This window comes from Dendrobates tinctorius, unplaced genomic scaffold (assembly GCF_039654945.1).
Source record: "Dendrobates tinctorius isolate UK_male_01 unplaced genomic scaffold, ASM3965494v1 ptg000086l, whole genome shotgun sequence".
NCBI classification, from domain to species: Eukaryota; Metazoa; Chordata; class Amphibia; order Anura; family Dendrobatidae; genus Dendrobates; species Dendrobates tinctorius.
The window spans coordinates 20,219,017-20,507,374 of NW_027361754.1; the positions used below are offsets into that span (position 1 = coordinate 20,219,017).

General features: G+C 44.4%; 1 protein-coding gene and 1 long non-coding RNA gene across 2 annotated transcripts; both read left to right on the plus strand.

Moving 5' to 3' along the window:
• The first annotated feature begins 36,901 nt into the window (after nucleotides 1–36,901).
• Nucleotides 36,902–162,635, plus strand: SIK2 (salt inducible kinase 2). The gene is made up of 15 exons (XM_073585135.1): nucleotides 36,902–37,449; nucleotides 79,841–79,957; nucleotides 81,770–81,833; nucleotides 111,490–111,651; nucleotides 131,810–131,934; nucleotides 132,031–132,154; nucleotides 138,819–139,039; nucleotides 139,989–140,141; nucleotides 145,879–146,043; nucleotides 150,927–151,170; nucleotides 153,563–153,847; nucleotides 154,565–154,716; nucleotides 155,001–155,114; nucleotides 155,781–155,866; nucleotides 156,420–162,635. The coding sequence occupies exons 1-15, from the start codon at nucleotides 37,315–37,317 to the stop codon at nucleotides 156,976–156,978; spliced, it is 2,706 nt and encodes a 901-aa protein (XP_073441236.1). The 5' UTR covers nucleotides 36,902–37,314; the 3' UTR covers nucleotides 156,979–162,635.
• Nucleotides 162,636–198,394: 35,759 nt separating this feature from the next.
• On the plus strand, nucleotides 198,395–206,981 carry LOC141098052 (uncharacterized). The gene is made up of 3 exons (XR_012234127.1): nucleotides 198,395–198,839; nucleotides 206,456–206,524; nucleotides 206,638–206,981. It is a non-coding gene; the product is annotated as an uncharacterized lncRNA (long non-coding RNA).
• The last annotated feature ends 81,377 nt before the right edge of the window (nucleotides 206,982–288,358 follow it).

Sequence of the window (288,358 nt, forward strand, 5' to 3'; positions counted from 1 at the left end):
GGCTCTATACAAGCAAACACAAACGGGTAGAACACTACTACTTCCGGCAATAGCCGGTCACTATAGGGCCGCGGTATGGCCGACTACGGGTCCTTAAATATATAGTCAACTTAGCCATCCAGACGTCCCTCGCCGTTCGGGATAGTGGTCTTTCGGCGTAGTAGTCACTGGGCCCAGTTGCTGAGGCGTTGACGAAGTCTTTGCGCGCTCCGGCGCGCTGATGACACTGGAGCCCCACAGGCCCCGGCGGAGTCCTTTGACGGATGGGCCGCAGTCCCCAGACTGGGGCAAGCGGCAACGATGTAGGGTGGTGAATCACAGGCCACCTGCGCAGCTAACGGCTGCGACGGGGAGTCCGCAGCCAGCAGAGGCTCGGCCCCTGCTGCGGACCGGAGCGGGACAGTGGTGGCCGCCGACAGCACTGTACATGCCGCGCCAACTGGTGAGAGTAGGGCGGCTGCGGGTGGTGGGGGACAGGCCACAGCAACAGGCTGGAGCGAGATGGCAGCGGCCGCGGGCGACCGCGTGTAGGCCACAGCCACGGGTTGAGGTGAGGCGGCAGCGGCCGCAGGTCGAACTGGGGCCACAGTGGCCGCGGGCTGGAGTGGGGCAACAAGTCTCGGATGATCGCCTTGGCACCGTCCCTCTGGAGTCCTCAGTGAGCGCCTTCCCTGGCACTGGTAAGTCGCTCTAGCTTTCAGTCGCTCCCACGGTCTCCTGCTGTCTCTGTCCCGGTCTGCTGACTCATCGTCCCGGGAATTCCCTGCCTCCGTTAGACTGGTCCCTCCCCCCCAGCCCATCTGTCTGTCACAACGGTCCATCCCTGAACTCTGTCCCCCGGGGACAGTTTCCCCCGGAACCCAGACGACGGCTCCCTTGGTTCCGGCCTGGACACTCGACAGGGGCCGTTCCTCCCACACTGCCCCCACTCATACGGGGTATCATGCTGCCCTCATCATATGGGGTATCACGCTGCCCCCCCTCATACGGGGTATATCATGCTGCCCCCTCATGCGGGTATCATGCTGCCCCTCATACAGGGTATATCATGTTGCCCCCTCATACGGGTATCATGCTGCCCCCCTCATACAGGGTATCATGCTGCCCCCCTCTCATACAAGGTGTCATGCAACCAGGACTCACTATATAAAAAAAACACTATACTCACCTCTCCTACTCGCTCCAATGCTGATTCCAGCGGCGGCTATGCTCCGATGTCAGGAGCTGTGCTGAAGTCAGCCCGGCACATAGCGGGGATGCGATGAAGTGACGTCATCGCAAACCCGCTGTGTGTCAGAGGAAGAGGGGAATGATGGGAGAGGGAGCATCTTGTAACGCTCTCTCTTCCATTATTCCACTGGGGGGGCCGCACTGATGCTGGGTCCCCATCTTTCGGCCCCATAGCGACCGTGTGGGCTGGGGGCCCCTGGAGGGAACGGGGCCCCTGGTCTGCGGACTCATAGCGGGCAGGGTTAGCCACAGCCTGCGGCAAACACTGCCCGCTTAATATTCACTCCACGCCCATGGGGGCGTGGGGAAGAGTGAATATTCATTTCAGTTTGGCAGCGGGAACAGGTTTTGGCTTCCTGTCACCCGCTACTGCTCTGCTGGCACTGGGGGCCCCCATAGCAGCTGGTTGCCTCTGGAGCAGCAGGGGCAGCTAGCCCTATATGCCAGAGGGTGTCAGTGCCTGGGCCCACTGGAGAATCCTCCGGTTCTCCGGTGGCCCAGTCCGACCCTGGAGAGCAGTCCTTTCCAGCAATGCACCATGGGAAAACATCTCCTAGTAGGAAAGAAAACATCTTTTATTGGCTAATTTCCCTATGTTGGAAGATCGGCGGCAGTGGCGGGTATTGAGATGCGAGACTCGTGCGAGTTTCTCACAAGTATGACCCCAGCCTTACAGCGCAGCTACCTGTAGCAAAGCAGGATTTTTTCCTTCTAGGAGTGAGTTAGTATATATTCTCTACATTCAGGGAACACTTTACAGATGTTTCCCTTTTTGCGTTTTCTTAGCAGGACTACTATTTGGAATAAGTAGGCCCAAGACAATCCAATGATTACAGCCACTGAGACATACTCAGTGTAGCATAGCAACAGAGATGATTAACCCCTCCAAAAAAACTGAAGTTTATAGTATAAGTTAGTAAATGAATGCTGGCTCAAGACCCCTAAAAGAACAAAAAAGAAAAGTTGTGAAAAAAAATTGTAAAAATAAAAATTGAATTGAAGTTTGTGTAAGCTTACTTTTACAAATCACATAAATAAATATATTTTATATATATATATATATATATATATATATATATACTGTATATATATTAGAGTCATTACAAACAGAATGATTTATTTCAAGTGTTTATTTCTGTTAAAGTTGATGATTATGGCTTAGAGCCAATGAAAACCCAAAAGTCATTATCTCAGTAAATTAGAATACTTTATAACATCAGCTTGAAAAAATGATTTTAAAATCCGAAATGTTGGCTTATTGAAATGTATGTTCAGTAAATGCACTCAATACTTGATCGTGGGCTCCTTTTGCACCAATTACTGCATCAATGCGGCATGGCATGGAGGCGACCAGCATGTGTCACTGCTGAGGTGTTATGAAAGCCCAGGTTGCTTTGATATCAGCCTTCAGCTCATCTGCATTGTTGGGTCTGAAGTTTTATCTTCCTCTTGACAATACCCCATAGATTCTCTATGGGGTTAAGGTCAGGCGACTTTGCTGGCCAATCAAGCACAGTGATACTGTTTGTTTGTAAACCAGGTATTGGTACTTTTGGCAGTGTGGACAGGTGCCAAGTCCTGCTGGAGAATAAAATTTCCATCTCTAAAAAGCTTGTCGGCAGAGGGAAGCATGAAGTGCTCTAAAATTTCCTGTAGACGGCTGCGCTGACTTTGGTCTTGATTAACCCCTTCCTGACATGAGACGTACTATCCCGTCCACGGTACCCGGGCCCGTATGACCGGGGACGGGATAGTACGTCTACCGCGATCAGCGGCGCCCACGTGGTGAGCGCCGCTGATCGCGGCCGGGTGTCAGCTGATTATCACAGCTGACACCCGGCACAATGTGTCAGGGGCGGTCACGGACCGCCCCCGACACATTAACCCCTTGCACACCGCGATCAAACGCGATCGCGGTGTACCGGGAGTTAATGGGAAGCATCGGCAGGGAGGGGGCTCCCTCCGTGCTTCCCTGAGCCCCCCACGGCAGCGCAATGTGCAGCGCTGCTGCGGGGGGCTCCTATCCTCCAGGCCCCCGAATCCAAGATGGCGACGGGGGCCTTCGGGGGCCTGGGGAAGCTGGCTTCCTCAGTGCCTGCAAAGCGCAGGCATGAGGAAGCCTTGTGCACTGCCTGTGACAGATTGCTGATCTGTCACAGTGATCTGTGATGTGACAGATCAGCGATCTGTCACAGGACAGTGATGTCCCACCTGGGACTATGTAATAAAGTAAAAAAAAATTAAAAAAAAAGTGTAAAAATAAATTTAAAAAAATCGCCAAATAAATTAGTAAAAAAAAAAAAAATATTCCCCAATAAATTCATTTTTTTAAAATAATAAAAAAAAAAAACAATAAATGTACACATATTAGGTATCGCCGCGTCCGTAACGACCTGCCCTATAAAACTGTCCCATTAGTTAACCCCTTTAGCGAACCCCTTAAAAAATAAAAATAAAAAACGAAGCAAAAAATAATGATTTATTATCATACCGCCAAACAAAAAGTGCAATAACGCGAGATCAAAAAGACGCATATAAATATCCATGGTACCGCTGAAAACATCATCTTGTCCCGCAAAAAACGAGCTGCCACACAGCATCATCAGCGAAAAAATAAAAAAGTTATAACTCGCAGAATAAAGCGATGCAAAAATAATTATTTTTTATATAAAATAGTTTTCATTGCATAAAACCGACAAAAACATAAAAAAACGACCTAAATGAGGTATCGCTGTAACCGTACTGACCCGAAGAATAAAAGCGCTTTATCAATTTTACCGCACGCGGAACGGTGTAAACGCACCCCCCCAAAAGAAATTCATGAAACGCTGGTTTTTGTTCATTCTGCGTCCCAAAACTCGGAATAAAAAGCGATCAAAAAATTTCACGTGCCCGAAAATGGTACCAATAAAAACGTCAACTCGTCCCGCAAAAAATAAGACCTCACATGACTCGGTGGGTCAAAATACGGAAAAATTATAGCTCTCAATATGTGGTGATGCAAAAACTATTTTTACAATAAAAAGCGTCTTTTAGCGTGCGACAGCCGCCAAACATAAAAACCGCCATAAATAGTAAATCAAACCCCCCGTTATCACCCCCTTAGTTAGGGAAAAATAATAAAATAAAAAAATGTATTTATTTCCATTTTTCCATTAGGGTTAGGGCTAGGGTTAGGGCTAGGGGTGTGTTGGGGTAGGGTTAGGTTAGGGTTAGGGCTAGGGTTAGGGTTAGGGCTAGGGTTAGGGTTAGGGCTAGGGCTAGGGTTAGGGTTAGGGTTAGGGCTAGGGCTAGGGTTAGGGCTAGGGTTAGGGCTAGGGTTAGGGGCGTGTTGGGGTTCGGGTTGGAGTTAGAATTGGGGGTTTCCACTGTTTGGGCACATCAGGGGCTCTCCAAATGCAACATGGCGTCTGATCTCAATTCCAGCCAATTCTGAGTTGAAAAAGTCAAATGGTGCTCCTTCCCTTCCAAGCTCTGCTATGCGCCCAAACAGTGTTTTACCCCCTCATGTAGGGTATCAGCCTACTCAGGACAAATTGCAAAACAATTTTTGGGGTCCAATTTCTCCTGTTACCCTTAGGAAAATAAAAAATTTTGGGGCAAAAATATCATTTTTGTGGAAAAAAAATGATTTTTTTATTTTCACGTCCGAGTGTTATAAACTTCTGTGAAGCACTTGGGGGTTCAAAGTGCTCACCACACATCTAGATAAGTTCCGTGGGGGGTCTAGTGTCCAAAATGGGGTCACTTGTGGGGAGTTTCAATAGTTTAGGTACATCAGGGGCTCTCCAAACGCACATGACACCCGCAGACCATTCCATCAAAGTCTGCGTTCCAAAACGTCACTGCTTCCCTTCCGAGCCCCGACGTGTGTCCATACAGTAGTTTTCTCCCACATATGGGGTGTCAGCGTACTCAGGACAAATTGGACAACAACTTTTGGGGTCCAATTTCTCCTGGTACCCTTGGGAAAATAAAAAAAATGGTGACTAAAAGATCATGTTTGTGGAAAAAATACGAATTTTTTATTTTCACGCCCGGGCGTTGTAAACTTCTGTGAAGCACTGGGGGGGTCAAAGTGCTCACCACACATCTAGATAAGTTCCTTGGGGGGTCTAGTTTTCAAAATGGTGTCATTTGTGGGGGGTTTCCACTGTTTAGGTACATTAGGGGCTCTCCAAAGGCAACATGACACCCGCAGACCATTCCATCAAAGTCTGCATTCCAAAACGTCACTACTTCCCTTCCGAGCCCTGACGTGTGCCCATACAGTAGTTTTCTCCCACATATGGGGTAGCAGCGTACTCAGGACAAATTGGAAAACAACTTTTGGGGTCCAATTTCTCCTGGTACCCTTGGGAAAATAAAAAAAATGGTGACTAAAAGATCATGTTTGTGGAAAAAATACGAATTTTTTATTTTCACGCCCGGGCGTTGTAAACTTCTGTGAAGCACTGGGGGGGTCAAAGTGCTCACCACACATCTAGATAAGTTCCTTGGGGGGTCTAGTTTACAAAATGGTGTCATTTGTGGGGGGTTTCCACTGTTTAGGTACATTAGGGGCTCTCCAAAGGCAATATCACACCCGCAGACCATTCCATCAAAGTCTGCATTCCAAAACGTCACTACTTCCCTTCCGAGCCCCGACGTGTGCCCATACAGTAGTTTTCTCCCACATATGGGGTATCAGCATACTCAGGACAAATTGGACAACAACTTTTGGGGTCCAATTTCTCCTGGTACCCTTGGGAAAATAAAAAAATGGTGACTAAAAGATCATGTTTGTGGAAAAAATACGAATTTTTTATTTTCACGCCCGGGCGTTGTAAACTTCTGTGAAGCACTGGGGGGGTCAAAGTGCTCACCACACATCTAGATAAGTTCCTTAGGGGGTCTAGTTTCCAAAATGGTGTCATTTGTGGGGGGTTCCACTGTTTTGGTACATCAGGAGTTTTCCAAACGCGACATGGTGTCCGATCTCAATTCCAGCCAAAAACGTCAAATGGCGCTGCTTCCCTTCCGAGCTCTGCCATGCCCCCAAATAGTGGTTTACCCCCACATGTGGGGTATCAGCGTACTCAGGACAAATTGCACAATAACTTTTAGGGTCCTGTTACCCTTGGAAAAATAAGAATTGAGGGTGAAAAGATCATTTTTGTGGAAAAATTATGATTTTTTAATTGTATGGCTTTATGTTATAAACTTCTGTGAAGCCCATGGGGGTTCAAAGTTCTCACCACACATCTAGATAAGTTCCTTAGGGTGTCTAGTTTCCAAAATAGTGTCATTTGTGGGGGGTTTCCACTGTTTTGGTACATCAGGGGTTTTCCAAACGCGACATGGTGTCCGATCTCAATTCCAGCCAAAAATGTCAAATGGCGCTGCTTCCCTTCCGAGCTCTGCCATGCGCCCAAATAGTGGTTTACCCCCACATGTGGGGTATCAGCGTACTCAGGACAAATTGCACAATAACTTTTAGGGTCCTGTTACCCTTGGAAAAATAAGAATTGAGGGTGAAAAGATCATTTTTGTTGAAAAAATATGATTTTTTAATTGTATGGCTTTATGTTATAAACTTCTGTGAAGCCCATGGGGGTTCAAAGTTCTCACCACACATCTAGATAAGTTCCTTAGGGGGTCTAGTTTCCAAAATGGTGTCATTTGTGGGGGGTTTCCACTGTTTTGGTACATCAGGGGTTTTCCAAACGCGACATGGTGTCCGATCTCAATTCCAGCCAAAAACGTCAAATGGCGCTGCTTCCCTTCCGAGCTCTGCCATGCGCCCAAATAGTGGTTTACCCCCACATGTGGGGTATCAGCGTACTCAGGACAAATTGCACAATAACTTTTAGGGTCCTGTTACCCTTGGGAAAATAAAAATTGGGGTGAAAAGATCATTTTTGTGGAAAAAATATGATTTTTTAATTGTACCGCTGTACGTTATAAACTTCTGTAAAGCCCTTGTGGGTTCAAAGTTCTCACCACATATCTAGATAAGTTCCTTGGGGGGTCTAGTTTCCAAAATGGGGTCACTTGTAGGGGGTTTCCACTGTTTAGGTACATCAGGGACTCTCCAAACGTGACATGGCGTCCAATCTGAATTCCAGCCAATTTTGCATTGAAAAAGTCAAACGGCGCTCCTTCCATTCTGAGCTCTGCCATGCGCCGAAACAGTCGTTCCCCCCCACATATCAGGTATCTGCGTACTCAGGACAAATTGCACAATAACTTTTGCAGTTCAATTTCTCCTGTTACCCTTGGTAAAATAAAAAAAATTGAACCTGAAGTATTTTTTTTATGAAAAAAAGTTAGATGTTCATTTTTTTTTAAATATTCAAAAAAATTCCTGTGACGCACCTAAAGGGTTAATAAACTTCTTGAATGTGGTTTTGAGCACCTTAAGGGGTGCAGTTTTTAGAATGGTGTCACTTTTGTGTATTTTCTATCATATAGACCCCTCAAAGTGGCTTCAAATGTGATGTGGTCCTAAAAATAAAATGGTGTTGTAAAAATGAGAAATCGCTGGTCAACTTTTAACCCTTATAACTTCCTAACAAAAAAAAATTTTGGTTCCAAAATTGTGCTGATGTAAAGTAAACATGTGGGAAATGTTAGTTATCAAGTTTTTTGTGTGCCTTATCTCTGTGATTTAAGGGCATAAAAATTAAAAGTTGGAAAATTGCGAAATTTTCAAAATTTTCGCCAAATTTCCGTTTTTCTCACAAATAAACGCAAGTTATTTGAATGAAATTTTACCACTAACATGAAGTACAATATGTCACGAGAAAACAATGTCAGAATCACCGGGATCCATGGAAGCGTTCGAGAGTTATGACCTCATAAAGGTACAGTGGTCAGAATTGTAAAAATTGGCCCGGTCATGAACGTGCAAACCACCCTTGGGGGTGAAGGGGTTAAACACAGTGGACCTACACCAGTAGATGACATGGCTCCCCAAACCATCACTGATGGTGGAACCTTCACACTAGACCTTAAGCAGCTTGGATTGTGTGCCTCTCCACTCTTCCTCCAGGTTCTGGGACCTTGATTTCCAAATGAAATGCAAAATATACTTTCATCTGAAAACAACACCTTGGACCACTGAAGATCAGTCCAGTTCTTTTTCTCCTTGGCCCAGGTAAGACGCTTCTGGCGTTGTCTATTGGTCATGAGTGGCTTGACACAAGGAATGCGACACTTGTAGCCCATGTCCTGGATACATCTGTGTGTGGTGGCTCTTGAAGCTGTAACGTCGGAGGCCTTGCCCACCGCCGTCCCACCAGCACCGGGCCCCGCCGCTGCATCTTTTTACCCATCCGCATCCTGCCGTGCTGCTTCCTGCTCACGCCCGCTCCCTCCTCCTCCTTCCTCCCGGTTAGCTGCGGTCCCGCACATGCGCCTTAGGCCGCAGGCGCGCGCCCATCTGATTTCTTAACCCTGTGGTGGGCGGCTGCTGGATCTCGGCCAGCCAATCACCTGCCAGCAGGGGATATATCAGGCGTCTCCCATAAGGGGAGGACGCCTGGTTATCGTGTGCCTTTCCCTGCGCTAATCTGGCCGCCTATAGCTAGTCTATAGTCTTTTCCTCAGTCTCGTGTTCCCCCTGTCCCAGCCTTCATTGTCTCTGCCACTGTGTTCTATTACCTGCCTCCCTGCCTGTCTTCCGTCCTGCCTGGTCCTTGTTCCGCAGCCTATGTCCCCTCTGGTCTCCGTCTCAGTTCCGTCCTCCAGTGTCTGCCCTGCTCCCTGTCCAGTCCTCCTGCCTGCTGTCTGTCTGTCATCCTAGTTGTTCCTGGTGCTAAACCGCTCCGTGCCTCTCTAGGTGCTTACCGCACGGAGTCCTGTACCTTGGTTCCTGTCTGGTATCCCAGTCCTGCCTGTAGCCACTCCGGTCCTTCGAGCTGCCCCTCTTCGTTCCAGCTGTCTGGTGTCTGACCCCCGCGGGCCTGCCCCTAACAGTCCCTGTATAGGGGTCGGTTCCACCTGGCGCGCTCACCCCGGGGCCCTCAGTTCCGCGACCAAGAGGGTCCACTCTCGGACGCTGCCAATCCCTGAATCGACACAGAAGCAATGACTCCAGCAGCAGTCCTGCAAAAAACAAGCCTCGTACAGTTATGTGGACAGAAATGTTTAAGGTATACAGTATGTCTTGGAAGAAGGGGAGGTAAAAACAAAAGCGAAAAAGTAAATTGGCTGCAAAGGGAAAGGGTTAGATAAGATGTGGAAAGAGACTTACACACATTTTTAAGCACCCAACAGCAGTACCACCTCCAGTGCCTTGATGGTAGTCCTAATGTTTAGCTTCAGCCAAAGAGTTAGGGTGTGCGCACACGTAAGCGTTTTTTTTTGCGTTTTTTAAGCGTTTTTACCAAAAAAATCTTAAAAAACACTTAAAAGAGGCATCCCATTCATTTTAATGAATTCTGCACTTTTTGTGCATATTGATGCATTTTTTTCCGAGAAAAAAACACATCGCGGAAAAAAACGCAGCATGCTCATTAATTTCACTGAAAAATTTGCATTTCTAGCTATTTTCTATGAGACTGGGGATGCTCCAGAAAAAAACGCATAAAAAACATGCGTTTTTTGCACAAAAAACGCACAGAAAATGCGCTGAAAAAAACACGCATTTTCTGCGAAGGAGTCCGGTTTTCAGTCAGGAATTTTCTGCATACGTGTGCACATACCCTAAGGCTATGTGCCCACGTAGCGATTCTCATGCAGAATAAACCTGAGCAGAATCGCACACCCTGCTCCCGGGAAAATGCATGCGGTTTTTGACGGGCTTTTTTAAGCGTTTGTCAAGCGTTTTTGCATGCGTTTTCCTAAGCGTTTTTGCCCATACAATTGATGGTATGCGGAATCGCGGGTGATTCCGCAAAATTAATGAACATGCTGTGTTTTTTACCGCTAAGCGATTCCGCAGCGGTAAAAAACGCACCATTGGCACAACATGTGCATTTTCTATTAAAAGTGCATGGAATGCTTTTTTTAAGCGTTTCCACTGCAGAATCGCGCGTTTAAAAACGCCGTGGAAACGCTTAAAAAACGCTACGTGGGCACACAGCATAAAGGTAACACAGACTCTCAACACCAATGCAAATTGGATTTTGTAATAATTTAATCTATTATTCATAGATCATGGAAGAGGAAGCTCCATAGTCGAGTTTTTACAGAACATCTTTATTCGAAAGGGATGTGGAATGAGTGTGGCCGCAAAAAGAGGCCATTGCTATGGCTAAAATTTTCCACCGGCACTTCTTGCACAACATACTGTTCCTTTCCTGAATGACTAACATGAAAAGTTGTCACAATGTGACCAGTGGTGGAAAAACCATATTCATAACCTGTCCAACTGCACAAGGGACCACAAAATTAACTGGGCCACTGCAACCCTACTTTGTATTATATGGCTTAACTGGACTACTTCATTTCATAGCTTATTACTGGAGAGTAAGGAGGCCACGTACTATTCTTGCACGGTGTTCAGATTAGTGGCATAACTTGAAGCACGTGGGCCCCAATGCAAGATCTCCATTTGGGTCCTAAGCTATTAATAATCTGCATTGGTCTTCCCATATAGTTCAAAGGGACCGCAATGGGCGCAACAGCAACCCTTGCAAACACAATAGTTACACCTCTCACTTTGATATCTCTGGCTGCCCCTAATTGTCTCCAGGCTCCTCTCCTCTTCTCGTCCGACTACATGCACAACCGACCCCATTCCCTCACATCTCCTCCAGTCTCTCTCTCCAGTCGTCACAACTCACCTTACTACAATCTTTAATCTCTCCCTCTCCTCTGGCATTTTCCCCTCCTCCTTCAAACACTCTATCATTACTCCATTACTAAAGAAACCCGCTCTCGACCCATCCTGCACAAACAACTACAGACCAGTCTCCAATCTCCCCTTCATCTCTAAACTCTTGGAGCGCCTGATATACTCCTGCCTTACCCGTTACCTCTCCACTCACTCCCTCCTAGACCCTTCACAGTCCGGTTTCCGCCCCCTACATTCGACAGAAACTGCACTCATCAAAGTGACCAATGATCTTCTGACAGCAAAACGTAATGGTGACCACTCTCTGCTCATTCTTCTCGACCTTTCTGCAGCTTTCGACACTGTTGACCATCCTCTCCTACTCTCTAGGCTCCAGTCACTAGGCATTAAGGACACTGCTCTTTCCTGGTTCTCCTCCTATCTTTCCGACCGCTCCTTCAGTGTTCTGTTTTCTGGCTCCACTTCATCTCCTCTTCCTCTCACTGTTGGGGTACCTCAGGGCTCAGTCCTTGGCCCCCTTCTCTTCTCTCTCTACATGGCCCCAATTGGACAGACCATCAGCAGATTTGGCTTTCAGTACCATCTTTATGCTGATGACACACAACTGTACACATCATCCCCTGACCTTACCTGCGCTGTACTACAGAACGCCACTGACTGTCTGTCTGCAGTCTCCAACATCATGTCTGCTCTCTATCTGAAACTCAACCTCTCCAAAACTGAACTTCTTCTGCTCCCACCATCTACCAACCTCCCTAAATCTGACATTTCCCTCTCTGTGGGTGGCACCATAATAACACCCCGACAGCAGGCGCGCTGTCTGGGTGTTATATTTGACTCCGATCTCTCCTTTACCTCCCATATACAATCTCTTGCCCGCTCGTGCCGCTTACACCTAAAGAACATCTCTAGAATCCGCCCTTTTCTCACCATGGAAACAACAAAAACTCTCACTGTCGCCCTGATCCACTCCCGCCTGGACTACTGTAATGCTCTATTAGTTGGCCTCCCTCTCACTCGACTCTCCCCTCTCCAGTCTATCCTTAATGCAGCAGCCAGGGTTGTCCATCTGGCTAATCGTTACTCAGACGCGTCCGCTCTTCGCCAGTCGTTACACTGGCTGCCAATTCATTACAGGGTACAATTCAAAGTACTTGTTCTCACCCACAAAGCGCTCCACAGTGCGGCACCCCCTTACATCTCCTCCCTCATGTCTGTCTATCGGCCTAACCGACCGCTGCGCTCTGCAAATGACTTTCGACTAACCTCTGCCCTAATCCGTACCTCCCACTCCCGACTCCAAGACTTCTCCCGTGCTGCGCCAATTCTCTGGAATGCTCTACCCCAAGATATTAGGACCATCCACAATTTGCATAGTTTTAGGCGCTCGCTCAAAACACATTTGTTCAGAGCGGCCTATCACATTCAGTAATCAAAGTCATGTTATGTTTGTGTGTGTGTGTAGCCCATTCACTATCTCCATCTAACCCCCACCCCCTGAAGATGGCTGGACCATCATTGTAAATTCATCATTGTTAATACAAACCTATGCTTTGTATCTCCCCCACCTCATTGTAGATTGTAAGCTCCACAAGCAGGGTCGTCTTATTTCGCTTTAATTATTGTATTGTTAACGTTGTTACTTATGACTGTTGTGTTTAAAACTGTTCAACTGTAAAGCGCTGCGGAATATGTTGGCGCTATATAAATAAAGATTATTATTATTATTATTAATTGTGACGTTGCTTGTACTATTATTCCTGTACTCTTAATTTAATTGTATGTTGTGATGTCACTACCAATATTATTCCTATTGTACAGTTATCACTGTGCATTATCCCAGTTCACTTTCTGTAGTATCCCTATGGTGGGATATTATTGTATGCTTTATAAAGGGTCTCTAAGAATGATTTATGTGCAGTGACAGCATCATGCTCCATGTTAAGGGATTTAGGCCTAAAGGTAGCAGTTGCACATGGTAACTTGGTTTTGTGGTGTCTCAGTAGTTCCTCCGCCACTTAAGAAAATCAGTGCTATAAATTGCATTATTAGTGATTTTTAGTGGTTTCAAAGACTCCAATGTTTGGTATATTGGAGAAATTAGTGCCGGCTCTACTGGAATATACGCAAATCTCTGTGAAAGCGCTCATTGTACATCAATGGGAAATAATTCAGCAATATATTAATAATGGCTGATAGATAATCTGATTCAGAGAACATTGGATTAGGGAAGTATCTGAATGAGCTTCCTGATCATAAAATTATAAGAACTAACAGCAAAACATTTGTCAGATAGGAGCTCTAGGTTAACTCTTTAATGTCCAAAATATTTTGGTGCAAGGTGAGGATGTCAGACTTCTAAGACCCCCAACTATCAAGAAAAGAGAGGTGCCCATCTCATCCAGGCAGATATGGCAATAATTGCCAGCTCTCCTAGAACATTTTGGAAACTTTGGGGAAAATTAGAAACTTCACAGACTCCAGAAGGGAAGGCATATCTCCCAGAGGGTGCAAAAGTCTCCCAAAATCATCCAGAAAGCAGCAATTTCTTGTGTGTGTTTGATTAGTCGGATCCACAGCGTTTGCAGCACTTATTTTTGGCCTTTGCTATTAGGTACGACAGCGATATATTTCTCTGATCTGCATGAAACGTCAGTGCAGGAACCATTTACACATGTCCTAGGCAAAAGTCATCTACGTGGAAACTGTTAAAAAGTAAACAGAGATAAATATTTGGTTTATCGCGTGTGTGAAAAAGCAAATATATAGAAATATTTGGTGATCTGGACACAGAGAGGTTTGTTTCAGGACACAGATATACTTAACTCAAAATCACTGCTATGGCAATTGGAGAAAAAAAAGAAAGAAAACCAAACTGTAAATTCATATATGGAACCTGAAAGCAATAAATCTATGGCACCCTGAGAACCAGTCTGGAGCTGATACCCAAAAAATCATACCCATCTAAAAATATGCTGTAACATCTATTCATTGTCCTAAATAGCATGTTTTATGTAGGTTGTAGCATTTTCATTCCCAAGCCAGCCCCCTTTTCTATCTCTAAATTAGCCGCTTATATAGATTATTGCAATCCTAAGCTAGCCACCTTTGCTGATCTACTGACAGTGAAGGATGGCTTAGTGAAGAACCGTTTGGGATGGCTGACTTTTCATTCCAAAAGCTAAATCAGCCCCCTTTCTCTGTCTCTACATCAACGACAAGAGCTAGTACAGTTGAATGGAGAAAACCTTCCATCGCTCATTGGCCCTCGGCCCAACAATGAGATTGCGTGCAGCCGATGGGTGGCCATGTCAGTCTGGACCCCGCTATTTTATTGCTCCCTGGGTTGCAATGAAAGGGACTAGTCATTACGATGACGGTATTACGGTATAATTGCCACTAGTAAATATAGTGGTGTGATATCATGCATCCTTGCTGATACACTATATACTAGAGTTGAGCGAAACGGGTCGGTCAAATTCAAAAGTCGCCGACTTTCGCTAAAGCGTGAGGTTGGCCATGCGGTCGCTGACCCGAGCGCCAAAGTCGGAATGCTTGCACGTGACTTTTTTCAGCCACTGAGCAAGGACGTACACTGTGGGTAACGAGATGACATGTGCAGGGTCCAGGTGGAGAGAGTTTTCACGCACTTTAAAAAGCGGTCCGGCATGTAGGTGTATTTACTGTCCTCCACTCCCTGCCGACTTTGCTTCCCCATTGACTTGCATTCGTGTATCAGTCGGACCTTCAACTTTTCACGATAGTCGGCCAATTTCGTTCGACTCGACTTTTGAGAAAGTCGGGTTTCATGAAACCCAACTCAACCCTAAAAAAGGCAAAGTCGCTTATACGTATACATTCTATGGTTCGTACTATTTCATATGAGCCGCGCATGGCATATACTGTAGAGCAGGCACTGTTACATACACACAGGGCTGCAACCAGGAATTTCAGGGCCCATACTAGCAAAATTTTCAGATAACCTTGAGACTCCTCCAAGTTTCCACTCTAGCTCCTCCTCCATGCCTCAAACCATGTGAACTGGCCCTAATAATTATCCTACATGTTGTGCATAGGGCACGGGAAAAGTATTAGGTTACAACAATATCATGCAACTGTACCTTATTGCAGACAGGCAGCAGTTAGTAGTGTTGAACTTTGTAGTACTTCACTCTGCACAAGCAGGGAGGGGTGCACAAGAAGAGTAGCAGGTGGGCGAACGGGAGGTCAGATGGGGGAACGAGAGGTCAAACGGGCGAGTGGTGGGTGGTACCTCATCACTTTCTGACACTCAACTCCTGTATATAATGTGCTGCAAGGACCCGGGGAATGCCAGCAGCTTACGAACAGAGGGCGGGCCAGGCCGACAGCATTTGACGTCACCAATGTCAGAAGCGGCCAGTTCCCTCTGCTGCGGCTATACAATGTAAATAGCTGCGGCTGTGGGTGACTGGGGCCCCGTGGCTTAATAATGCAAATTACAGTAATTAGCCAGATCTCCAGTGAACCACGCAGTCTGCTAGGTCGTTTATACAGTGGCTCGGCTATGCTGACTGCACGCAGGCTGTGCAGCGTCTTATCCAGACCGGGCCCCCCTCTTTACTTCTGCTCGCCGGGCCCCTTTCAGTAATGGCAGTAATGCCCCTGTGGCGACCCTGCATACACAGCATGGCATGGATAAAGTATAAACACAGCAACCACTGCAGCCACCGTCGTTGACCTCTTTCTTCACTACAGAGTTTAGAAACACTCCATAACAAAGTTTGCGCAAGTATCTGAACTCTGACCTTATCGATGGATCAGGCGCCAGATTACGAGTTGAGGAATTTACCATGACCGTCCTTGCTACACTTCCTGTTCCATTCTTGATGTCAGACTGTTGGCAGCATTACACAATGCGCTGTGGCATCTGATCTTCATATCAGTCAGAATCAAAAGATAACAAGACAGGTATCTGGCATCTACTGAAATGAACAGGGACGATTCACCCAAGCTCAAAATGATACTGCATGACTAGACAAGGTGCAGTCCACGGTGGATGTAACCTGCCATACATTATCATAAAGCGACAGTCCCTCTGAGTCAAAGCACGGTGGGCTGGAGAAAGGAGAACCTGACCTGCAGTACTGTATATGTTTGTGTTTTGATTAATGTGTACCTGTCCTTTCATATATGGTCTGTAGAAAAGCCTTGTCTTACTGCCCTCATCACCCATGAGAAAAACTGCTTTCAGTGCACATACAAGTCTAAAATGTCATGATTTTCTTGCTCTGTAACTTGCCATCCTCTCCTAATGATCAGCATTCTACCAGCACTATAGGTATATATATTAATATACCTATATAATTATATATAGGTATATACAATTAATAATTAATAAAATATATCAATGTTCTCTCATGTCCCATTATGCATTGTTCTTATCACTGTTAAATGGTTGTCCTTCCCTGAACTGAAAGCTGGTCTTTTAGTTATGCCTGTATGCATTTTGGCAGACAGAACAGAAGTAGAGAGACAAAGACACGCCCCCACATCCTGTAAAGAGACAAAGACACGCCCCCACTTCCTGTAGAGAGACAAAGACACTCCCCCACTTCCTGTAGAGACACAAAGATACGCCCCCAGTTCCTGTAGAGAGACAAAGACACGCCTCCACTTCCTGTATAGAGACAAAAACCAGCTCCGACTTACTGTAGAGAGACAAAGACCCACACTCACTTTTTGTAAAGAGACAAATATAGAGAGAGAAAAAAACACCCAAACTTCTTGTAGAGACAAAGACCTGCCCCCGCTTCCTGTAGAGAGACAAAGAACTGCTCTCACTTCCTGTAGAGAGAAAGACCCGCCATCACTTCGTATAGAGAATCCAAGATCCTCGCAGGACAGATGTGTCTCACGAACTGGAAGTGTTGATGCAGGAAGGAACAGCTGAGCTGGAGATGGCAGCCGGCTCCAGAATGTGACATGACAGACCTGAGTGTGCAGGAAGGCCCCATGGATGTGGAATGGCAAACTTGAGTATGCATACGACTGATCAGCAGGGGTGCCAAGAGTCAGACGGCCACCTATCCAATATTGATGACCAACCCTAAGAATAGCCCATCGTTTTGTAACAGCTGCAGGATCCCTTTAATGTCCTATCAAGTAATGTTTAGTAGAAGTGGAATCCCACAAGATATATTCTATTAGATTAGAAGATAAGTAAAATTCACATCCGAGATGGAGAAATCACCAGCTTACACATTTAATTTACAATTTGAAGACAAGTATCTAAAACTTTATTGCACATCCAGCCTCTCAACAAAAAAAAGGGAATGGCTCTGAACGGGCAGAACCGCGCCGGCTTAGCAGACAAGCAACCCTGGAAATGATTTCAGTATGTTGGCATCTCCAATATCCAGCTTGTCTCGCAGTTATCATTGTGAAATAATAACGCGCCGGCCGCTCCTCGCCATCAGCTTGTTAACCTTCTTTCCTCCGCTGATTACGCCTCTTTGAATTCTGTAATTGGTGATGACTAGTTTGTCCTCAGAGTTTGATTTTTCCATAATGGCGTTTGTGGTGGAAGCAGATGTTTGGTATGTTCTTCTTCTCTATGATATTGAGGACAATTGTCTTCATTTTTAGCTTTGTTCGTGTTTGTGTTGTTGTTACTATGACGAGCATGTGCCATTACTATATCATTTCCTGCATTTGGCTGATTTCACACCATGTTCTCATGTGCTGGTGTTTTGCCACTTCTGCTTCACTTCATGCACAGCCCAAAGTAAAGCTCTTGTTATTTCCTGTGATATTTATCATATAATATGTATTGTTTCCTGCCATGCTTGTGGCATCGCTATCTAACTGCATATATCTATGCACTATAGGTTTCTAATTCTTACTCCTCATAGCTGCAGTCTATATAATTACTCATTACTTTGTCATTTTTACACATCTTTGGTGATACATTGTAACCGGTGAAAGCTCAGAATAAGCTGTAGTGTATAGATGTGAGGAATAACATTATTTCTTATCATTATATGACTTGTATCTGCAGGCTCTCTCTATAGTTTTCAGTTTTCTCTGAGCTACTGGGTGTTGACAACCTACTATGATGTCTCCCATACACAGCACACACATGCATGAGGGATTCCTGCTCTCCAGTCTCTACACATGTTCAGAAGCAGCAGCAGCATGGAGGATATAATATACAGTTGTGGCCAAAAGTATTGACACCCCTGCAATTCTGACAGATAATACTCAGTTTCTTCCTGAAAATGATTGCAAACACAAATTCTTTGGTATTATTATCTTCATTTAATTTGTCTTAAATGAAAAAACACAAAAGAGAATGAAGCAAAAAGCAAAACATTGATCATTTCACACAAAACTCCAAAAATGGGCCAGACAAAAGTATTGGCATCCTCAGCCTAATACTTGGTAGCACAACCTTTAGCCAAAATAACTGCGACCAACCGCTTCCGGTAACCATCAATGAGTTTCTTACAATGCTCTGCTGGAATTTTAGACCATTCTTCTTTGGCAAACTGCTCCAGGTCCCTGATATTTGAAGGGTGCCTTCTCCAAACTGCCATTTTTAGATCTCTCCACAGGTGTTCTATGGGATTCAGGTCAGGACTCATTGCTGGCCACCTTAGAAGTCTCCAGTGCTTTCTCTCAAACCATTTTCTAGTGCTTTTTGAAGTGTGTTTTGGGTCATTGTCCTGCTGGAAGACCCATGACCTCTGAGGGAGACCCAGCTTTCTCACACTGGGCCCTACATTATGCTGCAAAATTTGTTGGTAGGCTTCTGACTTCATATGCCATGCACACGGTCAAGCAGTCCAGTGCCAGAGGCAGCAAAGCAACCCCAAAACATCAGGGAACCTCCGCCATGTTTGACTGTAGGGACCGTGTTCTTTTCTTTGAATGCCTCTTTTTTTTCTCCTGTAAACTCTATGTTGATGCCTTTGCCCAAAAAGCTCTACTTTTGTCTCATCTGACCAGAGAACATTCTTCCAAAACGTTTTAGGCTTTTTCAGGTAAGTTTTGGCAAACTCAAGCCTGGGTTTTTATGTCTCAGGGTAAGAAGTGGGGTCTTCCTGGGTCTCCTACCATACAGTCCCTTTTCATTCAGCCACCGATGGATAGTACGGGTTGACACTGTTGTACCCTCGGACTGCAGGGCAGCTTGAACTTGTTTGGATGTTAGTCGAGGTTCTTTATCCATCATCCGCACAATCTTGCGTTGAAATCTCTTGTCAATTTTTCTTTTCCGTCCACATCTAGGGAGGTTAGCCACAGTGCCATGGGCTTTAAACTTCTTGATGACACTGCGCACAGTAGACACAGGAACATTCTGGTCTTTGGAGATGGACTTGTAGTCTTGAGATTGCTCATGCTTCCTCACAATTTGGTTTCTCAAGTCCTCAGACAGTTCTTTGGTCTTCTTTCTTTTCTCCATGTTCAATGTGGTACACACAAGGACACAGGACAGAGGTTGAGTCAACTTTAATCCATGTCAACTGGCTGCAAGTGTGATTTAGTTATTGCCAACACCTGTTAGGTGCAACAGGTAAGTTACAGGTGCTGTTAATTACACAAATTAGAGAAGCATCACATGATTTTTCGAACAGTGCCAATACTTTTGTCCACCCTCTTTTTTATGTTTTATGTTTTTCATTTAAGACAAATTAAATGAAGATAATAATACCAAAGAATTTGTGTTTGCAATAATTTTCAGGAAGAAACTGAGTATTATCTGACATAATTGCAGGGGTGTCAATACTTTTGGCCACAACTGTAGCTGTGCTGAACAGTTTAGTAGTTAATCCAACTGTTGGTGAGATAAAACATATGCTAGAACACAACATAATAAAACAGTACTGAGCCATTTAGCTGTGATCCCAGTTATGGGGAGGAGAAAAAAAACACTGAGCAGTGTAGCTGTGAATTCAGCTCTATGGTAAGATAAACACTTGCCAGAAAGCAGCAGTACAGCCTGTGGATGGAGGCTAGCTGCAACGATGTCTCCCTTACACACTGAAATGAGGGATTCCTTTCTCCATGTTCAGAAGCAGCAGAAACATGGAAACATAATACAGCAATACTGAACAGTGTAGCTGTGAATCTAACTCTGGGTGAGTTAGAAACCCTTACTAGAAAGTAGTAGCATGGTAAACAATGAAACAGTACAGTGCAGAGTAACTGTGAATCCACCACCGGTGAAAGATAAAACCCTTACTTGAAATTAGTAACATGGAGAAAATTACATAGCAGTACTGAGCAGTATAGCTGTGGAGTCAGCTCTGCTTTAAGGTAAACACAAGAAAGCAGCATCACAGCCTATGTATGTGGCATCTGCTTCTTCTCTTACTGTGCTCTATTTTTCTCTTTAGACTTCAATAGATAGTTGAAATCTAACCCCTCACTGAGCTGACAGTCTGGCTTGGCCAAGCTGTTTTAGCTGTGTTTCAAAGTGATTGATGGGTTCAGAAGGCAAAAGTTAACATCTATGTAGTGGATAGATGAGATAGCTGCTATGATGGAACAATCCCTTTAATAAAACTTCTCTTAGCGACACACCAACAGCATTGAAAGGCGTAAAAATATTCCATCCGGAATCAGTAAGGCTGGAATTACTCATGCAGATTCCCTGGCAGTTTTTATCCAGTTTTTTTTTTCACTTTCTAAATATTTTGCAGAAGATTTTTTTTAACCATCTGTCAAATTAAGGGCAACATCTGCAAGGAGTTTGTATGTTCTCCCCGTGTTCACGTGGGTTTTCTCTGGGTTCTCCGGTTTCCTCCCACATTCCAAAGACATACTGATAGGGAATTTAGATTGTGAGCCCCATCGGGGACAGTGATAATAATGTGTGCAAACCGTAAAGCGCTGCAGAATATGTTAGCGATATATAAAAAGAAAGATTATTATTATTATTATTAAATTGAACTCGTCATTGCCTTTGGCTTTGGGAATTTCACTCTGCCTTGTAGCTCTAAATCTGATGCTGAATTCTCCTCTAACGGAATTTCATCACCGTATGAAATGTTGAGATGGTCATCAATTTCATCTATGTCAAAAGAAAAAAATATATATGTGAAAAAATCATTGCAAATGTAAATCGTAGGACCTTGCAACCCCCCAAACATACACACCCAATCATCTGTTAGCAAGTCCTGTAGACAGTGTACGAAGCTGGAACAGCGCAGAACGTGCCCATTGTGCAGAGAACAGCACAGCTCGGGACACCGTATGCAGCTCAGGTGCAGGTTGTCTCTCACTGATCTGATTCCAGGATAGGTTAATATCCAAGTCCTGGAGACAACCGCTTTAATAGGGATACAGTTTTCTAATAAAAAAAAAACAATGGGGTGAAGGCAGGATGATAAACTTTCTGATACCCCTCCACCATCAATGGAAAAATTAATTTAGACTTATGACTATTCCCATCTTTACAACCCTAATGTTTTCCTAAAGAAAGTGGTTTGTGATAGTTATGATAAAAAATTTAGTCTAAAATAATTCTATTAATAATTGGCTGCAACATAATGGACCCTCGCTTATCAAAATGTACTTGTCACGATGGACAACACCTCAATATTGGGGGCTTTTAAAAACATGCATGTGTATGAAGGATAGATAGATAGATGACAGAAAAAAAGTGAAAAAGCAGCACAAAAAACAATCATCGGCTGCAAAAGCCTTCCAGGTACCAGGTATGTACCAAACCTCCCAAATATCTCTTCAAAGATGAAAGCAGCACACCATAGTGGAGTCAATTCATGTGCAGTTTAATTGCGAATCTGGCGACATTTCGGTCCCATGGATGTGGACCTTTTTCTGAGCAGTACAAAAGTGCAAAGAGCATGCTATTTAAAGCAGTCAAATTATTCAGGTATTTTAAGACAATTATTTGTTATACAACAAATAACACATTATTTCATATATTACAAAACATGATAATAAAGTGCATAGATAGTGTAATGTGGATGTGGAAAAGTGCAAATTCACCTAACAATATATTCATCTTAGCAGAAAAATTATATCCACATAATAATTAGCCCTCAATCTACTAAAACTCTTCTTGTACATGCCCTCATCATCTCCCACCTTGACTACTGCAACACTCTCCTCTGTTGCCTCCCTGCTAACTCTCTTGCACAACTCCAGTCTGTCCTCAACTCTGCTGCCCGACTAATCCACCTCTCTCCTCGCTACTCCCCTGTCTCTCCCCTCTGCAAATCCCTCCACTGGCTCACAATTCCCCAACGAATCCAGTTCAAACTACTAACACTGACCTACAAAGCCATCCACAACCCTTCCCCTCCCTATATCTCTGAACTAATCTCCCAATATCTTCCTTCACGTACTCTTCGATCCTCCCAAGACCTCCTACTCTCCTCCACACTTATTCGATCCTCACACAACCGCCTCCAAGATTTCTCCCGAATATCCCCTATCCTCTGGAATTCCATGCCTCAACACGTCCGATTATCCACCACCCTCGGATCCTTCAAACGGAACCTGAAAACCCATCTTTTCAGAAAAGCTTACAGCCTGTAATGACCATTCTGCCGCCTCACCACTGCCTGAGCTGCCGCCTCATCACCATCAGAGCTGCTGCACCACCGACCTTCTGTCTCTTCCCCACTATCCCATAGGATGTAAGTCCGCAAGGACAGGGTCCCCTCCCCTCTGTACCAGTCTGTCATTGTAAATTTGTTTACTGTTAACGATATCTATAACTTTGTAACCCCCCTTCTCATGTACAGCACCATGGGATTAATGGCGCTATATAAATAAATAATAATAATTAATGAACAACGGCAACTGTGTTAATATGATGATAAATATGACTCACCCCATTCATATTGCAAAGTTAGAATGCTGAGATTCGGCGCTAATTACCGCAATGAGCAATAACGGAAGTATAATAAGATAATACTCCGAGAGCTACCGCTCATGCGCAGTTGCATATTGAAGTTATCAGTGCCATCTTGGAAAAGGGAAGACTCCCGTGTGCATGTGTTCCAATGATGATAATTTCCTGCTAGTTTAATGACATGATGACGCCCTGAGCTTACTATGCATCTACTCAGCTCAGATTAGAGTCACATAGCGCCATCTTGAATGTGGGAAAAACTTGCCAGTCACCCACAAAACTTAATAAATTAAAATGAAATAAGTAGAAGGTGAATATCGTGCCTTATGATACAGCTTGCAGATTGTGAGAAATTCATGGCCATAGAGCCAGTCCAATGGAAATTATAATGTGGATACAGTTTTTCTGCAAAGATGAATATATTGTTAGACGAATTTGCACATTACACTATCTATGCACTTTATTATCATGTTTTATAATATATGAAATAATGTGTTATTGGTTGTATATCAAATATTTGTTGTAAAATACCTGGATAATTTGACTGCTTTAAATAGCATGCTCTTTTGTACTACTGGAAAAAGGTCCACATTCATGGGACTGAAACGTCGCCAGATGGGCAATTAAACTGCACGTGAATTGACTCCACTATGGTGTGCTGCTTTCATCTATCAAGAGATAGATAGATAGATAGATAGATAGTGTAGGGATTCGCCCTGGTAGGTAATGGCAGGGCTGCAGTAATGAGGCAACACACAGGCTTAAAGTCTAATTTCAGTGGTTTAATGTCACGTTGCAAACAGCAGGTTAACAGAAAGTAAGGAAAAACATAAATATACTCCAGCTTGGAGAACCACTGGTCCCAGACTCACCCCTTGCACGGGACGGGCTTAACTAAGCGGCTGCCAGGTCCGTGGCATCCGCCAGGTGCCATTCCCAGAGTTGTTGAGAGTCTTGCTGCTATAGTCCTGTAACTTCCAGACACACTCACCGTGTGCCAAACACCAACCTCCATTACATAGCCCATAACCCCTCCCACAAGTGAGGTAAAACATCACTTGGGCTGATCACGTGACCATGACATCATCGCAGGTCCTGTCTTTAGGGAAAAACTCGGCCAAACATTAATCTGCTGGGAGAAATGTATCCAGTAAAACACCCTTTACTGTACCACAATAGATAGATAGATAATAGATACAGTAGATAGATAGATAATAGATAGATAATGGATGACAGATAATAGATTGATAGATAGATAATAGATAGATAGATGAAAGATAGATACCCTCACCTACTGTATCCTCACCAATCCCTTGTAGATTGTGAGCCCGCGCAGGAAGGGTCCTCTCTCCTCCTGTATCAGTTGTGACTTGTATTGTTTAAGATTATTGTACTTATTTTTTATTATGTATACCCCTTTTCACATGTAAAGCGCCATGGAATAAATGGCGCTATAATAATAATAATAATAATAAATAATAATAGATAGATAATTGATAAATATAATAAATAGATAATACTGTAGATAGACAATAGCTAGATAATAAATAGATAATAATCTTTATTTTTATATAGCACTAACATATTCCACAGCACTTCACAGTTTGCACACATTATCATCACTATCCCCGATGGGGCTCACAATCTAAATTCCCTATCAGTATGTCTTTGGAATGTGGGAGGAAACCGGAGTACCCAGAGGAAACCCACGCAAACACGGGGAGAACATACAAACTCCTTGCAGATGTTGTCCTTGGTGGGATTCGAACCCAGGACTCCAGTGCTGCATTGCTAACCACTGAGCCACCGTGCTTCCCTAATGATAGATAATAAATTGATACAGTGGGTACAGAAAGTATTCAGACCCCTTTAAAATTGTCACTCTTTGTTTCATTGCAGCCATTTGGTAAATACAATAAAGTTAATGTTTTTTCTCATTAATGTACACCCTGCACCCCATCTTGACTGAAAAAAACCCCAGAAACTTAGAAATGTTTGCACATTTATTAAAAAAAGAAAAACTAAAATATCACATGGTCATAAGTATTCAGACCCTTTGCTCAGACACTCATATTTAAGTCACATGCTGTCCATTTCCTTGTGATCCTCCTTGAGATGGTTGTACTCCTTCATTGGAGTCCAGCTGTGTATAATTAAACTGATAGGACTTAATTTGTAAAGGCGCACACCTGTCTATATAAGACCTCACAACTCAGTGCATGTCAGACCAAATGAGAATCATGAGGTCAAAGGAACTGGTCAAGAGCTCAGAGACAGAATTATGGCAAGGCACAGATCTGGCCAAGGTTACAAAAGAATTTCTGCAGTGCTCAAGGTTCCTAAAAGCACAGTGGCCTCCATAATCCTTTCATGGAAGAAGTTTGAGACCACCAAAAGTGTTCCTAGATCTGGCCGTCCAGCCAAACTGAGCAATAATGGGAGAAGATCCTTGGTGAAAGAGGTATAGAAGAACCCCAAGATCATAGTGGCTGAGCTCCACAGATGCAGTAGGGAGATGGGAGAAAGCTCCACAAAGTCAACTATCACTGCAGCCCTCCACCAGTCGGGCCTTTATGGCAGAGTGGCCCAACGGAAGCCTCTCCTCAATGCCAGACATATGAAAGTCCACATAGAGATTGCTAAAAAGCACATGAAGGACTCTCAGACTATGAGAAATAAGATTCACTGATCTGATGAGACGAAAATAGAACTTTTTGGTGATAATTCTAAGTGGTATGTGTGGAGAAAACCAGGCACTGCTCATCATCTGCCCAATACAATCACAACAGTGAAACATGGTGGTGGCAGCATTATCTTATGGGGGTGTTTTTCAGCTGCAGGGACAGGACAACTGGTTGTAATTGAAGGAAACATGAATGTGGCCAAGTACATACAGAGATATCCTGTATGAAAACCTTGGCAGAAGGTTCACCTTCCAACAAGACAATGACCCTAAGCACACAGCTAAAATAACAAAGGAGTGGCTTCAGAACAACTCTGTGACCATTTTTGACTGTCCCAGCCAGAGCCCTGATCTAAACCCAGTTGAGCATCTCTGGAGAGACCTGAAAATGTTTGTTCACCAACGTTCACCATCCAACCTGACGGAACTGGAGAGGATCTGCAAGGAAGAATGGCAGAGGATCCCCAAATCTCTTTGAGACGGGGAGCGCACATGCATCTTTAGAACCGTGCCCGGGGACCTGCAGGCCGCACGCTGGGACCAGGAAGCGGCAGCAGAAGACAGCGCGGGACATGAGACGGAGGCGTCCGGGGGACAGCGCTGGAAAGCGAACCGGGAGGTAAACCTAGTCGCCGGTGCTACAGTACCCCTCCTTTTACGCCCCTTCTTCTTCAAGCCTGCAAAAAAATCTCTCCAGAATGAGAAGGGCCTGAATATTCTCCTTGGGTTCCCACAACCTCTCCTCAGGACCGAAGCCCTTCCAATCTACCAAGAAAAAGGTCTTTCCTCTTACCCTCTTCGTGGCAAAAATATTCTCTATCTCAAAGACATCCTCCTCACTGATGGGATCAGGAGTAGCACCGGGGTCTTTAAAGAAAGAGCTCAAGATTACTGGTTTCAGGAGGGAGACGTGAAAAGAATTAGGTACACGCAAAGAGGCGGGTAATTTCAATTTGAAAGAAACGGCATTGATTTGCTTCAAGACCTCGAAGGGACAAATGAAGCGAGGTCCCAACTTGTATGATGGCATTTTCAGATGGATGAGCCACACCTTATCCCTGGGCTGATAGGTCGGGGCATGCAGACGTCATTTGTCGGCATGTTTCTTCAAATGCTGCAACGCTTTCTCGAGAGCAGTCTTGGTGTCTTTCCACACTTTCGAGAAGTCCTCAATAGGAGTGTCTGCAGACGGAATGCCTGAAGACCCCAAGATAGGTAGAGGAATTCCGGGTTAGAGACCAAACACAATCTGGAAGGGAGACTTAGCAGAGTATTCACTTACGTGGTTGTTATAGGACAGCTCTGCCCACAGTAGTACCTTGACCCAGTCATCATGATGCACGTTTACAAAGTGATGCAGGAACCCGGACACAATCTTATTGATCCTCTCCACCTGACCATTGGACTGGGGATGATAAGCAAAAGAGAAAAAAGAGGAATAAAATGAGGCATTTTGGAAAAAACGATCCACCATGACCCAGATAACGGAGACGCCAGAAGACACCGGGAGATTCATAATGAAATCCATAGCAATGTGTTTCCAGGGAACTGAAGGAATGGGAAATGCAGAAGATGTCCGGATGGTAGGTGATTAGCAGATTTGTTTCGGGCACAGAAGGAATAAGCTGAGACTTACTCCAAAATGTCCATACCCATGGTAGGATACCAGTAGTGATGGGAAATGAGTTGCAACGTCTTCCTCTGCCCGGCATGACCAGCCAACTTGGAAGAGTGACCCCATTGAAGAACTCTCCTCCGGTCCGAACTGGATACCAAAGTCTTACCGGGAGGAACCTGAGATATATTGACTGAGGCCACAGTCACTATTCTGGATGGCTTGATGATGTGCTGGGGTTCTTCCTCTAAGTTGGAACGCAGAAATGCCCTAGAAAGTGCGTCAGCCTTTATGTTCTTGCTGGCCGGGCGAAAGTGAAGAATGAAGTCAAATCATGCGAAAAACAGGGACCACCTGGCCTGGCGAGGATTCAACCTCTGTGCAGACTGGAGGTAGGCTAGGTTTTTATGGCCTGTGAAAATAACGACCTGATGGACTGCTCCTTCGAGTAGATGCTGCCACTCCTGCAAAGCTAACTTGATTGCGAGCAGTTCTCGATTCCCGATGGAATAATTCCTTTTGGACGCGGAAACCATCCGTCTGGTGGAGGACTTCTGGGAGAGAACCGCCCCAGCACCTGTGGAAGAAGCATCCACTTCCAGGAAGAATTGTTTATCTGCGTCAGGTCGATGTAGCACAGGTGCAGAAGACAAAGTTTTCTTTAGCGAAGCAAAAGCCTCGACCGCCTCAGGAGACCAATCCTTGGGACTGGCATCTTTTTGGATCAGGGCCGAGGTGGTAGCCACCCGAGATGAGAAGTGTGTAATAAATTGGCGGTAGTAGTTAGTGAATCCCAAGAACCATTGTATCGCCTTAACCCCGGTCGGGCGAGGCCACTTGAGGATAGAGGCTAACTTCTCCAGATCCATCTTCAGACCATTGGACGAGGCAATATAGCCAAGGAAGGGCAGAGAGGATTGCTTGAAGACACACTTCTCAAACTTAGCATAGTCTGTTTTCCCTGAGTCTCTGCAGGTCCTGACGGACACACCTACGACGCAAAGCCAAGTCTGGAGAGTAGACCAGGATGTCGTCCAGGTAGACAATTATGCAAGAATAGAGGGGATCCCTAAAAATGTAATTGACAAATTCCTGGAACACCGCAGGAGCGTTACTGAGCCGAACAGCATGACCCGTTACCGTAATGACTATCTCATGTGTTGAAGGCCGTCTTCCACTCATCTCCCCGACGCATGCGGATCAGGTTATAGGCTACTCAGAGATCCAGCTTGTTAAAGACCTTTGCTCCCCTGAGACGGTCAAACAGCTTCGAAATGAGTGGCAACGGATATCTGTTCTCGACAGTGATCTGGTTTAGGCCCCTATAATCAATACATGGATGTCATGATCCGTCCTTCTTCTTGACAAAGAAGAAGCCTGCACCTGCCGGAGAAGAAGACTTCTGGATGAATCCCCTAGCCAGGTTCTCCTTGATATATTCCAACATGGCTTGGGTCTCTGCCTGACAAAGCGGATAGGTAAGACCTCGAGGAGGAGAAGATCTAGGGAGCAAATCAATAGGGCAGTCAAACGACCTGTGAGGAGGCAGCATCTCCGCTTCTTTCTTATTGAAGACGTCGGAAAATGACCAGTAGGAAGATGGTAATCCTGACAAGGTAGAGAGTGCTACAGGCAGGAAGGCGAACTGGGCAGGTGAGAGCAAGACATCTGTGAAACCAGGAATCTCCCCAGCGTAGAACCTGACCAGTTTAAGACAGGCTCATGTTCTTGAAGCCAAGGTAGACCTAAAAGCAGGGGGTGAGACAAACCGGGCAACACATGAAAGGAGATTTTCTCAGTGTGTCAGACCTACCCGAAGTTCCAGTGGCACAGTCTTGAAACAAACGGGCTCGGTGTTATGATTGAGTCACCGTAGGAGGCAAAAACAGAAATGCTAGCTAAGTCCAGAAAACCAGAGACGTTGGCAGCTATCGGATTGCAGACCCCTGAACCTATCAACACAACTAGCAGTAGCCGTGGGGGGTTCCTACGATGCCCTAGACCCCTCAATCACAGCCGGAGAATTAAATAGGCCTAAAGAAAGAAAGGGGAAATCTAAACTGCCCCAGAGCAGACCCCAAAGCAATAGGCAGCCCCCAACATATAATGACGGTGAAGCAAGATGAAAATGCTAACACAGACAGAAAGATAGACTGAGCAAAGAGGGGCCCAAGCTAACTAGCTAGAAAAGGACATGAAGGCTGCTGTCTGCAATACGTGAAAAACCCTAAGAAAATAAGAGCCAACAGACTGACAGCGAAAAAGGCCCTGAAGACGCTAGGCTTCAAAAAAGCTATGTCAGTACTCAGGAATATACTGAAGACAGAGCTACAGGCAAAAGGAGATTCAGCTCACCCCAGCAGGGAATGGCAGAATACTGAAAAGCAAGGAAAACAAAAAAGCTAACAGGCAAAACAGAAAACTTAGCTTTAGAGGAGCAGGAATCAGACTGGTGTCCTAGAATTCCACAGAGAAATCACCCGCAGGGCAGAAGGGCGTCGGCAGCCTTATATCCAGTCCGTGACTCCACTCAGCCAGTCATCCTCATTAGACTCAGGTGCCTGATAACCAGGCTCATTACCTTCCTTTACCAGAATAGGGAGTTCACCAGACCCCAGTGACGAAGGGGAAAATGAACTCACAACAGCTCGGTCAAAGTTCTGCCATCTACAGATATCACCAGCACAGGGTTCTGGAGGCACAGGACAGGAATCCAGTACCAGTGCACCACGGCTTGCTGGATGAATTTCCCAGCGGACCCGGAATCCAGGTAACCTGACACAGAAAAGCTGACAGTGCCAAAGACAAGGACACGGACTTTATCAAAGAAGGAGAGGAACGATTTGCACCCAAGGAAGCCTCTTCTACAGACCACAGGCTCTGGAGTTTCCCCGTCTTGCAGGACAGGAAGAAATCAGATGCTCGGAACTGCCACAGTAGAAACACCTCCCCTCCGAGCAGCGCGCCTCCTGGCGCTGCTTCGCCAAGTCCACCTGGTCAACTTGCATAGGCTCTGGGGAGGAAGCAGAGTTATGAGAAACAGTCAGCTTTTGGAAACTGGGTGTCACCAAAACGGTCTCCTCTCGCTTAGCCTCCCTGCAGTGCTCTTGAAATTGGAGATCATTCCGTGTCGCCAGCGATATCAGGTCATCCAGAGAGGTAGGAAGGTCCCGTCCGGCCAGCTTGTCCTTTATTCTACCAGACAGACCCTCCCAGAAGGCGGCCAATAACGCCTCGTCATTCCAGGACAACTCGGAAGAGAGAGTGCGGAACGAACTGCATACTGAGCCACCGTGAGATCCTCCTGGCATAGGTGAAGAAGGGAGGAAGCAGTAGAAGTAGTACGACTGGGCTTGTCAAAGGTCCTGCGGAACCCTATGAGGAAAGACTGGAGGTCATTGACCAGTGGATCCCCTCTCTCCCATAACGGATTCAGGCAAGCGAGAGCATCCCCAGCGAGGTGAGACATAATGAAGACTACCTTGGACCAATCGAATACAAACAGATGACCCAGGAGTTCAAAGTGCAGCGTGCACTGAGTTATGAACCCCCGACACTGGGCGGGATCGCTTCAAACAGGGTGGGAACCACTATATGAGGTCCTTTACCTGGCGTATAACTGGGAACCTGAAAACCAGCCGCTGAGGGGGTCACAGCCTGGGTAGAAATGGAAGAAGTCATAGATATCACTGAGTCCACGCGTGTAGACAAGTTGCGCAGATAGGTTTCCTGCTGGTCCCTCAGGCGGGAGATGTCTTGACATAGCTCTGCGGCCAGAGGTCCTTGGGAGCCAGCGGGTTCCATGGCCTGAGCAATCTGTAAAGAATAGAAAAGGCGGCACAGATGGTGAAGTTGTAGGGGAAGTGGACTGACGTACGGACCTGTCCGCAGTGGGAAGGTAAAGGAATAGTGTTCTTTAGGTGGACTGTTATAGTGATAGATGGGAGACAGCTGGAGATAGTGGAGATGGGTGTAATACTGAAGCTTGGCCACAATATGGGAGTAGAGAGCTGTGAGAAAAGGACTTAAGATCAGCTTATGGCTTAGGAAAACGCAGTCATGGGGTGCTGGGTTACAGGAACTCTAGAGGGGAATTCCCAGTGAGAGAGGGGATAAAAGGGGGAGAGAGTTCTAGAAGGGGTCAGTCCAGAGAGAGGAGCGCAGGAGACAGGAAGCCTGCAGAGGAGGAAAGACAGAGAAGCTCCTGAGGGGACTGACAGCTGGGACAGTCAGGGGTGGCCCTGACAGGAGAAGCCACAGACGGAGAGACAAGAGAAGCCGCAGACGGAGAGAGCCTGGGGGTACCACAAGACAGACGGACTCGGTCAGGCGAAGCGCTGCAGTGGTAGGCCTAGGGCAGCTGTAGCGAAAGACCCACGAGGGTCATCATACAGGAGTAAGGAGGAAGCGAAGGTACCCGGGCCTGTGTGCGGGGGTTGTAAAGCTGCTGCTGTGTGCTGCTGCGGTCGTCAAGAGGATGGCCAATAAAGAGGACCTGTTGGAAGCTCTTCAGTCTCCGTCTCAGTCTGTTCGCGGCGGTAAGAGGACCACCCCCCCATCCGGTACACCTACCTACATTTGGCGTAGTCGGCAGGATACTCACCGCGAATACACCATGTTCAGCGGTAAGCCTGCCCTGAAGATTCAAAGGACCCAAGCCGAGTTGAAGATTTCCCCTGTAGATTACAAAATCGGACTGTGTTCAGGACTGCTGGCTGTCATCGGGCAGATCCGGAGCGGAAAAGAACTTTGCAGGATGGCGGTGGCGTATAAGAGCCTGAAAGAACCGGATGAGCACACGGCCACGTTGGACTGCCAGGAGCGGCCGCTGGGGGAGCTGTTGCCGACCGTCTCTGCGGAATCATCGGGCCTGGAGGCTGGCCCTGCCAGATGGCGGGGTGAAGAACATCGGCTGCTGGAGGAGCTGCGGCACCGGGGAAGGTGAGCATTACCCCGACTCAGCCGGCGGTGCCACAGACAGTTCCCGCTCCCCCGCCCCGTGCACGAGACAGGCCCCAGGGCCTCGACACCGGCCCTCGGCCTACTCGCTCGGACTCCCGCTCTTCAGCGACCCCGGCTCCTGATGACTTTGCGGCTCCTGCCAGGCCAACCACCGCTCCCACCCCTGGCCCCGAGCCACCCCGCCTGGCGGCGCCTCGGTCCACGTCGCCGGTGTGGAATGCACACGCAGCCTCTCCTGCTGCGCTCCATCTGTCAGCGGCGGCCTATCCATCGAGGCCTGCCGCCACTTCGGCCTCGCTCCAGATCGCCGTGGCAGTCGAGCCGTCAGCCTCCGCGGCCTGCTCACCGACATCCGCGGCCGCCGCTGCTCCATCCTCGACTGTGGCCTACTCTGTGGCTGCCGCTACATCAGCCTTGGCTGCGGCCGACTTGCTGGTGACCACGGCCGCCTTTGCCCCGTTCCTGACCCCGGTGGCGGCCTACTCACAGGCACCTGTGGCTGCCCCTGCCGCACTCCAGCTCGCGGCTGCGGCCGGGTCACCTGGCTCTGCGGCCTATGCAGGGCCGACTGCCATCCGCATTATCAGGCCTCAGCTTCCCCACTCCGCCTCACACCGGCCGACATCCCCGGCGCCGCACCTGCGGCTGGACCTACAGGAGCTGGGGGCCAGATGGAGCGGAACCACCACATCGCCGGAGATGAGCGCGCCCCTGCCGCTTAAAGATGCTGCGGCGGAGCTCTCTTCAGCCCATGCCAGGGCCTGGCTCCCACGTAAAGATATGGTGCAGGATGCGTGCTGCGGAACTATCCTTGGCGCCTTCTTCCCCTTCTGATGCATCTCTCAGGAGGGAGATGTACTCCTAGGTCCTGGGCAATAAGAACACTTGGGGCTCCAAAGGGGACGTGATTAATCGAGCCCCAGATACCCGTAGCAAGACCCCTCAAAAAGGACCAGGTTGGAATGCCCAAGGTAAGCAAGGTGCTACCTAAAGTTAGACCCCGAACAATTGGAAGCTGACCCCATGGGACAGGCAGGCTGGCAGGAACTGCAGGCGGCGTGGAACTAAGCAGATGGTGGGAGTGATCAACAGGCGGGCGCTGGCAGGGACTGGTGCAGGAGGTACTGGTGTCGTCCGAAGGGATGTGGTGAGACTTGGCAGACACTCTGAGGAGACAAACCAGAGTTAGCAAGATGCTTGCGGAGTACTGGCACGCTGATACAGGAACCTGAGAATAGCAACAGGAAACACTTGTTGCTCAGGCACCTCCCTAAGGGCAGAGTCCCGGAAGGATGTCGCTATAAAAGGTTTGCATGGCTGCCCCGCCATGCGCTGATAGACTCTGAGGCTATAGTGTTTAGTGTATGTGTGATGACGGATGTATGAGACTGGTGATTGACTCATTAAGATTCCCCCTCCTTGGATATTGCGCATGAGTTAGGGTTTAGGAATCAGAGTCAGCACTGTTGCTCTGACACTGCTTAGCGACGCAGTCTAACTACTCATCACTCTCTAGCGCCCTGGGCGTCGGCCAGTACAGGCCTCTTGAACCACTGCTACCGCAGCGTCCGGCAGAGTAGCGCCGTTTGTGCGCTTTCCAGCTCAGTTGTCAGGCTGGTTATTGGCGTCTGCCAGGGCAGACACTGCACCCGCTCAGAGTGGTGGTTCTCATTTATTCGCCGGCTGGTGCGAACTCCGAGAGGTAACGGAGTTTTTCCCTGCAAGCACAGGGTCAGTGGTTACCCACCGGTGTCCGGCTTCCTCCTACACACCTCTCTCCTCATTGCTTTGCTGCAGTTTGTCACCTCTGCACGGTGGGCCCCGGGCTGCGAACGCAACTTATTTCATCTTTATTATTTGGTGTGTTCCGCCAGCCCGTCACAAGTACGATATAAAATAGTTTTGTTATCGCAGCCTGGATGTCTGGAGGGCTGTATTTTAGCATTTCTGGGAGGATCCCATATGGACCGCTGGCTTTTTTACCTTTTATCCGTGTGATCCTTTCTGTTATTTCTGTCAGTGTCATTGGTGTATCCATTGGATTTTGGAAATCGTTGAACTTTTCTTCCATATCTTTCAGTTTTTCCACAAGCTCTTTTTGTGCCGGGTTTAGGTCTTCACTTGAAATGTTTTTGTAAATGTCCTTGAAGTACTGGATCCAGATGTTGCCGCTCTGGATGTGGAGGCTGTTGCTTTTCTGGTTGGATCCAAGGTCCACAGTTCCCAAAATTTGTTGTCCTCAAGGGCATCTTGGAGTTGGAGATATGGTTTTGCCTTTTCTTTCTGAGGATGGCTTTGTAATTTTGTTGTATTGTATGGTAGGCTTCTCTTAGAGTGGGGTTGTTTGGGTCGCTGTGCTTTTTTTTTTTAATCTGAGGTCATTCTTAGGGTCTTCCATGCTTTGTCAAAAAAGTTGTTGCGATTTTGTTTACTCAGCCTCTTGTTGATGCTTCTTTTCAGGTCGGACATTTCTGCCACAGCATAGAGAATGTCTTTAAGGTCTCTTACCGCTAAATTTACTCCTTCTAGGTTAGGTTCAAACATTATTATGGAAGCGTTGGAGCTTCTCCTTGATCTCTGGTCTGTTGATGGCATCTTTATAATGTGGGGCCAACATCTTGGACCATTTGAAGGGTGGAGGTAAGCTAAAGAGGCCAGTCTTTTGTGGGGTTTGTGAGGGTGATTTGTTTGTGGAGTTGATGTATAGGAGCAATTGGCTGTGCTCTGACAGATGTGTTTGTGGGGTGACCATAAGGGCGCCAATATCTGTAGGGTCCATTTCTGTGTTGGCATAGTCTATCACATTGCTGCCGTGCCCACATGGGAGTTTAGGGTATGTCTTCCCAATGAGTCTCCCTTGGTGCGGCCTTTGAGGATACAAAGTCCAAGGCTTCGGCACAGGTTCAACAGTATTCTGCCGCTTTTACTAACTGTGCAGTGGTAGCTATCCCTGTTGGTGTGCACTGGATTGTCACAGTCGGTTTCTGCTCCAAATATATAGATGTTTCCATCAGTGGTCAGGTAGTCTCTTTCCCTTTCTGTCTCTCCAGTCTCTCTCTCACTGCCCCTCTCTCTTCCCCTCTCCTCCCTGTGTCTCTCTCCCTGTCCCTCTCTCTACCCATCTCTCCTCCCTCGGTCTCTCCCTCCTGCTCCTCTATCCGCCCTCTGTCTCTCTTCCCCTCTCCTCCCTGTCTCTCTCGGTCTCCTCCCTCTGTCTCTCTCTACCCCCCTCTCCCTCCCTCCTTCCTCTGGCTCTCTCTCTTCTGCCCCTCTATCCTCCCTCTGTCTCTTCCCCTCACCGCCCTCTCTCTCCCCCTCTTGGTCTCCTCCCTCTGTCTCTCTCTACCCACCTCTCCTCCCTCTGTCTCTCTCTATCCCTATCTCCTTCCCCTCTCTCTCTCCTGCCCCTCTATCCTCCGTGTCTCTCTCTATCCCTCTATCCTTCCTCTGTCTCTCTCTCCCCCATCTCTCTCTATCCCTCTCTCCTTCGTCTGTCTGTCTCTCTTCCCTGCCCCTCTATCCTCCATCTGTCTCTCACCTGCCCCTCTATCTGCCCTGTGTCTCTCTCCTCCCTGTCTCACTCTTCCCCTCTCTCCTCCCTATGTCTTTCTCTTCCCTTCTCTCTCCTGCCCCTCTATCCTCCCTCTGTCTCTCTCTTCCCCTCTCTCTCCTGCCACTCTATCTACCATCTCTCTCTTCCCCTCTCCTCCCTCTCTCTCCTGCCCCTCTATCTCTCTCTCCTCCCTCTGTCTGTCTCTCCCCTCTCTCTCCTGTCCCTCTATCCTCCCTGTCTCTCTCTCTCCTGCTCCTCTACCCTCCCTCTGTGTCTCTCTCCCTCTCCCCTTCCTGTCTCTCTCTTCCCTTCTCTCTCCTGCCCCTTATCCTCTCTGTCTCTCCCTCTATCCTCCCTGTCTTTCTCTCCTGCACCTCTATCCTCCCTCTGTGTCTGTCTCTCCCCTCTCTCTTCTGCCCCTCTATCCTCCCTGTCTCTCTCTATCCCTCTATCCTCCGTGTCTCTCTCTCTTCCCCTCTAACATCCCTGTCTCTCTATCCCTCTCTCCTTCCTGTCTCTCTTCCCCTCTATCCTCCCTCTGTCTCTCTTCCCCTCTCTCCGCCCTGTCTCTCTCCTCCCTCTGTCTCTCTATCCCTCTCTCTGTCTCTCCCCTGCCCCTCTATCCTCCGTCTTTCTCTCTTCCCCTCTCTCTCTCCTGCCCCTCTATCCACCCTTTGTCTCTCTCTTCCCCTCTCCTCCGTCTCTCTCTATCCCTCTCTCCTCCCTCTGTCTCTCTTCCCCTCTCTCCTCCCTCTGTCTCTCCCCTCCCTGTCTCTCTCTCCGCCGTGTCTCTCTTCCCCTCTCCTCCGTCTCTCTCTATCCCTCTGTCTCTCTTCCCCTGCCCCTCTCTCCTCCCTCTGTGTCTGTCTCTCCTCTCTCTCTCCTGCCCCTCTATCCTCCCTGTCTCCTGCCCCTCTATCCGCCCTGTGTCTCGCTCTTCCCCTCTCCTCCGTCTCTCTCTCCTGCCCCTCTCTCCTCCCTCTGTCTGTCTCTCCCCTTTCCCTCCTGCCCCTCTATCCTCCCTCTGTCTCTCTCCTCCCTCTGTCTCTCTCTCTCTCCCGCTCTGTCTCTCTCCCGCTCTGCTCTGTGACTGACAGCTCGTGCAGAAGGCGCTTGACGTCAGCGCTGGCTCCGGTTGCTAGGGGCAACCCATTTGGCAAGCGAGCTGTGAAGAAGGTTAAAAAAAAAAAGTCCTAGCGATCCGCCGAGGCCCCGCCCACAGTCCCTCCTGCAACCGTGACGTCAATGGACGTGAACCCTGAGAACATGCAGCGCTGTGCAGGCAGCGGCTGGTAGAGCTGCACTCTGGGCTTCCTGCACAGCTGCCTCCGCTCCCGAGTGTGACACGAGCCCGCACCGCCGCGGCCCCTCACACTGCCGGCTGCAACTTCACCAAGTGACTTCCCCGCGGACGGACACGCTGCCCCGTTCACACTATGCCGGACAATGAGCGGTGTGCACAGAGCGGCGCTTCCTCCTGGACAATGCGTGGTAGCGCCTGAGCGGAGCTGGTAGCTGCAGCCTCATCTCCCCCCGGAGTGCCGGCTGTGGGGGGCGCGTGTGGCTTCTCCGCCCGGTTGATGTCTCTGGCCCCTCTGTCCTCCCTGGCCCGGGTCCCAGCATGGTCATGGCGGATTGTCAGAGGCTTGTCCAGAGGGGTCCTGTCCGGGTCGGATTCTACGACATAGAACGCACTTTAGGGAAAGGGAATTTCGCCGTGGTGAAACTGGCGAGACACCGCATCACCAAGACCGAGGCAAGTACCGCCCCCGAGGGGCTCCGCAGGGGCTCCGCCAACCGCTGCCTTCACCTTTTCTTATTTTCTTCCTAAAAGGACAAACATATGGAGCACGACTTATGTGCGTAGTGTAGAAATAGGTGAATTTTACTGCGTTCTCACCTCGGCGGCATTATTTATAGTTGTTCTATAGCACTGACGTATACCGCGGCGCTGTACGGAGAGCGGACGTATCCGTTACGTGTATATATGCACACGTTACTGGTATTCCCATCTCAGCCGGTCATGCAGTGGTCAAGGTTATTGTATCGGCTCTCCTGGGCTTGCTACGGTATTATTTATTGTCGTTGTAAAGCACCTACGTATTCTGCGGCGTTGTACAGGGACAGCGCATATCCGCTACGTCTGTGCGTGCATGCTACTGAATGGGCATTCCCATGGCGGTCCAGATAACAGAAACTGGTGTCCTTGCTGCACTACGGTATTATTTATAATCGTTATATAGCATCGACGTACACCGCCGTGCTGCACCGACATCAGACATATCCAATATGTATATATGCGCATGCTACTGAAGGGTATTCTCGTCTCGGCCTTACAGTTTTCAAGTTTACAGAAACGCCAAATCTTGTTCTCGCTACAGTATTATTTATGGTTCTTAGAAAGCGCCGACGTATACCGCAGCACAGTACCGATAGCAGATGTATCTGTTACTTATATAAGCACGTGGTACTGAATGGGTATTCCCATCTCAGCCACTCATGTGTTGGCCAAGGTTACAGAAGCAGCTGTCCTAGCTGTGCTGCGGTATTATTTATAGTCATTATATAGCACCGACATCTTCTGTGACACGGTACTAAGGTTTATCCTTTACATATATGCACAAGCTATTAAAAGGGTATTCCCATTTCATCCATTCATGTGGTGGTTAGAGTTCCGGAAATGTCACCTTTTGCTCCCCCTACGGTATTATTTATAGGTTTATGTAGTACCAATATACTCTACGGCACTGTACTGTGAGCCCACCTGTCAATTACTTATATGCACATGGTATTAAAGGGGTATTCCCACCTCATCCATTCGCATGGTGGCCAAGGTTACAGAAACGGTTGTCCTGGCCTCACTACGGTATTATTTATGGTCGTTACATAGTACTAACGTATTCCCTAGGGACGTATGGAGAGCGGACATATTGGTTTCATATGAAAGTGGGATGTTAATGGGGTATTCCAATCTGAGCCATTCATGCGGTGGTCGGGATGGTGGAAACAGCCTTCCTGGCCATTCTACGGTATTATTTATAATTGTTCTATAGCGCCAATATGTTCTTCGGCACATTACGGAGAGAGGACGTATGAATTACATTTATCAGCACATGTTGGAGACAATGGGCAGGTTTTATTAAAGGGGTATACCAATGTTGGATATCGTGTAAAAAGCACAGCGGGCCGTAGCACGCTATTACCCCGTACACCTCCGGTCACCGCGGTGGGGCTACATTCCTGAACTGTGTCTTGCTTCATTAAAATACGCCTTTTATTTATTTAATGGTGCTCAAGTTAATAAATTTGACCCATGCACCAGAAAATGACTGTAAATCAAAGTCCGGTTCACCGGTCGGTCATTTTGCACCAAACTCTGCCGACTTCTTCTCAAGCAAAAAAGTTGCAATTTTTTTTTTTTTTTTTTTGCGCAAAAATGGGTCACAAAATCTGCTACTTTTTTTTTTTTTTTTTTAAATGTAGGACCGGAGATTAAGATACGTACATATGCGGTTTCTTTTGTGGTCGGCTAGCACACCATGGTAACATCCACTACCCGTCTTTCCGGCTTGGCCGCACAGTCACTGACGCGCTAACGCATTTAATTCTGCTTTATTTACCAATTTTTAGGTCACTGTGTGTCTGTGACCTGCGGATGCCGAGCACTTCATTCATAACTGTGTCTTCACAGGGAAAAAAAGTGCCAAAAAATGTGCGCACCCCCCCTTCCCCCTCTTATCCCAGCCTAAGGATATAGATGCCGCCATATGCTGCCTATTGTATTACATCTATCCCTATACATCATCAGCACATGGTGTCCGTATATGTGATGGTGACAGTTCCTCATTGACGCCTTCTTTTTCGTTTTCTTTTTGGACTCGTCATTTTAACCCCCTAGTGCCCAAGAGATAGAACTTGTGTGTGTGTGTGTGTGTGTGTGTGTGTGTGTATATATATAAATAAAAATATATATATATATATATTATGTGTGTGATATATATAATATTTTTTTCCCCTGAGCCCAGAAGAAACTTAAAAAATACTATTTACGTGTTTATTAAAACGTAAATGGGACAGTCAGTTTTTGCTAATATTGTTTTTTGCAATGTTTTCCTCTAGTTTGATATTTATACAATATCTATGAAGCTTCTGCGGAAAAATGTTGCAAATTTAGTAGTGTTGCAAACGTTGCCGCGTGGCAAAACTTCCGAGGAAAGTGGGCAGGATATGATTAGTGGGCGGGTCCCCCATTTGTTTAATAAATTTACTATAATTTTAGCTAAAACTGCAAAAACTGTTTTTCAAATCTGATTTTCTATTTATGGACAAATCGTTACTTTTTTAAGACATTATTGGTGTATATTATATCCCCCTATATAGTTAGTGCTTTGTGCGGATGATGCACCCCAATAAAAGAAACGTGCCTGATGGTACACGGAGCAGAAATCACTTGTAGCTGAGGGTTCAGCCCCGCGCGTTCCATAGGAGGATGGGAGTTGTAGTGCAGCTGTTGTGCGGAGTCCGCTCTGTACAGTCATTTCCTGTTGGGGGCAAGAAGTGTTGCCTTCTTCACATTGCACAAGTTTACACGACCCTGATTTCAGGTCACGCTGGATTTCTTTTTTTGGTTGTGCGAATATACGTTGCAGATTTTTGGACTGACTCTATCTCGGCTGCTGTGCTCCAGCTGGTGCATGTGTTGTGTGTCCATGTCTGTGGGAATGTGTACATAATATACATGTATCCTGCGTGCTTTTGTTACTTTGCACCCTGTGTCTTCATACATGTGCTGCACAGATGCAGCAGAGCTGAATTGGTCGTCGAGTTCTTTTATTCTGCATTGTGACTGTAGCTGGCTGCGCTCATGTACAGCCACATATTGGCAGCTCCGCGACATCTCTAGATAACGCTCTATGTACGAGGTGGTGGTTTTAATTATAATGTATCTGTATTGCAGTACTTTAATTTTTTTTTTTTTTGGATCATTATATCTTGCAAAAATCTCACCGTATACCAAATATAGGGGGATGAAGTGGTTTGCAATCACCCCACTGTGATTATAATGTCAATTTTGATGAGTTTGTGTCAGCTGAAAGAATAAATTAGTAGGTCATGAGACTTTTATATACAAATATGGAACATAAAGTTTTAAAGGCTAGTTTCATTGTGACTTTTAATTTCCTCAATTTGACCCTTTGTTGTCATCTTCTGGGACGATCCCTCCTCTATGGGTGCGGAGACCTCTTGCTTTCTCTTGGTAACGTTACTAAGGTTTCGCTCCTCTGTTCTCGTTGTCCATCCCAAGTGTTAGATTTCTGCTTGTGTAATAATGATGCTGTGCAGCTAGCAGAAAGCCGATGGGTATTGTTCACAATGATGGCAGGCTTGGTAATGGTTAATTTCTGTCTACTCTGAGCTGTAGCAGAGCCGGGTTTGTCTGTTGGTATGTGTTGGTATCTGAGATTATAATATTGCAGGGTTCATGCTGTCCTTTACATAGGACTGCAGTGCCAAAGAATTAGGGTATGCGCACACGTTGCGAATTTTGCTGCGTTTTACCTGCGGCTTTAGTGCAGATTTCCTGCGTTACTTTTTACACCTGCAGATTCCTATAATGGAAGAGGTGTAAAAACGCTGCGGAATCCGCACAAAGAATTGACATGCTGCGGAAATTAAACCGCTGAAAAATCCGCAGCATGTGCACAGCGGATTTGGTTTTCCATAGGATAACCTGGTACTGTACACCGCATGGAAAACTGCTGCGGATCCGCAGGGCCAAAAACGAAATGTGCACATACCCTTAAAGTCGGCTCTGCTGCATGAATTGGGCTCTGTACACACATTGCCGTTTTGTCACAAGTTTTTGTTTTCCTGCACATTTCTCACTGAGCCTGAAGGATTTTTTTACTATCAGCAATGGGAATGAGATTCCTGAATCCCATGCACACATTCCTTATTTTTTTCCTTGCAGATTTAAATCTGCAGCTAGTCAATTCTTTGAGCTATTTTTATTGCAGATTTCACCCCATGCTAATAGGAAAAATGCATTGAAAAAAGTATTATTTTTCCTGCCAACATATCAGTATTTAAAAACACACATGTGACATGCACAATGTGAACAAGTCTGTTGGACCATGTTCACTCCACCCTGACTGAAACACAAACAAAAAGCACAGAATGACAAATGTGCAAAAATACCTTGCAATAAGACATAACAGTAGTCAGCAAGTGCTGATAAAAGGTAATAACAAACACAGGGTATTTAGTCGATACGTTTTTTTGCAAAAAAATGTATACCAAGCTGCCTCACCAACGTCAAGGTAACCCGTATTGAAGCAGTCCCTATCTAATGTATTTAATACCTGAACATATGAACTGTGTCTAAATGAGCAGGATTAAGACAGGCGCTTTCTGGTATGGGCACGTGATGCAAGACAGCTCCTTATGTGCATGTCACACAAGAGAGGGGTGGGGTCTCTCAAATCATGCATAAGCATGAAAAAAACTGGATTAAAAACACACATGTGACATGCACAATGTGAACAAGTCTGTTGGACCATGTTCACTCCACCAACATATCAGTATTTGCAGCAGGTTTTTCTTCCGCATGTTCTGAGCTCGTCCATCTCCAGGAGACCGATCTGCAGCCTATTTATTTTCCGTTGTAGGTTTTTGTGCATAAAGTCTTGTGTAGTGTACTGCATCCAGTTTTGTAAAATGTCGTTCATGCTCTGCCAAAATGTAGCCACACTGCGGATTTCAGCCCTCGCAATGCTTTTCCACAGAGAAATCTGCGCCTGTTTTGCAGCAGATTAGTCCCCAGTCTTTGTATCTTTTCATCTATGTGGATACATTACTTATTAGGTTTTCCAATGCGGTTCTAGGATAGTTTCTGGTGTAATGCGGCCCGTTTCTGCTCCTTTATTGCAGATGCAGGCTTCATTCACATGTCCACATTAAAAAAAAAAAAAAAAAAGTGTAAGAGAACGGACCGATTATTCTGATCAGTGTAGTTCAAGTGTCATCTGATTTTTCTCTTACATGATGAAATGTAAAAAACCCACTTTCTCGATCTTCTCCATTCTGACGGTCCTTGAAAATTGAACTCCTGTCTGATGTCATCCGAGTGTGGCCAGGTATTTTTTTCCCACCCACAGTCTTGCACTCGTACATAAAAATCGGACGTCTGAATGAGGCCTAAGACTTGCGGTCGGGTCATGACTTCTCTGTGGAGACGTTTTGCTGCATTTTTCGTGGTTTTTTTTTTTTTTTTTAGTTGGCATCTTTATGAATTTTTGCCGACAAGCTCTTTTTCACCAGATGTTATATTAAACTTTATAGCAAATTTTATTGGAATAATGGACATCCCCTTGCATTTTCTCATAGACTATTTCAAAATTGCCAGGAATTAACAACATATTTTAGGAATTTCACAACCTAAAACAAAAGTTAAAAAAAAATATATATCTTGTAAGAAACGTTATGGGTAAAATTAGAACCAACCCTTTTCTATTTCTAATGCATTGCGGTGGGGACGCGTCCATCTTCTCGTCTCAGATTTGTTTCTACCTATTGGCTGATATCTATAATATACGAAGAGCTGTAATGGTTGGATCCCGATGGTGTCCTATAATCTACTGTCCGGAAGCCTTTGATCCCCATTTATAATTTTTAGATAGGAGTAACTTTCTTTTGCATTTCTCCAGATATTTTATTTTTTTTTTACCCGTCCTTGATGTGGTTGGTTTGGGCGGGGGTCGGCTCTATTGCAGTTCTACCTGTTCTACGTCATTAATGTCAGGTGTGTCGGTGTGTACACTATGTGCCTGTAACTTAATCTGTACGTTCGGCGTGTAGTGTAGCGGGGCTGGGCACCGAGCACATGTCTATCTGCGCCCTGTGGAGAACAACCAGGACTACTAGTACTTTTATCTACAGAAGGAATTCTCGACCACACACGACATAATCTTTGTTCTCTAAAGTCACTGAAGTGGTTAAGTGCAATCTCGGTGTTCGGCAATGCAGGGTCTCTGGTACCTGACATCTTCATACCACTCATAACTGTCCTTCGCTCTGACGTAAGCAATGCCCAAGAGAACGAAGGATTGCATTACACCCAGCTGCTGCTACAATGCCGCCTCTTTTCATCTTTGTCTCTGTGTCTTCTGGCAGATGATGAGCGGGGTCCATTCACTGGCATCAGTACCAATCATAAAGGAGAGGGTTCCAAAGACTCCTGTGCAAATAGTCGCCATTGTGCGCTTGCATGACCACAACACCAAACACATCTATGGGACCAGTAGTGACCATCGCTCTATTCACTTCTATGGGACCTGTAGTGACCATCGCTCTATTCACTTCTATGGGACCTGTAGTGACCATCGCTCTATTCACTTCTATGGGACCTGTAGTGACCATCGCTCTATTCACTTCTATGGGACCTGTAGTGACCATCGCTCTATTCACTTCTATGGGACCTGTAATGACCACCTCTCTATTCACTTCTATTGGGCCAGTAGTGACCACCGCTCTATTCTCTTCTATGGGACCAGTAGTGACCACCTCTCTATTCACTTCTATTGGGCCAGTAGTGACCACCGCTCTATTCTCTTCTATGGGACCAGTAGTGACCACCACTGTTTTCACTTCTATGGGGCCAGTAGTGACCACTGCTGTATTCACTTCTATGGGGCCAGTAGAGATCACTGCAGGAAATGTAAAAATATTTGGAGCAAAAAAGATATGTACTCTTTAAAGGCAATGTGTCATCAGAAAATGCCTTATAATCCATACAACTAATAACACCTCTATATACAGTAGATAACACAGGATCCACCATTCACAATAGGTGATGTCACAGCTCACCTCCTCCTCCTGTACAATGACTCATAACACCTCTATATACAGTAGATAACACTGGATCCACCATTCACTGTCACACCTCACCTCCTCCGTTCCCAGGGTCCACAGCAGCTTCCCATGTTTGTTTGTTTTTTTTTTTTGTTTGTTTTTTTTACTGAGGTTTATGTAGCTTTTTTTCTTTTTTTGATTTCTGATTAAAGGGTTTTCTCCCCAGTGATCTGTGGGATACCATTTCCATGATGTCATCTTACCCGACAGCTGCTCATAATGTAGGCTTTTTTCCCTTATACTTGATATTAAAAATAAAGCACTAAAAACAAACCTGTTTTGTACAGGAGGCTGTGAGTATGGCAACCGCAATATCCAGAAATTCCCGGCTTTGGAGCGGGGTAGAGCCGTATATAATTATGAACACTTCATAAGACCAAAATTGATGTAATAACTCTGGCACGTTTATAATTAGCTATTTTGATTTGTGATTAAATTACCTTTAATTAACCACAGGTTTTTTTTTTTCCAATCTGCCGAAAAATCATCCCGGAAGATGAGATGGAAATGTAACATTGGCATTCCATGTGCGACATTTGTAAGATTAGTCAGGAATGTGCCCCTAGCCCCCCCCCCCCCCCGACGAACAAAACACAAATTGGGGTAAAAGTTGCCATATTTGACTTAAAAAAAAAAAAAAAAAGTACACCAGGAGATGTAGAGGGGGACCGTAGGAGGGCAACAACCCAGCAACAGGACCGCAACCTCAGCCTTTGTGCAAGGAGGAACAGCAGGAGCACTGCCAGAGCCCTGCAAAATGACCTCCAGCATGCCACAAATGTGCATGTCTGCACAAACTGTTAGAAACCGACTCCATGAGGATGGTCTGAGTGCTTGACGTCCACAGATGGGAGTTGTGCTCACAGCCCAACACCTTGCAGGACGCTTGGCATTTGCCACAGAACACCAGGATTGCCAAATTCGCCACTGGTGCCCTGTGCTCTTCACAGATGAAAGCAAGTTTACACTGAGCACATGTGACAGAGTCTGGAGACGCCGTGGAGAGCGATCTGCTGCCTGCAACATCCTTCAGCATGACCGGTTTGGCAGTGGGTCAGTAATGGTTTGGGGTGGCATTTCTTTAGAGGGCCGCACAGCCCTCCATGTGCTCACCAAAGGTAGCCTGACTGCCATTGGGTACGGAGATGAGATCTTCAGACCCCTTGTGAGACCACATACTGGTGCGGTTGGCCCTGGGTTCCTCCTAATGCAGGACAATGCCAGACCTCGTGGCTGGAGTGGGTCAGCAGTTCCTGCAAGATGAAGGCATTGACGCTATGGACTGGTCCACCCGTTCCCCAGACCTGAATCTGATTGAGCACATCTGGGACATCATGTCTCGCTCCATCCACCAACGTCACGTTGCACCACAAACTGTCCAGGAGTTGGCGGATGCTTAAAGGGGGCTTCACACATAGCAATATCGCTAAAGTGTCACCGATTTTGTGACGCAGCAGCGATATTGCTGTATGTGACACTTACCTCCGACCGGCTCCCCCCGCTGGCTATCGCTGATCGCGCGAGATCGTCCTAGGCTGTTTCTTGTCGGCCACTTCCGACGCGGGCGGGAGGACGTCTTCATCGCCACGTCTGACAGGTAAGTAACGACCGCCGACCGCTGCTACGTCGCTGGTGAGATCTACCTGTTTGGCAGCTCACTAGCGACCATTTAGCGATGCACCAGCGTTCCTGACCGGGTCGTATCGTGGTCGGGATCGCTGGTGCATCGCTAAATGTGACGGGACCCTTAGTCCAGGTCTGGGAGGAGATCCCTCATGACAACATCCGCCGACACATCAGGCGCATACCCAGGTGTCGTACGGAGGTCAAACAGGCACGTGGAGGCCACACATACTGAGCATCATTTCTTTGTCTTGAGGCATTTCCACTGAAGTTGGATCAGCCTGTAATTTGATTTTCCACTTTGATTTTGATTATCCTTCCAAATCCAGACCTCCATGGGATATTAATATTGATTTACATTGATCATTTTTTTGTTTTCTAGTTCTCAACGCATGCCACAATGTAATGAATAAAGATTTGCAGCTGCGATATTTCATTCAGTAATATCTACAATGTGGTATCTTAGTGTTCCCTTTATTTTTTTTGATCAGTGTATAAGATATATTTCCAGGAGGAATGGTGTATTAAGAAATGAAAACAAGTCCAGAAACGTGTTTACTCTGTGGTCACCACCTAGTTGCATACTGTATCCTTGATATTTGGAGATGTTCTGTGGTGAGGTTCCAGTAAATGTTTGGTGGTCTCTGGATCACATGGATCTCTGTGCTGATTTCCAGTCTTCTCCTGCTGTTGCACATGAAGGACCAGCAGCCCCCGCACTTTACAGAAGCTGCTTATCTCCTTTTATCTCGATTTTGGAGGAATACCACGTTCCCAGTAACTGAGTTGGGCGGGAGGAGCCGGAGCGTTTCTTATTTTCTGGTACATTTTGGTTCGCCTTCCCTGCACCTAAGTGGGAAAAGATATTTCCACTAGGATTTTATTAACTCATAATGTTTTTACCAGAAGTAACTTTTTTTGGGGCTCGTTGTTGTGCAGACATCTTGCTGAGATGTAGGAGGTGGATAACTCGCCCAGGTTGTTTCCTTGAAGTTATGCCTAGCGCAGGGGGCCGTGGTGGAGAAAGACTGAGATATGACATGGGGCTTTCATGGTGCAGCGGTCCCTTAATCTCTGCCCTAGGTAATACACTTTGGATTGTAATACCCATTGTATATGGACTTCTCCCCATTTCTGGGCAATTTTAGTCCCTGCAAACCCTTTAAATGCCCTCCTATACTTTGATCCCATTAATCACCCCAAAATACCACTGGCTGTATTCCATCTCTGTAACTTTGTTTCCACTGCAGTTATTGCATCTGTAGCAGCAGAGTGAGGGGAAAGGAAGTTCCTGCACCTATAGTGCTGGCAGAATGTGGAGGAAAAGGAACTGCCCTCTGAAAAAGGAATAGATGACAAATTAGAGAGCTTGAGCATCAGAAGCAGTTTCTTTTATTTGCAGGATAAGGGCAGCACGACCAGGCTTTTCTACAGGTTTGGATGGGTGCACATTAAGGCGCCAGTATTTCTTTTGTTACTGTCTGCAATTTCTTTAATGTTCTCTATTAATTTTCATATGTCATACTTAACCCCCCATGATTGAAGATGCGCTAAATGCATAGATTAGTTTCTGTCTGTTCTGACCACTTAGATCAATCCTTTCTGTAGGTCGGCGTCCGTATTATCGGGCCATCACAATAAGAGGCGTCTCGTCTCTGAATGATAAATTATGGATATGTGTTTTCTCGGTGCTTTTGCTAACATAGGCCTGAGGGTGAAATTCCTTTAATCTGGCATCTGGTAATCCCTAAAAATATCTTCAAACGTCCCCTTTATTAAAATATTACTGTATTTGTATCTGGCCCATGTGAGAAAATATTCCCTCCGGGTCACTACCCCAGCGGCCTATAAATATAAAGCTGGAAGCGGTGAAAACTTCCCATTTCTGGAGCTATTTATACGACCAGTAGCAAGTGCGACTGGAAAAGTCGTCGCTGTGAAAAAAAGACAAAAAAGGCAAAATTCTCAAAAGAACGTTATTCACTGCAGAAACAACCGTGACTCAAGGAATCTTTTTTTTTTTTTTTTTTTTTTTTTTTTTTTTTATATTCGCACCTCTCTTAATTGTGTTCCACAGTTTTACAGCAGTAATATCCTTAAATTATGTAGAACGTTCCGGGGGAAGGAGGAAAATCCGAGGTTTTTTTCAGGTTTAGTCCTAAATTTGCAAGTTCTTTTATTTTAACTGCAATTTAACTTGGAAAATGGAATGAGACCTCAATGTTTCCATTTGCACTAATGGCAGAGAATAGCTGTATCTGTCCTGGGCTTTCAAATGTAGTTGTTTTCTATCGATTGCATGTTTGTTGTTTTTATGGTGCATATTTGAGATTACAAATACACCACAAATAACGAGGTCAAATGTCTGATTCCTGTTTGCTACGTGACTTAAAAGGGGTTTCCCATTCTGAGACCCTTTCAGAAGTCTCCCATACAAATGAACGGAGTCTCTTGCGCCTGGTCGTCTTTCCCGGTGGCGCAGGGTGAGACCCCCATTCTCAAAATCAGATCTCTGGGGGTCCGAATCCCATCAGTTACCGGACTGGCCGAGCTCTGGACATCACGGGTCCGTGCACTAGATAGTGGCCATTCTTGGTTATCACACCTCAGATCACATTAATTTCAATAGGAACTGTGCTTCTCTGGCCGCAGCAGGAGCTGGTTTGTGGGAGCACAAGGTGCTGGATCCCCATTGGACTAATGTGTGTATATATAGGTTAGAAACAAGTTTTGGACCCCCCCCCTTCAAAGCAGTAGAGGCGACACAGGTGAGTGCTTGTAGGATAATTTTTGAGCATTACCTCCTGCCTGCGCCCCTTTTATTTTGGAACTTTAAGGCTTATACCTGTATTTCGAAGAAAGTATACACTTTACTTTTTTTTTCCTCTCTTGGACTGTTGCTTCCTATTTTGATTATGGATCAGTTGCTTTTTTTTTTACTTTGCAATTTTAGTAGCGACTGTAATAAAGGACGGCAAAGCAATGGCTAATGGCATGTGCGGTTTCCTTCTGGTTGCAAAGATCTATTTTCAGATCCCGATGCTCGGACACGACTTCTTCCTGTACCACTGCTTGAAGGTGTCTTCCAGAAACTGGCAGTAGGTCTGGGAGTTGAGCTTCACTCCATCCTCAATCCGAAAAGGTCCCACAAGTTCATCTTTGGTGATACCAGCCCATACCAGTGCCCCACCTCCACCTTGCTGGCGTCTGAGTCGGAGTGGAGCTCTCTGCCCTTTACTGATCCAGCCTTGGGCCCATCCATCTGGCCCATCAAGAGTCGCTCTCATTTCATCAATCCATAAAACCTTAGAAAAATCAGTCTTAAGCTATTTCTTGGCCCAGTCTTAACATTTTATCTTATGTTTCTTGTTCAAAGGTGGTCATTTTTCAGCCTTCCTTAGCTTGGCCATGTCCCTGAGTATGGCACACCTTGTGCTTTTTGATACTCCAGTAACATTGCAGCTCTGAAATATGGCAAAACTGGTGGCAAATGGCATCTTGGCAGCTTCAGGCTTGATTTTCCTCAATTCATGGGCAGTTATTTTGCGTCTTTTTTATCAACACGCTTCTTGAGACCCTGTTGGATATGTGCCATGAAACGCTTGATTGTTCAGTGATCAGTCAAACTTCAAAAGTTTGGCAATTTCAAGACAGCTGCATCCCTCTGCGAGACATCTCACAATTTTTGACTTTTCAGAGTCCGTCAAATCTCTCTTCTGACCCATTTTGAATCCACTCCAGAATTCAGTATAAGCTTATTACCCTCACCCACAAAGCCCTCCATGGCTCAGCACCACCCTACATCTCCTCCCTTGTTTCAGTATACCACCCTACCCGCGCCCTCCATTCTGCTGATGACCTGAGGTTAGCATCCTCAATAATCAGCACCTCCCACTCCCGTCTCCAAGACTATACACGTGCTGCGCCAATTCTTTGGAATGCACTTCCCAGGTCAATACGATTAGTCCCCAATCCCCACAATTTTAAGCGTGCCCTGAAAACTCATTTATTCAGACTGGCCTATCGCCTCAACACATTAACCTAATCTATCCCTATGTGGCACAGCCAAAAGTTTTTACCATAACCAGGTTCCCCGCATCATGTTCCCACATGCTTTATGCATCCATTAGCCCTCTGTGTCTGTACGGTTACACACTTAACATTATGGCTGGTCCATACAATCAGGGCAATTGTTACCACCCACCTTTCGTGTCTACCTTTTTTTTTTTTCCTCATAGATTGTAAGCTTGCGAGCAGGGCCCTCATTCCTCTTGGTATTTGTTATGATCTATGTGATTATTGTTATGCTGTAATGTCTATATCGTCTGTACAAGTCCCCTCTGAAATGTAAAGTGCTGCGGAATATGTCGGCGCTATAGAAATAAAATGTATTATTATTATTATTTTGCCAAAGGAAAGGAAGATGCCTAATAATTAAGCACACCTTATAGAGTGTTGATGTCATTAGACCACACCCCCTCCTCGTTACAGATGCAAATCACCTGATTTACATACAGTCATATGTAAAAGTTTGGGCACCCCTATTAATGTTAACCTTTTTTCTTTATAACAATTTTGGTTTTTGCAATAGCTATTTCAGTTTCGTATATCTAATAACTGATGGACTCAGTTATATTTCTGGATTCAAATGAGGTTTATTGTACTAACAGAAAATGTGCAATCTGCATTTAAACAAAATTTGACCAGTGCAAAAGTATGGGCACCCTTATCATTTTCTTGATTTGAACACTCCTAACTACTTTTTACTGACTTCCTGAAGCACTAAATTGGTTTTGTAACCTCATTGAGCTTTGAACTTCATAGCCAGGTGTATCAAATCATGAGAAAAGGTATTTAAGGTGGCCACTTGCAAGTAGTTCTCCTATTTGATTCTCCTATGAGGAGTGTCATCATGGGCTCCTCAAAACAACTCTCAAATCATCTGAAAACAAAGATTATTCAACATGGCTTTTCAGGGGAAGGATACAAAAAGTTGTGTCAGAGATTTAACCTGTCAGTTTCCACTGTGAGGAACATAGTAAGGAAATGGAAGAACACAGGTACAGTTCTTGTTAAGCCCAGAAGTGGCAGGCCAAGAAAAATATCAGAAAGGCAGAGAAGAAGAATGGTGAGAACAGTCAAGGACAATCCACAGACCACCTCCAAAGACCTGCAGCATCATCTTGCTGCAGATGGTGTCACTGTGCATCGGTCAACAATACAGCGCACTTTGCACAAGGAGAAGCTGTATGGGAGAGTGATGCGAAAGAAGCCGTTTCTGCAAGCATGCCACAAACAGCGTCACCTGAGGTATGCAAAAGCACATTTGGACAAGCCAGTTACATTTTGGAAGAAGGTCCTGTGGACTGATGAAACAAAGATTGAGTTGTTTGGTCATACAAAAAGGCGTTATGCATGGAGGCTAAAAAACACAGCATTCCAAGAAAAACACTTGCTACCCACAGTAAAATTTGGTGGAGGTTCCATCATGCTTTGGGGCTGTGTGGCCAATGCCGGCACCGGGAATCTTGCTACAGTTGAGGGTCGCATGGATTCAACTCAGTATCAGCAGATTCTTGACAATAATGGGCAAGAATCAGTGACAAAGTTGAAGTTACACAGGGGATGGATATTTCAGCAAGACAATGATCCATAACACTGGTCCAAATCTACTCAGGCATTCATTCAGAGGAACAATTACAATGTTCTGGAATGGCCATCCCAGTCCCCAGACCTGAATATCATTGAACATCTGTGGGATGATTTGAAGCGGGCTGTCCATGCTCGGCGACCATCAAACTTAACTGAACTGGAATTGTTTTGTAAATAGGAATGGTCACAAATACCTTCATCCAGGATCCAGGAACTCATTAATAGCTACAGGAAGCGACTAGAGGCTGATATTTTTGCAAAAGGAGGATCTACGAAATATTAATGTCACTTTTATGTTGAGGTGCCCATACTTTTGCACCGGTCAAATTTTGTTAAAATGCAGATTGCACATTTTCTGTTAGTACAATAAACCTCATTTGAATCCAGAAATATAACTGAGTCCATCAGTTATTAGATATACGAAACTGAAATAGCTATTGCAAAAACCAAAATTGTTATAAAGAAAAAAGGTTAACATTAATAGGGGTGCCCAAACTTTTACATATGACTGTAATTGTCAGTTGGCTTTCAAGCCTATACAGCTTGGAGTAGGACAACATGTATAAAAAGGATGATGTGATCAAAATACTCATTTGCCTAATAATTCTGCACACAGTGTAGAAGGGGGTCTGGGTTTATTATGTAGGGAAGACTGCTACTAGGAAAGTCTCACTGCTCATGTGCATTGTATGGAGATCTTATTGATTCCTATTCAAACTGTGTAATGCTTCATTTTACCTGTGGAGGCGCTGCAGGGAAATCAAACACTTGCTGTCCTATTTCAACAGCTGACTGTCGGGGGAACTAAAAGGCATTTTTCCATAGTGGACAACCTGCTCTGTTAAATTATTCTCTCAAATGTCACGGTTTTGTAAGCCTGGAAACTCCTTAAAAGAGGAAGATGGTGATCTTTAAAATGGCTCATGCTAGTGTGTTTTTTTTTTTTTTGTGTAAATACTGACCTACCACAGCTAGTCAGCTACCCCTTCAACACTTACCTGATGCCACCCCTCTTCTGCTGTGCCATGCTGTTAGGTCATGTGCATTCTTGCTCTTAAGGCTAAGTGCACACGTACCGGAACTCTCGTGGAAATTACCGCGAGAATTCCGGAATTCCAGTCAGCGGGAAAATCGCATTTTAAATTCCCGCGATTTTCCCGCGGAAAAACTAGCATTTTGCAAGCGTATTTAGCTTGCAGAATGCTAGCGTTTTCCAAGCGATCTGTAGCATCGCTTGGAGAACTGATTGACAGGTTGGTCACACTCGTCATACATAGTGTTTGACAAGTGTGACCAACTTTTTACTACTGAGGCCGCCTATGCGGCATCAATAGTAAAAGAATGTAAAAAAAAAAAAAGTGTTATTCTCACCCTCCGACGTCCCGCGCATCCGTTCCCAGTAATCCTTTGCGAAAATGCCCGCGATGACGTCAGTTCTCGCGGGATCGCGACAATTCGCGATGACGTCGCGCGACTTCGCAATCCCGCGAGAACGGATGTCATCGCGGGTATTTTCGCAAAGGACTACTGGGACTGGAGCGTGAAGAGAAGCGGGAAGGCTGCGCGGGACGTCGGAGGGTGAGAATAACAATATTTTTTATTTTTAAATTCTATTTTTTGCAGGGATATGATACCCAAAGCCCGGAGGACAGTCTCCTCTCCTCCGGACCGTGGGTACCATCCGCAAATGTTCTGCTTACTTTCCGCATGGTGTGCACAGCCACATGCGGGAAGTAAGCGGAAAAATGCATTCCTATGGGTGCGGGATCGCCGCGATTCCGCAAATTAATGAGCATGCTGCGGTTTTTACCGCGAAGCGATTCCGCCGCGGTAAAAACCGCAGCATTAGTACAGCATTGCGGAATCCCATAGGAATGCATGGGATGCTTATTTTTCGCGTTTTCGCGGCAAAATCGCGCGGTTAAAACCGCCGCGGAAACGCGAAAAAAACGCCATGTGTGAACTCAGCCTAAAGGCTAGCGCCCCCAGCTTTTTGCAGTTGTTTTTTATCGATTTGCATGTTTTGTTTCTAAAAAAAAAAAAAAAAAAAATCCTCCCCCACTCCCATCATCCAGAAATTCGTGTAGTACCGGGGCTCCCAACGTGCACTCTGGAAATCTCGGATCCAGATAATTTCCAGCTGCCTCTCCCGTCCCAATGTATTAAACAATCCTCGTTGCTCACCTGCGGACTGCTGTGTTTGATACCAGTGTTTTCTTTGTTGTTTTTTTTTCTGCTCTCAGTACATTCACAATGAAGTAAGAAAACATCCTCGCCAGTTTGGCCCGAAGCGAACAAATTTTTTTTTTTTCCAACATTCCTGGTGGATTATGTGAAGTTATGGAAATTAGGCAGAGGGTGAAGCGTTGCAGTGTTATTTTATTTTTTAAGTCTGGGGGGGGGGGGGGGAAGCATGCTGGAATGTAACACTAAATGTCATGTTGTAGAAGGAGAAATTCCACTTGGCTCGGAAATTGTAGCAAATAATCAAAACCAGCATTCAATCAATTAGAGGCCGTGTCAGCGCTGCGCGGCATTAATAGATACATTATTGCAGGGCGACAATGGCCGCTTTCTGCGGACGGCTCATCACTGGGGACACGTCCACACAGGAAACAAATAACTTGTTATGGATCGCAGAGACCTTTTGCTGCCTGGAATATGCAATGTATCCATAATATTTGTATATATTTCTATTAATATTTGGAATTAAAAATCTACATATATTCCTGCATCTTTAGGCAAATAGGTGCGATCCGGGCCCCCACAAGGTTTTTTTCACATGCTTTTATTTATTTTTTGTTTTGTAAAATATGGCATTAATTTTAATTGACTTTTTTTGCACGCCTTTTGCAGGAATTATGCTGGCAATTTATCAGCTTTTTTTTTTTTTTTTTAATTTTTATTTAACTTCCATTTTCAAAGTCTTTTAGACCCTATAAGGCATGCCTTTTTCCTTTTAAAAACAACAATAATAGTCAGCGCCATATACAGTGGTTTAGCAACCTACCCAATTACAGTAACTTTCTTTCTTAGCACTGCAATACCAGGCATAGCCACACAAACATGAATGGCACCGTGCTGGCACTGAAGTGAAGGGGGTGCGGTTCTCCAGTGAACATCAGTGCTTACTCAGCCTGTGATTGATCATTATGGTGGACATACAAATAAAGACCTATATTGTGCAGGCCATTGGATATGACCATAGCAGTGCATTCTGGGAAGTGAGAGAAAGTTCCAGCACCTACAGTGCTGGAAGAATACTGGATGAATAGGAAGGTTTGTTTTTTTTTTTTTTTTTTTTTGCTTTGAAACCACCCCTCCTTCCCTCCAGAAAAAAAGAAAGATGGTGGTGGTTAATGCATATTTTTTTCTTAAGTATTTTATTGTTTTCTGATTGTGAAGCTGCTAAACAATTATGGGTTCTCAGCGTTGTTCCCTTTGCGGATCGCTGTGTGATAAATCCAGGTGTCTGAGGAGTTACTGGTAAAAGCACAACTCGCTACCGCTCTCCCCTGGGGAGGGATGAGCACAGCCGTAGAATCTGTCCCTGGTAATTTGCTGTGTGCATGTTGAAATGAGACCAAAGATAACAAGAGGGCGGTCGGCTTTTCCCAGAGAGGATTTACAACGTAAAGTAATATTACTGCGCTTCTAATTTTATTTTCGGATGTTGGATATTTTGCGATAATCTGGTAAATGCCGTCTGATATCGGCCGTAAATCCAAGTGGCATTTAGTACGTTTGAAAATTAATGTGTTACTACCAAAGTATGGGAGCGTGATGTCTTATAGGGATTTACTGTCACCTTCAATTTAACGAGGATCGGTCACCGGATCAAAAGTGGACAGATTTATTTTATTTAATTCCTCGTACTCCTTTTCTCATTTTGCACGAGGAGGTGGTGAGCTGTGATATCACCTATTGTAAATGGTGGATCCTGTGTGTTCTACAGTATATAGGGGTATTATCAGCCATTGTACAGGAGGAGGAGGTGAGCTGTGACATCACCTATTGTGAATGGTGGGTCCTGTGTTAGGCTAGTTTCACACTAGCGTTTATTCGACGCAGCGCACGGCGCCACTAAGCCCCGCCCCCTGCCGGCTCCCTGCCCGCCCCATCCGGTCATCGCCGCCTACTATCGCACATGGACGCTTGCGATCTGCGCACCCTATCTTTAGCATAGGGTGCGCAGATCGTGCGCTGGCCGTGCGCTAGTAGCATTTTGGCGTGTGATGCGCATTTTTGAAGGTGCACCGAGCGCGCCGAAATGCAACATGCTGCGTTCGGCGCACACGGGCGCACCTTCAAAAGTGTGCAGCACCTATTTTACTTAATACAGTTGTGGCCAAAAGTATTGACACCCCTGCAATTCTGTCAGATAATACTCAGTTTCTTCCTGAAAATGATTGCAATCACAAATTCTTTGGTATTATTATCTTCATTTAATTTGTCTTAAATGAAAAAACACAAAAGAGAATGAAGCAAAAAGCAAAACATTGATCATTTCACACAAAACTCCAAAAATGGGCCAGATAAAAATATTGGCACCCTCAGCCTAATACTTGGTTGCACAACCTTTAGCCAAAATTACTGCGACCAACCGCTTCCGGTAACCATCAATGAGTTTCTTACAATGCTCTGCTGCAATGTTAGACCATTCTTCTTTGGCAAACTGCTCCAGGTCCCTGATATTAGAAGGGTGCCTTCTCCCAACTGCCATTTTTAGATCTCTCCACAGGTCTTCTATGGGATTCAGGGTCTGGACTCATTGCTGGCCACCTTTAGAAGTCTGCAGTGCTTTCTCTCAAACCATTTTCTAGTGCTTTTTGAAGTGTGTTTTGGGTCATTGTCCTGCTGGAAGACCCATGACCTCTGAGGGCGACCCAGCTTTTTCACACTGGGACCTACATTATGCTGCAAAATTTGTTGGTAGTCTTCAGACTTCATAATGCCATGCACATGGTCAAGCAGTCCAGTGCCAGAGGCAGCAAAGCAACCCCAAAACATCAGAGAACCTCCGCCATGTTTGACTGTAGGGACCGTGTTCTTTTCTTTGAATGCCTCTTTTTTTTTTTTTTTTTTTTTTTTTTTTTTTTTTTTTTTCCCCTCCTGTAAACTCTGTTGATGCCTTTGCCCAAAAAGCTCTACTTTTGTTTCATGTGACCAGAGAACATTCTTCCAAAACGTTTTAGGCTTTTTCAGGTAAGTTTTGGCAAACTCCAGCCTGGCTTTTTTATGTCTTCCTGGGTCTCCTACCATACAGTCCCTTTTTTCATTCAAATGCCGACGGATAGTACGGGTTGACACTGTTGTACCCTCGGCCTGCAGGGCAGCTTGAATTTGTATGGATGTTAGTCGAGGTTCTTTATCCAACATCCGCACAATCTTGCCTTGAAATCTCTTGTCAATTTTTCTTTTCTGTCCACATCTAGGGAGGTTAGCCTTCTTGATGACACTGCGCACGGTAGACACAGGAACATTCAGGTCTTTGGAGATGGACTTGTAGCCTTGAGATTGCTCATGCTTCCTCACAATTTGGTTTTTCAAATCCTCAGACAGTTCTTTGGTCTTCTTTCTTTTCTCCATGCTCAATGTGGTACACACAAGGACACAGGACAGAGGTTGAGTCAACTTTAATCCATGTCAACTGGCTGCAAGTGTGATTTAGTTATTGCCAACACCTGTTAGGTGCCACAGGTAAGTTACAGGTGCTGTTAATTACACCAATTAGAGAAGCAGCACATGATTTTTCGAACAGTGCCAATACTTTTGTCCACCCTCTTTATGTTTGGTGTGGAATTATATCCAATTTGGCTTTAGGACAATTCTTTTTGTGTTTTTTCATTTAAGACAAATTAAATGAAGATAATAATACCAAAGAATTTGTGTTTGCAATAATTTTGAGGAAGAAACTGAATATTATCTGACAAAATTGCAGGGGTGTCAATACTTTTGGCCACAACTGTAGGTGCAGAAAATCTGCAACATAAAAACCTCGTCGTGGGAAAGAAGCCTAAAGCTACCAGGTAATTATAGGATCTGGCAGGTTATGGGATGGCTCGTTCTGCACTTCCCCCTAATATAAACTCCGGCGCTGCCTCGCACGGCCCGGACCTGTTCCGCAGGGAGTTACGATCATCGTCTGGTAAAGCTTTCACAGTGAGACTTCTCTGATAGTTTGGTGACATCATTATTAGGGAATCTGCGCCTCTAATCCTTTACCTCATCTGAACCTTTCTCATATGACATGACAAAAAAAAAATAAAAAATATGCTTTAAGCATTTCCACTCTGGAAACAGATCCTGTATCAACAGGTTGAGGATTTGCAAACAGGAGAGGTGTATCCGGAAGCGCGGCGGAGTGTAAATGTCAAGTGACGTCAAATGTTGTGATGCATTCTTTCTCATGAGAAGCATTAATTCTGAGTGAGCTGTCATCACCGAGCTGGTGGCAGCGAGGCGGTGTCCCATTCCATCCGTCAGACTGCACGTCTATGGAAGATGGCTACTATCTCCACTACTAGCCTGTTGTGCTCAACATCATGAAATCTACAGGAAAAAATCCCCAAAACTTGCTACAATTGTGTTAAAAACTTCCAACTTTCCAAAAACTCTGTGCACAGGAAAAGCGATTTCTCGACACTTCCTCAAGTGTGTGACTTGGATAAGGCTCGTTTTGATGGAGCATTATTGGCCCAACTTTTGCCCTTTTGTCTCTATGCTATAAGGACCTTTTCTCAGCATAAATGGATCGGCGTTGGATTTTTAAATAATTGGACAATTTCAGTTCTATGTTTATCGATTTTTTTTTTTTTTTTTTTTTTTTTTTTTTTTTTTTTTTTTCCCCAATGATTTCAAAACAGAAAAAAAAAAAAAGAATAATCTGATATCGAATACCCAAGTACTTTAGTGTTGAGGGTTTCTTTCAGCTCCCAAAGGAGACTAGAGGTAGATCTGAGCCCAAAATACACAATTTGGTGCAGATTTCTTCCCCAGAAAATCTACCAGCCGTGGACTTGGCAGCATACGGAGAATAAAGCACAGTTTCTGCACACTATTTTTGTGCATATGCTTGTCAACATTCAAAATCCAAAATTTGGTACATTTTAAGAGAAAACGCCAAACACCCAGGATAAACAACGCAAAATACCCACTGGTTTGTTGGACAGTCCCAGCAAAATCAGGACTGTTGGAACTTGGCAGGCATTCCCCATGATGATCAGACTACTGTCCCAATTATTTTTTTTGGTGGGGGGGGGGGGAATAGTCCCTGCAAAATTATGGTATATTGATACAAAAAAAGTTTGCACAAACCTCTTGCATAAATGTTAATTTCTTGGCAAGATTGGGGAGGCTAAATTACCGCCTCTGTATTTGGTGACTACGGCACGCTGTACATCTCGTCTGGACGCTGCCAGAGCAGGCAACAGCTGGTCAAGGAACCAATCTGTGTCCGATGTGATGGTATCGCTGATCGTCTGGAGCAGTCACATGGAGTTGGAGGGGTTTTCCAGGACTAACGTATCGATGACCTTTGTGCCCCCCCCCCCTAGACATTGAACTAATGTCGGCCAAAAGTCTATGTATAGAGCCTTACACAATTGTTGGAGGAGATATTGATCTAACAGGTCCATGTTCTGACTGTATGGCCCTTCTGGAAATAAGCCACCTCAGGAAGAATTTAGCAGCGGCTTTCTCGTAGAACACAAGCGCTCTTGTATACTGGAGAGCCATTGCTCCATCAAAGGTGAATGGGGGCTTTAGAATCTGTATTTGAGATCTTTGGGGATACTTATCACCTCTACCAATCTCATTGATGACTTATCCTAAGGAAAGATCATCAAAAGGTTATACCTGGTCAACCCCTTTAACTCCATGTGACATCTCCAGACCTTCAGCTGCTTTGGGCGCAGTTTTGAACCCGTAGGAATGTAAGGAACCAATGAAGAATTGATTGTGACATTGGTGGCCCCGTCGGTGCGCAGTCAGAGGTTGACTTTTTGTTAATCTTGGCAGGACGGACCGTGGCAGAATAAAAGCTGTTTACTTTGTGCAAATATTTCTCATTTTTTACAAACATCTCAGACTCTCCAGGTTTATTTACTCACCCTTATTTTATCTCCTTTCATCAGCAATTACATAAAGCGCACGTTGTTACGTGGCCAGCTCTGTCCCGCAAACATTAACTCCATGGATACCAGGGTCTGGCGCTCAACCTCGTCCTAGCAACGTGGCTAAGTGCATTTTTAATGGTGACGTTGAGAAAGTGGGATATGAGTTTGCAACAGCAAAAAAAAATAATTTTAGTGGGTGGGAAATTATTTTATATATGTATATATAGTGTTTTTTTTTTTTTTTTGTTTTTTTTAATAAAAATAAATGGAACTTTCAAAATGCCGAGCACGGTCATCGTTCAGCCTTCTTTGTATCCACGTGGAGAATGTGCATAGTACATCGTGTACAGCTAAGACCGTGGTGACCCTCACAGAACTATTTTGTGTCACCCAGGTCAGCGCCAAAGAACATTAGACAAGAGGAAAGGATTTGTCTGGGTCAAGAACTGCTCATCAGTGCAGCGTCGAAGCTTCGCCTTGTCTGGACCATCTTGGGTTTAGGAGGACAGGCTCCCGTAAACCCGGTCTAGTAATCTCAGGCTGAACAGTCTAAGTTCTAGGTCACTGTGTCTTTACTTATTGGCCCCTGCTTGGATGACTGTGATGTGAGATATTAAGGGAATTGAGTTTCTTCCGTGTTCTTAACCTAAATTAGGAGTAATCTTCAGACAGTTAAGGAGAGCAACTAACTTAGGGAATTGCCTTAACACTAAGGCTGTGGTCTCATAACGCTGTGTGCACGTCGATGGTCCTTCTGCTGAAATGCCGCTCCCTAAATCATATAATCCTAGAACTTTATAGTTGGAAGGGATCTCCAGAGTCATCGTGTCCAACCACCTGCAAAATGCAGGAGTCACTAAACCATCTCAGACAGATGTCTGTCCAGCCTCTGTTTGAAGACTTCTATTAAAGGAGACCCCACCACCTCTCGTGGCCGCCTGTTCCGTTCATTCCATTTTAAAGAAATATTATACTCTGTACTCGTCCGTCAGTGCTGCAGTCACTCTATTTCAGGGCTCTTCTTGGTGTTTGTTCACATTCTGCATGTTGGGTCCCCATTTTTTATTTGTAAATCTGTACCATAATGATAACTAGGTAAATAAAATGAGATTTTAGCAAATCTCATCTACGTGTGGCTGAAAATTTCTGCCTAGAAATAACCTTCAGTGCAGATTTTCAAATCTGCTTCATGTTAGTATTTTTTGCAAAATTCAGCACGGATTTCATTCCATGTAATGAAAACCTCCACCATGTTGGAAGCTTGGATTTGTAAAGTTTTTCTTTATAAATTTGTCCTTGATCAATACTTTTTTGCAATCAAGGCAGCAGACGGTGGCGTGCTCAGCTATCGGGACACTTTCAAGCTCATACATGTGGGTTCAAGCGGTTGGTTCATTCATCTCATCCCTTTTGCGCTCAGGTGGCCATTGGAGGATAAAGAACATATGTCTACCGAGTGGCGGGGGGTCCCAGTGGTGGAGCCCACACTGATCTATTTGCATCTTTCCAGTAGATAGAAGATAATTCATGTTGACCCAGGATACCCTTTTAACTTTGTCCTGGTGCTCGACGCTCTTTTGTTGTCACAGTTGAACCTTTACCGTATGGTTGTATCCCCGGCCATGCCAAATGCCACATGTCCCAAGGCTCTAGTGTAGGCTGCATTAATTGTCCTGAGAGAAATCTGGTCACTGGGTGTAAGAAGGTGACCATTTATGTCTTGAATCATGGAATCAAAAGTTATGCAATTGATCTAAAAGTGTCCAAGGTAACAGAAGTATTTTCTACAGCCAGAATCATTGCAAGCGATCGAAAATATACAGTGTAAGTACAGTGTGGAAAACCAATTTTCATATGGTCTCTCCTTCTTTAGGCTTTAGGATTCTTCTCTCTTGGCCAAGGTGGAGACTGGCAGCAATGAGTGTCTCTGACTCTGGAGAACCTGTTGCATCCTGCATTACTTGGAAATCACATTGATGAGAAATGGACTCTGTGCAATATTTAGTTTCACCTGTGGTGGCACTGCAGGGAAATTAAACATTTTATCGCCAGGCTTCTCTACAGATTTAAGCTTTGATTCCTGGGGGTTTTGTCTCAGGGATTTTGATCTGTCGAGTCAAGGGACCTTTCTAATAATTTTAGTTGGCTCGCTTTGAACGATTTGGTGAATTCCAGATTAAAATATATAAGTTAATAGTTTTCATTGGTCAGTTCCTACAAACGTTACAGGTCAGATGTCTTCGGATACAAAGATCATTTTGAAGGTGTCCTCCGCACCATTGAAGTCTGGGCTCTACAGATCTTTGTTCTTTGGGTGATGAAAGCTTGTTCTTGGGATTGCTGGGGTTCCCCAAGTTCAGACCCCTCATTGATCAGCAATCTAGCCTATTACATATAATGTACATGGGGGATAACTTGTAATTTTTGGAAAACCTTTAAAAAGTAAGTCTTGGTTGGAACTTCCCGATGGAAAGTTGATTCCCAGGTACCATGAATACAGTCACTCGTTTCATGTAATTCTGCTGGTCAGTGGAGATGTGCTAGGTTTGTGCACTAAGTTTGTATGTAGGACTAAGGAATTAGCCTTGATGCTGAGTGATCCAACTTGGATAATAATTAGGTTAAGATGTGGGTAAGCTGTTAAGGATCCTTACCCCTTTTGACCGCGAACAGAAATCCAGACTGGGTTAATAATGGATCAGCACAGGTTGGCGTCATCCATAGCTGTCCTGTCCTTGTGCAGATTACCATGTTAGAAATCGGGAGCATTTCAGCCAGTGACATCATTGTTCCTGTTTAACCTTTTAGAACTGACAAACAATTGTTTATTTGATTTTTTTTTTTTGTTGTTGGTTTTTTTAACACAATTTTTATTGCAGTTGTTAATTAAAAAAAAAAAATTCCACTTCAGAAATCAATTCCAGCCAGAAAGAAATTTCTGAAAAAACTAGGTATTTTTCACCTTTAAATATTTCCTAAAGTCCTACCAAATAAAGAATGACCTGCATTGCTGCATAGGCACTTCAATGGGCATCCAATTGATTCCTAAGGCTACACTGTCATTTCAGTGGGCTTCAATTCAATCCTACCTGTTGCACCAAGAATTATTTTGGCATCAGCTTGATTTCTACTGGAGCACCGTCATGTCGATGGGAAACTGCTTAATTCCCACTGCTATACCGCTAGTTCAGTGGGCATCAACTTGATCCCTACTTTGCACTACCACTACTTTGGTCATAAGCTTGATCATCACTTTGACACCAGAACGTTGGTGGGCATTAGCTTGATTCCTACTTCTGCACATCAGCTTGAATCCCAACTTCTACACCACCAGTTCATTGGCAATTGGCTTGATCTATACTGCTACACCGCCACCTCAGTTGGCATCAGTGCCTCCTCCGTGGTCCTAGATTCTAGAAAATCCAGCATGTAGGTGAGTTTTTGTCCTTTGTTACTATTCTTAATAGTCTCGGCATCAATAGTCCTCTAATATCATTGTTCCCACATCTCTGATTTTGGTGCTGCAGGTTCAGGCTTTCCTCCCGGTCGCGTGCCCTTTTTGTTCAATGGTAGATGCGAGACCTTCAGTCATGTTTCAGCCGCTGTCTCAGAATATGTATTTGGTTCACATAGCGTTAATGGGCTGCGTTTAACTCATCCGTTACATAGCGGCATTAACGCTATGTAACAGATGCGTTAACGCACCCATACACAGCTATAGACAAGCGCATCGCTAACGCATGCCATAATCGGCATGCGCTAGCGATGTGCTGTCATTCTGTGACGGACCCTCGGCCGCGGTCTGCAGCGTCCAAGGGTCCGTCACTGCTAGCGGGAGGACATAACACGCGATTGTGTTATGCTATAGCCTTAATGCACTCCGTCAGCGCTATGTGAACCTGCAGGAGGAGGAAAGGTTTTTCTACAAGGGCATTTCTGCATTATCCCCACAGCTCTTGTTCCAGTACCCAAGCGTCATTAGATGTGACCGCAGCAAGGTGTTTTTCTACAAGGGTAAAGATTTTCAGATTTCAGTGGCTCCTATATCTTATAACTTGGTCTCATACAGGTGATTTGGCAAAACCCAAATATAAAAGAGAAATAAGAACTCAAGCGGCAGTGAAGACAGTAAACGGGGTGGGGCTGTAAATTGACATAATATTGAGTCATTGGATGACTACACCTATGTAAAGTGCAGAATCTCCACTCATCATTGCCACCTGGCATTATTGGGGCAGAATATGATTCTCCTGCTATGATTTTTCCACAGGTTCCTGGTAATGCCACCCTAGCACAGTCTGGGACATTTGACATATTGACAGAATATTCTATAGATGCAGACGCAACGATGGGAAATTGGCCCAGTCAAGCTCTGGCCGTGATGCAGGGGATTCTGTGCTCATGGGGACAGCTGTGTGTGCATGGTCACCTCTCCATTGACAGCGGTGTGCAATGGGTCATGTTTTAACATCTCGATCATACATTTATGGCATGTCTCAATGTGTATGGGAGCGTCCCGACCCTCTCCCGGGACGGCCGAGTCCCGACCCTCAGATGAAGATTCTTTCATTCAAGTGATCAATAAGCTGCCGCCAGAGGTTTCTGGCAAATAGCTTATTATCCTCTCCCAACTAATACGTGCATGCACATCCCAACTGAGCATGCATGTGGATTGAAGAGTGAAAAACAAGTAACTTCGCTGAATCTAAGAGCAACTTTTATACAATGTTTGCTTTCAACCATGGCCATTAAGAGTAATCCCATATATTTGGGGATAACTCTTGTTTGTTGTCCCCAGCTGTTGTATCCAATAGTTATTTGAGGGATAACTAATAGAATAATCCCCTTTAAATTAAAAGGAGCTTCAAAGGCATTAAATAAAAAAAAGATCATATTCTTACATGGATTAAGTGTTCTTGAACAAGGATCTGCGTCTGACGTTGAGCGGAGTCTGGTGCCTCCGAATATTTCCGTTAGAAGTCATGGACGAATTATCCACAAATGGCTGGTGTTAAAGGCCAATCTTAGGACGGGTGAGGGCTCACCTTACCATCCTGGATTTGGTGTCGTCATCTTGTCATGCGCCACAGTATTTCCATTTTGTTGACCGGCTATGCTTGAGTGACTTTGCTTCCCCAAATTGTCGTCCTTTGTATTACGATTGCCCAACCTGTTATGATACATCCCACTTCTGGGACCTAATTTTTTGGGGACAAATGGGTTAGGATTAGGAATAGTCACAACCTCTACATTTTTTGCAGCCTCGTTAGCCATATCAAAATGTTTTTTGTTTTTTTTTGTTCCGATAAGTATTGCGCTACTTATTTTAAGATGGATTTAGAAAGGTCAAGGAGATGACAGCAGGACTAGAACTTGTGCAGATCCACAGCATTTTGCAGAAATGTGCAATGGGTTTTAGACGCGTGAACGTATCCTAATGCTTGTCATGTTGCAATGAGCAGTGAGTAAAGAACGTAAGGAAACAGAGGTTGCTCTGCATGGTGTGCAACCGGCAGATAAGGAGGAGCTGCTGTGCTGTCCGTGCACGGGGCCCTGGAGATAAATGACGTACCTGGCAGATCGCCGCTGTCACCAACATCTGTCTCCTTGTGAACTTTATCTGAAACTTAACCATGAACTATTTCTTTTTTTGGAATTTCTTGTACTTTTTTTTTTTTTTTTTCCATTAACCCATTAAATATTTAGTTCGTGGGCGATTTTATTGTAATATTTTACCACCTTAATTTTATACCTCGAGATCTCACGGCTTTGTGAAAACATCTTAATATAGATTTTTATTTTTTCTTTACTGTTCTGCTATAGCTGGAAATGAATCTTTAGGCATTAACCTATCAGTATGTTGCCGTTACGATAAATTCCTCTAATCACAATGTTCCAAGTTATGTCCAAGAGGCAGCAGGAGGAGGGAATAAATAGGCGCCTATTACAAAAGCGTGGCGAATCATTAATGCACAGTCCCGGGTATATAAATAACAGACATTGAATTGTTCATCACACCTCCATCCAGATACCCCTGCTGCGGCTGGTATTTCATACAGAATGAGTCCGCTCGCCTGTGGAATGACTAATCCGCTATTTATTGAATAAAAAAAAAAGCCTTTTTATTAACTCTGCAATTAATAAAAAATCTCTTTAAGCCAAGAACAACCCTGAATATTCATTCAATTTCTCCTCCCCCCCCCCCCCCCTTTATTCCTTTTTCTTCCCCCTCACTTCTATAAAAATCAAACCATTTCTGGTTTAGCTGACAAATACATCATCATCATCATCCTCATCATGATTATATCAACTTTTTTTTATGAAAGGGAGCAAAAACTAGCTTTCGAGATACTAATAATTACTCAGGTCAGTGGTTACATTTCCATAGCTTAATAGGGTCTCCCTTTAGTGTATTTTTTTTTTTTCACCCGTTTTCCCCTCTAGTCACTAGCTCAACCTTTCAATTGTCTCTAAGCTAGTGGGTGTAGAATAGCTAGAATGATGTCTCCCATACACTGCACACACAGAGATTAGAGATTTCTGCTCTCCTCCTGTTTCTGTTTAGAAGCAGTAGCATGGAGGACATTATACATTATTACTGAACAGAGTAGGTGTGAATCCAGCCCTATAGTGAAATGACTCATTAGAAAGTAGCAGCAGCATGGAGGACATTAAACAGTAGTATTGAGCTTGGTAGTTGTGAATCCAGCATTGAAGTAAAATAATTATCCTAGAAAGTAACAGCAGCATGGAGAACATTACACCGCAATACAGGAGAGGGAGGACTGGGAGCTTGCATCGCATCCAAATGAGAACCACTTTGGGCTGAGTTCATTAATCCACAGGTGGGTGCACGAATTCGCTGGTGAGCACAGCAGATGTCCACAAGAAGAAGAAAGTTCGTTCAGCACACCGACATAAATGAAAAAACTATTAGGCTAATATGCCATATTAAAATGCAAAAAACACCTGACGCGTTTCTGGTGCACAAAGGCACCTATGACTAAGGGTGCCTTTGTGCACCAGAAACGCGTCAGGTGTTTTTTGCATTTTAATATGGCATATTAGCCTAATAAAGTTTTTTCATTTATGTCGGTGTGCTGAATGAACTTTCTTCTTCTTGATTACACCGCAATACTGAGCAGTGTAAATGTGAATCCAGCACTAAAACACTTACAAGAAAGCAACAGCATCCATCTCTCTGCTTCTTTCACTCTTCTTCCTTACGATATACTTTAACAGAAAACTGTATTCTGATCCTTCAGTGAACTGGCAAACTTTACCTGATTTTCAGAGCAAATTAGACGTCCAGGAGGAAGAGAAGTGGCTCATGAGTGGAGAAAGAAGCATATTTCTTGAATAAGATGTGTAATAAAGTCTCTTACTCGCTTGTACTATTGATTTTATATCAACTTTGTTCGAAAACATAATGACTATTTAACTAGATTTGCATGTGGATTGCCATTTGGTCGTTCGTATGTCTATCTTGCGCACTAATCCAGATAGACATGGCTATGGATAATAACAGAAATAGCAAAGTGTAAAAAGTAGGAAGGTGAAATCTGGAATTGGTATGCATATTTATTTTTTTTTTTTTGTGTTATTGCATTAAACTGGCTCTTTAAAGTGGACCTGTAATGTTGGGCATGCTGGTCAATGTCCATGTTTCAGCAACATATTATAGAGGAGAAGGAGCTAAGCTGATTGTATAGTTTTGTGGGAAATGATTCTGTGTAATTTTATAATTAAACTAGTCTCTTCTCAATCTGGCTTAAGAGTCCAGTGGGACTAAATCCTAATCAGCAGGACTCCTAAACCCAGCAGGAGCTGGGATTATTTATAATTATAGCCAAATTAGAAGTTCTACTGATTTTTACCACTAAACTATATATAACTTTGTGATAAAATGTGCTCCTACTGCGTTTAGGAGTGCTTTAGGGCAGTCTCAATGATTTAGGACCTCCCACTGGACTCTTAACCCGGAATGAGCAGAGATTAGATTACAAATTGCACCAAATCTTTTTCCCCAAATCTATATATTTTCTCTTCTCCTCCTGCTCTACAACATGTTACTGGCAGTCTGCACCGAATTGTCAATATTCCCTGACAATGAAGAAAGTGGCTCATATACTTCTTTATAGTTCTAGTGTCGGTATATAGTCACTACCTAGAGCCATATCTCCTACCTGTGCAGGGCGGTGGGTGCATCAACAGGCAGTTGTCAGATTGTAAAGTTTTGTTACGACACTTGCGTAAACCCAAATCGATCAAAAATAGCTTTTATACGTATAATTTCCAAACTTTACAAATACCACTTATACTATAATAAAAGCGTACCGGCAGAATGGCACGCATCACGGGTACAGTTACGGGTTATCTTTGGCTTATTGCAACATAGTCCTGACTCCATAGACCTTTGAAAATAACTACTTTAGAGGGGGGTATTCACAGGCTGTTTTTTTTTTTTTTTTTTTTTTTTTTCTGCGACGTCAGTCGTTTAATGGCTGCGCTTGGTATTGCAAACAGTGTATCATATGGAGCTGCAGTACCACACACAGCCCACCGACAAGAGTGGCACTGTTTCAAGGATTTAAAAAAAAAAAACAACTTGAATGACCTCTTTAATTCCACCACACTGACCTTGATTTCTGTGTTTTTGTATATGACAAGCTGAATAAATGTCTCCTGTTTCCTCTCAATGATCCAGCTGCCGACAGATGTTTTGCCATAGGAATGGTTAACAATATCTCTTTGTTGGTTATTTTAGTTTTGTGTCCTTTTTTTTTTTTTTTTTTTTTTTTTTTTTATGGATAGAACAGAATACTCTGTCCACTACGTTAATGATCTGCCCGGGATGACGAAATGTTTATTCCCAGTTTAGGCCTCTATCTGATCCCCGCTTTAGCCTTCTGTCTGAGGTCACCGGAAGTCATCATTTTCCCAACATTGACTTGTTAGCATTTCACAACTCTGTAACTTGGCGTTCACCTCCTCGATTTTCCTTTTGCATCGTTTTTTGTTGCCTTGTCTCATCCATTTCCAGTATGTATCTATCATTTCTTAGTGGTATCGTGACGTTTTCCAAGCGCAAATGCAAAAGCATCTAAGGGCTTGTTCACATTTGCCGGTTTTGCGGCGTTTTTTTTTTTTTTTTTTGCGTTCTTGTCTCTTGTGCATGCTGATTAATGCTAAGTGCCCCCCTAAACGGTTTTGGCACTAAAAACGCAGCAAAACCCAATACCTGAGTTTTTGCGCTAACTCAGTATTTTCTATGGGTGAGACAACACTCCAAAAATGCTGAAAAGAGACAAACTGCAATTTGCAAAAACGCAGCAGTTTTCCAAATCAGATAGAAAAAGCGTGCATGCAGATTTCTGACGTCTCATAGCTTTTGCTGGTACTGTAAAACGCAGCTTAAATTTTGCATAAAAAATGCAATGTGTGAACATGGCCTCAAATCGTGTAATTTTTTTGTATTTTATGTTTTTGTTTTTTGGTTTTTTTTCTCCCAAATCTGCAGGACATCAATTCTTTCACCATTTTTCGTGTTTTATGCAACATTTTTTCATGCTAAGCCTCGGGTTTTCGCAGGACAAAAATCTGCTGCAAGTACTCAGTGTGTGTACATATCCTATGCGGGCAATGTCAGGAGACGCTCAAATCAAAGTGCTCCATTTTTTTGCTATTGCTATCTTGTATCGTTTATCGTTAGAAATAATGTGACAAACAATACTAATAGTACAAAAAGTTTCCAAAAAAGTGCAATCTATGCTATAATTTTTTTTTCCCTTTTCTCAAAGCATTTTTTTTTTGCAGAATCTGAGTCTGTTTTACAAGTGCAACATTTTTACCTATGAAATAGTTTGCATTAGTGCCGATCCTAGGTCACCACATTGGCTTTGAGGTCTCGGGCATCTCAGGAAAGCAGAAGGAGCCGATGCAACAACCTTGGCTGGAGAAGACGCAAGTAGAGCCCGGTTGCTAAAAAGTGATTGTTCTTTTATCTCTCGGCCTAAGTCCGATATCCGTTATATTTTGCTTACTAGAAATCAACGAACAGTACGTTGGCTCCATTTTTCATCCATTTTTAGTTTTGCATTTCAATTTTTACCATCAGTCTCCTTCCATTAAACCTTACCAGATCAGGCCCACTGGTTCAGCCTGACAAGTTTTTTTGGGGACTTTTTTACTTTATTGGGGGTTGTCTGTTACAGTGGAGTAGCACTGGGCATGCTCGACCACTGCTCTGTTTATTCTCTTTTGGACTGTCGAAAGCTGTACTCTGCTTTTATCAGAAGTCTACAAAGAGACTAGAAGGAGGAACAGTCAGGCCTGAGCATAAAAATCCTCCAAAAAATTCTGAAACAAACCAGACAGGCCTAAATGCATCTGCACTAATACAGGGTGCAGCGGACCCAAGTTAAGTGGCAGCTGCACAGGTGCATAAATACCCAATGGCAAACTGCGTCATTCCGTATTAAGGCCTTAATATCATCCAATACCTTACATATATTGATATGTTTTTTGTGCACTTTTTATATTTTTTCCAGGGTGCAGTTGGGCCCAAATGGTTCTGCGAACTTGTGGCCTCTGTTCACACGGGATGCGTTGTAGTTGGCACTTGGCAGCCCCCCTATATGGTGTTACTAAGAGGTTGTGAACCAGAAGCCCTGCATTCCCTGTGTGAACCCTGCCACACGCGGATTATTTCTTCTGCACTGGTGTACCACACGGCCAATCTCTGATTGTAGGCTGGCTGTTTTATTTGGTATTTATGCACCTGTGCAGCTGCCACTTTACTTGGGTCCGCTGCACCTTTTATTAGTGCAGATGCATTTAGGCCTGTCTGGTTTGTATCTTAATTTTTTGGAGGATTTTTTCCTCTTTCTGAGGTTTTCATGTTAGCGTAGGACTGACTGAGCATAAAAGTGCCCAATTCTGGCGATTGACGGTGGGAGTAGGTGGGGTCTCTGCAGTCGGACCCTCAAAGTTCTAAGAAGTTGTCACCTATCCAGTGGACATCCCCTTTAAATGCATATATTTTTAGATGAGTCCTTTTTGCAATAAAGTTTCCTTTTAAAATTTAGCATTTTGTATTCTACAGTTTCTGTGTGTCACAGTACATGTATGTGTCGGACTATAAAACGTTCCAGAACAGCTCAAGTGTAACTTTTCAATTAGTTGTAAATCAGAATACAAGATGGTCCTGGAGAAGAGAGAGAAGGGTTTCAGACCAGAGAACAAACTCGCTGGCGGATTTTAGTGTCACCTCAGTCTACTATGTACTGTTATACATAGAGGCTGTAGAAGCCAAACAGTCTTGAATGTTTAATCAAACCCTATCCAAAAAATACACAAATTTTACCCTGAAAGTGTCCACAACCTTTTAAGATTTCCTTAAGTGTTTACGGAGGAGGTATGTTAGAATACAGTCTCTGATGAGGGGCTACCTACATGATCATCAGCGCCAACAAGACGCGGTAAGTGAATGTAAAGCGTTAGTTACTGAGGTCATTAAGAGAATAGCAATGTCAGCATGTGAGCAAAACCGACACGAAGGCGCCAACGCAAGTTTTAACAAAGCCCCCGTTTGTTGTATTATTATTTATTAACCCTCATTATTTAACCACAAGGCCTATTCTCCAGCTTTTGGCCGCCTGCTCACTTAGTTTTGGAATCAGCGGCACCGAGGGCGTGAATGAGCTGGAATGTAATGATTGCTCGGCCGGCTGAGCTGCAGACTAAGGAATCAAACCATTGAGACACGTCCTAGCTGCCGTCACCGTGCCAGGACTTTAATGTTCTGGAGCAAGACGGGATTCATTTCTTCAACAACGTAGGACAAGTATTTAGGCAACATGCTACTGATTACTGGCAGACAATCCTGCTCCAAGAAAATCAATTAATTTGGTCTTTGTTCTTAATTTTTCATTATTACAGTCTTGTTTATAGGGGTAGTTAATGGAAGTTCGGCAAAAATAGCACTATTATTGATCTTTATTACTCTGCTTCTCTGCATTTTGGGCAATGGCCTTTAACTAGTAATGGAGCGCAACCAGCCACGTCAGAGCCGGTATGCAGGTACGGACTGGGATTGAAATTCAGCCCTGACATTTGAAATCACACAGGCCCATGTTGTCCCCGTCCCCAAGCTCCAGATGGGATATATTACTAATATTACCCAGGATGGAGGAAATCAAGATTTACTACAAGACCAATATTTCTAATAGTATCCGTGGCCTGCTGGGGTAAGTGACGGCGTCAGAGACTTTGTGCTCCGTCACAACTCTTAACACTGAGAACATTGATTCTGTTAGAAAAATATAGCAGACAAGGAGGCCCACAACCAGACAGGCCCTTCTGGTACGGGTGCAGGCAGCGTAGGCAACTGCCTAGGTCACCATTGAGAAGGGGGCACAAGAATTTGTCAGGAGCCTTTTGATAAGCACCGAGCAGTGCTTAGTTTTCCCTATTGGAGGCACTGCAGGGAAATTGAGCACAGGTCTCCTACAGATGGGAAGCCAACCAGGAAATATGTCATGATGAGCTTACTGGTTACTTTTTAGGGATTTTTTTTTTTTTTTTTTTTAAAAGGGTTAACACTTCTAATGGGGTAGACTGACCATGAAAACGTATCGGCTATGCACACGCTAAGTGATAAGTTGGTGATCTGCAAGAGTCCCCACTCCTGAGAACAGGCTATGGAGACCTCCAATTAAATAAGGCCCCATATTTTGCAATCTTTATCGGCCTGATTCACAATTGATAAAGGAGTGATCCCTATTCAAGCGAGGGCCTTCAGGACCCTGTTTTCAGCGGTTGGACCCACAGCAGTCTGCATGGATAGGTGATGACTTGTAATAGTTGGCCAACTCCCTTTAATCAGAGAGATTCTCATTCTACAGATTTGCAGTATTACATGTTTAATGGCTTGTCCAGTTGAAACAAATTACTACTCATTCAACAAATGAGTGATAACTTTGAGCCCTCGCGGGCAGGGTCCCCTCTCCTTATGCACTTGTGTGTCCCTTGTCTTACACATGTTTATTATACTTGTCTATATTTCCCCTTTTCACATGTAAAGTGCCATGGAATAAATGGCGCTATAGAAATGCATAATAACTTTCAGATCAGTGGAGGTCTGACCACTGGGAACCACACCGATCGCCAGAACAAGGCACTTTTATTCCCCATGGGACTGCCAGAGCGCAGTACTCCTAGGATCCCTATAGGAAATAAAGGGAATGGTGGTTGAGCATACGCGCTGCTGTTTTATTCTAATGGGTGTAAAGTGCCCCATTCTGGCAATTGGACCAATCTGTTAGATCGTTACCCATCTAAAAGTTACCACTTCTCTTCAGGAGAGAGAACTTTTGTCCAACTGGACAAGCCCTTTTAAAGTGGCAATTAAATGGTTACAAGGATGAAGGGGAGCATGTGGGGGCATTCTAAAAGCCCTTCTCCTGTCCCATGCTAGAACATCCTTTTAGATGGCTTCCAAACACTCACTTGTTTTTTTTGGGGAGGAGGGGTTGGACGTCGATATATCTGCATTTTCTTCTGGTTGTATGTCGTCTATATATCTACCTTCGCTGTCCACAAATTCTCAACATCTCTTAACGTTGATGTGATCAACAATGTGTGAAGACTGCAGTGTAATATTACATTCGGATGTTTCGTTAGATTCGACTAGTTTCCTTTTTTCTTTAGCAGTTACAATCCTGCTTTGTCATATAAACCCTCCTCTTAGAGTTTCAGGGGGGGGGTCATCTCTTTTATGGGTATATACAGCAATTTACCTTGACAGTATTCCTTGATTCGCGGACAGCACGGGAAGACGTATTGATTTTTGTGGCAAACTTTGATGGTTTATTGCATTCTGTAGGAAATGATTGGTAACGACAGGCCTTTAATAGCACTCCTGAAAGCGAGCAGTCACATAAGACATAGCAGATATGGATGGGCATGCTAGGGTAGATGGATAGCGGCATTGGATGGTCGCTGTCAGGATAATAAAGAATTGAACATAGAATGGCTGTGTACACAATGTGAGTGCCGGGAACAAAATAATAATATCTTCAGTCATCGAGATGATGATTCCTTCTAGATAACAAGGACATGGAGTGAAAGGTAAAAAAGAGCAGCCAACAGGCAAAATAAGCAGAAACGAGGGCTAGTCCTGATGAGTCAAATAATTTCATTGTGCCGTTTTTTTTTTTTTTTTTTTTTTTTGTAACAGTTGTACTACCAAAATACCCAAAAGTCAAATTATTTTCCCCCAATTATCTGAGTTATAGCGACCTATTTGGCATTTATTACGCTTGTATAACAAAATTTGCAGCCAGCCATTTCGATTCTCGTATTTGACATGTGGTTTAGTTCAACACGAGACCACAAAAGGCCTTTACAGAATTAAATTTACTCTTTATTAGATAATTGTATAATATTAAACTGATATTTTTGTAGTCAACCCGTATTAGTGATGTATGTATCCTCACTTGATCTACTTACAAATGCATATTTAGCCCAAGCCCCTTATTTATTTTTTAGAAATAACTGCCAGTAGCATACTGCCCAATTAAGGACTGTATGAATTCCCGACTGGGTCTGTCATTAAACTTTTGATTAAGTCCCAAAATGCTATAGCGTTTGAAGAAAATCGAGGGAGGCAAAGCGTGGCGGACACGAGGGAGAAAAGTCCACTGGGCAGATCCCACTTGCTCCTCCAACCCACTCTACTTGATTGACATGTCTCTTTTTTGGCACATCTTGTCAATCCCAAGCCAATCTGGCAGGAAGAGTCTGTCCACTAGGCACCTCTTTCCATTTCAGCTGCCATAAAGCACACACTTTGCTCTAGTGTATACACAGACAGACGGGAAGTTTTTTTTGCCTCATGTTGACCTCCTGGAAAAAAAAAAGTCAAAACGAGGAGTGCAAACAAGTGTAGAAATTTTTTTTCATCACCACAACTATGGCACGTCAGCCTTAAGAAATTTATATATATATATTTTTTTAAAGTAGAATTTCTTATGACTGACGTGCCATAGTTGTGGTATTGAAAAAAAATGTGCACACTTGTTAGCACTCTTCGTTCTGCACAAAAATTCACATCTTTTCTTTTTACATTTTCTGCCTTTTTTCATTTAAAAAAAAAAAAAAAAAAATGGGGGTTTTGAATAAATGGATGGTAATGTCCTCCTATCTGCTGTTGGGCTCTTCTTTTGCCTTAAGAGATTGTGGATTTGGTGGACTGGTCTTAAGTCATTTAACTCCATACTCTAGTCTAGTTAACACCCAAAAATGGATACAGTATAATTTTTTTTTTTTTTTTCTTTTGGAAAATTTTAAGATTTGTGATTTTTGAAATTTGAACGAAACTTGCCTTTGGCATGGTGTAGCAAAAGCATACGGTTATGAGTAAGGTAGAACAAGCGCCAAGGAAAAAGGAACTGATCCACGTGCATCAGAACTGTGAGCGCCTGACATCAAAGGGATCGCTGACTTCAGTCATGGGTCTCGTTATTTTTACATTGGTCTCAAAAGAGAAGCTTAAGACGTTTGTTTTTGTTTTATTTTTTTGCTTTTTTTTTTATATACAAACATCTTTTTTTTTAATTCTATGAGCTCTTCATTTGTAGTGATTGACCGGTTTATTCCATGAACCACAGACTTTTAGCGGCTGTTCGTCTGGATCCCCCACTCATGCACATGCACGCTCAGCTTGGCCAAGACGGGAGAGATTTGTTGTATGTCACCTTTGGCCAAAGAGGCTCATCTTCCATTATAGAGAAAATGAGCAGGCATATTGAAATCCAGCATGCCCAACCTTTCATTCATTGTCAGATTATTAAATGGATAACACATGTCTGCCCACCTTTTGCTTCCATTTTGTACTGAATATGGAGTAGTTATTCTTTTGCCCCACATACTCATAAATTGTGTACAGATGGAGCATTCTTTAGTGTAGAAAGCAATGCAGGTTTTGTATACCCAAGTATTCTCTTATGCGGAAGGCCAGGTAAATTTGGCCACATGAGACTGACCCAAGAAAAATTAGCAACGTGTCCTTTGTAAAATCCGCATATTTCTTGCTTGTTTTGTTGTGGATTTCCCCCTTTGCACTGTTCAGCTGGTGCTCGTGGATTTTGTGTCTTGGCTGTTTTTTGCTTTTTTTTTTTTTTTTTTTTTTCCTGTCTTTCTGCATTTAGTGACATCTGGAAGTAATTGCGTAATGTGACTTTTCTATGACATTGGTCAAAAAATGTTCCCGAATGTGTCAGATGGAGAGTCGCTTCATGTCTGGAAGGGGTTAAGCCGAAATTCACTAGGGAATATAAAGTGTGTCCTGGAGGAATCCTGTGGGGTGCAGGAATAATCAGGCTGCCTCTGTGGCAATCCCTCTGCTCCCCTGCCAGCTGTCACTGCATCCCGGAGGAGAGGAATATAATTCTGAGAAAGCTTGAATCATGAGATGTCAGCAGCTTTATTCATTGTGCATGTGCCGAGCGGCTCATCCACGTCACCCGGCTCCCGTACAGCTAGAGGAGGGCTTCATTCTCTCCTACAGGGCTGACATCCTCTAAATTAGACTTTCTAAGCTTAAAGTGGACCCATAGGATTCAAGTAGCTATTCACACATAGCTTTTTTTTTTTTTTTCTCTGGATCCATGTGTCAACTGTACATATCTGATCCGTTATTGTGCTGGTGCATTAAAAATGGATGTCACGCAGAGGCCCTTTAACTGATGCGTAAAAACTAGCACGGCCGCCTGAACGTGCCCTTACTTCTAGTCTATAAAGCCTTAGGACTGTACAGTAGGATGGCAGTATTTCATAGCCCACAGATGTGCCAAATTAGCATTCATTTGGGGGGGGGGGGGGTTTGAGCACAAACTTTTCCAGCTGTTTTTTTTTTTTTTTAAATCCTTTTTATTGGAAAAGGGAAAATTTAAAGGGTATTTCCACGACTTGGATACTTGGATGGCCATCGGCGTTGCAGTCCCGCCTAGATCCTAGAACCTAAAGGCCCCCCCCATACACATGAGACCAAAGTTGTATTAAATAGACAAGTCCAAGTTGATCTCTCGTTTATGGTTTTTAGGTGGCAAGTAGTGATGATTGAACATGCTTGGATAAGGTGTTATCTCAGTATGCTCGAGTCCTAAGTGTTTTCTGTGTGCTCGAATAATATGTTCAAGAGTCCCCGCAGCTGCATTTCTGGCGGTTGTTTAACAGACACAGCACATGCATGGTTTACCTAACAATCAGCCAATCCCTGCATGTGTTGCAGCTGTCGTGCAGACGCGGGGACTCCAACATATTTTTCGAGCATGCTGAAGATATACTCTGTTAGCACCAGAGCATGCTCAGATAACACCTTATCCCAGCACGCTCACTCATCACTAGTGGCAAATGATTGACTTTTGGGCGACGAATGATCGTAGTTGTCCAAACGATCGATCGGACATGTATGATATACACTCACTGGCCACTTTATTAGGTACACCATGCTAGTAACGGGTTGGACCCCTTTTGCCTTCAGAACTGCCTCAATTCTTCGTGGCAGAGATTCAACAAGGTGCTGGAAGCATTCCTCAGAGATTTTGGACCATATTGACATGATGGCATCACACAGTTGGCGCAGATTTGTCGGCTGCACATCCCTGATGCGAATCTCCCGTTCCACCACATCCCAAAGATGCTCTATTGGATTGAGATCTGGTGACTGAGGAGGCCATTTGAGTACAGTGAACTCATTGTCATGTTCAAGAAACCAATCTGAGATGATTCGAGCTTTATGACATGGCGCATTATCCTGCTGAAAGTAGCCATCAGATGCCTGTTCTTAGCTGAGAGGAGTGGTACCCAGTGTGGTCTTCTGCTGCTGTAGCCCATCTGCCTCAAAGTTCGACGCACTGTGCGTTCAGAGATGCTCTTCTGCCTACCTTGGTTGTAACGGGTGGCAATTTGAGTCACTGTTGCCTTTCTATCAGCTCGAACCAGTATGCCCATTCTCCTCTGACCTCTGGCATCAACAAGGCATTTCCGGCCACAGAACTGCCGCTCACTGGATTTTTTTTCTTTTTCGGACCATTCTCTGTAAACCCTAGAGATGGTTGTGCGTGAAAATCCCAGTAGATCAGCAGTTTCTGAAATACTCAGACCAGCCCTTCTGGCACCAACAATCATGCCACGTTCAAAGGCACTCAAATCACCTTTCTTCCCCATACTGATGCTCGGTTTGAACTGCAGGAGATTCTTGACCATGTCTACATGCCTAAATGCACTGAGTTGCCGCCATGTGATTGGCTGATTAGAAATTAAGTCTTAACACACAGTTGGACAGGTGTACCTAATAAAGTGGCCAGTGAGTGTATATTCATACGACTATTGTGCATGGTATAATGTGGATGCGCTAATCATTCATAAACTTTATTTCATTAGCGCCACGCCAGTGATTATCGACAGTTCACAGTTCATCGGAAATGTATGGCTTCACCTAATAGGTGTCTACAATGTAATGTATATAATGCTGTCGGGCAAATGGACATTCGTATTTGAATGATCTTTCGTCGTTTATCACGTGTATGGCCAGCATAAGGGGGGTCCTAAGGCTCCCTTAGACATGTATGAGAAAACAAGTAGTTGGATAGTTGGCGACCCTGTTGGAGACTTTACATTAAGGCTCAAAAGTTTCAAGTTACTCCACTGATTGATGATCCAATCCCTAGGACACCAATCTGATATTGATGGACGAGAGTCCATCTGTCAGAACCTGGGTGATTGACTCTGTTTGCCAGGCACGACTCCATACTTAATCAAGTGGAACTGCATTACCAGGAGGCATGGCAGTGTGCCTGCCCAACAGTGAGTCTGTTCCTGGAGATTCCTGGTGTTGCAGCTTCCTCAATCTCAAAGGATTGGCCTTCTTTATCAAAGCCTCAAAAAAAACCAAACCCTTTAATAGCAGAATATCAAATAATTATGACCACCTACCTACAACCACAGTGAAATGGATTAAGTTATATTCTGCTATTAAAGAGGGTTTTTTATTTTCGATACTTTGATGCTGAAAGCCAATCTTTATGGTGGTTCTGAGCGTTGGGGGAGGATCGGAGCTTGGAGTCCCCCCCCCCCCCCCCCCCCCCAACCCTCCTGGAGGTCACCCCCCCCCCAACCCTCTGAATGTTTGTTACTTCAGGTGTACTGTTACTGTTCCAGAAACAGGCAATATAAAATGTACAGAGCTCAGCCTGGCAGACGGTCAGCTGATCACTAGGGGTATCACCGATCTCTACAGGCTGACCATATAAAATAAAGTAATTACTAATAAATATTTTACATAACGTAACTTTTTTTTACATCGCATTTCATTCATGATAATATAAAGGGAGAATGCATTTTTATTTAATGGAAAAGTTTCTTGATGGGTGACTATCCTTCAAAGCTAATAATAAAAATAATCTTTTTATATAGCGCTAACATATTCCGCAGCGCTTTACAGTTGGCACACATTATCATCACTGTCCCTGATGGGGCTCACAATCTAAATTCCCTATCAGTATGTCTTTGGAATGTGGAAGGAAACCGGAGAACCCAGAGAAAACCCACGCAAACACGGGGAGAACATACAAACTCCTTGCAGATGTTGTCCTTGGTGGGGATTCGAACCCAGAACCCCAGCACTGCAAGGCTGCAGCGCTAACCACTGAGCCACCGTGGTGACTAGTGCAAATGAAGACTATCCTCTTTCGGGTGCCATTTGCAGCCGTGTAATTCTGATGGCATGTAATTAGACATGTATCTTGTCGTCTAACGCACGCTCCTCTGTCCGCTCCGCAGGTGGCAATAAAGATTATCGACAAATCTCAGCTGGATGCTGTAAACCTAGAAAAGATCTACAGGGAAGTACAAATAATGAAGATGCTGGACCATCCCCACATTATCAAGCTTTACCAGGTAAGAATAGAAATGGTGGTAAAACAGTATCTGACAAATGGCTCAGGACATGCAGCATATTTATATATTCACCCCAAAATCCTCCTGAACGCAGAGTTCACACGTAAGGCTAGTTTCACACTAGCGTTTATTCCATGCAGCGCACGGTGCCGCTAAGCCCCACCCCCTCCGGTGATCACCGCCTACTATCGCACATGGACGCTTGTGATCCGCGCACCCTATCTTTAGCATAGGGTGCGCAGATCGTGCGCTGGCCGTGCGCTCGTAGGATTTTGGCACGCCCTGCGCACTTTTGAAGGTGCGCCAAGCGCGCCGAAATGCAACATGCTGCATTTGGCGCACACGGGCGCACCTTCAAAAGTGCGCAGCACACGCCAAAATTCTGCTAGCGCACGATCTGCGCACCCTATGCTAAAGATAGGGTGCGCGGATCACAAGCGTCCATGTGCGATAGTAGGCGGCGATGACCGGATGGGGCGGGCAGGGAGCCGGCAGTGGGCGGGGCTTAGCGGCGCCGTGCGCTGCGTGGAATAAACGCTAGTGTGAAACTAGCCTAACATGTTACCTTTTTTAGTGCATAAAATCTGCATGTAACAATTCAAGCTGCATGTGATTTCATCAAATCTCCTGCCCATTGCGAGTCTGCACTTTTTTTCATGTTTTTGTTCCCTTATAGACTTTAATATGGCAACTGAACAATGTATGTAAAAAAAAAAAAAAAAGTCTCATTTTTCAGTGTAGAATTCCAGCATTTCCACCATAAAATCTGCACCGAGTTCATAAAAAAGGACATTCCTAAAACATAATGCAGCAAAAATGCAAAATTAATAAAAGATTGCCAGAATGGCTTAAAGGAAGGAGATGTGGGCCTTTTACACTCCTATGACACGGTCTTAACAGCTTAAAGGGGTTGTCCATTACTTTAGGATTGACTGGCTATCCTCAGGATAAGTCATCAGCATTGTGGGGTTGTGAAACCTGGCACCTCCACCGATCAACTGTTCCTGGTGGCAACGGCAGCCGGAATTGCTCAGCTATGGAGATGCACGGGGTGAATTTACGGTACCGTCCGTGGCTAATATACGGTTGACAGAGCTGTGCAGCGCAGTTCTGGCTGCCGTTGATCAGAACTGCTGAAATTAGCTGATTTAATTTTTTTTTCCTTTTTTGGGAACCCTAATCGGACATGATGATATACAGGGGGAGATCAGAGCAGGTGTTCAGTATCTCTGCAGTGCCTCCATAGGAAAAAGGAAGAATTGCATGGGAGAAATTAAAATGATGTACTGTGTGGATGTCGGGTCGTCCGGACTCGGAGATAGGCTTTTTGTTGCTGTTCCCTTTTCTGTCAAATTGGTAACGCCTTTCACCAAGATGGCAGCCGTTGCCCACATATTAGTTGCAGCAATAGTTTGGGTGGGCGTCCTCGCTTTTTCCTAATGTCGGGTGTCTGAGGAAGGAGGATGGGGCTGTTGAATTTCAGCATGCCTGACCCTTTGTTCTCGTGGGAATTGAGAACAGCGTGGCAGGTGTTTGCTGTCTAATCTCCTTTCAGAACATATGCACGCTCAACTGGCTGCACCGTGAATAGCTGTTTTCTAAAATTAAGATACTATGGACTTGTCTGAAACTCTTTGGCGTTTTCCTTTGGCTAATGGAAGGAGCGATGTTTAGGAATTTTTTCTTTTAGTAGTGTTTTTTATATTCTCTAATATCTTGTTCTCTAATTGGTATTTTTTTCTTCTGGTTTTTGCAACAAAAATTTTTTTTTTATATTTGACACATTTTTTTATTGTTTCTTTTTTATTTTAGGTTATGGAAACCAAAAACATGCTTTATCTGGTGACAGAATATGCCAAAAATGGGGAGATCTTCGGTAAGTGAACGCATTGCCATGTTGTCTCCTACTTTGTTTTGGAGATTTACCGCTCATTTAGTGCGAGATCATAAAGCTCTAATTAAATATTCTGGCGTATAGTAAAGTTGTTTGTCGTCTTTGCTGCAGCTTTCCTTTCCAGAAAAGTGTGTGCTGTAGATATCCTCTATGGCTGGTGTACAGGTTGCGTTACTATGTCGATATTTCACTTTTCACACATTTTAATCCCATGAATGTGTCCATGGCCGTCATTGGCCAGCCATCACTGTAACCGGACGCCCTGAGAATGCGGGACTCTTAATGCAGGACATCTACTGCTCTATATATATAACCATCACACACCAAACTACAGCCGAGCTCTCTAGGAAACTAGATTTTTGATCCCTTCTCTTTCTGTAAGATTTCCAAGGGGCACAAATAAAACCTACTATGAGTATGAATAATTTTTTTACATTTTTTCCTAATCATACCTGGATCCAAGAAATACAATGATGCTATGTTCTTACTGTGATTTGGATCCTGATGGATGATTTCGAAAGGTGTAAATGGGGAAACCGCATCAAGTTTTTTATAGAGTCTCCTGGAATATTCCTAGTTTCCTTCTGCAGCTCAGAGGAACCACCTGTTCAGTGACCCAGAGCATGCTGAACTCCGTAAAGGTGAAGATTTGCATGTTAAAGGGATGGGTTTAGAACTGAAACTGCTGGTACGGCTGTATAGGTCCTAATGCAACGATAAAAAATGATAACTTTCTTGCAGTAATCCGATGTGGCAGCACTGAGAAATCAAGATTAGAAGTCCAAATTAGCCTGGGCGTGTGCTGGGGGCGTGTCAATTAACTTCAAATCCATTGACACGCCCAGGTTAATTTGCATGTCTTTTCAGAGCCCGATTTCTCAGCACTGGAAAAATGGATTATTACAAGACTGGTATCATTTTTCTTGTTTTATTAGGATCTATGCAGCCGTGCCACTCGTTTCGGTAGTAAACCCGTCCTCGCATGTTCCCTTTTTAAGCTTTGTTTTCTGCCTATGCAGAGAAATGTAAGTTGTCTGGGCTATGTGTTGAGTGCCAAGTTTGCTTCTCAGCATTCTGCTTTTTCTACTGGGCCCTCTGCTCAAAATCCTCTGATTAGAGCCTCCTTATTTGGGTTTCGCATTGACGCAGTTTTATCTTTTGCTCGAATTCTCTGGGTTTTTTTTGCACAAACTGAAATAGAAACTTTTTTTTTTTTCCTTTCTTGGTCGTTTCCCAAGAAATGCCATATTACTTCACGCCAAAAGGGAAAAAAAAAAGTAATTTTCCACATCTCTGGCCCCCTGAAAGGCCTTCTGTTTGTTTTCTACCATGATTGCGCTTCATTTCAGGGATCCAGGAAGTCTAGTGACGTCGCTCCCTACCTGACTAATTCATTCCGGCTTTAATTGTTTTAACATTTGCTTCCTGTGCTTCTGAGCTTGAAAACAGGGATTTTCTTTTGGGCTTGACCTTAAATGATCAGCACGGCTTTCTTTCACTGGAGATTCCCCACCATTTCTAAATGTTTCTGCTGTTTTTAATGTAAGGAGACTCCTGAGGCCGGCAGTGATAATAGAAGGACTGACGCCACACTGCTCAGATCCTCCACTAGGAAGTAGGGGTTTTCTTCACATTACCAGTCTTAGTCATTACATTTTTCTTATATGTACTTTTTTTATTAGGTGTATGCAATAGACAAGCAACAGTGATGGGGGGCGGGGGGGGGAATCCCTTACCCCTTACCCCTTACCCCTCACCCCTTCTAGATGTCGCCAATTACACATATCTCCAAGAGTAGTTCCAAATCCGTGCCAGTTTCTTAAAAAATAAATTAAATTAAAAATAAAATTAAAAACATATTGTGTGTGTGTGTATATATATATATATATATATATATATATATATATATTACACACGTATGTATGTACGGTATATTGTGTGTATGTATATTAGTATATTTTAGAAATATTTTAGATTTGTAAATATGTTTTTTGTTTTTTTTACTTTTAGAAGTTTTATATTTAATCAGGGAAAGTTAATGGAAGTTTTCTGGGATTTGCAAACATTTGGTTAAAAGCAGGAAATGGGTTAAATAAATAAGAAAATAAATAAGAAAATAAAATAAGAACCTCTGTCGATCACTTCTCCCAACAGCACTGTAGTTGTCCCTAGTACTTTTCTGCAGAGATCATGTGCTGTACATCACCGCCGATTGGCTGCAGCAGTCACTAGAATGATGTATAGTAGGTGATTGCTGTAGGAAGTAGAGATCAGCAGGGACTACTGGAGAGGAAGTTATAAAGATTTGACTGGTGAATTCACATATATAACTTCATTTTATAATTTTTTTTATTAAATATTTTTGGATTAATTTGTATTTTATTTTTATTTTTTTTATTTACAATTTTGCTTTTTTTTTTTTTTTTTTAAATATCCTGGAAAACCCCCTTAACGTGCCCAGACATATAGTTGCTGAACTTGCTCATTTTATTGGGACTGGACAACTACCTGATACACACAGGGGGCGTTTCGACCTCTTGACAGCAGATATTGGACAAAAAAAAGGAAGTAGCTGTTTGATTTTGACATGCACAATCCTTCCATCCCGGTGGGATATGAGCCACCCTCAGAGACGTCTGGCAGCAGCTCAGCCCCCTTTTCAGATTCAGAAATAAGCATGCTCTGCGACCACGTCTCCGTGAGCGTCGGGCCGCCGGTGTATAATCAGTATTTCCATTGCCGCCCTCCTAGACTCCCCTTATGTGTATATTTCCCATTTTACAGCATTCTAGATGTCATTTCTCTACTTGGTCGGGAGTTTTTTTTTTTACCATCCGCTAAAGTTTCCTGGAAGGTACAAGATTCTGCGTATTGATGTGCACCAGTATCGGTCACATAGAACTAGAAGCCCAGATCGGGCGTGATCCCCTGCATGTCACATGACCCCTGATTATTAAAAATTTTTGGATGAGACTTAAACTTTTTACCCTTTTAAAGGTGTCCTCTGTGAGTTATATATTATGACCTAACCTTCTACTTGGTCGTCATTGTCTGATCGGCGGGGGTCTGACACCTGATGTCGACATCGGGTCGGCAGGGGTCTGACACCTGATGCGACACTTTCAGATGGAGTTTAGGTCTTGGGTGCTGTGAGAAAACATCCATAAAGTCTCCATCTAATAACCGTCCCATTCTTCTCCATACAATTTGTTTCCCAGAATTGACACCAATCACTGGAATCTATTTAACAATTATGCAAATCCGAGTTTTCTATTAACTTACTTTCTGGAGAATGTGTTTTTTTTTTTTTTTTTTTTGCTACCCACAAATTCCACTTTTAGTGATTTGCCGCCATCATTCCAGCAAGGAAGGGAGGTCTGCAGAAGCTCTTGCCTTATATGTAAATTGTTTGCTTATTCAACGACGTCTGCCATAAACAGCCGAGACGACCGCAGTAACGAGCACAAGATGTTGTATTGCACAGTCTGAAATGATTGTGGAGGAGTCTGGACCTTTTTTACGGGTTTATCGATTAGCTGTCTGTACGTTCACTCCCTGCTCTCACGTTGAGCTATGGAGGCCGTGATGGCGATGGAAAGCCAGATGATTTATTCCAATCTAGTTAACAGTTTGCAAATATCATGCTAGATTTTCTGCAGTTTCTCTGCGTTACATGTGTTAAACTCAACTAGCCAGTCAATAGCATTAGGGTTAGGAAACACATTACTTTCTATGGCATTTTAAGGCCCATTACTTTTTACCTTTCTTGTCCCAAACTGTTTGATTGCAGAGAAAATCCATTTTAAAACTATATATGCAAGTGCATTTTTGCGCTTAGTGCACGGCGCACGTGCAGCACATCACTGAGTACCTTGGACAGAGAGGAGAGTATTTGCTGTTTGTACCGGACCCGGGCGCAGTGATTTTTATAACTTCCAGCTTTTTGTGCCCTAATGTACTGTCCCGTTGCAGAGAAAATTAAATTACAAATAAGTGCATCTAGGATGGCACAAGTAGTTCATCAGCTGGACCTATTTTGCCCGATCAGTCTAGAAAATTGCTGTACAATCGTGTGCGTATGCTGTTCATGTCTGACGCATGCCCAGTAAATCGCTTTTCACTGAAGGGGCAAGTGCTTCACTTTTTCCGCTCATGCCTGACACATGTACAGTCATCTGTCTTCTCTGGAGCATGCAACAGGCCAAGAACAAACAGAGTAGGTGCAAATTTCATTGGCGGCAAAGCAATCTTGAGGCTTCCTTCATATGTCCACGTGTCGGGTATGTGTGGCATCCGTTTTATTTACAGATACCACACGTTGCTTTTTGTTGTCATTTTATGGCATTGCAGCTGATCAAAATCTGGAACAGACTTTTACATTTTATACATGTCGCTACCCCCAAAAAATGCCAAGAATAAACTTTGAATCCTCCATCACTCCTGGCTGTAGGTAGGGTAGCGTGCAAGTTGCCCACTGGCGCAGGGTTGGAGTGCAGGGGGTAGATAAGGGGGAGTCTGTAGGTGACAGGAGGGGGTTAAACAGCCCCTTGGGTTTGCATGTGGAAGGCTGCTTCCAGTGTTTCTGCAGCTGACAAAGAACAGATCTATCATGATATCACTACCTTTCTCACGTGTGCACTAGATCAACAGCTGTCAAAAGTTAAGATACAATTTCCTTTTCTTTAGGAGTAGTTCCTGCCAGTTGCTACAAACTTGTTAGTTTTTTTTTTTTTTCTTTCTTTGACAGGTTTTATCTACTTATTTTGTATTGTAACGTGGGATCTTGTATCCTTCAGTTATAAAGTGGAAGAGGAAAATCTCCTGGAACAACTCAACCTCCTCAAATTTCTGTTTGTTCCACCGCAAACGGTTTAAATTGTTGCAAACGAGTGTTCTGCAGTTGTAATTCTCTTATCCCTTCGACCTTCGTGTTGTGCCAAGAGATTATGGCTGGAGGGAAGGTTGGGGGCGGTGGGGGAGGTCATGTTTAGACGACTTTAAAGGGCCTGTCACACTAAGCGATATCGCTAGAAATATCGCTATAACGTCACTGGTTTTTGTGACGTTATAGCGATATTGCTAGCGATATCGCTATCTCTGATACTTACCTCCGACCGCTCCCCCGCTGGTTATCGCTGATCGCGTGACAACGGCCTGGGCCATTTCTCGTCGTCGGCTTCCTGCTGTGGCGACGGGCGACGCGTGGACATGGGCGGGAGGACGTCAGGATCACCGCGTCTGACAGGTAAGTAGTGACCCCCTACCGCTGCGATGTCGCTTGTGAGATCTGTCTGTGTGGCAGCTCACTAGCGACCACTTAGCGCTGCACCAGCAGGGGTTAAAATAAAGGAAGAGAAATTATTCCGGGCATGCTCCATTTTAAAAGACGGAATCCGTCGCTGGATTCCTTCTTTTGACGGAGAGCGACGGATCCTGCGCCCATAGGCTTCCATTATAGCCAACGATATACGGTGCTGGATCCGTCGCTGTCAGACTTTCCGACATACACAAATGTTCCTTTGTTCGTCGTCTCCAGCCGACGGACAAAGATTTTCCGACGGATGAAACGTGCGGCCATCCGTCACAATCCATCGCTAATACAAGTCTATGAGAAAAAACGGATCCAGCGCCATCAGTTGATGGATCCGTTTTTTTGACAAAACGGCGGATTGTGACTGATGGCAAAAAACTGAAGTGTGAAAGAGGCCTAATTTACTCACTTCAACGTGTTTGCTTTCTGAGCTTTATAGCATTCGGTTACGGAGTCTGTGGAAGGGGCTAGTAACGTTTTTGGATTTCGCTGGGTTCCTGGGTTCGATGTGTGACTTAATAAATATATATACAGTACAGACCAAAAGTTTGGACACACCTCATTCAAAGAGTTTTCTTTCTTTTCATGACTATGAAAATTGTAGATTTACTCTGAAGGCATCAAAACTATGAATTAACAGATGTGGAATTATGTAATTAACAAAAAAGTGTGAAAACTGAAAATGCTGTATTTCCAGGACGTCCACCTGACAGCACCATGGAGGACGTCCTCCTCCTCCTTACAGGGACAGGAAAACACACAAGAGGTTAAAAGGTCATGTCCCACCCCCTCTCCCTCAGTGTTTTTCCTGTCCCTGCAAGGAGGGACACACAAGAGACTTACCGGAGGGGCTCAGGGGATCGTGCGGCCAGTCCAAGCCTTCCCCTGTCAAGAGATCCCGGGGCCGAAACTCTCCGATGGGGGAGTCCCTCTGCTCCAAAGGCCAGGAGCAGGACGACACTCCTGGAGGGAGCCGTTCCTCCCTGTGGGAGGCTCTCGGCTCCAGGACGCACCGCCATAGTAGGCGAGGGTCGGCTCCCCGCAGGCGGCTGGCCGAGCGGGCATCGGCAGAAGGATGGGCGCAGCAGCGCCATGACAGGCGGGCCCCTGCAGACGGCAGGCCAGGCACCCGCAGGATGGCTCCAACGGGCGGGGGCAGCGCTGGAAGGCGCCAACAGACCGCCATAGCAGGCGGGGGGGGGGGGGCAGTTCCCTGCAAGCGGCGGTCTGAGCAGGCACCGGGGGAGAAGCAGAGCGCGGTCGCGCGCAGGAGCCCGGGCAGGAAGTGGAGGAGGCGGCCTATCGCGAAGGTCGTGCGTCACATCCGGTGACGTCAGACGCCGGCTTTTGAATCCCGGGCGCGCGCTCCTGAGATCCACAGCGCTCGGCAGAATCGTGCCAGGATGGAAGGCAACGCTCCAGCAGACGGAGGGGTAAGTGCGCAGAGCGCAGACCACCCTCCCCCACCCATCCCCACAGCCCAGATCTGAGTAGGTGCCCCTTCTGTATTATTAGGAGAAGGGAACCCCGGCAGAATCCCCCTCGGTGAAGGACCTGGCAAAAGCCACCTCCAAATCGGTCCGATGCCCCGTATGCAGGGTAAAGCTGCCAGACACCTATAGCAAGACCCTATGCGGACCCTGTACCTCAAGGGTCATAGGCGAGGAACAGCCATCCCTCCTTTCCAAAATGAGATTGCTGATAAGGGAGGAAGTTCAGGCCTCTACTGCCGGCCTCACGCGGCGTCGGTCCCCCAGCCCAGGGCCAAGTCGCAAGCGTCCAAGGTGGGAAGCAGACCCAGTGTCGGAAGCAAGCCCTAGCGAGGAGTCCGACTTCCGGGATTCAGACCAGGAGGAAGAAGGCGAGATCCCGGGGGATAAACAGGATCAGAGCAGGAAGTACCTGTTCAGACTGGAGGACACGGACGAGCTGGTCCAGGCAGTCAAATACTATGCAAATAAAGGAAGTCCCTAAACCACAGTCCAGACAGGACTTAATGTTTGGTGGACTCGTGGCCCGGAAACAGGTAGTGTTCCCCGTAAGTGAACACATCAAAACAATGGTCCAGGAAGAGTGGAAAGAGGCAGAGCGTCGGTTGATACTCTCACGAGACTTTAAAAATAGACTGCCTTTTGATCCCGAGGATACACGGGCATGGGAGGAAGTCCCTAAAATAGATGTCCCAGTCGCCAAGGTTACCAAAAAGACGGCCATCCCATTCGAGGACTCGTCAGGTCTCCGAGACCCGATGGATAGGAAGGCGGACGACTTGCTAAAAAGAACTTGGGAGACGTCGGCGGCTCTGATTAGGGCCAACATAGCAGCCACCTCAGTGGCCAGGTCTATGTTTTTGTGGATGGGGCAGTTGGAGGAACACCTAACCAACAAGACCCCTAGATCAGAGATCCTAGCATCACTTCCTCTCATGAAATCAGCCACGGCGTTCCTGTCGGATACGTCAGCTGAATCAGTAAGGTTTGCAGCCAGAAACAGCTCCCTCTCTAATGCGGCCCGGAGAGCAGTCTGGCTTAAATCCTGGTCGGGGATAACGTTTCTAAAACAAAGCTAAGCGCCATCCCCTTCTCAGGCCTGAGAGTATTTGGTCCAGCCCTAGATAACATCCTAGAGCTAGTGTCCGATAAAAATAAAGGGTTCCCAGAGGAAAAACCCAGGCGGCCCCAGTCCTTTCGGAGAGGCTCCTTCTTCAGGAGGCAGACGGAATTCAGGGGTCGGGCAAAATCCAATAGAAGCTCCTATAGGGGCTCCTTCAGCCAAGACGGGAGGAACAGGGGTCCCTCATTCACATCAACATCTAGATCGAGGAGGCAATGACGCCATAGGTGTTGGGGGGAGACTTCGCCACTTCGCAGCAAACTGGTCCAGAGTCACCCACAATCCATGGGTTCTCAGAACCATTGCGGAAGGCTACAGAATAGAGCTCTATTCACCTCCCCCCGAAAGATATATTGCCCCCACTGTCGTCCTGGAGGACTCCGCAATGTGGACGGATCTTCAGGACATGGTAAACTCAGAGGTCATAATACCAGTTCCCCGGACGGAAAGAGGAAGAGGGCACTACTCTTCCCTGTTTTCAATCACAAAACCATCCGGCGAGGCCCATACCATCATAAACCTGAGACCACTAAATGCCTGGGTCAGATACCAGAGGTTCCGGATGGAATCGATCCGATCCGCAATCCCCCTAATAGACAGGGATGCCGTTATGTGCACCCTAGACCTAAAAAAGGCATACTACCAGGTCCCTATCCATCCCTCATCCCAGAGCCTTCTAAGGTTCGCGGTCAGTTTACCAGCCCGGACCTGCCACTTCCAGTTCCAGTGTCTTCCATTCGGGTTGGCCTCAGCTACCAGAATCTTTACAAAATTGGTGGTAGAGGTGGTGGCCTACCTAAGAGATCAGGGTATTGTGATCATTCCATACCTGGACGACTTCCTACTGGTGGCAAGATCCAAAGAAGCGCTCATTCGAGACAGAATCCGAGCAACTACCGTAATGGAGTTCCTTGACTGGGTGATCAACTGGGAGAAGTCGGACCTCAGGCCAAACACCAGAAAAGTATTCCTCGGAGTCCTCCTAGACTCAGCCAACAGAATATCCTGGCTACCCGAGCAGAAGCAGAAGACTGTTCAGGCCAGAACCAGAGACCTGTTGAGGCGTCAATGTTCCATAAGAGAGGCAATGCAAGTCTTGGGCCTCATGACAGTCTGCATCCAGTGTGTCCGTTGGGCCCAATTCCACTCGAGGTTGTTACAGAGAGAAATCCTCGCAAGGTGGGACAGAAGTCAGACGTCGCTAGACAGACCTCTAAGGCTGCCAGAACGAGTGAAGTAGTCCCTGCGGTGGTGGACACAGTCCAGAAACCTTCAGGTGGGCGTACAATGGACAACCTCTCCATACGTGGTAGTCACCACAGACGCCAGTGCGTGGGGATTGGGAGCCCACATAGAAGGGAAGATCTTCCAGGGGAAATGGCCAGCAGGCATCAGGACCCGATCCTCCAATTTCAGAGAGCTCTTTGCAGTTTGGGAAGCGTTGCGGAGAAACCAGTCGGTACTAAAGAATCGTCATGTCCGCATATTATCCGACAATACAACGGCAGTGGCATTCCTGAAGCACCAGGGAGGGACCAGACATCAACCACTACAGGCCCTGGCGGGAAAAATATTCACGTGGGCAGAACGAACAGTCCGATCAGTGACCGCAGTACACTTAGAAGGTTCCCAGAACGAAGTGGCAGACTACCTGAGCAGACAACAGATCCACCCGACAGAATGGGAACTGAACATGGAAATCTTCGACCACCTTTGTCGGCGTTGGGGGACCCCCACTATAGATCTTTTCGCAAGCCGGAAAAACTCGAAGGTCCCCAGGTTCTACTCCCTGAATCCGACGGACCACCCGGAAGGCGTAGACGCCCTGAGTCAGACTTGGGGAGATTCCCTCTCTTATGCGTTCCCACCACTGGCTCTCATACCGGCACTGCTCAGGAAGATACGCGCAGACCACGCAAGAGTGATTTTGATCGTGCCATATTGGCCGAGAAGAAGCTGGTTCCCCTTTCTAGGAGCCAAGGCAGTAGAAAATCCAGTCGAACTACCCCTGTGGAAGGACATCATCCACCAGGGCCCGATCCGCCACCCGGACCCAGCAAGACTCCACCTGTCGGCTTGGATCCTGAGAGGGACATCCTGAAGGCAAAGGGACTGTCGGATCAGGTCATATCCACCTTACAGGCCAGTAGGAAACCGGTGACATCCGCAATCTATCGAAAAATATGGAAAGATTCTGTCTGGAGGGTGGCAGGTCCGATCTTGTGGCAGGCGCCCCTGACCTCCCTAACATACTAAAGTTTTTGCAGGCAGGTTTTAATAAAGGCCTTAAGCCCAGCACTCTAAAGGTTCAGGTTTCAGCCTTGAGCGCCTTCTTCGATTACCAGTTAGCTTCACATCCCTGGGTAATAAGATTTATAAGAGCCACACAGCGCCTGCGCCCCACGATTAGGCAGCTCACCCCGCCTTGGGACCTAGGCCTGGTACTTCGGTTTCTCTGTACAGACCCCTACGCTCTCGAGAAAATAACCATCTCTGCTCTCACTCGTAAAACGGCATTCCTAGTAGCCATTACCACGGCCAAAAGAATAGGGGAGATCCAGGCCCTGTCCACTAAGGACCCATATCTCCAGATAAGAGAGGACCGTATAATCTTAAGATTAGACCCGGCATTTACCCCAAAGGTAGCCTCTCCAAAAAATCTAAATCAGGAGGTAGTGTTACCATCCTTCTGTGATAATCCCCGTAATAAGAAGGAGCAGCGTCTTCACTCGCTGGATGTGAGGCGCGCAGTTATAGACTACCTAGAGGCCACCAATAGCTGGCGCATCGACCCGAACCTGTTCATCCTCTTTGGGGTTAGAAATAAGGGGAAGAGGGCCTCTAAGACGTCCATCGCGTGCTGGATTACCTCAGTAATCTTGGACGCCTACCAAGCTGAAGGCGCCAACCCGCCAAATTCCATAAAAGCCCACTCTACGAGGGCAGTATCGGCCTCATGGGCCGAACGGGCGGGGGCGTCGGTTGATCAGATCTGTAGAGCAGCAACCTGGGCCAGTCTTAATACATTCTGCAAGCACTACAAGCTTGATGTGTTAGCTGGTCAACAGACCGCATTTGGGAGAAAGGTTCTCCAGGCGGTAATCCCACCCTGAGGAGGTGCTTTGGTACTCTCCATGGTGCTGTCAGGTGGACGTCCTGGAAAATAGGTATTAGACCTACCGGTAATGATGTTTCCAGGAGTCCATCCTGACAGCACGGGTAGTTCCCTCCCTGTTATGTTATACTATGTTGTATTATGTTATGTCATATGCTGTAATATGATTGTTTCATTAAACTGTTACTAGCATCATCCACCTTGTGGTACTTGTTAAATCACTGAGGGAGAGGGGGTGGGACATGACCTTTTAACCTCTTGTGTGTTTTCCTGTCTCTGTGAGGAGGAGGACGTCCTCCATGGTGCTGTCAGGATGGACTCCTGGAAACATCATTACCGGTAGGTCTAATACCTATTTTTCAGTTGTTGCGCACTTTTTTGTTAAAAAAAAATGTGTTTTTTTTCACTAGATGGTATCGTCAGTAGTGATGAGCAAAAATGCTGGGATAAGGTGTTATCTGTGCATGCTCGGGTGCTAAGCCAGTGACTTTAGCGTGCTCAAATAATATGTTCGAGTTTCCACGGCTGCAAGTCTTGTCGCTATTCAACAGCCACAACACATGCAAGGAGTGCCTGTTTGTTACGCATGTCCAATAGCCGTGAGACATGCAGCCGCGGGGACTCGAATATATATTTTGAGCACACCGAAGTCACTCAGTTAGCACCCGAGTATGCTCATATAACGCCTTATGTAAGTCAATAATCTGAACCATAAATTTCCAAGAGCAAAATAAGTTATATCTAAAAGGTTCACTTTGAACAATTTTGCTTCTACAGCCTCTAAGTATCATCGTACAGTGCAGACTATAAAATGCTTGTTGTGGTGTGTAACTCTTACCTCTCTTCTCCTGAACATCTTGTTAGCTGATTTATGATCACATCTGTGATATTAGACGTTGCCAACTTAGAAAATTGTTGAGAAGAGGAGAGATAAGAGTTACACTAGAATGAACTCGCTGGCAGATTCACTGGTTACTCATTCTTCAGAAACTTGATATACTGTGATATGCAGAGGCTGCAGAAGACAAACTTTCCAACTTTTTTCTTTAATTTGCAAAAATGATTTTTATTCTAAAAATATAAATTGCTTAGTAAAATGAGAAGGCATCCATGGATGAGGTAGCAAGGATATTTCTACTCCTTTGTGGATTGGCTTAGTCCTAGATGATGATTCTGAATTTCACATACCGTATATATTTTTATATAGCAGTGTTAGTTTAGTCACTGGCTCGGGGAAAGTTCAGGATGTTAAGTGAAACTTTCTCCTTTTCATCCCCATTAATATAATGTTCTTGTTTCAAGTGTAGAGCGACCACCGTCCTGGAACAGCCCAGTCCTTGCTGTTTTTAATTTCTAAATGTTGTATATTGGTGTTTGTTAATAACTTCGTGTTCTGGATTATAGTAGCAGCGCTGGCATATAATCTGGCCGCTTGGCCATCACTCAGGATATTACTCGCTCTGCGCACGAACCACTAATTAAGTCTCCCTCCTTCCAGCGGAGGCTCAGTCAGCGGAGAGCAGCGCCGTCCTGGTACGGCTCAGGTTCTGTTTATTTGCTGGCTGCATTTTACATGGGACTTGATGTGATAATCAAGTGCAAAAAATGAGTGCGGTGACAGAGCGGTGGATCTGCAGCATGGTCATCACATGCAGAATGACAGGTGCGCAACAACCTTCATCATCTATGTGAGCTCATCCTCAGATATGTCCTCTCTTCAAAGATTTTCAACCCTTTTAAAGCCCCAGACATTTTTCACCTTTGGAGCTTTTGTTTTTTCCTCCTGCTTTTTTCAAAGAACCATAACTTTGTTTCCCCTCGTCAATAGTCACACAAGGGGCGCGTGTTTTTTAATTTTATTTACAGGCACATGTAATTTTGAATGACACCATTCATTTTGCTATACCATGTACTGGAAAAATAAAAAGGGAAAACTTTCTACGTGTCGTGAAATGGTAAAAAAAATGCAATTCTGCCACTGTGTTTTGGGGTTTTATTTTTACAAATTTTGTCCGGTAACAATGACCTGGGGGTAACATGATTCTACAGGTCATTACAGTTCTGGCGATGCTAAATTAATGAGGTTTTCTTTACATTTCATGTTGGAGATTGGTGCAGAGAGATTACATGTGAGAAAGTATCAGGAGATTAGGACAGATGTAAGGAGAGGACAGGTTATGGACTGGAGAGTAGTACATGTGGGGAGGTATCAGGAGATTAGGACAGAGATGTATGGAGAGGCCAGGTTATGGACTGGAGGTTACATATGGGGAGGTATCAGGGGATTAGGGCAGAGATGTATGGAGAGGACAGGTTATGGACTGGAGAGTAGTACATGTGGGGAGGTATCAGGAGATTAGTGCAGAGATGTATGGAGAGGACAGGTTATGGACTGGAGATTACATGTGGGGAGGTATCAGGAGACTAGGGCAGAGATGTATGGACAGGACAGGTTATGGACTGGAGATTACATGTGGGGAGGTATTACTAGACTAGGGCAGAGATGTATGGAGAGGACAGGTTATGGACTGGAGATTACATGTGGGGAGGTATCAGGAGATTAGGACTGAGATGTATGGAGAGGACAGGTTATGGACTGGAGATTACATGTGGGGAGGTATTACTAGACTAGGGCAGAGATGTATGAAGAGGACAGGTTATGAACTGGAGATTGTGTGGGGAGGTATCAGGAGATTAGGGCAGAGATGTATGGAGAGGACAGGTTATGGACTGGAGATTGTGTGGGGAGGTATCAGGAGACTAGGGCAGAGATGTATTGAGGAGGTTATATACTGGGGATTATGTAGGAAGGTATTGGGAGATTAGGACAGATGTATGGACAAGACTGGTTGTGCACAGCTTCGTAAATTATTATTCGTCCCTTAAATCATCTGTTAATCAGCCGTGTACGAGTTCTGAGTCATGAGACATGGTGGAGTGTCAGGCCGAGTTCAGAATTTCAAGTTTCATCAGTTTCCTAGGAAGTAGAGATTTCCAAGATGTCAGTGATGTCAACAGTTGCCAGAGAATTGATGAGTTGAATTTTCTCTGAAATATTTGAGAATGTCATCGGTGTGTCTTTACGGGCCGTTCTTTTAAAATTAATGCTAGTGCTGGATGGGGATGTTTGGCAGCCTCAGCGGTCATTGGCTTCTGGGCTGTTGTGTTCCGGGACGTTTGCTCAGGGAGTTGTAGCTGTCAGGCCCCGGTGCTCGGTAGTGATTTGTTCTTGGAAATTTTCATCGTTCTCATTTGCGGTGACGCACATGCATTGGCAGGTCTAATACTCGTGTTAGAAAATAACCTGATGTGGTAGGAAGGAGCCTGTTATTTTTACATGGGCAGCTCCTCCTAGGATAGTTCTGGGTTTTCGGCACTGGCATGTGTAAACATTTGAGATCTGGAAGGTCTCCAGTGGTAATGTAGGGACTTTTCTTGTCAAGTATCATTCAGGCATGTGACATAAATCCCTGAAATGGTAAATAGAAGAAAATTCATTAAAATGATCCAGAAAGACCTGATGATCCAAGAGTCAGATAGCAAGGCTTGGAATTTCCTGTTGGGCTACCTTATGGCTCCAATTAAAGGGTCACTGCCAGTTTATACGTTTATGTATGGCCACAGAATGTCGTAAATGTATTATGGATGCAGTCCCACATCTTTCTTGAGACTGGTAGGTAGACTGTTGGGCACCGCTGTCAGCCCACCTGGTCAGCATTCTGCAAAACCCCCCTATAAATCAATTGAGAGAGCTGCACATGCGCATCCACCTCGCTACTGAAAGCAGCTCACGATGTAGGGATTTCCAAGATGTTAGTTGTATCATCAGTTGCTTGTGAATGGATGAGCTGAATATTATTATAAATACTTTCACATCTATGGTATCGTTTTTATAAGTAGTGCCTAAAGACATACATTTTACTGCACATGCACAGCTTCTTCTCTACTGCTAGCAGCTCACGATGAGGCCTTTTATAGATGCAGAACTCGCATCTATCTTTTTACTTAAGCCATAATACAAAATCCTAGTAATCTATAGACTGCTTTTTGATCGATGTGGGTCCGGGTTGTGAGGTCCTCATCAATTTTCGAGAACAGAAAATTAGAAGCACTGACCTGACCACTACTTTAGCCATACCGAGGATTGTCTATGCAGACTTATTCACTTATGGCTTCCGTTTCAGAGAAGAGTAGCTCTCTGCAAAGTGTTTGCTTTTATTTTATTCCCTCTGCTCCACCGAGTGATCCAGTCTCTTATATTGAAATCCCTTGTATAGATGCAGAGACATGGGCTTTTTTCTTAATCCTTTTAGTGCATTTTTTTGTCTTTACAAATAGGTGTTGTGCACAGGATTCCTCAGGGGCGTGTGTTTAGGTTGCTTTGCATAATTACACTTGGAGCTCCTCCTGCTTAGTAAAGACAGTAAAATATTTGCTCTCTATTGAAAGGTTCCTAGGTCTGGAACCCAATGGCGGATCTAGAAAAAATTAAAAGCAGAATATTGAGGGGAATGCAGGAATAAAATAAGAGCATAAACGGGCTACTTTATGACCTGGTGATGTGTCCTCTTTGTAGAGCCGACCATTTAACCAGTATTACCCTTTATTTTTTTCTGTAAGCGACCAGTTTGTTGCTCTTTTTTGATATCTGAAGTGCTCTCATCGTCTGAAGTCCTCCCCTCATATAAGAGCACATAAGCTTGAAGATCACGCAGCGATCAGATGATCTGTCATTACTCAGTATCAGACTGCAAAATAAAACAACTCGGACAACCTCCGTTCTAAGCATAACTGGAAGTCGTGCTGTAACGTGCCCCTTACCCAACCGCATTTAATGGATTCGGCAGCGAGTGAGCAAATCCAGTAACTTTGTGTTCTTGGCACCGCTCACCGCAGCTGGGCTGATGTCATTATTCATGCCGGTCCGTAATGACTCCAAGATGAGCGCAGCAGCAGCGCGGCACTTATGTTTTATGCTGCAGCTTTACGGGTATAAAGATAGTGATTTTCGAGGAGAAAAACCTCTGCCCGTCACGACTTCACGTTAAAAATAGTTGTACAAAACTTGTTCAGATATAAACTGTATTTTTGTGTCTTGAATGAATATTTCTAGGAAAATTTCTCCAGGAGTTGGGACATAACTCGCTCAGCAGACCACAAGGCGGAGGAGATGCTTTACGTCCCTGTCCAGGGATCTTGATGAATAGAAAATACATTTATTCCCTTATAGTTAATCTATCTGTAGTGGAGCGCCATCCAGTCCAGGGACTATCAACGACCATTACTGCACCATGTGAACACTGCACAAGATCGCATACAGTTTTTTTTTGCCACCGTTTCACTTCACTATTGCAAATCTCTAAATCCCTTGCACAGCTGGAGATTTAAAAAAAAAAATGCCATTTTGACTGCTTGCTGCCCCCGAGATCTGTGCTGATCGAAGGGCCTTACTGCGCATGCATCAGAAATGGAGACAATGGTGCATGTAACTTCAGACAGACTTGCTATGGGGTACCCTGTCTTAAGGGTTTTCGAGCAAGCTAGATTGGGCAGTTTTTGTGTATGGCTACCGTGACTGATATCCAGAGGCTCCACCTACTTGACTCTTGAAGCAAATTGAGAAAATTTGCTAATTTCTCGTCAAGGTGGGATCTGATTTTTCTCGGAGGTGGAGAAAAAAGTGTCTCCACTTTCCGCATAATGTCAGTCCATGAAAATCGGATGTCATCAGAGTACGGTCCGATTTTTATTTTCCGTGGACCCATAGACTTGAACGGGCGAGTGTCCTCTGATTCTCGGAGGCAAATTGCGTATTGCTGCAATTTATGTTCATCGGACCATTCGGAAAGATTAGACATGCACGTCCTCATAGAATAACATAGGTACGAGTGCTATCCTGCAAAACCCACAGATGGCGCCCCTCTGATTAAAATGGTCGCGTGCGCGAGCCCTTACAAGAAAAACGAAAAAGAAAAAACTTTCAAGGGTGGAGATTCTTCATGCAGGACGCATCCACACCGGATTAGGGACATACTGAGAGCTTTCACACCGACCGTGGTCTAAACTTCTCCTTGCAGCGGTTTCTTGGATTTTGTGCCAGTTTGGCATTTCCACCTTAATGGTGTGAGATTGTGATTCAGCGTCCAACAATAATATTGCACCCATGAGTTGCTCATTTGCAAGTCGATCGCCCTCATTACCAACATGTGTCACAGATAGATAAAGTTTGTGAAAAGGAACGATGTGACTCAGCCTGCTGGCTCACGACTTCTCTAAGAGAGCGCGACAGAAAGGCTTCAAGAGCCGAGGGAATGGAAAAATGATGACATTTATAATGGGAATTTATTTTGAGAAGGTGGCAGATTCCAATAAAATCGTTCAATGTTTTCCAACGAAATCTGTAGGTAGTACTCCAAATGGTGATTAACCCTAACCATCCTTCAGCAGACGGCTCCCTCCAGCCAACCTGACTTTTCAGTTTTTCCTTTATCTGCCATCTTGGCACTTGAGATCTGAGGTTGAGGACAGAAGACGTGGATATGATCATTATTAGTAGTGCGCAAATATGCTCGGGTGCTATCTGAGTATCTCGGGCGTGCTCGTATATTATGTTCTAGTCCTCGCTGATGCATGATTTGCCTAAAGGGGGCTTTACACACAGCGATATCGCTAAAGCGTCGCCGATTTTCTGACGCAGCAGCGATATCGGTAGCGATATTGCTACATGTGACACTCGCCTCCGACCAGCCCCCCGCTGGTTATCGCTGATCGCGTGAGATCGGCCTGGTCCATTTCTCGGCGTCGGCTTCCTGCTGGCGCCGACGAGCGACTCCATGGACGCGGGCGGAAGACTGTCACCCTCGCCGCGTCTGACAGGTAAGTGACGACCACCAACCTCTGCTGCATCGCTGGTGAGATCTGCCTGTTTGGCAGCTCACTAGTGACCATTTAGCGATGCACCAGCGATCCTGACCGGGTCGTATCGTGGTCGGGATTGCTGGTGCATCGCTAAATGTAACAGGGACTTAACAAACAGCCAATCCCTGCATGTGTTGCTGCTGTCTAACAGCCGCAAATTATGCAGCTGCCGGGACTAGAACCTAATATAAGGCCCAGATGCTCAGATAAAACGTTACCCGAGCACGTTCGCTCCTCACTATTCATTATCCAAAGCTTTAAGAATATTTTGTAGGGAATCGTCGCCTATCCCTTACTTAAACTACAACCTTTTTGCAACGACCGTTGTAAAGGAGAAAAATAGTCATGAAGGAACATACATTAAGAGAGTCAAGGAGTTATGCAGTCACAAAAACACAAGCTAACCTTGCCTGCAACCATGCGTCTAGACGTACCGGCCTCAGTTGCCGCCGGCTGCCGCTGAGGCCAGTACGTCTAGCAAGACCCAGACTACTTGGACCAGTACCGTCCCCTTGACTCTTTAGTAATGCAAACTACTTTATAACTTTGTTTTTTTTTTTTCTTTTAGGCTTTAATGCTATCCTGTATATATGATGGAGGTTTAGTTATGGTATATTTAGCAACAAGTTCCTTTTTGACGAAAAATGCACATTTCTATAATATTATGCGTATGCGCGAAAGGAAAAAGTATTGTATAGATAATGTTGGGCTTTATACAATGCCGTCGCTGCTTTCTTCCCTTCTATTCCCCCATGGTTACTCTTAGGTTTGCCTTGTGCAATCGTGTGATGATTAGCTGATTGAATGCCATAAATGCTGGGAATGGCCTGAGCGAGACAGAGTGGGGTACTGAGCAGTTTCCAGGAAAACGGAGCCATCCTCGATCTGCCGGACATGTCACAGATTGTATAAGAAGTCATGATACAGTTTCTATGGCTACATACAACATGACTACGCAATTATTTTTTTTTCTTTACCGTCGGAAGCAAATGGAGAGCTAAGAACCCTTGCTCTATAAACCTTGGTAATCGCACGACTGACTAGCGGCTTGGGGTCTGTCCATTTGCACCCCTACTAATCCCTAACGGATGGGTCCTAATTCCATTTTCTTCCTACGTTGATCAGGATGTATTGGATTCTTAGTTCGCGCTTCTTCTGATTTTCGCGCCGCAGCAGATGCGTCCCATAATATCGTGCCGTTTTTTGAATTCGTCAGCTCCACAATTTTACAGTCCCCCTTCAATTCTTGCACAGCCTCTGCTGGCAGCAGGGTGGGGTCTGCCGACAGATCGGGGGTCTGTAGCGAACTGTGAACGTGCAAACAAATGTCATTTCCCATTCACTGCACAGTCCTGGCAACAGATCTGAAAAGTTTGACCTTCCTCCATCCCAGAGTCATTACTCCTTTCTGCTTTATATCCATCTTCCGCGTCTGTAGGCAGCGTATAAAACGCGCCCTGACACGGACGGCTGAAGCTGCCTCCAACATGGGAGATACAAAAGGAATAGCCACAAAAATGGTGTAAAAAAAACCCCACAATGCTTCCATAAAGTTAGCCACTTGTAATTCTAGCTATAATGGTGACCTGGCTCATCATATAAATGTTAAGGGCGTGCCCACTTTTGCAACTAGTTTTCCTTTATTGCTGCAGCACACCGAGAAAAAATATAATGTAACTTTGCCACTGGTATGGAATATAGATTTCCTGTCTTTTAATGTCTACATTCCCAGTGCAGAAGAATGTGTCCGACACATGACAAGTCTGCTGTTTTGTAATATAGGTTTGCACAAGAGCTGTGGACGCAAAACGGTCGTAGAGTTATACTCAAAGCTGTTAGAAAAAAACAGGTTTCCCTTAAGATAAACGGAAACAATAAATACTTGATCGTTCTCTACATTTTTAAAAGAAAAGATTGTTCTATAAAGTTATAAAACTTAGTAACTCCATTTTATTTTGATACGTTCACTGATCTTCAACCTAAAGTCTCTCAAATCCTTAAAGCTCCAAAACAGGAGACTGTTTCCTGTGTCACCTCATCATCCATGATGTGTATGAAGGGGGCTGGTTAACTTGATTAAATGGCTAAGCCAGGTCCCTCCTTCTCTCTGTTCCTCACACTTTCTCTCTGCTGTTTCTCACACACACACACACACACACACACACACACTCGCACACATTCTCTCTACTGGTGTCACCCAACCCCACCCCTTCCTACTGCAACAACACTTTTCCATAGAATGTTGTAAGCACTAACTGTCACCTCCTATCTCTGTAATGGGAAAGTCTGTTTTAACTGAAGATAGTAATTTACCTATAAATTAAGAATGAGTGATCAGTCCAGGAGGAGAAAGAAGCAGATTTCTCTGATAAGATGTAATAGTTTATTTTAACGTGTTTTATTTAATGAAAATAAAAAATAAGCTAAACGTTTTTGCTTTTCAGTAAACGGCTGTAACATTAAATAGTATTTTGCTTTTTACATGCTTTGTTGTCCTGTATATTGTTGACTACAAAATGAGTTAACTGAGGATCTGACAGTGAGTGTTTTCTGACCAGAGATTGTCAGTAGTCATGCTCTTATTTGCCTTTACTATCCACTCCTAATTTTTATCGTTTGCTACTTAACCTGACGTGGGGACTGCCATCAGCTTCACTTCTACTGTTAATGACCACATTAAAGTTAATCTCAAATTTCATGCAGTCATAAATCAGTACAGAATAGTCCAGAAAAAGACTGTGGTCAGCTCGCTGTTGGATTCTCAGTTAACTCATTCTGCAGCCAACAATGTGCAAGGAAACTAACTTTTTAAGGAACCCTATATAATTTTTAGTCCAAAAATAAATGCATAGAAGTAAAAACAAAACCTTTTAAAGGTTTCCGAATCTTAAACTATCCATCCAATAATGTCTGTAAAGCGCTGTGGAAATAACGGGGCTATAGAAGTGAGTAAAATAAATAAATTTTTCTTTTTTTATGATATAAACAAAAAATACAGGTTGCACCACTAAAACACTCTTTTGATATAATCCCAGCTCCAGTATCGGCCCTGAGAAGCGAATACTTTTCCAAAAGTTTAAGAAACCTGCAGAACTTGAGCTATAAAGTTGCGGTTTATTAAGCAGCACAATCCTCTGGCACTTTCATTTGATGACCTGCTGGTTTCACAACGGAAAGCCAAACCTCCATCACACAGGGCTATATTCATCCTCCTTGATGTGCATCTGTATGCAGAAACCTGCTCGAGTCAAGTAAGGATTTCCTGTGCTCACAAACTTTTTTTTTTTTTTTTTTTTTTCTTCCCTCTCTCCTAAGCACAGAGTCTGCTTTGTCTCCCGCTAGGTACAGGTCAGATCGTTAATGCTTAGTCACCCAAATTTTTCAGACCAGAAATCTTCCCCATCACTTAACACACCAGGTCCAATGCAAAGACTCGTGCATTGTCCTTCATTGTGGACCTCACGGAATCCTCGAGAACGTTTGTGCATCTTGGTTCTTTTCACCGATCTTTATCCGTTTCCTATCCGGTGTCTTTGCAGACCATGAATGGAGGCGGCTAATCTTTACAGTTATCACACTGCTATGACGACGATGATGAAAATATCCTTCGATAATCCAAGTTTCCCATTTTACTGGAAGATACCGTAATAGTTCAGGGCTTTCCAGCTGCTCACTGGCACGGACATTGCTGGGGAACTGGATCGGAGTTGGCAGGTCCTAACTATTCTCGTGTGATCCGCCAATAGTCTGAGGCTCAGGAGGTATTGGGAGTGTCCCTTTTAGGATATGTTCACGTGGATTTTTTTTATATTTGAGTTATTGGGAGTGGATCAACTCCAGAATCTTCCTGAAAAAAAAAATTGTTTGGGAAACTATCTAAGGAAAATCCGCTTTGCTGTTTTATATGCAGAGGGGTTTTAGCCCTTTTCCTCTATGAAATGGTTTAGAAAAGCATTTAATGGAAAAAGAGCATGATCTTGGAGGAAACTTCTCCAAACTAGACACTGTCCAATCAAAAGGCTGCAAAGAAAGCCGGGGGAAAAAAGCAACTCCTCCTAAAGAAATGTTTAAGGGGAACAAAACCTCCCAAAACTTCCCCAAAACGATGCTTTTCCTTCAAAAATCAATCATTTTTCCATGTATCACAAGCTGTGTGGACATCACCTTATTCTCAATTTTGCCTCCAAGTTGGACATCCATCTCGCCCCATCCTAATTGTTGGCTAAAGTAGTTTGTTAGCCATTAATTGTAGCAAAAGAAATCCTTGAAATCTTTAAAATAAGCAGTAGGATTGCGGTATATAGCGGTGCGCTCCTCCAAACTGCGAAGATTCCCTGTAGAGGAACTTAATTGGAAGAGGCACACTCTGCAGCACAACCTCACCAGCCGGAGACCATTGCGGTGCCATGTGCGTCTTCAAGGGGTTGAGGGAAGTTTTCCAGAAGTTGTGTTATCCTACGATACGATTTTTCTTATCTCTGTGGCAATCTTTCGCTTATGTGTAGCCGCTTTCATAGAAGTAAAAAGTTACAGTCCCAGCAAAATTTGCGGCTTCCATAACTCTACATGTGTTTTTTTTTTTACTATATGAGGTCTCTGCTCATTTTTCTTCTGCAACTTCAAGTTATAATCTCTAGTGTGACTTCAATGTTCTCCCTCCCTCCATTGCTAAATTCCCCTGCCGGACGAAGAATAAGTATCACAAGCAGATGCCAAGAGCTCGCCTGCGTCATCCACAGCACTTTGTAAATATTCTGTTCATAGGACTGCTAACAAGCCATCATTTATCACCTCCCCAGTGAAGTGTAACATGAGAGCCGTCCTAGCTGAGGAAAGTCACGTTCAACCCCCCTCCCGGTGTCTCAGAGGCCAGTAGCAAAGGCCTGTACTGATTGTAGGGGGAGTTTGTGACCCGACTAATGTCCTGACCTTCAGAGGCAAATCAGACGGGTCCTCCATGCAGAGGGGCAACCAGCGGGTGGTTGGTTAAACCAGTTACTTGGAAATATGAAGACTTCAGAGACCTTTATAAGGGTGTCTTCAAATGTAGTAGTTACAAAATCAACTTCTGCTTGTCGTATGCTTAAAGGGGTTGTCCAATCAAAATAAGGTGAGATGTACAGAAGAGCAACTTGGCAATATAATTTCAATCTGAAAAGTGCCCCAATTTTCACCAATAAACTTCAGTCGTAGATCACAAGATTTACGGGAGATGTGTGTGTGACCACTCATTTCAGTAGACGAGCCAGACCCATTCTGTGTCACAATTAATGTATAAACAAGGAAAGGCTCTGGCTTAACTACTGGAACGAGTGGTCAGACGGATTCCTTCAATCATACACATCTCGTGGACATCTTATGATCTACAATTGCAGTTTAATGGTGAAAACTTATTGCCAGCCCCCTTCACACACAGCTCCGGTCTTGTGCCTTCACATAATTGGTCAAAGATCAACCTGATCAGACGGGAACGCCATAGGTAAGTTGGGCAAATATTTAGGATTGATGTCATATTGTGTCAGGCAAACCATGGGCAGTTGCGGTGTGATCTTTGAGACCACGGGAACAAAAATACCGTAGCTTAGAAACATCTTCTTTCAGAAGGTTGCCAGTATGGTGGAGTTGAAAATGTGGCCTTGGAAATCTGGGGAGGTCTGATGGTTTTTTGGTATATAAGGTAGGGCAGAGGTAATGCGGCATTCTCCAGAACCTCTGCAATCTCTGCATGGTCTAGATTTCCAGAACTGATCTTTTCTAAACCAGTTGCATGCAGCATTTTTGGCTCCACTATGGGCACCTGACTGATGCACCAAATCCTTGATTATGTCTGGCTCAGGCATAAAACAACCGGCTGGACACAACTGATGTATGAGAACATGGTGTAATATATGGGCTACATGTTGTCGAAGCTGCAGAGCTGTGAATGTTGTCAAAGCGACAGAGTTGCGAACGCAGATATTGCACAGATGCCCTCCTATAAGAAGGCTCTGTCTAGTAAAAACCCCCGGGAGTTTTGTTCTATCAACATCACTGATTAGAGCTGGTGAAATTGTACTTCATCCAGGAGCTGCAGGGTTAATCGCTGGGTGAAATCTGCTTTGTGTATGTGCCGCCTGTTAGCTGGAGGAATGCAGGTGCTATACCCCTGGGTCTGAGTAATGACTCCAAAACATACTGGGACATTTAGCAGAGATTATTCCAGTGCTGACGTGGTTGCCGGTATCACTCAAGCAGCTCATTAGGAGCCGCTCAGAGGAGGTTTGAAGGTCAGTAGCCTCCAATAGGACTCTGTTAGGAAATGATTGTAACTGGGAGCTGTTCTGAAAGTTGAATTTCACCCCAAATCCCCTGTTCCTCTTAGGAACACGATAACGCTTCTGTTACTGCCTTTTTTCCCTCCCCCCTCGCAAATGGTCTTCTTAATGCATTTTATGTGAATTTGGGCCTTTTTTACTTTGTTCTGTCTACATTGGAAAAATGCTGTTTGTGAAATGATCTACAAGCCCCAAATGCACACGCCCGCACGTGATTTTCTGCACCAAAATCTGTAGATTTGTCGTCGCGTGCTGCAGAGAGTGAGAGAATTGATGTGCTGCCAATTGCAAAATCCGCGCTGCTGAAAATTTCCGCCACATGCAGGCACTGAATTATGATGCTGATTTTCCCCATCATATGCGTTCACTCGTAAACGTAGCTGAAAATTTGTCCTTGGCATATCTGCAGCAAAATCCACATCTTGTGCACTTTTCTTAAATTTGAGCCCTATAAAATGGCAATCTGCACAAAAAGTTTTGGCAAAGGATATGAGATGTTTGGAGATTTCAAAACCTTGAATAGACGAATAATCCTTTAATCATTATCATCGCCCTCTTCCGGTAAGACCATGGGTGCAAAGATATTTCACTGTGGTGACAGATTTTCTCCAAAAAAATGTGTTCGGATTGTGCCAGATTCCATTCACCCACAAGAGAAGTCTAAAAGTTTTTGGATGGCACAGATTTTGCATCGGTTTGTCGTGTTGCTTTTTTGCTTCCTGCGGGGAAGCTGTGCTCTAAGTCAATGCTGGGTGTCTTGCCTGCAAGCGGCAGATATACTCCATGTGTCCTTGCACGATATCCTCTGAGGCACACGGAGGTATTGTATGAGCCTGGGGGCTGCATTACAGCAGGTCTATTCCCCTTGGCACCTATAGGCATAATACTACAGAAACCATTTGTGGATAACTAACTAAAGAACACCATCATTGACACCATAGTTCAGTCCTCATACACTTTGTATATTAGCGGCAAATGATCTTGTAGGCCACCCAAGGAAGGTGATGAACAAGCATGCTACTTGGTAATTGGCTTTCTCAGACAATGGTATCATGAGTGTTCTTACAAACATTTGCTTGGCTGTTTTCATAGACCTGTGCAAAAAAAAAAAAAAAAAACTTATTCGCCTCCACCCATGTACTTCTGATTGGCATCAGATTAATGTAAGACCATCAAAAGCCACAATCGTTTAACCATCAGTCCTACACTCCGGCCTTGCAGAGTCCATGTGATTGCACCATGCCTGCAGGGATGGGCGCAGTACAGCATGTGGTTCTAGCATTTAGATCTAAAATTACAATTTTTTTGAGACTCCTATATATTCTTACTTTAAGAAATTTCTACAGGCCATGTTCCATGAAAAGGATCATTAAAAGTAAATCCATGAGAAGAAAAGTTCTCATCTTCCCAGGCTAAATTAAGTTTTGCGAGACTGTGACCGATATCAATTCTTTGAGAATTAATACTTCATGAATATTAGCCCGGCGGTGCCACATTTTATAGCTCTCATTACGTGAGGTATGGGGGCTGTAAGGCCACCTCACCGATGTAAGTGATAATTGCTGTGGAAGTTGCGGTGCCGGCTGCATTATCTGGATATTGTTTTGTAGATTATAGTTTAATTAACTGTCTGTAATTAACATCGTAACTAGAACGAGCTACCAATAATTTAGCCCGTAATTATGTATCTTCTGCCGGCAGTGAATCCGTATGACACGATATCTGTTTATATCTATGGCCAATAATTACTTCTATAATGATTAACAATTAGTCTGCTGGCCAAGAAGGGTTAATAATCTGTGGTCTGACATTGGGTTAAAAGTATAAGCACATTTGGTCTCGTATTCTCTTTTGGTACTTTTGAATGAAGGGCAATCATGTACTGAAGGGAAATACATTTTTTATTCTCCTAGTAAACATATTTATGCCTTCCTTGCATAGATGCCTTTTGTTTTGACTGGTTCCCCAAAAATCAGCTGATCAGTTCACAGGTCGTCCCGCTGTTCAGACCCTCAGCTATCGGCTCCAATCTGATTTAGAATATGGTATCTAGTGTGTAATTTCCATGCAGCATCCCTACAGGTCACTGTCTAGTACTCCAGAAAGAGACTATGGTTATCAGTCGTCTGCCTCGGATAATTTGGTGGAGGGCTAACTCCAAATGTCCTAATGGGGAGGCTAGTCTTAATTGGCATGCGCAGTGAGGCGCATACTGTACATGCTGGAAGAAGACGATGCACTCATGCGTGAGATTTGCAGCAAGCTAGAAAGTATATGGACAGTGGAGGGAACGTTTGATGATAATTCGGACCGGGCAACAACCCACCCACCGGATTAGTCCAAAATAATTTTCAGACGGCAATCAACATTTGCAAACATTGGTCTGGGACATCTGAGACCTTATTAAAATGTAGGAAGTGGGCTTTTAAGTGCAGTAATGGCTTAAGGGACCTGATGGGTCTTTTTCTTATACAACCAATGAAAAAAAGGAAAAAAGATCTTATGATTATCATTTTCCAATGACCAAACATGACTAATAACAAAAATAAGTTGGTGGAAAAAAGTACCGGTATTTTCCTGATGATCCCTTTTGTCCTGTTGGTATTGCTTCCTGTATTGGTCCTCATGACTTTGCGCACTTATTCGTCTGTGAATGTGCAGCTTCCCCTTCCAGGGTTTAAAGGAGTATTCCAAAAAAAAGTAACCCTCTATCCACAGGTTGATGACTTGCTGATCGTTTGGGGTCTGACCACTGGAATCTACCGCGATAAAGGGGAATGGGGCTACAGCGATACAGTGAGAAAGAGGCTGTAGAGCACCATCCTAAATGGTGTGGAAGTGCATGTGCGCATCATTGGCTCCAATCATTGTCAATCCCGAAAATAGCTGACCTTCTCTGGCAGCCCCATTGACCATTTAATGGACCTGGGGTTGAACATGAACATGTGTGCCACCTCTCCATTCAAACACCGGTACTCTACAGCCCCGTTTTTACTCTGCCAGATCCCCCATCTCGAGACTGCTGCGGATAGGGGATACGTTTTTTGTTTTTTTTTTAAACTGAATAATCCTATAATGGTGTATTAGGATAGGTCTAAAAGGCCTTTTACCTTGTTCAAGCCAAACCAGGTTGTAAATATGGGCAACGATCGACTGATCTATGAGAAATCGCCTGATTTTTGTTTTAGTTGGAGAGGAAAGCATCTGAAATGATGAAAAACCTATAAGTTCGAGCCTTTCAGAATGTAAAACAACTCATTGTATCGTTGATGAAGATTAGTTTTTACAAATTTATCTTCACGTCTCAAAGGACGTCTGGGCTAAATGAGCTCCATTTCTTCCTTTAATCTCATTTTGGGACTATTTCATGACCAATCTGGCCATTATTGGGTTGGGTAACTAGACCTACATCCTTCTCTATGCCTAAGCGATCTTCATCCGTCCTTAGATTGGCGGAGCAGCATTGCGTTTGCGCCATTTTAAAGATTATGGAGGTCGGTGACCATCTTGGTGGTTGCCAACCCCAACTTAGAGGCAATATGTATCAAGAGTCGCACAGAAGGATAAGCCTTGTTAAATGACAACGGGGCTAATTCTAGTGCAAGTCCGCAGTGCTTCAAACTGCAAATCCACGGCACAAATCTGACCTATGAACATGTCCCCCCCCCCCCCCCCCCAAAAAAAAAAAAAATTCATGTGTAGGTTTCAAGTTGATTGAATGGATAGCCTCTGACCCAAATAGAACTCTTTAAACAAGTGACCCATATTCTGACATGTTCCTCTAATAACGTTTTCTAGCAGAATGTCTGCTGAGATGAGAATGTGAATCGGTCAGATTTCCTGGAACGAAGACGGCGTTCTATTCCTGGAGAGTGGCTAGAAATGAGGAAAAAAACCACTGTGGAAGGCATTTGTGCAAACCCTGTTGACATATTCTCAATTATTCCAGATATTTCCTTGCCATTTGTGTTACTTTCTAATATTAAAAAAACTATAAAATTTGGAAACCAATCAACTGATAAGGAACATGTTATAATCCCGTAACATGGCTGGTGGTAAACTCGTTCAGCAGTAGCATGTAGGGGAAGAAATTAATAACTCACCCTATCAAACCTTGAACAGGGTATCTCATTTCTATTTTTACTATTTTGCAACTCCATGGTATAATATTGAATGTGGGTCCAGTGTGCACCCTTTAACAATGGTCTAAACTTTTACGCTTTCTTGATATTGTCATTTTGCCGATACTAGTAGAAACTGAAAGAAAAAGAGCGCAATAGGGTCTTACCCGAGAAAAATAAAGATATAAGACAATGATTTATACTCACCCTCTGCAGGAGAGTATCAGGCATAAAGGAACAAAGGTCAGCTTGCTGCACATCCAAATGACCACGCCGTGGCCATAAATCTTCAGATTCAAGCAGGGAATTTTTTTATGGATTAAACGTGCGCTACCAGACCATCACTCCTCACAAGTTGTGTGGTTAATACATTTATTTCCCTACGCGTTTCAAAGTTAAAAACTTCTTCCTCAGGGGATGATATGTCATATCATCCCCTGAGGAAGAAGTTTTTAACTTTGAAACGCGTAGGGAAATAAATGTATTAACCACACAACTTGTGAGGAGTGATGGTCTGGTAGCGCATTTTGCCGATACAGCGTTCCATAGATCTGGACCACCACTAGAGGGAGCTGAGGTGCTCATCGCATACACACCCTACATTGGATACAATGGTGACCCAGTATGCAGTCAGCTCCATAATTTCTTTACTTCTGGTTGGGGACTCTGACCTCCAAAATCGCAAAAAATGAAAACCGCTTGGCCTACAAACAAGATTGTTTTCCTGCAATGCGTCTCGGCACTTTTAGATCTTTTAGACATGGTGATTACCTGTGCCCCTTATTCCACGTCGATATGTTATAGACTATACTGTGTTTTTCGAGCTACTGACATCATCTGATGGAGTATAAGGGTATGTCCAGTCTGATCGAAATTGTTGGATTGGTCTCATTTACGGTAATTCTGCAACATGCAGTTTATTTTTTTTCATAGAGGAAAGATCAGATTTGTTGCTTACTTACTTTTAATGTTAAAATGTGAAAATCCTAGAAAATTGTCTGAAATGACAGAAAAAGATTTATCCAACTTCCACATATTCTGCGGATTCAGATCAGGTCTCTGAATCCGCCACCGAATGTTTGCACCAGAATCAACCAGACTTGGTGTGAATTTTGAGTCCTATTTTCTGCCTAATGATCAGCGATTCCGACTCGTGTGGACGTCCCCGAAATCGAACGGAGCTGCTTTGTACCTGAATCCTATTGGCTTCACGTCAATTAAAGTGTTTCCACTCTTTACTTTGCAGATTACTTGGCGAACCACGGGCGCCTCAGTGAGTCAGAGGCACGGAGGAAGTTCTGGCAGATCCTCTCGGCTGTGGAGTACTGCCACAGTCGCCACATCGTGCACAGAGATTTGAAAGCTGAAAACCTCCTGCTGGATAACCACATGAACATCAAGATAGCAGGTAAACTGCAGCAGACACGTTCAGGGGTATATACAGGATATACTGGCCGGAGATGACCGTGGAATAGGATCTGTTTTTGACTTATCAGTTGCTTCTACTGATACAGCAGCTAGGTCACTGGGCAAACACCTGAGATACCGGGCAGAATTCTCCACGTAATTTAACCTCCTTCATAGCGAAGATGAGAACCACTTTACTTACTCTAAAGGCCCCGTCACACTAAGCGATCTCGGTAGCGAGATCGCTGCTGAGTCACAACTTTTGTGACATAACAGCGATCTCATCAGCGAGATCGCTGTGTGTGACAGCGATCAGCGAGTGGCCCCCTTGCCGGTATCGCTGGAAGAAACCTCTGGACATTTCTTTGGTCGCTGGTCTCCCGCTGGCCAGCACGCATCGCTGCGTGTGACAGGCGGGAGACCAGCGATCAGGTGTAAAAAATAATAAAAAAAAATATAGTTATTCTCACCTTCCAACGTCCCGTTCAGCCATCCTGCCTCTCTCCACGCTCCGGTCCCAGTGATCCTTTGCACGAATGACCGCGAGACTGTGTTATCCCTCGAGACCGTGACATCTCGCGGTCATTCTCGTAAAGGATCACTGGGACCGGAGCGTGGAGAGAGGCAGGATGGCTGAACGGGACGTCGGAAGGTGAGAATAACTATATTTTTTATTTTGATTCTATTTTTTACACGGATGGCCAGCGATGCCGGGCGCTCGGCATCGCTGTGCTGATCGCTGGTGAAGCTGTCTGTGTGACAGCTCACCAGCGATCACTTAGCGACTTACTAGCGATCCTGATACCTTGATATCGGTGTCGGGATCGCTGGTAAGTCGCTTAGTGTAACGGGGCCTTAAGTCTTAGACAGTGAAAATTAAATCCTGAATCTATTCTATTAAAAATCCTGAAATTTTGCAGTCTTCACTTGGGCTAATACGAAGACTGTCATTACCGGTTCTGTAGGCACGATTACAATTAAAGAGAAACTCCTTAATTTAGGTAACACAGGATGCATCATTTACAATAGGTGATGTCACAGCTCACCTCCTCCTCCTCCTGTACAATGACTGATAACACCTTTATATACAGTAGGTAACACAGGATCCACCATTCACAGTAGGTGATGTCACAGCTCACCACCTCCTGTACAATGACTGATAACACCTCTATATATAGTAGATAACACAGGATCCACCATTTACAATAGGTGATGTCACAGCTCACCTCCCTCTTGTATAATTACTAATAACATCACTATATACAGTAGATTACACAGGATCACCATTTGCAAAAGGTGATATCACAGTGCCTCTTCCTATATGATTGTCTTAATGAAACAGAATTTAAAAAAATTAGAAAATAAAGCTCAAAATAAAATCTGTATCATCTGGTTTTATTTAGTGAGAACATTATTTGGGTGATGGTTTCCCTTTAATCGGGGGAATTGGCAAGCTACAATGGGTTTTAATGAGAATTAAGATTTTAAAGGATCGAGCAATTATATGTATATTGCATGTAGCCGGCGTCTAAGAGCCGACAGTGGCCCCGCCTGCTGCAGTTTTGGTGGGATTCCTGCAGCTCGCGGTGTCGGCGCTGTACATTCCACATCTATATGTAGTAATTATGTTTGTGCCGTTACATTGGACCTCGTGATAATGATTTGGGGGCATAAAGTCCTTCTGACGGGTAATTGCGACATCATTGGGAAAGCGTGCGTTGCTGCTCCACACATGGGAGTATAAATTAAACACATGAGGGTGTAAATTTAAAAAAAACAATAATCACTGCCTTCGTCACAGCTGTGTGTTGTGCTGGAGCAGCAGATTCCGTATTCACCAGCAAATATAGATATATGTTTGGATGTTACGCGTAGGAGAAGCTCAACCCTTGATTAGTAGGGTGTGCACCATCATTTATTACTGGTTGCAGGGAAATTATTCCGTTTGGGGCAGGATGGTAAAAGCATTAAAAAAAAAAAAAAAAAAAAAAAATTAAAATCCCCAATTTATTCCCCATTCGCTGCAGCCATTGGGATTTGAATGGGCCAGTGTGCGTTCCTCTGAACTGTGGCAGGTGTCTCTGCCAGTCTCCTGGCATTAGGTTGCAGCGTTCTTCCATACTGCGGCCAGTGTCTCTTGGCTTCTTCTACCGGTGGAGGGCATCAGGCTGCAGCGTTCCTTCATACTGCGGCCGGTGTCTCTTGGCTTCTTCTACCGGTGGAGGGCATCAGGCTGCAGCGTTCCTTCATACTGCGGCCAGTGTCTCTTGGCTTCTTCTACCGGTGGAGGGCATCAGGCTGCAGCGTTCCTTCATACTGCGGCCGGTGTCTCTTGGCTTCTTCTACCAGTGGAGGGCATCGGGCTGCAGCGTTCCTTCATACTGCGGCCGGTGTCTCTTGGCTTCTTCTACCAGTGGAGGGCGTCTGGCTGCAACGTTCTTCCATGGCTTCCTCTACCGGTGGAGCCTAACCTATGATTGTCCTTGCCTTCATCCACATTAACGCCCCATCATATCAAACATTCAGAATATATGGTGTTCATGGTGAGGGAAGAGTAATGGGAATGGATTACACTATTATTTAGGTCATGATGATGGTCGGTGCCCTCCATGTACTCAGGCCTTTATAATCACCGCAGGTCGTGACGAGTGAAGGATTTCTCATGAGGGCTCTTTGTCTTCTTTGTATGGAAGGATTTGTGTGTTACCGCAGTCTATGTACTCATGGCTTTCTTATTGTTTAAGATCTTGCACAGCCTTTAGTCAATCTTACAATTTCCAAACTCTCAGGTACAAGTTGTATAAGGGCTTATGGGCACTGTGCCTATATGACATGGCACATAGGCCAGGCGCCATGTGAACAGAGCAGAGCTTCAGGGAGAATAAATTCACATATACGTGGAGTCCAATGGCGCGTGCAAGATTGGTGTGAGTACAAAAAAAACCTTATGAAATCGAGGCATAGTTATAGTGTGACGCCTGTAATAACGCCCTCTTACAGCTATAGGGGTTCCCCTCACTCGACAAGTGATCTACAGGATAGGTGATACCTGGGACAGCTACCAATCCCTGGAACGATGCACTATAATGCCTCGAAAGTGGAGCGATGGCCGCACATGCGCATAATGATGTACTGTAAAAATTCATGTGCCTGTAATGAAGATCTATTATATGTGATGGGGTTATTTCAACTTTGCACAGTATCCACAGGATTGGTGATACCCTGGGACAGCCTCAAATCTTTGGACCAATAGCCCTGTTACAGTGGAGTGATGGCCACACATGCTCATAGGGATGTACAGTAAAGTTGCATGTGCCTGTAATGAAGATCTATTAAGGCTAATGATGATCTAACTTGTCACAGTATCCAGAGGATGGGTGATACCCCTGGGACACCCTCCAATACCTAGAGCATTAGATTGGAGCGATGGCCCCGCATGCGCTCCACCATTCCATTCATTGAGTACAGCGCTCTGCATTCTCTTCAGCCATCCCATAGACAATGAATTGATCGGCTGCCCATGCATTCTCTTCCAACCGAGCGTTTGAAAGCCGCCTTCTAAAGTTGGGACATCATCTGGTAACAGAAAGGTGGTATTCAGGGTCTATTCATCTCATCAGTAGTATTTTTAGCTTTTGAATAAATGTTGGCCTCTCTAGCAAATAAGAATCCGGTGGAGATAAAATGTAAATGCTCAGTTATTACACATGAGCTTTACGTGGCCATAGCCGCCATCTGTGTACAAGGTGATAACTCATTTATTATGTATATAGAATAGCAAACGTAGCGTAAAGCAGTTACCCCAAATCACTGAGCTCTGCGGTATATTCTCCAGAAATGAAAAATGTGAACAAAAGCACCTGAAAGCCTTTAACTCTTTCTGGATTTGCCGAATCAGTAAGTCTTGCTTTTGCCATTTTTTTTAATTATGGTTTTTGCATGCACCAAAATATCTGACACATCACTTTTTTGATGATTAGTAACTCTGGATTATCCAGATACATTCAGCAGCTGCCTACCCTCCAATTGTAATGAGTTTTATGCAATTATGGCTTAAAAGATGTAGTTAAAGGTCCTGATTGCTCATTTTAATAGCTAAACCCAGCCCCCTTCAGGATCGGATACGTAGAGTAACTGGCAGCACCAGAGCTTCTGGCAAGCCCTGAAGCATAAAGGCTTCAACTTAAAGGCTATGTGCACCATCTCTCAGAAATTCACTAGCCATCTTCTTTCATTGTGCTCACGATGTCTGAACATCCTTTTATGTAGCTGAGTGTTCTGTAAAAATGATGCAAATCCAACAGAACTCCTGCTCCTGACTGTTGTCTGCTTGATCTCCTCTCTGTGTTAGAGTAAACTGGAAGGATGCGGAGATGGTTGCTCACTGATCTGCAGTGGAGAGGAGATAAAGTAGCTCAGGGATGGGAGAGAAAACTGGCAACATATAGGGAGGGAAGTACAAAGTAAGGAACTAAGTACAGGGTACAAGTTATGCTGATATGTGACCTAATGAAGACAGCATTACCCTGAATACACACATCCAGCCTGTATTACTGAGAGAGACCCTTCCACAAGATCTGAAGCTTGAATCCGGCTGCAAATTTCACTTCATGCGGTCTGAAAATTAACAAAGGAATGAAGATTGCAGACTGAAAATTAGACTATTCATGCTTGTCCCAGTTGCACAAATATCTCAGCACTGTCGTGTTTTCTTGTCTGAGAACCTATGTAGCGAAGTGGCTTTGCATTTTACATTGCATCCTGGCAACATGTTCTCAGTGTGACAGTAGCAACCACACCATGTCAATTTCGATTGAAAGACAAGCCGGCTCCATCCAGCCGCAAAGCTATCGGCAGAGAGAAAATAAAAGGGACAACAACCACATAACAAGAAGGCAATGCAGACTATTCAGGGGCAAGAAAATATCCGACGGACACAAGGTGCTTTGTGTGGTCGTAGTGGGGAATATACCATGAGATTGCTTTTATCCGCCATCTGAATATCTTGAAAGTCTGTAAACAGTTGGCGAGCACGCTGCACAGCTTGTAGATTTTTGCAATTTGGGATTTGGTCTATGCATTAAAGGAGTTGTCCACTTCTAGGTGACCCCTTTTTTTTAATAGTTCCGCACTGCACTCAAAAAAAAAAAAGAGAACCCCCAATAAACTTGCCTGCCTGACTGCACTGGCTCCTGTGATCTACCTGCACGCACAATATTATGTCAATTGACCGCTGCCACTAATCAGTGTGCTGGTGATCAGCTGCAGTGGTGTTGTGACGGAGCACTCTTTCCGCCGGGAAAGAGCAGGGAGATCGGAATGTGCAGATTATTAAACATGACAGATCAGTTTTATGGCTGATTGTTCTATCAATTTTTGTTTTTCTCGCACACCAATTTCAACCTGATTGAACAGAAATTGGTCAGTTATCTGCACATGTAAATGCATCTTTAGATTTGGTCTTTTGCCGTCTTATATATCCCTTTCACTGCCCTAAGCTGGAGTTTTGTGAAATACTCTTGCAGGAAAGTTGTCACATGATGTCTTTCGGAAATCTGTTGAATTAATTTGTTCTTCTGCTCCGCTGACTCCACGCACGGTCTCATTAATTGCTGAACGAGGGCGTATGAGCCACACGTAGACGTACTCCGTCCTGCTCTGTGCAGCTGCTCATGCATACAGCTGTGTGTGAGTGAATCAAGGTGAAAGTGACTGCTTTCCTCCCGCAGCTCCCCCGATAGCTGGCTCTGTCTCGCTGACGGACAGCTCGCTCAGCATTGACGTCAAGAGCCACTCATTAACATTCAGGGCATGAAATGGGTCAGATCTGACAATTAGCCATCCCAATCTGTCTCCTACCTTCCCGTTATCAGCATCGTCTTCCCGCCCAATCACCCGCTACCTCTACATTACCATAATCACAAAGGGGAGCGCAGCGCAGACTGCTGGTAATTAGGCGCCTAATAATTAATCCTACATGTCCTACTCCGCTTTCCAAACCAGGGACTTTCCATAGATCATATGCACAGATGCTAATTAGGCTTGTATATGCTGCGTTAACCCTAGATTTACAAAGCTCGCATTTCCAAATCTAAAACTGTAGAACGCCGACACAGAAAATTTACATCGACATTAACTGCCAGTATGAAATTTGGCATTAATTAACGGTGTCGTATTTAAAAGGTAGCATTGCCAAAAGTGAACCTTGGGCTGTCCTTAGAATCTGTGCCGTATTTTCAAAAGTGCAAAACTGTTTTGTTGTGCCCTTGAACAATCGGTTCAGCTTTTATTTCCTAAATGGAATCCATCAATGGATTTTTTACATTTTAAACAAATACCTTCTCTAATTGCCACTGATCACCTGATTCTGGAACAGTTTTCCTTTTTCTTCTGTGCCCCTCCGTTCCAAAGTTATGCCCCCCGGAAATAGTGATGCAGATCTTCCCTTCAAGAGACTGGGCGTGTACCACAGAGCTTCCTGTGGGTGTGGCCATGTTTTGATTGGCCTACATCAGAGGACAAAAAGCAAACGCCCACACAGAAGTTCTGTAGTCTACGCCCAGTTTGTTAGATGTTTGCATCATTAGTTCCAGCTGACATAACTTTGGAACGGAGGGGGCACAGAAGAAAAAGCAAAACTGTTCCGAAATCTGTCGAGCAGCGGCAGTTGGAGGTGTCACTCTGTTTAAATAAAAATCCAATGTCGAATTCTCTTTTAAGCTGCTTTTATTGGTTGATATGAGGAACAAAGGATTGTTAAACACCTCAGCAAAACACTGACCGCCCTCGGTTCAGAAGAGCCGGGATACACTTATGAGGCCTTACCAAGAGACAAGGCCTTGTCTCTTGGTGTCAGGAGACCCAGAAGTCAAACCTTGTGTTCTGATCCGAGCATTGTCTGTGATGCCCAGACGTGAGAAATCCGCCGTTTAAATTTTGATAAATCTGGTCCGATGCGCCTCGTTGATCAAAACAGTCTAATATGGAAGTTGACAATAATTGCGCCGTTATGTTGCAGTTATTGAACCCCCAACGATCTAAAACTTGCCACTTGTTCTTTGGTAGTCTGGCAAGCACACTGCCTGTTTATTTTTAATGGATAGATGTGCTCCATTCTGGCAGTCGGTTGGAGTCCAGCCAAAAAACTAGGTCCAATATTCCACAATGATTCTTGGCTCCTTTAGAGCCTAGTTAGTCTTTTGGAGCCACCCCAGAACTATTGAAATTGAAGAATTGAGGAAAGCACAAAAGGAAAAAATAAGACCCTCCGTGCTCCGTTTAATGTTAACATGCGAAACGTGTTGTTCTGCATATGACCAGATGTCTTGCCTAAGGTGAGGGCTTTCTGAATGATCATGAGTCACCACCACTCGATTCAGAGACATGTCGGCAAACTAAATTGACCCGTAAAGTGTAAGCCATGGAACTTGCCAGGATTCATTTGGCTGCTGAATGTGACGCAGTTTCATCATTTTCTTGGATTCGGTCGTACATCTGGCTGACATGTCCTAAAAACACACGAGTTCCAAGAAAATCAGAACGGTATGCACAAACCCTACATAAAATATGACCCAGAAGGCATTTAAGGTTAAGACATGTGCGAGTGACTGACAGATTCAGACCCCATGATTCATTACTAGCGGTCTTTGTACATTTTATTTTTACATTTGTTATCAATTTAGTTTAACATAAAGCTTTACTGTATGACTCGGATTATACAAGAATTGTACATGGCTCCAAGAATCAGATTTGACTCATTGATGACCTAAGGGATGGCGTCATGTGGCTGCAGGGACGTCGTCTTTGCCTTCAGTTCCATCCTGAGCACCTTTTTCATGGCTGAATTTGGCTTATGATCAAACACCATTAATTTGTCACAAGCACTTCCTGGGTGTTGAAAGTGTTGATGTGAAGTCCTGTGCACTCTCCAGGGAAGGGAAGTCCAAGGGCAGCGCACAGGATGTCATTACTCACAGCTGGGCATCACCACACACACGCACGTGTGTGTGTGTATATATATATATATATATATATATATATATATATGTGTGTGTATATATATGTATATATATATATATATATATATATATATATATATATATTAATCTCTCACACACTACCCGGTCAATGGTTTAGAGTCACTTACAAATGTCCTTATTTTTTTAAAGAAAAGCACAGTTTTTTCCAATGAAGCTAACATTAAATGGATCCTGTCACCTATTTTTAGCCCTATCAGCTGCCGGCACCGCCATCAGGGGATTATCTACAGCATTCTGTAATGTTGTAGATAAACCCACGATCTAACCTGAAAGATGTATGCTCACCCAGGGGCAGTCTGGTTTGGCGCCTCCCATCTTCTAGCGATGCAACAGGGCAGATAAAGTATGCCTGCGCAGGAGCCGTGGCAGAAGTAAGGAGGAGGACGTAATCTCTTGAAGAGGCGCCAGACCGCGACACCCACCACACCAGACCACGCCTCTCGGTGAGTATAATCTAACTCGTTTTTCTTATCTTTCAGGTTACATCGGGGGCTTATCTACAGCATTACAGAATGCTGTAGATAAGCCCCTGATGGCGGTGCCGGCAGCTGATAGGGCTAAAAATAGGTGACAGATTCCCTTTAAATGATTCAGAAATACTCTATACATTGTTAATGTGGTAAATGACTATTCTAGCTGCAAACATCTGGTTTGTAATGCAATATCTTCATAGGAGTATAGAGGCCCATTTCCAACAACCATCACTCCAGTGTTCTTATGGTACTTTGTGTTTGCTAACTGTGTAAGAAGGCTAATGAATGGTTAGAATACCCTTGAAAACCCTTGTGCAAGTATGTTAGCACAGCTGAAAACAGTTTGGCTGATTAGAGACGCTATAAACCTGACCTTCCTTTGAGCTAGTTGAGAATCTGGAGCATTACCTTTGCTGGTTCCATTAAACTCTCAAAATGGCCAGAAAGAAGAACTTTCATGTGAAACTCGTCAGTCTATTCTTGTTCTTATAAATGAAGTCTATTCCATATGAGAAATTGCCAAGAAACTGAAATTTCCTACAACGGTGTGTACTACTCGGAGGAGAGCACCAACAGGCTCTAACCAGAGAATAAAAAGAACTGGGAGACCCCGCTGCACAACTGAGCAACAAGACAAGTACATTAGAGTCTGTAGTTTGAGAAGTCGACGTCTCCCAGGTCCTCAACTGGCAGCTTCATTAAATAGTACATGCAAAACACCAGTGTCAACGTCTACAGTGAAGAGGCGACTCCGGTATGCTGGCCTTCATGGCAGAGAGGCAAAGAAAAAGCCATATCTGAGACTGGCTAATAAAAGGAAAAGATTAATATGGGCAAAAGAACACAGACATTGGACAGAGGAAGATTGGAAAAAAGTGTTATGACAGATGAATACAAGTTTGAGGTGTTTGGATTACACAGAAGAACATTTGAGAGATGCAGAACAACTGAAAAGATGCTGGAAGAGTGTCTGACACCATCTGTCAAGCATGGTGGAGGTAATGTGATGGTCTGGGGTTGCCTTGGTGCTGGTAAAGTGGGAGATTTGTACAAGATAAAAGGAATTTTGAGTAAGGCTATCACTCCATTTTTCCAATGTCATGCGGACAGCGCTTGATTAGAGCCAATTTCATCCCACAACACTACAGTGACCCAAAGCACACCTCCAAATTATGGAAGAACTATTTGGGGAAGAAGCAGGCAGCTGGTATTCTATCTGTAATGGAGTCGCCAGCGCAGTGACCAGATCTCAACCCCATTGATCTGTTGTGGGAGCAGCTTGACCGTATGGTACGCAAAAAGTGCCCATCAAGCCAAACCAACTTGTGGGCATGGCTGCGGAGTCTGAGTCGAAGCTCATTTTGGTGGAGTTGGTATAAAATGGTCCGACTCCGACTCCTAAAATATATAATAAATTGGGTACAGTAGTTCAATGCAGAATGTGCTGAATATTTTTTCATAGGAATTTGGGAAAGTTATGAAATGTCCTATAAATGGCTGTTCTATTCCTGATCTAAGGCTACATTCACACACAGCGTTTTTGCTGTGTTTTTTGAGGATCCGTTTTTCAGCTGCAAAAGCAGATCAGCTTTTTAAAAAACGGCATCACCTGAAAGGTTTTTGAGCTCATAGATAATGTTTTCAATAGCAAAAGCAGATTAGAAATCTGCTCTATCCATTTATCCATATCTGTCTATCCATATCTTTTCTGTACCAAAAAGAATGAAAGGCGGGTAGCACACAGACTAACACTCCTTTTTTTTAGCACCAGTCAGGTACACCTCATAGCTGCCAAAAGGATGCCCAGGACAGGCATTGCTCATCTTCAGTAACACATCAACATCAATTGATAGTTGGAATAAATAGACTGCATTCACCACATCTTAAGGTGCAGGCTTTATTTTCAAGTGTAGGGGTGTGCAGTATAAGGTTCTGCAGCAGCTGAGGTGTGCAGTATGAGGTTCTGCTCCCCCCCCAGTTTTGATCCCGGCAAAAAACTTTTGTTATAGATATGGCGAATTGAAGGAATTGCTTAATCACCTATTTACTGTGACTAAAAAATTACATGCTGGGGATTTAACTCCTGGCATTTTCATAAAGGAGTGGAAAAACTTGCTATTTTGCCTGTCCCAATGAGGAGATTTAATCGCAGATGGCATTTCTGCTTCAATGAAATGGAGAGAGACAAAGCTATTGGAAAATAAAATTTTTCTGGCAGCTGTTCATGTGGACCCAAGTCATCGTATATTGCTTGATGATCAACAGCTTACTAAAGGAAAAGAAGCTCTGACTGAGGTAGCAGTTAGGATGAGTGGCCTACAGGAGGACTGCCAGGCGCAAGAGGACTTGGGTCCTGACAGTGCTACTGCTGCCATATCTTCATCCTCATCAGATGAGGAGTTTGACTTTGACAAGTATTTGGATGATATGGAGCAGGCAAAGTGTTGCTGCAAGGAAAAAGATTTCACTCTGTCTCCTATAGCAAGCATATTGACCATATTTCAGCAAAATGTTTCACTTGCTCTCAAAGAAATAGAAAAATTCAACCGTTCATCAAAACTGACTGCGCATGAGGCAATTCCTTTATACTTGGAAATTATTAGAGATGTTGCCCATGTGGTTACGGCTTTGCCTCCAACCCAAGTTAGTGTAGAAAGGTTGTTCTCTGGCCTTAAAATTATTAGGTTAGATTTTAGGTCATCTATGAAGGAGAATCTGATGGAGGCGATTCTATTTCTTAGAACAAATTCATACACTGCACAAATGTTGTTTAGTATGTTTTTGTTGAAAACTGTTTTTTGCCACTCACATAGTTTATTACATAGTGTGTGTATATATGTGTGTATATATATATATATATATATATATATATATATATTTTCGATATTACATAGTGTATTACGTATTTACAATTTATTAGTTTTGTGTTCTAAAGTTGTATTCCAATAAATATATATTGTTCTATCTAAATGTCTTGATTATTGTATCATAAAAATGATTAAATGTCTGATGTTTACATTGTACTACAATAAATTTTTCACTTAAATATAAGCAATATATGTTGGAGTCGGTGGAGGGAAATTGAGGAGTCTGAGTCGCAGGTTTGGCTTACCGACGCCACAGCCCTCCTTGTGGGAGGGGCTTCTGGAAGCACAGGGTGAAATTTCTCCAGATTACCTTGCAAATTAACTACTAGAATGCCAAAGGTCTGCAATGCTATAATTGCTGCAAAGGGAGCAATCTTTGACGAAAGCAAAGTTTAAAGGACAAAATTATTATTTCAAATAAAAATCTTTTTTTCGGTCCTTGTCAATGTCTGAACTAGATTTTAAATTCATTTGGTAACTCATTTGATAAGTATGAGTTTTCATGGAAAACACACAATTGTCTGGGTGACACCAAACTTTTGAACGGCAGTGTATATAATAAATTTTATTTCTATAGCGCAGACATATTCCGCAGCACTTTACATTTCAGAGGGGACTTGTACAGACGAATAGTCATTACAGCATAACAATGATCACATAGATCATAACATACCAAGAGGAATGAGGGCCCTGCTCACAAGCTTACAATCTATGAGGAAAAAAGGGAGACACGAAAAGTGGGTGGTAACAATTTCCCTGATTATTTGGACCAGCCGTAATGTTAAGTGTGTAACCGTACAGACACAGAGGGCTAATAGATGCATAAAGCATGTGGGAACATGATGCGGGGAACCTGGTTATGGTAAAATTTTTGACTGTGCCACACAGGGATAGTTAGGTTAATGTGTTGAGGCGGTAGGCCAGTGTGAATAAATGCGTTTTCAGGGCACGTTTAAAATTGTAGGGATTGGGGACTAATCGTATTGACCTGGGGAGTGCATTCCAAAGAATTGGCGCAGCACGTGTATAGTCTTAGAGATGGGAGTGGGAGGTTCTGATTATTGAGGATGCTAACTTCAGGTCATCAGCAGAACGGAGGGCACGGGTAGGGTGGTAGACTGAAACGAGGGAGGAGATGTAGGGTGGTGCTGAGCCATGGACAGCTTTGTGGGTGAGGGTAATAAGTTTGTACTGGATTCTGGAGTGGATGGGTAGCCAGTGTAAGGACTGACACAAGGTAGAGGCATCGGTGTAACGTTTGGCGTGGAATATGATCCTGGCTGTGGCATTCAAGACAGATTGGAGGGGGGGAGAGTTTGGTAAGAGGGAGACAGATTAGAAGAGAGTTACAATAATCTAGACGAGAATGAATAAGAGAAAACAGAGTTTTTGCAGAATCAAAAGTAAGAAAAGGTCGAATTCTAGAAATGTTTTTGAGGTGCAGATAACAAGAGCCAGTCAGTGATCGGATGTGGGGGGCGAAATAAAGTTCGGAGTCAAGTATGACCCCAAGACAGTGGGCATGTTGCTGGGGAGTAATAGTGGAACCACACACAGAAATGACAATGTCGGGTATAGGTACATTAGTGGAGGGAGGAAACACAAGGAGTTCTGTCTTTGACAGGTTCAGTTTCAGATATAGTGAGGACATGATGTTAGACACAGCATTTAGACAATCGCTGGTGTTATCTAAAAAGGCAGGCGTGTATCAGGAGAAGTGTATAATTGGGTGTCATCAGCATAGAGATGGTACTGGAACCCAAATCTACTGATTGTTTGACCAATAGGAGCAGTATACAAAGAGAAGAGGAGGGAACCTAGGACTGATCCTTGAGGAACCCCAATAGTAAGTGGAAGGTGAGAGGAGGAGGAACCAGCAAAAGATACAGTAAAGGAGCGGTCAGAGAGATAGGAGGAAAACCAGGAAAGAACGGTGTCCTTGATGCCGATGGAGCGGAGCATGGTGAGGAGGAGCTGATGATCCACAGTGTCGAATGCTGAGAGAGATCCAAGAGAATTAGCATGGAGTAGGGACCATTAGATTTAGCTGTTAGTAGATCAATAGAGACTTAAGTGAGGGTAGTTTCAGTAGAGTAGAGAGCGGAAACCGGATTGGAGAGGGTCGAGAAGCGATTTATCAGAGAGATAGCGGATCAGACGGGAGTGGACCAGACGTTCCAGGAGTTGAGATGAAGGGAAGATTAGAGACAGGTCTATAGTTAGCGGCACAGTTTTGGTCGAGGGATGTGTTGTTTTTTTTTTTGTTTTTTTTTAAGTAGTGGATGTATGATGGCATGCTTAAATGTGGAGGGAAAGATACCAGAAGAGAGGGAGAGGTTAAATATTTTAGTTAGGTGAGTGGTGACAGCAGGGGAAAGGGACTGGAGGAGATGTGACGGAAATGGGTCACTGGTGCAAGTGGTTGGGCGAGAAGATGCAAGGAGCCTGCTTACTACTTCTTCTGTGACTGGTTCAAAATCAGAGAGTGAGCTAGATGCAGTGGGGAGGGGGGACAGTGCACGGTATGAGGTGATTGGGAGATAATTTCCTGTCGGATATGGTCAATTTTTTCTTTGAAGTAATTGGCCAGATCGTCAGCTCGAAGCTCCATGGTTGGGGCCTGCACTCTTGGGTTGAGCAGGGAATGATAAGTGTCAGAGACGTTATGGCTGGGTTCACACGTAGCGGAACTCTCGCGAAAATTACCGCGAGAATTCCGGAATTCCATTCCGCGGGAAAATCGCATTTTAAATTCCCGTGGAAAAACTAGCATTTTGCACGCGTAATTAGCTTGCAGAATTGCTAGCATTTTCCAAGCGATCTGGAGCATCGCTTGGAGAACTAATTGACAAGTTGATCACACTCGTCAAACATAGTGTTTGACGAGTGTGACCAACTTTTTACTATTGAGGCCGCCTATGTGGCATCAATAGTAAAAGAATGTAAATAATAATAAAAAAAAATATATTGTTCTCACCTTCCGACGTCCCGCGCAGCCTTCCCGCCTCTCTCCACGCTCCCGGTCCCAGTAATCCTTTGCGACAATTACCACGATGACGTCCGTTCTCGTGGGATCACGACGTCTCGCAAATGACCGCAAGACGTCGCAATCCCGCAAGAATGGACGTCATCGCTCGCAAAGGCTTACTGGGACCGGGAGCGTGGAGAGAGGCGGGAAGACTGCGCGAGACCTCGTAAGGTGAGAACAACATTTTTTTTTTTTTTCATTATTATTTACATTCTATCTTTTACTATTGATGCCACATAGGCGGCCTCAATAGTAAAAAGTTGGTCACACTCGTCAAACACTGTCTCCTCTCCTTCGGACCGTGGGTACCCTCCGCAAATGTTCTGCTTACTTTTCGCATGGTGTGCACAGCCACATGCGGAAAGTAAGCAGAACAATGCATTCCTATGGGTGCGGGATCGCCGCGATTCCTCGAAATTAATGAGCATGCTGCGTGTTTTACCGCGAAGCAATTCCGCCGTGGTAAAAACCGCAGCATTAGCACAGCATTGCGGAATCCCATAGGAATGCATGGGATGCTTATTTTTCGCATTTTCGCGGTAAATACCGCCGCGGAAACGCGAAAAAAAGGTACGTGTGAACGCAGCCTTAGGGTTATTGGATAGTGAGGTGATGAGGGTTTTGAAATAGCTTTGTTTGGAGAGGTGAAGGGCAGTTTTGTATGTTCTAAGCATAAACTTATAATGGATGAAATCTTCATGTAGACTAGATTTTCTCCACAGACGTTCAGCGCACCTGGAGCACCGCTGCAGGAAACGTGTTTGCAGGGTGTGCCAGGGTTGTCGCCGTCTGTGTCGTGTGTTGTTCTATGTGAAGGAGGTGCAAATGCATCCAGGGCACTTTGAAGTGTTTCATTGTAATGCTTTAGTGCAGAATCAGGACATGAGAGGGAGGAGATAGGGGCCAATGATGACTGCAAGTTCTTCATAAGTTTCTGGTTGTTAATGGCCTGTATGTTTCTATAAATATGGACAGTGGGGGTGACCTGAGCGGCCTGGCAGTTCTTGATAGAGAATGAAAGAAGATTGTGGTCAGAGAGCGGGAGAGGGGAGTTTGTGAAATCATCCACTGCACAAAGCCGAGAGAAGACCAAGTCGAGGGAGTTTCTGTCTTCATGCGTTGGAGAATTAGTAAGCTGCGAAAGGCCAAATGAGGAGGTTAGAGAGATAAAAGGTGAGTAGCAGATGGGGAGAGGGGAAGAGAAATGGGGATGTTGAAATCGCCCATGATGAGGGTGGGGATGTCACAGGAGAGAAAATGTGGAAGCCAAGTGGCAAAATGATCCAGGAACTGATGGGAGTGGCCAGGAGGAGGATACACCACAGCCACTCGCATGGAGAAGGGGGTGTAGAGTCTGATGGCATGGACCTCAAAAGAAGGGAAGACAAGAGAGGGTAGTTGAGGGATAACCTGAAAGGTACATTTTGGTGATAGGAGCAGACCAACGCCTCCACCTGCTCTTTTGTCTGATTATTATTATTATTATTATTATTTATTGTTATAGCGCCATTTATTCCATGGCGCTTTACATGTGAGGAGGGGTATACATAAAAACAAGTACAATAATCTTAAACAATACAAGTCATAACTGGTACAGGAGGAGAGAGGACCCTGCCCGCGAGGGCTCACAATCTTCAAGGGATGGGTGATAATACAGTAGGCGAGGGTAGAGCTGGTCGTGCAGCGGTTTGGTCGATCGGTGGTTACTGCTGGTTATAGGCTTGTCGGAAGAGGTGGGTCTTCAGGCTCTTTTTGAAGGTTTCGATGGTAGGTGAGAGTCTGATATGTTGTGGTAGAGAGTTCCAGAGTAGGGGTGATGCGCGAGAGAAATCTTGTATGCGATTGTGGGAAGAGGAGATAATGTATATAATTTTTTTTTTTTTTTTTTAACTAGTTTCTGACATTCTTAAAATTTAATGAATGCCTTTAATGCATTAAAAAATTCTTGAATCTTATTATTCCTGCCTGTTATGTGATGCCCCAGCTGTGAGACTTCTTGAATTGATGACATCCTGTGCGTTGCCCTTGGACTTTCCTTCCCACGTGTACAATGCACAGGATTTCACATCAAATTGCAGACGGGCATACTAAGAAGCTGTGCACATGCACCTGACCAAAATATACAAAATTTGATTCCATATCACCAGGTGACTCTATTTAAGTGGATCAGAAACTGCCTTAGCTGTAAGCTACGGAACAAAAATCGCATTTAGAGCTGAAAAATTAGCTAAAACGCCTAAATTGTGCTCCTCCCCGACCACCCTTCCCTTCCCCCAACATTTTTTTTTCACGAATGCGGGTATGTGCACATGTTCAATACTTGCAGCAGAAAAAATCTGCTTCAAATCTGCAGCAAATACTGATGATGGCACTGCAGGAAAAATGCAGCATGAAATACATCCGATTTTGACACGTGCTTGTTGCATTGTTCTCACTGTTTTTTTTTTTTTTTTTTTTGTTTTTTTAACTATGTCAATAGAAGTGGTAAGTTTTGTGCATAAAGGCATGTGACAAAATTTGCACACATACAGGTCCAGCGTTGGGAAATATGCTCCCACATTTTTAGTAGTGATGATTTCTGTTTGGTGCTACTCTATAGATTCGGGCTTTTTCTGTCTTCTTCTGCCTGTGTTCCTGAGCTGACCTCCACGCCTGATGTAATGACTTGGAGCAGTGACAGCTACGTGCATGGTGAGACTGCTGCTAACCGCATGTCCTATGGCTAATCTTGACTGCCGGCAGCTCAGCAGCCAAATGTAAACAGCCGATCTACGGCAGCCGATGCCAGGCGAGAAGACGTGTTGGCCAGCATGGCACACATCAGCATGAAATCCCACATTCGTACCGCAGATTAGGGCCGCATTGCACTTAAGTAATATGCAGAGAATTACTCGTGTCTTAATGTCTTTATGCCTGAAAAGCAACATCTGGATTTATCGACTACGTGATGTTTCCAAAGTAAAGTTCTGCTTTGGTAATAAATCTTCTGATCCACGAGGGAGCCTTTTAAGGCAACCTGTCAGAATTATTTTTTTACTACGGAAATCAGTATGATTTCACCAGAATTGACACAATAAATGGCATACATTATGAAATGGGTCTGACACCTGATGAGGCTGGTATACTTAGAGAATGGCTTATGAAAGTTTCCCTACCTAATATTAAATTGAGCATTTTATAAGTCCAAGACTCCTAAAAAATGCGGTTTCTTCTAGGATTGTAAAGCCATTCTTCCATGATTTTTTTTTTTTTATTTTGTAGATTAGGTACACCAGCCTCATCAGTTCTAAATTCAATTTAATAATGGAATAATTGAAATCTGGATTTTTAGGTTTGAGTACACATTTAAGAAAAAAAAAAGACTTTGTGCCACACAAGTTTTTCCCATGATCTTTTACGTTTCCGCACGTCACCCTTGCGTCAATGTCTTCATTCTGGATTTTGGGTCATTCGGTAGGACGATATAATTACCCACATTGTATGTGTAGTAATAATAAAGCGTCTCCCGTACGTCCCAGAATGTGCGGCCCCTCAGGTACAGTGTTTACAGTGTGGGTCCAGGGGATGACGTTCCTGCAGAGGTTGAGGAACACTCTGTTCTCTGTGCAGCTTGTATTCCCAATCCCGGTAATTATAGATTCTTGTTATGTAACCTCAGTAATGGAGGGAGGTGGACTGGGTCAGTATTCTGCCCCTAGAAATGAGGCGGCTCACTGTGCTGGGAGGGCGCAGCCAACGTTTCCATCCTGACTGCTGCACAGACACGTTTCTGTCCCTCTGTCCGTTACAAAGCCTCTGCTGTTAATTGGCCTCCGGTTTGCGTGCGACAGCTCCACAGGAGTTTTTGGGGCTTCTGACCGCACGCTTCATTGGGGCGTCACTCCTCTGTTTGCTGGCAGGACACATGGCGTTCACTTGTCTGTGTAGATACGAGTCAGGCACAGTAACGCAGCTGCTGTTTTAGTTGCCGCATGTCCCAGAGCAACTCTGGTCCCTGCCAAAACATCAGCAATGGAGACATTTAGAAGTAGCTAAACTGTAGGGGACAAATAATCATTAAAGTCCTCCACACCCTACACAATCCCCAGCTTAATGTGTATGGGGGCCTCCCAACTCTCCTACCACCAGATGTTGGGGGACAGGGACAGAAGGATTTGGCAAGTCCGATTTTGGATGGCTGATTCACCTTGTTTGGTGGCAGCTGGCCCTTCACACACAAGACAGTTCTTTCCTGTATCGAATACAAGCCAAACGCAGATTCTCCAGACCTCTCTGGCACAGCTGCCACGTCAGTGGTCCACAGTCCTGCATACCAAACCCTGGTGAATGGCCTCCTACCTGTTGGCGTCCCTGGTGCCTCTTTTGACTAGTAGGAACATGCATCACACGTCAACAATGACGTCGTGTCAGACCTACTGGGATTCTGGGAATCGAGAGTCTGAAGGGCACAGGTCAGGTGGCCATGGACTACTGATATGGCCACTGGACTGGGATCCTGCAAATCTTCTTGATCCTTTTTATGAGACGCCCATAATTTCTTCTACCCCCATTGAAATAAGAATGCGTGCACATTAATGGGGAATTCGGGTGGGTGAGCTGTTGGCCGAATGGCCGCCAGACAATGTATATGACCGGCTTAATTTCATTTAGAAATTTCTCCTGGTTTTGGCTTTTGAAGAGGGGGAAAAAAAAAAAAAAAAGCATTAAAATTGCGAAGTTACTAGTTTTCTCAGCGACAGCACGTCTGAGTTTACAGGTATCTGATTAGTCAGTGATCGATGTGATAGGTGCTGCTGTGATTTCTTGCTTTATAGGGGGGAGAGAGCTGCTGGGTTCTGACTTTTCACCCCCTTTTGAGGTTATTTTTAGTTGGGTTTTTTTTTTTTTTCTCACGGCAGGTCGATGCAGTGACACAGTTGATATAGATTTTCAGAGACAGATGTGGCTTCAAAGTCAATATTATCGGTCTATTGCATCACGATGATGTCACCAGTTCCCGTCCGCTGCGATTCAAAGCCTATATTGGAGCTCACGTTAAGTGAACACTTATTTTTCTGTATTGCAGGACCCAGCAATTGGTAAACGTTCCTTACGTGTTTTCTTTGGCCAAATAGAGTATAACAATGTGGCTCGTGCCCCGAAGCCGGTTGCCCAGACATAACGTCTGTTGTAGTTGATGACCAATAAGATTACACCATGTTTCATTATGAGACCCCCTCTGTGTACATTCCATATCCTTTGGAATATCGAAAAGGATTTCTGGTACAAGTGGGGGGAAAAAAGTCTATAGCTTCCTAATGTACTCAGTCCTGCTCTCAGCTGAGACATGAATAGAAATGTGTCCAGTCAAAACAATGCTATGTGAGCTAAATACAAAATCATCACGGGCAAAACGCTCTAATAGCCTGCTATCTCTAGAAAAGCATATCCCACAAGTTTCTGGTGCACATACCAGTGTAATATGTCAAGAAACTGTTCTGATTCTCACATGCCATCCACTCTGCCAGCACTGTAGGTGATTTGCAGGTTCTCGATCTGTCACATTATCTAACAACTGAGACAAAGTTATCTGAAATTACAGAGACCATTTTAAGCTTACAGAGCATTGCCAAAACTACCAATGGCAGCAACATCCTTGTCTCAGTCTTTGCATGCACTCTAAAAATGTCCTGTAACGCAGATCTGCATCTCATCATGATTTGGAGTAATCCTGTTTTTCTTTTTTTTTTTGTTTTTTGTTTTTTTTTTATAGACTTTGGTTTTGGCAACTTCTACAAGACCGGAGAGCCCCTAGCCACGTGGTGTGGCAGCCCACCATATGCTGCACCAGAAGTGTTTGAGGGGCAGCAGTATGAGGGACCTCAGCTGGATATATGGGTACTTCTATATGTGTGTGACTTTGGTAGATGAGTGGAAAATGTTAATTTCGCTCTGAACTGATTGATGTCCTCGCCGTTCACTGTTCTCCTGCAGAGTATGGGTGTCGTGCTGTACGTCCTGGTGTGCGGAGCTTTACCCTTCGACGGCCCTACGCTCCCGATCCTGAGACAGCGAGTGCTGGAGGGAAGATTCCGGATCCCATATTTCATGTCTGAAGGTACAACTCGTTTTTTCATGAATAATGTAATAAGGATGATTCACACGACAAATGTAGCGCTGCTTGTTGTTGACACGATTATGTAATGACCTAACGAGTCCTAGATGTCGTACCCGCCTCTGTGCCAGCATAGGAAAATCCTTATTATTCTTGTACCCATTACTCACACTTGTAGACTGGGGTCATCTTTCTTGTCTTTTAAAGGGATGGTAAAATCTTCAAGAGCCACTTATCTACGTTAGATTGGGAGTCTGACGTGGACAATTCAACCGCCTTTTCAATATTTGCATCGTGTTGGCTACCTGCACGCAGTCTGGTTAGTAGCGCGGTCGCAGAGCATTGTCCGCCATAATGGACATCATGCAGGTAGATAGTAGAGATGTTAACTTTGAAGATGCTGCACCACACCTTCAATCAGGTGATCACCGCAGGTTCCGAGAATATGACCATAACCAATCTAATATTGATACCTTATCTTGACAAATTCTAAACTCAGATGAGCCTTGAAGAAGGGATTTATTGAGATTGGAATTTATGGAATGAGGGATAACCACTGATTGCAAGAGGTATGACCCCTGGGAGTTCCATCAATCCAGAACACTGGTTTTACGGAAGATGAGCATGTGCACCTCAGCTTCTTTCATTCTCTATGGGACTGCTGGAGATTGCGGAAGCTGTTCTCCATGATATCTGGTAGCCTGATAGACCATTAACAGAGCTGGTGCTCGTGCTCTACTGAGCTCTGCAGACCTCCATTCTCCAGATCGGTGGGGGTCCCTATCCTTTCAGTCTTGGCCAAGAGCCTTAAAATTGGGTGTGGGAATGCTGTATTCAAGCAGTACCAAGGCTTATTGGCAAATTGCACTGCAGCGACTCGGAAGTTGGTTACTTTAGCCAAGTACTGCACCGTTTATGGTCCTTGAGAACAGCCACCAACCCCCTAAATGCTTCCAAAATGGTTCACCACATCTAATTTCCACCATGCTAACTGCCTTCCAAGACCTCGCCCTACCGGAAATCAGTAGGGTAGGTGGTCTCCCCTGTAATTGTCCTGTAATCCAGCCCCTTCATACTGATGCCTCATGCAGATGCCACGCTCGTCCTGCACCCAGTGCACACTGTTCTGTACACCCTGACGCTACGGCCTTTGTTACATCTGCAGATAATTAGTGACATTTGCTCCATGCATGTAATTAAAAAAGCAAAGGCAATGATGACCTACAAAGATGCGTTCCTAAGCCATCTGATGGACCGTAATAAGATGCACAAACCCCCGTTGTTGGGTTTTTTTAGAGCTTTTTTTTTTTCCTGTTTTTTTTTTTTATTATTTTTATTTTTTTTTTTTTTATTGGTGTAGACTGAGGTCCTCCGAGACGGGTCTCTCAGAAATAAAACCACACCTTGCTGGGAAGATGCTTCTAAGTATCCTCCGCTGCCCTCAGCAACCTGTAATGTGAGGTGGAGAAAACGTGGTGTCTCGGCCTAAAGCCTTGAATCAGCAGTGCTTGTCTGGCCCGGTGTAATTACCCACCAGACGAGATCTGCACGCGCTTCATAATGAGCAGGCGGCTGCCAGGAACGAAGACACGGGATAAGGAAAAACCCAGGCGATGGAGAGTGCACAGGGTGGAAAAGCTGGAGGTGACTTCTTAACAACTGCAAATTACCTTGATTCATTACTTGGTTGTCAGAATCTCGCACGAATTGCTGGATTTGTGGAAGTGCGTTTTGCAGTCAGCTGGGCTCTGGGTCTTGTCCGTTTGCAGCCAGACTCCATATGAATGACTTGTACTTTCAACTTTAATTCACATTCAGGCGTCCGTGCATATCGATCTGAGATTGTCCACATTGCACGGACTGACTGCGGGTCTCCTGATCCCAGCATGGAAGCTTTAATTTTTATGACACTGTCACACTCCAGTGGGTAAACCAGTGGCCATTACGTGCTTTGTGGTCTGAACTCAGACTAATTTTCTGGTACGTCTGAATGCGCCCTTATGTAGATGTGGGGTGGATATATCCATGATCTGGAGAGATTGACAGGTAGAGTAAGGGTCACTCTACACCAGATGGGAAACATGCCGCGTCTACCATGTGGGTGACGTTTTAAAAATGCCCGTCCACATGCTGCAAAATATGTTCTGCACATCAGCTGACCCGTTGCTGATTTTCAACCCCTTTAAAGCAGCAGTGGTGAAATCTGCAGACAAATTTGTATAATTAGGATTTTGATGTGGAACTGATGTTTTTAAGTCACATGTAAAGCTGCCCTTTAAAATTAAGGATTGACCTGGTTATCCAGGGTAGCACATTCTAAAGAACTAGTGCAGCACAAGAAAACTATTTTCTAAGAAAAAAAAAGGAAGGGGGCATTATTTACAGCTTTGTCCATGCATGGCTGTAGCCCACATACCCACCGTTTGATTTTTTTGCAAAATGATGCACCTAGTTCTTAATTTTTTGTTTAACTAAGCTGCCAGGAAAGGCACAAATAGTTTAGTGAATGTGGACTGATGTTTCTGAAACCAGGTCCACTTACTGCCATCTTCCAGATCTCGTTTTTTTTGGGTGGGGGAGAAATGATCTGCTACTCCCTAAATGTTGGTAACCAGTAGCAGACTTCTACTGTTGTCAGCCATCCGCCATACATTGCCCTAATGTAATGGTGAAAGCCCTGCTTATAGTCGCTTACAATCTATGCAGAAATGCAGCAAACACAAAAGGCAAAGTGCTAGACGTGCACAGTAAATGCTGTAGCCACCAGCCAGTATTTTTTTTAGGGCACACTTAAAACTGTATATATTTAGGGTTGTGTGATTGTTCGACATAGTGCAATGCAGAGTGGTTGGGCAGCATGAGAGAACTCATGGAGTTTGAAGGGGAGGTTCTGATTTTGGAGGATGGTAAGGCCAGTTTATAAGAACAGAAAATTGGGAACAGCAATCATAAAAGAATATGCTACCTAAGCTTCCTCATTACTCGATTATCGGCCCAACCAAACAGGACAGCAATGCCTGACAAATAAACAAACTGCTCATTTGTCGGGTGCGATGACATTTAAGCAAGTATAAAGATTATAATTTTTTGCAGCACATCATCCCATGTAAACACGAGATATGCTGCTGGTAACATGATGTGCACAGAACGGTCGTGTTAATCTTTTTCTGCACATAGATGTTTGGTCGGCTAGTCTAAACAGGCCAGTAAACTGCCCTTTATCGGCCAGCCCTTTATCGGCCAGCCCTTTATCGGCCAGCCCTTTATCGGCCACGATTAGCACATGTGAATATGCCCTTAGTCTTTGATCATTACAACAGAGAGCTATGGTAGATGCCGATAAGAGAAGTGCAGCACTGACATTGGATTTTATAATGGATGGATGCTAAGGCTGGCACAAGGTCGAGGCATTGGTGTAGCATTCGGTTGTTGCATTCAGCATAAGTTAGATAATATATCAGAGAAATCTGTTTCTTTCCCCACATATAAGCCACTTCTTCCACCACTATATCCTGAACTCATTCGCTCTGAATGAAATAGAGCTAAAATCTGTGTTGCACAAGACTATATGAAATACCAGCAAACTGAGGGACTATATTGCTGCTTTTCAGGTCTACGGAGGAGAATAGGAGAAGCGAAGAGCAGTGTGAGAGGCAGAGACACATACTGTGCTGCTGCTTTCTAGTACTACTTGTCTCTCACCCTAGAGCTGGATGCACAGCTTACGGCTCAATACTGCTGTATAAGGTCTTCCATTCTTCTGCTACTATGTTGTACATAGAAACAGGAGAGCAGGAATCTCTTATGTCTGTGTGCTGTGTATGGGGGACATCCTTTTGCTCAGAGGCAACTGCTAATTATAGATATTAGTCTCCAGAGGGGAAAACTGGCAAACACATTTAATAGCCAGTAATAATGTTTTCTCCTGTAAACACACAGCTTATTCTGAACAGTCTCCTGAAATGGCAGGTCCGCTTTAATATGATTATAACATCTCCATTTTGGGCTCGCAGGCAATCATGGCGCTGACCTTTCAGTTACTTTTCCCACAATGCTTTGCTTTTACGATCTTGGTAACTAGACGATCACCAGGGATTTCCCTTCAAATCCTCCATCTCTCAAGCAGCCTGTTCCCGTGCGAACAAACCTTTCAGGAGGTTCCGCCATCCGGGCTCATCTGCTCTAAGTTGCTATAAATGAAATGTATCTTGACAATTAAAAACACTGCAGGATTGATGCAGTCGTGTGTTCATGTGTTTTTATCCATTTACAAAACCTGTTTACTTTGGTGTTTTGTTTCTGAACGTCATTAATTAAATTTTATGTTTGCAATCAAAATATCCCTTGTGGGATTGTGCATAATAGTGGGAACAGGGATGATCTCCTGACATCAGAACTTGGCTTTCCAGTGCCCTTGTCTGGCGAGCAGGAAATTCAGGTTTACCTGTAGGTTCTGTCCAATGTCTTCTTGGGGGGAAAATTTTGAAGCTATTTTTATTTTATATTTTATTACCTGAATTTTCAGAAATGAAAATCAGTATTGGCTGCCATGAGTGCACCCACAGGGTTTGGTGCCCAGTTACCTGTAGCTGCCGAGTGTCCACGTTACATTATCGCCCTACCTCATCTCTTTACTACTCAGCCTATGTAGATGACCCCAGCCATCCAAATCTGCCGCTTTCCACCAGACTGGCTATGTCAGATGATGTTAGGGAAGAGAAGGATTGGGCATGTTTTGGATTTTAAAGGGGATGAGTGATAACAAGTTATCCTTTATCTGCAGGGTTGTGGATATCTTGCTGATCAATGGTGATCCAAATGCTGATCGTCATAAAGGGGAGGTTGTATCCTCGTTACAAAATAGAGCAGCAGGTCAGACATCCCACCACCGCTTCTTTCAATCTCTAAGGGACTGCCAGAAAAAGCTACACAGCCCTATAGAGAATTAATGAAATGGTGGTCGAGAATCCACGTTACCGCTCCATCCTAATGGGGATAAAAGTGTCAATTTGGTGGCAGTCCCAGCATTTGGACCTCCACTGATCAACAAGTTATCACCTATCCTGTGGATACATGATGACTTCTTTTCACCAGACAACCTCTTTTAATGCCTAATCGTTTTCTCAGGAGAAATTAGGAGTCCGTCAGGTTGTCAGTGTTTTTGATGACAAATTCGGCTCTGCCGCTTACATGATTCTTGCCTCCATGAAACGCAACCAAATACAAGAGTATGTATATGTGTGTGTGTGTATATATGTATGTGTGTGTGTGTATGTATGTGTGTGTGTATATATATATATATATATATATATATATATATATATATATATATATATATATATATATATATATATATATATATATATAGTGTATTAGTGAATTTTGGTTTTGTAGAAGTCGCACAGATGTAGAGAGGCGGAACAAAGTCTTGTCCATGGTCTAGCCTAGAACCCCAAGGAAACCTTCTTGCTTGTCTTGGTGAACAAAAGAACGGGTGAAATGAAGTCCGCTCTGCCGTATGTCTGTCAGACTGTGATTTGGTGGCTTTCACTATTTTCTTTCCAAAATTTTGGGAAAGTTTCCACTTTCTTTGGCTTTAGACTTTATTTTAACATGCGTCTCGTATCTTACTGCAGTATCGCTCGTCATAGTGACAGACGGACGCTTCTAGGTCATTCTTCGCCCCATCTAGTTTTCCCTCCTTCCTGTCCGAATGTTTACAAGTAAAGAATGACAGGATTATTAATGGAAACAAAGCCATAATCTTTCTTCAGATTCTTTGTGGTGGAAACACAGACCTCGGGCTAAGGCTGTGACGTATGGAGATTCATTAAACTGTGATCCCCCCGAGGCACACTATCTGTGATTTAACTTTTTTTTTTTTTTCTTTTTTCCGCATGTAGTAACATGTAGCCTGTTGTCTGTTATTTGCTTCGAGGCCAAGAACTGCATGTAATTGTCGGCGAGAAGAAAAGCTTTACATATACCACAGTTTATAAACTGTTTCTACTCAGTAAAATAGAACTAAAATAGGCGAAAAAATCATGAAGCAATTGTGTGCTGCACCGAAAAGCAAAGAGGAGGATTTATCTAAGCTTTACGACAATTTTCTGGCGTAAAAAGAAAATAAAGTTGCAAATTTTTGCAAAAGCCAAAAATTGGGAAACTTTTGCTCTTTTCATTAGTGACTAGATAAGTGAGACTGTTGGACTCATCGCCTGGCAGACACCATAAATTGGCGTAAACTATGGCGCAGATCTAGATTTCTTCTATAAAAAAAAAAAACCCTGTGCTTCTTATTCCAGCGCAATTTTGCATAAGAACGAAGTATGAAATCCTAAAATCTTACAGAATCTGAAAAGACTTAGTAATTTCCCCCAAAAAATTTAGTTTTGAGCTTGTAATAAGAAGCTCCTGGGCCCCAAAGCTAAAGATATAACAGGGGCCTCATCAACCTTGTGCCGTTTTTTGTACTGTTGTCTTCACCAGGGCGCCAAAATTATTGCTTCATCTGCACCCTTTTCAGTTATTCCCATATTTTATTTATTCATTTATATATTTTTTAGAAGGAAGCTTTCCATTCATACTTGAGTAATTTTTTGTATATTTTTGATGCATGCAATTTTTGCTTTATGGTTTTTCTTGTTTTTTTTGTTTGGTTTTCTAGAATGTGAGCACTTAATTAGAAGGATGTTGGTGCTGGAGCCGTCGAAGCGTCTTTCTATTGCTCAAATTAAAGAGCACAAATGGATGATGACGGAGGTTCCTGTGAACCGGCCCGTCCTGTACGCACAGAATCAAGACAAGGAAGCTTCTATCGGGGAACACAACGAGCAAGTCCTGAGGCTCATGCACAGCTTGGGGATAGACCAGCAAAAGACCATAGAGGTATACGATGGAGGGCCAGACTTTTACCAATGATAATGATCCTCAGAACGATCGCTCGTACTTGTTCATTGTCCAGCGATCAAACAACTTGGGGGCGTTGTCCTCTTCCCCTATTTAGGTTTGTTGTAACGTAACAGCTCATTTGGCCAATAATTGTGTTTCCTGATGTCCCCCTCCCAGACACATGCACCCTCAATACAGCTGAGCATGCATTTGTTCTGAGTCAGTCTTCTCTATGGGCAGTTTCATCTCTTCTGAGAGCAATATTATCGAGCATAGAAAAGTCGGGGGTGGGCGAGTAAGGGTCCCAAATAAACGCAAAACAATCCAGATTTGGACGATGGTGGGTGTATGGATGGTGGGTTTATGGGTGGGTGGATGTGTTATATTGGGTGGGTGATGGATTATGGTGGGTGATGGTGGATTATGATGGGTGACTATTGATTTGATTATTTTTATTTCAGATCTCTCCACTCTTTGGCCATTTTTTATTTATTTTTTTTTCTGTAATGCTTATGGGGGCCTTTAGATTGAGACTTGTATGCATTATAAGGCAGCATTTGATGTCAACAGAAGTACTGATACTCTGGAGTCTCATGGTACCTCCAGTGTCCAGCCTCATTGAATATGAATTACTGCAGTAATTTACTTCCACCCTGCTGTTGTCAGAAAACTTTAAGAAAGGAGAGAGTATTTTTGAATTTTTTTTTTTTTACCCCAACTAACAATTACAAGTTACTTGTGTGTCTGGAGAAGGAACTTGCTAGATTATGAAGTCCTGTGATTACAGCAGCCTCTTCACTGATTGAATTGAAATATGTAGTAATGCTAGAGATAGGATGAAAGGGGAGAACAGTGTAGCAAGGAGGGAGAAATGGTGTAGATGAGAGGCAAGATAAAATGTTTGATAGCGAGGTCTGCAGCGTGAACTGCTTCTGTTTTCTTGCAGTCGTTACAGGACCGTAGCTACAATCACTTTGCTGCCATTTATTACCTCCTGGTGGAAAGACTAAAGTCTCACAGAAGTAGCTTCCCTGTGGAGGCCAGGATCGACGCACGACAACGGCGGCCGAGCACGGTGGCGGAGCAAACAGTTTCCAAGGTAACGATGTTTCCTTTCTTAAGGGGATTGTCTGGTCTATTGTAAAAAAGAGGCATCAACTGTAAGGACTGCAAACTTGTGAAAGTGTAAGAACAATTGCAGTAATTCTGGCAATTATTCTCCACGCTGATCACTCGAGCAGAGGATGACCGGAGAGAGATTTCTTGTAGATTTCTTTGCAGAATTCTTTGCTGCCAATTCACTCTTTGCTTTTTAAATCTGCAGCATAAATTGACATGCGCAGCACTAAAAGCTTGCACCACATGTCGCGTTCCTCCGGGGCGGCTCTTACCACATTCACTTTGCTGCTAGTACAATATGTTGGAGCGAGCAGAGGGTGAAAACATCACTCTCCCGCACTGCGGACTCTTCACTGACTGCAGGCTGCAAAGATGTCCGTTCTGCTGAGACTGGAATCTGGGCATATGACAGACCTGACGTGTTCCCATTCATTTTATTTTGTCATAAATTTTATATACACATTATACAAAACTGTCATGAACCAAACGGCAGCGCAATTTCAGAGGAGTCTCTGGTGACTTATGCATAACATTCTACATCTAAACAGTGCCACCTAATCTACAACGTCACATAAAGGAGTACCTCCTAATCTATGACTTCACATGCGACAGTGCCTCCTAGTCTACAACATCGCAGACGACAGTGCCTCCTAGTCTACAACATCGCAGACGACAGTGCCTCCTAGTCTACAACATCGCAGACGACAGTGCCTCCTAGTCTACAACATCGCAGACGACAGTGCCTCCTAGTCTACAACATCGCAGACGACAGTGCCTCCTAGTCTAAAACATCGCAGACGACAGTGCCTCCTAATCTACAACATCGCAGACGAGTGTGTCTCCTAGTCTACAGCATCGCAGACAATGCCTCCTAATCTTCTACCTCACATACCACATTGCCTCCCAATCTACGATGTCACGTAACGCAGTACCTCCTAATCTACGACTTCACGTACAACAGTGCCTCCCAACATACGACATCGCATGCGACAGTGTCTGCCAATCTACTACCTCACATATCAGTGCCTTTAAATCTGATATCGGGTACAACAGTGCCTCCTAATCTATGACGTTATACGACATTGTATACGACAATGTCTCCTAATCTACAGTATCTTACGTCAATGTCTCCTAATCTACGACATCCCGTACGACAGTGCCTCTAGATTGGTGTCATAAATGTATAGTAAATAGCTGAATCTTAATGTCCTGCTTACTTGAAATGGAAAAATCTTGGATACCTGTTCTGGTTATGTAATGTGTGTCTGTTAGGTAATGCTGCAGGAACAATGATGTACTTTGTTATTAATGGGTGGGGCGTGATGGAAACTATTATAATTATAACTAGGACTGACAGATTTATCGTATTATTGACATCACCCCATGTGGACTGACAATGGCACTGATGTGTCACACCGTTTGGAAGAATGTGAGCTCCCTATACATGCTTGTGTATCAATGCAGCACTTGTATTCACCTCGGAGGATGACTTAATATTTGTGCCGTCATACCGGTCTAATGATTTCTGCAATGCGGAAGTATCTGGGATACATTTGGTCTTGCAAACGATGGACAATATGACATTGCCATGATCGCAGTCCACCTTGGCATCCTCTGGAGAGTTCCAGATTAGCCTTGCAAGACATTGGATTGTGATCACAGCGTAACGACTTGGTATGGCCGCCCGTTATCGTTGATTTGATCTCTTCACCGCAGAAATCTTCTCTTGACATCTTAGGCTTAGGCGCGGTAAAGCTTGTGGGTCTTGGATCTGATGATCCAGGTGTGGTCATTGAAAGGTTTCTGGGCTGTAGGCCAGAGTATCACATGTGGATGATGTAAGACTGAAGGTTGGGAATAGCCTCACCTTCCCTGCCATGTGAGAAGATGCCAGGGCAGATGGGGATGTGAGATGTAAAGACATGTAGTCCTCGTAGAAGAGTTATGTGTTTATAAGAACCAGATGGCAGGATGTACGGTTCCTTGTCCACGGAGCCAATGTCTCAAGCTGTGCGAAGAGGGCGGAGTAAGGATGCATACTTCTGGTGGCCGCACAACCTGCTAACAGGTGACCAGAGCAGGAGCTGAACCCCCACTCATGATATTGATGACCTGTTCTAAGAATCTGCAATCAATATCTTAGTTGACCTCTTTTAGCCATTGTTGGATCTGACCAAGGCCTCAGTCGGACGTCCCTTTTTCACATCCGTATTCTATGGACCCGTTATGGTTTATGGGGCTGTTAACATGCACATGCTTCTAGTGGACTGAGTCACAGATTAAAATCACCCTTGTGCATCTTTGGGTTGATTTTAACATTGTGATGGATAGCTGATCGTTTGCAATTTTTTTTTTTTTTTTTTTTCTTGACGAAATACAAGAAAATTACTGATGGTAAAAACGAACACTTGAACCAAACTGTGATTTTTCCCCCCCCCCCATGCACAATATAGAGGATGACCACGTTTGTGCGGGCGCAAAATGCATTAAACAGGTTTGGCTCATTGTGGCTGCACTTGCAGCAAAACACCAAGCTAGTGTAAATTTGCGCTCCAATTTGTGCAAATTTCTGGCCCAATTTTTAATAAATCTTTTGGTCAGATGATAGCTAAACATCCTCTTGCTTAGCATCACCCACATTTCTGAAGACATGTTAAGGAAGGACCCATGTACCCGTGTTTGCAAATTAAGGTACGGTACGTTTCCTGTAAGTCATTGATTATTATTTTTGGGTGCAAATTATGCGTGACTCGGTAATAAACTTTGCATTCCCGACTCATACACAGACTACACGGCCTATTAACCATGCTGACAGGAGCGAATGCCCTGTCAATAACCATAATTACTGTGAAAGAACAGATAAACCGGTGGTTACGTAGCATCCTGAACAAATCACCTCCGTCAGCGAGAACTAAGTAGCCCAAGAAACGGGCTGTCACTGCAGGACGCCGGGTGACGGGCTGCCCCGGGATAAACTCCGCTCCCATTTGCATAACAGGTTCCTTCTTGTCTAGGAGCTGGCTCTGAACAATAAAATGACGCAGGACCTTCTGTTCCCATTGTTCTCCTCAAGCCATTCATGAAATATTTTCATCTTATCACTGTTTTGGTGCGGACAAGTGAAACGACCTTGGTGAAGGTCGCGGACAGATAGCGCTGTCTCTTGCAAGGGGAAATGATCGCTCTGTACTGACGTAGTGTTTCCAGTGTTATGCTTTTTTTTTTTTTTTCTTTAGGAATAATAATAATTTGGTTTATAGTTCTGCTTCTCATAGTGATAAATGGAGTTGCTGGCAGACGAGACAGGTCACTGTGTGACGTTCTCTAGATGTTGTGCCACATCTTAGGCAATGCCCAATACTCGCTCTTCGCTTCTTTTGTCTTACTTTATTTAGAAGATTAGTATTTAAGTTATACAAGAAATATCATCCTTGTCTTCGCTACTCGTTAGTCTGCAGCATTTATTCGTAGGATCTGGAAAATCTGTGTAGAAATCCCGAAGGCATAGGAGTCACCTTTATTCCCTGCTCCTTATAAAAGGGGGTGCGGTTGGTTATCTTGTGCCCTACTGCAGAAAGGGCGGAGGCTCCTGCTGCAGTTAGTGAGGAGAATAAAGGGGGACACCGAGGCACTCCTGAAATATGCACAGAATTTTTTTTTTTTTTCTTTGTTTTAACTGTAACATGACACAATAGGATCGAAGATAGAGAAGATTACCTGAGGAAGTGCTGGAATATTTTTTTCTGCATTTTCTTTTCTTGTGTGTTCCTTTTTTTAAAGGAGACTTCTAGTAAAACTGTACAGATCCGAGAATAAGGGGCATGACGCAGTGGTGGGGATTTATCACAACAAAGTGCAAAGGAAAAATGGAAATAGTCAACAGGTCCTCTTTACTTTTTGAGAAATTTCCTCCAGGGTATCAGTCTGCCCACAGTGTCCTGTTAAAGGGATTGTTTAAGCGTCTTCACCGACTGTAAGATGGAGCGTGCCGGGCGGGATAATAAGCCAGCATCATGTACAGGTCTCTTTAAATGGGCTACCGCATGTATCGCCTATCCAAAGTAAAGATGGTACATGTGGAATTGGCTGGAGTCTGATCACCAGGATCTCCACCAACCGTGAGAAAGTGGTAACCCGCATTTGTCACCGCGGCGCCATTTATCCTGTAGATACCTATGCACACATCCACCATGCTTATAGTCTGTGAATTTGGCGGTGCTCACATGCATCCTATCACTTCACTCACAGAGGACATTGGACCCCTATTCCTGTAATCTATGGGTGAACCCAATGGTCACCAGGCTTGGTATCATGTCTTGGCGGACCCAGTTATTCTCCAATGTGACGTTGGCTATGTCTTTTCTTGGGTTACAGTTCCTGAAGGTCTTGATACAAGAATGTTTACGGGCTTTATTAAATTAACTGGTAAATTTCTGGGAACAATGCGTAAAGAAAACTGTATATTGGGGATATGAATGGACGTATAGTTAATTTAGCACAGCAGATTCAGAATTTCACACATTTATCACATAATTGCATGGCATGACCGGCCTAATGCAAATTTAAGTACTTGACCTTTAAGGCTGGTTTCACATTTGCGCTTTTGTGCGCAGCGCATCGTGCGCACCCATGCGCACTGCGCACCTATGTTTAACATGGCGTGCGCATGGTCTTGCGCACACTTGCGTTTTCGTGCGCATGCATTTTTTTGTCTTTTGCGCCAGACGCAACATGTTGCATTTTTTGGTGCGCCCTGTCTCGGCAAAAAAACGCATGCGCACGGAATGCGCAAAAACAACACATTGAAGTCTATGGGAACGCATGCGTGCGCATGGTCTTGCGCACGGTTGCGTTTTTTTGCGCATGCGTTTTTGAGTGAAACAAGTCTAGAATGTTCTCTAGACAATGGAAAAAATGTCACACCTAAAAACGCAAACGCATGTAAAACGCAAGCAACGCTGCATTTTTTTGACGCATCAGCGTGCGCATGACGTTAAAAAAACGCGCGTTTGTTTTGCGTTTTTCTTTGCATTTTTTATGCGCACGATGCGCTGCGCAAAAAACGCTAATGTGAAACTAGCCTTAGATACGAGTCAAAGCTGCTCCTGATTATAAGCAAATGATAGATGAAATGGGCTCTAGTGTATGGGGCGGAAAGTAACATCCGGCAGGTCCTGGGTGTCTCATGTGGTACAGCTGATTGCTATAGGATCCAGTATATGCCCATCTGGTGCTCTCAGACAAGATTGGAAGTGATTTCATCCTTTTTTATTTTTTTTGGTCATCGGAGTGGAAATGCCTGTGATTGGCTTCAGCATTGTGTTGACTGGAAAGGGAGGCACAGTCCATGACATCCCGTTCCAGTTTTGTGACCAATAAACGGAACCTCATCACTTGCTTTCCATCCAACCGGTGTCGGGCTGTGATGGTTCAACCTGGCTGGCGGACTGTTTGATGCGTAGATGCGGACGGGGGCTGGCTTAGCTATTGAAATTAGTCGGTCACCCAGCACACTTCATGCCCAGCTCTGTCAGGTCTGACCTTTCTAGTTTTCCAGCTCTCTTCAGCAATCCCACCGGTAGGATGTTGTCTACATGATGCAAGTACTCAACAAAGATCGGCGACAATTAGCAATATCATACATTGTGAATGCCTGATACTTATTACTGGTCGATAATGAAAACTAAATTTGTACATCTTGTTTCTTGGTTATATAGACCAGTACGGTGGTATCTCCGGTGAACCTCTTGTCTCAAAATGTAAGGCTGATGAGGACGCAAGTTCTCCCAGAGACATCAGTGGTGGAGCCCTTCTCTTACCCCCAAACCAGCTGCCAGGCTGATACCACATTCCTAGAGGAGGAGGGCGTGAATACACCAACGGTAAGTACCAATACCGCCGAGAGTGCTTGCCTCATCTGTGTCACCACCACGTTTGAGAATAAACTAGTAGGTATTTCATTGACACAGGGTTATCCCTAGAAAAATTCGACACTAATTTCCAGGTCAGGGGGTCATAATTTTTGGCTTTGTAGTCAACGGGTTAAGTTTCGGCATTCACATAGCGCTGTCCAACGTGTGGTGGCTTGCTGATTTTACTTATTGCGGAGAGTTGGTACAAGAACCATTCACTTTCCAATATGAAGACTCATCTGTCTGCTCACAGTCCCACCATGCTGTGCTCACTGTCGTGGTGGAGAAATCCGCTTGCATAGGCCACCAAATCTAAAGTAGTCTGGTTGGCTTGATGGCCTCTAATGTTCTATCTAGTATTTGAATTGTGGCTACAGAGTTGTCCAGAGGACCTTTCTCCCTTCACAGACCCCTGTACTCGAAGTTGGAGGAAGAGCTGAAAGTGGAACTGTAAATATAAGGAGAAAATACTAGGTTTATGCTAAAGATATACGAGAAAGAGAAGAGATCAACAAGGATCTGACCGATACAAACTCTTATAATGCGGGTGATGAACAACTGTTTTGTGGGAAAAGATTCAGTATTTGTATAAATTTTTATTTCTTGCTCAGTCTATACCAGAGTCCGGTAGGCGGTCATAATCTGTGATCAGTGTACATACAGAAATAGATGTCACTCTAGGACCACCCACTTGACTCCTAAGCCTTTAATGAGCAGTCATACTAAATCTTTACCCACAAAACTATATATCAATCTGCCCAGCTCCTCTTGCTTTGTAATATGCGGCCTGCAGAGAACATGTTCAGTACCAAATGTATGAACGTAAAACGGAAACGTGAAGCTGCAGGATCCCCCCCATAATAATAATGAAAACTACCTGCGGGTTTGTCCATTTGGGATGGAAGAATCTAACAGCACGGAATGTGATAAAATAAAAAGTAACCTGTTCAATCCCTCGCCGATCCAGCGCCTATGTTGTGATGACATTCCGGGCCATCACATGACTGTCACAGCCAATCACTAGCCTTGATGGTGATGCTGGCCACGACCGGCACAAGACCGTCAAGGACAGTGATTGGTTGTATCAATCACATGGGTGTACGACACAACATCGCTGCACTGGCGGAGACCCCCAGAGCAGTGAAGAATTGAGGAGATGAGTCCTTTAAAATGTGGCTTCATTATCTGTATACCATATGTTGCCTTCTGTTGTGGTTGTCAGCAGTGAATGGCGGGCTGCAAATACATAGCAGCCTGTTGATCACTGTGAGGAGGGCGGGGAGCAGGCCCCCTCATGAGTCCGCTCTATTCTTTGATTGCTTCTTTTAGCCAGAAGGTACAATTTTCGTGCCATTTGGACTTTTAGGAGAACAAACCTAATATTCTACCTGGGGTATACTGAGGGCAGCATGCTGCCGATAATGGGCCGTACTCTGTGGGCGCCCGGCGTGCCTATGAGATAAATATAGTCCTGTTCAGATTGCAAGCGTAAACTCTTTGTATTTCATGGCTAAAATCTTTTCATCCACAATGGCGTGAAATGTGCTCATGAAGAGGTAGTGTTTTATCACCCGCATCGGCCGAGGCGACGGGGAGGGGATGATGGGTACGTTACCACCACGAACAATCACTGGAGAAGTCGTGATAGTTCATCCACCGAGAGCTGTAAAAACAATGTGTAATATCCGGTATTTTTAGCATCACCGCGGGGATCCTCTTAGAAATGTGCCGCTGCTTCCACACAGCAACAACTTCTCTAAGTGCACGGGGACCAGCGGGGCCGTAAAAATCAGCCTATTTCATGTTAACAAGATTAGCTCCGTCTGGGGAGCCGAGGCCGGAAACATCTGCGTAAATATCTGCTGTCGTGAACTCTGCAGGGCTCGGTGTAGATCGGGCCCTATACTTTATTTCAGCTTACTGCTCCTCTACACCAATGATTTCACTTAACGGGATTGTCCACTTTATGTATATTTTACCCAATGTGTCAGAGGCATGATTTTGTGACGCTTCCTAATATAGAAGTATTGCAGGTTCTTCTCCATCTTCACAGACTGCACAGTTCTGCCCTCCTATTTGCCTTTGGTGGAGGAGCATGTGATCAGACCCACCCACCAGTCTCCAATGAAAAAACACTACACATGGGCAAGCTGCTTTTCAATTGGAGGAGGCTGGTGGGCGTGTCTGGTCAAATCTCCTCCAACTACAGCTATTTTGTGGGGAGGGGAACTGTGCAGTGTGCGAGGAAGGAGGAGGAGAACCTGTAATATTTAGGAAATGTCACAAAACAATCTCCTCAATACATTCGGTAAAGGTAAAGCGCACGTCCTCTTTTACTGGGTGTTCTAGTTGATAAATATTGCTTTTAAAAGGGGCGATTGAAAAAAGGTTTAAATAAAAACTTCAAAAACATAATAGTAGTAATACTTTGCTTTCTTTTTGGTCCAGTTTTGACCCGCCAGAAATGCCTGTTCAGACAATCACTGGCCTCCGTTGTGACCAGTCTCAGCCAATGAATGGCTTAAAGGGCATTTCTACTGTGTTTGGGCCGGCCCAAGAAGAGGAGATCAGTAACTGTAGGTTTCAATGTTCTGAGGGTTTTTTTTATTTCTGTTTAAGGCAGTTTGGTTTTTTTCCCACCTGGTTAACCCCTGGTTAACCCCTTTTATTTTTGGTGTAGCAACTATTTCAGGCAGGGTAGGCAACGCTATTGTTCCTGTGGCTGACTGGTTATGCTGGAGTTGCAGCTTTAGCGGTGAGCTGCACTTCGAAGTGTCTTGTCCATGTGTATCGCCCTTTACTCTTTCTGGAGATGGTTTCATCTGAAGACGCTTAGATTCTGTTTCCACAAGGGATGCAGCTATTTGTTCCATCCTGGACTCCTAAGATGCCCATTCCTGCTGTGAGAACGCCACGATGTGGACAGCCAGTTAAAGGAGAAGGGAACGTGCGCTGGCATCATCAAGGCTGGAAAGGAATTAAACGTCACAAGGAGGCCCCCGCTGGTTCTTGAAGTTCACAGGATCTGCTGCTCGCAGAGGCCGTTTTCCTCTGGAACCATTTCTTAGTCACATCCTGGAGAGTAATGATTAAATTCCCAAGTCTCTGCCACCATTTCCTGCATGGTTTTTTTTTTCCAAGCCCCTTCCCTGCTGAAGGCATTGTTGTCATCTCGCTGATTTGGGTCCAATGTCACTGATGCAGATCAGACATTCGCAGCGTAACGCTTTTTATTTTTCCCCCTTTTTAATTACATGATTATGCATCGTTTGCTCGGCTGTAACCAGCTGACCTTGGGGTTCACACAAAATCATGAAAAGTCCAAAGCCATTAGTCCTTGCCGTAAACACAGGGTGCGCGTCTCATCAGTCGCAGTCATTTCTTAACGAAGCCAATTAAGCTTCAACATACAATCACATTTACATATAGCAGATTTTTGGTTGTCTTTTTTTTTATTTTATTTTTTTCTTCTAAGGTTGCCTGTATTAACGTTGTCTGCTCTGAACAGAACGATAAGGCGGTATTATGTGAGCTGTAGATGCAGTGATGTTTGTGCGGACACCTGTATTTAGGCATGTTATGGCAGTATTGTTTGCATAATGAATGGCAGTTTTATCTGCACATTGAATGACAGCTCGTATATGTGGGCAATATGACAGTGGTATTCTGGCATTGTATAGTAATCTTTTTTTAAATAATGTGTGAAGGTTTTACTTAGACACTGTATGGCTGTGCTATAGTAAGTAAAGGTATTAGGCCAGGTTCATACTGCGATAACACAGCCCGTTCAACGTATAGCATTGACTGGCTGCGTTAATACTATAGCATAACGCGATATGCGTTATGCTATACCGCTAGCGCAGATGATTCATCTGCGCTAGTGGTGATGGAGCCTCAGACGCTACAGCTCGCGTCTGAGGCTCCATCACTGAATGACGGTACATCGCGATGCGCCCGACAATGGGTGTCTATGGCAGCGTTAACGGACTGCGTTACACCACGTGATGCAGTGGTGTAACGCAGTCCGTCTAACAGACTGCCATAACGCAGTGTGACCCTGGCCTTATCTAGGCATTGTATGGCAGTAATGTTTGCACAAGTATTGTTTACAATTTGCACCCAGTTATATCTGGGTATTTAATGGCAATATGTAGACATTATGACTGTCATTTGCGCTGTGTAGGGTATTCCTTATTAATAAAAAATATTATTTGGGCCTCTTACGGTAGTATTTGCACAATGATTGACCGCTTAATATGACAATGTTATATGGGCAGTATATAGTAGCTCTGTTAGATACTATTTAGGCGTTGTATTTATTTTACTTGTATAGCGCCATTTATTTAACACTCTTTATAGATATAATCAACCCTATCCCAAAAAATCTATTGTATGACTGTATTTACACAATCAAGAACAACTTTATCTGGCATTATTATGTGGGCACTACATGATATTTCTATTTGGCTTGTGTGGAAGTATTATCTAGTCATTGTATGGCAGTATTATTTACACAATTAATCTGTTTGATTTGGGCATTGGCATTATTGTGTGGGCAATATATGACGGTGTTATGTGTGAACTCTATGTAGCCTTATGTAGACAATGTAAGGATGAACTGATCACAGGAATAAAGTACAGATATGTCTGTAGTTTAATAAATAGGGCCATGCCGAACGCTTGTAAGATAGCACAAAATGCAAAAATGGGACCCGTGATGCTCAGAGAATCAGAATCCACATTTGTAAATGGAAACCGATGACACCTTCTGCTGCTCTGTATAACCCAATGTGGCCTTGTGAGGCTCCACTGTTTTGGTGATTTCTGACTCTTATTTTGCACTTTGCTAACAGGTTAATGGCTGCCTGATGGATCCTCTTCCCCCTGTAGTAATGAGGAAGGTCTGCCAGTCTTTGCCAAGCAATATGATGGAAACCTCTATAGATGAAGGGATTGAGACGGAAGATGATTCCGAGGATGATCCGGCCATGACGTTTGCAGCATTTCAAGGCAGACGTAGCGGGCAGAGGCGACACACTCTGGCGGAAGTGACCAACCAGTTAGTCGTCTTGCCCAGTGTGCCACCGGACATGGAAGGTAAGGCTTCACATCTGTTGGATAGATGATAATTATCAGATCGATGTGGATCCCACAACTGGGACTGCAAGACCACTGCCTGGAGTAGTGGAACGGCGGGGCTGGTAACTCCATCCAAGGTCTGAATCATCGGTGAAGAGAGCCAAGCACATTAATCGATGGGGCTCTCTGTGACCAAATGGGGCTCTCGTAACCACACCCAAGGCAATCGAACTATTATATCATCCAGTTGGACAAGTGATAATTAATATAGACCAGAATACATCTTTGATTCTCCTAGATGAAATATGCCCCCAGCCGTTCCTCGTATGAATTGGTTTTCCCTACTCTGTGAAGGAGCCCCCAAAATAATGTGGCATAAAAGTTTTTTGGCTTAAAGGGATCAAATGACTTCAGAGAGTCATCCAGGCTACTCCAATTATTAGAAGTGATGATGTCTCGATAACGATGGTTTGGAGATTTTATTTTGGTGCTGTTGAATAAGTAATTATTAGAGTATTATAAAGATCTGAATAATCCGAGCAAGTCATGAAGACTTCTTCATTATCGTAGATGAGGGTTCTTTACTGTAAGAGCAGTGAAGCTATGGAGCTCTCTGCCGCATGATGTTGGATGATTGAAAAAATATAATACCTAAAGGGATATAAAGTATTGTCCCATATTGGCCACATTCTGAAGTATCAGTGCTTTAATCAGCATGCCCCATATAGTGATTTATGCCACTGAGTGTCCGCAGGGGCAGCTCTGGGGGGGATATTATAGGGAGACCTTCATTCTTCAAATCGGCTTTAGTGGGTCTTATGTCAATCTACAATTCCCATACATCCTCCAGTGAGGAGCCTCCATAAGATGGGGTCATCTTTTAGGCACTTGCCGAATATTCATTCTTTACAGAAAGATTTCAAGAAATCTCATGACATCAGGAATTAAACAGGAGTTGTCAGTAAAAGGCGCACAGCTCTTCGTCACAGATATAATATTTCCAGACTTATTACTAGCCTATCCCAGCCTCTCATGTGTAGGACTGCTTTATACAACTGCCTTTTACTGCTTTGCCCAAAATATGAACTCCACAATTACATCCTGCCTTGAAAACGTTGCTGGTTGTTTCCGAGAAGTCACAATTTTCATATGTCTACACAATTGTGTAGAACGGTATTCACACGTTGCTAGTATAGGGGCTATCTAGGTCTTTAAAAGGTTTATCCGGCGCCGTTCACTTCTGTGTTGGAGGTAATCGGTGCCGATGACGTTTACGGCCCTCCGCTCCTGCTGAGAAGATGAGCAGGTATTATACGTGCCGAAGTCGCTGGCGCAGGATAATCTTAAAATGATGGCCTTATCCTTACTACAGTGGGGGTCCAACATAAGCTTTGCGTCCACTTCATTGTTAGTCAGGCAGGCTCTACTTCTAGTGGCTGCAGCTCATGAGACTGAGGTTTAACACTAAAAGAATGGCGTTGTGCCACTTCAAACAGACGATTAGTCGGGACACACTCGGACCCCCACTGATCTAAAATTGATGACTATCCTAAGCATCCATTATTGGCACTGCAAGTTCTCGCCGCACGTAGTGAGTGACTGCACTCATGGCCACCAAACAACATACGGAGCTGTTCCACATCCAGCGGGTGACAGCTTCTTCAACCACAAGTTGGACCTCCTCCAATTTGATATCGATTACCCCTCCTAAGGATGGATCGGCCATATAAAGTCTTAGAAGGTCAATTTAATGTTGGAGAACCAAAAGTAGTCCTGAGGAATGAGTGGTGCTCACCTAGCAAACTTGAGTGGACAGCCGTTATGGTCAGGGAATCCTTGTCTGGGTCCCCATTTGTTTTACAGTCTTTGCATTCAAGTGAAGGGCCGACCATGTAATGTGTTCAGTTCTCGCTCATGGAGGAGGCTCTCGAGCAGGGGACCACTCTCGAGGACCCTCATATGCCTTAATAGAGCATAGGAGTAGGTTTATGAGACAATACTTAATGTTTCATCCCTCAACTGTTTTGCCTATAACCAGAAATATATCAGTTTTCTCTGCCTTAAGCTTTCTCTCCTGACTCCCCCATAGACATAACGTTTCATCGCTTTCCCCATGTTTTCTATTAGAGAGCCATTGACAGAATCCTGTCTTAGCTGCTTATTTCCCTACTAAACTAAAGGATCTGAATATATTCATACCACCCAATCCTTATGTTCACCAATATAAACAGTCGGGGGAGGGGGAAGTCCGGAGGCCTCATATTCATGGTAGGCTGATGGCTCCAAATTTGGCAACTTTGGATGAATTTTATCTCGCATGTATAGGAGACTTTACTTATGTTTTCTTGTTCATCCATTAAATTATAATTGCGAAGTGATGAAGTTATTAAAATCATCTTCTCTGTCGCAGGCAAACTCTTCACTATTGGGAACAACCCATCTTTGGGCAGTGTTGACTCCGAATATGATATGGGATCTGTTCAGAGTGACCTCAACTTCCCGGATGATGTTGCAGCTCTGAAAGAAGTGTCTATGGCCAACCAGTCCGTCACCAGGCTGACTCCACCATATATAGGCTTACGGCCTACCAACTTGGCCATGCCAGCAATGTCCTCTCAAAAGCGTGAAGCACATAACAGGTCTCCAGTCAGTTTTCGTGAAGGAAGACGGGCATCTGACACCTCCCTAACACAAGGTATCTTTATATATCTTTATATATTTTTGCTCTTTTTAGGATTACTGTATTTTTCAGATAAGACTCTCTGGATTATAAGACACACCCCAAATTTTAAGGAGAAAAATGGGAATTTTTTTTTTTTTTTTTTTAATAAAATGGTGGGGTTTCTTATAATCCATGCGTCTTATTGCTTACTGGGGGGTGTTGGCTGCAGTGAAGCATGGGTCCCAGGGTTGCTGCTGGAAGAGGCAGGAGTGGAGTGATGCTGCAGGCCACACGCTGGGATGAGGGGGTGTTCCCATGTGCGGTGCGCTGCTGCGGGTGTCCGTGCTGCTGCAGTTGTCCAGCGCTGCTGCTCGGTGCTGCTGCGAGTGTCTCCGGTGCTTCGGATGCCCGACGGTGTTATGGGGGTATCCAGCGCTGTGGGTGCCCAGCGTTGCTACGGGGGTGTTCGTCGCTGCTGCTGCGGGTGTTTCCGGTAAGGTATATACGCATTATAAATCTCCCCCCCAAATTTGGGAGGAAAAAAGTGCGTCTTATAATCCAAAAAATATGGTATTTACTTCATTAAGTGGTGGTCTTTAAGATCTATTGGGTCATGAGAGGACCCTTTGTACACAAGTTTATCATTTTTCCAAAACTGGTTATTTAACGCCTCTCATTTCAAGATTTAAGGATTAAGAAGGACGTGTCTGGATTTTGTGCTGAAGAATTGTGCTTTTCTCACCACCTTAGGAATCGTGGCCTTCCGGCAGCACCTCCAGAACTTGGCAAGAACCAAGGGGATCTTGGAGCTCAATAAGATCCAGATGCTATACGAACAGATGGGACCTACAGAAGATCCAAATCTTACATCCCATACTCTACAAGATCCCAACCACCCCCAGGTATAATGTAAGCCACAGTGGGGAGTAGAGGTCAGGGAGTCTACAGAAAGCTTGGTTCTTTGGCATATTCACTTTCTCTAGTAGCCTGCCTGCTGCTTATATACTAGAATGCTGGGCCATCTGCCATATTTTAACCACCAGACAAGTAGATAATTAGCATATGTCCATGTCCATGTCAGAAGCTTTACAAATCTGCCATTCAGAAATATCTGTTTAGGGTTCCTGTCATGGTGTGTAGGATTTTATTGCATGGTTGTCACATTCATCTGCTTTTGTTTCCGCAGACTAATCTCTCTGCACAAATTCAGAATATTTCCACGTTCCCTAATAACCTTCAACCTCCACTTCTGTCCAGGCGTCAGAGCCTGGAGACACAGTATTTACAGCACCGGCTGCAGGTAATATGTGAATACCATGTGCTATGGATTGTTGACCATATACACAATTGTTTTAGCTTTAGGTTTCCCATATGACAGTTTCTATGCAGATTACAGGCGGAAATTGTGCAATGCGGACAACTCTGTAAAAACGGTGGTCTCACTGTATATGTAATGATCACTTGATGTTCGGCCAATGGGTCTGAAGACTGGAGGCCAAGTTTTGTTGTGATGGAGCAGAAGTGGATATGCATGACCACTGCTATGGGTGCAGTAGTGTGCATGCATAATGAATGTGCATTACTACTCCATGTCTTAGTGGTTGAGATTCCAGCAATCATACGTGTATCACCTACCCAGTGGATAGGTGATATGATTTTTTGTGGGAAACCAATTTAATGTTAACTGAAGAAAAATCAGCTGATAATATCCAGAATAAACCATCCCATGGTCTGTGCACGGACACAACCAGAGTTCTAGTAGTACTGCATGAGAACCTTGAGAACCATGCCAGGTGCATATAGACTATTTGTTGATGCAGTTATTTTTCTAGAGTCTGACCGCAATTTAGACTTCCTGGGTCTCAGCTCATAAATCCTGAGTAGTTTCCTCTTCTCCGCTTTCCCGTTGTCCTGTCACATTAGTTCTCGCCTCACATACTCAATTGGTGTTTTGCTTCCTTTGCAGAAAGGGAATCTCCTGGCTCAGAACAGCTGCCCGATCTACTGCAAGGAAACACCAAGAAGTTTGGAGCAGCAACTTCAGGAACACAGGTGACAATGAGATCCAGGTGTTCACACATGGTTAGGTCGTCCTCCTCTCCTTGGCTGGTGGATCTTCAGTGGGCCTGGCCGTTTCCCGATTTATTTTGCTCGTGGCTATTGGATGTGGCCATGTACTTGAGATTAATGTAGTCTGAACCCACCAGCTAATTTTTATGTGGGTTCCCTACGTTCCCCCAATGGAAGATGTTGGTCACAAGAAAGATCGGAAAGTTGGATTTCAACTTGTCTGATCCTTTAGATCTCTGGAGAAATTGGCCACTGTCAGAGGTGTCTTGAAGCAGCTTCTTGCCCTATCAAACAGAGCGTACATGGGGAGTCAGTAGGAAGAAGTCATTGAGCTTTATGGCTAATCATAAGTTTTTGTGCACAGCTTGTCAGTGTTATTAGCAGATTTCAGTACGTTTAAAAGTCTAATCTGACCAGGATAATCTTCAGATTTTGTACGATTTTGATTCCTTGTAGCAGTTTCTTATATTGCATCCCTGTCTTTTTTTTTTTTTTTTTTTTGCTGTGTAATTAATTTTAGTTTTCCACCCCACAGGCTGCACCAGAAGAGGCTCTTCCTACAGAAGCAACCCCAGCTGCAGGCTTATTTCAACCAGATGCAGATAGCGGAAAACACCTACCCACTGCAGGGGCAGCAGCTTCCGTTGTCACACCAGGAGTCCATACAGCAGAACCAGTTCAGCTTGTCTCAGCCACTAAGTCCAGTATTGGAACCCGCCTCCGATGAAATGCAATACGATCCATTCTTGAGTCAGTATCACAAGCTGCATTCCCAGCAGATGCAACATATGGTACAGCCGAGCCAGCCGCAGGTCCTAAGTCAGGTCCACGTGCAGCAGCCTCCACTACAGTATGCCTACCAGACGTGTGACTTACAAGGGGTGCCGCTGCATGAATCAGAATATACAAACCAATGCCAGTATTCCATAGATCCTAGTCAACAAAGCGGTTTGGCATTGCACCAAACCCAGGGTAGTCCACCAGGACTCGATCCTCAAACATCTTACAAAACATTGAACCTCAATGAGCCTTACGACTGTGAGATGATGGAAACCGTTGACTCTCAGCACAGTGGCTATGTTCTAGTCAATTAGTCTTTAGGAAGACATGACAGTAGATTTTTAAGACGTAGGAGGAGAAAGTTTACTTGTAACTCCTTTTTTCTTTTGCCGGAACGAAAAAGAAGTCTACTTGATGAGGAATCTGGCTTACAGAGCGGAACTGTATCCATGGATTTCTCGAGTCCTGTAAACTTGGAGAAAAATAAGTCGTCTTGCAAGGAATTAGTTTACAAGCCCGGGAAAGATGCTGATAATAAAAAAAACACCAAACTCTGCACGCCGGTCCTTGAAGGCCCTGCAATATGGAGCTGTCGTATGACAAAGCACCATCGAAAAGCAATATATAGATTTGTTTGTTTTTATCTTCAGGAAAGAAAAAAAAATGTAAAGTGACCCCAACACCACCATCACCACCACTCAACGTGGCAATTAAAAACCTCTTGATGGATTTTAGAAAAACCTTTATGTTAAGCTACTGAGAGAGGCAGCAAGCACCTTTCCTAGACGACGTGGAGAAGCAAAAGGACAAACTCTAGTGACCGGATACTACACTACTGTTGGGGGAGGTCCATACGTTACGGTGAACCTCGGCAAATCGGCATCAGTCTTTTGAGGTGGCACCAATCGGACATCAGTTTGCTGGAAGTAAAATTTGACTGGACAGAGAATAAGCTTCCTGTTTTTCATAGACAATCATGGGTTTGAGATCCTAGATAACTGTTCGGCAGAAGCCCGTGATGTCGTATGTCGGTGGTGAAACACATTAGAGATTTTCTGTAGGGTTCCTCCTGCCGGAGAGGCAGAAGGGTTTTAGGAGATAAAACAAATGTTACGAAAAGCGTCAACTTTTTAGCATAATGAAGAAATAATAATCTCGCTGTGTTTTCAGGTCGCAGTGATACCATATGTTGCTGTTCGTCGACAAAGCTTTGTACATTTGGTAAACTTGTTTAGATTTTAGACAGGAAAACTCGAAACGAGCTACAAAAAAAAAAAAAAACTGTGTGATGTGTGGTAGTTTTGTGCCTTTATGAGTTCTTTTTCATAATAGAGTAAACGTTTTCTTTTCTTTCTTTTTTTTTTCGGATGACAACCAGTTAGACCATCCCCCCTTTACCCCCCAACCTTCTCCCTTCTCCATTTCTATCAATGCTACATCCAAAGTCGATTTCAGAGTTTGTGTGTATGTACGTCTGTTCCACTGTGTGGAAAGAGAAAAGCTGTCGAGTTCAATGTTTTTTGGTTTGTTTTGTTTGTTTTTTTCGATCGCTCATTTGTAGAAAGGAAATGTTTTAAAGAAGTATTATAGCAATATTTAATTCTATTTAATGTCATGAACTGTTGATATTAATCGTGGCAATTTGATGTTTTCATGAAGACGTTGAAGTGAGGGGAGTCCTTGTACCCCAGCTACGAGTTGATCGGATGAGTTGTGTTTATAGGTTACTCTAGCTGGAGATGTGACCTCCGATTCAGTATATCTACCAGATCACATGTTGCACTTTCTATAGAGTCAAGCTTTTATATAGCCATAATGTGGTAGATTGTTCCATTATATCGCCACCTTTTTTTTTTTTTGAAAAATGAGAAGACAAGACCATAGTATTAATTCATTTCTGCCTCCTCCCATATTTGAGAATGGAGATCTGTTGTGTGCTTTCGCAGACACATGACACTAATTTAGCATGCACCTTTCAACACAAAGTCTTTCTGATATGTCATAGAATCATATCAGAAAGCGGTATTGGTGGTGGCTGTCTGGGTCCTGGGACCTTCACAAGTCTCTAAAAAGTTCCTTAAAGGGGGTGTCCATTCTCAGACATTTATGGCCTATCCTCAATGCCTATGCCCTAAAATATCTAAGATGGGAATAACCTTTAAATACAAATTTATGGGGATGTCCTAATTTTCCCCTGAAGACAGATTTAAGTAGATCGAAGGGTGGGGCATGTTGAATTTTAACATGTCCCGTCCTGTGGCCAAGGGAGATGAGTTGTGGTCAGAGGTGTCAGGCAGCGGCTTATTCCCATCTCTCCTTTAGAAACACATGCACACTCGGCCCAAGCAAGCGTGCGTGTGTATGTTGAGATGAAATACTATATGGCCCACCTTTTAGCCCCTTATTTCTAGCTATGGTTGAAGAGAACATTGTAACCCAGCCCAATGCCATGTTCAAACATGTTCTATGGCATATCAAAACATTATATAAATGGACTCAAAGATGCATGTTGCCTCTGTTAAGAAAAAGTTGTGTTTCACTTTAGAAGTGGCGCTACCCTTCACTGTGGGCTGTCTGGTTTTGCAGCTCACTTCAGTAAATAGGAATGAGCCACGATTTAACGTCACCCCCTTTTTTTTTTATCTTCAAATAATCCCATTATACTGCCCATAACTCAAAGCCTCACATTTGTTACTGACATTGGCAAAATCGAGTTATAAGCCTAATCGGTAACTAATTTGCAACCCTGATTCATTATGGTCCTTATGTAGGTTCTTAGTGATTTTTTTTTTTTTTTTTTTTTTTTTTTTTAAATAGAAAAATCTGATTAATAATTCTGTTGAGAAGGGGCGTGGCATGAATTGGCTGTTGCTTAGTTACGGGCCCACTTTGCTGCCAGCACAGTACTAGTGTAGCATTGCAAACTGGTTTCCATGGATACACTATTTAAAAGTTACAACTTACATACAACTGTCACGGAACACTGGAAATCCTCTTTTATGACAAATCGAGGCGCCACCACTGCCTCCCAAAATCTTCTGAGAGTGCCGCTTTTGGACGGTCTCTTCTATGGAGGGGTGTGATCCGTAAAAGGGATTTGGCTTTAAATCAAAACAATTTCGGCTGCATTCTTTGCAGTGCCGTCCCTTTAAGGGCTTGCCTAACAGTAGACAAATATGCTTTCTATAGTGATGCCAGGTAGCAAAGTCCTTGACGACCAGTCTTCAAGCTGCCACTAGTACGGAGTTAAAGGCAAAAAATAATGGGGCAATGAGGCTTGGCAGTATTCATGCCACATTTTATTTTCTTCTACTGACAATACTAGTTTTATTTTTTGGGTTTGTTTTTGTAATGTTTAGCTGTAGAATTATATTTAAGACCATAAAAATCAAACCCAGTGGTCAGATGATTGCAAGGTACAAAAGAACCAAGTTTAGGATTTTCCTATTTTATTTATAAAATCACGCATTTGTTCACGTATGGAAATTGAATGTTTTTGTTTTGTTTTTTTGTAAATAAATGACAAATTCTGACAAACGTCACCAATTAGGACTAATTTTATTAAGAAAATAGTGAAGCTGCACCATTTCATATGTGAGCTGCTAAGTTTTTGTTTTTTTTTAATTTTATTTTTGCTGGTCACTATAAATTTGACTTATTTTTCCCATTTGTTTAAAGGGGACCTTTCAGAATATCAGATTGTGCCTAAATTATATAGCGTACGGACTACTTGATGGAAGGGAACAAAATACATCTTGGGGAGGAGACAGATACCCGATTAATTAGCTGGAACTGCAGGGGAGGGACTCTACAGGAATAAGCACACCCATGAGTTGTGGTCACCACATGCCCACGAGGGATCATTCATTAAACTCTTTGCCACCCATTGGTTACATCTGGCATTGCAACGCAACTCAGACCCACTTATTTGAGATCGCTTTCTGGGAAAAGATAGCACACATTTTGTTTTGTTTTTTTTGTTTTTAATCACATATAACCTCTTTATTTCAATTAGCATAAAATCAACGATTCTGACAGATCCCTTTTACTTTTTTATTCTGATTTGTCATATAACTCAACAAAATATTGTCCAGATCGAAGACAAAGAATTAAATGTATTGCAATTTTTCATCTATTTTTAGCAATATTGTCCCAATTTTTTATTTTTTTTTAGTTCATGTTTACAATTGAACCAAAAACTATACGCTTTAAAGATTAGCTATACAATATGATGAGGTGAAAATTGTGTGCTGATTGATTCAAATATCTAAAATGGTTCTCCTGCAGCCACCACTAGGGGGAGCATAGAACCTGTATGCGTTGAGCTCCTGGTCTCCCTCTAGTGGTGGCTGCAGGTAGACGGAATTTTATGTTCTAGATCTGTGCCTATGAGGGTAAATAGAAGCTCCTTGTTAAAATGAAAGCTCCAGCTGCTATGAAGAAAGATTAAGATATTAATTGGCTCAAAACTTTAGACCTACAAATGACATGGTGTTAAAATATGGTTATTAAACATCCAAAATAAATAAAGTGCACTCCTGATCTATCCAAAATGTCCTATTAATTTTTTAGATTGCATTTCATAGTGAGAAAGATTGGTGAAACTAGGAGGAATAACGGAGGAATGGCACAGTTATTATTTCTTCGGAAAAAAAAAATGCGCTAGAATTGTTTTATGGAGAATACTAGACTGACATGTTAGGAGTGGCGACATGCCTCTTTATGGCTCAATTTCATATGTGAGCTGTATATTAAAGGAAGGCTGTCAGCACAAAATGACTTTTCAAACCAAGCGCAGGCATTCGGTGCACACTTGGCATGGCCGAGTAGTTCAGTGCACCTTACCATCTAATTGTTTTCTCTCTACCTCCGCCCTTCTCTGGCTCATATAGAGCCTGAGCTGTCAATCAGGCTAGAGGAGGACGGAGATGAATGCTAAACAGGTTGTTTGGAAGGAGCCTGGAACGGGTTGGCCACCATAAGGGTGCGCTGAGCATCAGTGCTTGGTTTGAATGGTCATTTTGTGCTGACAGATTCCCTTAATCCCAAATCCCACTAAAACAAAGGCCTCAGGTTTACTAAATGGCGCCTTTAATTGGGTTTTCTGTGATTTTTATTTTTTCAAACTTAAGTTGTAGAACGGGTGTGCTAAATAAAGTAAAGAAAAACCTTTTTTTTTTACACCTAGCATTTTCTTCCATTTTAGTGGTCCCCACTGGTCTGTTCCAAATCCGATCAAGTGGATGAGTGATATATCAAGTTCACTTTTCAACAATTTTTCCGCCTAAAATAAAAACTGATATAACATTGCAAATAGTCATTCATTAAAAGCACTCTACCGTCTTGTGTCTACAGCGCCTATGCAGATCGCCATGGTTGGAGTCTGCAGACAAACCCTGTGTAGTCTGTGCTGTCATACTTTCTTTAATCTTCATGTAACAATTGTAAGTAGGGGAGAGTAACTGTAGAATCAGACTACAAGGGTGTGTTTGTAGTCTGTTACCATGGAGACACAGCCCTGTATAGGAGCTGTATACACAAAACAATAGATTTTATTTTTAATCAAAATTGCACCATTTTATTTTATATGCACTAGAGCTATTAATAATTTGGCCCCAAGTACAAATAATCTTACATACAATGTACAAATCTAGTGACTGATGGAAACCTCAGTCTGTTGCAGTTTATTTAATATGACAGTGTTTTCTGTTGTAAGCAATACCGTAAAATAACTAAATTATTTTACATTTCTTGCATTTAGGGGGATTCATTAAGGATTTTTTTTTTTATTTTGTATGTAGGTTATTTTGTCCAAAACTATATCATTTTTATTTGTTACAGTGAATATTGTGACCTGAAATCAGTCCATTGATGCGTTCATACAATTAGTGATATAAACATGGCTTTAGTAATGAGGATTATAAGCTCCTCTCCTTGTTTTAGAAAATAAAGAAGAATAATTTAAATTACATTTTATGAGATCTGGACTTTTCCTTTTCAAAATGCCGTCATTTATCAGAAAGAAAATCTAGATTATCTTTTTTTCATTTTTTTTGGCTGTTATGTTATATACGACTGATAACTCCTGTACAGTAGATAACACAGGATCCACCATTCTCAATAGGTGTAGTCACAGCTCACCTCCTCCTGTACAATGACTGATAATAATACCTCTATATACAGTAGATAACACAGGAATACCTCTATATACAGTAGATAACACAGGCTCCACCATTCACAATAGGTGATATCACAGCTCACCTCCTCCTGTACAATGACTGATAACCCATCTATATACAGTATAGAACACCGGATCCATCATTCACAATAGGTGATGTCACAGCTCCCCTCCTCCTCCTGTACAATGTCCTTTTACCTTGATTAGAGAATTTAATTAAATACTTGGCTGACCCTCTTTAACAAATGTGTTGGGGATATGACTTTGTGACACTAATATAAAAGTAATGCAACTTGCGCATAACATTTCTAACCCCTTCAAATACAATTCATTGGGGTCTGAGTCAGTTTATTGCTGCTAATGTCCATGTGCCCAACAGGAAGTAGGAGTCTAATACTTAACCCAGTGTCCTCACGGGTGATCGCCAGCAGCGGTTCGCCCATATTTGTAGATTCTCCTTATGAATATGTATAGGCATTGAGTGGTGATGACAAATTTCTAGGAAATGGTAAGATACTTAAATGTGAGAATACAATGTGAATTAACTAAGAAACAACACTTAATATTAGGTGGTCTGAGGGTTTTGAGCAATCCTAGTGAAAACCTAATTTTTATTGGACTTTCCCTTTAAAACAAACTTGCAAATACCAGCTTGTGCTGAGCTTAAGATTCTAGTGGGCAGTGTGCTTACCGAAATGGATTTTGATCACTGATTAGGACCGCCCACTGGACTCCTACACCAGAATAAGTGCTTGCATCAATAAATTAAAGGGTCCTGCTAAATGCTTTTCTACAAAACTTTATATCAATCTGCTCTCCTCCTGCCACTTGGAGAGCAGAAATCATAGTTAATGTGACGGATTCCCTATCAGCGGTAATAAAAGTAAACTTTTGCTGTTTCGTCATATTAACCATAATGAAATACTTCCAAGCTAAAGTTTGTGTTCGGCACATTTACCTCAAACTATAAAAAAGAAACCCTCACAATTTTGTGTGTGGACACTTCTGGATTAAGAGGTTTTTCTCATGAGTGGAGAGGTCCTGGAAGATCTCTGGGTACCGTCATTGTCGTTTCCAGGGTAGTTTGATGAAATGTCTCGATGATGGGAGTCGTTTGACTGTTTTGCTCTCATCACACAGGGGACGTTGTCAATTACAGTTATTGCAGCGGATAATGCGGTTTGCGGAATAATAAAGATGTTTCGGTAAAGAGTATTGCAGCATTATCCATCAATGTGGCGGTACTTTGTATTGACATTGCAGCTATACTATACACTAACTTATTTACAATGACATACATAGAAAAATATCAAGGTGGTGTTAATTTTGATGCTGGGTTTTGCTACCCAGGATCTGAGGTCTTGGAGTTTCTGACCCTCTCCATAACCCCTGGGGCAATGGTCCATGCCAGGCAATTAAAGGTAGAGCAGCCATAGGTGCCTGGAAGGTGGGAAAATGTTCACACATGCTGCCACGGAGAATTAACCTGACCGCAGCGAATTTATTTTCTCTAGTTGGCTTACTTAAGAAAATTTTTGCTCCAGTATTTTGGTGCCATTCTAGTCCTAATTTGACCTGGTAAGATGAGAACGATCCTGACACAGATGCAATCAAGAATGGGGGACAGTGAGTTCAGAGCCTGAGACTGGATGACGACCTGCATCTCCTTTACAGACAGAGGACAAATATATATATACATACACACTCAAGTAGAGCTGAACAGCAAAAAAGCTGTGTTAATATAGTCAAGGCTGCCACCAGAAATTTCAGGGCCTCATACCGGCAATATTTTTGGGCCCCCTTCAGACTGCCCAGTCTCCACCGAGCTCCTCCTTCACCCCTTGAATCTTTGAGTCCCACTTCTGCACCACATCCTCCCCAATCACATATTAGCAGATCCCATCGAACACCAGATAACATATACACAGCCATCAGCTTTTGTTTGAGCCAAAATATTTTTTAAACCACTGCCACAAGATAGATTCTTTGGTCAGGGCCATACTCTAACCTAGTAAACCATTCTTTTAAAAAAAAAAAAAAAAAATCCAATATTTTTTTTAAATATATTTTTTTACTTGTTTTACTTTAAAGGAATGTGTCACGTACAGGCTTTTTTTTTCTAAAAAATACCCAATAATACCACATACAAGGGACCAATAAAGTCACACCATGTTTAAACCACACATTACCACCACATAGTGCCTGACTAATACCACATACAATGGACAAATACCACCACACATGACTAGATCACATATTACCAACACATAGTGCCTGACTAATACCACTTACAAGGGACAAATACTACTACACCATGACCAAACTAAATATTGCCACCACATAGTGACCAAATACTACAATAAAAAAACACAATACTAATATTACCATAAGTGCCATAAAAACAGGAGGTCTGTACATAGATGTATAGGATCGGTGTACAGGTAATACAAAACAGTGACATACACAGGAGCTCTGTATATAGTGTTGGTGTACAGGTAATACAGGAATCACCAGTGCTATTATACACAGCTCTGTATTTAATGTTAATGTACAGGTAATACTGTGATTACCAGTGACATTATACATAGCTGCTCTATATAGTGTACAGGTAATGCGGGGATCACAAGTGACATTATACACAGGAGCTCTGTATATAGTGTTGGTGTACAGGTAATACAGTGGTCACTGGTGACATACACAGGAGACCTGTATATAGTGTCAGTGAACAAGTAATACAGTGATCACCAGTGACATGCACAGGAGCTCTGTATATAGTGTCAATGTATGGGTAATACAGGGATCACCAGTGTCATACACAGGAGCTTTGTATACAGGGTACAGGTAATACAGTGATCACCAGTGACGTTATACATAGATGTTCTGTGTATAGTGTACAGGTAATATGGTGATCACCAGTGACAAATACAGGAGCTCTGCATATAGTGTACAGGGTCACTGGTGACATACATAAGAGCTCTGTATATAGTGTCAGTGTACATGTACTACAGTGATAACTAGTGACATACACAGGAGCTCTGTTTATAGTGTACAGGTAATGCAGTGATCACCAGTGACATTACACACAGGAGCTCTGTATATAGTGTCAATGTTCAGATAATAGTGATCACTGGTGACATTATACACTGGAACTATGTGTATAGTGTACAGGTAATACAGTGATCACCAGAGACATACATAGGAGGTCTGTATATAGTGTAGAGGTAATACAGTGATCACTGGTGACATACACAGGACCTCTGTATATAGTGTCAATGTATGGGTAATACAGAGATCACTGGTGACATTATACACAGGCGTTCTGTATATAGTGTCAGTATGTATGTAATGCAGTGACATTCTACCCAGGAGCTTTGTAGAATGGGTACGGAAAGTATTCAGACCCATTTAAATAGTTCACTCTTCGTTTCATTGCAGCCATTTTAATAAATTCAAAAAGTTCATTTTTTTCTCATTAATGTACACTCTGCACCCTATCTTGACTGAAAAACAACAAATGTAGACATTTTTACAAATTTATTAAAGAAAAACTGAAATATCATATGGTTATAAGTAGAGTTGAGCGACTTTTGGCTTTTTAGGGTCGCGTTTCGTTTCGTGAAACCCGACTTTTCCAAAAGTCGGGTCGAGCAAGATCGTCCGATTATAGGGAAAAGTCTGGGTCGTCCCGAAACACAAAACCCAATGTAAGTCAATGGGGAATAAAAGTCGGCAGTGAGAGGAGGACAGGAAACACACCTACAGTGCCCATTTGAATGCCAAAAGCATCAATTCTTCTTACTTAAGCTTGTCAACCTTAATTAACTTCATAATACAAGTTACGCACTGAAAAATGGGGGTTATTTGGCTAAAGTTGTGGGGGGGGGAGGGCTGGCTCCAGGTTTTCATGTGCCCTGGGCGAAAGAGCGCCCCTTTAACACATACCACAACTCATCATGCTCCGATACGACAGAGAAATAGCGGTATAGTACAATGAAAAATACTTCACTTTTTACATCTCATGACGAGGCCCATCTATTTCTCCATACAGAATCATTAGTCCCATATAATGTTTGAAACAGTATTTGATGAGCTCCACATAATGCTACAGTATATGTTGGTCCCCATGGATGAAGCTCCACTGTCTTATGGGCCCAAATAATGCTCCAAACATAATGGGCCCCATTTCTAATGCTCTAGTGTATAATGGGCCCTGTAAATGCTGCTCCAGTGTCTGATGTCCACCTTTGGAATGTTCCAGTGTATGGTGGGCCCCATCTATCATTCTCCAGAGAATAGTGCTCCCCAAAAATTGCTGTCCCAACATTGAAAACAATCAAATAAGTCTCCTCGCTAGGGAATCCCTGTACTTGTCTGGACTCCTCGTCGTCCCCATCTTCCATCTCACTGCACAGTATTTCAACTTTGCAAGTGCTGTGATCCTGAGCAAGCAGGGGGGGCCCACTCGTTGGCGACGGCACTGGCACAGGGCCCCTGATAATACGGTGGTGTGTCTGATGGCGGGTGGGCCGAACCTGCACTTTCATCTGCAGCTTCCTCTTTGTCACCGTGTAAGATGGAACTGTATATGGGAAGGGTAACCTGAGTTTCATCAGGGTCAGATTCAGGCCGTGTAGCGTGCGAGGGGAATGTAGTGGTCTGGGTCAATGTACCAGCAGATTCATCGAGCAGTGGCTGGGCATCAGTGCACTTGTGTCGCCCCCAGGAGTACGGTTGCCACAGTCGCATTACCTTCTTCCTAGGGAGTGTGATGTCATGCTTGGGAGCAACGAACGATCTCTCTAGCAGGTTAACTGATTGGGCGGCGTTATTCCCACGAGTCATGACCCTCCAAACCGCATTCATGAAGGCAAAGTGTTTGTTTTACGTGGGCAGTATGGTTGCAAAGCTGAACCTTAAAGGAATGTCCAGAAGGGCACCACCAGGAGTGGAGCCTACGGTTAAATTCGACTCCACCTGGGAAACCTCAACCATGCCAGCTACAGAACAGATGCACACATTGCAAGCTTAATTCCGTTAACGAACGAGATTCCGTCATGCCCTGCGGTCCGAGTCCGGCTTACTAGAGGGACACGTGAGGCTCTGGCACATGAGATTGGCCAATAACTGGTGTGTCATGCCCTTACATGTCCGTGGCTGCATGTGCGCTACACTGAAAAGGCCAGCGTTTGTCGCTTACAGGTGCAGATAACCCGCTGAACAACGTTAGTGATGGGGATCACTGATTACAATTATTACCCGCGAACAATGATTTCCCAGTAAGTGCAGGTCAACCGCAGTTCCGGAATTAGGCCTAACCGTCATTCCTGAAAAAATGAAAAACTTACGGGTGCAAACCACAGGTGCTGTAGCTTGCTTAACAGCTCGCCAGCCGTTCTCACGCCCAGTATGGATTACACGTGATTGCACAAAGGTGAGAAAGGGTACCGTATCCCCAGATAACATGTATGGATAGCGTACACATTCAAAATATATGTCTATACATCAGGAGGCAGGCTCAAACGGTGTCAGGCCCAGTATGGATTGCACGTGATTGCACAAAGGTTAGAAAGGGTACCGTATCCCCAGATAACATGTATGGATAGCGTACACATTCAAAATATATGTCTCAGGAGGCAGGCTCAGACGGTGTCAGGCCCAGTATGGATTGCACGTGATTGCACGTAGGTTAGAAAGGGTACCGTATCCCCGGATAACATGTATGGATAGCGTACACATTCAAAATATATGTCTATACAGCAGGAGGCAGGCTCAGACGGTGTTAGGCCCAGTATGGATTGCACGTGATTGCACAAAGGTTAGAAAGGGTACCGTATCCCCGGATAACATGTATGGATAGCGTACACATTCAAAATATATGTCTATACATCAGGAGGCAGGCTCAGACGGTGTTAGGCCCAGTATGGATTGCACAAAGGTTAGAAAGGGTACCGTATCCCCAGATAACATGTATGGATAGCGTACACATTCAAAATATATGTCTATACATCAGGAGGCAGGCTCAGACGGTGTTAGGCCCAGTATGGATTGCACGTGATTGCACAAAGGTTAGAAAGGGTACCATATCCCCAGATAACATGTATGGATAGCGTACACACTCAAAATATATGTCTATACATCAGGAGGCAGGCTCAGACGGTGTTAGGCCCAGTATGGATTGCACGTGATTGCACAAAGGTTAGAAAGGGTACCGTATCCCCAGATAACATGTATGGATAGCGTACACATTCAAAATATATGTCTACACATCAGGAGGCAGGCTCAGACGGTGTTAGGCCCAGCATGGATTGCACGTGATTGTACAAAGGTTAGAAAGGGTACCGTATCCCCAGATAACATGTATGGATAGCGTACACATTCAAAATATATATGTCTATACATCAGGAGGCAGGCTCAAACGGTGTCAGGCACAGTATGGATTTGACGGCCCAGACTACACAGCGGAGGAGCAGGGAGAGGTAAAGATTGCAAATGCTGGGGCCCTGCCCAAGCAAGGGGGGCCCACTTGTGGGCCTCGGTACTGGCACTGGCCCCCTCATAGTACGGCGGTGTGTCTGATGGCGGGTGTGCACCACCACCGTCAGAGACACTTGATTGCACTATGAGGGACCCTGTGCCAGTGCCCGCGCCCAGGAGTCGGCCTACCCACCTGTCCAGGGCAACGGCACTCGCACGGTGTCGTGCGCTAGGTGGTGACCCCGGCCATGGGGGGGGGAGGCAGCACAGTTAGGGAGTTTTAGAAAGTGGCTTATGTTGATGTTGGACATTCAGCTGATGCAAAAGGTGAAATAGGTCAAGTCCCAGGAAGAGGTGGACCAAAGCAAGCCATTTTTCTGTCACCCTATGTGTCATCAGGGGAAGGTGGGACAAAATCCTTGGAAACCCATGCGTGGTTCATTTTAATGAAGGTTAGATCATCCACATTTTGGGTTGACAGACGGGTCCTTTTTTCTGTCAGGATTGATCCAGCTGCACTGAAGACTCTTTCCGATAGCACACTTGCAGCTGGGCAAGCGAGCTCCTGTAAGGCATATTGGGCCAATTCAGGCCAGGTGTCCAGTTTAGCGGCCCAATAGTCAAAGGGGAATGACCTGTGTGGGAGAACATCGATATGGGAGGAAAAGTAGTTTGTAACCATAGTTGACAACTGCTGTCTCCTGTCACTTTCCATCGATGCAGTATTACCAGTTGTGTGAGCGGTACTTGAAAAATCAGTCCACAACATTGTCATGAAACCCCTGTCTCCAACGCCACTTCTGCTTTGTGCACCACGAACACCTCTGCCAAGCTGACCCCGGCCCGTACGGCTCGTGTGAGAACCATCACCGCTGCTGTGTGCTGGGAATGCCTCAAGCAACCGATTTACCAGAGTTGCTTGTTTATTAGCCAATATTAGGTCAAGGTTCTCCTGTGGCATGATGTTTTGTAATTTGCCTTTATAGCGTGGATCTAGGATGCTGGCCAACCAGTAGTCGTCATCGTTCATCATTTTGGCAATGCGGGGGTCCCTTTTTAGGATCTGCAAGGCATAATCTGACATGTGGGCCAATGTTCCCGGTGTCAATGATGCACTGCGAGTGCTGGTTGGAGGAGCACTTTCTGGCAAATCCACATCCCTCCAGTCACGCACAAACCCTGTACCAGACCTTGCCACGCCAACATTTTCACTTGCCCCACGAGATGCATCCTCCTCCCCTAAGTAATCATCCCCATCATCCTCCTCCTCCTCTTCTTCCTCCACCTCGTCCAGGAGAGGTCCCTTAGCAGACAATGGCTGAATGTCATCAAGGATTCCCTCCTCCTCTTCCTCCTCATCAACATTTGCTGCAGAAGCCTGCTCCTTAAGGTGTGTCAAAGTTTGCATGAGCAGACGCATAAGTGGGATGCTCATGCTTAGGATGGCGTCGTCTGCGCTTACCAGCCGTGTGCATTCCTCAAAACACTGAAGGACTTTACAGAGGTCTTTCAACTTCGACCACTGCACACCTGTCAACTCCATGTCTGCTCTCAAAGTGCCTGGCCGTGTATCCTCCCACAAATGCATTATGGCCTGCCTCTGCTCGCACAGCCGCTCCACCATGTGCAGGGTGAAGTTCCACCTTGTTGCAATGTCGATAATGAGGCGGTGGTTGGGAAGGTGGAGCAATCGCTGCAGCTTCTGCATACAAACGGAGTGTACAGGCGACCGGCGGATGTGCGCGCACAGTCTTCGCACCTTCTGGAGCAGGGCTGTTAACTCCGGATAATTTTTGAGGAAGCACTGTACCACCAGGTTCAAGGTGTGAGCCAAGCAAGGTACGTGGCTGAGTTTTGAAAGGGCTATGGCTGCCACAAAATTACGGCCGTTATCACTAACTACCTTGCCTGCCTCAAGATGTACACTGCCCAGCCATGACTCAGTTTGTCGCTTCAAGTACTCGGCCAGCACCTCGGCGGTGTGTCTGTCGCCCAAACACATCATCTGCAACACAGCCTGCTGACGCTTTCCACTAGCTGCTCGATAGGGGGACACCTCGTGTGCAACAGTGGCAGCTGCAGATGGAGTGCTCGTACGACTGCGCTCTGTGGACGAGCTTTCGCTTCTGGAGGAGGAGGAGGAGGAGGAGGGTCGAACGCCTACAGCCAACTGTTTCCTATACCGTGGGCTAGGCAGCACTGTCCCACCACCGCTGTCCCCTGTGGACCCTGCATCCACCACATTAACCCAGTGCGCAGTGATGGACATGTAACGGCCCTGGCCATGCCGACTGGACCATGCATCAGTTGTGAGGTGCACCTTTCCGCTCACTGACTGCTTGAGTGCATGGACAATGCGGTCTTTCACATGATGGTGGAGGGCTGGGATGGCTTTGCGAGAGAAGAAGTGGTGACTGGGTAGGTCATAGCGTGGTACTGCATAGGCCATGAGTTCGCGGAAAGCTGCGCTTTCCACCAACCGAAAGGGCATCATCTCAAACCAGATTAGTTTGGCAATGTGGGCGTTCAAACCCAGTGTACGCGGATGAGAGACTGAGTACTTTCTTGACCTACTCATAGTGTCTGGGAGGGTGAGCTGGACTTGAGAGCTGCATATGGTGGAAGTAGCGGTGGACAGGGTGGACTGAGAGAGGGTTGATGATGGTGATGGAGTTGATGTTCTTTCTGATGGCCTAGAATCAGTCTTTCGTTGATATAACAGTGGGATTCCCTGACTGCTGTGGCCTTGCAACGACACCTCAACACTTGCTGCTGTGCTAACCGGTGGGCTTACAGTGGGGGAAACAATGTAGCGTTGCTGACTACCTTCGTTGTGATCAGTTGCACATGTGGCACTTGAGGTTTGGTGTTGTGTCCACGCTTGCAAGTGCATGCTGGTTAAATGTCTAAGCATGCAACTGGTATTCAAATTTTTCAGATTTTTCCCTCGGCTAAAGGTCTTTGCGCACTTCTTACAGATAACCTTGGCCTGATCATGAGGATTTTGTTCAAAAAAGTGCCACACTGCACTCTTCCTACTTTGGCAGACATTTTGCGGCCTAGCACGCTGTGATGTTTTGACCCTCTGGACAAGCTGTCCAGCAACTCTTTTGATTTTTGGAACCTGTCTTTGGAGTGCTCCGGGCCTGCCAGATAACAGCTGTTGCGATGTCGATGTCTGCTGTGGATGCTCCTCGTCTGAGCTATTGGAAGCAGCACCCTCTTCCCCCAATGGATGCCAATCTGGGTCAACAACTGGGTCATCCATCACCTTCTCTTCAATGTCGTGCACCTTCCTCTGTGTCACCGCGTATGGTGGTATAGTGTGCGGGAAGGGGCACCTGAGTCTCATCAGGGTCAGAATCTGGCTCTGTACACTGCGAGGACAATGTAGTGCTCTGAGTGAATGTACCAGCAGAATCATCCATCAGCGGCTGTGCATCAGTGCACTCCATGTCAGATTCATCTTGGCCTGGGTAATTCACCATTTGACTTGATAATCCAGGCATGGTATGTGAAAACAGCTCCATGGAGTAATCAGTAGTATGGCCTGTGTCATCCTTCAATCTTGGTTGGGGGTGAAGGACACAAGGAAAGGTGTGGTTCATGAACATGAGCCTCCAATGACGACTCAGTGCTTTTACTTTTTACAACTGAAGAAGAGGAGGCGATAGAGCTGGAGGCTGAGTCAGCAATGTTAGACAAAACTTTATCCTGATGCTCTGGCTTTAAAAGCGGTTTGCCAACTCCTAGAAAACTAAGCCTTCGAAGCCTTATGGAGCCAGACGATGACGTAGGCTCAACACCTCCTGCATTCGGTCCTATTTTGCTCTTGCCACTACCATCAGATCCACCACCAACACCATCATTACCAGCTGCCAACCCCCGCCCAATTCCACGGCCTCTTCCACCAGCCTTCCTCATTTTTGGTAGAAATGTAGACAAAATCCAAAAAACTATATAGTAATGTAAAACAAGGTACAAGGCGTCTATAGGACAGGGAAGATTTTGAATTTCTGCTCACACTAGTGAACACTTTTGGATTGTGTGAGGCCCACTGAATATCTGAGCGCTATGTCACAGGCTCGATGGCACAGCTGTGACCAAAGTGACTAGAGGATAAGTGAGATTTTGAATTTCTGCTCACACTAGTGGACACTTTTGGATTGTGTGAGGCCCACTGAATATCTGAGCGCTATGTCACAGGCTCGATGGCACAGCTGTGACCAAAGTGACTAGAGGATAAGTGAGATTTTGAATTTCTGCAGACACTTGTGGACACTGGACACTTTTGGATTGTGTGAGGCCCACTGAATATCTAAGCGCTATGTCACAGGCTCGATGCACAGCTGTGACCAAAGTGACTAGAGGATAAGTGAGATTTTGAATTTCTGCTCACACTAGAGGACACTGGACACTTTTGGATTGTGTGAGGCCCACTGAATATCTGAGCGCTATGTCACAGGCTCGATGGCACAGCTGTGACCAAAGTGACTAGAGGATAAGTGAGATTTTGAATTTCTGCAGACACTTGTGGACACTGGACACTTTTGGATTGTGTGAGGCCCACTGAATATCTGAGCGCTATGTCACAGGCTCGATGGCACAGCTGTGACCAAAGTGACTAGAGGATAAGTGAGATTTTGAATTTCTGCTCACACTAGAGGACACTGGACACTTTTGGATTGTGTGAGGCCCACTGAATATCTGAGCGCTATGTCACAGGCTCGATGGCACAGCTGTGACCAAAGTGACTAGAGGATAAGTGAGATTTTGAATTTCTGCAGACACTTGTGGACACTGGACACTTTTGGATTGTGTGAGGCCCACTGAATATCTGAGCGCTATGTCACAGGCTCGATGGCACAGCTGTGACCAAAGTGACTAGAGGATAAGTGAGATTTTGAATTTCTGCAGACACTTGTGGACACTGGACACTTTTGGATTGTGTGAGGCCCACTGAATATCTGAGCGCTATGTCACAGGCTCAATGGCACAGCTGTGACCAAAGTGACTAGAGGATAAGGGAGATTTTGAATTTCTGCAGACACTTGTGGACACTGGACACTTTTGGATTGTGTGAGGCCCACTGAATATCTGAGCGCTATGTCACAGGCTCGATGGCACAGCTGTGACAAAAGTGACTAGAGGATAAGTGAGATTTTGAATTTCTGCTCACACTAGTGGACACTGGACACTTTTGGATTGTGTGAGGCCCACTGAATATCTGAGCGCTATGTCACAGGCTCGATGGCACAGCTGTGACCAAAGTGACTAGAGGATAAGTGAGATTTTGAATTTCTGCAGACACTTGTGGACACTGGACACTTTTGGATTGTGTGAGGCCCACTGAATATCTGAGCGCTATGTCACAGGCTCGATGGCACAGCTGTGACCAAAGTGACTAGAGGATAAGTGAGATTTTGAATTTCTGCAGACACTTGTGGACACTGGACACTTTTGGATTGTGTGAGGCCCACTGAATATCTGAGCGCTATGTCACAGGCTCGATGGCACAGCTGTGACCAAAGTGACTAGAGGATAAGTGAGATTTTGAATTTCTGCTCACACTAGTGGACACTGGACACTTTTGGATTGTGTGAGGCCCACTGAATATCTGAGCGCTATGTCACAGGCTCGATGGCACAGCTGTGACCAAAGTGACTAGAGGGTAAGTGAGATTTTGAATTTCTGCAGACACTTGTGGACACTGGACACTTTTGGATTGTGTGAGGCCCACTGAATATCTGAGCGCTATGTCACAGGCTCAATGGCACAGCTGTGACCAAAGTGACTAGAGGATAAGGGAGATTTTGAATTTCTGCAGACACTTGTGGACACTGGACACTTTTGGATTGTGTGAGGCCCACTGAATATCTGAGCGCTATGTCACAGGCTCGATGGCACAGCTGTGACAAAAGTGACTAGAGGATAAGTGAGATTTTGAATTTCTGCTCACACTAGTGGACACTGGACACTTTTGGATTGTGTGAGGCCCACTGAATATCTGAGCGCTATGTCACAGGCTCGATGGCACAGCTGTGACCAAAGTGACTAGAGGATAAGTGAGATTTTGAATTTCTGCAGACACTTGTGGACACTGGACACTTTTGGATTGTGTGAGGCCCACTGGATATCTGAGCGCTATGTCACAGGCTCGATGGCACAGCTGTGACCAAAGTGACTAGAGGATAAGTGAGATTTTGAATTTCTGCAGACACTTGTGGACACTGGACACTTTTGGATTGTGTGAGGCCCACTGAATATCTGAGCGCTATGTCACAGGCTCGATGGCACAGCTGTGACCAAAGTGACTAGAGGATAAGTGAGATTTTGAATTTCTGCTCACACTAGTGGACACTGGACACTTTTGGATTGTGTGAGGCCCACTGAATATCTGAGCGCTATGTCACAGGCTCGATGGCACAGCTGTGACCAAAGTGACTAGAGGGTAAGTGAGATTTTGAATTTCTGCAGACACTTGTGGACACTGGACACTTTTGGATTGTGTGAGGCCCACTGAATATCTGAGCGCTATGTCACAGGCTCGATGGCACAGCTGTGACCAAAGTGACTAGAGGATAAGTGAGATTTTGAATTTCTGCAGACACTTGTGGACACTGGACACTTTTGGATTGTGTGAGGCCCACTGAATATCTGAGCGCTATGTCACAGGCTTGATGGCACAGCTGTGACCAAAGTGACTAGAGGATAAGTGAGATTTTGAATTTCTGCAGACACTTGTGGACACTGGACACTTTTGGATTGTGTGAGGCCCACTGAATATCTGAGCGCTATATCACAGGCTCGATGGCACAGCTGTGACCAAAGTGACTAGAGGATAAGTGAGATTTTGAATTTCTGCTCACACTAGTGGACACTTTTGGATTGTGTGAGGCCCACTGAATATCTGAGCGCTATGTCACAGGCTCGATGGCACAGCTGTGACCAAAGTGACTAGAGGATAAGTGAGATTTTGAATTTCTGCAGACACTTGTGGACACTGGACACTTTTGGATTGTGTGAGGCCCACTGAATATCTAAGCGCTATGTCACAGGCTCGATGGCACAGCTGTGACCAAAGTGACTAGAGGATAAGTGAGATTTTGAATTTCTGCTCACACTAGAGGACACTGGACACTTTTGGATTGTGTGAGGCCCACTGAATATCTGAGCGCTATGTCACAGGCTCGATGGCACAGCTGTGACCAAAGTGACTAGAGGATAAGTGAGATTTTGAATTTCTGCAGACACTTGTGGACACTGGACACTTTTGGATTGTGTGAGGCCCACTGAATATCTGAGCGCTATGTCACAGGCTCGATGGCACAGCTGTGACCAAAGTGACTAGAGGATAAGTGAGATTTTGAATTTCTGCTCACACTAGAGGACACTGGACACTTTTGGATTGTGTGAGGCCCACTGAATATCTGAGCGCTATGTCACAGGCTCGATGGCACAGCTGTGACCAAAGTGACTAGAGGATAAGTGAGATTTTGAATTTCTGCAGACACTTGTGGACACTGGACACTTTTGGATTGTGTGAGGCCCACTGAATATCTGAGCGCTATGTCACAGGCTCGATGGCACAGCTGTGACCAAAGTGACTAGAGGATAAGTGAGATTTTGAATTTCTGCAGACACTTGTGGACACTGGACACTTTTGGATTGTGTGAGGCCCACTGAATATCTGAGCGCTATGTCACAGGCTCGATGGCACAGCTGTGACCAAAGTGACTAGAGGATAAGTGAGATTTTGAATTTCTGCAGACACTTGTGGACACTGGACACTTTTGGATTGTGTGAGGCCCACTGAATATCTGAGCGCTATGTCACAGGCTCAATGGCACAGCTGTGACCAAAGTGACTAGAGGATAAGGGAGATTTTGAATTTCTGCAGACACTTGTGGACACTGTACACTTTTGGATTGTGTGAGGCCCACTGAATATCTGAGCGCTATGTCACAGGCTCGATGGCACAGCTGTGACAAAAGTGACTAGAGGATAAGTGAGATTTTGAATTTCTGCTCACACTAGTGGACACTGGACACTTTTGGATCGTGTGAGGCCCACTGAATATCTGAGCGCTATGTCACAGGCTCGATGGCACAGCTGTGACCAAAGTGACTAGAGGATAAGTGAGATTTTGAATTTCTGCAGACACTTGTGGACACTGGACACTTTTGGATTGTGTGAGGCCCACTGAATATCTGAGCGCTATGTCACAGGCTCGATGGCACAGCTGTGACCAAAGTGACTAGAGGGTAAGTGAGATTTTGAATTTCTGCAGACACTTGTGGACACTGGACACTTTTGGATTGTGTGAGGCCCACTGAATATCTGAGCGCTATGTCACAGGCTCGATGGCACAGCTGTGACCAAAGTGACTAGAGGATAAGTGAGATTTTGAATTTCTGCTCACACTAGTGGACACTGGACACTTTTGGATTGTGTGAGGCCCACTGAATATCTGAGCGCTATGTCACAGGCTCGATGGCACAGCTGTGACCAAAGTGACTAGAGGATAAGTGAGATTTTGAATTTCTGCAGACACTTGTGGACACTGGACACTTTTGGATTGTGTGAGGCCCACTGAATATCTGAGCGCTATGTCACAGGCTCGATGGCACAGCTGTGACCAAAGTGACTAGAGGATAAGTGAGATTTTGAATTTCTGCAGACACTTGTGGACACTGGACACTTTTGGATTGTGTGAGGCCCACTGAATATCTGAGCGCTATGTCACAGGCTCGATGGCACAGCTGTGACCAAAGTGACTAGAGGATAAGTGAGATTTTGAATTTCTGCTCACACTAGTGGACACTGGACACTTTTGGATTGTGTGAGGCCCACTGAATATCTGAGCGCTATGTCACAGGCTCGATGGCACAGCTGTGACCAAAGTGACTAGAGGATAAGTGAGATTTTGAATTTCTGCAGACACTTGTGGACACTGGACACTTTTGGATTGTGTGAGGCCCACTGAATATCTGAGCGCTATGTCACAGGCTCGATGGCACAGCTGTGACCAAAGTGACTAGAGGATAAGTGAGATTTTGAATTTCTGCAGACACTGGACACTTTTGGATTGTGTGAGGCCCACTGAATATCTGAGCGCTATGTCACAGACTCGATGGCACAGCTGTGACCAAAGTGACTAGAGGATAAGGGAGATTTTGAATTTCTGCAGACACTTGTGGACACTGGACACTTTTGGATTGTGTGAGGCCCACTGAATATCACAGCGCTATGTCACAGGCAGAAAGTGGCTAGTGTATCACAAACTACAAGGTGTATGTAGAATTGGGCAGAGTAGGAATCTCCCTAGAGTGCAGGTCTGTAAGAACGGAACATGTCCTCGACTTATTCTCACAGAGTGACACAGATAGCTTCACTGTGGCTGTGATAACAGCCGTTACACGGTACTGTGTGAGGAGCGTACACCGCTGTATGGTGTGAAAAAATGCACGCTCAGTACCTCAGCAGGACAAAAAAAAAAAAATTGGGATTGCTTTTAAAAAAGCAGTTTGCAGCTCAGTACCTCAGCAGGACAAAAAAAAATTGGGATTGCTTTTAAAAAAGCAGTTTGCAGAGCAGTGGGTAAACAGCAATGCAGCTGTCAGGAAGCCTTAGAAGGCAGCCCAACAACCAACACCACTGATACACCACAATATAGCCTCCCCTTGCACTGCACACACAGTGACTGGTGTGTTGTACAGGCACAATCGCTAGCAGCAGAAGCAGTTTTTTTTTCTTCTTCCCTGCCTAACACTCTCCCTACAGAATCAGCAGCAACCTCTCCCTATGCTAAGATCGGCAGAAGTAAGATGGCGGTCGGCGTGCACGCCCTTTTATACCCCCTGTGACGCCCACCAAAGCAAGCCAATCACTTGCATGCCCTTCTGAAAGATGGTGGTGACCCCTGCCTATGTAATCACGTTGCCCACAGTGTCCGTGGATCCTGATTGGCTGAAAAAGAGCGCAAAACAAACTTTTGAAACGTGACTTTGGCGCGTAAGTCGCCGACCTCGTGGCCGACCTCATCCTAGGGTCGGGTTTCGTTTCATGAAACCCGACTTTGCCAAAAGTCGGCGACTTTTGAAATTTTTCGACCCGTTTCGCTCAACTCTAGTTATAAGTATTCAGTCCCTTTGCTCAGACACTCATTTAGGTCACATGCTGTCCATTTCCTTGTGATCCTCCTTGAGATGGTTCTACTCCTTCATTGTAGTCCAGCTGTGTTTTAATTAAACTGGTATGACTTGACTTGTAAAGGTACCACCTGTCTATATACCACTTCACAGTGTATGTCAGACCAAATGAGAAACATGAGGTCAAAGGAACTGGCCACGGAGTTCAGAGACAGAATTGTGGCAAGGCACAGATCTGGCCAAAGTTACAGAACAATTTCTGCAGTACTCAATGTTCCTTAGAGCACAGTGGCCTCCATAATCCTTAAATGGAAGAAGTTTGGGACCACCAGAAGTCTTCCTAGACCTGGCCATCCAGCCAAACCGAACAATCGTGGGAGAAGAGCCTTGGTAAAGAGGTGAAGAACCCCAAGGTCACTGTGTATGAGCTCCAGAGATGCAGTAGGGAGATGGGAGAAAGTTCCACAAAGTCAACTATCACTGCAGCCCTCCACCAGTTGGGCCTTTATGGCAGAGTGGCCCGACGGTAGCCTCTCCTCAGTGCAAGACCTATGAAAGCCCACATAGAGTTTGCTAAAAAACACATGAAGGACTCTCAAATGAGATTCTCTGATTAGATGAAGATAAAACTTTTTGGTGGTAATTCTAAGAGGTATGTGTGGACAAAACCAGGCACTGCTCATCACCTGCCCAATACAATCCCAACAGTGAAACATAGTGGTGGCAGCATCTTGCCATGGGGGTGTATTTCAGCTGCAGGGATGAGACGACTAGTTGCCATTGTAGGAAATATGATTGCAGCCAAGTACAAAGATATCCTGGATGAAAACCTCTTCCAGAGTGCTCTGGACCTCAGACTTGACGGAAGGTTCACCTTCCAACAAGACAATGACCCTAAGCACACAGCTAAAATAACAAAGGAGTGGCTTCAGAAAAACTCTGACCATTCTTGACTGATCCAGCTGGAGCCCTAACCTAGACCCAATTGAGCATCTCTGGAGAATCCTGAAAATGGCTGTCCACCAACATTCACCATCCAACCTGATGGAACTGGAGAGGATCCCTAAATTGCATAATTCCCAAGAAGACTCATGGCTGTACTAGCTCAAAAGGGTGCTTCTACTCAATACTGAGCAAAGGGTCTGAATACTTATGAACATGTGATATTTCAGTTTTTCTACTTTAATAAATTTGCAAAACATTCCACACTTCTGTTTTTTACAGTCAAGATGGGGTGCAGAGTGTACATTTAATGAGAAAAAAAATTAACTTTTTTGAATTTATCAAATGGTTGCAATGAAACAGTGAAAAAATAAAAGGGGTCTGAATACTTTCTGCACCCACTGTATAGTGTACAAGTAATAGAGTGATCACCAGTGACATTACACATGAGCTCTGTATATAGTGTCAGTGTACAGTTAATACAGTGATCACCGGTGACGTCTCTAGTTGAAGTCCTTCATCTTCGCTTTTCTTCATAAAGCACAGACTGCCATCACTTCTTCCAGCCAGGACTCATCTCTGCAGAAAATAACAGTTATCTAGAGCACCACTTCCAGAGCACATTCCCCAATTTTACCCCAACTTCTAAACTACATCAGATGAATAAAAAAAAAGCAACATGGTGCTGCACCGGAAAAGTATCAGGACCTCCCCACACTGAAAACCGTATCCTCAGAAATAAAATACATAATTATCAACTACAGTAATAATGTCCTATATCCTGGTCCTATATGTATTCCATTCTGAACCCCATGTCTTTTTCCTGGCCCCTTGTGTTCTACAGTCCTGTCCCATGTGACTCCATCCTGTCCCCATTTGTCTAAATTCTGCCTCATGTTGTCTCCATTCTGCCTGATATGAGCTCCCATCCTGACCCCATAGTGAGGTTTTACAAAAAAAAGTTACTCTTTAACTGTCCGCGATCCTCCGCTGTCCTCTTGATAATCCATCTGAGGCACGGACATGTCGGCTGCCGGCCTGTGATTGGCTGGGGGCTGTTCACTATTACTGTGTGGGAAGGCGGTGGTACGCATGGTCAGTTACTGAACTGGCAGAATCCTGCCTCTGGGGCATGGTGTGCAGGAGCAGAAAGAGGGGGGACCTGTTCAGGGCCCACCTCTGCTCACAGAACACCATATGCCTGAAAGGGCAGTAAAGACCTCATGGCAGTCCTGAGTATAGTAGAGGCATGGTTATTGAGCGAGATGACACTATTAGGCTGTGGGCAGAGTTGCTCTTGTACACGGCTGTATTACAGTCTCTATAGGTCTACCATACAGGTGTGGCACCTCAGTCTGAAGCTTTATCTGTCGAAATCCATAACAATGCAGAAGACGGCTCCATTGCATGCCAGTTGTATGGAGATATTCTAATATTCTCCTCGGGAAGCATTGGACTATCTCCGCACATAGGATACCTGACGGAGTCTGTATGGAAGCGTGTGCTCTGCACTAAGCACATGCACATTCTCTGGGCACCGCCGTACGGGCTCTGCGCCTGGTGCCTCACCTCTCACGTGGCTCACTTCTGAATGGCATGATTTGCCATCTGTATTAGGTATCCACATCTGTAGGAAATGTCAGCGTTACTTGTAATTTGAGTTCTGCTTCTCTTCCTAGTTCCCTGTCTCTCTCCGGTCTTGTATCCGATTCCACCCCCAGTCCATTCTCCATCACCAGATCATTCCACCTTCATTACCAATTAATAACAAGCAGAAGTGTGTCAGGATCTTAGGGCTCATACTTATTTGCGAGAAATACGGACAAGTGCAATCCGATAAAAAATCGGACTGCACTCGGACCAATGTTATTCAATAGGTTACATCTCATCTGCAATTTTTTTCTCAGCTGAAATTGGACTGAGAAAAAAATCGCAGCATGCTGCCATTTGCTACATATCTCGAATGAGACTCGCCAATGCAAGTCAATGGGTGCAAGAAAAAAATCGCACAGCACTTACACCATGTGAGTGCCGTCCGATTTTTACGCACGAGTGTCCTTTGAAAAGCCGGCAATTCATGTGCAGCTACAGTAAAATCACACTGACCGTTTAGAAAAGAATAGATATATACACATAGAATATATATACACACACACACACACACACACACACACATATCCGTGACACACACAGATATATATGTATTTATATTAGATATATAGAAGAAAAGCCAGTATTTTATATGCAATGTGCAGTAAAATCACACTGACAGGTTAGAAAAGAATAGCTATACACTGCTCAAAAAAAATAAAGGGAACACTTAAACAACAGAATATAATTCCAAGTAAATCAAACTACTGTGAAATCAAACTGTCCACTTAGGAAGCAACACTGATTGACAATCAATTTCACATGCTGTTGTGCAAATGGAATAGACGACAGATGGAAATTATTGGCAATTATCAAGACACACTCAATAAAGGAGTGGTTCTGCAGGTGGTCACCACAGACCATATCTCAGTACCAATGCTTTTTGGCTGATGTTTTGGTCACTTTTGAATGTTGGTTGTGCTTTCACACTCGTGGTAGCATGAGACGGACTCTGCAACCCACACAAGTGGCTCAGGTAGTGCAGCTCATCCAGGATGGCACATCAATGCCAGCTGTGGCAAGAAGGATTGCTGTGTCTGTCAGCGTAGTGTCCAGAGGCTAGAGGCACTACCAGGAGACAGGCCAGAAGACCAGGAGATGTGGAGAGGGCCGTAGGAGGGAAACAATCCCGCAGCAGGACCGCTACCTCTGCTTTTGTGCAAGGAGGAACAGGAAGAGTACTGCCAGAGCCCTGCAAAATTACCTCCAGCAGGCCACAAATGTGCATGTGTCTGCACTAGGGTGACCGGATCTCATATGGGGGGGGGAAAATTTCAGAATCTTGTTCGTCTGGACCCCACAAAACGATTCCCCTTTCCAGATATTGAGAGAGCCAAAATTTGAGCTCGATCAAACGACGTTAACCCGTGCCGCTCGTCGCTCAAAGTTTGAAAAAAATCCAAATTGAGGTATTTTAAGATTTAGGTATTTTGCATAGTCTGTTAGACTATAAAGAATGTGACAACAACATTGCAGAAATAGCCCTGACCAAATTTTCGAACCATTTGTGGTATTTGAATGCAGAGTTGGTGGGATTATCGTTTTTTGATCCCACCATTACAGACAATGAAAAGTTGTTAATGGCTAATAAATTGCTCAGTAGCACAGATGAACCATCAGAGCACGCTAACCTACATGAGTTGATAATTTTACATAGTTATCTAATCTATTCTAGAGCTTTTGTTAAAGTAGTTTTTGAAACGTCAGAATATAATGCTCGGCATTTGCTTACAACTTGCAGGACATATTGCTTTTGTTCTTCATCTTTTGTCAGAAGGTCGTTAAAGTCGGTTACTTCCTACCTCTTTTAATTTTTCTTTCCTAACTTTTGGATTTACAACCCTAGCGTGCTCTGATGGTTCATCTGTGCTACTGAGCAATTTATTAGCCATTAACAACTTTTCATTGTCTGTAATGGTGGGATCAAAAAACGATAATCCCACCAACTCTGCATTCAAATACCACAAATGGTTCGAAAATTTGGTCAGGGCTATTTCTGCAATGTTGTTGTCACATTCTTTATAGTCTAACAGACTATGCAAAATACCTAAATCTTAAAATACCTCAATTTGGATTTTTTCAAACTTTGAGCGACGAGCGGCACGGGTTAACGTCGTTTGATCGAGCTCAAATTTTGGCTATCTCAATATCTGGAAAGGGGAATCGTTTTGTGGGGTCCAGACGGACAAAATTCCGACATCGATTTTTTGCGGTCACCCTAGTCTGCACAAACGGTTAGAAACCGACTACATGAGGATGGTCTGAGGGCCCAACGTCCACAGATGCCAGTGCAGCCTCAGTGACTAGCAGTGACGTCATTGAGTCTGCGCTCCCTCACAGCCTGAACTGCGATGACCTCTGAATTTCTCACGGTGATCTGCTATGAAGACACTAAGCTTGAACTAAGCTAACATAAAAAAAATGGCTGACAGCACTTCCAGGATCAGAAGACGCACTCTCTAAGTTCAGGGACCCAGTTTGACATCAAAAGTCACAAAGAGTAATGAAGAGCAGCATCCATTCCAGGTGAAAAAACATGTAGAAATTTATTTCGCCATGAAAACATGCAACGTTTCAACCATCACATGGTCTTTTTCAAGCATAGTATAAAACAACAAAGGCGGTCTTAAATAGGCCAAAATGGCCAATCAGCATCTAATATCCACCCATTGTGAGACAAATAGCCAACAAATATACCAAAAACATATACAAATACAAAATAAATACATTACAATGCACAGCAAACATAAAATTTACAATACAATGTAAAAATGGTACAATCTTAATAACACATGGTAAAGGTAAGCAAAGATACATCCAATCACATACAGTATATGTTACCACTAATCATGTTTCAGTGTCCCCATGTATAACAACCCTACACCAATCCTATGTAATCATACAAAAAAGTATCAACAAAAAAAAAACAATCAGCCAATGGATGTAGTCATCAAAAACGGCGCCAATCCTAGTGACCTATTGGATTAACTCACATATCCTGAGGTATCATAGAACCGCCGTCCAATGTTCAACAACTCCCCAGTAGTCATCAGAAAGCGCCTGTCCATTGTTTACAGGGAGGAACCCAAATCCCACGATACTATGACGAAAAAATCGCGCATGTGCATTAGCGCTCACCGCGATCTCCCTAACTCCAGCCTTAAAGACCCATACTATTCAGGGAGCGGTCACATGATACACACAAATCTCGCGGTATCACGTCAACAATATCGTGCAAGCGCAATAGCGCTCAGCGCGGATCAAATCAACGCAGCCATACAAACCCGTGTCAGTCAAAACAGTCACGTGACAAATCACATGGCCGTCATCCAGGCTGACCCTACTAGTGAGAGCGCGGTCATATGAAAAAGTCACATGATCGCAATCTCACAAACCCACAATGCTCATAAGTACCCAAAACCAAATCCATGGTAATTTGGGAAGCACAATGATAATCATCATACTTTGCGAGGATAAACTTGACAAGGGCAAAATCTTAATGGCGATCACAGCATAAACCAATCAAATGACAGTCACATGACAGCTCAAAAGAGATCCGAATACACGCTTCTAATCCTAAACAAATAATTGACAGTAAAAAAATCAATTATTATATTAATCCAGATTAACCCCATAGAGAAATACACACTAAATATATAGTAAATACCATTAGCAATAAATAACTTTATTGTGACACCCAGATATAATGACAAGAGGGCATGGGGATTGAAAATTGTACAACATATAGATGAAGCACATAAATAAACAAAACATATACATGACTTCAGGACAATTCAGTCCCCATGTCCTCCGATCACTTCTGCGCACCATTACTAAAAAAGAGAAAGGAAAAAAACGTAATTAAAAACAAGTCATAATATTAAAAGACCAAAGAGGATACTGTCGAGATCTATGTGGACTATTTAGTACATATCTGTAGATTGTAATCAAGATTCAAGCCTTTCAGCTGAAGTGTACCTAGAGTCGAAATCCACTTCAACTCTTTTACTTTTAACATAACAGTCCTATCACCACCCCATCTCAACAAGGGGACCCCATCAATCACCCTAAAACGTAACTGATTTACAGAATGTCTTTATTCAATAAAATGCTTCGGTATTGGTAACTCCAGGAGTTGCATTCTGATTGTACTCTTGTGTTTACTGATCCGTGCCCTGACCTCCATAGTGGTCTCCCCTACATACATCAACCCACAAGGGCGGGTGATCACATAAATAACAAAACTGGAAGTACATGTAAAACGTTCCATAATCAAGAATTTCTTCCCAGTGTGCGGGTGATTGAAGCTGTCACCTTTAATCAAATTCCCACAACACGCACAACCGAGGCATGGAAAATTGCCAACACTCAAAGGACCCAATGTCAATGGTCGCGGAATTTTACTCGGTCCCACATCCACTCTCACCAATTTATCCTTTAGATTGTGTCCACGCCTATATGATGAGATTGATCTAGTGGTAAATTCAGGGACCTCAGGCAGCCCTGTTGTGAGTTCATTCTCTGGTTCACAAGTTGTGAGTTCTCCTTCCAGACTCCCTCTGGTGGTAACGGGAGGTAGTGAGGCTGATTTGATCGGTGGAGATCTGCCACCTGAGAATGAGGATGACGATTGGATCTCAGGAGCCTCAGATTGGATTTAAGACAGCCGACGCCCTATTCATTTGCTGGTGATTCCTTCTGGCTTGTCAGGTCTTGGTTCTCAGCTCTGTTCCAGTCAGCTCAAGCTAAGTTTCTCTGTTAATATTCACACTTGATTTTGTTGTTCTATTCAGTTTTTTGTGTGGTCAGCCAGCCCCCGGCTTGGGCTGTGCTGAATTTCCACTCTTATTTATCTGTGTTTGCCAATTTGCTTTTTGTCCCTTATTAGATTGGTCTCTTTTTGCTCTGTCTCAGAATATTTCAGAGTGCTGATATAGTGGGAGAAGTCTAGTGACTTCAGGGTTAATTTTGTTATCAGAAGTGTTGGACATTATTTTGTAGGGTTTTGGGCAGATTGCAGACAGTGTCTGTCCTTTCCTCTCCTTTCTAGTTAGTTTGGGCCCCATCGTTTGCTCAGCCTATTTTCCTACCTGTGTTTGTGTTTTCATCTTGTTTCACCGTCAATACATGTGTGGGGGCTGTCTATTCCTTTTGGGTCTGCTCTGGGGCAATTAGTTTTCCCTTTTCTTGCTTTAGGCTTATCTAGTCCACCGGCCGTGACGAGGCGTCTAGGTTCATCGTAGGCACGCTCCACGGCTACTGCTAGTTGTGTGGTAAGATCAGGGATCTGCAATCTGCATAGTTACCAACCTCTCTGGTTTTTCTGGGCGTGGCATGTTTAGGTTTTTTCCTCCTCGGTGACCCATTCATAACAGAATCACCAGCCATACCGCAGATTCTAGGGTACTCAAAAGCAGGAAAAAGTTGTTAAGAAAAAAAAAAAAAAGTGTCAGAATTTTTTTTTTATATATATATTTTCCTCTTTTTTTCTCTGGGGCCGTAGGAGGATTTTTTTTTTCTTTTTCCTAATGGAGATTAAGAAATTGTCTGATCGTGTGGCGCAGCTGGCTGCTGAAGTGCAGGGAATTTCCACCTACCTCATTCAGTCACATGCTGCTGAACCTAAGATCCCTACTCCTGATGTGTTTTCTGGGGATCAGTCTAACTTTCTGAATTTTAAGAATAATTGTAAATTATTTCTGGCCTTGAAGCCTAAGGGTATGTGCACACGTTGCAGAAAATTTCTGCACAAAAACCTGAATCCCTTCCCAGAAACCGCACCTATTTTTCCTGCGGCGGTTTTTGCGCGGTTTTGATGCGTTTTTTACCGCAGCGGTTTCTAAAAGCATGGGAGAAGCCTAAACCGCGGGAAAAAAACGCAAAATTAATGTGCATGCTGCGTTTTTTACCGCAATGCGTTTTTTTCGCGGTAAAAAACGCATCAATGTGCACACAAAGTGCAAAATGCATAGAAATGACTGTGCAGCTTATTTTTAGCGGTTTTATAGCGGTTTTATAGTGAAAACTGCGGTAAAAACCGCTAAAAAAACGCTGTGTGTGAACACAGCCTAACTCATCGGGGAGCTCTGTGCAACAGGTTAAAATTCTCATCTCCTTGCTGCGCGGCGATCCCCAGGATTGGGCTTTTTCTCTGACACCTGAAAATCCTATTCTGACTAATGTGGATGCATTTTTTCAAGCCTTGGGGTTGTTGTATGATGAACCTAATGCTGTTGATCAAGCTGAGAGAACCCTGTTGGCATTAAACCAGGGTCAGGATTCTGCAGAGTTATACTGTCAAAAATTCCGAAAGTGGGTGGTCCTTACTACATGGAATGATAGTGCATTAGCAGCTCTCTTTCGGAAGGGTTTATCAGAGACCGTAAAAGATGTTATGGTGGGATTTCCTGTTCCCTCTGGTCTGGATGATTCTATGTCAATAGCCATTCAAGTTGATCGGTGTTTACGTGAACGTAAAACTATATGGGAGGCACTGCCACCTTTTGAACAAACGTCTGAACCTATGCAATGTGATGGGGTTTTGTCTAGGCGCAACGTCAGGAGTTTAGAAGGCGTAATAAGCTGTGTTTTTTCTGTGGAGATGCCTCTCATACTATTTCTGTCTGCCCTAAATGAGAGAAACGTTTTGCACACACACTTGCTGTGGGCAGTGTACAACTTAAGTTCCTTTTAGCAATTACTCTGATCTGCTCCTTATCCACGTTTTCCACTAAGGCTTTTGTGGATTCAGGAGCAGCGTTGAATCTGATGGATTTGTACTTTGCTAAACGTTGTGGTTTTTTCATGACGCCTCTGCGGACGCCTATTCCTTTGAGGGGTATTGATGCTACTCCTTTGGCGGAGAATAAACCTCAGTTTTGGACCCAGGTGACAACGCGAGTTGCCCCAGACCACCAAGAAAATTGTAAATTTTTGGTGCTGCATAATTTGTTTCGATCCCTTAACATAATTTGTTAAGGGATCGAAATGCCTCTTTGGTGTACAGAGGATTTCATTTTTGGGATTTATCTTATCTCCATCGACTATTGAAATGAACACGGCCAAGGTACAGGCCATTTATGATTGGGTTCAGCCTACTTCTTTGAAGGCCCTCCAGAAGTTTTTGGGTTTTGCTAATTTTTATCGTAAATTTATAGGTAATTTTTCTGGTATTATCAACCCACTGACTGATCTGACCAAGAAGAGCGCTGATGTGCTGAATTGGTCTCCTGAGGCTATCTCAGCATTTCAGGAGCTTAAGCAGAGAATTTACTTCAGCTCCAGTTTTACGGCAACCTGATATCTCACTTCCATTTCAGGTGGAGGTAGATGCTTCTGAGATTGGTGCAGGAGCTGTTTTGTCCCAAAAAGACCCTGTGACTTCTAAGATGAATCCCTGTGCCTCCTTTCTCGAAAGTTAGTGTGACCGAGCCTACTACCATCCTAGGTGAGTGGGTAGTTCTTTTTGCCATTTTGCCCGATTTGAGACGTGCCCTGGAGGAATTTCAGGAGGATAAACCTGAGCGTTGCCCTATGGGAAAATTGTATGTTCCTGACCAGTGAAGAAAGAGAGTGATGTCTGAAATTCATTGCTCCGCATTGGCTGGTCATCCAGGTATTTTTGGGATCAGAGATTTGGTGAGTCGGTCCTTTTGGTGGCCTGCCTTATCTCGTGACGTCAGGAATTTTGTACAGTCCTGTGGGACTTGTTCTCGGTCTAAACCCTGTTCTCGTTCTAGTGGGTTGCTGATGCCCTTGCCGGTGCCCAAGAGGCCATGGACCCATATCTCAATGGATTTTATTTCTGTTCTTCCTGTCTCTCAGAGAATGACTGTTATCTGGGTGATTTGTGATAGATTTTCGAAGATGGTCCATCTTGTACCACTCCCAAAGTTGCCATCTTCCGCTGAGTTGGTGCCCTTGTTTTTACAACAGGTGGTTCGGTTACATGGGATTCCTGAGAACATTGTGTCCGACAGAGGAGTCCAGTATGTTTCCTGATTCTGGAAAGCCTTTTGTTCCAATCTGGGAATTCAGTTATCCTCCTCCGCGTTTCATCCCCAGACCAATGGACAGACTGAGAGAACAAACCAGACCTTGGAGTCTTATTTGAGATGTTTTATATCTGCTGATCAGCATGATTGGGTCTCATTTCTGCCCTTGGCCGAATTCGCACTGAACAATAGAGCTAGTTCTGCCACTTTGATGTCACCCTTTTTCTGTAATTTTGGGTTTCATCCTCGATTCTCTTCAGGGCAAGTGGAATCTTCGTCCTGCCCAGGTGTGGACACTGTGGTTAAGAGAATGCAGCAGATATGGGACCAAGTGGTGGATAAGTTGTTACTCTCGCAGGAAAAGGCCCAGCGATTTTCCAACCGGCATAGGACCATTGGTCCCCGGTTTTAAGTGGGTGATATGGTTTGGTTGTCATCTAAGAATATTCCTATGAAGGTTGCATCTCCTAAATTTAAGCCAAGATTTATTGGTCCTCATAAGATTTTGAAAATTCTTAATCCTGTTTCGTTTCGATTGGCTCTTCCAGTTACGTTCAAGATCCATAACGTATTTCACAAATCTCTGTTGAAGAGGTTTGTTGAGCCAGTGGTTCCTATGGCAGCACCTCCTGATCCTGTGTTGGTTGAAGGCAATGTGGAATATGAGGTAGAGAAAATATTGGATTCTCATTTGGTTAGACGATGACTCCAGTATTTGTTCAAATGGAAGGGTTATGATCAGGAGGATAATTCTTGGGTTTCTGCCTCCGATATTCATGCCAATAGATTGGTTCGTGCTTTTCACCGGGCCCATCCTGATCGGCCTGGTGGCATGGATGAGAGTTCGGTGACCCCTCCTCAAGGGGGGGCACTGTTATGAGTTCATTCTCTGGTTCACCAGTTGTGAGTTCTCCTTCCAGACTCCCTCTGGTGGTAACGGGAGGTAGTGAGGCTGATTTGATCGGTGGAGTTCTGCCACCTGAGAATGAGGATGACGATTGGATCTCAGGAGTCTCAGATTGGATTTAAGACAGCCGACGCTCTATTCAGTTGCTGGTGATTCCTTCTGCTTGTCAGGTCTTGGTTCTCAGCTCTGTTCCAGTCAGCTCAAGCTAAGTTTCTCTGTTAATGTTCACACTTGATTTTGTTGTTCTATTCAGTTTTTTGTGTGGTCAGCCAGCCCCCGGCTTGGGCTGTGCTGAATTTCCACTCTTATTTATCTGTGTTTGCCAATTTGCTTTTTGTCCCTTATTAGATTGGCCTCTTTTTGCTCTGTCTCAGAATATTTTAGAGTGCTGATATAGTGGGAGAAGTCTAGTGACTTCAGGGTTAATTTTGTTATCAGAAGTGTTGGACATTATTTTGTAGGGTTTTGGGCAGATTGCAGACAGTGTCTGTCCTTTCCTCTCCTTTCTAGTTAGTTTGGGCCCCATCGTTTGCTCAGCCTATTTTCCTACCTGTGTTTGTGTTTTCATCTTGTTTCATCGTCAATACATGTGTGGGGGCAGTCTATTCCTTTGGGGTCTGCTCTGGGGCAGTTGGTTTTCCCTTTTCTTGCTTTAGGCTAATCTAGTCCTCCGGCCGTGACGAGGCGTCTAGGTTCATCGTAGGCACGCTCCACGGCTACTGCTAGTTGTGTGGTAAGATCAGAGATCTGCAATCTGCATAGTTACCAACCTCTCTGGTTTTTCTGGGCTTAGCATGTTTAGGTTTTTTCCTCCTCGGTGACCCATTCATAACACAACCCTTTACTTAATATACCCCAATGTTTGTTCAAAATTCCATTGATTCTACCACTGATAGGGCAAAAGGTTGATACAAAAGGTACCCTTCTATTGGTTGTTTTATTGCGTTTAAGGCAAAGTTGACTAGTAGTCAAATTAATTGCCTTTTCCTTAAAACATTTGACATGTCCCAATGGATAACCCCTATTGACAAATTTAAAGCACATCTCATCCAATCGATTGTCCAACTTATTTTTAATCCTTGACTATTCTCACCCGTAACATCTGACTCCAGGGGAGAGATTCCATAGGGCAGAACGACAATCCTTTCGACAAAATATCATAATCAACTTCCGACAATTCACAAGATGAAATATTTACCACCAAATTGTCCTACCTCAAAGTCCCTTCCTTCTCCCCTCCATATTGCGAGTCCTCATGGAGGGGTTGTAACCCTTCGCTTGTTTGTGCATGTCTCTTCTTTCTCCCATGTTTCCTGCCACCTCGCCGGATCCTTCTTTTGCTGTTGTCCTGTCGACTTTGTCCTTCCCTAAAAAAAATAGAGGAAGCAGAAGCACCCAAATTGGTGTCATCAGTGGAATCTGACTCAGCTGCAGTGAAACCAAAATTCTATTGTTGTTTATCCTGAGGTCTCCTCCGCATTCTAGTCTGCGTAGGCCTTTCCCTCCTGTTATAAGAAGAAGAACCAGCCCCCATATGCCAAGAGAATATACGACCAGATTTATAGTCCACAGCATCCCGGAACCACTTGGTCCTCTTTGTTCTTTCTATGTCAGCACGATACTTAAGTAATTTCTCATCCAGGGGAGAAGGAAGGGCCTTTGAGACAGGACAATTTGGTGGTAAATATTTCATCTTGTGAATTGTCAGAAGCTGATTATGATATTTTGTCGAAAGGATTGTCGTTCTGCCCTATGAATTCTCCTAATTGGTTTGAGATTGAATGCGATCTATTCTCGTTTTTTAGAAGGTTACGATTAACATCATATTTTTCAGATAAACAGGAAGTTTCTAATGCTTTATCTGTTTGTGAGTCCTCGTCTTTTACATTGCATGGAGTTGGTTTGTATTCTAAGAGTAATTTCCAACCCCCTGCTAAGAATAGTTTTGTTGAGTCTTATATTCAGTTGGTTGAAAGAGATATTGCACAATTGAGGAAAAACACTCGCTATACTGTCAAGGGTAACCTTAGCCTTGAGGAGAGACAAGCTCTACAGAGATTATCAGAAAACACAACCATTACAATAAAGAGTACTGACAAGGGTGGAGCGGTGGTAATAATGGATACCAGTAAATACAAGGCTGAGATTGTGCAACAATTGTCAGATAATGAGGTGTATACCAAATTGGTTTGTGATCCTACTTCTAGTTTTCTTGGAGAATTACGACTTCTGGTGGAGGGGCCTTTTGTAATAGACTCTTCGACCAGAAGTTGGTGGATTTTTTGATTGTTGAAGCACCAGGGATACCAATTTTGTATACTTTACCGAAGATCCACAAGGATCTTTTTAATCCCCCGGGTGCCCTATTGTGTGTCCGGGAGGGGTTCATTGTGTAGTAAAGTGGCTATTTTTTTGGACAAGGTTCTACGACGTTTTGCTATAGCAGCACGATCATATATCATGAACACCAATGATTTTCTGGATAAGATCAAGGACATTAAGGTTGATTCCAATACAGTGTTGGCATCTTTTGATGTGACTTCATTGTATACTTCTATACAGCACGACAAGGGCTTGGAGGCAGTCGATGTGGTGCTATCACGCTCGGACGTGGCCCCAAAGTGTGTACAGCTGATCCTCTCCCTGTTAGGTTTCATCCTTAGGAAGAAATATTTTCTTTTTGGGGATGATTTTTACCTACAGGTACGGGGTACCGCCATGGGGTCCAACGTGGCCCCTACGTATGCAAACATCTATATGGCGGTATTCGATGATCGGTATGTATACAATTCTATCCACTGGGGTCATGTCCGTGCCTGGTGGCGCTACATTGATGATGTCTTCTGTGTATGGGATGGCAGTGTTGAGGAGTTATTTAACTTCCAAACTGAGTTAAACAGCATCTATCCTGAGTTAAAATTTACTTTAACGCAATCTGTGACTCAAGTCCAATTTTTGGACACGTTGGTGTATAAAGAAGGGAGTGTGTTGTGTACGGATCTCTATGTCAAAGAAACGGATAGGAATAGTCTTCTGTTATGCAATAGTAATCACCCAAGGAAAATAGTGGAATCTCTCCCCTGGAGTCAGATGTTACGGGTGAGGAGAATAGTCAAGGATGAAAATAAGTTGGACAATCGATTGGATGAGATGTGCTATAAATTTGTCAATAGGGGTTATCCATTGGGACATGTCAAACGTTTTAAGGAAAAAGCAATTAATTTGACTACTAGTCAACTTTGCCTTAAACGCAATAAAACAACCAATAGAAGGGTACTTTTTGTATCAACCTTTTGCCCTATCAGTGGTAGAATCAATGGAATTTTGAACAAACATTGGGGTATATTAAGTAAAGGGTTGCCTGAGGTCCCTGAATTTACCACTAGACCAATCTCATCATATAGGCGTGGACACAATCTAAAGGAAAAGTTGGTGAGAGCGGATGTGGGACCGAGTAAAATTCCGCCCAAATTGACATTGGGTCCTTTGAGTGTTGGCAATTTTCCATGCCTCGGTTGTGCATGTTGTGGGAATTTGATTAAAGGTGACAGCTTCAATCACCCGCACACTGGGAAGAAATTCTTGATTAAGGAACGTTTTACATGTACTTCCAGTTTTGTTATTTATGTGATCACCTGCCCTTGTGGGTTGATGTATGTAGGGGAGACCACTATGGAGGTCAGGGCACGGATCAGTAAACACAAGAGTACAATCAACACGCAACTCCTGGAGTTACCAATACCGAAGCATTTTATTGAATATAGACATTCTGTAACTCAGTTACGTTTTAGGGTGACTGATGGGGTCCTCTTGTTGAGACGGGGTGGTGATAGGACTGTTATGTTAAAAAGAAAGGAGTTGAAGTGGATTTCGACTCTAGGTACACTTCAGCCGAAAGGCTTGAATCTTGATTACAATCTACAGATATGTCCTAAATAGTCCACATAGATCTCAACAGTATCATCTTTGGTCTTTTAATATTATGACTTGTTTTTAATTACGTTTTTTTCCTTTCTCTTTTTTAGTAATGGTGCGCAGAAGTGATCGGAGGACATGGGGACTGAATTGTCCTGAAGTCATGTATATGTTTTGTTTATTTATGTGCTTCATCTATATGTTGTACAATTTTCAATCCCCATGCCCTCTTGTCACTATATCTGGGTGTCACAATAAAGTTATTTATTGCTAATGGTATTTACTATATATTTAGTGTGTTGTTCTCTATGGGGTTAATCTGGATTAATATAATAATTTATTTTTTTACTGTCAATTATTTGTTTACGATTAGAAGCGTGTATTCGGATCTCTTTTGAGCAGTCATTTGACTGTCATTTGATTGGTTTATGCTGTGATAGCCATTAAGATTTTGCCCTTGTCAAGTTTATCCTCGCAAAGTATGATGATTATCATTGTGCTTCCCAAATTACCATGGATTTGGTTTTGGGTACTTATGAGCATTGTGGGTTTGTGAGATTGCGATCATGTGACTTTGTCATATGACCGCGCTCTCACTAGTAGGGTCGGCTTGGATGACGGCCATGTGATTTGTTACGTGACTGTGTTTTGACTGACACGGGTTTGTATGGCTGCGTTGATTTGATCCGCGCTGAGCGCTGTTGCGCTTGCACGACATTGTTGACGTGATACCGCGAGATTTGTGTGTATCATGTGACCGCTCCCTGAATAGTATGGGTCTTTAAGGCTGGAGTTAGGGAGATCGCGGTGAGCGCTAATGCACATGCGTGATATTTTCATCATAGCATCGCGGGATTTGGGTTCCTCCCTGTAAACAATGAACAGGCGCTTTCTGATGACTACTGGGGAGTTGTTGAACATTGGATGGCGGTTCTATGATACCTCAGGATATGTGAGTTAATCCAATAGGTCACTAGGATTGGCGCCGTTTTTGATGACTACATCCATTGGCTGATTGTTTTTTGTTGATACTTTTTTGTATGATTACATAGGATTTGTAGAGGGTTGTTATGATACATGAGGACTCTGACACATGATTAGTGGTAACATATATGTGATTGGATGTATCTTTGTTTACCTTTACCATGTGTTATTAAGATTGTACCATTTTTGTATTGTATTTTAAATTTTATGTTTGCTGTGCATTGTAATGTATTTATTTTGTATTTGTATATGTTTTTGGTATATTTGTTGGCTATTTGTGTTAGGGACGGTGGAACGCACCAAATATAAATAATAGGAGGTGCGTTCGCCGCCCGGGGTCCACCGTGCGGTAGGTGACAAGACCGCTGCTGGACAATGGCAGACTCGCTAGCTGGCGAAGTGCTGCACTCGGGTTAGCGTCACCCGAGGAGTGAAGGCGGACTCTGTTAAGTCACAGAGACGCCCTAACATAAATTAGAGCGTTGGGCCTGTTAACTCCACAGGACCAGCTGGCGTGTGGCGTCGCAGCCGCGAACGCCAATAAATGCTGCTATAGCAGCGCGTCAGTAACAATAGCCGCTAAACGACGGCGCCGGAAAGCCGGACACCGTCGGACGCTAGTGTACAGTGCGGGAAGCACAGTGGCGCTTAGCTTGCCACTAACTGACTATAACCAACACTCTGTCACCATTCGTATTATCAGAGGGAAGGGGGTTTCAAATAAGTCAGTCACCAGACACATGCATCCATCACCTTACACACACAGCATAATAGTCTACACTAGCGCATGGCCGAGCCGCCATGCGTGCTTTTTATAGCCATGCGCTTCTGGGACCTTCCAGTACTCTGGGAAGGACCAATCAGATCCGACACAGGACCTGAGCATGTGACCCCTGTTCTCCACTGAGAGGTCAACTTGCGGGCATGCCCAGCAGCACGGCGAGAGGACTTAGCCTCTGGAGCGGTTCCCTGCAGAGCAGGTTGCGCTACCATTGCTGCACCAGAGGTGGCAGCAACATCCAGGCTCACAGAGCGAGTCTGAGCAGGACGCCTGGATCGCCGGGATTGCTGAGCAGGTCCCTGAGCGGTCGGAGGGGAATGGGAGACCACTGGATGTACGGCTCTGGATTCCTGTTGTGCAGTCCCAGGAATCCGGCGCCTAACAATTTGTCTCACAATGGGCGGATATTAGATGCTGATTGGCCATTTTGGCCTATTTTAGACCGCCTTTGTTGTTTTATATTATGCTTGAAAAAGACCATGTGATGGTCGAAACGTTGCATGTTTTCATGGCGAAATAAATTTCTACATGTTTTTTCACCTGGAATGGATGCTGCTCTTCATTACTCTTTGTGACTGAGCTTGAACTGCTGTGACCTCATCACTGGCATTTTCCCACAGTCCTGTGGTCACAGCAGTTCAGTCCGGCTGCGAGAGCAGCTTCAGTGACTAGCAGTGACGTTTTACCTGGGAACGTTCTCAGTCCCTTTTCTTCCCTAAATTTACCAGGTCTGTTTCTACAAAATCATCACTGGTGACAAATATGCCTTAGGAGGAAATAATTCAAGGTAGAATATTTGTATTTATCTTATTTACCTCAAAGGGGTTTTGCCAAAATTTATGCTGGCAAAACATCCCCATTTAGATGTGTGAAACAGATTACCATTTGCAATAATTGTGCAACAAATCTGCCGTGTGTAAGTTTGTCCTAAAAGCACCAAAAATGGCAAGTTTATGGAGGTTTTGCAATATGGTTTTCAGCCTAAGGCCGGGATCACACATGCAAGAAACTCGGACGTGTCTCGCATCTTAATACCCAGCAATGCCGCAGGCACTCGGGAGCGGAACGTGCGGCTGCATAGAAAGACATGCAGCTGCATGCTCCGCTCCCGAGTGCCGGGTATTAAGATGTGAGACTAGTCTGAGTTTCTCGCAAGTGTGATCCCGGCCTGAGTAGCACATACAGGTCAACACCGTATTTTTTATTTTTGCATTGTGTCTAGTTTTGAAAACATTTCCCTGCCTAGATTTTTCCTCTTTAACCAGCGTTCCACCGTTCAGTGCCATAGGTGTTTTTAATTAGAGCAGGAGACTCTGATGTGAAGTGAATGGACTGAGGCCACAGAGAGGTGAATGGCTTGTCTTGTATTATGTCATGCATGTTTTGCACAACTGATGTTATTCACCATTTTTGGCACCAGGAGATCATAAATTTGGTTTAATTTACATTTTTTATGTTTCTTGTGTTTCTAATTGTTGTTTTTTAGCCCATGTTCAGATGGCTGTACTATAGTGAACTTATGGAAAATGTTGCCCCCCCCCCCGCCCTGTATTTGATCACAGTAGAACAATTAAGAAATGTTCATGTGGCACCCCAGGAGTCCAGTTACCACAGTGGCATTGCCTCCCTCACAGGGGGGGGTGATGACATGCCTGGAAGCAAGGAGAGGTTCCCTGACCAGATAACACTTACATCCAACACTTTTCCTGACTCCAGACCAGAAGGGGGAGCTCTAAACCAGGTTTCAGGGGAGCTTCTCTATTAGTTCTGGCCTAGAGGAAGGGTCAGTCAGTGTCTGGGACTGAGAGAGACAGAGTCTGAGTGAAGAGAGGAGAAAGGAGAAGTGAAAGAGAACCGGGGCAGTTGAGCTTTGACCAAGCTCACCACAGAGTAAAGTGCTAGAAGCAGGACACCGGAGTCTGTGGCTGACGGGTACAACAGTCCCAGCAGCTAAAGCCGGAGAGCAGGGGATTGCAGATCTCCTGGCCCAGCAAACACCCGAAGGCACAGCACCAGACCAGAGCAAGGAGCTCCCACAAAGGAGTGACACCTTCAATAGGCTCAAGCTGCCGGCCATATGGACAAGTAGTTCAGAACCATAAGGACCAGAGGACTGAGCATAGCTTTAGGCAGCAAGGACCTCAGAAGACATCGCAGTAAGGAGGCCTCAAAACCCATCTGGCTTATTGGATCCTAAGGGTATGTGCACACGGTGCGGATTCTGCTGTGTTGTACAGTACCTTTATTTCCTATAGAAATTAAAAAACGCTGTGCACATGCTGCAGATTTTTCCACGCAGTTTTGCTGCGGTTTACAATCCGCAGCATGTCAATTGTTTGGTGCAGAAACGCTGCAGTTTTACACCTCATCCATTATGAGGTGTAAAACCGCAGGCAAAACCGCAGATAAACCGCAGGACTTTTGTCCTGCGGATTTACCTGCGGTTTTCTCTCCAAAATCCGCACACCAAAAAAACTATGTGTGCACATAGCCTAAGTTTCTTCCAGGCTTCCCGGACCTCCATTATCATCTGAAGCTAGTGCCCAGGCCTGCACTTCAAACCGTGAGTAAAAGTGTGGAAACTGCACCCTGCTGTGTCCACAGAGTTATTTACTGCGCCATCCACCCTGCACTACATCCATCATCACCATCTCAAACAATATAATTGCCCAGGGACTAAGCTCGACCTGTGGAGAGCTGTATTAACTCTGCTGCATCACCATCAGCCCCAGCGGTCTCTTTAAGCAGCGTCAGCCATCCTTGGGCCGAGTACCACAGGTGGCGTCACGAATCATCTCTTATAAACTTTATTTCCTCTCTAATCATCATTTTTTATTGGATGCCCAGGGTCACGGACCGGGTCACTGCTGCCATGACACTTCCCCTTAAGAACCGGCCTGGTACTGAGTATCTCCACGGCCCTGGCAGGCACTCAATTCACATGACATTTTTTAACAGAGATTCCCAAAAAAAGGTTCAAAATCCATTTGCAAAAAGTTTACCATTCCTAAATCGTGGCAAAATATTGCATAAATGCACCAAGAAACACTCACTATTGCTGAATCACATAGCTAAAATGTATAAAAAAAAAAATCACTCTGGAAAAATAAAATGTGCATTCTCACAAAACCCCACCCAATAATGTTTGCATTTCAGAAGCTGCTTTTTTTTACATGTGGATTATTCGGTCAGAAAAATCCATATAAAAAAAAACTCCATGTGAACAAATCCCTAAGGGTGAATGCATGCGGCACTGATTTACCCCTCAAGTTTGCGTGCAGAATAACATACTCATCACAGACATTTTCCATTCATAAATTGACCTGCGATATTAAAATGTGAAGAGTGGTGTGCAGCTTTTTGGTGCGTATGTGCTATGGAAAATCTGCAGCAAATCGTTCCAGGCGCATTTACCCTTAGGTTATATTCACACCGGTCATATAGACAGATGATTTAGGCTAAGTGCCCACGTTGCAGAAATGCTGCGGAGATGTCCGCAGCATTTCCAAAACTCCCCACCGCTGGTAAAACGCATGCGGAATTCGCATGCGTTTTCCCGCAAAACACAAGCGTTTTGCAAGCGTTTTTTAGCTTGCGGAATACTTGCGCTTTTCCAAGCGATTTGAAGCATCGCTTGGAAAAGTGATTGACAGGTTGGTCACACTTGTCAAGCATAGTGCTTGACAAGTGTGACCAAATTTTTACTATTGATGCTGCCTATGCAGCATCAATAGTAAAAGATAGAATGTTAAAAATAATTAAAAAAAATAGAGATATACTTACCCTCCGTCGGCCCAGGAATCCTCCCGCCCCTCATTGGCGCTGCCGGCAACTTCTTTTCCCAGGGATGCATTGCACGAATGACCTCTGAAGACGTAGCGGACCGCTACGTCATCAGAGGTCATTCGCGCAATACATCCCTGGGAACAGAAGTTGCTGGCAGAGCCAATGAGGGGCGGGAAGATTCCGAGGGGCCGACGGAGGGTAAGTATATCTCTATTTTTTATTATTTTTAACAGGAATATGGTACCCAGGGCCTGGAGGAGAGTTTCCTCTCCTCCAGACCGTGGGTACTATCCGCACAGGAAGCGATCACTTCACTCATGGTGGGCATATCCACATGCGTAAAGTGAGCGTTTCAATTCAATCCTATGGTGGCGGAATCGCCGCGATTCCGCAGAAATAATGAACTTGCTGCGGATTTTAACGCTATGCGATTCCACAGCGGAAAATTCCACAGCATGGGCACAGCAACTGCAGAATCCCATCGAATTGCATGGGGATGCATTTTATTAGCGTTTTTTTAACGTTTCCGCTGCGGCAAAAACACATCGGAAACGCATAAAAAACAACAGCTTTACAGTACAGAAAATCTACAAATGACTGAAGCAAGGCTGAGTATGACGTTTTCAGAAAACTCATGCAAATGCTGTGCAAAAGCATAAAGTGTCCGGAATTACTGACCAGAAATCCACGGCAGTTTATGCTGCGGCTGTGACTGCAGATTTGGTTCCTTACCATTAGTAGGGTGAAATGAGCGGAAAGTTCCAGTGCACAGATCCTAACAGGCGTCATTCATACATTGGGTTTTTTCACATATGAGATAATGATTTGATGGAGAAAAAAGCAGATTGATTAACAAAAAACCCCCCAAAAAAACGAAGGAAAAAAAAAAGAAAAGCAATTTCTCCATCTTCAATTTCTCAGTGAAAATCTGAGTGCAGTCCGATTTTTTTTTTTTTTTTTTTTTTTTTCTTTTCCCCACAGACCTATAAACTTGCATTGCTGATTTTTATACAACCTCTATTTTCCAAAGACCATTCAATCCGGCAAATGAAAATCGTACATCTGAACGGCCCCTTAGACTAACAGTGAAAATCACTAATAACGCTCGCTCCCCAAAAAACAGACGTCTGAATAAGGCCTAAATTAACTTGTGTTGTGGATTTTTCATCTGTTACTATATCCTGAAGATTTCACAGCTAATTTCCCTGTACCATCAAATTTTCAGCATTTTTTTTAACCCCTTTACGACGCTGAGCCCGCATGTTTTCAGGCACGTATCGGCTGGTTTCATCAGATATCGATTTAAGGGGGGGTAGAACCTAATTCGGTTCTTGATTAAGGATAAAGTCCTTGAAGACGAAGGTTGGACATTGACTTGAGGCAACCATATTGGCCGATTAATAACCGACCTGATCTCATAACCTGATAGAGGACATAAGATTGGGCCGAGAGGTGCGGTCGTAATATGGTTGTCTGAATTAGCTCTTATAAGGCAGTTAAACAAAGAAAACAGGTGGCACTAGAGAGCTAACTTTCTTCCTCTTGGAGGAGGGCTAATTTGCATACTTTTTTTTCCCAGAGATCATTGCTTGGCCAATAAGTTTCCCTATGGTAAACAGTGGTCACTTCATGAAGAAAAATCCTCCTCCCACCACACGTGCGGTCCTATATAGAGACCCTGTGATTGCACGTGTTGACGCTGCACCGTTCTCCTTGGATTTTTATTGACCCTTTTCCTTTAAATCCCTATAGTGATAAGTAAAGGCATTTTTCCGGCTGTTTGAAGACCGTGCCCTTGACGTAATCATTATTTGATGCCCGCTCTGTTCCGGACACCCAGCTCCGACTGAGTTTCTTATTAATAATGCAGGGTCTGGTTTATTTTTGCTACGAGCCTGGTCAGTGGATAAGATTCCTGCATTGACGTCAGCCATGATAATAATACCCTACGCTCCTGTAATCACCTGAATACGGTTAGTAGATGGAAATCTCTAAAGCTGCAGCCATACAGATATATGTGTAGAAGAAGCGGCTGCAGGATGTGGGATGCAATATATTGAAGCAAGATGACGGGATGGGAAATTTGTGACTCGGTCTAAGACCTCATTCACACCTCAGATTTGGTCAGTTTCTTGCATTAGTATATGTATGCCAAAATCCAAACGAGAACATCCCTAGAAAAGCTAGAATTGAAAGATTGTTTTGGAGACACTCGTGGTTTTGGCATATAAATGCTGATTGAAAAATACTGATGTGTGAATAAAGCCTTAAAGAAAAAAGTATCTAGGTTTCCCATAGCAACCAAAGAGAGATCGGCTTTCTTTTATAATCTGTTCTTGAAAAATGAAAGCTGCCATGTAATTAGTTACTATGGGCAGTGTTAGTTACCCATAGCAACCACTCAGAGCTTGGCTTTCATTTTTCATACTGCTCTTGAAGAATGAAAGCTGGATTGTAATTGGTTGCTAAGTTTCCTATTCAAGCCAATCAGAGCTTTGACTTTCATTTTGCATACTGCTTCTAAAGAATGAAATCTGCACTGTGATTGGTTGCTGTGGGAAGGCTAATAATCATATCAACCAATCAGAGCTTGGCTTTCATTTTATTTTCTGCTCTTGAATAATGAAAGCTGCACTATGATTTGTTGCTGTGGGAAATCTTAGTTACCCATCTTAGTTACCCATATCACCCAATTGGAGCTCGGCTTTCATTTTGTATTCTGTTCTTGAAGAATGAAAACTGCACTCTGGCTGCTATGGGCAACTAGCAAATTTTTTCATAAATCTGCCTCATCTGTAAATTGTTTGTCAATGTTGTTTTTTCCCTCGAGATTTTACCTTCTATTTTCCTAAATAGTGAAAATATTCATAATATAAATTTTGAATATTTGCAATTCATTGATTGGCTGATTGATCTTTGATCCAAAAGGTAGGTGGGACTAAAGGCAAAGGCAGGGCTGAGGTTTAGATAACAGGAATCGGATAGGGTGGGAGTTAGAGCATAGGTGGGAACAGATGATATCCAGGGGCAAAGCAGGAAGGATGTTTGGCTTTTTTAGAGGATTTGGAGCCATTTTGTAGTGATACACGGGGTTGTCCTCCAATTTAATTAGTTTAAAAATGGGTCTAAGATGGTCCTAATGTAAGGGGGTCACATTAGCCGTCCTAAACTCCCAAGCATCTCCCCCAGTCTAAAGTGTAAATACTGGTGTACTATTAGTGGTAGGCCACTAGATGTAGATAGGGAGCATAATGTAGTTTTGAGAAGAGTGTAAATAGTTAACTGTAGGAGGGGTCACTGGAGGTAGAGGAAGGGAGCTTCCTGAATGGAGGCAGAAGGGGAGGACGCCCATACAGCTCGGGTGGGCTAATAGCCCGGGGCAACTTAGATACCCCGTAACAGTGTGTTCAAGCAAAAGCCCAGACATCCAGAATGAGTGGGACAGCACACTCACAGCTGCAGGAGCTACAAGTTTGTAAGCTACAGGAGAAGACACTGCAGGACAGGCAGACGGGTCGCTCACCATGTGGCAGGTCTTAGCATGGGCTGATGCCCTCAGATCTGGGGTGAAATGGCTAAGGGAACACCTGGTGGCAGGGAGTATGGACAGGGAGGACGCCAAGATAACGTACAATACAGTACGACCCGATATCAAGCCTTGTGACAGGGAGAGAAGTGAAGGAAAGCTGGAGTGATGTGTAATGTGGAACCTGCTGTAGATGCTGTATTAAACCTGGATGTGCTGCGAAGACATGAGAGTAAAGTTTTGCGTTTTGAGTTACAGCTGGACTGTGTCTCTGTTATTTCACAATCGGCGAAGGGTGACCTTAGAAAGCAAAGGAAGAACCCTAACTGCTCAGAGAACGGAGAGGTAAGTAAGCTGAAAGTGAAACGTGATTTTTATGTAAAGGGAGGTCAGGGCTCGCAAAGCCCATTGAGCTCAGCAACGACTACTGCCGTGACCTACCTTTACAATAACATGAGAAAAAAAATCACATATCGCCTACTGGACACCGGCCGTATGAGTCCTGACTTTCTTTTTCTGAAAGTCATTGGAGGACGTCAGGTGAGTTCGACAGCCATAGATTGGCTGTAGCAGTCAAGTTCCATCCTACCCAGAAGAGAGTGTTTGTTCTGGATAAAATGGAGTTAGACCGCTACAGCAAACAAGTAGGGATCAGGCACCGAGCCACCCTCCCCCCCCAAAATCTTTGATATTTGGTACTACGAATGCAAATAGCTCGGTACACTGTGCCCTGGCCGGTTTCAGATACTGCAGCTCCTCTCCCATTGAAATGAATGTGTTCATGTACGGCGGACATTGGAGTGCTAACAGATGTCATCAATATTGGATCTGAGGTGTTACCGGGTGTCAGACCTCCACCGATCTCATACTGATGACCTATCCTATTATCTTAAACTTTAAATGCGAAAGTTTTGGAAAATGAGTAACCAACAAGTAGGAGAGGGCTCAGCCTGGGACAGGCAGACATCAGACTGGACAGTACTGGGCAAAGTATGGTGGTGGTCAAAGTATGGTGGGGTGAGTAGCGGGGCACCGGTCCATAGCCTCAACTATTCAACAGCGTGCTGGGACATCTGAACAACAAAATGACTCTGGAAGATGTGAAATTAGTGCCAGAGACAATATCCAGACTGGGAAAGGTCTGTGTTTTTCTGGAATACTGAAAAGGATGGGAGAAGATGGCACTATCATAACGGATCAGCGACGACTTGTCATTAGGCACATAATGAAGCAGCGCAGTCTGTGCGGATGTTGGGGAATCCCACATCGACTTCATGTAGAGAAAGTAATGTAATAGGGAAATGTGGTCCGACCATGGCAGAGAGTCATCGCTGGGAGATCACTCTGTTTGCAGCCTGATGGTTCAGTGAGGCCGTCTACTCTCACTTAAGGAATCTGAACGACAAACTCCTTCTAAAATGTGATTATTTCTGATTCATTTGTTCTCTATCCTGACCTCAGGTATCACAAACAATCATGAGGTGTGCACTCATAGGAGTGAGAAAAACTCATGCAATCATGAGGTTGCACTTATAGGAGCTGAGAAAGAATGTTTGCTTCCTTTCATACATCCTGTAAAACTCAAATCATGTATACACGGGGTGGGTATATAGCCAGGTCAGGAGGCTGCCCATAAAGCATGAGCAGCGGGGCCTGCCCGAGAAGGCCGGCCTGGCGGGGCCTGGCCAAGAATGCCAGCTTGGCGAGGCCTGCCCGAGAAGGCCAGTCTGGTGGGGCCTGCCCGAGAAGGCCGGCCTGGCGGGGCCTGCTCGAGAAGGCCGGCCTGGCGGGGCCTGCTCGAGAAGGCCGGCCTGGCGGGGCCTGCTCGAGAAGGCCGGCTTGGCGGGGCCTGCTCGAGAAGGCCGGCCTGGCGGGGCCTGCTCGAGAAGGCCGGCTTGGCGGGGTCTGCTCGAGAAGGCCAGCCGGGCGGATCCTGCCTGTAAACATAAAACCCTAAATTCATCACTTGTTTTGTTTGTTTTTTTGTATTTGTGGCATTCATTGCTATTTTTTGTGCCAAATTTTTAAATATGGCACAAATTATAATCCTTGTAAATATTGCAAAATATCTGAGTAACAAAATAAAAAATTAAGATGCCTAGAGAGGACATCTGCTTATACGTTTACCATCTTTAAAAAAAAAAAAAAAAAAAGTTGCAAATGATGAATCAGCCGAAAACATCTGAATAACAGAAATCATGCCCATAATTGTGAAAAAAAACACAGACGAACAAGCAGAAAATAGATTTCAAAAACAAAAAAAGCCTTTAAAACGGGAAAAAGTACACAAAAAATCGGCCTGAATATGATAAATCGTGGCAAAAGTCTGCTAGAAAGTTGTAGAATTTTTTTTTTTGCCATGTCTGTATAAAATCGGAGAACTTCTTTTATAACACTAACCATGCATAGGGTGAAGGTCATTTTTCTATATTATTCACCTATCGTAACAAATGATATTACGTTCCGATGACCGACATACTGACGTCTATTTCCTCTGTTCCAGCTTCCTCCTCCTGGAACTCCAAACACATTAGAGGGAGAATCGGCTGCAAGGAAAACTCTTCATTTCAAGGTATTGATGTTGTGCAGCAGCTTAGAGCTGAAAATGGAATGCAATTTGCATTGATCTTGACGGTCACCGAGGACAGGAAATCTGTAAATGCAGTATACATTTTCTGCTTACAGGAATGTCACTTCTATCTCCTGCCCTGAAAGATGTGAAGAGAAGAGATTTTCAGGATTACAAAGTCAAAATGGACAAACGTTGCTGTCCTTTTATAACCTCTTATAGAATAGCATAGTTTTTTGCCTATGGTATTTTATTTCCATCATTAACACTTTATGCACCGATGCAACAAATACATCAGAAAACTGATGCGAATAGATATTGTCTTATGTCAAATGTTTCACACAAATACACATTAAATAAAGCTTTCGGACAATCGGCATTATGCAGCACTATATGTGAAGGACCTTTACTTTATTCCTCATCTCCTAATGTGCATTGCTTCTGTCCAATGCCTTGCTTGCCCTGATTTGATAGTGTTAATCTCTTATGTTTGGGTGCAGTTGCAAGCAGGAGCAGAGACAAGGACCCGCCCCCACTTTGCGTGGAGAGGCAAGAACCCGCCCCCACTTTGCGTGGAGAGGCAAGGACCCGCCCCCACTTTGCATGGAGAGGCAAGGACGCGCCCCTACTTTGCGTGGAGATGCAAGGACCCGCCCCCACTTACTGTAGAAAGAAGAAACTTGCATCTTCCCCCCCCCTATTCCCGTAATCCTTTTCTGCTGTTAGAGTTGGATTGCAATGAACAACAGACAGGAGACAGCAGTTTAGACACCTGGTAGCCAACACATTGAAGTTTTTTTCTGGGGTTAGACACAATTTATAAATAATGTGATTTATACCATTAATCAAATTAAATCAAATTGTAAGATAAAGCACATGGACCTTTTGAGACCAGCTTTAAGCCGCATATACACACTAGATGTCAATGGTCCTCCTGACGTCCATGTATCCGATCCTTTCATCTGGTAAGAGGTAAGTCCCCAACAGTAGCTTGTCTCCCTCTCGGTAAAGCCGTGTGTAGGTTGGAGAGACGTCCCATTATATGTATCTCTGTGTCGTGGAGTGCCCCTTTAAACTGGTCATTGTCCTCTACCAACAGCAGATGTCTATGACATGGATGATGTGAAATACGGCTCCTGGGATTTGCTCTCCATAGAGGTCAGTGACTACTGATGTGGTTACTTTATCCGACCCCGGCCGATCCTAACAGAAGCGGCTGAGCACCGAAATCTATACAAAATTACTTAAAAATCTCAAAAAGCCAGAATCTTTTGACATCGTCTGTTTTTGCTGAGTGTCTTGTTATGTAAGAGTTCTGAGAAAAGTAATGTCTGCAGAGACTCAGGGTATTTCCCTGCATTCTGTGGGCGGCAGAGAATACAGCTCTGTTCACACATTGCAGAGTTTTGATAATAACCTTCACACCTCGGTAAAAGTGTTGATGTGTCAAAGCTTCCTGTGGGAGTGTAGAAAGCATTCACAGAAAAGGTGCCTGTGGCACTCCGCTCATGTCTGTCTGTCATGTATCTGTCCTATTATTATTTATTGTATCTCATATGTATCTATTGCTCTATTAATACATGCGTCATATGGAGAATATGATCAGATACACATTTTAATCATTGTATTGCAGTTTTCCCCATTGTATAATCCCTGGCTCCAATGCCCCCGGTGTATAACCTCCAGCACCCCGCCATGCCGTCTGCCTTTACTACCATGGGATAGACCAGCCGGTCCTGTAATAGGAACCACCGGGGTAACAAGTCCTAGCTTCATGGCCGAGCAGCTGCATGCATCCGTACATCACTAAGCACAATGACGTGCGTCGGATGGAGTGGTGTAAAGCGGCGACAACTGGACTCTGGAGGAGACGTGTTCTGTGAAATGAGAGATTGCACTTCTCTGTCTGTGTCTGATGGAAGCAGGGCTGCCATCAGGGCATTACTGCCCTGACTAGCGTATGGGGCCCGATCAGCAGAGGAGGGCCGCATCGGACCCCGTCACCTCTACCCATTGGGCCCCACTGCCTGCCCCCAGCGGCAGGATTCTGCTGATTAAGTAACTGAACCTGCGTACAGGACGCAGGTTCAGTTACTCTATTGCTGTGTGGGCCCACACGGCAATAGTTAAAGCCGCCAGCCAATCGTAGGCTGGTAGCTGACGTCAGCGCACACATCGCCGGCGTCTGACGTCATTGTCAGTCGCCGGCGAGTGCGTGCTTTCAGGTTGGGGTGAAGATTTCTTGCCGCTACAGTGCGGCAAGGTAAGGAGAAAGGTGTTTTTTTTCTTTTTTTTAAATTAGTATTGAAAGTGGCATGCCGGCAGGATGGAGATGGGGCAGGATTGGAGACACTGGGGGTCATGAAGACAGGGCAGGATTGGAGACACTGGGAGCAGGATGGAGATGAGGCAGGATTGGAGACACTGGGGGCAGGATGGAGATGGGTCAGGATTGGAGACACTGGAGGCAGGATTGGAGAAACGGGGCATGATTGGAGACACTGGGGATATGATTGGAGACACTGGGGGCCTGATTGGAGACACGGGGGCATAATTGAAAACACTGGTGGCATGATTGGAGACACTGGGGGCATGATTGGAGACACTGGGGGCATGATTAGAGACACAGGAGGCAGAATGGAGACACGGGGCAGGATGAAAGACATGGGGGCAGGATTGCAGACACAAGGGGCATGATTGGAAGCAGGGAGCATGATTGGAGACACAGGGGGCATGATTGGAGATGCAGGGGGTAGGATTGAAGGCATGGGGGCAGGATGAAAGACATGGGGGTAGGATTGGAGACACAGGGGACAGGGTTGGTGACAGATGGGGAAGGATTGGAGACAGATGAGGCAGGATGGAGACAGATGGGGCAGGATCATGGGGCAGGATGGAGACAGATCATGCAGGATCATGGGGCAGGATGGATGCAATGGAGACAGATGGGGCAGGATGGGGAGATCATATGGGGCAGAATGGATACTCATGAGGGCAGGATGGGAGAACATATGACTGAAGCCAGGAATGAGACACACGGGGGTTAGGATGGGGGATATTATTACCATAGGGGCTAATTAAGGGATATTATTACTGCAGTGATGTATTTATTTTATTTGTTGAGTATATTGTTTTAAATGGGGGTGGTGGTCCTGTTACTGTGCAGAGTGATACTATGTTGCCTTTTTTTCTTCATGTGGTGTAATGTAGAAGTTGGGAAAAAATAAGTAATGTGTTCTGCAAGCGGAGCTCTAGATAACTGTGTTACTTCCTGCAGAGACAAGCCCTGGCTGGAAGAAGTGATGGCGGTCTGTGCTGTATGAAAGATGAAAAGCGAAGATGAAGGACTTCACCTAGAGACATCACTGGTGAGTCAGTGTGTTACCTATACACTGACACTATACACTGTATACTATATACATAGGTCCTGTGTATAATGTCAACAGTGATCACTGTATTACCTATACATTATATACAGAGCTCCTGTGTATAATGTCATTGATCACTGTATTACCTGTACACAGGCACTGCATACTAAGTACAGATCTCCTGTGTATAATGGCACTTATGGTGATAGTATTGTGTTTTTTTTATTACTGATCAGTATTGTAGTATTCAGTCACTATGTGGTGGTAATATGTGGTCTGGTCACGGTGCGGTGGTATTTGTTCCTTGTATGTGATATTATTCGGTCACTGTGGTGGTAATATGTGGTGGTATTTGTTCCTTGTATATGATATTATTCGGTCACTGTGGTGGTAATATGTGGTCTGGACATGGTGTGGCGGTATTTGTTCCTTGTATGTGGTATTATAGGTCAATATATGGTGGTAATATTGTGTCTGGCCATGGTGCGGTGGTAGTTGTCCCTTTTATGTGATATTATTGGTCATTTTAAAAATTGAAAAATAAATAAAAATATACCTAAATTGTATTGCATATTTTAACAAATATTTAATAGGTTACAGTAGAGTAGAGCTCGGCCAAAAGTGTCTACCGTGTTGTGGTGGTGGTTTAAAAAATCTTTTGGCCAAAACAAAAGCTGCCGGCTATATGTGTGACCTGGTGATAGGAACTGTTAATGTGTGATTTGTGAGAAGTGGAGTTTTTCCAATAGAGAGCGGTGGGGCTGTGGCCAACTTGAGGGGTGGAGGCGGGGCTGGGGTGGAGCCTGGGTGGAGTCTCAAGGGGACCCCAAAAATATTGCCAGTATGGGGCCCTGAAATTCCTAGTGGCAGCCCTGGATGGAAGAGTCTGGGTTATGGAAGAGTCTGGGTTTGGTGATTCCAGGAGGACGGTACCCCCTGACTGCATTGTGCCCACTGCACAGATGGTGGAGGAGGATAATGCCATGGGCTGTTATCAGGGGGCGGCCTCGGACCCTGAGTTCTAGTAAGTGGAAATCTTAATGCTTAATCATCCCAAGACATTTTGAACATTTTGAATACCTCACAACTTTGAAAGCTCAGAAAGAGGGACACATTCTGTGACATTTTATACTGACACTTCCGTAATCTCATCCTGTCCTTTAGATATACAGACATATTGCTCCTAGCGATGGCAATTAGAGTTCCCACATGATAAAAACATGGTTGTGGGGAATTTGGTGCAAGAACATGAGTGACCGCACAGAGCCCCGACCTCGGCCCCATCCAACGCCTTTGTGACGAATTAGTTTGGAGATTGTGAGCCCGGTCTCCCCCAATAACAGGGTCTTCACCTCAGAAATGCTCTTTTGGCTGAAGGGGGAAAATTTCCCAGAGATGTTTCCAAAATGTTGTAGAAATCCTACCAAGAAGAGCGGAGCCATTATATCTGCAGATCGACTCCATATTAATGTCTATGGATGTAGAATGTGGAGGGGGCCCATACTTTTCTGCATATTGTGTGCATTATGTATCAGTAAATGTATTTATACTATTTATTTTCTGTAACATAATACCCATTTTATCGTCCATATTACATGTCCAGATCCCAGCCTGACTGAGGGTCGACCACGGGGTCATCCTATGGGGACACTGCAGAGCCCTGTTCTCGGGATCGAGGAGACCCACAGCTTTCTCCCCTGGATAACTTGTTCACTTCTACATCTCTTTTCTTGTTTATATCTGTTAATTACAGCCATTTAAATATACATCGAGTAGTTTCAGATTTGGAAGATCGAATCGGAGTCCAATTTATGACTCAACGCTGATAGATACTTCATGTATTTCAGTTAACTCATCCCTTGGCGAGAGCATTAATATAATGGTCACTTCCATTCGGGGTCCCAGTCAGGGTATAAATTAGCAGCTGCACTTCTAAGTAATCCAGTAATCTACAGATTTATCCCCCTGCCACATCCCCACCTGACTTTCAGTCATACACTGCTAAGTGGTTGGCACATGCCACCTTCTAGGTCAAGTGTCTTGGCTGCAAACCTCTGGCACAACTTACCCGCGCTCGGATACATTATCACGCTCTACCTCATTTCCTAAAGGAGTTTACAAGAAGATTTTTCATGCCAAATTTTAATTAGACCACTTTCTTGGGAATAAAGGAAAATTTCACCCTATTTATTGGCACTTACTAAATACATATTAATGAGGCATCTAGTGCCTGGTGGCGGGTGACATTACTGGAAACCACTAATTGCTTTATACCCAAATGCCCATGTTCCCATTACACATGAAGGAGCAAGTCGATGGATTCAGCAGCTTTTTTTTTTTTATCTTCCCCAAAAATGTCTTTATTTTTATGTTTTTGAGGAATTACAGAATTTAGGTTTGATATTGAGTGTTTGTGTATTTAATTGTTTAAGGGACTGGTTTAAAAGAAGCATGTAATTATATAACTACATACTGTATATTAGTGCGAGGAGGGGGCCTTTATTCAGGATCCCCTCTTGGCCAAAGTTGGGAATAGGAAGAAAGAGCGTCTCTCTGGAGGACCTGTCCTGTTCTGCATCACACAATGCACAATATGTAATACTTTTATTCTCCTGCGGGGGCTCTGCAGGGAAATGGAACAATTACTGCAGGATTCCTCCTCCGACTACAACCGATCACAAGAGTTTCCCAGCAACTTATTGTCAAGGAAAGCTTCTAATAAGTAGTAACTTTCCAAAGTGGGCATCCAATATCAACAAATCTCCTTTGTGGCAAATTTTTTATGTTAACGTGTTAGGCCTCTTTCACACATCAGTTTTTTGCCGTCAGGCGCAATCCGGCTTTTTTTTGTAAAACCGGATCCGGCAAAATGCAATGCCGGATCCAGTTTTTCCCCATTGACTTGCATTAGCGCCGGATCGCGCCGGATGGCATTGCGTTTCTTCCGTTTTTTGCCGGATCCAGCTACTTGTCTCATTCCGGCGTCTGGAAAAAATGGCTACTGTAACGTTTTTTGTCTCCGGCGAAAAAGCCGGAAGCGCCGGATCCGACGCTTCCGGCTTTTTGCTACAATGAAAGTCTATGGGCGCCGGAATGCGCCGGATCCAGAAAAAGATGGATCCAGCCACCGGATCCGTTTTTTTAAGTCTGCGCATGCTCAGATCCAATTGGCCAGCCCCCAGGAAACAGATATAACCTGCTAGACGATCCGGCATAAAAACGGATCCGTTTCTACAGTTCTCCAAAATTTATGCCGGATCCGTTTTTTCTAAAAATAGCCGGATCCTGCCTGACAGCAAAAAACTGATGTGTGAAAGTAGCCTTAGACTGAAGCTTTTCTTACAAAATTATATATCAATCTGCTCGTCTCCACCGGCTCTCTAATATGCTGTCTGCAGATTAGAGGTTATGTTCAGGAGCCCAAGTTGCCTTTAAATCCAGACAGAAATGAAAAAGTACCTTGTAGAAGCTTCATTATTAATGCATAGTTTTAAGGACACCTTTATCTCCAAGGTGGAGCGCTCCCGTGTCACAGCGGTGCATCCAGCGTTGTCGGAGAGATCTATGAATGATTCAGTTTAATTACTGAGCCAACAAAGCCGCAGTCTGTCGCCGGGAGCGTGGGCCTCTATTCTAATACAGGAATGATGTTCTTTAGGGGCATGTGAAATAAGGATTCAGGGAGCACGGCTCCGATTTCCATAGAATATTTCAGGATTGATATTGTACTAATTAACTAAATATTTCACCTCCGCTTTCGGATGAGTAAGAATACGATAACGTAAGTTCCTACATACAGTGAAAGGGTTAAGCGTATGACGTAAATGGGGGCGTTATTTACCCACTTCTAATTGGAGCGCTTTGGGGTTTTTTCAGCTTTGCCCTATAATGCACATATGTTCAGAGATGCAAAGTAAAAAAAAAGCGTGATTCACAGTGACTGCTCGTTCTGACGTCATTAGTAGGTAAAGGTGCCTGGAGATGCGCGTTCTGAGCTGTGGCAGAGCAGCTGGTCCCTTTGTACAGCTCAGCAGGGTCACGTTAGCGAGCCGCCGGGCCGGCCCGAGAGATTACGGCGCCCTAGGCGAAACTATTTTGTTGCGCCCCTACTATTCTTGGCAGTAGATGAAAACTTGGGAAATAAATTTAGGAGCAAAATAAACCACAACAACAATGATTAATTAACTCTCTCCTAACTCTTTAATCTTCTGAGAAGTTGTATAGGACGATATATACAAAGTAATCTGTACTGTTCAACTGTAAAGCGCTGCGGAATATGTTGGCGCTAGATAAATAAAGATTATTATTATTATTATTAATCAATAACATAAAACAAAAACGACCATAGGTAATTAAAATTTTTGTTTCCTTGCCTTTTTTTTTAAAAGGATGACACTAAGTCACCAAGATTAATTTGTTTAGCAATTTCAGATTCTATCGAAATTGTTGCCAACCCAACCAACCTCTCTTGCGTCATATTTGCCCCTAAATATGTACACTTTTCTTTCCATCCCTAAAACTTTTTGCCTTTTGAAAAGATTTTTATAATTTTTTCTATTTTTTCTCTGGCGCCCCCTTTGGGTCGGCGCCCTAGGCGGCCGCCTAGTTCGCCTATACGTTCGGGCCGGCCCTGGCGAGCCGTGCACACTATGCTTCAAAAAGTCCTCATTGGATCAAGTTGTGATGACCAAATCCCATAGACTTTGCAGGGTCCGACCTCTTATTTTACACTGTATTGGATGCACAGTGGATTTTCTGCCCTGAAAATTACAGTACCGGTGTTGTGGATGAGAGTAAAATCCACAAACGGTGGGGAAAATCCACAACCTGAGTTAATAGCCTTTCCGTATATGCTGAAGATTTTCCATAATGGATTTCACCCTTTGCAATGCGAAGGATAAAACGAGCTGCAAATTCTACACGGTTTGTGGCTTTTTATGGCTGAGATGGGAATATCTGCTTCCATGTGGTTTCCAAAAAAGATCCGGATCATGAAAAGATCCGAGCTCTGCTGAATTACACAGTTTCCATATTTCCTATTTACCACTCTTGGATTTAGGCAGGAGGGGCCCCTGTGCAAGAACATTTTATGGCTTCTTTGCAATCATCACAAAGCACTAGTCCACCTACTTTGGAGGTGGAAATGGCCCCTTTATTTCTCGGGCTCCTGTGTGGCTGCACAGGTTTCACCTATGGTAAGTCCACCCTCGAATTTGGGTCCCATCCTCTTGACGTGCACTAATTATTTTCACTGGGAACTTTCAGTTTGGGGGATTGTGAATTCAGCCAAAAACTACAGGTCCCCGTTTGCAGGGCGTCTGCTTTCCCAGCTTGTCTAGCATCCTCCCAGTAAGCTTTCAACTCGCTGGGTGTCACTTATTGCGCATGCACAAATGTAACATGTGCATATGTTTGAGCCGGCCCATATTCTTCATGTCAGAGGTGATGAAATAGGGAATTAAGAAGATCACGCTCACAAAGTACTGTTCATAATCTTAGATCCTGTGGAAGAAGGGAGATTGGTTTAAGGAACAACCATGAGTAAATTGAAAAGTTGACTTTAACACTGCTCCCGGCAGCAACTCTTGGCCAAAACCAGTGAAAAATTAAAATAGTACGCATTCCTTAGACACTTTATCATGCACTGAGGACCAGTAACGACTACTGACCTCAGCCTGCCTTTTGCACTTCTGTAGGACAGTTGGTGACTTCCTTGAGCTCAAGGTTTCGTGAAGAACTTGTGAAGTCTCCTGTCAGGCGTTCATATGGCTGTGACACCTACCACCTACCTAAGCCTTGTATAAGCACCCCACTTTCCGGCAGTTCGGTTCCCCAGTGGCAAGACCATTTTCATAATCTGAAGAACGTGACATTGAGATCAAGGTATTCTCTCTGTTCTCAATCTGATCATTCAAGATGATGTGATGGAAAAACAAGTCCAATCCATTGAGACAAAATCCCCAGTTCTTACTGGACTTATAGGATCTATTGCTAGAGTATTTGTGCAGATATCATAGAACTTTTTAGGAACACACTGTTCAACCAATCAGAGACCGGGTGAAAAAAACAGTAAAGTGATAGAATGCAATTATAACTTGATCTTAAGGTAAAAGCTCTTATCTTACTGGACAACAGTGTAATCTCCGATGTAATGATTGTTGTCCGTTACCAGTCACATTGTGCTGAAGGATCAATATCCATCATGTGATTAACAACACAAATACCTTCCCACCACGTATAAGTCAGGTTTATGTAATTAACCCCTTTACCCCCAAGGGTGGTTTGCGTGTTAATGACAAGGCCAATTTTTACAATTCCGGCCACTGTTCCTTTATGAGGTAATGACTCTGGAACGCTTCCATGGATCCCGGTGATGCTGACAATGTTTTCTCGTGACATATTGTACGTCATGATAGTGGTAAAATTTCTCTGATATGACTTGCGTTCAGTAGCGTAGCTACCGGGGGGGCACAGGGGGCGGGGACCCCGGGCTCCGGGCTCCATGCTCTGAGGGGGCCCACCCGGGCTATATCTGTGGCAGAGCAAGGAGAATCTGTTCTCTTCTCTGCCACAGGACCTGTGATGAGGTCACAGGAGGGAGGAGTCGAGGTCTCATGATCAGGGGCCTCTCAGTGTATGCAGGACTCTGCCATGCTGGATGAAGGGAAGTTGCTGTGTGAGGTCAGGAGGAGTTTACAGGGTGGATGTAGCAGAGCCGTGTGTGTACGGAGTAGAGCCCCATGTGTACGAGGTGTACGGAGCGGAGCTGCGGGTGTACGAGGTGTATAGAGCGGAGCCGCGTGTGTGTACGAGATGTACGTAGCGGAGCCATGTGTGTACGACTAGTACGGACCGGAGCCGCATGTGTACGATGTGTATGGAGTGGAGCCGCGTGTGTATGATGTGTACGGAGCGGAGCCGCGTGTGTACGATGTGTACGGAGCGGAGCCGCGTGTGTACGAGGTGTACGGAGCGGAGCTGCGTGTGTACGAGGTGTACGGAGCGGAGCCGCATGTGTACGAGGTGTACGGAGCAGAGCCGCATGTGTACGAGGTGTACGGAGCAGAGCCGCATGTGTACGAGGTGTACGGAGCAGAGCCGCATGTGTACAAGGTGTACGGAGCGGAGCCGCATGTGTACAAGGTGTACGGAGCGGAGCCGCATGTGTACGAGGTTTACGGAGTGAAGTCATGTGTGTACTGAGTGGAACTGTGTGTGTGCGAGGTGTACGGAGCAGAGCCGTGTGTGTACGAGGCATAGAAAGTGGAACCGTGTGTGTATGAGGTGTGCAGAGCTATGCGTGTACAAGGTGTATGGTGGGGAGCATTCATACCTCCCAACCATCTCGATTTTGAGAGAGAGTCTGCCCCGGTCGGGAGCTTACTTTTCACGTGGACACAGTAGTACACAGCAGAGCCCGAGGAGCACTTTAAAATTTGCACGTGACGTTCCACCGTAAGTGACATGCTGGAAGCTGACCAGAAATGAGGTAATTTCAGGAGGAGATTGTGACAGAACCATGGAGGCACCTCAGGGAATGCTTCAGATCCATCACCGTCTCCTCCAACAGCGCGGACAGCAGGATCACCTTGGATTCGGAGATGTCGGCCATGTGAGCGGATCATGATATGTCCTGCACCGCGAGGCTCAGGTGGGTACTACAATGGGAGCCGGGCTGCTATAGTATCTTTATAGAATCTTTCTTTCTCTGTTTCTTTCTCTCTGTTCTTACTTTCTCTCTTGTTTCTTTCTCTCGCTCTGTTCTTTCTTTCCCTTCTTCCTTTCTCTCTCTCTGTTCTTTCTTTCACTCTGTTCTTTCTTTCACTCTGTTCTTTCTTTCACTCTGTTCTTTCTTTCTAATCTTTCTTTCTTTCTCTCTGTCTGTTCTTCCTTTCTCTCTCTGTTCTTCCTTTCTCTGTTCTTTCTTTCTCTCTCTCTCTGTTCTTTCTTTCCTCTCTTTCTCTCTCTCTGTTCTTTCTTTCCTCTCTTTCTCTCTCTCTGTTCTTTCTTTCTCTATAATGTAGCCCCCTTCATATGGTATAATACAGCCCCCCCAAACAATATAATGTAGACCCTTCAGAATATAATGCAGCACCCCTCATAGGGTGTCATGCTACCCTCCCTCATATGGGGTATCATGCTGCCCCCATCATATGGGGTATGTCATGCTGTCCCCTCACACTGGTATCATCATGCTGCCGCCCCCCCCATACAGGGTATCATAATCATGCAACCAGGACTCACTATATAAATTTAAAAAAAAAGCTATACTCACCTCTCCTCCTCGCTCCCATGCTGATTTTGGCGGCGGCTCTGCTCTGATGTCAGGAGCTGCTCTGCAGTCAGACCGGCACACAGCGGGGACGTGATGAAGTGATGTCATCGCGCACCCGCTGTGTGTCAGAGGAAAAGGGTAATGATGGGAGAGGGAGCGTCATGTGACGCTCTCTCTTCCATTATTGCGGCGCACACTAAGGGGCCACGCTGATGCCGCAATAATGGAATATATATATTTTTGGCAACAGAGCGGTCATCTGCTGAGGTTCTCGCCCCCCTGAAACAAAACCCTAGCTACGCCTCTGCTTGCGTTTATTTGTGAAAAAAATGGAAACTTGGCGAAAATTTTGAAAAATTTCGCAGTTTTCCAACTTTGAATTTTCATGCCCTTAAATCACAGAGATATGTCACACAAAATACTTAATAGTTAACATTTCCCACATGTTTACTTTACATCAGCACAATTTTGGAACCAAATTTTTTTTTTGTTAGGAAGTTATAAGGGTTAAAAGATAAACAGCGATTTCCCATTTTTACAACACCATTTTTTTGGGGACCACATCACATTTTAAGTCACTTTGAGGGGTCTATATCATAGAAAATACCCAAAAGTGACAACATTCTAAAAACTGCCACATTCAAGGAGTTTATTAACCCTTCAGGTGCTTCACAGGAATTTTTGGAATTTTTTAAAAAATGAACATTTAACTTTTTTTCACAAAAAATTTACTTCAGATCCATTTTTTTTTTTATTTTACCAAGGGTAACAAGAGAAATTAGAACCCAAATGTGTTCTACAATTTGACCAGAGTATGGTGATATCCCATATGTGGGGAGGAGCCACTGTTTGTGCACACGGCAGAGCTCGGTAGGGAAGGAGCGCCGTTTAACTTTTTCAAACCAAAATTGTCTGGAATTGAGATTGAATGCCATGTCGCGTTTGGAGACCCCCTGATGTGCCTAAACAGTGTAAACCCCCCACAAGTGACCCCATTTTGGAAACTAGAGCCCTTAGGAAACTTAATCTAGATGTGTGGTGAGCACTTTGAACTTCCAAGTGCTTCACAGAAGTTTATAACGTGGAGACGTAAAAAAGAAAAATCATACTTTTTTCATAAAAATGATCTTTTAGTCCCCAATTTTTTTATTTTCACAAGGGTAACAGGTGAAATTGGACCCCAAAAGTTGTTGTCCAGTTTGTCTTGAGTACGCCGATACCCTATATGTGAGGGTAAATCACTGTTTGGGCGCGCAGCAGAGCTCGGAAGGGAAGGAGCACTGTTTGACGTTTCCAGAATTGGCTGGAATTGAGATTGAACGCCATATCGCATTTGGAGAGCCCCTGATGTGTCTAAACAGTGGAAACCCCCCAATTCTCACTCCAAACCTAACCCCAACACACCCCTAACCCTAATCCCGGCCCTAACCATAACCCTAACACACCCCTAACCCTAATCCCAACCCTAACCCTAATCCCAACTCTAGCCCTAACCCTAACTTTAGCCCAACTCACTTTAGCCCAACTGTAAACATAATGGGAAAATGGAAATAAATACATTTTTTTATTTTATAATTTTTCCCTAAATAAAGGGGTGATAAAGGGGGTTTGATTTAATATTTTTTTTATTTTGATCACTGTGATAGGGTCTCTCACAGTGATAAAAATGAACCAATAGGAAAAAATATCCTATTGTTGCTGGGTGCCGGCCGCCATTTTCTCCCGGAAGAAGAAGCCCGGTGGCCCGGGGGACTTCAATGGGGCCTGCAGGGACAACTGAGGTCCCGGGGGGGTGATCGGGGAACCCTATTTCTCTCACCTCTGATGTGCTATCACATCAAAGGAGAGAGAAATGAAATGGAAAATCTGACTTTTTTGTGGCCGCCATTATACCGTTAATAATGGCGATCGCAACATCGGGGTCGGTAAAAACTGACCCGAATCATGTTCTTTGGGGTCTCGGCTACCCCCGGCAACTGAAACCCCAGAGAAATTCCAACACTGAGGGGCACTATAACCTTAAACCTCAGTGCTGTCAAAAAGTGGTGCTGTGGTTTAAGTACCCTTAACCGCTGCCATTAAAAGGTGTATCGCTGGTCGTTAAGGGGTTAAATGTAACTATCATCATTCTTCCCTGCTCGCGTCGATCGCCGGCAGAGCAGGGGAGAATGACGAGAGCTGTGTTCAGCACCCGGCGCCGGGGAACAGCGCTTACTGCAACGCTTCTTCCCTGGTGCCCATCCGTGTGGTACTGATGCGGCACACACATGCCACACGTGTGCCGCAAGTATTACACACATGGACACTGACATCTCCGGTACCGTAAATCCGAACGTGTGAAAGAGGTGTTATAGCTGGTTTTATGTTTGGCAGCTGTCACACGCTAAAAGACACTTTTTATTGCAAAAATAGTTTTTGCATCACCACATTTTGAGAGCTATAATTTTTTTCATACTTTGGCCCACAGAGTCATGTGAGGTCTTGTTCTTTGTGGGACGAGTTGACATTTTTATTGGTACCATTTTCGGGCACTTGACATATTTTGATCGCATTTTATTACAAATTTTGGGAGGCAGAATGAACAAAAACCAGCAATTCATGAATTTCTTTTGGGGGGTGGGCGTTTATACCGTTCCTCGTGTGGTAAAATTGATAAAGTGGCTTTATTCTTCGGGTTAGTATGATTACAGCGATACCTCATTTATATTTTTTTTATGTTTTGGTGCTTTTATACAATAAAAACTATTTTAATTAAAAAATAATTATTTTTGCATCGCTTTATTCTGAGAGATATAACTTTTATTTTTCCGGTGACGGACCTGTATGGCAGCTCGTATTTTGCGGGACAAGATGATGTTTTCAGCGGTACCATGTTTATTTATATACGTCTTTTTGATCGCGTGTTATTCCACTTTTTTTTTCGGTGGTATGATGATAAACCATTGTGTTTTTGCCTTTTTTTATGGGGTTCACTAAAGGGGTTAGCTAGTGGGACAGTTTTATACGTCGGGCCATTAGGGACATGGTGATACCAAATATGTGTACTTTTATTGTTTAGATTTTTTCTTTCATTCAAATATTTATTTATATAATATAGTTTTTTTTGTTAAATATTTTTACAATTTTTTGAAAAGATTTTTTTTTACTTTATTCTTACTTTTACACTTTGTCCCACTATGGGACAATCATTTTCTGCAGGCTGATCGTTTATATGGCATGCAGATGAAGCAGCTTCTGCATGCCACATAAGTTGTCAGCGCTGCACTTTCTGCACACTGACCTGAGAGACTTCCTGACATGCACTGTGCATGACAGGAAGTTTCTCAGCTCTGGTAACCTGGATGTCGTCATAGCTACGATCGAGACCCCGTTTCATGCCGCTTTCAGCCCCTCTGCCGTCACCGGAACGTTGCAATCTTGTTTGATCGCAGTGTTTCGGGGGTTAAAATGCGGGAGCAGTCGGTGATCGCTCCTGACACTTAGTGCCGGGTGTCAGCTGTGAGAATCAGTTGACACCCGGCCGCGATCGGCCACGCTCCCCCCTTGAGTGCTGCCGATCACCATGAAGTCCTGTCCATGGTCTAATTGTGCTGAGTGCGTCAAATGGCAGAAAGGGGTTAAAGAATGTCATCTAAAATCTATCTACGGTAATTTACAAAGGCGCATAAAATAGAGGGGTATATTGTAGCCTGTAGGGGTATAGTTTGGCTTAGGCTATTTTACACCCCTGGGTATAATCTTTTAATCTTTTATTTTTATATAGCGCTAACATATTCCGCAGCACTTTACAGTTTTGCACACATTTTCATCACTGTCCCCGGTGGGGCTCACAATCTATATTCCCTATCAGTATGTCTTTGGAGTGTGGGAGGAAACCGGAGTGCCCGGAGGAAACCCACGCAAACACGGGGAGAACATACAAACTCCTTGCAGATGTTGTCCTTGGTGGGATTCGAACCCAGGACTCCAGAGCTGCAAGGCTGCAGCGCTAACCACTGAGCCACCGTGCTGCTGGGTATAGCTTGGCCTAGGACAGTTTATCCCCCAGGTTATACTCTGGCCAGTGCCAAACTATACCTGGATTTAATCTGGACAGGGGTTAATTTGACCTGTTACACTGGCTCAATTGCAGCATGAAAATGGTCTACAGACAATAAGCCAGGCATTAATAATGCCATAGCTAATCAGTGAGGATCTGCAAAGGATCTGTGTAAATGCGTGCCTGTATAAAAGCTCAGGCAGGGAATGCAGCAGCCATTTTGGAGTGAATTTGGATAGTGAGAGGATATCACTCTTGTGCATGTGTCTTTGATACAGGCTTTGCTTTCCTCACCCCGGTCCACTAAACACTGTTGTGCACCACATTGCGCTTTGTAGATGACATAATCCAATGTGATCATCTGCCTATGCCTATATAAGGCTCACCGAGATACACATCTATTTCTTTATATTAAGACTTTTAGTTTGTGTGTGCACAGTTTCCTATACAGTGCCTTGCGAAAGTATTCGGCTCCCTGGAACTTTTCAACCTTTTCCCACATATCATGCTTCAAACATAAAGATACCAAATGTAAATTTTTGGTGAAGAATCAACAACAAGTGGAACACAATTGTGAAGTTGAACGAAATGTATTGGTTATTTAAAATTTTTGTGGAAAGTCAAAAACTGAAAAGTGGGGCGTGCAATATTATTCAGCCCTTGACTTTCAGTGCAGCAAACTCACTCCAGAAGTTCATTGTGGATCTCTGAATGATCCAATTTTGTCCTAAATGACTAATGATGATAAATATTATCCACCTGTGTGTAATGAAGTCTCCGTATAAATGCACCTGCTCTGTGATAGTCTCAGGGTTCTGTTTGAAGCACAGAGAGCATCATGAAGACCAAGGAGCACAACAGGCAGGTTCATGATATATACCATGTGGGGCTGTGTTATATACTGTGTGGGTTGTGTTATATACTATGCGGGCTGTGTTATATACTATGTGGGCTGTGTTATATACTATGCGGCTGTGCTATATACTAGCGGCTGTGTTATATACTTTGTGGCTGTGCTATATACTAAGTGGCTGTGTTATATACCATGGGGGTACATTATACGTTATATTCTATGGTGGAGGCTGTCTTCTATAATAATAAATGCCCTAAGCAACTTCCGGTTGTAACAACTTCCGTCCAGTTGTAACCGGTGACGTCACCGCACACCTCTTTCCATGTTAACCCTCAACACACACACTCCTCTCACCTTTCACCATCTCCACTCACGTCCACTCACTCTTTCACTCCACATATGACCCTTTCTCTCACTCCGTCTCTCATACTCGCGCCGTCATCGCCGCTGATCCACGATCCCCGACATCTTCTGTGGAGTGGAGATGGTGAAAGGTGAGAGGAGTGTGTGTGTTGAGGGTTAACATGGCAAAGAGGTGTGATGCTATCGCATCCTCCCGATGCGATAGCATCGGGCCATAATCTAGTATATAATATGGGGGGCAACATTATATTCTATGAGGGGCCGGATTATATTTATTATATTCTATGGGGGGTGATCGCATCATACTCTATGAGGGGGCTACATTGTATTCTATGGGGGCTGCATTATATTCTACGGGGGGGGCTAGGTTATATTGTATGGGGGCTTCATTATACTTTAGGAGGGGGCTACATTATATTATATTGGGGCTGCATTATACTATACTATTATATAAATTCTATGGGGGGCTGCATTATACTCTGAGGGGACTGCCATATATTCTATGGAGGGGCTGCATTATATTCTATGGGGGGGTTACATTATATTCTGTGGGGTGGCTGCATTATGCTCTAAGGGGTGGCTGCACTATATTATAAGAGGGGGGCTGCATTATATTCTATGGGGGTTACATTATATTCTATGATGGGGTTGCATTATACTCTGGGGTGGCTGCATTACACTATATGTGGGCTGCATTATACTGTATCGAGGACTATGAGGAATACATTATACTATATGAACTATGAGGTGCATTATACTATGGGAAGTGAATTGTACTACATGGATGACTGGCGGTGTATTATACTACATGGAGCACTATGAGGAGTGTATTATACTATATGGAGGACTGTGCAGTGTATTTTAATATATGGAGGAGTGTATTATATTATTGGGGGACTGAGTGTATTTTAATATATGGAGGGCTATGAGGAGTGTATTATACTATATGGAGGACTGAGCAGTGTATTATACTATATGGAGGACTATGGGGCACATTATATTATATGGTGGACTATGGGGTGTAAACTGTAGATGTGCTGCTGATAACATGATACTGTATGGTGATCTGTTAGTGATCCATTAGTAATCGTTCTGACCCCATCATTCTTTCTCAGACGGTGGAAAGAGGCCGGGAAACAAGTGTTGAACGACTTCAATATTGTCGATCACACTCATTTAGCGGCCTGAACTCAGCGCATGTAACTACAACCGAAATGCTTCTGTGTGATGTGCAATATGTTAGCATTTGGGGCCCCATTTTAAACTTTGCCTAGGGCCCCACTTTGCCTAAAACTGGCCCTGTGTACAGGTAGTGTCTGACAGCACCACAGGGAAGTAGATTACTGTCTGAAGAAAAGAGAATAATGTTGATTTCATAGAGAGAGAAATTGGATAGTTCACTGCACCCATGAGGCAGGAGTCACTGAGCCCGTGGGGCAGAAGAGTCACTGTGTCATACATGTCTTTTCAGAGTAATTGGAGGCTTTGGATCACTTTACAGCAAAATTTTGCAAATCTGACAAATTTTACTTTAAAAAAATTCACTCATCTCTACGAAAAACACGAAGGTGCATAGGTGAGATAAAAAAAATTATGCAAAAAAGAACTTGGACTTGTTATGAACTCTCAGTTTTGCTGTAGATACCTATACAAATCTAATCAGCGGGAATATATTTTATTCTACATTTCTGCAGGTTTACGTAGAAATGTTACAAAAGGCTGAAATGTGTAGGGGTGTGAAGCCGTCATGTCTTTAAAGCCCCTTATAGCATAGGTTGTTGAGCTTTTCAGCTGCAAGGTGTCAGTTGATCACAACGCGGAAGGTTAGAATTATCGCCCGCCGGCAGGGCTTCAGAGTAAAGCTTTTATCCCAGCAGGGCAGTGCTCCGGAGCACCGAGAAACCTCAAGGTTAATGGCTTGGGTTCTCAGTTCCTCAGACACAATGGAAGGATGTGAGGCTATAAAGGGAAGCGGGAGGAAAGGTGCAGCCAACGCACTCAATCAGCATTTATAAAGAATGCTGCCTTCTATTCTATAAGCTGCCATAAAACCATGCTCTATATATTGGAAAATATGAATATTGCATTATCATAGGGAAGAAGCGATGTAACCACTTTTATGTCCAAAAATGACAAAAGTATTCTCGGAGTGACACCTTTATTGGCTAACCAGAAGAAATATTTTTGTAAGCTTTCAGAGCACAGAGGCTCCTTCTTCTGGATTACAAAATCTTCTTCCAGCCTGAAGAAGGCGCCTCTGTGCTCTGAAAGCTTGCAAATATATATTTTTTTCTGGATAGCCAATAAAGGTATTACTCCGAGAATACTTTTGTCAATTTTGGGCATCGATTTTTCTGGCTAACACGGTACCACAATATAATTTTTTTTTATTGTACATCATAGGGAAAAATGAAGGAATTGTGTGAAAATTAGCAAATTTGTCAATATGGAGTAAAAAGGAATAATTGCGATGTTCACATTCAGGAGAAGTAGAAGAGACTATGTAATAGTTGAGCTGTGGCCGTTGCCGGCAAGTGCGGCATTTGTAGCTCAAAAATTAGAAATTCAATCTGTTTTATTTGACTTGTGCAATTATGAGCAATGCAAAAAATATATAAATGGTTCCCGCACCTGCGGACAACTTGGTCTCATTTCATAGATAAAGTGACTCATAGATTTTACTCATGAATTGAAAATGAAGGATCAGTCCAGGAGGGAAGAGACACAGATTTCACTAATACAATATATTACAGAGTTGCTTATTTTCTTGTGTACAATTAATGTTTTAACATAAAATCGAATCGATGTTTACACTTTAATGATTGTGTTTTCTTCTCAAAAAATTGCTCCAAAGTTGGGCAACTAGGTGTCTTCCTTATGTGTAACTTAATGTCTACTGCATATTGTATAATCCACCTCTGACAGCAGAGTGCTCAAGATGAATTACAGGAAGCTGGGGCGGGTCATTGCCTCCCTACAGGAAGTGGGGGCGGGTCATTGCCTCCCTACAGGAAGTAGGGAATGGTCATTGTCTCCCTACAGGAAATGGGGCGGGTCATTGCCTCCCTACAGGAAGTAGGGAATGGTCATTGTCTCCCTACAGGAAGTGGGGGCGGGTCATTGCCTCCCTACAGGAAGTAGGGAATGGTCATTGTCTCCCTACAGGAAGTGGGGGCTGGTCATTGCCTCCCTACAGGAAGTAGGGAATGGTCATTGTCTCCCTACAGAAAATGGGGGCGGGTCATTGCCTCCCTACAGGAAGTAGGGAATGGTCATTGTCTCCCTACAGGAAGTGGGGGTGGGTCATTGCCTCCCTACAGGAAGTAGGGAATGGTCATTGCCTCCCTACAGGAAGTGGGGGCTGGTCATTGCCTCCCTACAGGAAGTAGGGAATGGTCATTGTCTCCCTACAGGAAGTGGGGGCGGGTCATTGCCTCCCTACAGGAAGTAGGGAATGGTCATTGCCTCCCTACAGGAAGTGGGGGCAGGTCATTGCCTCCCTACAGGAAGTGGGGGATGGTCATTGCCTCCCTACAGGAAGTGGGGGTGGGTTATTGCCTCCTACAGGAAGTGGGGGCTGGTCATTGCCTCCTTACAGGAAGAGGGGGTGGGTCATTGCCTCCCTACAGGAAGGTAGGGCAGGTCATTGCCTCCCTACAGGCAGTGGGGGCTGGTCACTGACTCCCTACAGGCAGTGGGGGCTGGTTATTGACTCTCTACAGGGAGTGGGGGTGAGTCATTCCCTTCCTACAGGAAGTGGGGGTGGGTCATTGCCTCCCTACAGGAAATGGGGTTGGGTCATTACCTCCCTACAGGAAGTGGGTTCGGGTCATTGTCTCCCTACAGGAAGTAGAGGTGGGCCATTGCATCCCTACAAGAAGTGGGGGTGGGCCATTGCATCCCTACAGGAAGTGGGGGCAGGCTATTGCCTCCCTACTGGAAATGGGTGCTGGTCATTGCCTCCCTACAGGAATCTGGGCATGTCATTGCCTCCCTACGGGAACCTGGGCAGGTCATTGCCTCCCTTCAGGAAATGGAGGTGGGTCATTGCTTTCCTACAGGAAGTGGGGGGAGGATCATTGTCTCTCCACTGCCGCTCTAGTATCTAGAAATCCTTTGCCATGTGCTGAAACAATCTATCTTGGGAAGTGAGGATAAAAGAAATTCCAAAACCTATGGCAGATGAGGAAGAACCATCCATTCAAATACAGTGGATGGCAAGTTACTCAGAATGGGTATTGGTACAGTTCCTGGACATATTTGATTGGTATGTGCATCAAAAGATTTGTCTTGTTGGGGCTGATGGAAGCAAGACCATGCTTTTCTACAGGTATTATGTGGCTTAGGTCGGCTTCACATTTAACGTATGGAAAATCAGTCCGAGTCTCCCAGCCGACACTTGCAGGAGTGTAATGTGGGTGTCATGCGAGTACAATCTGATTTCACACACCTAGCGTCCGATTTACATCCGAGTGCAGTGCGATTACTATCCGATTGCAATGCAATTTTAACATGAGCTTTTACAAAGAGCAATTCTCTGTCACTTACAGTGGGGCAAAAAAGTATTTAGTCAGTCAGCAATAGTGCAAGTTCCACCACTTAAAAAGATGAGAGGCGTCTGTAATTTACATCATAGGTAGACCTCAACTATGGGAGACAAACTGAGAAAAAAAAATCCAGAAAATCACATTGTCTGTTTTTTTTTCTTTTTATTTGCATATTATGGTGGAAAATAAGTATTTGGTCAGAAACAAAATTTCATCTCAATACTTTGTGATATATCCTTTGTTGGCAATGACAGAGGTCAAACGTTTTCTGTAAGTCTTCACAAGGTTGCCACACACTGTTGTTGGTATGTTGGCCCATTCCTCCATGCAGATCTCCTCTAGAGCAGTGATGTTTTTGGCTTTTCGCTTGGCAACACGGACTTTCAACTCCCTCCAAAGGTTTTCTATAGGGTTGAGATCTGGAGACTGGCTAGGCCACTCCAGGACCTTGAAATGCTTCTTACGAAGCCACTCCTTCGTTGCCCTGGCGGTGTGCTTTGGATCATTGTCATGTTGAAAGACCCAGCCACGTTTCATCATCAATGCCCTTGCTGATGGAAGGAGGTTTGCACTCAAAATCTCACGATACATGGCCCCATTCATTCTTTCATGTACCCGGATCAGTCGTCCTGGCCCCTTTGCAGAGAAACAGCCCCAAAGCATGATGTTTCCACCACCATGCTTTACAGTAGGTATGGTGTTTGATGGATGCAACTCAGTATTCTTTTTCCTCCAAACACGACAAGTTGTGTTTCTACCAAACAGTTCCAGTTTGGTTTCATCAGACCATAGGACATTCTCCCAAAACTCCTCTGGATCATCCAAATGCTCTCTAGCAAACTTCAGACGGGCCCGGACAAGTACAGGCTTAAGCAGAGGGACACGTCTGGCACTGCAGGATCTGAGTCCATGGTGGCGTAGTGTGTTACTTATGGTAGGCCTTGTTACATTGGTCCCAGCTCTCTGCAGTTCATTCACTAGGTCCCCCGGCGTGGTTCTGGGATTTTTGCTCACCGTTCTTGTGATCATTCTGACCCCACGGGGTGGGATTTTGCGTGGAGCACCAGATCGAGGGAGATTATCAGTGGTCTTGTATGTCTTCCATTTTCTAATTATTGCTCCCACAGTTGATTTCTTCACTCCAAGCTGGTTGGCTATTGCAGATTCAGTCTTCCCAGCCTGGTGCAGGGCTACAATTTTGTTTCTGGTGTCCTTTGACAGCTCTTTGGTCTTCACCATAGTGGAGTTTGGAGTCAGACTGTTTGAGGGTGTGCACAGGTGTCTTTTTATACTGATAAGTTTAAACAGGTGCCATTACTACAGGTAATGAGTGGAGGAAAGAGGAGACTCTTAAAGAAGAAGTTACAGGTCTGTGAGAGCCATAAATCTTGATTGCTTGTTTCTGACCAAATACTTATTTTCCACCATAATATGCAAATAAAATGAAAAAAAAACAGACAATGTGATTTTCTGGATTTTTTTTTCTCAGTTTGTCTCCCATAGTTGAGGTCTACCTATGATGTAAATTACAGACGCCTCTCATCTTTTTAAGTGGTGGAACTTGCACTATTGCTGACTGACTAAATACTTTTTTGCCCCACTGTACGCATCGTTTTCAAAGGAAATATTCTTCAAAACACACACATATAAATAATATAGTATATAATATATATACAGCTCTGGCAAAAATTAAGAGACCACTGCACAGTTTTATAAAAATCAGCTTCTCTATATGTCTGACAGCCATTCCATTCCAGTGTCAGTTGAATTCCAACCAGAGTACACCTCATTCTACTTAATGTGCTTCTGATTAGGTGATCATCTGAACCAAATCTTATTTAACGAAGGAAAGTGTATAAAAGAAAACGTGCTGTGGTGTTCACAATCCGCTTGCAATAGGACAAGCTGGATGGCAGAACAAGTTCTAGTAATATCACAAAAGTAATAGGAATGAAAAAATAACTTTTAACTGTGCCAAAGGAGTTTAATAGAAAAGTCTTGAGTGAGGAAAAGAAGGGCTCAATTCTGGCTTTACTAGCAGAGGGATACAGTGAGCGTCATGTTGCCTCCATCCTTAAAATTTCTAAGATGGCAGTCCATTACAACAAGGTCAAGCAGCAGACATTGGGGACAGCAAAGCTACAGACCGACAGAGGGCGAAAACGACTCTCCACTGACCGGGATGACTGTCGTCTTATTCGAATGTCACTCAGCAACCACAGGATGACATCAAGTGACCTACAAAAGGAATGACAAATGGCAGCTGAGGTGAAGTGCACAGCAAGAACAGTTCGTAACAGACTCCTAGAGGCAGGGCTCAAGTCATGAAACGCTAGAAAAAAAGCCTTTCATCAAGGATAAGGATTGGACCATAGAGGACTGGAGTAAGGTAATCTTCTCTGATGAGTCTAATTTTCAGCTTGGCCTAACACCTGGTCGTCTAATGGTTAGACAGAGACCTGGAGAGGCATAGAAGCCACAGTGTCTTGCACCCACTGTGAAATTTGGTGGAGGATCGGTGATGATCTGGGGATGCTTCAGCAAGGCTGGAATTGGGCAGGTTAATCTTTGCGAAGGACATACGAGTCAAGCCACACACAAGGTTGTCCAGGATAAACAGTTGATTCCTTCTGCTCAGACAATATTCCCCAACTCAGAGGACTGGTTTTTCCAGCAGGACAATGCGCCATGCCACACAGCTAGGTCAGTCAATGGGGGATGAAGGACCACCACATCAAATCCCTGTCATGGCCAGCCCAATCTCCAGACCTGAACCCCATTGAAAACCTCTGGAATATAATCAAGAGGAAAATGGATACCGTATATACTCGAGTATAAGCCGACCCGAGTATAAGCCGACCCCCCTAATTTTGCCACAAAAACTGGGAAAACTTATTGACTTGTGTATAAGCCGAGGGTGCACAGTGAGTGGCCTCAGTTATCTGCAGTGTGTGGCCCCAGTTATGATGCACAGTGAGTGGCCCCAGTTATCATGCACAGTGAGTGGCCCCAGTTATCATGCACAGTGAGTGGCCCCAGTTAGGATGCACAGTGAGTGGCCCCAGTTATCATGCACAGTGAGTGGCCCCAGTTAGGATGCACAGTGAGTGGCCCCAGTTATCATGCACAGTGAGTGGCCCCAGTTATCATGCACAGTGAGTGGCCCCAGTTATCATGCACAGTGAGTGGCCCCAGTTATCATGCACAGTGAGTGGCCCCAGTTAGGATGCACAGTGAGTGGCCCCAGTTATGTGCACAGTGAGTGGCCTCAGTCATCATGCACAGTGAGTGGCCCCAGTTATCATGCACAGTGAGTGGCCCCAGTTATGCACAGTGAGTGGCCCCAGCTTTGCTGCACAGTGAGTGGCCCCAGTTATGCACAGTGAGTGGCCCCAGCTTTGCTGCACAGTGAGTGGCCCCAGTTATCATGCACAGTGAGTGGCCCCAGTTATCATGCACAGTGAGTGGCCCCAGTTATCATGCACAGTGAGTGCCCCCAGTTATCATGCACAGTGAGTGGCCCCAGTTAGGATGCACAGTGAGTGGCCCCAGTTATGTGCACAGTGAGTGGCCTCAGTTATCATGCACAGTGAGTGGCCCCAGTTATCATGCACAGTGAGTGGCCCCAGTTATGCACAGTGAGTGGCCCCAGCTTTGCTGCACAGTGAGTGGCCCCAGTTATCATGCACAGTGAGTGGCCCCAGTTATCATGCACAGTGAGTGGCCCCAGTTATCATGCACAGTGAGTGGCCCCAGTTATCATGCACAGTGAGTGGCCCCAGTTATCATGCACAGTGAGTGGCCCCAGTTATCATGCACAGTGAGTGGCCCCAGTTAGGATGCACAGTGAGTGGCCCCAGTTATGTGCACAGTGAGTGGCCTCAGTTATCATGCACAGTGAGTGGCCCCAGTTATCATGCACAGTGAGTGGCCCCAGTTAGGATGCACAGTGAGTGGCCCCAGTTATCATGCACAGTGAGTGGCCCCAGTTATCATGCACAGTGAGTGGCCCCAGTTATGCACAGTGAGTGGCCCCAGTTATCATGCACAGTGAGTGGCCCCAGTTAGGATGCACAGTGAGTGGCCCCAGTTAGGATGCACAGTGAGTGGCCCCAGTTATCATGCACAGTGAGTGGCCCCAGTTATCATGCACAGTGAGTGGCCCCAGTTATCATGCACAGTGAGTGGCCCCAGTTATCATGCACAGTGAGTGGCCCCAGTTATGCACAGTGAGTGGCCCCCGTTATCATGCACAGTGAGTGGCCCCAGTTATCATGCACAGTGAGTGGCCCCAGTTATCATGCACAGTGAGTGGCCCCAGTTATCATGCACAGTGAGTGGCCCCAGTTAGGATGCACAGTGAGTGGCCCCAGTTAGGATGCACAGTGAGTGGCCCCAGTTAGGATGCACAGTGAGTGGCCCCAGTTAGGATGCACAGTGAGTGGCCCCAGTTAGGATGCACAGTGAGTGGCCCCAGTTATCATGCACAGTGAGTGGCCCCAGTTAGGATGCACAGTGAGTGGCCCCAGTTATCATGCACAGTGAGTGGCCCCAGTTATCATGCACAGTGAGTTGTCCCAGTTATCATGCACAGTGAGTTGTCCCAGTTATCATGCACAGTGAGTGGCCCCAGTTATCATGCACAGTGAGTGGCCCCAGTTAGGATGCACAGTGAGTGGCCCCAGTTATGTGCACAGTGAGTGGCCCCAGTTATCATGCACAGTGAGTGGCCCCAGTTATGCACAGTGAGTGGCCCCAGTTATCATGCACAGTGAGTGGCCCCAGTTATGCACAGTGAGTGGCCCCAGCTTTGCTGCACAGTGAGTGGCCCCAGTTATGCACAGTGAGTGGCCCCAGCTTTGCTGCACAGTGAGTGGCCCCAGTTATTTGCACAATGAGTGGCCCCATTTATGATGCACAGTGTGTAGCCACATCATGTTGCTGCTGCCGCTGCCTCCCTTACAAAAAAACAAAAACCTGTATACTCCCCTCAGTCGCTGCCCCCTGCTCATCAGCGTTGCGCTCTGCAGTGACTGTGCAGGCAGAGCGCGATAGCACTCTCTGACCTGAATGTCACTGCAGAGGACGCAAGACAGCAGAGCTCAGGGACAGGTGAATATGCCTCCCAACCCCCCCTTCATACTCACCGGGTCCTGGCGCTTGTCTCTGCAGCTCCCCTGCTTGTTCCATGTTGTCGGCGCTGCTCTCTTCCTGGTTCAGCAGTCACGTGGCACCCGCTCATTAAATATGCGCATATTTAAAGAGCGGGTACCATTTGACAGCTGAAGCAGGAAGAGAGAAGCGCCGACAACATGTAACAAGCAGGGGAGCTGCAGAGAAGGGTGAGTATGATCTGACACCCCCGCTCCCCCGCCGATCCCCCCCGGTATATGACTCGTGTATAAGCCGAGAGGGGGACTTTCAGCCCCAAAAAATGGGCTGAAAATCTTGGCTTATACACGAGTATATACGGTAGTCACAAGCCATCAACAAAGAACTGCTTAAATTTTTATAAACGTGGCATAAGATCACCAAAAAGCAGTGTGAAAGACTGGTGGAAAGCATGCCAAGACGCATGAAAGCTGTGATTAAAAATCATGGTTATTCTACAAAATATTGATTTCTAAACTCTTCCTAAGTTAAAACATTTGTATTGTTGTTTCTAAATGATTATGAACTTGTTTTCTTAGCATTATATGAGGTCTGCAAGAACTGCATTTTTTTGTTATTCTGACCTTTTTTCATTTTCTGAAAATAAATACAAAATTTATTGCTTGGAAATTCAAAGATGTTGTCAGTAGTTTATAGAATAAAAGAGCAATTGACATTTTACTCAAAAATATACCTATAAAGAGAAAAATCAGACAAACTGAAAATTTTGCAGCTGTCTCTTAATTTTTGCCAGATATATATATAATTATAGAGAGGGAGAGTGTGCGTGTGGCTGGTATAGTGTAATGATTTATTAATATCAGCCTTCAACAGTCTGCATAGCTGGTTATTAATTATAGGGGGACTCCACGTCACTTTTTTTGGAGGGTTCCCCATTTTAATAGCCAGTGAAGGCTAAGTATACAGTTGTGAGTTGATATTAATAGCCTAGTAAGCTCCATGGGTATTGCCCCCTTCCCAGGCTATAAGCATCTGCCCCCAGCCGACGGCTTTCCCTCTGCTGGTTACGAAAATTGCACGGTAGCAAACACCATTTTTTCCCCGAAATAATAATGTTTTATTAATTAAATACATGTACAGTAATTTGCACACACTGTACTAATTGTATTTGTCACTGACATCTATAAATATACCTATTCTATGTGTATTTACTGTATGTAATCGATTTCTTCTGTGCTGTGTAGAGTTGACCGAAACGGGTCGAAAAATTTCAAAAGTCGGGTTTCATGAAACGAAACCCGACCCTAGGATGAGGTCGGCCACGAGGTCGGCGACTTACGCGCCAAAGTCGCGTTTCAAAAGTTTGTTTTGCGCTCTTTTTCAGCCAATCAGGATCCATGGACACTGTGGGCAACGTGATGACATAGGCAGGGGTCACCACCATCTTTCAGAAGGGCATGCAAGTGATTGGCTTGCTTTGGTGGGCGTCACAGGGAGTATAAAAGGGCGTGCACGCCGACCGCCATCTTACTTCTGCCGATCTCAGTATAGGGAGAGGTTGCTGCTGATTCTGTAGGGAGAGCGTTAGGCAGGGAAGAAGACAAAAAAACTGCTTCTGCTGCTAGCGATTTGGCCTGCACAACACACCAGTCACTGTGTGTGCAGTGCAAGGGGAGGCTATATAGTGGTGTATCAGTGGTGTTGGTTGTTGGGCTGCCTTCTAAGGCTTCCTGACATTCCTGCATTGCTGTTTACCCACTGCTCCGCAAACTGCTTTTTTAAAAGCAATCCCAATTTTTTTTTTTTGTCCTGCTGAGAAGAAAAAAAAACTGCTTCTGCTGCTAGCAATTTGGCCTGCACAACACACCAGTCACTGTGTGTGCAGTGCAAGGGGAGGCTATTTTGTGGCGTATCAGTGGTGTTGGTTGTTGGGATGCCTTTTAAGGCTTCCTGACAGACTGGCATTGCTGTTTACCCACTGCTCTGCAAACTGCTTTTTTAAAATCAATCCAATCTCCCTTATCCTCTAGTCACTTTTGTCACAGCTGTGCCATCGAGCCTGTGACATAGCGCTCAGATATCAGTGGGCCTCACACAATCCAAAAGTGTCCAGTGTCCAAAAGTGTGTGCAGAGATTCAAAATCTCCCTTATCCTCTAGTCACTTTGGTCACAGCTGTGCCATCGAGCCTGTCACATAGCGCTCAGATATTCATTGGGCCTTACACAATCCAAAAGTGTCCAGTGTCCAAAAGTGTGTGCAGAGATTCAAAATCTCCCTTATCCTCTAGTCACAGCTGTGCCATCGAGCCTGTCACATAGCGCTCAGATATTCATTGGGCCTCACACAATCCAAAAGTGTCCAAAAGTGTGTGAGAGATTCAAAATCTCCCTTATCCTCTAGTCACTTTGGTCACAGCTGTGCCATCGAGCCTGTCACATAGCGCTCAGATATTCATTGGGCCTCACACAATCCAAAAGTGTCCAGTGTCCAAAAGTGTGTGCAGAGATTCAAAATCTCCCTTATCCTCTAGTCACTTTGGTCACAGCTGTGCCATCGAGCCTGTCACATAGCGCTCAGATATTCATTGGGCCTCACACAATCCAAAAGTGTCCAGTGTCCAAAAGTGTGTGCAGAGATTCAAAATCTCCCTTATCCTCTAGTCACTTTGGTCACAGCTGTGCCATCGAGCCTGTCACATAGCGCTCAGATATTCATTGGGCCTCACACAATCCAAAAGTGTCCAGTGTCCAAAAGTGTGTGCAGAGATTCAAAATCTCCCTTATCCTCTAGTCACTTTGGTCACAGCTGTGCCATCGAGCCTGTCACATAGCGCTCAGATATTCATTGGGCCTCACACAATCCAAAAGTGTCCAGTGTCCAAAAGTGTGTGCAGAGATTCAAAATCTCCCTTATCCTCTAGTCACTTTGGTCACAGCTGTGCCATCGAGCCTGTCACATAGCGCTCAGATATTCATTGGGCCTCACACAATCCAAAAGTGTCCAGTGTCCAAAAGTGTGTGCAGAGATTCAAAATCTCCCTTATCCTCTAGTCACTTTGGTCACAGCTGTGCCATCAAGCCTGTCACATAGCGCTCAGATATTCATTGGGCCTCACACAATCCAAAAGTGTCCAGTGTCCAAAAGTGTGTGCAGAGATTCAAAATCTCCCTTATCCTCTAGTCACTTTGGTCACAGCTGTGCCATCGAGCCTGTCACATAGCGCTCAGATATTCATTGGGCCTCACACAATCCAAAAGTGTCCAGTGTCCAAAAGTGTGTGCAGAGATTCAAAATCTCCCTTATCCTCTAGTCACTTTGGTCACAGCTGTGCCATCGAGCCTGTCACATAGCGCTCAGATATTCATTGGGCCTCACACAATCCAAAAGTGTCCAGTGTCCAAAAGTGTGTGCAGAGATTCAAAATCTCCCTTATCCTCTAGTCACTTTGGTCACAGCTGTGCCATCGAGCCTGTCACATAGCGCTCAGATATTCATTGGGCCTCACACAATCCAAAAGTGTCCAGTGTCCAAAAGTGTGTGCAGAGATTCAAAATCTCCCTTATCCTCTAGTCATTTTGGTCACAGCTGTGCCATCGAGCCTGTCACATAGCGCTCAGATATTCATTGGGCCTCACACAATCCAAAAGTGTCCAGTGTCCAAAAGTGTGTGCAGAGATTCAAAATCTCCCTTATCCTCTAGTCACTTTGGTCACAGCTGTGCCATCGAGCCTGTCACATAGCGCTCAGATATTCATTGGGCCTCACACAATCCAAAAGTGTCCAGTGTCCACAAGTGTCTGCAGAAATTCAAAATCTCACTTATCCTCTAGTCACTTTGGTCACAGCTGTGCCATCGAGCCTGTGACATAGCGCTCAGATATTCAGTGGGCCTCACACAATCCAAAAGTGTCCAGTGTCCACATTACATTACTATATAGTTTGTTGGATTTTGTCTACATTTCTACCAAAAATGAGGAAGGCTGGTGGAAGAGGCCGTGGAATTGGGCGGGGGTTGGCAGCTGGTAATGATGGTGTTGGTGGTGGATCTGATGGTAGTGGCAAGAGCAAAATAGGACCGAATGCAGGAGGTGTTGAGCCTGCGTCATCGTCTGGCTACATAAGGCCTCGAACGCTTAGTTTTCTAGGAGTTGGCAAACCGCTTTTAAAGCCAGAGCATCAGGAAAAAGTTTTGTCTTACATTGCTGACTCAGCCTCCAGCTCTATCGCCTCCTCTTCTTCAGTTGTAAAAAGTAAAAGCACTGAGTCGTCATTGGAGGCTCATGTTCATGAACCACACCTTTCCTTGTGTCCTTCACCCCAACCAAGATTGAAGGATGACGCAGGCCATACTACTGATTACTCCATGGAGCTGTTTTCACATACCATGCCTGGATTATCAAGTGAAATGGTGAATTACCCAGGCCAAGATGAATCTGACATGGAGTGCACTGATGCACAGCCGCTGATGGATGATTCTGCTGGTACATTCACTCAGAGCACTACATTGTCCTCGCAGTGTACAGAGCCAGATTCTGACCCTGATGACTCAGGTGCCCCTTCCCGCACACTATACCACCATACACGGTGACACAGAGGAAGGTGCACATGACATAGAAGAGGAGGTGATGGATGACCCAGTTGTTGACCCAGATTGGCATCCATTGGGGGAAGAGGGTGCTGCTTCCAATAGCTCAGATGAGGAGCATCCACAGCAGACATCGACATCGCAACAGCTGTTATCTGGCAGGCCCGGAGCACTCCAAAGACAGGTTCCAAACATCAAAAGAGTTGCTGGACAGCTTGTCCAGAGGGTCAAAAGATCACAGCGTGCTAGGCCGCAAAATGTCTGCCAAAGTAGGAAGAGTGCAGTGTGGCACTTTTTTGAACAAAATCCTCATGATCAGGCCAAGGTTATCTGTAAGAAGTGCGCAAAGACCTTTAGCCGAGGGAAAAATCTGAAAAATTTGAATACCAGTTGCATGCTTAGACATTTAACCAGCATGCACTTGCAAGCATGGACACAACACCAAACCTCAAGTGCCACATGTGCAACTGATCACAACGAAGGTAGTCAGCAACGCTACATTGTTTCCCCCACTGTAAGCCCACCGGTTAGCACAGCAGCAAATGTTGAGGTGTCGTTGCAAGGCCACAGCAGTCAGAGAATCCCACTGTTATATCAACGAAAGACTGATTCTAGGCCATCAGAAAGAACACCAACTCCATCACCATCATCAACCCTCTCTCAGTCCGCCCTGTCCACCGCTACTTCCACCATATGCAGCTCTCAAGTCCAGCTCACCCTCCCAGACACTATGAGTAGGTCAAGAAAGTACTCAGTCTCTCATCCGTGTACACTGGGTTTGAACGCCCACATTGCCAAACTAATCTCGTTTGAGATGATGCCCTTTCGGTTGGTGGAAAGCACAGCTTTCCGCGAACTCATGGCCTATGCAGTACCACGCTATGACCTACCCAGTCGCCACTTCTTCTCTCGCAAAGCCATCCCAGCCCTCCACCATCATGTGAAAGACCGCATTGTCCATGCACTCAAGCAGTCAGTGAGCGGAAAGGTGCACCTCACAACTGATGCATGGTCCAGTCGGCATGGCCAGGGCCGTTACGTGTCCATCACTGCGCACTGGGTTAATGTGGTGGATGCAGGGTCCACAGGGGACAGCGGTGGTGGGACAGTGCTGCCTAGCCCACGGTATAGGAAACAGTTGGCTGTAGGCGTTCGACCCTCCTCCTCCTCCTCCAGAAGCGAAAGCTCGTCCACAGAGCGCAGTCGTACGAGCACTCCATCTGCAGCTGCCACTTTTGCACACGATGTGTCCCCCTATCGAGCAGCTAGTGGAAAGCGTCAGCAGGCTGTGTTGCAGATGATGTGTTTGAGCAACAGACACACCGCCGAGGTGCTGGCCGAGTACTTGAAGCGACAAACTGAGTCATGGCTGGGCAGTGTACATCTTGAGGCAGGCAAGGTAGTTAGTGATAACGGCCGTAATTTTGTGGTAGCCATAGCCCTTTCAAAACTCAGCCATATACCTTGCTTGGCTCACACCTTGAACCTGGTGGTGCAGTGCTTCCTCAAAAATTATCCGGAGTTAACAGCCCTGCTCCAGAAGGTGCGAAGACTGTGCGCGCACATCCGCCGGTCGCCTGTACACTCCGTTCGTATGCAGAAGCTGCAGCGATTGCTCCACCTTCCCAACCACCGCCTCATTATCGACATTGCAACAAGGTGGAACTCCACCCTGCACATGGTGGAGCGGCTGTGCGAGCAGAGGCAGGCCATAATGCATTTGTGGGAGGAAACACGGCCAGGCACTTTGAGAGCAGACATGGAGTTGACAGGTGTGCAGTGGTCAAAGCTGAAAGACCTCTGTAAAGTCCTTCAGTGTTTTGAGGAATGCACACGGCTGGTAAGCGCAGACGACGCCATCCTAAGGATGAGCATCCCACTTATGCGTCTGCTCATGCAAACTTTGACGCACCTTAAGGAGCAGGCGTCTGCAGCCAATGTTGATGAGGAGGAAGAGGAGGAGGGAATCCTTGATGACATTCAGCCATTGTCTGCTAAGGGACCTCTCCTGGACGAGGTGGAGGAAGAAGAGGAGGAGGAGGAGGATGATGGGGATGATTACTTAGGGGAGGAGGATGCATCTCGTGGGCAAGTGAAAATGTTGGCGTGGCAAGGTCTGGTACAGGGTTTGTGCGTGACTGGAGGGATGTGGATTTGCCAGAAAGTGCTCCTCCAACCAGCACTCGCAGTGCATCATTGACACCGGGAACATTGGCCCACATGTCAGATTATGCCTTGCAGATCCTAAAAAGGGACCCACGCATTGCCAAAATGATGAACGATGACGACTCCTGGTTGGCCAGCATCCTGGATCCACGTTATAAAGGCAAATTACAAAACATCATGCCACAGGAGAACCTTGACCTAATATTGGCTAATAAACAAGCAACTCTGGTAAATCGGTTGCTTGAGGCATTCCCAGCACACAGCAGCGGTGATGGTTCTCACACGAGCCGTACGGGCCGGGGGCAGCTTGGCAGAGGTGTTCGTGGTGCACACAGCAGAAGTGGCGTTGGAGACAGGGGTTTCATGACAATGTTGTGGACTGATTTTTCAAGTACCACTCACACAACTGGTAATACTGCATCGATGGAAAGTGACAGGAGACAGCAGTTGTCAACTATGGTTACAAACTACTTTTCCTCCCATATCGATGTTCTCCCACACAGGTCATTCCCCTTTGACTATTGGGCCGCTAAACTGGACACCTGGCCTGAATTGGCACAATATGCCTTACAGGAGCTCGCTTGCCCAGCTGCAAGTGTGCTATCGGAAAGAGTCTTCAGTGCAGCTGGATCAATCCTGACAGAAAAAAGGACCCGTCTGTCAACCCAAAATGTGGATGATCTAACCTTCATTAAAATGAACCACGCGTGGGTTTCCAAGGATTTTGTCCCACCTTCCTCTGATGACACATAGGGTGACAGAAAAATGGCTTGCTTTGGTCCACCTCTTCCTGGGACTTGACCTATTTCACCTTTTGCATCAGCTGAATGTCCAACATCAACATATGCCACTTTCTAAAACTCCCTAACTGTGCTGCCTCCCCCCCCCCATGGCCGGGGTCACCACCTAGCGCACGACACCGTGCGAGTGCCGTTGCCCTGGACAGGTGGGTAGGCCGACTCCTGGGCGCGGGCACTGGTACAGGGTCCTTCATAGTGCAATCAAGTGTCTCTGACGGTGGTGGTGCACACCCGCCGTCAGACACACCGCCGTACTATGAGGGGCCCAGTGCCAGTACCGACGCCCACGAGTGGGCCCCCCTTGCTTGGGCAGGGCCCCAGCATTTGCAATCTTTACCTCTCCCTGCTCCTCCGCTGTGTAGTCTGGGCCGTCAAATCCATACTGTGCCTGACACCGTCTGAGCCTGCCTCCTGATGTATAGACATATATTTTGAATGTGTACGCTATCCATACATGTTATCCGGGGAAACGGTACCCTTTCTAACCTTTGTGCAATCATGTGCATTCCATACTGGGCCTAACACCGTCTGAGCCTGCCTCCTGAGACATATATTTTGAATGTGTACGCTATCCATACATGTTATCCGGGGATACGGTACCCTTTCTAACCTTTGTGCAATCACGTGCAATCCATACTGGGCCTAACACCGTCTGATCCTGCCTCCTGAGACATATATTTTGAATGTGTACGCTATCCATACATGTTATCCGGGGATACGGTACCCTTTCTAACCTTTGTGCAATCACGTGCAATCCATACTGGGCCTAACACCGTCTGAGCCTGCCTCCTGAGACATATATTTTGAATGTGTACGCTATCCATACATGTTATCCGGGGATACGGTACCCTTTCTAACCTTTGTGCAATCACGTGCAATCCATACTGGGCCTAACACCGTCTGAGCCTGCCTCCTGAGACATATATTTTGAATGTGTACGCTATCCATACATGTTATCCGGGGAAACGGTACCCTTTCTAACCTTTGTGCAATCACGTGCAATCCATACTGGGCCTAACACCGTCTGAGCCTGCCTCCTGAGACATATATTTTGAATGTGTACGCTATCCATACATGTTATTCGGGGATACGGTACCCTTTCTAACCTTTGTGCAATCACTTGCAATCCATACTGGGCCTAACACCGTCTGAGCCTGCCTCCTGAGACATATATTTTGAATGTGTACGCTATCCATACATGTTATCCGGGGATACGGTACCCTTTCTAACCTTTGTGCAATCACGTGCAATCCATACTGGGCCTAACACCGTCTGATCCTGCCTCCTGAGACATATATTTTGAATGTGTACGCTATCCATACATGTTATCCGGGGATACGGTACCCTTTCTAACCTTTGGCAATCACGTGCAATCCATACTGGGCCTAACACCGTCTGAGCCTGCCTCCTGAGACATATATTTTGAATGTGTACGCTATCCATACATGTTATCCGGGGAAACGGTACCCTTTCTAACCTTTGTGCAATCACGTGCAATCCATACTGTGCCTAACACCGTCTGAGCCTGCCTCCTGATGCATAGACATATATTTTGAATGTGTACGCTATCCATACATGTTATCTGGGGATACGGTTCCCTTTCTCACCTTTGTGCAATCACGTGTAATCCATACTGGGCGTGAGAACGGCTGGCGAGCTGTTAAGCAAGCTACAGCACCTGTGGTTTGCACACGTAAGTTTTTCATTTTTTCAGGAATGACGGTTAGGCCTAATTCCGGAACTGCGGTTGACCTGCACTTACTGGGAAATCATTGTTCGCGGGTAATAATTGTAATCAGTGATCCCCATCACTAACGTTGTTCAGCGGGTTATCTGCACCTGTAAGCGACAAACTCTGGCCTTTTCAGTGTAGCGCACATGCAGCCACGGACATGTAAGGGCATGACACACCAGTTATTGGCCAATCTCATGTGCCAGAGCCTCACGTGTCCCTCTAGTAAGCCGGACTCGGACCGTGGGGCATGACGGAGTCTCGTTCGTTAACGGAATTAAGCTTGCAATGTGTGCATCTGTTCTGTAGCTGGCATGGTTGAGGTTTCCCAGGTGGAGTCGAATTTAACCGTAGGCTCCACTCCTGGTTGTGCCCTTCTGGACATTCCTTTAAGGTTCAGCTTTGCAACCATGCTGCCCACGTAAAACAAACACTTTGCCTTCATGAACGCTGTTTGGAGGGTCATGACTCGTGGGAATAACGCCGCCCAATCAGTTAACCTGCTAGAGAGATCCTTCGTTGCTCCCAAGCATGACATCACACTCCCTAGGAAGAAGGTAATGCCACTGTGGCGACCGTACTCCTGGGGGCGACACAAGTGCACTGATGCCCAGCCACTGCTCGATGAATCTGCTGGTACATTGACCCAGACCACTACATTCCCCTCGCACGCTACACGACCTGAATCTGACCCTGATGAAACTCAGGTTACCCTTCCCATATACAGTTCCATCTTACACAGTGACAAAGAGGAAGCTGCAGATGAAAGTGCAGGTTCGGCCCACCCGCCATCAGACACACCACCGTACTATCAGGGGCCCTGTGCCAGTGCCGTCGCCAATGAGTGGGCCCCCCCTGCTTGCCCAGGATCACAGCACTTGCAAAGTTGAAATACTGTGCAGTGAGATGGAAGATGGGGACGACGAGGAATCCAGACAAGTACAGGGATTCCCTAGCGAGGAGACTTATTTGATTGTTTTCAATGTTGGGACAGCAATTTTTGGGGAGCACTATACTCTGGAGAATGATAGATGGGGCCCACCATACACTGGAACATTCCAAAGGTGGACATCAGACACTGGAGCAGCATTTACAGGGCCCATTATACACTAGAGCATTAGAAATGGGGCCCATTATGTTTGGAGCATTATTTGGGCCCATAAGACAGTGGAGCTTCATCCATGGGGACCAACATATACTGTAGCATTATGTGGAGCTCATCATATACTGTTTCAAACATTATATGGGACCAATGATTCTGTATGGAGAAATAGATGGGCCTCGTCATGAGATGTAAAAAGTGAGGTATTTTTCATTGTACTATACCGCTATTTCTCTGCCGTATCGGAGCATGATGAGTTGTGGTATGTGTTAAAGGGGCGCTCTTTCGCCCAGGGCACATGAAAACCTGCAGCCAGCCCTCCCCCCCCACAACTTTAGCCAAATAACCCCCATTTTTCAGTGCGTAACTTGTATTATGAAGTTAATTAAGGTTGACAAGCTTAAGTAAGAAGAATTGATGCTTTTGGCATTCAAATGGGCACTGTAGGTGTGTTTCCTGTCCTCCTCTCACTGCCGACTTTTATTCCCCATTGACTTACATTGCGTTTCGTGTTTCGGGACGACCCCGACTTTTCCCTATAATCGGACGATCTTGCTCGACCCGACTTTTGGAAAAGTCGGGTTTCACGAAACGAAACGCGACCCTAAAAAACCAAAAGTCGCTCAACTCTAGTGCTGTGTGCTCCTGCAGTGATTTTACAGAACACGGCAGATGAATTGCCGGCTTTTCTTCTATCTACGCTATGTATCTAATGCAAACCTATAGAACCATGCCAGTGCTGTCCGATTTTTACGCTCCGGTGTCCTTTGAAAAGCTGGCAATTCATCTGCTGCGTACAGTAAAATCACACTGACAGGTTAGAAAAGAATAGATAGAATAGATATATACCCATAGAATACATAGATATATAGATCTCAGTGACACACACATACACATTATATGTACATTAATATATATATAATGTATATATGTGTGTGTCACTGACATCTATATATCTATGTATTCTATGGGTATATCTATGTATTCTATGGGTATATACATATTCTATCTATGGTTTTCTAACCTGTCAGTGTGATTTTACTGTACGCAGCAGATGAATTGCCAGCTTTTCAAAGGACACCGGAGCGTAAAAATCGGACAGCACTCGCAAGGTTCCACAGATTGCATTAGCTAGTCTTGGCCGAGTCTCAGTGCCAGTCGCAGCATGCACACTGAATACGCCCGAGAAAATAAATGGTGATGTTAGCTGCCCCATAGATTAAAGCTGGCCTGAGTGCTATGTGATGTTTTCTCGCATAGCACTCGTCCGTATTCTTTAGTGGTGTGTCTCCGACCTTAAAACACTTAAAGTTGGTTATATGCAAATTGCCTCTTCAGAGAGAAAGAGGACTTTTACTCTACAGCGCCACTTATTGGTAGTAGCGATCCTACAAGTCACAATCAACCCTTTAACGAGTCTTGTAATATGACTTAGGATAAAAGCCAAATCAGAATCTCAATTTGCAGACACGGTGTTTCGAGCTATTGGCCGTCGTCAGTGCAAAGTATGAGATCTGATTTGGCTAGGTTAAGAAGTTTCACTTTTTTTTTGCATAAAAAAACTAAGGGGCAGTAGGCTCCTCCTGATCATAGGTCCATCGTTCTGGCACTCACGGAAAGACGGCAGCCTCGAACGCACTTATCCTCCTAAACCTGAACATCTTTTCCATGTTCTTTTTTTCTAATTTATACAAGATATTCCACCTTTTAGTATCTCTCGCTGTCCTGAATCCCGACCCCCGCTAGCTTCTGGGCTTGACCCCCTTATTCAAGCATGTCTCTCTGATATCTGCTTCCCGTTGTCCTTTGTTGCATCTTCAAAAGCAGATTTCCACATGTCATTTCTGTGAAGCAGGTGATTGAATTCCTGGTGTAGAGCCGCCCGTCTTGAGCATTACACCATAATCTTTACATTTTATAAAGAAGATAAGAAAAGAATACCTTCTTTCCGGGATTAGTTCCGAAGGAAAGAGCACAGTTTGACCTTGAAAACATGTTCTCAAAAAGCAGAACACTGGTACTTAGCAAGTGTATCCACTGTAATAATTATAGGCGTTCGTGGCTCTAATTCCTCTACTCAATTCTAGTTCCCTGAGCTTAGAAATTACCTGAGTCACATGAGCAAGACACCCGCTAATTACCTGTCATGCTCCAGGTACCATGATTAATGTGCGGGGTGCCGGCAAAAATCCGCACCGGGCAGGCAAAGTACAGAGAAGAAAAGTAGTAAAAAAAAAAAAACAAAACTTCAATCAATTGTGGCAAGAACAAAAGTATCATTCAGTCCCAGAATTACTACAAATATTGGCAATATTTTCAATTTTATGTCCATATGATCGTAAGAGATGTTCCATTTTATTAACGTTGACTTCATCTATAGTAAAAAATTACGTTAAAAGCTTTGGATAAGAAGACACTATTTAAGGCAGCTCCATCATCAATGCGGGAAAGATTTCTTTACAGTTAGAGCAGACAAACTTTTAAATGTTCTATCACATGGTATTTAATGTAGTGATATAGATACTCTAAGCTGTAGATCTGGATATGCAGCACAGACCGGAGGCGCTGGAGCAGCGAGAGTTGGATATGCTGAATTGCATGTGAAACAGCAGTGCTGCATCTGCCAGATGGCATTTGGAAGATTCTCTTAGCTGTAGGTCCAAATGTGCAGCACTGACCGGAGGCGCTGGTGCAGCAAGAGATGGATATGCTGTAATGAATGTGGAGCGGCGTCGAACAGCAGAGTTGGTTTAGCTGGATGGCACGGGAAGTTGTGCAGAAAAGCAGAGCAGCCTGCATTTAGGCTGGTTTCACACTAGCGTTTTTGCACACAGCTCATCGTGCGCTATTGGGCGGATGCACAATGCTCCCCTATGTTTAACATGGCGGGCGCATGGTCTAGGGCTTGCACGTTTTCATCAGCATTTTCGTGCGCTGCGCTTTTTCCAGGTGTGCGCCCAGACGCGCTAGACGCAACATGTTGCATTTTTTGTTCCGCCCAACCTCCACGGAATGCGCCAAAAAAAATCACATTACAGTCTATGGGGTCGCTGGCGTGCGCTTGGTCATGCGGACTCTGTCACGATCCCGCCGCTGACACCGGTATGTCACGGACGGAGGGATGCGACGCACTGACACGCGGCTATCACAGGCACAAGGGGGGCTTATCTTAGTTATCCCCCCGCTGGCACCATGTGATAAAAGCAGCAAGCTAATCTTGCCCTAACAATTTATCGCAGGGGGGTTATTTTGGATGTCCCACTACTGCTAACAATCTTCCACGAACTGCGGGGATTTATGTATATCCCACTTTTCAGTTCCACTTTGGAACTCGCTGCTCTCCGGCGCCCCTCCTTACCCTCGGGTCAGTCAGGGAACTACACCTGGGATAATGGGTTGCCACCCGGCACGCTTCAGTGAGGGAATTATAAAATGCTCTGGCCGCAGCCACCCAATTAGCTTAGAAAATCCCTTCCGTCACTCTCAGCAGTACCCAGGGCCCAGATCTCACTTTGCCGCCACCAGCTCCAGAGTTTCTCTGATTAAGTTATAAACTTAATAGAGGGGTTCAAAGCCAACCCAATTCAGTAGCAATTATCTTAAAGGCACGTGTTCGTTTTTAGAGCATGAAGACAGACTAATAAAGTTATAATTTATTCCCCAAAAGGGGGGCAGTGATTACACAGATAAAAGATGTTACAAAGTTGAGACATTAGGTATGTACAATGCAAATATAAAATAAATAGGATTAACATAGAGATCAACACTTACAGTTGCTTAGATGGTCTGTAGGCTAACCATGTGGGGAGGTGGGGCCACACGTCCCCCTGCATCTGGGGTCCTTTGGGCATGAAACCTCCAGCTCGAATAACCAATTTAAGGGAGGGAGTACCTTATAGCTTTGGGTTTGTGACATCATGAAAGGGGCAGTCTGGTGATGTTCCTCCCCCTGCTCTAGGAGTTACAATTCTGACTACAAAACTTATTATAACTATATCTCGCAGAGGTTACCTCGTATAAACATGCACATGGTATCATTTTCTTTAGGCTGTCGGAGGGTATAATTCAAGTCCAAACATGCAGTAGTTATGTCACACTGTTTAGGAGGAATCCATTTCTCAGATTCCGTGGGTGCTAGAACCGTGAAAATTATGGGCCAGAATGCTGGGTCGATGCATTTTGCAGAAATGTAATTTTCATATCTCTGCCGCGTATGGTTTTCGAGATCCAGTCTCTTTAATGTTACCCATACTTATATCCAGCCGCATGCTGCTTCAAACAAAGACATTCTTTCCCCTTAGCTTAATTAACATTCCTTAGCTGGAGAGGAGAGAAATGCTGGCACAGGAAGTGTCTGGTGTCCTATTACAGATGCAGGCAGAGGAGACACACACAGCTGCAGCTGCTAAGGGGGAAAGGAGGGGGGGTCACATCTGCTGTGTGTGACAAGCAGATGTCTCATCTGTAGTGTAACAATGGGAGATTCTGGAATGTTCCAGCGAAGTCATATCTTACTTATCATTACACCTCCCCCTTTTTGAGTGCGCTACGGAGGCATAACCTGTCTGTAATCCGCCATGCGCACCTCAGCGGGTTGGCCCCGGCAGGTCAGCCCATCGGCATTTCCATGCTCGCTGCCCTTTTTGTGTTGTATGGTAAAGTCGTACTGCTGAAGGGCAAGGCTCCAGCGTAGCAACCTTCTGTTGGTTCCGGAGACTGTGTGCAGCCAGCTCAGAGGGTTATGGTCGGTTACCACCGTGAAGGTGCGCCCTTGCGGGTAGGGCTGCAAACGTTGCAGTGCCCACACCATGGCCAGGCACTCCTTCTCAATGGTGGAGTATGCCACTTCCCTCGGCAAAAGTTTCCGGCTCAGGTACAACACGGGGATCTCCTGGTTCCCCAAGTCGACCTGACTGAGCACAGCACCGAAGCCAAACTCGCTGGCGTCGGTCTGTACCAGGAATGGGTGACTGTTGTCGACTGCTTTCAGCACTGGACAGCTGCACAGGGCTGTTTTCAAAGCTCGGAAGGCCACCTCACAGCCATCTGTCCAGTTGACTGTTTGGGGCAGATTCCGCTTGGTGAGGTCCGTCAGGGGTTTTGCAAGGGCACTATAATTCTGTACGAACTGTCTATAGTAGCCTGCAGTGCCCAAGAAGGACATCACCTGTTTCTTGGTCCTGGGGGTGGGCCAGGACACGATTGCGTCCACTTTCTCCAGCTCCGGACTCATGGAACCCCCGCCTACCCGGTGCTCCAGGTAGTGGACCTCGCTCATGCCCATCTGGCACTTTCCCGGCTTGATGGTCAGGCCTGCCTGGTGAAGATGCTTGAGCACCTCCGGGAGGTGCTGAAGGTGTTCCTCCCAGGTGGAACTGATGATGGCATTGTCATCCAGGTACGCCACCGCATTCTCCTTCAGTCCACGGAGCAGGTGGTTGACCATCCGCTGGAACGTGGCAGGGGCATTTTTCATGCCGAAGGGCATGACTGTGTACTCGTACAGTCCAAAGGGGGTGATAAAGGTGGATCTCTCTTGCACCTCAGGGCTCAGGGGAATCTGCCAGTATCCCAGACTCAGATCCATGATGGATATGTATTTTGCTTTTGCCAACCGCTCAAGCAGATCCTCGATGCGTGGCATCAGGTGTGCATCAGAGGTTGCGATGGCATTGAGCCCCCTGTAGTCCACGCAGAACCGGGTGGTCTGATCCTTTTTTGGCACAAGAACTACAGGCGAGGCCCACGTGTTTTTTGACCGTCGAATCACCTCCAGCTGTAACATCTCATTCATGTCTTGGCGCATGACCTGTTGCACCTCCTCAGAGATCCGATAAGGTGTTCGCCATAGTGGGGCGTGATTCCCGGTGTCCACCTCATGAATCGCTAACTCCACCTCCCAGGTCGATTGGTGAACACGGCTCGGAAGGGTTCCAGGGTGTCCAACAACTGCAACCGCTGGGGTACGGTTAAGGAGGCACCTCCATGTCCTCAAGGGACCCTTTGGCCTTGGCTTGGGCCAGCATGTTCAGGAGGGGATCTTCCTCCCCATCCTCAGACAGGTTGCAGACCAGTAGGACGCATGCTTCACGTTCGTGGTGAGCCTTCAGCATGTTGACGTGAAAGGCCTTGCGCCTACCCCGAGCATGGTCAAGCGTGACCATGTAAGTGACCGGGTTGAGCTGTTGGTGGATGACGTATGGGCCTTCCCAGGCTGCCTGAAGCTTATCAGTTGGTACGGGGACCAGCACCCACACATTTTGATCCACCTGGTAGGTCCGCTCCCTGGCGTTCTGGTCGTACCAGTGCTTCTGGTCAGCCTGAGCCTGCGTCATGTTGTCGTGCACCAACTGCGTCAAGGTCTGCACCTTGTCACGGAAGCGCATGACATAATCCACGATGGACACTTCTGTGGGGTTTGGCTCATTTTCCCAGGATTCTCTTATCAACCCAAGGGGTCCCCGGACTCGCCTGCCATACAGGAGCTTGAAGGGGGAGAACCCCGTCGAGGCCTGCGGAACTTCTCTGTAAGCGAACAGCAGGTGTGGGAGGTACCGCTCCCAGTCGCACCCTTGTGTCTCAACCAGCATGCGGAGCATCTGTTTGAGGGTACCGTTGAAGCGTTCACACAGACCATTGGTCTGTGGGTGATACTCACTCGATACCAAGTGCTTCAACTGCATTTTCTCACAGAGAGCCTCCATTAGGCGAGACATGAATTGGGTCCCTTGATCGGTAAGCATCTCCCTGGGAAATCCTACCCTTGAAAAGATGGTCACCAGTGCATCAGCCACCTTATCCGCCCTGGTTGATGACAGAACTACTGCCTCTGGGTACCGGGTAGCGTAGTCTACCACGGTGAGAATGTATTGCTTTCCAGAGCTGCTGGGGACGGCCAGTGGGCCCACAATGTCCACCGTGATTCTCTGGAAAGGCTCCTCTATCACTGGCAAAGGGATAAGCGGAGCCTTAAGAGCAGGCCCTGCCTTACCCACTCTTTGACAGGTGGTACAGGTGCGGCAGTAGGTTGTTACATCTGTCCCCATCTTGGGCCAATAGAAGTGTTGAGACAGCCGTGCTTTAGTTTTGCTGACCCCCAAGTGTCCAGCGAGTGGAATCTCATGGGCAATCCGCAACAACTCAGTTCTGAACTGATATGGGACAACCAGTTGTCTTTCCCTCAACCACTCCTTTTGGGATTCTCCGGGTACTGTCTCCCGATACAACCTTCCTCGTTCCCAGAACACCCTCTCCTTATCAGTCCTGGAGGTGGGCGTCTTGGCGAGGTGTCTCAATTTCTCCAGGCTCGCATCTGAGTGCAGAGCAGCCTGTAACTCCTGGCTGTAGGCAGCCAGAAGTGACGTCAGGGTTCCTTCCTCACTGGGACCCTCTGGAACCTGCCCTGCGTTCACCTCTGGTTCAGTCTCTCCTGTAGTGGGAGAGGGTCCAGAAGGCAGGGCGCTACCTGCGATCCAGGCACTCTGACTGCGTGTGACAGCGGCTATGTATGCTGTCTCCCCAGGGATTTCTACAGATCCACCAGTCGGCGCTGCTATGAGCTCCACCTCCCCATCCACCCCCAACACTTCAGGAGCAGTGCTACTGATTTGGCCAGTTACCTTCCTCGGTGGCACTGGTCAGTTGCAGGGCATCACCTTCCTCACGGTTCACATGCACCTCCCCATTTCCTTGAGCACCGACGCTTGCTCCTGCTAGGGGTTCCTCAGCCATCTCACTCCGCAGAGCAACAGGGCTGAGCACTCCTGTACCTGCGGACACATCTACCGTTTCAGAGAAATGGTTAACAGGTTCAGTCGGCACAGATACATCATCATCATCAGCATCATCCCTAGGAAAAGAATGGTTACCAGTTTTCTTTGGTACATTTACATCACCATCAGCATCATTCCTGGGGAAAGAATGGTTATTAGTTGCATCAATACTCATCAAGGCATTAGCAGGTAACACATTCAGTTTCCCATTATCATCAACATCATCATGATCATCATCATCAGGGTTAACATCACACTTATTATCAGATTGGGGAGGGGTGTCAGGGACGTTAGTAGGCAACCATCCTTCCCAAATCAGTCCCCAATATAACATCAGTGGGCAGGTTTTCGGATACTTACACTTCCCTCACCCCGCTCCCAGCACCCCAATCAAGATATACCCTGGCCATTGTCAAGGGACAGCGGGTACCCCCGATTCCGGTGACAGTCAGGGTTTTCCCCTCAATAAACTCTTCAGGGGCCTCCAGTCCAGGACGGATGAGGGTTCGTTCAGCCCCGGTGTCCTTGACGCCTGTAGCAAAATGGGCCCCCACCTGGATGTGTTGAACGTTGTTGTCAATTCTCCCAACTGCACCTCCCACCAAAAGAACAGAGGCGTTGGGCCCAGGGGCCTTAGCTGGGGGGGTCTTCTGCTTCTCTGGACAGGTGGCAGTGAGATGACCAGTCCGATTGCAGGAAAAACACCTGCGAGGGTCTGATGTAGGCCTGGCGTTGGCAACAGGGACAGGGCCGCCGGAGTGATGGCTGGCAGGGGCACTGGGGTTGGTTGCAGGCTTACCCCCTCTCCAGCTGGCGGTGACTGACCTCCGTGTCTCTGGCTTCCGGTTGGCCTCATAGTTGTCGGTGTTCTGCCCGGCTTTGTTCGCATTCGTTGGTTCCTGGTGCAGGATGAACTGTTGGACCTCAGCTGGGCAGAGATGCAGGAACTGGTCTTTGATCATCAGGTCCCTTAGCATCTCAAAGGAATCAACTGACAGTCCATGGATCCACTGGTCAAAGTGGGTCCTGAGTCCTTGCACCACATCGCTATAGCTATCGTGTGGGCCACGTTGGAGGTTCCAGAACTTCTTTCGGTATAACTCAGGTGTCAGCCGGTATTTGGCAATCAGGACCTGCTTGATGGCATCATAACTGTTATCTTCTTCTGGCGGGAGAGAAGCAAATGCCTCCAGAGCTTTGCCTTTTAGTCCTGGGGTCAAGTACCTGACCCATTGGTCCGGATGCAGCCGGTACAGTCTGCAGACTTTCTCAAAGGGCCGCAGAAACATGTCCAAGTCCCCGTCCTTTTCCATCACGGGAAAATGCTCTGGCCGGGGCTTCGGACTCTGAGTGCTGTTGAGCTCACTGGTAAGGGCTCTGGAGGGTGTTTCCCTCAGCCGGGCCAGCTGCAGTTCATGGGCTCTCTGAGCTTCGGCTTCCCGCTCAGCTCTCTGCTCTTCTCGAGCTTGCTGGATCAGCTGCAGACGTCCAACATGGTCTTCGGCAGGGAGCTGCTGTAGGGCCATTTGCAGATAGCGGTCCATGACTTCCTGGCTGCTGGTCAGGCCGACCTGCACCAGCTGGACCTCCGCAGCTGCACCATCAGCACTGGTGCTGCCTTCTGCACTCTGGCTGTCATCCCATTGCACTAGAGCCGGGACCAACTGGGCTTTGGTCTTGTTGGTGTCATCAACCTGGTTTGCCCTGCACAGGGTCCTCAGGGCGTCCTTATTAGGCTGCTTATAGTGGGATTCTCCCCGCGTAGCCATGGTTGCCAAATAAAAGATAGGAAAGAAAAACAAAGAGAAGGGAGGGGATACTCGCACATACACACAATTGTCTCAGGACTAGTAAACACCGAGTCTGTTCTCCAAAACCTATGATGCAGGATTCCCGCAGGAACCGTGCAGGTCTTTAGTGAGAGAAATCACTAATGCTCTATGATCATCCCACAGCTCTGCCACCAATATGTCACGATCCCGCCGCTGACACCGGTATGTCACGGACGGAGGGATGCGACGCACTGCTGACACATGGCTATCACAGGCACAAGGGGGGCTTATCTTAGCTATCCCTCCGCTGGCACCATGTGATAAAAACAGCAAGCTAGTCTTGCCCTAACAATTTATCGCAGGGGGGTTATTTTGGATGTCCCACCACTGCTAACAATCTTCCACGAACTGTGGGGATTTATGTATATCCCACTTTTCAGTTCCACTTTGGAACTTGCAGCTCTCCGGCGCCCCCCCTTACCCTCGGGTCAGTCAGGGAACTACACCTGGGATAATGGGTCGCCGGCCGGCTGCTTCAATGAGGTTTGGCCACCCGACACACTGCAGTGAGGGAATTATAAAATGCTCTGGCCGCAGCCACCCAATTAGCTTATAAAATCCCTTCCGTCACTCTCAGCAGTACCCAGGGCCCAGATCTCACTTTGCCGCCACCAGCTCCAGAGTTTCTCTGATTAAGTTATAAACTTATTAGAGGGGTTTGAAGCCAACCCAATTCAGTAGCAATTAACTTAAAGACACGTGTTCATTTTTAGAGCATGAAGACAGACTAATAAAGTTATAATTTATTCCCCAAAAGGGGGGCAGTGATTACACAGATAAAAGATGTTACAAAGTTGAGACATTAGGTATGTACAATGCAAATATAAAATAAATGGGATTAACATAGAGATCAACACTTACAGTTGCTTAGATGGTCTGTAGGCTAACCATGTGGGAGGGTGGGGCCACACGTCCCCCTGCATCTGGGGTCCTTTGGGCATGAAACCTCCAGCTCGAATGACCAATTTAAGGGAGGGAGTACCTTATAGCTTTGGGTTTGTGACATCACGAAAGGGGCGGTCTGGTGATGTTCCTCCCCCTGCTCTAGGAGTTACAATTCTGACTACAAAACTTATTATAACTATATCTCGCAGAGGGTACCTCATATAAACATGCACATGGTATCATTTTCTTTAGGCTGTCGGAGGGTATAATTCAAGTCCAAACATGTAGCAGTTTTGTCACACCGTTTAGGAGGAATCCATTTCTCGGATTCCATGGGTCCTAGAACTGTGAAAATTATGGGCCAGAATGCTGGGTCGATGCATTTTGCAGAAATGAACTTTCATATCTCTGCCGTGTATGGTTTTCAAGATCCAGTCTCTTTAATATTACCCATTTGCAGATGATACAAAACTATGTAAGGTAGTTAACACAAAGGAGGACAGTTTGCAACTACAGACAGATTTGAGTAAATTGGAGAATTGGGCTGAAAAATGGCAAATGAGGTTTAACACAGATAAGTATAAGGTTATGCACATGGGAAGGAGAAACAGATGCTACAATTACTAAATGGGAAACTGCTGGGGAAATCAGACATGGAAAAAGACTTAGGCATCTTAGTCAATAAGAAGCTAAATTGGAGTGCCCAGTGTCAGTAAGCTGCCACCAAAGCAAATAGGGTCATGGGATGCATTAGAAAAGGTCTGGGGACACGAGATGAAAACATAATTCTCCCTCTGTACAAATCACTCGTCAGACCACACTTGGAGTATTGTGTGCAATTTTGGACGCCGGTGCTCAAGAAAGACATTACTGAACTTGAAAGGGTTCAAAGGCGGGCTACTAAAATGATAAATGGAGTTGGTTCACTACAATACCCAGAAAGGTTATCAAAATTAGGTCTATTTACTCTAGAAAAGAGAAGACTTAGGGGAGACCTAATATATATGTACAAGTATATCAGAGGGCAATACAGAGATCTCTCCAATGAACTGTTTGTACCAAGGACTGTGACAAGAACAAGGGGGCATTCTCTTCGTTAGGAGGAAAGACAATTTCTGCACCAGCATAGAAGAGGGTTCTTCACGGTAAGAGCAGTGAGGCTCTGGAATTCTCTTCCTGAGGAAGTGGTGATGGCCAACTCACTGAATGAATTTAAGAAAGGAATGGATGCTTTTCTTGTGAGTAACAGTATAGAAGGTTACGAATAACAGAATATTATAGGTAGATGGTTGACCCAGCTTAGGGGGAAGGAATTTTTTTCCCTATGGAGAAAATTGGCTTCTACTCTGTGGGTTTTTTGCCTTCCCCAGGATCAACAATGCAGAACAGCTGCACTAAAAATAGGCTGAACTAGATGGACATAAGGTCTTCCTTCAGTCTTCAAAACTATGTTACTATGTTACCCATACTTATATCCAGCCGCATGGTGCTTCAAACAAAGACATTCTTTCCCCCTTGGCTTAACATTCCTTAGCTTAAGAGGAGAGAAATGCTGGCACAGGAAGTGTCTGGTGTTCTATTACAGATGCAGGCAGAGGAGACACACACAGCTGCATCTGCTAAGGGGGGAAGGAGGGGGGTCACATCTGCAGCGTGTGACAAGCAGAAGTCTCATCTGTAGTGTAACAATGGGAGATTCTGAAATGTTCCAGGGAATTCATATTTTACTTATCATTACACACTCCAGCGCTTTTGAGCGCATGCGATTTTTGAGTAAACAATGTCTTAAACCACCTCCTACACAAAGCAACATTGTTTGGGGCTTGTGTACATAAAAGAAGGTGTGTGCACTGGCAGACCACTATCTGCTGAAAGCCTGGAGGAGACCATAAAGCCTACCACAGACAAGAGAAATATACAGGCTGCCACAGACCAGAGACATTTTGGATCCAAGCTGCAGTAGCAAAAATGTGAGTATTCTACCTAATGTCTGCCTGTCCTTTCAAATGTATTATGTACTAATGCCTTTTTTTTTATTGCAGCATGTCTTCTGAGGATGAATATCGGCCGTCCCGTGATGAACTGGCCCAAGCAGAGTGTGATGTGAATATCTTCCTGCCGTACATTTTGGGTAAGTATAGCTGCTGCATCTACAAATAATTTTTGTTCCTTTTCAGACATCATCGGACACAGTATCAGAGTCCGCAGTGCAGGAGCAGCGAAGCCAAGTCCCGGCAGGGAGGCGGAATATAAGTATAGACTGACTTTGATTTTCTAATTTTTTTTTCTCTGCCTTTTTTTCTGTCCTGCTTTTCATCTTCAATCTTTCTTCTTTTCTGTAGCTTTTTCTATCTTTTTCATTCACAAATATTTCCAAGATTATAATGGTTTTTTTTTCTAGGTTCCACAACGGGATGAAGACATCTATCTGGACAATGAGGCCCTGATCCACCTGGTCCAGGAGCGTGTCCCGTTGTGGGACAGTCGTGACCAGTATCACTCGGACAAGGTGGTGACCTGGAGGCTCCGGAATGAGGTGGCCGCAGCGCTGATGGATGGCTGTGACACCGCTTCTCAAAGTGACAAAAAGGCGTTTAGTAAGTATTTCAATGCTCTGTGATGCCGCAGTGATTGTTGTCCGTGATGACACAGGTGTGCGTCATGCTAGCTATATCTAGCATGAAACACAATTGTGTTATCATGGACAACAGTGAGTGCATTGTATATTGTATTGCTGTGTGATGCCGCTTTGACTGTTTGCCATGTTCACTCGTGTGTGTGAGGATAGAGATTTTGCCATCAGTGCATGGTCTAATTTTTTTCCTTGTTTTTCCCACAGTGAACAAAGTCAGAACCCATTGGCGCTCGATGAAGGACCGCTTCAACAGGGATGTTCGTGATGAGGGCCAGGTTCGCAGTGGTTCAGCGGCAAGGACCAGAAAAAAATACCGTTCTCATCGGGAGTTGGCGTTCCTAAGACCGGTCCTTGCCAGCAGAGCGTATTTTGTTGTATTGTAATTTTTTTACTCTGTGATTTTTTATTCCACAACAGTTGGCGCTTGTAAATGGATGATGCTAATGTTATTTCTTTTCTTTTCACAGCACCTGGAGCAGCACCCTGCAACCCGTCCCTGGAGCGGTCCTTCATCGAACGGCCTTGGACCTGTCCCAGCCATCCAACAGCCAGGAAGCAGCTTGCAGGTCTGCAACACAGACATCAAGAGATAAGGAAGCTGGTATGTCAGGTCTTCCCCGTCCCAGGTCTCTGCCACCGGTTTGCGGGCACTTCCCGCCAGCGGCAGAGGGCCTTGGACAGGAATGTCATGCCCGAGTTCATGCACTTGAGCACGGCCTTTCAGAACAGCCTCAAGGCGCTGTCAGAGTGGAAAGCGGGTTTGCCCTCATGGAACGTGGTTTTAACCACATGGACCACCGCTTCCACTCTGTCGACAATCGCCTTGACCGTCTGGAGGCCGATCTCAACAGACCAGCGCACCATTTTTTCAACAAAGTTGAACGAGCCATGGCGGAACGCCTTAATCCTGATCAACAGCTGAATGTGATGCAGGCCTGCAACACTGCTTACTTGCAGGCTATGCAGCAGAATCAGTATGTGCAGCAGTCGGTGGTGTCATTTCCAACTGTGCCACCACTGACTCGCTTCACCACAGTACCAACTTCTGCTGCATACCACTGCATGGCCACCTGCATTCCAAGCCATGCCGGACACCACTACACCACCCCAAGTCAGAGTGCTGCTGGACACTCCACCGCCACCGCCATGGCAAGCACTGCTCCTGTTTGGAGCACCACCACCGCCACCGGTCCACCTGCTTGGAGCACCGCACCACCTTCTTGGAGCACCGCCACCTATTCTCCTGTTAGGAGCACCACCACCACTCCTCCTAGGAGCACCACCACTACCACCGGTCCACCAGCTTGGAGCACCGCCACCTATTCTCCTGCTAGGAGCACCGCCACCACTCCTCATTCTGCTAGGAGCACCGCCACCACTCCTCATCCTGCTAGGAGCACCGCTGCCACTTCTCCACCTAGGAGCACCGTCACCACTCCTCACCATGCCAGGAGCACCGCTAGCACTCCGTCTCCTAGGAGCATTGCCACCACTCCTCAATCTGCTAGGAGCACCTCCAGCGCTCCTCCTAGGAGCACCACCACCACTTCGCATTCAAGGAGCACCGCCACCACTCCTCATTCTAGAAGCACCGCCACCGACGAGCATCAGCATCAGAGGGGTGACCCGTATTCCCTCTTTTTCGACACAAGGCCAAGGTCCACCAGCTCCAGGCAGTCAAGCAGTGCCAAATGGTCCAGGCAGGAGACTCAAGGACCCAAGAAAAAAAAAAAGACCAAAGACTTTGTCTGTCTCTCCCCTCTCTCCTCCTAATGTGTCTCACCCTGCCTTCAGTTCCATCCCTGAACGCCCTTCCCCCACTACTTTCATCACCCCTTCCCCTAGAACCTCTTCCTCGCGTCTCTCCACACCCTCAAAGTGCCACCATCTTTCCCCCAACCGTCATTCCCAATAAACTTTTTTTTTTTTCATTTTAAAATAAATGATAAATTATGGTTTACCATAATACTGATTGGCTATTGTGTCTTTCGCCGCCTACACACACTGCGCCGTACACACACTGCACCGTACACTTTTTGTGTTTCTGCCAACACATAGCTCCATTTCTGACACATGTTTCTTGTGTCATTCCTGGAGATATGTGTAGTCAAAAACACAAATATATGACTTGTATTTTCACCCCCATTAGTGTCTTCAGTCTGCTAATATTGCACAGACTGAATAGAGGGTGGTGTTGATTGCAAGGCATATCTATTGTTACCTTGCCAGGTATCATAAAAAGTTAATTGAGGATGGTGTATTTTTACCATCATCAATTCACTTTTTGTGACACAAAACCAGGGGATTCTAGATATACCTTGTAATTAACCACATCCTCTATTCAGTGTCTGGTGAATAAACTGAGGAGATGATGGGGAAATTACTCGTCATATCTAGAGTTGAGCGACTTTGGTCGGATCGGGTTTCATGAAACAAAATTTGTTTCAGATGAAACTGGTCGGACTAGGGCAAAAAAAGTCAGAGTTTCGTCCGAAACCCGACCCCAATACAAGTCAATGGGGAATAAAAGTCGGCATTGAGTGGATGAATGTCAGCCGCTCAATGCCGACTTTTATTTGCTATTGACTTGCATTGGGGTAGGGTTTCGGACGAAACTAAGACTTTTTTTGCCCTAGTCTGACCAGTTTCATCTGAAACAAATTCTGTTTCATGAAACCCGATCCGAAGAAAGTCGCTCAACTCTAGTCATATCTACAATCCACTGGCCTCGTATCATAACTATTTATCATACCTGGGCAGGTGAATACACATATGAGTTAACCGGCACCGTCGCTTCAGTCTGCATTATCTATTGCACGCAGACTGGAGCGATGCTGCAGTTTAACTCATGTGTATTCACCTGCCCATGTGTGATAACATACTGAAGTCAGGGTGCGTTATTTTTGGCGCCCTCACTTCAGCATGACACCAGGCCTGGGTATTGTAGAAGTTGTATAACCTTTATTATCTCTCCAGTCTGCGTTCAAACTCAAGCCACAGTGGTGAACCTACAAATAATATTTATAGTCACATGGTGTCATAAAGAGTGAGTGATGCTAGTGCATCCCCAAATCACTATTTGTAACACCAGGCCACGTGATACAAATATTAGTTGTACTATCTCCACCGTCGCTGCAAATTTAACACAAACTGTAGAGATGATAAAGGTCATACAACTTGTGTGTGTGTATAGTCACCTGGTCAGGAGTACTAGTAAATTCATGATGCACAAAACACAGCATCATGAATTCACTTGTACACCTGGGCAGTTGATTATTGTATTGGGGTGTATAAAAACAAAGTGCACTCGGTACAGGTTTCAAAACAGGTTTTTTATTAACATACACACAAGAAAATTTTTTTGCCCCATTTGATTTTGCCATTCCACCCGTCCTATAACTGAGATAAAGTAGGCCGCAAATTGGTCCCTCATTTGGCCAACTTAAACGGTTGACTTGAGAGGGTGCTGAATGAATTCAGGCAATGGGTTTGGAGCTGCATCATCTAATTCACAGTTAGGGTGCTCTTTAGCCATCACAAAATTATGAAGAACCACGCAGGCCTTCACCACCTCATCGACTGTTTCCATTTTAAGATTAATGGCTGTGCTGAGAATGCGCCATCTGGAGACAAGAATACCAAAGGCACACTCTACAGTTCTTCTTGCCCTGGTCAGTCTATAATTAAAGATTTTTTTTGGTGTGGTCAAAGTCCCAGTTGGAGTATGGTTTCATCAGGTTTTGGCACATTTGAAATGCCTCAGCCCCAACCATTACAAATGTGTGAAACAGAGGAAGAGCACAAAATAATATTTATGTACATGGTTTTTTAAAACAGTAAAATAAAAAAATAATTAGTACATGGCATAACAATAATTTTGCAGGCTTTGGTTTACTACATAGCAGAACAATAATTCTGCAGGCTTTGATTTACTACATGGCAGAACAATAATTCTGCAGGCTTTGGAACACTACACGGCAGAACAAATAAAATTATGCATGTATTGGTTTGTAAATATTACGTACCATAATGTGACCAGGAGCCGTTCCTCAGGAGGAATCGCACGACGGAGCTGTGTGTCCCATCTCCGGATGGATTCTTGGACACGAGCAAGCAAATCCCTGAAGCTTTCTTGGGACATCCGGGTATAGTCAGTACATTTCTCCCGGTTTGCCTGGAGCTCGCTGTAGAGAGTGTGGTACGCTCCATGGCTCTCCTGGAGTTCAATAATCGGATGTTTCCACAAATGCACCCCGCTGCCGTCTTCGCTGTCTCTCTCCCTTTGTTGATGGCAAGCAAATGCATAAGCCTGAGCCATCGCAATGTCCAGATCCAAGTTGAAGTGAAAATTCTTCCAGCGCAGATCCATGTTGACAAAGGAAAAAAGCAAGCAAATCTGAAGAATTCGGCTGTAAACAGGGTCTATATAAAGAATTCCCATGATACACGCCCACTGATGTCCCATTGGTGGAGTCTGTTTCAAGAGTTTTGCGAGGATTTTCCTCCTGTGAAATGTGACAACTAGACAACGCATGCGCTTAAAAAATGCAAACGCATGTAAAAACGCTTGAAATCGAATACAAACGTGTTTTTTGTCTTAATGCGCAAGCTGATGCGACAAAATATCACAGCATTTACAAGCGTTTTTTGCATGCGTTTTATGTGGGCACAAAATGCTGCACAACACGGCGCAAATGTGAAACTAGCCTTACTCAAATGACCTGACAGAGGAGGAGGTCAGAGGATGTTTTGGACAAAACGGCTAAATGCGGTAGGCAGAATGTTTATGATGGCTACGGCTTTTATATATGAACTTATTGTTTGCCAGATATTAAAAAAAAATGTGTATCCCAGAAAGAGAATATGGACCCGATGAAGATTATACACCAGTGTGAAAATAATGAGATGTCCATTAGTGATGAGAACGTATATTTGACCACGCCGAAAATAATGTTTGAGTTGCTGTGGTTGCATGTCTCGTGACCAATTGGGACAGGGGTATGGCTCTCAATACCTCTTCCAGACCACAGGCCCAAGAACTTCACGTGTCCACATGAAACCTAGAATGTGTCTTCATGCTGTGGGGAAACCTGGACTGACGTCATCTGCCTCTTCTTGCTCCTGCTAACACCGTCTTGCCTAGCTTTGTTCTCCACTCTCAGAACTTGCACTTGAATGAGCCCTAAACTCTGACTGAACTGCCAAGTAACCCAGAAACCTTTTCTTATAAAACTGATCTAACCCTTCCCACACTGATGGCTAATCCCAACTCTAAAAAATCCTACAAGGAAAAACGAAGAACTTAAGCCCAATAAAATCTATAATTCTTATTGGTAATGAGTAAGAAAAAAAAAAACCCAGAAAAAAAAGAAAAATAAATAACAAGTGAACTGGAGATGAAAAAGAGGAGTAGTTGCCGGTGTGAACCCTACAGGTACAAAATGATGAATCCAGATTTAATATAGCACAAAAAATACATATACATATGTTTTACCAATAAATATGTAATATCCAATTATTCAAATAAATTTAATCAAGTGAAAAAAAAATCCTTATTGGGACAAATACATGATCAATACATAAGGTACCGTACTTATGCAAAACCATGATTACAAAGGAGATTTTATCATAATGGTAGAAGTATACGAGAGTAAAGGATTATGTGCAAAAGTGCAGAAATTTATTTATTTTTTTAAATTCTGTGGAAGCATGGTTGAAAAGCAATGTCTGACTTTCATTTGTTCATTTTCATAGATTTTTGATTTATTATAACTTTTGTCAGATTCAAGTTATTTCTGTCACCATTGTGGGTTTTTCTGTCACTAAATGAGGGGTACCAACAATTTTGACCACGTGTGTATGCATTTATACACCTATTTCCATAATTGCTTGTGTCCATGTTGCCAAGCATCCATAAATTCCAGGACAGTTTGTAAAGATTAGTCACTCTTTACAGTTCCTGCGCTGATGTCTCATATCGGACATCTATCACTGCTAGTTAGAATTTATTATGATTTTCCAATATGTCCATAAAAATATTGTCTGTGATTTTTTTTTTTATATTAACTCTCCAAACAAACCCCACCAAAACATCAAATAGGCGACCTTAGCTGTGTTGTGCAATGACTGCATGCTCATAATGGGGGAGTGTGCTTTTCTTTTTTTCTTTTTGTTCCTCACTCTGCTCATGCAGCCGTCTCTTGGGATTTGCGATGGATTTTTTTTGCAGCGGACTTCTTACAGAAATGTCTGGTTCTGACTGTTCCCTACATCCTAGCTTGTGAGCGCCTTGGTCACAGTAGATCTCTGGGATCCCAGTGATCTTGTGTGTCTGTATGGGGTTGTCGCTGTCTGTGTTGGGCAGCTGTCGCCGGGTCGTGTAAAGGGTACGGGTGATGTAACGCTGAACCAGACTTCACACAGGATTTTCCTATACTCTGCGTGCGGCAGAAAGAGAAATCAATGTATTTCTATTTCCCTGGCTGTCAGTTTCCACTCTGTGCTAAATGCAATGTCCTCGCAGATGCTCCTTCCTGCAATAACAAGTCTGACGTCATTTGTTACCATGGAGACGCTGTTATGATTTAGAAAAAAAAATCTGTCGTGTCACCAATTTCTCTTTTTTTCTGTAATCCAATAGACAAATGGGCTTTAACCCTGTTGGTTTTATCTGCGCTCGTCACCCGGACAGCCCTATATATTCACCCGAGGGATCTGAGTGCGTCCTTCGCTGCTGACAATCACCCCATCCCGCCGTTACAGGTCTCTCATCCACATTTTGCCTACTGGAGCCTTTTTCTATCCATAATCCTCCCATTTTTCCAAAAATCCTGCAACTCATTTACCCTTTAAAGGACACCCCTACATATGATCAATTACATACTGATCCCTGTTAGATCTGGGCTAGGATTACTGGGAGACCCTGTAAGATCGGGTGCACTGATCACTGGGAGAATACCGCAAGATCCGAAGCTTTGATCACTGGGAGACCCCCTCAAAATCGGGGGATCTGATCACTGGGAGACCCCTGCAAGATCAGGGGCTCTGATGACTGGGAAACCCCCGCAAGATTGGGGGCTCTGATCACTGGGAGACCCCCGCAAGATCAGGAGCTCTGATCACTGGGAGACCCCAGCAAGATCGGGGGCTCTGATCACTGGGAGACCCCCACAAGATCAGAGGCTCTGAAATACCCTGTGGAAATGGAGAACACAGTTATTACCAGCAACCCTATAAAAAATGAATGGGGTGATGGCGCGTCATCTCTCTATACTGATGTGACATTACAAAGCCCAATTCTCGGGATCAGTGGGGGTCCTAATGGTGGGGTCCTCACTAATCGGCAACTTTTCATCTATCCTATGGATGATGATGGTGATGACTTAAGATGGGAGAAATCCTTAAAGGACATGACTTATTGGTCTTGAGGTTATAGCTTTAATCTTTAATTCATTTTTTTTTTTTTTTACTTGCTCTGAGAGGCAAAATTTTATTTTTCCACAGACATAGTCATGCGAGGGCTTGTTTGTTTGTGAAATGAGTTATCATTTACATTAGTACTACTTTGGGGTAACTCACTATTTATTTTTGTAGAGGAGAATAAAAAACAAAACACCCTAAAATATATTTATTATAATTATTTTTTTTTAAATTATTATTATTATTATTATTATTATTATTATTATTATACTAGAACATTTTTCATAGAACCTTTTTGCGTTGATTTTTTTCCTTCAGTGCAGCGTGACGTAGGCATTTTGCCGTATGATGAGTGACATTTTTCAGTGGCATCATTTTGGGGGTGTATATATGAAAATAATGATAAGGGGATGATAAAGTTTATAAAAGATAGTTTGTGACGCCACCTGTGGTACTCGACAATATAGGTGTTAGCCAATGCTGCTTAAAGAGACCGCTGGGGCTAATGGTGATGCAGCAGAGTTGATACAGCTCTCCACAGGTAGAGCTTAGTCCCAGGGCAGCTATAGGTGTAAATGATGATGATGGTGGTTGTGGTGTAAGGCAGAAAATAATCTGAGGACACTGGAGTGCAGTCTTCACACTTTTTACTCACAGTTTGTTGTTACAATCTCCAGCTGGGGTGGTGTGTCCTCTGGGTTGGTGGTCTAGCCAGTTCTCAGGTAATTTGGGGTACACTGGGTCAAAACCCCCTTCAGATGTTCCTTTCCTGCCCATCTCACTACGCTGGCTCCCTCCTCTCCTACCCTGCACCTGCCACACAGTGTCCCAAGCCAGCAGCCTTGGAACTTGTCGGGCAACGTACTCTAGGTCCCCTGGATCCTATATGGCTGCCTTTTCAGCGAATGTGTGCAGATTTGGCTGTAGCACGTATGTGCAGCCTCCGGTTAGCTAGCTGAGTCCTCAGTTTGTCTACTAGACTGGGGCCGGTCCCCTAACTGCGATCTGGTCCCTCCACCCGACTGCAATCAGCGTGGATACGGGCCCCACGGGTGGATTCCACACTACCTGTGCCCCTAGGATCCCTTCTTCCTCTCTTCCACTGAAGCTTATCTTTCTGTTCTTCTGTCTTTCCTTTCTCTCTTTCCGCTGTCTGCTGGTCCAGGGCTGAGCTCCTCATTGCTCAAGTCCCCAGCACCAACTACATACTTTCCCTCCAACTGTCACTACCTTCAGATCCCTCTGCTGCTTTCTCCACCCAAACCCTCTGCCTAGTCCCTCCCTGCGCCTGAGAGATCTGGTGTTGGGTCTGGGTTTTGGGTAGTGCCCCCTCCTAACCTGAGAGCCAAATACCGCACCTCTGGATGAAGTGCAGTACCTCTGTGGCTACTGAACCCTCAGGGGCACCACATATATAACTTGATGGAAAAAAAATTCCACCATTTTTTTTAAGGATTTTACTATGCTTTCATTGTGCAGAACACAAACTATTTTAGATGTATTACCCCCAAATCTTCCAAACACTGCGATATAACATCTATATGGACAGTGCTCAAAAGATTTTAAAAAAAGCTCAGTTGCATCAATGACTTCAGCCTCATGTGGCCAGAGCTTGTCAGCAGCTCCTGGATGGTGGACTTTGGAACCCAGGGTCACTGCACCGGTATCAGGTCTGACAATGTCTCTAAGGATCGATCCCAGAACATAACAGCAAGCAGGGTACGTTTGGGCATCACATGGAGGTTGGTGTAATCCTCTAAGAATACACTACCGTTCAAAAGTTTGATAATTTTGTGTTTTCCATGAAAACTCATACTTTTATTAATCAAATGAGTTGCCAAATGAATTTAAAATCTAGTCCAGACATTGACAAGGTTCGAAAAAAAGATTTTTATTTTAAATAATCATTTTTTTCTTTAAACTTTTCTTTCGTCAAAGAATGCTCCCTTTGAAGAAATTACAGCATTCCAGACCTTTGGAATTCTAGCAGTTAATTTGCTGAGGTAATCTGTAGGAATTTCACCCCATGCTTCCAGAAGCCCCTCCCACAGGTTGGTTTGGCTTGATGGGCACTTTTTGCGTACCATACAGTCAAGCTACTCCCACAACAGCTCAATGAGGTTGAGATCTGGTGACTGCGCTGGCCACTCCATTACAGATAGAATGCCTGCTTCTTCCCTAAATAGTTCTTGCACAATTTGGACGTGTGCTTTGGGTCATTGTCCTGTTGTAGGATGAAATTGGCTCCAATCAAGCGCTGTCCACAGGGCATGGTATGGCGTTGCAAAATGGAGTGATAGCCTTCCTTATTCAAAATTTCTTTTACCTTGTACAAATCTCCCACTTTACCAGCACCAAAGCAACCCCAGACCATCACATTACCTCCACCATGCTTGACAGATGACATTAGGCGCTCTTCCAGCATCTTTTCAGTTGTTCTGTGTCTCACAAATGTTCTTCTGTGTGATCCAAACATCTGAAACTTGGATTTGTCTGTCCATAACACTTTTTACCAATCTTCCTCTGTCCAAAGTCTGTGTTCTTTTGCCCATATTAATCTTTTCCATTTATTAGCCAGTCTCAGATATGGCTTTTTCGTTGCCACTCTGCCCTGAAGGCCAGCATACCGGAGTCGCCTCTTCACTGTAGACGTTGACACTGGCGTTTTGCATGTACTATTTAATGAAGCTGCCAGTTGTGGACCTGTGAGGCATCGATTTCTCAAACTACAGACTCTAATGTACTTGTCCTGTTGCTCAGTTGTGCAGTGGGGCCTCCCAGTTCTTTTTCTTCTCTGGTTAGAGCCTGTTTGTGCTCTCCTCTGAAGGGAGTAGTACACACCATTGTAGGAAATCTTCAGTTCCTTGGCAATTTCTCGCATGGAATAGCTTTCATTTGTAAGAACAAGTATAGACTGTCGTGTTTCACATGAAAGTTCTTTTTTCTGGCCATTTTGAGAGTTTAATGGAAGCAACAAATGTAATGCTCCAGATTCTCAACTAGCTCAAAGGAAGGTCAGGTTTATAGCTTCTCTAATCAGCCAAACTGTTTTCAGCTGTGCTAACATACTTGCACAAGGGTTTTCAAGGGTATTCTAAGCATCCATTAGCCTTCTTACACAGATAGCAAACACAAAGTACCATAAGAACACTGTAGTGATGGTTGTTGGAAATGGGCCTCTATACACCTATGAAGATATTGCATTACAAACCAGACGTTTGCAGCTAGAATAGTCATTTACCACATTAACAATGTATAGAGTGTATTTCTGAATCATTTAATGTTAGCTTCATTGGAAAAAACTGTGCTTTTCTTCCAAAAATAAGGAAATTTCTAAGTGACCCTAAACTTTTGAACGGTAGTGTATATAAATATATTTTACGGACTTTGTCTCAATCTCGAGCCATGGGGACTTGCTGGATGAACAATCTGTAAGAAGAGCGATCTTTTGTAATCCTAGATAGGTCCTCCAGGGTCTTCTCCACCTTTATCTTGAAGGTCCTTAAAGATGATTTTGAAGGTCCTTAAAAATTATTTCAGATGATTTCAGGGAATTAGGCCGCAAGCTTAGAGCAAGAACCTCCAAGGTGGTATTCTCTAAAATACTGCCTGTACCACGTGCTACGCAAGAGAGGCAAAGGGAGATTAGGGAGGTTAATAAGTGGCTCAAGAATTGGTGTAGGAAGGAGGGGTTTGGGTCCCTGGAGAAATGGGCTGACTTCTCAGTAGGCTACAGGTTCTACGTTAGGGATGGGCTGCACCTCAATGGGGAAGGTGCAGCTGTGCTGGGGGAGAAAATGGCTAGAAGGTTGGAGGAGTGTTTAAACAAGGGACTGGGGGGAGGGTATTCATTTTATAGGAGGGGAAGACAATGCAGATAGAGACCTGGGCACACATAATGAAGGTGGGGGTGGGGTTAGAGCAGTTAAGATTTTAGAGAAGAATAGAGATACAGAGAGATACATAAAGTGCATGTATACTAATGCCAGAAGCCTCATCAACAAAATGGAGGAATTAGAGTTAATGTTGTTGGAACATAATTATGACATGGTGGGGATATCTGAGACATGGCTGGACGAGAGCCATGACTGGGTGGTTAATTTACAGTCTGTTCAGAAATGACCATACAAATAAGCGAGGGGTGTGTGTGTTTATATGTAAAATCATCCTTAACCCCTTCACCCCCAAGGGTGGTTTGCACGTTCATGACCGGGCCAATTTTTACAATTCTGACCACTGTACCTTTATGAGGTCATAACTCTGGAACGCTTCCATGGATCCCGGTGATTCTGACATCGTTTTCTCGTGACATATTGTACTTCATGTTAGTGGTAAAATTTCATTCAAATAACTTGCGTTTATTTGTGAGAAAAACGGAAATTTGGCGAAAATTTCGCAATTTTCCAACTTTGAATTTTTATGCCCTTAAATCACAGAGATATGGCACCCAAAAAACTTGATAACTAACATTTCCCACATGTTTACTTTACATCAGCACAATTTTGGAACCAAAATTTTTTTTTGTTAGGAAGTTATAAGGGTTAAAAGTTGACCAGCGATTTCTCATTTTTACAACACCATTTTATTTTTACGGACCACATCACATTTGAAGCCACTTTGAGGGGTCTATATGATAGAAAATACCCAAAAGTGACACCATTCTAAAAACTGCACCCCTTAAGGTGCTCAAAACCACATTCAAGAAGTTTATTAACCCTTTAGGTGCGTCACAGGAATTTTTTTGAATATTTAAAAAAAAATGAACATCTAACTTTTTTTCACAAAAAAGTACTTCAGGTTCAATTTTTTTTATTTTACCAAGGGTAACAGGAGAAATTGGACTGCAAAAGTTATTGTGCAATTTGTCCTGAGTACGCTGATACCTGATATGTGGGGGGGAACGACTGTTTCGGCGCATGGCAGAGCTCAGAATGGAAGGAGCGCCGTTTGACTTTTTCAATTCAAAATTGTCTGGAATTCAGATCGGACGCCATGTAACGTTTGGAGAGTCCCTGATGTACCTAAACAGTGGAAACTCCCTACAAGTGACCCCATTTTGGAAACTAGACCCCCCAAGGAACTTATCTAGATATGTGGTGAGAACTTTGAACCCACAAGGGCTTTACAGAAGTTTATAACGTACAGCAGTACAATTAAAAAATCATATTATTTCCACAAAAATGATCTTTTCACCCCAATTTTTATTTCCCCAAGGGTAACAGGACCCTAAAAGTTATTGTGCAATTTGTCCTGAGTACGCTGATACCCCACATGTGGGGGTAAACCACTATTTAGGCGCATGGCAGAGCTCGGAAGGGAAGCAGCGCCATTTGACGTTTTTGGCTGGAATTGAGATCGGACACCATGTCGCGATTGGAAAAGCCCTGATGTACCTAAACAGTGGAAACCCCCCACAAATGACACCATTTTGTAAACTAGACCCCCCAAGGAACTTATCTAGATGTGTGGTGAGAACTTTGAATCCCCCAGTGCTTCACAGAAGTTTATAACGCCCGGGCGTGAAAATAAAAAATTCGTATTTTTTCCACAAACATGATCTTTTAGTCACCATTTTTTTATTTTCCCAAGGGTACCAGGAGAAATTGGACCCCAAAAGTTGTTGTCCAATTTGTCCTGAGTATGCTGATACCCCATATGTGGGAGAAAACTACTGTATGGGCACACGTCGGGGCTCGGAAGGGAAGTAGTGACGTTTTGGAATGCAGACTTTGATGGAATGGTCTGCGGGTGTCATGTTGGAGAGCCCCTAATGTACCTAAACAGTGGAAACCCCCCACAAATGACCCCATTTTGAAAATTAGACCCCCTAAGGAACTTATCTAGATGTGAGGTGAGCACTTTGAACCCCCAAGGGCTTCACAGAAGTTAATAATGCCCGGGCATGAAAATAAAAAAATCGTATTTTTTCCACAAACATGATCAATTAGTCCCCAATTTTTGTATTTTCCCAAGGGTACCAGGAGAAACTGGACCCCAAAAGTTGTTGTCCAATTTGTCCTGAGTACGCTGATACCCCATATGTGGGAGAAAACTACTGTATGGGCACACGTCGGGGCTCGGAAGGGAAGTAGTGACGTTTTGGAATGCAGACTTTGATGGAATGGTCTGCGGGTGTCATGTGCGTTTGGAGAGCCCCTGATGTACCTAAACTATTGAAACTCCCCACAAGTGACCCCATTTTGGACACTAGACCCCCCATGGAACTTATCTAGATGTGTGGTGAGCACTTTGAACCCCCAAGTGCTTCACAGAATTTTATAACGCTCGGACGTGAAAATAAAAAAATCATTTTTTTCCACAAAAATGATATTTTTGCCCCCAATTTTTTATTTTCCTAAGGGTAACAGGAGAAATTGGACCCAAAAAATTGTTTTGCAATTTGTCCTAAGTAGGCTGATACCCTATATGTGGGGGTAAAACACTGTTTGGGCGCATGTCAGAGCTTGGAAGGGAAGGAGCACCATTTGACTTTTTCAACTCAGAATTGGCTGGAGTTGAAATCAGACGCCATGTTGCATTTGGAGAGCCACTGATGTGCCCAAACAGTGGAAACCCCCAATTCTAACTCCAACCCGAACCCCAACACACCCCTAACCCTAATCTCAGCCCTAACCCTAGCCCAAGCCCTAACCGTAATGGAAAAATGGAAATAAATACATTTTTTTTATTTTATTATTTTTCCCTAACTAAGGGGGTGATAACGGGGGGTTTGATTTACTATTTATGGCAGTTTTTATGTTTGGTGGCTGTCGCACGCTAAAAGACGCTTTTTATTGTAAAAATAGTTTTTGCATCACCACATATTGAGAGCTATAATTTTTCCGTATTTTGATCCACAGAGTCATGTGAGGTCTTATTTTTTGCGGGACGAGTTGACGTTTTTATTGGTACCATTTTCAGGCACGTGACATTTTTTGATCGCTTTTTATTCCGATTTTTGGGACGCAGAATGAACAAAAACCAGCGTTTCGGGAATTTCTTTTGGGGGGGTGCGTTTACACCATTCCGCGTGCGGTAAAATTGATAAAGCGGTTTTATTCTTCGGGTCAGTACGGTTACAGCGATACCTTATTTAGGTCGTTTTTTATGTTTTGTCGGTTTTATGCAATGAAAACTATTTTATATAAAAAATAATTATTTTTGCATCGCTTTATTCTGCGAGCTATAACTTTTTTATTTTTTCGCTGATGATGCTGTGTGGCAGCTCGTTTTTTGCGGGACAAGATGACGTTTTCAGCGGTACCGTGGATATTTATATGCGTCTTTTTGATCGCGCGTTATTACACTTTTTGTTTGGCGGTATGATAATAAATCATTATTTTTTGCTTCGTTTTTTATTTTTATTTTTTAAGGGGTTCGCTAAAGGGGTTAACTAATTGGACAGTTTTATAGGGCGGGTTGTTACGGACGCGGCGATACCTAATATGTGTACTTTTATTGTTGTTTTTTTTTTATTTTCAAAAAATGGATTTATTTGGGGGAATATTTTTTTTTTTTTTTTTTGTAATTTATTTGGCGATTTTTTTTAAATTATTTTAACACTTTATTTTTTTTTTTTTTTACTTTATTAAATAGTCCCAGGTGGGACATCACTGTTCTGTGACAGATCGCTGATCTGTCACATCACAGATCACTGTGACAGATCAGCGATCTGTCACAGGCAGTGCACAAGGCTTCCTCATGCCTGCGCTTTGCAGGCACTGAGGAAGCCAGCTTCCTGCAGGCCCCCGTCGCCATCTTGGATTCGGGGGCCTGCAGGAAAGGAGCCCCCGGCAGCAGCGCTGCACATTGCGCTGCCGTGGAGGGATCAGGGAAGCACGGAGGGAGCCCCCTCCCTGCCGATGCTTCCCTTTAACCCCCGGTACACCGCGATCATGTTTGATCGTGGTGTGCAAGGGGTTAACGTGTCGGGGGCGGTCCGTGACCGCCCCTGACACATTGTGCCGGGTGTCAGCTGTGATAATCAGCTGACACCCGGCCGCGATCAGCGGCGCTCACCACGTGGGCGCCGCTGATCGCGGTAGACGTACTATCCCGTCCATGGGCATAGGGGCCCGGGTCCCATGGACGGGATAGTACGTCGGATGTCAGGAAGGGGTTAAAACCCATCCTGCGTGATAATACATGTGAATCTAATGAAAATGTAGAGTCCCTGTGGGTGGAGATAAGGGGAGGGGGGAAAAATAATAAATTACTGATAGGGGTTTGTTATAAGTCTCCAAAAATAATTTTTTATTTTTGATACAATGGGTCCATTGTGGATCCATTATAAATAAAACCATTGCAGAGAATATGTGCACATACCTGAATAATATGTGCATATATCTAGAGGTAAAATTGCAGATAGGGAAACATAACAAGCCGAGTATACATAGTACATATTAGGAAATAGAGCCCTATGAGCGCAAAAAAAAACCACTGGATAAATCTGCAATGTCTGCACACAGACATAAGTGGAGTAGTAGAGAACAACTAGAGTAATATACAGCTAATTAAATTGCAGACGGGCTAAAAACCACGCCCACAAATAAAGCTAATATTAGCAATGGCTGTAAAAAGACTGTAAATACGGAATGTGGATAGCAACTGAAAAAAAAAATATATTTTTTTTTTGAAAAATAAGTGATACACATAATTGTAGTGCAGAAAAACTGAAAGGCATGCACAAGATAGTGCACTAAGATAATATAACCAGTAGCCATAGGAAAACCATCAATCAAGCTAGTCTATAGTACCAAAAAGAATTTTAATTTGGATGCAATAGATCCAACCATTGCAGATAATGTGTGCACATATCTAGAGGCAAAACATGAGATTGCCCATAGAAAATCACCACAAGCCGAGTATAAATGGTATATATAGGGAAATGGGGCCCTATGAGCACTAAGGAATTAATGTACTAAGCTGGTAAATTTATAGACGAAAGACACTGGAACCCCTGGTTAGGAAAACATGTCCTTTACATAGATGTAAAATATACATAATGCAGCATGAACAGATTTTTTTGGGTCTGAAATATCCAAAATATCTGGCATTTGGAAAGTACTGCAAATATCACGAGATAACAGCAACCCACCAAATACAATGGTAAACACACAAAACTAATAGAGAATAATAATATAAGACTCTGAACATAGTCCATCAATAGGTTGACACATAAGTTTCGTTAAGTTTTGAGAACGTGTCCAAGGAAGAAGCCGAACAAAAAAAGGAAACAAGATCCAAAAGGGAGGTATGATGGAAATGTCGATGTAGTCCTTTCCAGAGGGCCCCCCCTGCCTGATTATCTAATATGTTGTAACCCTAAAATACTCATGTTACGATAACTCCCCACATGTTTGTTTAAAAAATGGGAAGCCACCGAGGTAAGGGTCTTACCTTTGCGAACATCCACCGAGGCAGTGTTAATTGAAGAAAAATGTCTTTGCATCCTGCGGTGTAATTCTTGTGAGGTCTGACCAACATAAATCTGCGGACATGGACATATAATAGCATAAACCACGTTGGTCGTCATACAATTAATGTAAGATTTCAATTTGTGCCTCATCTGATCAGTGGGATTGCAGAAAAAGTGCCGAGAGGAAGTCATAAAGGGACAAATATTGCAATGCCCACAGGGAAAAGAGCCTCTAAGAACAATCCCCCTATTAAGTCTGGAAGTGGGTCTACTATAATGACTACTAGTGAGGATGTCCTTCAAATTAGGAGCTCTCTTAGCAGTAACTAGAGGCTGTTTGCTCACAACCTGAGAAGTTTGTAAATCCGTGGTCAGAATGGTCCAATGTCTATGTAATATGTTTCTCACCTGTGCCCAGTGTGTATTGAAACTTGTAATAAAACGAACATGATTGTCTGTAGTTCTTTTGGTGGGTGCAAGCAAAGATGCTTGTGACTGCATGTTGGCCCTCTGAAAGGCCCGAGATATGGACTTCTTAGGATACTTCCTCTTCTTAAGTCTCTCCGTAAGATCACGTGCTTCTCTCCGAAAATCCACATCACTTGTGCAGTTTCTCCTGACTCTCAAGAATTGCCCCACCGGAACTCCATTCCTTGTGTGTAGAGGGTGAAAACTTCCATATTCAAGTAAGCTGTTAGTAGTGGTCGGCTTGCGATAGAGGCAGGTGGACAAGGCACCCTCCAGACATGTTATACTCAGATCCAAAAAATTCACTGTGAGAGATGAGATAGTGTGAGTCAAATGGATATTGAACGGATTATCATTCAGAACTCTTAGAAAGGATAAACATTCTTCTACAGAACCCGACCAAATAAAGAACACATCGTCTATGAATCTTGACCAATATCATACCCTGTCTTGAAAATATTTGGAAATGTATACAGTGGTGGCCTCCCACCATCCTAAGAACAGATTTGCGAATGCCGGGGCACAACGCGCCCCCATTACCACACCGGAAACCTCAAGGAAGTACGTTCTATCAAATAGAAAGTAGTTGTGTTTCAAGACAAAGTTCAGTAGATCTACGAGAAAAGAATCAAGCATTCTATCTGAATTTTGTTGATGAACCAAAAAGAAAAGAACTGCCCGCATCCCATCCTCATGGTTGATGTTCGAATACAATGATTCGACATCACATGTTACCATGATACCATCATCCGATAGGACAACGCCTTTATAGGATGAGATAAATTGTGAGGAGTCTCTAACATAGGAAGGTAGTTTGAGCACCAAGGGCTGCAAAAAAAGTCGACGTATTTGCATGCCTTTTCACAAAGACTGCCAATACTGGACACAATCGGTCTACCAGGAGGTTTGTGTAGATCCTTGTGGACTTTGGGCAACATATAGAAGGTAGAAGTGGTAGGATGTTCTACCCAAATAAAGTCCCGTTCACTCGAACTAATAATGCCCAATTCCAATGCCTTATCAATTAAAGACCTCAATTTTGTGGAATATAGTCCAGTGGGGTCCGAAGGGAGTTTATGATAGAATTTTGGATTGTCCAACTGTCTGTGGGCCTCCTCTTGATATAAAGTATGGGGCCATAAAACTATATTCCCCCACTTATCAGCCTCCTGGATAATAAATTCATTATTGGACTTCAAATTCGATAGAGCTCGTCTTTCCAATGGAGTTAGATTTGATGTAATACAACCTCTCAGGGACATTGGTTCGATGTCTTGTTTAACCATTTCAAAAAAAAATTTCACAGCAGGTACAATAGAGAATGGTGACGAAATTTTAGATCTGTTTCTGTGTGGAAACCTGGGCCTACCTGAGTTGTTTTCACCCTCATTCAAAAGATCCATCAGGTCCTGGAAGACTCTTTGATCGGTGTCGTCAAGAACAGGAGATATCTGTGGTTTATTATGAAGCACCCGCAGGACAATTTTCCTACAAAACAGGAATAAATCCTTAATCAAAGTGAATTTATCCATCTGTTGGACTGGTGAAAAAGTCAAACCCCTGCTAAGAACAGAAATCTCAATAGGTGACAATGAGTATTGTGATAAATTAACAATTTGAAGAGAGTCAACTGTATTGGAAGGATCATACTCACGAGAATCAAGGGGTACTGGTGGTCCTATTTCCGATATTGCCTCCGCTGATTGTAACGTGGGGTTCTGTGACCCCTGCTTCTGGTGACCCGAGAGAATAGACTTGTGTTTCCTGCACCCTCGTCTGGTCCTGGGTCTGATTCGCTGTCTGCTGATGATAAAAAAATCACTAGAGGTCTGTCCCTCTGTTGCAGATGTCTCTTTCGCGGTTCCTATAGGGCCACGCTTGTTACCAAGTCCCCTTCGTCTGTTCCCTTGGTGTGTCCACTTGAACACGGTCTTTTGCTCAAAATCTAATTTATCTCTCAGAAATTTGGATCGTTTTTTATTCATAATCTCTTGATCATATTTATCTAATGAATCCTTTAATCTAACCCTGAAGGGTTGAATCTGAGACACCTCATCAAAAGAGATAAGTATGGCCTCCAAGTTTTTAATATCAGATTTAACAGAATTTAACAGCTCCCTATCATGTGTGATCAACATGTTAATTAGGATTTGTGAGCAACGAAGCAATCCATGTTCCCATATACTCCGAAACGTTGGGGAAGGTTCCCATGCCGGAAAGATGGAGATTCTCAATCCTGCAGGTACTAGGTTGAGTTTTAAATACTCCTCCAGACACCAAATGTTCCATAATAGTCTAATGCCAAGTTTCTGTGCTGCAATCAGATCAGTAGTTATCTGGGTAAAATCTGACTCCACATGAGTGTTTGAAGTTTGAAGGTAATGGGTTTTTGACAACTATGAGAGACAATTACCTTTTGTCACGATCCCACCGCTGCCACCAAAATGTCACGATTCCGCCACTGACACCGGTATGTCACGGACGGAGGGATGTGACGCACAGCCGACACACAGATATCACAGGCACAGGGGGCTTATCTTAGCTATCCCACCGCTGGCACCATGTGATAAACAAACAAGCCAGTCTTGCCCTAACAATTTACCACAGGAGGGGGTTATTTTGGTTGTCCCACCACTGCCCACAATACTTCACGAAACTTTTCAGTTCCACTTTGGATCTTGCAGCTCTCCGGTGGCCCCTTTACCCTCAGGTCAGTCAGGGAACTACACCTGGGATAATGGGTCGCCGGCCAGCTGCTTCAATGAGGATTGGCCACCCGGCACGCTGCAGTGAGGGAATTATAAAATGCTCTGGCTGCAGCCACCCCAATCTAGCTTGTAAAATCCCTTCCATCACTCTCAGCAGCGCCCAGGACCCAGACCACACTTTGCCACCACCAACTCCAGATTTCTCTGAGTAAGTTATAAACTTAATTGAGGGGTTCGAAGCCAACCCAATTCAGAAGCTTAATTATCTTAAAGGCACGTAAATTCATTTTTAGAGCATGGAGACAGAGCTAATAAGTTTAATTATTATTTAAAGTTGAGACATTAGATATGTACAATGCAAATATAAAATAAACGGGATTAACAAAACAGAGATTAACATTTACATTTGCTTACATGGACTTAGGCTAACCCTGTGGGGAGGTGGGGCCAGACATCTCCCTGCATCTGGAATCCTGGCAGCATGCAATCTCCAGCAAGAATGACCTCCCAACTGAGTGTACTCTGTAGTCCTGGGTCCTGACATCATAAAAGGGGCGGTCAGGTGATGGTCCTCCCCTGCTCTAGGAGTTAGAATCTGACTACTATACTTATTATAACGATATCTCGCAGAGAGTACCTCGTATAAACATGCACATGGTATCATTTTCTTTAGCCCGTCGAAGCAATAATTCAAGACCAAACATGCAGTAATTATGTCACACAGTTTAAGAGGAATCCATTTCGCTGATTCTGTAGGTGCTAGACCTTAGCAAGATCCACCGTAGTGAAGCCGAATTGGAGTATGTCGCAGAAATGTCCGATCGCAGGTAGCGCTCTGTTTCGATTTTCTGTCGCGAATGGGGTATGAGCTATAGCTTCGCTAATATCTCCCATACTTGAATTTGCCACATGGTAGAGAACAAAGAACATCCTTTCTACTTAGCTAATTAACATTCCTTAGCTGGGGAGAGAATGTTGCCACAGGAAGTGTCTGGTGTCCTGTTACAGATGCAGGCACAGAGCTGCGGTGTGTGAGCTGTAGGTGAAAAGGGGGGGTTACAGCTGTGTGACAGGCAGAAGTCTCATCTGTAGTGTAATGCTCAGGGAACCTTAGATCAGAGCTTACAGTATCATTACAAGTATCATTACACCTTTCATAACTAGTTCAGGACCCAACAAGAAGCGGGGCACTGCTAGACCTAATATCAACCAACAGGCCAGACCAAATATCAAATATAAGGGTTTGGGGTCACTTGGGTAATAGTGATCACAAAATAATAAGTTTTCATTTATCCTTTAATAAGATGTGTAGTAGAGGGGTTACAAGGACACTAAACTTCAGGAAGGCAAATTTCCAACGGATGAGAGATGATCTTGGTGCAATTAACTGGGACGATATCCTGAGAAATAAAAGTACACAAAGAAAATGGGAGACATTTATTAGCATCCTGAATAGGACCTGTGCACAATATATACAGTATTGGAAATAAACATGCTAGAAATAGGAGGAAACCACTATGGCTAAATAGAGCTGTAAGGGGCACAATAAGTGACAAAAATAAAGCTTGTAGAGAATTAAAGCAAGTAGGTAGTGATGAGGCATTAAATAAATACAGAAGATTAAATAAATTCTGTAAAAAGCAAATCAAGACAGCAAAGATTGAGACAGAGAGACTCATTGCCAGAGAAAGTAAAAATAATCCCAAAGTATTCTCTAACTACATAAACAGTAAGAAACTAAAAAATGATAGTGTTGTCCCCTTTAAAAATAGTCGGGGTGAAATGGTGGATGAGGAAGAGGAAAAAGCCAATATGCTAAATGAGTTTTTTCAACAGTATTTACACAGGAAAACCCCTTGACGGATAACATGATCAGTGATAAAAAAAATTCTCCATTAACCCCTTCACCCCCAAGGGTGGTTTGCACGTTCATGACCGGGCCAATTTTTACAATTCTGACCACTGTACCTTTATGAGGTCATAACTCTGGAACGCTTCCATGGATCCCGGTGATTCTGACATCGTTTTCTCGTGACATATTGTACTTCATGTTAGTGGTAAAATTTCATTCAAATAACTTGCATTTATTTGTGAGAAAAACGGAAATTTGGCGAAAATTTTGAAAATTTCGCAATTTTCCAACTTTGAATTTTTATGCCCTTAAATCACAGAGATACGGCACACAAAAAACTTGATAACTAACATTTCCCACATGTTTACTTTACATCAGCACAATTTTGGAACCAAAATTTTTTTTTGTTAGGAAGTTATAAGGGTTAAAAGTTGACCAGCGATTTCTCATTTTTACAACACCATTTTATTTTTAGGACCACATCACATTTGAAGCCACTTTGAGGGGTCTATATGATAGAAAATACCCAAAAGTGACACCATTCTAAAAACTGCACCCCTTAAGGTGCTCAAAACCACATTCAAGAAGTTTATTAACCCTTTAGGTGCGTCACAGGAATTTTTTTGAATATTTAAAAAAAAATGAACATCTAACTTTTTTTCATAAAAAAAATACTTCAGGTTCAATTTTTTTTATTTTACCAAAGGTAACAGGAGAAATTGGACTGCAAAAGTTATTGTGCAATTTGTCCTGAGTACGCAGATACCTGATATGTGGGGGGGAACCACTGTTTCGGTGCATGGCAGAGCTCAGAATGGAAGGAGCGCCGTTTGACTTTTTCAATGCAAAATTGGCTGGAATTCAGATTGGACGCCATGTAACGTTTGGAGAGTCCCTGATGTACCTAAACAGTGGAAACCCCCTACAAGTGACCCCATTTTGGAAACTAGACCCCCCAAGGAACTTATCTAGATATGTGGTGAGAACTTTGAACCCACAAGGGCTTTACAGAAGTTTATAACGTACAGCGGTACAATTAAAAAATCATATTTTTTCCACAAAAATGATCTTTTCACCCCAATTTTTATTTTCCCAAGGGTAACAGGACCCTAAAAGTTATTGTGCAATTTGTCCTGAGTACGCTGATACCCCACATGTGGGGGTAAACCACTATTTGGGCGCATGGCAGAGCTCGGAAGGGAAGCAGCGCCATTTGACGTTTTTGGCTGGAATTGAGATCGGACACCATGTCGCGTTTGGAAAACCCCTGATGTACCAAAACAGTGGAAACCCCCCACAAATGACACCATTTTGGAAACTAGACCCCCTAAGGAACTTATCTAGATGTGTGGTGAGCACTTTGACCCCCCCAGTGCTTCAATTTGTCCTGAGTATGCCGATACCCCATATGTGGGAGAAAACTACTGTATGGGCACACGTCGGGGCTCGGAAGGGAAGTAGTGACGTTTTGGAATGCAGACTTTGATGGAATGGTCTGCGGGTGTTATGTTGCCTTTGGAGAGCCCCTAATGTACCTAAACAGTGGAAACCCCCCACAAATGACACCATTTTGTAAACTAGACCCCCCAAGGAACTTATCTAGATGTGTGGTGAGCACTTTGAACCCCCCAGTGCTTCACAGAAGTTTATAACGCCCGGGCGTGAAAATAAAAAATTCGTATTTTTTCCACAAACATGATCTTTTAGTCACCATTTTTTTATTTTCCCAAGGGTACCAGGAGAAATTGGACCCCAAAAGTTGTTGTCCAATTTGTCCTGAGTATGCTGATACCCCATATGTGGGAGAAAACTACTGTATGGGCACACGTCGGGGCTCAGAAGGGAAGTAGTGACGTTTTGGAATGCAGACTTTGATGGAATGGTCTGCGGGTGTCATGTTGCCTTTGGAGAGCCCCTAATGTACCTAAACAGTGGAAACCCCCCACAAATGACACCATTTTGTAAACTAGACCCCCCCAAGGAACTTATCTAGATGTGTGGTGAGCACTTTGAACCCCCCAGTGCTTCACAGAAGTTTATAACGCCCGGGCGTGAAAATAAAAAATTCGTATTTTTTCCACAAACATGATCTTTTAGTCACCATTTTTTTTATTTTCCCAAGGGTACCAGGAGAAATTGGACCCCAAAAGTTGTTGTCCAATTTGTCCTGAGTATGCTGATACCCCATATGTGGGAGAAAACTACTGTATGGGCACACGTCGGGGCTCGGAAGGGAAGTAGTGATGTTTTGGAATGCAGACTTTGATGGAATGGTCTGCGGGTGTCATGTTGCCTTTGGAGAGCCCCTAATGTACCTAAACAGTGGAAACCCCCCACAAATGACCCCATTTTGAAAACTAGACCCACTAAGGAACTTATCTAGATGTGAGGTGAGCACTTTGAACCCCCAAGAGCTTCACAGAAGTTTATAATGCCAGGGCATGAAAATAAAAAAATCGTATTTTTTCCAGAAACATGATCAATTAGTCCCCAATTTTTTCATTTTCCCAAGGGTAACAGGAGAAATTGGACCCCCAAAAGTTGTTGTCCAATTTGGCCTGAGTACGCTGACACCCCATATGTGGGAGAAAACTACTGTATGGACACACGTCGGGGCTCGGAAGGGAAGCAGTGACGTTTTGGAATGCAGACTTTGATGGAATGGTCTGCGGGTGTCATGTGCGTTTGGAGAGCCCCTGATGTACCTAAACTATTGAAACTCCCCACAAGTGACCCCATTTTGGACACTAGACCCCCCACGGAACTTATCTAGATGTGTGGTGAGCACTTTGAACCCCCAAGTGCTTCACAGAAGTTTATAACACTAGGACGTGAAAATAAAAAAATCATTTTTTTCCACAAAAATGATATTTTTGCCCCCAATTTTTTATTTTCCTAAGGGTAACAGGAGAAATTGGACCCCAAAAATTGTTTTGCAATTTGTCCTGAGTAGGTTGATACCCTACATGTGGGGTAAAACACTGTTTGGGCGCATGGCAGAGCTTGGAAGAGAAGGAGCAACATTTGACTTTTTCAACTAAGAATTGGCTGGAATTGAGATCAGACGCCATGTTGCATTTGGAGAGCCCCTGATGTGCCCAAACAGTGGAAACCCCCCAATTATAACTCCAACCCTAACCCCAACACACCCCTAACCCTAATCTGAGCCCTAACCCTAGCCCTAACCCTAGCCCTAACCCTAACCCTAGCCCTAACCCTAGCCCTAACCCGAGCCCTAACCCTAACCCTAACCCTAATGGGAAAATGGAGATAAATACTTTTTTTTTAATTTTATTATTTTTCCCTAACTAAGGGGGTGATATCGGGGGGTTTGATTTACTATTTATGGCGGTTTTTATATTTGGCAGCTGTCGCACGCTAAAAGACGCTTTTTATTGTAAAAATAGTTTTTGCATCACCACATATTGAGAGCTATAATTTTTCCGTATTTTGACCCACCGAGTCATATGAGGTCTTATTTTTTGCGGGACGAGTTGACGTTTTTATTGGTACCATTTTTGGGCATGTGACATTTTTTGATCGCTTTTTATTCCTATTTTTGGGACACAGAATGAACAAAAACCAGCGTTTCATGAATTTCTTTTGGGGGGGTGCGTTTACACCGTTCCGCGTGCGGTAAAATTGATAAAGCGGTTTTATTCTTCGGGTCAGTACGGTTACAGCGATACCTCATTTATGTCATTTTTTTATGTTTTTGTCGGTTTTATGCAATGAAAACTATTTTATATAAAAAATAATTATTTTTGCATCGCTTTATTCTGCGAGCTATAACTTTTTTACTTTTTCACTGATGATGCTGTGTGGTGGCTCGTTTTTTGCGGGACAAGATGACGTTTTCAGCGGTACCATGGATATTTATATGCGTCTTTTTGATCGCGCGTTATTACACTTTTTGTTTGGCGGTATGATAATAAATCATTATTTTTTGCTTCGTTTTTTATTTTTATTTTTTAAGGGGTTCGCTAAAGGGGTTAACTAATGGGACAGTTTTATAGGGCGGGTCATTACGGACGCGGCGATACCTAATATGTGTACTTTTATTGTTTTTTTTTATTATTATTTCCAAAAAATGGATTTATTGGGGGAATATTTTTTTTTTTTTCTAATTTATTTGGCGATTTTTTTTTTAATTATTTTAACACTTTTTTATTTTTTTTAACTTTATTAAATAGTCCCAGGTGGGACATCACTGTCCTGTGACAGATCGCTGATCTGTCACATCACAGATCACTGTGACAGATCAGCGATCTGACACAGGCACTACAGAAGGCTTCCTCATGCCTGCGCTTTGCAGGCACTGAGGAAGCCAGCTTCCTCAGGCCCCCGAAGGCCCCCATCGTCATCTTGGATTCGGGGGCCTGGAGGAAAGGAGCCCCCCGCAGCAGCGCTGCACATTGCGCTGCCGTGGGGGGCTCAGGGAAGCACGGAGGGAGCCCCCTCCCTGCCGATGCTTCCCTTTAACCCCCGGTACACCGCAATCATGTTTGATCGCGGTGTGCAAGGGGTTAACTTGTCGGGGGCGGTCCGTGACCGCCCCTGACACATTGTGCCGGGTGTCAGCTGTGATAATCAGCTGACACCCGGCCGCGATCAGCGGCGCTCACCATGTGGGCGCCGCTGATCGCGCTAGACGTACTATCCCGTCCATGGGCATAGGGGCCCAGGTCCCATGGACGGGATAGTACGTCTCATGTCAGGAAGGGGTTAAATGTCACCTGCTTAACCCAGCAGGAAGTACGGAGGCGTCTAAAAATCACTAAAATTGACAAATCCCCAGGCCCGGAAGGAATACACCCCCGAGTACTGCAGGAATTAAGTACAGTCATTGAAAGACCATTATTTTTAATCTTTAAAGATTCCATAATAACAGGGTCTGTACCACAGGACTGGCGTATAGCAAATCTGGTGCCAATATTCAAAGAGGGGACAAAAACTGAACTTGGAAATTATAGGCCAGTAAGTGGGTAAAATCCTGGAGGGTTTTCTAAGAGATACTATACTGGAGTATCTGGAGAAGAATAACCTCATGACCCAATATCAACATGGGTTTACAAGGGACCGTTCCTGTCAGACTAATCTGATAAGCTTTTATGAAGAGGTAAGTTCCGGACTGGACCAAGGAAATGCAGTGGAGGTGGTGTACATGGACTTTTCAAAAGCTTTTGATATGGTGTCACACAAAAGGTTGATACATAAAATGAGAACAAAGGGGATAGGGGAAAATATGTGTAAGTGGGTTAAGAGCTGGCTCAGGGATAGGAAACAAAGGGTGGTTATTAATTGAGCACACTCGGACTGGTTAGCAGTGGGGTACCACAGGGGTCAGTATTGGGCCCTCTTCTTTTTAACATATTTATTAATTACCTTGTAGGGGGCATAGAGAGTAGAATTTCAATATTTGCAGATGACACTAAACTCTGCAGGGTAATCAATACAGAGGAGGACAATTTTATATTACAGGAGGATTTATGTAAACTAGAAGCTTGGGCTGATAAATGACAAATGAGCTTTAATGAGGATAAATGTAAGGTCATGCACTTGTGTAGAACAAACAAGATGTATAATTATGTGCTTAATTGTAAAACACTGGGCAAAACTGTCACTGAAAAAGACCTGGGTGTATGGGTGGACGACAAGCTCATATTTAATGGCCAGTGTCAGGCAGCTGCTGCAAAGGCAAATAAAATAATGGGATGCATTAAAAGAGGCATAGATGCTCATGAGAATATAATTTTACCTCTATACAAGTCACTAGTGCGACCACATTTAGAATACTGTGTACAATTCTGGTCTCCGGTGTATAAGAAAGACATAGCTGAACTGGAGCGGGTGCAGAGAAAAGCGACCAAGGTTGTTAGAGAACTGGAGGGTCTGTAATACCAAGAAAGGTTATTACACTTGGGGTTAGTTTGGAAAAACGAAGGCTTAGGGGTGATCTCTTATTACAATGTATAAATATATGAGGGGACAGTATAAAGACCTTTCTCATGATCTTTTAACTCTTAGACCTGTGATGGGGACAAGGGGGCACACTCTACATCTGGAGGAAAGAAGGTTTAATCATAATCACAGATGCGGATTCTTTACTGTAAGAGCAGTGAGACTATAGAACTCTCTACCATATGATGTTGTAATGAGTGATTCCCTACTAAAATTTAAGAGGGGACTGGATGCCTTTATTGAAAAGTATAATATTACAGGGTATATAGACTAGATTCCTTGATATTGCGTTGATCAAGGGAAGTAGTCTGATTGCAGTATGTGGAGTCGGGAAGGATTTTTTTTTCACCAATGTGAAGCTTAGTGTTGGCCGCATGGGTTTTCTTTTTTTCCTTCTTCTGGATCAACATTAGGATATGGGTTGAACTAGATGGACTTAAAGTCTCCCTTCAACCTTAAATACTATGTTACTATGTTAGTATGAAGCCATCGGGTTGCTGGTCTTCCTCTTCATCTTGTTCCTTCTATTCTTCTGTCCAGGATGTCCGCCTCCAGTGATTGCTCCCTTCATATGATGGGTCCAAAATAAGCAAGTCATAGCTTGGTGTGTTGGCATATGCAACAGAAATGGACTTATTGTTTATGTAAAGGAGGACTTTACACTAGCCTGACAGCAGATGGCGATAGTGTGAACTTAAATGTTTGCTGTATTGTGGGGAGGGAAGTTCTCTGTTGATGTTAGTTTTACTTTCCCTTTTGAATGTATTGCATCAGCAGCAAGGCTGTGTGCTTCTGAATTCTTATCTCATGTTTACCCATAAGAAGTAAATGCTGTTTACTCAAGATAACTTGCTCAGTGAAGTTCTCCTGTGTACCAGTGGATTCTCAAAAGATACACTCTGCTACAGGTTATAGGCCCAGGACACAGAAGCCCAGACACGCAGGACACAGACACCCAGAAGATAACGCCAAGCAATAATTCCAGACACCCGAGAAGCAGATAAGCTCTGTTAACAGAAGGAGATAAAACCCAGTGAACGGAGGCTGAAAAGAAAAAATCCAGATACAGAGGGGTAAAGGAATTAATGACCCAGGAACTGGAGAACCACACATTGGAGATAATTACAGAGACTCAACACACACAAGATATACAGGAACTCTCAAGAAGAAATAATATATTCACAAAACAAGTAAGATTATATAAAAATGATGTGTAGCACTGAGCTGAAACTCACAGTAGCTAAGCTGAACAGTGAAAATAATCAGTTATGGAAATTCAAAGTAGAGATGTTGTTATCTAAAGATGATTTATGGGAAGTAATTACTACAGATAGACCTGATGAAGATAATCAGACATGGGATAGAAAGAATAGAGAAGCTTGAGCCACCATTAGCTTATTAGTGGATGATGCTCAATTAATACACATAAGGAATGAGGATACAGCGAAAGGAATGTGGGACGCATTGAGAAATTTACATGAAAGACGCAGTTTAAATCACAAGTTATTTCTATTAAGAAAGCTTTACAGTATGAGATTGAGTGCAAATGACGACATGCAGAAGTATCAGATTTTGGAAAAAATTCTTGGACTTTTGTGCGCTACCAGATAAATTCGCCAATCCAATATTTAGGAGAAAGATTAATCCATTTATTTCCCAACGCGTTTCGAAATGTGTACCATTTCTTCTTCAGGGGATGACATATATGATCAAACAGAACTGTCACAGATTATATACAGCATGATTTCAAAAACGGCGCCAAAAAGGTCACATGTCATTTGGTGCAAATGTCAGGGTTCAAAGTATCATAGTTGAACTAATGCATTAATTAATCTCAATTCATTAAAAACACAATATTTTTATTATTTCATAGATAAAAAAGAAAAAAAGAAAAGGTAAGAAGGAGAAAAAATAAGAAAAAACGGAAAACAGGAAATATATATAAAAAACGAACTCTTGACATCTGTAAATAAAAATGGCCAAAAAATGTGTATCTTAGTACACGGAACCACGGTCAGGTCGTACCTGACAGGGAAGAAGAAAAGGACTTGTAAAACAAAGATAAAAAAAGTTATTGATTAAAATGATATGTATAATTTATATGACAATAAAAGAAACTTTCTCTTTTTAAACAGTGTATGAATCACTAATTGATAAAAATATAAAAAATAGGTAATATGTGACCGAGAATAATGCGATCGATTATAAAAAACTGCGATCGATTATAAAAAACTCACACGTCACTTAAAAGAGAGACGTTGAATTCATTCACAACTACTCAGAGTATCTGATGGTAAATGGACAAAGACACCGACTATGAAGAGCTTGCGTAGCGCTCGATGAAAGAAACCAGGATCGCTGCCCGCGATGTCCCAGCACAAAGGGGGAGAGAGATGAAGGAGGAGAAAAGAGAGACCGCTCATCTTCAATCCAGCAAAACTAACATTATTTTCTTAGAATACTATAATATAAAAATATAAATATAAAGATATATAAAAGATCTGAACATAAAAATGTATAAGAAATTGTATAAAGGAGGGAATAAATTAATTCATCCACAATACAGAAATAAAATTATGGGAATAAAAAGTCGCACATAAAAAAGGGGGTTAAAAATGCCGGATAAGATAAAATTCATTCTGGATAACATATGGATGCATCATTAAAAATTATTAAAAGAGAAAATCATTGAATTTATTCCATTTTAAAGAAAAACCTCTGTAATTTCGTTCAAGCCATATGGCTTGAGTGTATTTAACCTGTAAATCCAAAATACTTCTTTTCTATTTAGTTGCCCTACCCTATCAGGAATGTCAGCAGGAATATACTCAATTGGGCTGATTTTTAGTCCACTTGGATCCTTATTATGTTTTATAGTGAAATGTCTAGAGAGACCATGTTGTAAGAAGCCTTTTTTAATGTTATATCTATGTGAATTAACCCTTAGATGTAGCGGTTGGGTTGTTCTTCCAACATACTGTTTTTTACATCCACATTCAATAAGATATATCACAAATTCCATAGTACAGCTCAAATAATTTTTTATAGGAAAGATTTCATTGGTGGTAGATGATTTTATAGATTTTTCTCTATGAGTAATAATATTACAACAGAGGCAATTTCTCCTTCCACATTTATAAATCCCTTTTAAAGGGGCATGAATTGGATTCAATGTGAATTCAGTTTTTTGTCGACTAGGGGCCACCAGTCCCTTAATAGTTGGTGCCCTTCTAAAAGTTATTCCTGGATTGCTAGGTAAAAAATTTTTTAGAATAGGATCATTTAAAAGTATATACCAATTATCACACAAAATTTTCCGTATTCTTGTGTGTTCGGCACAATATTGGGTGATAAAATTAGTCATATATTTTTTATTATCTGGTTTGACTATTTTTTGTTCATAAATGAGAGTGTCTTGTGATATATTGACACACCTGTTGTAGGCACTTTTGATCAGATTATTGGGGTATTTTTTATCCACGAACCTATTTTTTAGAATATCAGCTTGGTCCTTAAAGTCCTCAAAGCTAGAACAATTTTTTCTGATCCTCCTAAACTGATTCTCTGGGATATTCCTCAGCCATTTTCCAAAATGTCCACCATTAAAAGGAATATAACTATTAATATCCACATTTTTAAAAAAGGTTTTAGTTAAAATAGTGTTATCCTTGATAAAAATAGTTATATCTAAAAAGTTGATACTCTCATGTTCATAAACTGAGGAAAATGATAAACCCCAGTTATTATTATTAATATCATGAATAAAATTGTTAATGCTACTGTCAGAGTTATCCCAAATAAAAAAAAAGGTCGTCAATGAATCTCTTATACATGATCAAATTATTGCACCACTTGGTATTAAAAATATAAAAATCTTCGAAAACCCCCATAAAAATATTTGCATATGTTGGTGCGACCTTTGAGCCCATCGCGGTCCCGAGCT

Coding starts and splice junctions, on each gene's coding strand:
- SIK2 (XM_073585135.1), top strand. CDS start 37,315: ATGGTCATGGCGGATTGTCAGAGGCTTGTCCAGAGGGGTCCTGTCCGG. Junction 79,958..81,769: donor ACATTATCAAGCTTTACCAG/GTAAGAATAGAA, acceptor TTTTTATTTTAG/GTTATGGAAACCAAAAACAT. Junction 111,652..131,809: donor CATGAACATCAAGATAGCAG/GTAAACTGCAGC, acceptor TTTTTTTTATAG/ACTTTGGTTTTGGCAACTTC.